This window comes from Hyaena hyaena, unplaced genomic scaffold (assembly GCF_003009895.1).
Source record: "Hyaena hyaena isolate Hyena2069 unplaced genomic scaffold, ASM300989v1 scaffold_32, whole genome shotgun sequence".
NCBI lineage: Eukaryota > Metazoa > Chordata > Mammalia > Carnivora > Hyaenidae > Hyaena > Hyaena hyaena.
The window spans coordinates 5,512,840-5,801,197 of record NW_024080663.1 but is presented as its reverse complement, the minus strand read 5'-3'; the positions used below and the strand labels follow the sequence as shown (position 1 = coordinate 5,801,197).

Sequence of the window (288,358 nt, the reverse complement as noted above, 5' to 3'; positions counted from 1 at the left end):
CAGGATTGAGCCTAAGCAGTGCCAAAAGGGACAAGTAAGCTTTGTGAGCAGGTAGTCCAAACCTCCATGTCACATACAAGGGTTATAAAAGCATTTCTCCCGGGGCATCTGGGTGGCTCAGTCATTTAAGTATCTGACTTCAGCTCAAGTCTTGATCTCATGGTTCATGAGTTCGAGCCCCATGTCGGGCTTCTGTGGTGACAGCTCAGAGCCTGGAGCCTTCGTCAGACTCTGTCTCTCCCTCCCTCTGCCTTTCCTCCACTTGCACTTTGTCTCTCTCTCAAAAATAAATAAACATTAAAAAAAAATTTTTTTTTAAAGCATCTCTCCCTGGGGCACCTGGGTGGCTCATTTGGTTGAGTGTTTGACTCTTGATTTCAGCTCAAGTCGTGATCTCATGGTTCATGGGATTGAGCCCATGGCAGGCTGTGTGTTGACAGCAAAGCCTGCCTGGGATTCCCTCTCCATCCCTCTCCCTCCCTTACTAGCATTCTCTCTCTCTCTCTCTCTCTCTCTCTCAAAATAAATAAAATATTTAAAAACAGAAGAAACCAACAAAGCAGTTTTCCCTCAGCTCACACCTATCTATGCTATGGGGGGGGGGGGGTAACCCTGTATGACAATCTTAAACAGAAGGACAAAGCCTGAATCTAAGTTATGGACTGGTTGATTTCACATATGGGAGCAAGCCAAAAATGGACAGCCACTACATTATAGCCACTCTCAGGGTGGACTTGAGAGAAAGCAAAGAAAGAAAATCTTCCTAATGGACAGAGCTGCAAGCAGCATGCCTTCCTCTTTGTGAAGAAAGAAAAGTATCCATAGATAAGAAAGTATATTTCTTATCTATTGCTACATTACAAATTACCTTAGCAGTTTAAACAACACATGTCTCATAGTTTCTGTGGATTAGAAAGCTGGGTGTGGTTTGGCTGGGTCCTCTGGCTCAGAGTTTCTCACAAGGCTGCAACTAAGATGTCAGCCAAACTGGGGTCATCTCTAGGCTCCACGGAGGGAAGATCTACAATCATGCTCATTCATGTAGTTGTTCTCAGGATGCAGTTTCTTACGGGATGCTACCCTGAGGCCCTCCACTCCTTGCTGCCTGTTGGCCAGAGTTCCAATGTTCCTTGCCACATAGGCCTCTGTATGATGACACAACATGGCAGCTGGCTTCCATGGGAGTGAGCAAGTAAGAGAATAAGAGAGGATGAGCATTGGGAATTAAAACTGGTGCAGGCACTCTGGAAAAGAGTATGGAGGTTCTTCAAAAAATTAAAAATAGAACTACTCTACGACCCAGCAATGGGACTACTAGGTATTTATCCAAGGGATACAGGTGTGCTATTTCAAATGTGTACATGCACCCCAATGGTTATAGCAGCACTACCAACAATAGGTGAAGTATGGAGAGAGCCCAAATGTCCATCGACAGATGAATAGATAAAGAAGATGTGGTATATATATACACAATGGAGTATTACTCAGCAATCAAAAAGAATGAAATCTTGCCTTTTGCAACTACATGGATGGAACTAGAGGGTATTATGCTAAGCAAAATTAGTATGAGAAAGACAAATATCATATGACTTCATATGAGGACTTTAAGACACAGATCAGATGAACATAAGGGAATGGAAGCAAAAATAATATAAAAACAGGGAGGGGGACAAAACATAAAAGACTCTTAAATATGGAGAACAAACAGAGGGTTGCTGGAGGGGTTGTGGGAGGGGGGATGGGCTAAATGGGTGAGGGGCACTAAGGAATCTACTCCTGAAATCATTGTTGCACTATATGCTAACTAAGTTGGATGTAAATTTAAAAAATAAATTTAAAAAATAAGTTAAAAATTTCTAATGCTGCATTAGTAATTTTTTTTTATTTTAAAGAGATTTCTGTCTACATGAAAGTAGCTTAATAAATTTTGTTGTTATTACAAAAAAAAAAGGTGAGCATGATGGAAGCTAGTCTTTTTGTAAGTAATCTCTGAAGTGATATCCCATTGCTTTTACTGTGTTTGATTTTTGGGAAGCAAGTCACTAGGTCCAGTCTGCACTCAAGGGGGAAGGAATTACATAAGGGCATGGACACCACTAGGTGGGGGGCATTTGGAGCCATCTTAGAAACTGCCTTTCACAAGGGTGCGTGGGTGACTCAGTCGGTTAAGCATTCATTTCGGCTCAGGTCATGATCCAATGGACCATGGGTTCGAGCCCCCTGTCAGGCTCTGTGCTGACAGCTCGGAGCCTAGAGCCTGCTTTGGATTCTGTGTCTCCCTCTCTTTCCACCCCTCCCTCACTTGCTCTCTGTCTCTGTCTTTGTCTTTCTAAAGAATAAATAAAGATTTTAAAAACTTAAAAAAAAATAGAAACTGCCTTTCACAATACAGATTCCCAGGCAATGGCTGCTAAAGCACTGGAATGGCCTAGTGACGGTACAGCTGAGGTGCTGATTTGGTGGCAATACTTATAGGATTGAGTGCCATCCTTCAGGACACAGTATCTTTTAGAGGCCCTTTTATGAGACCGTATCCCCTCTAAGAATAATATTAAGGATGGAAACAGTCTCACCATTATTCCCAATGACTCATCCCATTAATTCTGGGATCTGCACAGTTAGAAGTCCCGGTCTTCAAAGGAAGTGCCCCTTGCTATGAAACAGAGCAAGGAGTCCCATAAATTACAAGGTTTAGCTCCTACTCAGATACTTTGAAACTGTGTGTCAAGAGACCAGCTGACAAAGAATAAAACCAGAACAATTAACCCTAATCAGTAAGAGAGATGGAGCTGCTTTTATACAAAGGGTGCAGGAATGAACACATGTACTCGGGTACCTCCTGGTAATCTGTGAATGGGCACATATAGCAACCCTGGTGCAGGAAGGATATGAACACCCCTCAGGAATAAGGGTTTGGGTTCAACCCCCAGGAGAGCCACCAAAACTTGTTGAAGTGAAGGTAGAGCATAAGGGGGATTTAGAATGGATAGTGGAGGAGGGAGAGGGTGAGTACCAGTGTTGACTCTAAAACTAAGTGCAGATGTGGGACAATAGCTTGTTCTACTAATCTCCTTTTTTCTAAGTTTCTCCTCAAGAGGAAGTGACTAGGGGAACCGTGGATGAGCTGCTCTTTGAACTTGTATGAAGTGAGTGCTTGGTGAGGCACTAGGTGTTGGACCTATGGTGACCATGGAAATGTGTTGTTCAGATCTCCCTTCAAGAGAACCAGATGTAAGGCCAGATAGTGCACCTCTGGATACATCCCAGTGTTCACCCTGAGGCCACAGTCATCCCAGGTTGGTCCCAGCCAATGCCTGAGATGGGGAGCAGGAGGAGTTGTAGAGTTAGGCCATTTCTGCCTAACATGAGATCTCTCTGGTAGACTGTCTCAGCTCAGAGTAGAGCTACAGCGCAGTTCTTCCCCCCTTTCCTCTTGGCATGTGTTAGACCTGCATCACGATCAGGAGACTCTTCCTGCCTGCTTCCAGTCTCTAGCCCCATACTATCCTTTGTGGGCCTCATCAGGCCCACCTAATTCCTTCTTGCTGACTGTTTGTTGGAGGACCCAAACTGACACAAGAGCAGAGTGAGCTTATTGCTTGGAGTTCGGGGTAAAATTCCAAAAGAAATCTCTTAAATCTAAACAGATTCTAACTCAACACATAGGTATCCCAACTACACACATTCACCCTACAGTCTCACTAATGGAGCAACGATCTGTACGTTAACAAAATCTATAAATCCCTGATGCTCTGGGCAGGTAGTCACAGTGCCCAAGCAGGTAAGCCCTCAGATGGGTAGATGTAGATGAGTACTGAAAGAAGTCAAGGAAGGAGTTGCCTACTGCTGCAAATTCCTGTAGGGCAGAGCCTTGGTCAATGCCAAGACTTTGGTAAAATCTTTTTTTCTTTAATGTTTTATTTCTTTCTGAGAGAGAGAGACACAGCATGAGTAGGGGAGGGTCAGAGAGAGAGGGAGACACAGAATCCGAAGCAGGCTCCAGGCTCTGAGCTGAAAGTCAGCACAATGCCCGACGCAGGACTTGAACCCACGAACCGTGAGATCATGACCTGAGCCGAAGTCAGATGCTTAACCGACTGAGCCACCCAGGCACCCAAGACTTTAGTGAAATCTTGAATGCTAAGGGAAAAACTAAAATTCTACTTAAGCTCCACGATCAGAAAAAGAAATAAATAAGATGTTAGGTGAGTCAGAGAGCTGTCCTCCTTTGCATGAGCTACAGTCTACTCTGCAGGAATCTGCCTGATGAAAGGACTTAAGCAATTTAACAGGAGTGGTGGGCAGACTTTCCAGAAATGAGGGTTGCAAGTGAAGTAAAAAATGCCTTTGGAGATTCTCGGCTTGGTTTCCTATTTATCACTCAGACCTTTCTTGCTACAAAAAGAAAAAAAATTTTAATATATTTAGTGCTCCACCCCCACCTCTGCATTTTTTCAAGACATTTAATAGAAGTGGTGTTTGGTTTCAGAGGCAAGGGAGTAATATGTAAGACTGATGCCAAGCTCTGGGATAAAGTAATATCTAAGACCAATACCAAATACGTGAGGTCAAGGCCCTCTTCTGTCTCTTACGATTGAAGTTTGTGCAAAAGGAAACTTCTCTTATCAAAACATGTTTATTAAATACCCAAAGATCTTGTCTTAGATTTTTTTAATAGAAATAAATACTTGTTTTAGAGTCACTGCTCTGAGGAACTGAGCAGTTTACCATCAAAAAGTAGTTGAACCCAGAGTTTTTTCAAATGGCAGTGCTTCTAAAGCTAGCGAATGCTCTGGGTTGTTGTTTTTTTATTATCAAAAATTTTTAAGCAGATGAGGAGTAAGCAGAAAAAATATAAGAAGGAATTTAGGCAAGTTTTTAAGTAATAGAAATAACAGCTAATATATGCTGAACACCTAGTACGTCAGGTTTGCAAGGAACAAACCATTGATTCTAAGCAAAAACCCTTTAAGATAGAATGCCATTATTATCCCCATTATCCAGACGAGAAAACTGAAATTCCAAAAAGTTGAGCAATATGTCCAATGTCGCACAGGTCTGTACAACCCTCCCGTAAAAGGGCCAGATCATAAATATTTTGGGCTTTCTGTGGGCCCTACAGTCTCTGTCTCTCAGTTGCAACTACTCAACCCTGCCTTTGCAGCACGAAAGCAGCTATAAACGATAAGGTCGATGGATGGGCGTGACTGTGTTCCAACAGGACTTTATTTTCAGGATCATGCCAGCTGGGTTTGCAGGTGGGCCTAACCTCCGTGAATGTTGTTTGCTGTTCTCAGGTGAGACAGCGTTTTAAATTGTGAAGCACATGGGTTACTTTTCAAAATACATGCATTTGGGGCGCCTGGGTGGCTTAGTCGGTTAAGCGTCCGACTTTCGCTTAGGTCATGATCTCGCGGTTCGTGGGTTCGAGCCCCTTGTCGGGCTCTGTGCTGACTGCCAGCTCAGAGCCTGGAGCCTGTTTCAGAGTCTGTGACTCCCTCTCTCTCTGACCCTCCCCTGCTCACGCTGTCTCTCTCTCTCTCTCCTAGAAATAATAAAAAAACAAAAACAAAACAAAACAAATACATGCATTTGGGATCCTGAAGAGAAAATTATAAACAAATTGGAACCACGTAAAATACAAACTCATTCATTCAGCAAACACTGGGTGGGTTCTTGATGCCAGGTAAATGATGATACCGATACCTTAGATGGAGTTTACAATGGAAAAGAAGTCATGTAAATAGACAATTTCTGTGTTAATATACTGTGTAAGTACTATATGATAAGGGCAGTGATTAGGTAGCAAGGCGACGCAGAGGCAGGGCAACTATCTGACCTGCGGCATCAGGGGGCTTCTGGCAGAATGGGCCGTCGATCCAAAGTCAACTTCCCTTAACCTCATTCTCCAGGAGCAAAGGCTATTTGAGTAACAGCTGGAGCATGGCTTCAGCTTTTAGTGTAGTCTTCATTAGGATGAAACTCAACCTTTTTACAGTGTCAATTTTTCACAGCTGGGGGCTTGACAATGTCACCTGGAGGTCTGTTAAAAAAATTAACAATTTATTTTTAGGGATCTCAGTTTCTCTGACTTTGTTTTGAACTCTAACCCTGAGAAACACTGTGCTCCCTCTCCGCTGCTGCCTGTTCCTCCAAACGACAGCGAGTAAGTGGGTAGCTGTGGGTTGGCCTACCAGTAGTTCTGAAACCAAGCTTTCTATGAGATACTTGGTGGAAATAGCATTCTAGGGCACTGATCCTAAAGATTGTGATTTAGAACATCTTGGTTAAGTGTCTGAGAATCCAACATTTTAACAAGCGCCACAAATGATTTTGATGTGCCTGAACTATGTTTAGAAACGGCTGGTCAGGAGGATTTCTAAAGTTGCTTTTAACCTTTCCAGGCAGCTATTCTGTGTTTATTGCCATGACTACACTTACAAACATCCTACCAAGAAGGAAGGAAAAATCTAACTGGTTTTAGGGATGTTTACCATGGTTACTATCTTCCCATCACTACCATATAGGGACAATGATTTGTTTGATAGGCTGTTGTGTGGAAGTCATCTTTGTTGCCCTAATATGCTGAAGTATGGTCAGGAGTTCCTCCTCGTTAGGCAACAGAATAAAAATGAGAATTTTGGGTAGATCATGCCTGCATGCTTACTTCATCCAAAGAGCACACATAGCAAAAGAGCAGCACCTGTGTATAAATCAGGCCTTGCAAGGCACAAGCAAGATTCTTCCTGCCTCCAGGCTCTGGGCATACAGAGGCTGGCGGTCTTCTTAGCTCCTCCGTTGGTTTTTTAAACTAATGTTCAGTAGGCAGGGTGCCTGTGTGGCTCAGTCAGTTGAGTGTCCCACTTTGGCTCAGGTCATGATCTCATGGGTTCATGGGTTCATATCGGGCTCTGCACTGACAGCTCGGAGTCTGGAGCCTGCTTTGATTCTCTGTCTCCTTCTCTCTCTCTGCCTCTTCCCTGCTTGCACGTGCGCGCGCTCTCTCAAAAATAAGTAAATAAACATTTTAAAACATAAACTAATGTCCAGTAGGGTCACTGAGTGCCAGCTGGCAAAACTTATAAACTGGAAAAGCAAAAGAGAAAGGGAGAAGAAACATACAAGAGAGAGAGTTTTAGAAGGCAATGAGAAAGAAATGTTGGGTGGCAGAAGGTTTCCAAATTTCTGATTCATCTTTGAAAATTAGTCCAATTATTGGCTTTTCAGTTCTCTGGCACTCCAAAGACCTAGGATTTTCATCTTTTATCCCAAATTAGGGCACTTGGGTAGAAGCAGAGCCATGAGCCCATCAGGAGGATTTTCAACCTAAAAAAAAAAGTTCCGGACACCATTCTGGATGTTAAATCTGGAAGTTAAATTATTTCATTTGTCTCTTCAGAGAGTATAAGGAAAGGAGTGTCTTATTAGGCTATAGAAATATGACTAAGATGATCTCATAAGGACAATCTTATAAAGGCATCAAATGACCACATTAAGCTGTAACTGTTCGTACATCAAGCTGATTTTTAGAGATTTTTTAAAGATATTATATAGGTATTAAAAATTCCTGAGTCACTTTTCTTTTTTTTTTTTTAATTTTTTTTAATGTTTTATTTATTTCTAGGAGAGAGAGAGAGAGAGCGTGAGCAGGGGAGGGTCAGAGAGAGAGGGAGTCACAGACTGAAACAGGCTCCAGGCTCTGAGCTGGCAGTCAGCACAGAGCCCGACGCGGGGCTCGAACCCACGAACCGCGAGATCATGACCTAAGCGAAAGTCGGACGCTTAACCGACTAAGCCACCCAGGCGCCCCCTGAGTCACTATTTTCTATTGCCACTGTAGTTCCTATTATTGGTATGTTGAAAAAAAAATACTCTGTAGGTTTCTCATTTTCTTTTTTGTAGTATTTTTCACCTTATGCTTAAGCATTGTAAATGACCAGCTAACTTTAGTGAATATTATGACTTTAGAATCTTAGCACTAACTAGCCAATGGGTTTAACTCCCATAGCTATGACTCCCCAAAAATGTTACTGTGGCCTTTACGAATACTAAAAATGAAGACAGGCAGTGCTTTCAACTGGTTTTGACACAGCAGAAACTTTCCCAAACAGCCAACTCTTAATTTTCCATGCTCTAGAGCAGAGTGCACTTTTTCATCTTAGTTTGGAATGTGCTTTTTTATTCTAGCATTTGAATATGGATGTTTCTCAAATTCTGGGAATTCAATGGGCTTTAAATAAAATCATGTTGCTATTCGGGGAAGATCCAACTCTGAAGACATTGGAGAGCAAGCCAACTTCTCATTCTTAAAGATGAGTTAAATATGTAGGGGGAGGGAGTAATGTCACAAAGAAACTGAAAGGCAGATTTGTCATGGATTTGGATAATCAACATTTGGCTGTGCTGAATGAGACAGTTCAGACCTTGTTTTTCCTCAGATCATGTTCCCCAAAATTACTGCTCAAGGTGCAAGCAAATGCTTGTTTTGACTAGGATTTTAAATAAATTATAAAATTTGGAGTTACCGAGATGTGTTTATTTTCCCCCAAATGACTTAACCCTCTGCTTCTGAGGGTTATGTCTTGGTGTTACATGTTGGAGAACCCCCTAGCAATTGATGGAGAAGATAGCTCTCACCCAACCTGCCTTCCTCCAATAGGGATTTTAGGTATATTTAAAGTACCATTTATTTTTGTAGGCTCTCAGTAGATCAGATTTTGTTCTACTGTATGTGTGCTTGTATGAGTGTGTGCACGTGTATGATTAAGATTGTACCCCCAAGTCTACCAGGAAGGAAGGACTATTCCACTGTAGCAGTGAAATAGTTAATATTTTAATATTCCTCTTTCCCTTTCTTCGAAATTCTCTCCTCCTTCCCCCATCAAGGTAAATATCCCACAGTGTGATTTGCCTGACCGGGAGAGAGGAGAAGTCTGAAGACAAAAGAGCAACCTGGTGATTTGTTTTTCCTAAAATCCCTATTGGAGGAAGGCAGGTTGGGTGAGAGCTATCTTCTCCATCAATTGCTAGGGGGTTCTCCAACATGTAACACCAGGACATAACCCTCAGAAGCAGAGGGTTAAGTCATTTGGGGGAAAATAAACACATCTCGGTAACTCCAAATTTTATCTGTTTATTGACCAGTTAATAAAATCTTTCAAGGAATTTTTCTGTACACCAATAACATAACATTCCCAATTCTACTATTTGCTCAAAACCATGAGACTCAGATTCATTTACACACACACACACGCACACACACACAGTGTATTTTGTACAGTTTAGGATCCTCTGCTTCTCTTAAAGGGAAAGTACTGCGAACAGTCATTCCACTGTTGCCTTTATAAAAGGTAAGATCTGGAAAGGACTTTGAGGACCTTATCCAAACCTCTTTCTTTAATAGATAAGGAAAAAGCAGCCCAGAGGTTCATGATTTTTCCCAAAGTTACAGCTAGTACCTGGCATTTCAAAGCCTAAATCTATCCTTAATATATTTGCGCGCATGTGTGTGTTTCTCACCACTAGGGAGAAATGTCCTGAGAGACATTCTGAAACTCATTAAAAAATTAACCTAATAGAGGTTGAAATTGAGGGTGTCTTAATTAGTTATTAAATTTATTAAACCAAACTTTGCTCTGGACCCTCAGGGAACAGGCACATTAAAATATTTTAAGCCACATAAAAACCTCACTTTAATTACTAAGTAGGCGTGCCAGCCTAGAAAGATGCGTTTTGGACCAACCTGACAGTCAATACATAGAAGCAAATGGTTCGCAGCTTCACGCCATTAGGCTGCTCGTCTGGTAGAACCACTGCCTTCCTCTGTCACAGGACTGAGAGCGAGTGGGGTGAGGAGGACTGTGTTTAAGCTAATGCAGTAAAGGCACAAATGTTGCCATTAGGAAAAATACTGCTGATGTGCAGGAGATGAGACGGTAATAATACTGACCAATTTGCATTTGTAAGGAATCAAAGTAGTCTAATGACCACGTACATTTGTAAAGCATCAAGTTTACTAGCAACTTGTTAATCCAGCTGATATTCATGTGAGTGTTGGACAACAGTGTCCTACTTTCCTGCTTCTCTGACCATTTGGCCAGGTTTGTTATTTCTCATGGTTTCCTTTTGTCCGTTAACGCAGTGGTTCTCAAAGAGCAGCTGTGAGGGTCCTCCAGATGGTTAATCTCTAGCAGTCTTAATATTTCTGTGCAGATTACTGAGCAGCTGCTGATGGTAGGAAGCAATACTTCACGTGCCATGCGATTTCATGCCTCTTTTTGTCTGTGCCCTACCCTCTGCCTGGATTGCCCTGCCTCTCTTCTCTGACTGACGACTATCTACATTACGCTTCAAAGAGAAGGTTTGAATGTCATCTGTGAGGTTTTTCCCTGACCCCACCAGAAGGATGGCACTCATTTCTCCTTTTACTATGTGCCATTTCACTTAGCACATAACCTCTATTACAACACTTTCAGAGCGTATCAAAATCACTTCATTTACCTTCCTGTCTTTCGAAGGAGGCCATGATGTCAGTGATTGGTTTATCCAGTTTTGTGGCCACAGGGACAACCTGAGTAGCCTTTAATTCATGTTTGTCAAATGTGTGCTGTTGTTTCACTGTTTCGTGAGTCACTGAGTAAGTGTCTTCATAGGATCTCTCCTCTGATCTAAATTTTGTCTTAATGGTGGGACCCCACCTCACCCCCATTCCCACCCACTGTCCTAAGGGCCCTCACTTAAGATTGGGGTTAACTTAGACTTTCACTATGCTATACTCTTTCCGTTAGGGTCTTTCTTTCCATTTATTCTGATGGGGATTTGGTGAAAATTGCTCTTTTAGGCCAAGGTTTCCCCAGTATGATCCTAACTTTGTCTCCTATCATCTTTTTTTAAGATATTATTTTATTTTTTAAATATTTATTATTTATTTTGGAGAGAGAGAGAGGGAGAGAGAATCCTAAACAGGCTCTGTACTGTCAGCACATAGCCCAATATGGGGCTCGAACTCCTGAATGTGAGATCATGCCCTGAGCGAAGATCATCAAGAAGTCAGTCAGGAGTTGGACACTTAACCAGCTGATCCACCTCAAGATTTTATTTTATTATATTTTAAATGTCTATTTACTTTTGAAAGGGAGAGAGACAGAGCATGAGTTGGGGAAGGGCAGAGAAAGAGGGAGAAACAGAATCCAAAGCAGGCTCCAGGCTCTGAGCAGTCAACACAGAGCCCAATGTGGGGCGCAAACCTGTGAACTGTGAGATCATGACCTGAGTCTAAGTAAGACGCTTAACTCCAAGATTTTATTTTTTAAATAATCTCTGTACCCAATGTGGGGCTTGAATTTACAACCCTGAGATCAAGAGTTGTGCGATCTGCCTACTGCACCACCCAGGTGCCTGTCTCCTATCGTCTTGATACTACTCCCCACCACACACCTTGACCACATCGAGCTATTACATACCATTCATCCAAATTTCCTTCCACTTTCACAGTTCCCAGTTTTTGCTCAGATTTGGCTCTCATTCATTTATTCATTCACACTTGCATTTTGTTCATTTATTCAATAATTTTTGAGCACTTACTATATGCCCAGCACTGGTCTTTCTGTGTTCTGCCAGGACAACACTTCTCCTCCTTTAGAAATTTTACTTGTCTGCTAATCTCCCCTGGTTAGTCCTGATTCTTCCTCATTCTTCCACCTTTTAGCATTTGGTTGTTTTGTTTTATTTTGTGTTTGCATTGTATTTTGTTTGATGATTCGTGGTTTTGGTCTGGCTTTCCTCTCCAGCAGGCGAGGAGCCCTTGGAGGACAGATGGTCTGCTGTGTTGTGTCTCCCATCCAACTTGGCAGAGCCTTTTATGGGGACATTTCCTGCAGTAGAAGTCCCTTGAATTGAGAAATAAGTACACTGTAAAGAAGCCTGTAGAGGGGCTTCCAGGGTTCTTACTTGCACACTCTTACTAATCTCTCACAGAAGCCACAGAAGCCAGCTACAGTCAGCGCGGTGAGCTCAAGGAATTCACCGTTAGCTACAGAAAACTAATGCTACTGGATTGTGTACTTACAGGTGGTTAAAATATTATGTTATTATTAAAATTATTATTATTATTAAAATATTATGTTATTTATTTATATGTTATCCCAATTTAAAAACAGAAATGTTTGCCCTGAGTTAGGAAAACTAAAAAAGAAAGAAAGACAAATAACTTAGTAGCACTATCAGGAAGGGGAGTTGTTTCGGGAAGGAAAGAAAGAATGTCTACAGCTTATCCTGATGCCTTTCTGCAAACTGCAATCCGATGCACTAACTATCGCATTCCTCTTCCATAACTGGGAGGAGGGGATGGATTTGTCAAATTATCATACAGATGGAAGGATGGTGGGAGAAGCAGAGAAGACCGGTGTTGCCGTTCCACTTGCCTGTGCCACATCCTCCAGTTCTGACCTTCCAGGCATCACTTCCCAAATTTGAATAATGACTTCCAGTCACAAAGAAGGGTTACAGTTTTGAGGTTCAATTATATGGAGTGCCTGCCTGGCTCAGTCCTTAGAGCATGCGACTCTTAGTCTTGGGTGTAGAGCTTACTTCAAAAACTTATACCTCCGCAGGTAACAACTGTCATCTGTTATGATTATTAGATACCAAAATGGCCATAATATTGCTCTTTGAGATACAAAAAGCAGTAGAAAAAAATTGTGACATGTAATATATTGGTGTACAGATGCATGTTAATATCACACATATCCACACCTCTGCACGTACAAAATATTCACATAGATAGATATGTGCCCACATTTAAACTCACTTTCTAAAGCAAGTGTCTGTAATTTTCTAAAATTACACTAAATCCTTACATTTGCCAAGTAGGGCAGCATGATAGGGAAGGGATTGGAGCCCCTGTGCTAGCATATCTTGCTGGGCAAGCACAAGGCAGGAGGTGTGCTAGAGGCTGCCCTTTCTGATAACAGCCCAGCACTTACAGCTAACCCTGAGCTCAGCACCATCAGGGAGACAAGCTACAGGACTTCGTGGCAGGGCATCACAGACATTCAGCAGCACATCAAAGCATTCGTCACTCTGATGGTGGGAAATCAGTTGAAAGAATTTAGAGCATTGCAATCACACATAATAGCGTTATCACTGGGAACTGCAGAAATTGGATTATGTGCACACAGGCTTCTCCTTTTAAATGAGTTCCTCTAGTGGGTACTGTTATACGCACTCAATGGAAAGGGGATTCTGCATAAAATCAACAAGGGACCAGCTGCCCACAGGCAGGCAAATGCCATACAGGGTGAGCAGCAGGATGAGAAGCAGCTAGAGTAGGTGGAAATCAGTTCTGAGTGATAAGCACGGCCTTGGAAGCACTGTTCAGGGAATGTGCCCCCAGGGGATGTGATGAGTTAAGACTGTCATGTTGATGGACACGCAGTCACTGAGGCCCAACATCTACAACAGCATGGTATATGTGTGGGAGAGCTATAGCTCTAACCAGCTCTAACTGCCAAAATGATCCAAGCTCCAGGCATACTTCTTTTACTGAAAGTAGAGACCAAGGTAGCCCACGGCCTGGCAATCCTCTCAGTACCTCCCAAAGTTGGCAGATAATCAGAATCACCAAGACGTCTGAAAGAAAGAAAGAAAGAAAGAAAGAAAGAAAGAAAGAAAGAAAGAAAGAAAGAAAGAAAGAAAACAACAACCCACAAATTCCTAGGCTCTACTATCCAAAGAGCCTGATTCAGAACAGAAGATCTGTGCCGGGAGCCCAGAACCCTGCCTTTTAAAAAAATTCGACAGGTGGTCTTGTGGTCTGACAGGCTTGGGAACCGCTGGCTTAAGTGGTAGTCCATCCTTGGCAATGCTTGTTAAGAAAGAAATTAAAGAGATGAGAACAAGAAAGGTGATGGAATGGGATCTGAGAGCTCCTTACCATCTCTCAGGGTCTTCAGTGCACTTTTCTGCAGGAACCCACAGCCCTTAGGGTTTTTACTAGCTGTTGAGAGGAGAAGCTTTGCAACCCAGAGGATTCTGAACTGCTTCATGCTGAAGAACAACTAAGGAAGAGTCATGTGTAAGCTGGTTAGGATGATTTCCTTCTCTGTGTGTTTTGTCCCCAGGCAACAATTAAGACTGAACATCTGAGTGAATCTAAATTACCCACGTCCAGTTCAAATCAATATTTCACCCTCTGTGGGTAAGAGAGGCTGGATTTGTCCCTTGTCTGTGGACATGGTTCCTTACTTTTCTCTCCCTTGACAGCCTAAGCCCTAGTATTTAGAACTTTAGAAATACCAACTTCAAAAGTTTAGCAAAGACACAGATTGGCTGTCAGAAACCTTTTTTTAAGCTTATGAAAAAATGCATAAAGCATTATTCTAATCTCCAGTGCCAACTCCGTAAAATTCCTATTGTTATTGAGCACATTTTAATGAGATTACAGACATGGCAGGCTCTGTTCTTTTAACAAAAAGGTGGCCGCTAGTTAGAATGGCAGCCTAGGTACCATTGCCCCCATCTTCAAAGCACTGCATAGTCACAAAGGTGTTTGTGCAAGGTGACATTGCTGAAGGATATCATCTGGCGGCCATGCACACACAGTTCACAGGGTCGAGTGGTTTAGGCAGTTCTTGAAAAGCACCACCCGTGTGACTTCTGCGCATCATGCCTGTCCCTCAATCAAAAGAGATTTCTTAAGAGGTTAAATAGGAAGATACATAGTATACTTCAAAGTCACACTTTGGAATGTCTCCAATTGCATATTATTTTTTAATCACACTTGATAGTTCACATGGTTACCAAATTTCTAAAAGAACATAGAATTTCTTTTAGTCATGCTAGGATGAGTAATGAAAAAGTGGTAAATTGCTATTCTACTTGTTTTTCAGTGGGTGAGTCGAGAAAGCAATCCTACCAGCATTCATGTCACTTGACCTACATGTCAAGTGGGACAGCCATGCTCTTTGCTCTGATATGATTTGGTAGAAAATGATATGCAAATTTAATAAGTAAGTAAGATGTTTTTAAAATTAATACCTCAAGGCACCTGGGTGGCTCAGGCGGTTAAGCATCTGACGCCTGATTTTGGCTCAGGTCACGATCTCACAGTTCGTGGGATCGAACCCCACATAGGGCTCTGTGCTGACTGCGTGGAGCCTCCTTGAGATTCTGTCTCTCTCTCTGCCCCTCCCCCACTTGTGCTCTCTCAAAATAAATAAACATTAAGAAATTTTTTTAAAATAAATATCTCAATGTAACTATATGTAACTATAAACTTAGAAAATCAGTGGATACTGTGAAATGTCAACAAAAAGTTGTTTTGTGTACATATATCTTTAAAATGTTTATTTATGTTGAGAGAGAGAAAGAGCACGAATGAGGAAGGGACGGAGAGAGAGGATGAGAGAGAATCCCAAAAAGGCTCCACATTGCCAGCACAGAGCTTGACATGGGGCTTGATCTCATGAACTGTGAGATCATGACCTGAGTCAAAATCAAGAGTCAAACGCTTAACAGGCTGAGCCACTCAGGCATCCCAACAACATAAATTTACAATTCCATTTCCAAACATCTTTCTTGGCACCAGTAAATCCACTAGGTGGGGAATTGTGCTAGTTTATAATGATGCAAAAAGGTATGAGACATGGCTCTGCCCTAGTCACTTACAATCCTGTTTGGAAAATAGACTTTTAACATGAAAAAAAAAGAATAATAAATCACAGAATTTTTATCAAAATTATTTTTTCAGACCATTTTGATTCTGGCAAGAATCATTTGATGGAAAAAAATCCTAGTGCTGGAAACATAGTTCAGATAGTTTAAGTGGAGTCTTCAGAGAAAAACTCCAAGGAAGAGAGAACTAATTTACTTTATTCTGAAGTGCTTGAAGAGCTTTACTTACAGTAATTTCTTAAACTGAATACTAGGATTTGTAAACTTTTAAACCAAAATAGCTACCATTTCCTGACAGACTTTAATATATCAAACATTTTACACCCTCACTTCTGTCTTCAGGGCAGAGATTATTATAATTATTTTACAAACGATGGAACAGAGACTTGAACAGCTTGGGACACATATTATCGTAGATCATATCACTGCTCAACCTTGTTTGGCCCTCTCTGTGTCAATGCAGACATAGCCATATGATGCTTCAGCCAATAAAATGTGAGCAGACATGATGTGTGTCACTTCTGGCAGAAGCTTTAAGAGCCAGTGCCTGGTTCACCATGCTTTCTCACTTTGCCATGAAACCCAGAATGGAGGCAGCCCAGGTCCTGGAGTGAGCATCATCTGGCATAGAACCATGGCCAACCCATGGTGGACATGCAGCATAAATAAGAAACAAAACTGGGATGGGATAAGCCACTGATATTTTTGGGTTGATTGTTTCTGCAGCAAAACCTAGTCTATCCTGACCAATATATATAATAAAAGGCAAAACCAGGATTCAAACCCAAGTTTGTTTAATTTCCAAGCTCTGGGCATAGAAGAAAGGTGCTTGGCACAATGTAGGCACTCGATAAATATTTGCTAAAGGATGGAATGCGTAGCTGTTGCCCAGAATCAAACACAATACTTCAGATGTGACCTGATCCACATTAAGACCAATTAGGAGTACAAAAAAAGATTTTTTTTTTGCACTGAACATCTATTAATAAGGCTTAGACTGTATTAGCTTTTTTTTTGGTCAAATATACTTATTTATTTTACAAAATGTACTGTCTATCTAACATGTACAGGTAAGAGTGAGAAGTTATGGCTGATACAAAATTAAAGGTAAAAATAATTGTCTTTTAACTATTAATAATCTCTTGAGTGAGAGTCACACACTCATAACCTACTGTGTCACAAGACAATGCACAGAGGGTTGGAGAGAGTGTATTATTGGATGCAGACTGAGCATGGACCCAGGCAGTCATGAATTTTAGTCATTAATTCTACAAATATTGTTGAGTATCAAATAATGATTTGGGTGCTATGTTTGCCTCTGCAGATACAGATTTAAAGAAAAAAGTATCAGCCCCCGACCTCAAAATTCTCACAAGCCAGTCAGAGAGACAGATTCATTAGTAGGGAAGAACTATGAGAAAGTCAAACTCAGGAAGCTATGATATGTAGAGGAGGAATATGAAATCGGCCTGGAAGAATCAAAGAACGCCTTATGGAGGATTCTTAACCTCCATATGAGTTGATTCTTAACAGATGAGTGAGATTTTGCAAGATGAAGAAGGGAAGATTGTAGTGGTGAGAAGAAGAAATTAATTCAAGTCCCAATGGACAGTGGGTAAAAAAACCAGGCAGGTCACAAAGAGCCAGAGCATGACTTGTTCTAAGAGACAGCAAGTATCACACTGTCTTAGCTTGGACTACCATACAAATAGCATAGCCTACGTGGCTTAGAGAGTCATTTATCTTCTCAGAGAGTCACAGTGGAGGCTAGAACTTCGGCATATGAATTTTGAGGGTACATAAACCTTCAGTCTATAACATAAACCATGACGCAAAATATGATATAATTTGAGGAATAGTGGAGAAAGAAAATGGAGAGGTAAGAAGTGCCAGGTACAGTAGACACCCATTGAGATACACTCTCAATTCACAGGGATTCCCAGTTCTTTGAGAATGTCCTAACACAAGAGAGAATCTGTGCCATGTGCTCCTCCCATGAGTCTAGAAACCAATTGATTTATCCAAGCTAGGCCACTCAGAATATTATTTCTAGGAATTTTGAACCTAGAAGCAAGGGACACAGAGCCTGAAAATCCTTAAATTGAGTCATAATAATGACAACCCTGTAGAGAGAAGGGCCACCGCAAATAGGGCACAGTCAGTACAATGATGAATGGTAGCCCCGGTTAAGGGTTTTTTTGTTTTTTTTTTTTTTGTTTTTTTAGTGAGCTCTATGCCCAATGTGGGGCTTGAACTCACAACCCTGAGATAGAAAGTTGTGTGCTCTACTGAGAGACCCAGCCAGGTGTCCGTAGTTAAGTAAGATTTTTTACATTTTGCTACTGACATCCTCAGACCTGGTGGTTCAGGTTCTTCCTGGTACTTGGTTGTTCAATTTCTCCAATTCCATAAGCGTATCCAATATCTTTCCAATAAGCTATACTCTTCTTTCTTGAGTTAGCCAGTAGCTGGTTTTTGTTCCTTGCGGCCACTGGAATTTACACCATTAGAGATTATTATATCATGCTAGTGTGTCTGGATTTACCCTCAAAACAATAGAGAGTCACTGAAACGTTCTGAGAAGAGAAGTAACATGGTGAGACTTTTGTTTTGGAACGATTATGCTTTTTGTGGTATAAAAGATGGATAGATTAGAATTATAGAGATTGGTTAGAAGGTTGTTATAACATTCTAAGCAAGAGCTAATGAGGTCAGAAGAAAAAGAGGATGAATGGATTTCAAAACTATTGAGAAATAATTAGAGCCAACACAGGCTTGGTGACCAAATGAATGAATAAGTATCAGTGCATTATGAGTTAAAGATGGTGGCAGACAGTCAGAGTGGCTAAAATGAGCAAATCAGAGAACTCTAGATGCTGACAAGGATGTGGAGAAACGGGCACCCTCCTACACTGTTGGTGGGAATGCAAACTGGTGCAGCCCCTCTGGAAAACAGTGTGGAGGTTCCTCAGGAAAATAACATTAGAACTCCCCTATGACCCAGCAATAGCACTGCTAGGAATTTGCCCAAGGGATACAGAAATGCTGATGCATAGGGGCACATGTATCTCAATGTTCATAGCAGCACTCTCCACAATAGCCAAAGCATGGAAAGAGCCTAAGTGTCCATCAACGGACGAATGGATCAAGAAGATGTGGTTTATCTATACCATGGAATACTACATGGCAATGAGAAACAATGAAATCTGGCCACGTGTAGCAACATGGATGGACCTTGAGGGGGTTATGCTGAGCGAAATAAGTCAGGCAGAGAAGGACAAATATCATATGTTTGCACATATAGGAGGATTAGGAGGAACTTAACGGAGGACCATGGGGGAGAAGAAGGGGGGAAATTGTGGGGGAAAGGGAGAGAGGCAAACCATGAGAGACTCTTGAATGCTGAGAGACAAACTGAGGACTGACGGATGTGAGGGGAGGAGGGGTGATGGACATGGAAGAGGGCACTTGTGGGGATGAGCACTGGGTGTTATATGGAAACCAATTTGACAATAAACTATTTGTGAAAAAAAAAAGATGGTGGCAGAAAGTTGGATCCCAGTGACTGGGGAGATGGAAAACAGTGCCATATGGTAAAGGAGGAAGACTCGTGCAGACTGTCAAGCAAAATATCAATTATTTAATTTGTTACCTACTGAGTTATGGGTAGTGGTCAGACATAAAATTAAAAGTCTCATAAAATTACATATACTGATTTAGAGCTTAGGAGCAAAATTTGGCCTCTAGACTTAAGGACCATCTGCTTATAGGTTGTTCATGCTGGTGACCATTAGCAGTGGATAAGAACACCTAGAGAGATGAGAAGAGCATTCAATAAGAGGAGGATGAGAAGAGAGAAAGGGGTGGAACCTCTGGTGACAGGAGATAATATTGAACTGAAAGGCAAGGGAGTAGAGGGTTTCAAAAAGGAAACTGCCAACATTGTCAATGTCTTCAAGAGGCCATATAAGGCAAAGCCTGAAAATCAATTGTGTTGAGAAATTAGGAATGTGTTGCCGACCATGGAAAAACGACTTCAGTGTATAGTGTGAAACTGAAGTGTATTGGAGTAAGTTAAAGTGAGAAAAAGGTGAGAAAGGTAAAATGGCAGTGTAGATCCTCCTTTCAATTCAAGCAGGTTTGAATTCTAATTTTGAGAAGAAAGAAAATGTTCACTAGGGACACCTAGAAGGCTTGGAGATAAGGTTGGAGATCAAAAAGAATAGTGCCACCCATATGTACAAATGCATGTTTCTCTCCATCAGTGCTAAGTAGAGGGTGGAGAAGGTGGATAGTTGGATTGACTCAGGAATGGGATTATTCCAAATGGGCATGTAGAAGAATGAGGGGATATGCAACTGAGAGTATTAAGCAAGAAAGAGACTGAGGGAAAAATATCTTTGTTTTTAAACTGCCTGGAGAAGGAAATAAGGACAAGAAGAGACTGAGAAATTGGAGGAGTCAAGAGGTTTAGTGCTTCTGATGCAATTATGAAGTATGTATTAATAAGGTTAGGAGACTGTGCTCAGATACTGGATTTTAAGATTTCAGAGATGGAACAATTCCAGTGGAGGACAAGATCTGGGATGTGATCAAGAGTGTAGGATAGGGGCACCTGGGTGACTCAGTCAGTTAAACGTCTGGCTCTTGCTCTTATCTCAGGCCTTGATCTTAAGGTTGTGGGTTCAAGACCTGCATTGGGCTCTGTGCTAGATGCTTGGCATGAAGCCTACGTTAAAAAGTGTAGAATTGAAAAAGTAGATAATGAGTAAAGATTAAGGATGTGTGACGTTAGGGTACTTGAGCACGTTTATAAATTGATGAGAATTCATTAGAGAGGGAGAGTGCAATAGTCAGCAGGAAACAGATGAAATGTATTGGGATTGTTTGAGGAAGGGAGTGTTTACAATGGTGTAGTTACCATATGGGGAACCTACAAGGGATTGTAGAGTACCCTGGGGCAAGAAGTAGTGGAATAATTACCTCAGATTGAAAGGGATGAGAGAAGGGAGTAATTACCAGAACCCAGAAGGAGAAGGCTGTCTTGAGAACACAATGCTCAAAGAAACAGCCAACCCAAAAAGATTTTCAGGTGAAGAAGTCAGAGAAATACATGCTCCTATCTCAGGCTCCTCTCTCTCTCATACCTCCTGCTGGGGCTTCCCATTGGCCAACCTCCCAGAGAACAGAGGGCAAAGAAGCTTGCTGATATAGTTCATACAGACTTCACCTCCCTCAGCAAAGGCAGGGCAGAGAAGGATACAAAGTGGCTCTGGAGAGACAACAGCTATCTAGACTAGTGAGGTTAGAGATACAAGCTAGAGAAGGGCAAATTGATACTGTGGATTCTTGACAAGGTGGGAGAGGATGAGATCCAACTCTCAGCTAGATGAATGAGGCTTAAATAGGAAAGATAACTCTTTTATTATGCAAAGAGAATTAATAGAGGATGGGTTCCATTTTGTCTGTGAAGCAAAGGTCATCAATTGAGGTGGAGAGGGGAAGAGATGATGTTCTCATCAGGGAGCATAAAAGAAAACCAACCAGAGAATTGTAGAGGATCGCTGACCATCCTGAAAACCTCTATGAGGTATAGTCATGAACTTGGGGTGAAATCAACCTGCCGTTTGTGTGATTTTTTTCTCTACTGATGTTTAATTTCTCATGTTCAGGCATGGAGGAAAGCAGGTAGTTAGACTCCATAGATTGAATTTTTGCCAAATGAAGGTCAGGGACTTTTTGAAATGTTGAACCATAAATCTAAGTTACAAAGGGAGGAGAGTGAAGGCAGGAGGGGACTGATACAAATGGAAAGAGGGGAGGAGTTGGGAGAAAACCGGGTGCCCCGAAAAGGCGTCACTGAGCAAGCTAGTAGGAAAGGTGACAAGTTGTAGAAAAGTGTATGATGCTTGAATTCATGATTTTGAAGTTTGCAGTGGTCTGCAGAGGGGGTTTCAGACATATCTGGATCCGTGGATCTGGAGGATACTATTCAGGTTCACTTTTTCTTCATTTCTAAGTTTTCTTAAAGGATTCTATTCCTTATTCTCTCCAGCAACAGACTTTCCCCATATGGCACCATATGGAAAGATGGCTACTGGCAGCTGTGAGCTCACCTCCTGGCATCTCATGATCCTTTAGGAAGAGAAACTCTACTGCTTGAGACTTGGCCCATCCCTTGAGCATTTATATGCACTATACAAATGGTCTTTTACCCACAATGTCATTTAATCTTTGTGACAACTTCTGTGAAATAATGAACTGGATGGTCACTGGTTGTCTCTTTACTGTCCATTCCCCCTTCCCTTTTCCTAGTAGTGCCAGATTTTCTTCAGGGATATAGGAGAACCTCCCCCTCCCCATTCTTTGCAAAATTGTTAAAGAATGACAGATTCCACTCTCAGATCCAGTGATTGTCTCTGACTGGTTAAACTGAGCCAGAGGCACCCACTTACCTGGTCTTTCATGAGGATTTATTAGTAGCTCTTTTTAACTCACATACATATACTTTAGAAAGCTTTATACTGCATCAGTATAAAGAAGTAAACTTACTTTTAAAATAACATGTATTTTCTTTCTAAGATTATGTTCATTGTAGAAAATATAAATGGTGTGTCATTTATAGTTGAACTAAGAGTTTATGGTTATTTCTACAAAGATTGAGCATCAGGCCTTTGACCCAGAAAACAAAACAAAACAAAACCCAACCTTCATTATTTTTTGTTCCATAGAAAAATCACCTTGACTTTGATCATTTTCAACATATATTACCTAATTTAGGAACACTAGTCATGATGAAAATGAAGATGACCTATACTAACGCAGTCTCTCATTCTCTCTGTTTCTTTCTCATGTTCTCTCTTTAGATTGTGTTTTTTGTATATACAGGATTTTATAGAAGATAAATTCAGCATAGTCCTTAAAACTTGTTTTTTTTTTTTTTTTGCCTACAATGTATTAATGAAAAACATGTACTAAAGAGCAATGAAGTAAATAAGTATCCTTATGGTAAAAAAAATTTATGAAACTATTTGCCGCAAAAATAGATGGAGACGTAGAGGGCAAGCCTGGGTGGCTTAGTCGGGTAAGCCTCCAACTTTGGCTCAGGTCATAATCTCACGTTTTGTGAGTTCAAGCCCCACATCAGGCTCTGTGCTGACAGCTCAGAGCCTGGAGCCTGCTTCGGATTCTGTCTCCCTCTCTCTTTGCCTCTCCCCTGCTTATTCTCCCTCCCTCTCTCTCTCAAAAATAAATAAAAATTAAAAAATTTTTTTAAATATGGAGATATAGAAGAGTAAGTAAGTATACAATGAATTCATTTATATAGTTCCATATATTTAATCTTGCAAACCCAACTCATGACAATACATTTATGAAAACAAAACAAAACATTAAAAAACTTAGAAAGTAATAAACACAATGCTGCTGAAACTCAGCTCCACCACATCCTCAGTTCTGGTTTGGATGTAACACAAGTGTTTTAAATTGCACTGGGTGGAGGCCCTGGCAGGAAGGAAGCATCGGATATTGCTGGAACATATCTTTGTTTGAGCAACAGCTAATGAGAAAGGTCACCATTATGCTTTGCTTTCAAACACTGTGCCTGTTTTGAAATTAGTACTGAACATTTCATCACAAATGCTGATTTATAATCATTGAAATACAGAATCCTGTGATATTAACTTTTTTTCTCCTAAGTAGAGAATAAAAACCAAAGCTTATGTTCTCACCACTGTTTTGATCAGAATATGTCAGTAAAAGATAGAATGACTTCCTATTTATGGGCTCAGGGTTCCTGGCTATTTACAGAATTCCAGTAGTAGATTTACAGAAAATGTAGCCTTATGCATTTTTTACCCCTGGAGTTTTAGAATTATTTGTATTCTTGTTAATCGCACTGCCAGTGTTGGAGATTCAAGACTATTGGGACTTTGTTTCCTAACATTTTATTGTATTTGTTTAGTGGATCCAATCAGTGGCACTGAGATCCCAAGAAAGAGCTTAATTTTCTTTTTTTTTCTGTGCAAAGTGTTTACGGACAAATGCAATAAACTTGAGAAGGCCTCTTTCTAGAATGGGCTAACTTATATCAAGGACAGTAAAAGCAGTAATAACAGTAAAAGCAGATATTTCAGCTACAACTTTGGGAGTGGGGAGAGGAATCTCTTAAATCTCTTCGTTTATATTTTTGGTTTTCCCTGCTGGCCAGGCTGTTGTATTCCCATGTCCGTAGCACGTTCCACTGTGGGAGCCTGGAGCTCTCAGAATAAACTTTGGGAAAGGCTGGGTCCACCCTCTGGGGATAAGGGAGCCAGAGGGAGGAAGGGGAGGGGGTAAAGGAAAAGGCAAGGGGCCGGCTGTCTTCCTGTGTTTGGATGACCTTTCCTTATGTTTATCTGGCGGACCGGGCAGCTATACTGGGTTCGGTGTCAGTCTGCCATGTTGGCTGCATGTGATCTTTGTTAGCTTCACGTGGGTAAAGGAGCTTTACTCCTGCTGGAGGGACTAGATTAAAACCTCTGAGAAAACAAAAATGTACAAGTTTGTGAGGGGTGAGTGCCTAGACAAAGAAGGCTTAGCAAACATAAACACATGCCTATGTCTACTGGATTCCCAAGGGAAAGCTCTGGGTGTTTCTTGGAGCCATCTGAGGCAGGGCCCACCTCTGCCTATGCCCTCTTGCTGGGCACAAGACTAGAGACCATCTTCCTTCTCCTGAATCCTCAGTGTTTAGCATAATGCTCCCCACCCAAGGGTACTCCATAAGTATTTCTTGCATGAGTAAATAAATAATGAACGAATGAATGAGCAGTCATGGAGAGGTGACAGGCAGCAGGTTGTACAATACCTAATTTATTCTCCAGTCCCTGCTCCAAAGGCCCTAGGTAGTAGCTCCACTTCAAGGCAACCATTTTCAAGCCTCCCTGCCTCACATTCCTAATGGGTGAGTCACTTATTTCTTCTGGGCAGCTGAGAAGAACTCCTCTGGTTTCTACCTTTCCTTTTCATTTCATTGTTGACCTCTCACCCTGGCCTGGCCTTAGCTTAAATGTTACTTCCCCAAAGAAGCTATCCCTTAATGTCCTTACTCTCCTCCATCTAAATTAGAGGCCCCTGCTAAACTTTCTATAAAATTCTGTTTTCTTCATAGCACTTAAGACAACTTCTAATTATATTCATTTGTGTGACAATCCATGCTACATCCATTTTCTCCACTAGATTACATGCTCCTTAAAGACAGGGAACCATGTCTATTTTCTCATCACTGTGACACAATACCTGACATATAGTAAGCAGTCAGCAAGTATGTGTTACACGAATGAATGAACCAGTTAGGGAATGGATTATACTTGAGAGGAGAATTCATAGGAAGTTACTGAGTGGAGGTAAAGGATAAAGGTCAGAGTCCAAAAGCTGTATTCTAGTCAGACTTTGGACACTTCATGAGTTTGAGATTCTCGAAGAGGACAGAGTGGTTGTTAACAGACATAAGTAATGTTGTGCATTTACCTTTGGAAACTAGCTAGCACTCAGGATTCCTGGGAGTACAAGTAATTTTCTCTTTTGTACCCAACATAGCAACTTCTTCCACCTTTCCAGTAATAAAGGTCTTTTTGGTCACAGGGTATCCAAACCTGAGAAGGACTCTTGACTTTTCCTTTTTCCTCATACCACACAGCTCTGTAATACTTCTTGTTAGTTTCATCCTTCCCATTCCACTGAGAGCCACTTGATCTAGTGGACTATTCAGGTTTCTTTCTCTTGCAAGTTACAGAAATTCAGCTCCACCTAGCTTAAAACCAGGAATGTACTGGATCATGTATCCGGGAAGTTGATGGGGACAGTTGGATTTAGATGTGTTTAAATCTAGGGGTCAGATGATTGCTTAGGACTCCACCTCTGTTGCCATCAACTTGCTTACCTTGAAATGGGCAGCTCTGACCCCTGGCTCAAAACCTCCTCATAGCCCCAGAGAGGACTCTGACTGGCCCCACGAGACCATTCCTGAATCAATCTCTTTTTTGGGGGAAGGAGCAAGTCTCTGATTGTCCTGGCTTGGGTAACATGCTTGCTTTTGTGGTTCTTGTATGGGGTGGGGGTGGCACATGGTGGTAGATTCACAGAAGGAGGTCCTCAAGGAAAAGACAGATTGTGTTACTAGGATGACCTGAGGAAATGGTGCTAAATAATCAAGAACAATAGAATGCCTTCCCGCAATAGACACCCTGTGCCAGGTGCAGTGGTAAGTCCTTAACCTACACGAGGCAGAATGTACAGGGGAGATGGGGATGCACAATGGAATCAGATTGCTTCAGTCTAAAGCCTACCTCTTCCTTTTATTAGCTATGTTATTCTGGGCAGATTAACCTCTCTAGGTCCAATTTTCTCATGATGAAACAGTGATATGAGACATTCAATAGAATATTATCCAGCCTTGAAAGGGAAGGAAATTCTGACACATGCTACAACACAGATGAACTTTGAAGGCATTATGCTAAGAGAAATGAATCTGCACAGGACAAATGCTGTATGAGTCCACTTATATGAAGTGCCTGGAGTAGTCAAAAACACAGACATAGAAAGTGGAAAGCAAAGGACTGGGAGCTGACAACAGAGAGTTACTTTTCATTTTTTAATGTTTATTTACTTTTGAGACAGAGAGAGACAGAGCATGAGTGGGGGAGGGGCAGAGAGAGGGAGACACAGAATCTGAAGCAGTCTCCAGGCCCTGAGCTGTCAGCACAGAGCCCCAGGTGGGGCTTGAACTCGCCAACCACGAGATCATGACCTAAGTCGAAGTTGGACGCTCAACTGACTGAGCCACCCAGTACTCCAACAGGGAGTTACTTTTTAATGGGTATGGACTTTCACCTTGGGAAGAAGAAAAAGGTTCTGGAGATGGATGGTGATGGTGATTGTGCAACAATATGTGTGTTATTAACCCCACTGAACTGTATACTTAAAAAGAGCAAAATGGTCAATTTTATGTTATGTATATTTTACCAAAATAAAATAAAATGGTGATATAAGGATCAAATGAGACAACAGGCATAAATGTGAAATATTAGTAATCTCATAATAACCCTTAAAATGAGGTATTGTTATCTCTATCTTTATTACTAGATGGAGACTTGGAGGTTAAACAGCTGATCGAAGGCTACCTAGCTAGAAAGTGGCAGAGTCAGACTCAAACCCAGTACTTGACCCCTAAGCCCTGCTGTTTTCCATTATACCACATTTCTTCCCAACACAGTGCTTACTAGCTACTGTTGCCTGATTAATATTTTAAAATGCTACTTTGATTATGTCAAGCTCCTGCTTAACAAAAACTTAAGGGATCTACCCCTGGTCTATAGCCCAAATGTCTTCCAAATGGCAACTCTCCTTGCCATCTGACCCCAGTTACTTTTCCAGCTTCACCTCAAGGTCAAGGACCTGCTTTACCATAGTCTGTTTTATCTATGTCCATAGCATATACTGTTTCTCTTGCTACGACAATGTTGAAACTCTCCCCACCTTTCAATGTTAAGCTCAAGACCCAACCCCTCCAGAAGGCCTCACCTCACTGAAAGAGAGATGTTGTTACTTCTTCCCCTTCCCCACCATAGTATGTATTATTTGATAGTGATGCATAATGTAGTGCTTTACTGGAAGTTATTACTTCAGGAGCACTTGGGTGGCTCAGTCAGTTAAGCCATGAGTTCAGCCATGTCAGGCTCTGTGCTGACAGCTCAGAGCCTGGAGCCTGCTTCAGATTCTGTGTCTCCTCCTCTCTCTCTGCCCCTCCCCTGCTCATACTCTGTCTCTCTCTGGCACGTTAAGAAAAAAAAAAAGTTATTTACTTCAGTTGTTCATGTCTTATGTTCACAGCAGGCCACTTGTTCATGGAGAGCAGGGATTGTGTTAGTTCTTCTCAATGCTGGCTTCATGTTTTGCTATGCACAGCCACTTAATGACAATTCCTTAATGGTGCTGATGCAGGAAGAATGATAAATGATGACTAGTTCACACAACCATGATTTGGACTGAGGAAAAGCATGTATTATTCCCTTTCTTGTCAGAGAAGGTACTGGAACTTTTCCTTGTACTTTTAGGCCAATTCAGGACATGATGTTCCTACTCAGCTTGGAAATGAAAAGATTGAGTCTGGTTAAGAAGCTGATCTGCTGGTAGGCCTGTGTGAGAGGTAGATGTCTCCTACTGATTAAATTCTGAGAAACAGAAGCAGGCAAAACTATTTTAAAAGCAACCAGAGACAAAGCAGTGTTGTTTTGTTTTGTTTTGTTTTGTTTTGTTTTGAGCACATCCCCAAAAATATAAAAGGTCGTTTCAGGATCTGCAACTTGTGTCTACTGTGCAAATACTACGGTCTCTGCAGAGGTACTGGAAATGTTATCATAGTGTCTTCAAGCCCATAAACCTCACTAAATGACACTGCCCTTACCTCCAGTCCCTGCTCCAATGCTAGTCCTCTGTGGACCATGTAAAAGATCTGTAAAAGTTCTCCAGGAAGGGAATCAAGGTCAGAGTGCTAGAAACAGTGCCAGAGCTGATATTCAGCAGAAAGCCCTCGTGGAGTAGTTCTGAGTGGTTATCAGATTTGTCCTGATTGGCCAGTTCCCAGTCTTTAAATATTTTGAGCATCATCCCTGAGCAAAGGGACCAGCACTGGAAATGCAGGTAGTTCCTTTTGACTGGAGCACAAAACACCAATAAGAGAATGACAGATGAGGCGAGCCACAAAGGCAAGGACCAGAACTTGAAGGAACTCAAATCAACCATTTGGGAGATAATTCATAAAAAACTGTTAAGGAGAAAATTACTATTGAGTTCATTCTCAAATGATGAGAGATCCCAGTTAATAGGTTTTTATAATGTCCTGGGTGAGAGATGATGAAGACTTGAACCAAGAACTTGGCAGTGTCAATGGATAAGAGAGGATAGACGTAAAAGATATACTTTTAGGTAAAGTCGACTAGATGTATGATTGAATGGAAGTAGTGGGAGAAAAAGTGTCAGGAGGAGTCAGAATCCGAAATGTGAATTTTCTAATTGGTGGTATGTACCAAGAATACATTGATGTTTCATGTTGATTTTCCCTCCCTTACCCTAAAGTTCAGGGAATAAGTTGTGGCTGATCATACAAAATACATGAGCAGAGCAGACGAACATGAGGCTGCTAGCAGGCAACTCTAGCAGGCAACTGTAGTCACCTGATTTGACCACATTTTGGCTCAGTGAGTCTATACAGAAACAACTTATTTGAAATTGCAAGAGTTCAGCTTGCCATGACCGAAGCAGCTACTGAGGATGTTCTGAAAGCTTATGGCAACTATGAAAACAGCAGCCAGATGCCTTTGGATGAGGCCATTTCCAAACCATCTCTCAGGGCATCATTTCCTCTCTGCAGTAGTTGAGCCCTGGTCGTCCCCGGGATTGCTGCAGCTACTTTGGGGCTTGCCCCATCTTCCAAGAAGTTGGGATGGGAACGGGGAGCATGCCACAAGTCTGGAGAGCCCCAGAGAACAGACTCTGAGTTATTTCCCCAAGGTGGAACAGAGAATTACCTGGGTTTGCAGGGAGATAACATGTAAAAGGATTGGTTTTACAATATCCATTGCCATATCCCTTATGATTGCCTTCTTGAATAGTTCTTAAACTTAGCTTTTCTAAGTAAAGGAAAATATAAGAAACCACAAACAATCTGAAACATTAGTAGACATTTACATTTCATCTAGATCTTGGCTCTTCGATTTTATAACTCGGGATTTTGTTTCGAATGATATTTCTTCAAAAATGTCTTCTTTTTCAATTTCTCCTCTCAATGAGGACCAAGACTGTAGTATCTTTATAGTTTAAAAAATAAACTGTTCTTTGGACCTGCAAAGAAATATTCAGATGTCGTAACCTGAAAATGCCTCAGAATTTTCCCACACTCTAACAAATCCCTAACGAGCCAAATGGATATGCACCAACATTTCTAGGTCCCCCTGGGAGCACATTTGAGAATGCTTAGTACCGAAGAAAATGTTAGGGATATCTATACAGGCTCAAGAAATAGGGGTTTACACCAAAAGTGTTCCCCTGTCAACGCAAGGAAAGCGTCTCAAATATAACACAATAATACATATGAGATAAATTATTTATACAATACTGCAAGCAGTGTCATTTAACCTTCTTGCCGACAAGTTAACATTTTTATTTTATTAACATGTTTAAAGAAACAAAACAAACGAGCAAGGGGAAAAAAAGAGAGAGACAAACCAGGAAACGGGCCCTTAACTATAGAAAACAAACTCATGGTTCCCAGAAGGGAAGTGGGTGGGTGGATGGGTGAAATAGGTGATGGGGATTGAGGAGGACACTTGTCATGAGTACCGGGTGATGTATGGAAGTGCCTACTCACTAAATTGTACACACCTGAAACTAATATTACACTTTTTAAAAAAAGGTTATTTTTGAGAGAGAGTGCAAGTGGGGGAGGGGCAGAGTGAGGGGGACAGAGGAACCAAAGTGGGCTCTGCGCTGAGAGCAAGGGAGCCCAATGAGGGGTTCTTGAACTGAATGATGATGACCTGAACTGAAGTCGGATACTGAACCAACTGAGCCACCCAGGCACCCCGAAAACACACTTATTTCTATTCTATCTTTACTGAAAGCAAGACAAAGAAATAAAAATATCTTAGTTTCTTTTCTCCCTCCCTCCCTCCGTCATGCTTATCTTAGCCACACCCGATCCCAGAATGAGCCTCACTGAACCATTCTTTGGCCCCCTCCTAAGCTGCTGAGCCCTGATGGAAAGCATCACGAAAACTGGAAGTAGATGTTGTTATAAATTCTTGGCTGCTTCCTCAGCTGCAGGACAATCTAATAAGCTAGCTCTTCTGCTCTCCATAAAGACTGTCTCATACTTCACTCTCCTCGAACATCTGACCTCCTCCTCTATGCCTTATTGTAAATAGATGGTTTTGAATAACATTTCATTATAGAAAATACAAGCAAATCATGGCCGAAACCGTGAAAGGATTTTATCGAGGAACATAAAGTGGTTATAAAGATTGTCCAAAAGGTAAATACACAAGGATAACCAAGAAAATGAGACAAGCAAAAATGACAGGGGCAATATTGCCCTCCCCATTATCAAACAAACTATAAAGATTCCACAATTAAATAATGTGGGGCTTCTGAAGTAGATAATGCATCAAATGGCACAGGGCAGAGACCACATATTAGAATATAAGATAAGATAAAGGTAGCATTTCAAAACACAGGGAAACGTTAGAATATTAACAAATGTTGTTGGAAAAATTGGCTATCCATTTGGAAAAGATAAAGTTTTATCTCCACTTCCCACAAATTCAAAAAAATAAAGGATAGGTTTTTAAACCTGTATGTTAAAATACAAAACAAAATTATAAACGTATGAAGTGGAAATATGGGAGAGTGTTTATAATTTTCCTGGTAGGAAAAGCCCCAAAAAGCAATACTTAAAACCAAGAAATAAACAACAGAAAAAATTGACAAACTGATCATCATCCATCCAGTGTACACATTGACCTGGTCCTTAAGGAAATCAATCTGGTAAGATCTATCAAAATGTTCCTATCTTTTCATTTCCAAGATTCTTTCTCAACAATGTTCACATATGCATAAAGATGTTCCTTGTAGCACTCTTGGAAACAATTAAAAACTAGAGATGAGGGGCTACTGGGTGGCTCAGTCAGTTGAGCATCTGACTTCGGCTCAGGTCATGATCTCACGATTCATGGGTTTGAGCCCCGTGTCGGACTCTGTGCTGACAGCTAGCTCAGAGCCTGGAGCCTGCTTCGGATTCTTTGTCTCCTTCTCTCTCTGAAACCCCCGCGCCCCCCATCCCCTACTCATGTTCTCTCAAAAATTAAAAAAAAAAAAAAAAGGACATGATCTTATTTCCTATAGTAAAGGAATACTTTGAATAAATCATGTACACTCAGGCAATAGAAAGCTTTTCTAAAAAATGAGGTGGATAATAATGTATTGACATAAAAATACCTTCAGAGACAGAGAAAAAAATCAAATTTCAGGACAATAGAATATGTATGTCTACACTTACAAAAAAACAGTATCAAAAACATACAATTGTGTGTATGTGTTCATACATATATAAATGCATAGAAAACAGTTTCAAAGGATACACACCAAACTGTTAATTCCTAGTACTCCAGTGAGTTGGGAAATTCGATTTGGAAAGATGGAAACTATTTTAGCTTTTACTATACCTACCTCTGCCTTGTTTGAATTTATTACATTGAACATATATTCTAGTATATGTCTATGATGGAATTAAAAATTAAAAAGAAGAAAATAGAAATGATCAGAACCCGTTGCACATAGAAAGGCGAACATTGTTTCATTCAACTATTGTTTTCTGAAATATTTGTTTCAATTGTATGTGTGTAGAGTACATGCTGAATCACAGTGTAAAATATATTTCTTTCAGGAGTTGCATTTGAGTGCATAATAAATGACCAAGGGTCTCCTAACTACTGATCCTACTCATTAATTCTTGCTGCCATGGAATCATGTATATTTAATTGTTTTAAAATCATTTCGGAGGCGCCTGGGTGGCTCAGTGGGTTGGACGGCCAACTTCACCTCTGGTCATGATTTCATCTTCTGTGGGCTTCAGCCCTGCGTCGGGCTCTGTGCTGACAGCTCAGAGCCTGGAGCCTGCTTCAGATTCTGTGTCTCCCTCTCTCTCTCTCTGTCCCTACACCGCTCATGCTCTGTCTCTCTCTCTCTCTCTCTCTCTCTCAAAAATAAATTTTAAAAAATCATGTTGAGGGGTGCCTGGGTGGCTCAGTCGGTTGAACATCCGACTTCTGATTTTGGCTCAGGTCATGATCTCACCATTGTGAGACAGAGCCCCGGGGTCAGGCTCTGCACTGGGCTTGTAGATTCTGTCTTATGATTCTCTCTCTCCCTCTTCCTCTGTCCCTCCACCACTCACATGGACGCATTTGTGTGCACACGCTTTTGCACTCTCTCTCTCAAAAAGGAAAGAAATCATTTTGTAAAGTATTCCTGAATTTAGGAATGTAATTTTAAATAAACACCCTAGACAAGAGCAACGCTAGCCTTTACCCCCTATTAAACAAATGCTACATTTGGGAAATTAGAGAAAGTTTCGATGAGCCGTCTAATTATTTAATGGCTTTTTGACTGCTGGAAAATATACCCACATTTTCAACACCTATCAAATGTTTATTTCTTTTTTAAAAATTTTTTAATGTTTTATTTATTTTTGAGAGAGAGAGAGAGACAGCATGAGAAGGGCAGAGTTAGAGAGAGAGGGAGACGAAGAATCCAAAGCAGGCTCCAGGCTCTGAGCTAGCTGTCAGCACAGAGCCCAACGCAGGGCTCGAACCCACAAACTGCGAGATCATGACCTGAGCCGAAGCCGGATGCTTAACCGACTGAGCCACCCAGGGGCCCCTAAGATGTTTATTTCTGAATAGCTCCATCTAGTAAAGCATCGATGCTACTTTTTTTTAAAAAGTATTTATTTCTGAGAGAGACATAGTGCAAGTCGGGGTCTGCAGAGACAGAGAGAGAGAGACAGAATCCGAAGCAGGCTTCAGGCTCTGGGCTCTCAGGACAGAGCCTGACACAGGGCTTCAACTCAAGAACTGCAAGATCATGACCTGAGCCAAAGTCAGACACTCAAATGACTGAGCCACCCAGAAGCCCCTCGATGCTGCTACTCTTTATTCCTGTAGTAGTAGTACTCAAGAGTGAGCATAACTGTTAATGTCATTCCTCTTTATGCATCTTTTACTCCTTAGTGGATTACGTAGGGCCTGGCACAAAATACACAGGTAGGTCTATTGTTTTGTTTTGGTTGAACTTGAATTATTTTGATTATGGTAGAATATCTTAGGAGGCACCTGGATAGCTCAGTTAGTTAGGGGTCCGACTCTTGATTTTAGCTCAGGTTGTGATCTCACGGTTTTTGAGTTTGAGTTCTTCATTGGGTTGCATGCTGACAACTCAGAGCCTGCTTGGGATTCTCTCTCCTCTTTCTCTACCTCTCTCTCTCTCTCTTTCTCTCTCTCTCTCTCTCTGCCCCTGCCTCCCATCCACTGTCTAAAAATAAATAAATAAACAAAAAAAAGATATCTTAGAAAAATAGACCTTAGTGATCAATGCTTAATAATACCCAAATGATATAATTTTAACTAGTTTACAAAGTGTGTCCATTCTCTCTGCCACTTCCCTTCCCCAACCTCTATAATATAGGGAGGAAAGATAGTACCAGTAGTAGTAGCAGTTTACCCCATACCCCTCCCCTTGGTTCACAGGAGAAATTAAGCAGTCTATCCAAGGTCTCTATCTGAGTCTCTTTCAGTTAGGTCCCACTGTCTCTAATTATAGTTTGGTACACAAAGCCAGGCAGAGCATAAGGGGATTGTATTTCTTAATTCCACAGAAACACATAGTGTCTGGAAAAACAGGATAGAAAAATAATGTCTAAGGTCTACTTTCTTTTTCTCTAAAGAGGTGGGTTATGATCCCTGCTCTAAATATGAAAGCCATGTCATATCATCATCTTCTTTGTTCGCATTTGTGTTGGATGGGCTGTATCTTGTGCAGCATTTTGAGTCCTCCTGACCCCACCTCTTACTCCAGCCACTGCTCTGGGAACCCATCTGAGTAAATTTCAGAGGTATGTGACATGGCCTTCCACTTGACACTCAGGTGTGTACCGCCCAGTCAATGCCCAGCAGGCCGCTCTTGATCAGCAGAGGAATCCTTGGATAAATTCTCCCCCTTCAGTCCTCTGAGGGGATGGTTCTGAAATGCTTGTCGTAGGGCTCCTCAGAAGGTCATATGGGATTGAGCACTAGTTACCTCCAGTTCCTACAGACCTGACCAATTTAGTAACACATCTTTGAACAGCCCTTCCCTCCCTCCTTCTCTGATTACTCCTCTTCTTCCCAGGCCCGCCCCTCAGGATCACATTCCCGAATGTACAACACGGGGGCTGTGCATGCAAATCTTTGACTCATACTTTGATTTCAGAGGAGCCCAGACTCAGACTGGGGTGGACCCCTTCCTTTCAAAGGGAGTGAAGGAATATTTCTGTACAATAATACTTAAGGAATATTTGTTTCATACTTTCAGGAATTCTATTTCATTATCACAAAAAAAACTTAGGAGGGAGGTATTTCTACCTCCACTTGATAGATGGGACCACGGAGGCTCAAAGAAGTTGGGTAACTTGACTGGGGTCACACAGCTAGAGAATGGTAGGACCAGGACTCAGCAAAATTCTTGGAGGAAAAATCAGGGCCTGTTTTGCTATGACACAGCTGCCTTCTATCAGAATATTTGCAGAGGGCTTTGATCTCTGGGCCTACCCCTCTGCAAAGTGTTCTTCCTCCCTTATCAGCTCTTTGCCACAGCACTCACAGCTGTTCCAAACACATGCATGCTTTTTCTAGCCTCAAATACACCACACATGGAGGGTTTTTTTTTTTTTCCCCAGGAAGTTTTGTTGTGAAGGAGTACAAGAAATGGTACAGTAGCCAGAGGGGGCAATGTGAGTCAAGAAAAGGGGTTTTGAAGGTGAGCGGGTGCACAAGCTCAAAGGAATCCCCCAGGAAAGAGAGAGGTGGTGCAGGAGAGAGAGAGTAGGTAAGAGGAGATGAGTACCAAAGTAGAGTACGGAGACTGGCTTTCAAAAGGATAAGGGTTGAGTCCTCTGTTTATAACTAGAGGATAAAGGAAGAAACTCCAACAAATAAATTCAGGTCTTCAGGTCTCTGGGTAAGTTGAAATCTTCCCTATGCAAAAATACAAACCACAGGGTCCTTCTGATCCTACCCTGCATATACTGTGAAAACAGGGCCATGTCTGGTTTGTCTGCTCCTGCTGTATTCTAGTACCAACCTTTTGGAAAGTTCTCAATAAATGTATATGATTGTTAAATAAATAGATATAAATCAATGGGACGCCTAGGTCCCCACTTAGTTGGCTAAGTGTCCAACTCTTGAATTCAGCTCAGGTCATGATCCCAGGGTCATGGGGTCAAGCCCTGTGATGGACTCTGTGCTGAGCATAGAGTCTGCTGAAGTTTCTCTCTCTCTCTCTCTCTCTCTGTCCCTCCATCCCCACTTGTGTGCACTAGCTCTCTCTCAAAAAAAAAAAAAATAGATATAAACCAAGTATACGCTTCCCCTCCCCACCAAAAATGCCTGAGACTAATACTAAATGATGAAGAAATGGATATAAATGTCATTAAAAATTTTAGTGAAAGCTGAAATGACCCATAAAGAGATCATTCCTTTAAACTCTGCTACTTAATATGGGTAAATACACACATGAGGTCCAAAAACCCCAGCTGCTCAGGTATGGGGTGGCAGAGCCCTTGCCTGGCAGCAGTGATTGTACAAAAAAGATGCAGGGGTCGGGGTAGCCAGAGGGCTCAAGGTGAGTTAGCAGTGGGAGGGAACCACTGAAAGGGAACAAAATCCAGGCCTTCTAGTACCTGTTGAGGGAGGGTGTCTATGATCAGGGGAAGAAGGGGTCCCTGCCTACTTCTGCAGGACGAAGTCTTTGTCATGGTCTCCAGGTGCCATCTTTTCAGAGGACAAGATTGAGCATGCTCAGTAGAAAGTAACCAGGCTTTTAAAAAAGATACTTGGAATATTCTCATATGAAGACCAATGAAGAAACTGGGTATGTTTCATTCCAGCATAAAGACTCAAGAGGACCGGAATGGTGATTTTCAAATATGTGAAATGCCGTATGACCTTTCCAGAACATTCTCCCTGAAACTTCAAAGCCTCTTTGACCTCACTTGGGCCTCAATTGATTGGTCTGGCCTCCTTTTCACTATCTCACTTCCCTGTTGGGCTAGCTCAGATTACATAGGCCAACACCGTAATCAATTTCCTGTTTATACGCTCAAATTTCCCACTCCCTCTTTCCTGTCTAGTTCTTGCTTCAGGGCTGAAGCAGGGCTTAAGGGACTGGGTAGCCTTTCATGGTCCTATCTTTCTTTCAATTAATGACTATTAGGAGGGAAACTTCCATCCCCATACCTGCTGTTTCCTTCCATGACACAGAAATCATGTCACATTCCTGGCCTGCTTCTCTCCCACTTACCCTCCCCCATCAACCCCCTCCAGATAGAACGATGTAGCTGACTGGTGACTTTGGAAGGAGAAACCGAGACCTGCATCAGATGGGAATACCTTCCTTGCCTTTCTCTTCCTGGCAGTGATATGCCTACAGCAGGTCACTTGTTTTCAGCCCTTTCTCCTCCACACTACAAGTTTCAGATGAGGCTCTTTGGGGGTGTCTGGAATGGTCCACTGAAGCTTGGGCCTGGGTGAGTATGCCTAATCAATAATGTCTAATTCTGGGGTTCAGTATGTCAAAGTTCACTTTGTTCTCAAATCAAAGTCATGTTCTGCAGTTGCTTCTCTCCTTCAGCCCGAGGGAGCTTCCTACCTGCAAGGAACATCCACCTCCCTCTGTTGATTCGGGATGGGTGCCAAAGGCCCCAACCGAGTCAACCTTTCCTTCCCCCTTCTCCTCCCCCCCCACCTTCAAGCCTGACCCTGGAGAGAAAATGCCCTCACTGCATCTATGCACCAGGAACTAGGTTGTGACACAAATTTTGTAGATGGAATAAAATAATAGATGCTATATGTTTTAAAGCAGAGCACACTTGAGGGGTGGGGACAAAGGGAAGCATGGGTTTGGTGGTTTAATCTTTATGACCCAACAATGACATCAAATATTAAGGGATTCAAACCCTTAGTGCTGCCTTGAGATCCTAACCTGCTTCCTCAAATGACTTGCTCCCCCCCCTCTAAAAAGAGGATTTCACTGATTCTCCTCTCTCCTCAAAACTACTCACTTGCTGAGGAAATAAGAACATAAGAGAGCTTCCACAGTGGTATCACTAAGTCTATCAAATGTCTGCCTCTGTATCCTTTCATTCTGCTCTTGCAAGACTCCATCTACAATTGTCCATGTTCCTCTCCAAGGCCAGCCCTCACGCATGCCCTGGGTCTCTTTTTCTCCCCCCTTGCAAAGCCCTTGCTCTTGTTCGCTGAACACTAGACCTGGGAGGGGTCATTGTTAATCACCCATCCTCACAGATGACGTTTCCTCTCTCCTGGCAGCATAGGAGGCAGCCCTGAGCTGGATGGGTCCTCTCCCCTTCTCTGACCCCTTTGCTGGCTTCTCCTCTTCCTGTGGCTCCTTTAAAAGTAGGCGGTATGCAACACTGTTTCTGACTTTCTTCTCTTTTAACACTCTCTCTTAACTCCTGTTAATCATTATCTTTAGATGATATCAAAAGTATGAGAAAGAGTAGCAAAAATGCTAGAAGGAATATATTAATAAAGAAAAGGCACTTTGGTTTGCATTTTAATGAGAATCCTGGTTTTGATTAGGAAGACCCAGGATTGAGCCCAGCTCTGCCACTTACCAGTTTTGTGTCTGTGGGCAAGACTCCCAACTTCCCTGAGCTTCTGCTCCTGTGTTTATAAAATGGGGATAATAATGTCTTACTTTACATACATTATCGTAATGAATGAAGTTTGAATGATGTATGTGTAGAAGAGTTTTGTAAAACATAATTTGATCTGTAGACATAGATTCTATCACGACAGACCATAAAAAGGGGTCATTAAGCCATTGTCTGTAGGGAATAATAAGTGATATAGGGAATTGTCTTTTCATTTCTTTTTTTAAGATTTTATTTTTTAAATAATCTCTGTACTCAGTGTGGGGCTCGAACTTACAACCTCAAGATCAAAAGTTGCATGTTCTACTGACTGAGCTGGCCAGACACCCCTCTTTTCATTTCTATGTACTCGTGGGGAGGAGGTCGTACGTGTAGGCCCAAGACTGCCTTTTAGGTCCTTTGTCAAGACCAGTCAAATCAATAATGCACTGTAACTGCCCATGAACCTGGGGTCAAATCCTTAAATAATCCCAAAATAGGCAGCTGACAGATTGAGCTGAAATGCCTCTTTTGCCCAAATCAACCAGGACTCCATTTCACTCCTAGAAGTTACCAATCCTAGAATCTTCCCTGACTACACTCCCACCGGCCCTGCCTGTTTGCTGATGGTAGCTGGAATCTGGCTGAATCATCCTCCCCAGTAAAGGGGGCTCATTTGGGGTTTCAACCAGGCATATCAGCACATTCTTACATAAGAGAGGGGAAGCTTAAACATATTCCAGACTGAGCTTTCATTTTAGCTGCAGATGAGCTTTCATTTTAGCTGCAGATCAGACAAGGAGCTGACCTGAGTTTAATTTTGCTTGTTTGCTGTTGCTGGGTTTTGTTTTGCTTTTTCCCCCTGACCTAGAAGTGCACACTTTAGGGGGAAAGAAATCCTACCATTCTATGGTGGTTCCCTGAGAAGCCAAGCTATTTATTAAAAATAGGAAATAGTTTAAGCTGTTCAGCTGAGATTTTAACAGCTCTTGTCTAATTGTTAACATACAAACCTCCCTTACCAGAACATTTGTAAGGGATGACTTCTTAACAGAATCTGAAATCAACCTTTTCCCAAAAGGCCTGTTAAAAATTACACATTTGGAATTTTGTCCCAGCCTGACTCAGCTGTTGAATTCTCTTTAGATATTTCCTGGGGGGTGGGGTAGAGGCAAACAGCCTTATTCCATTTAATCAAGCACATTTTAAAAATCTGGTGTCAGATTTGAGTACTGGCTAAAGGCAGGGTGACCAGCTGTCCTGTCCCAGTTTGCACAGGATGGGGGGATTTCCCAAGACATGGGCTGAGTCAATCACCCTAGAAAAGAAACCCTAGTCCAAGTCACTCCTGAGACAAGTGAGGGCACTGAGGCCCAGCAAGATCGAAGGATTTGCCCCAGTATCACATAAGTGGCTAATGCTGACTGCACTGCTGGAATAGGACCCAGATCTCCCAAATTCTAGATCACGGCTCCATCGACACATTGCCCTTGTCCTCGGCAGTGAAGTATGGGGTGAAGCACGAAGAAGAATTGAAGTTTGATTACTGGCAGGAGACAGAAATCTGGGTGGGTGGGTGAATATTGCCTTTGGGTTGATGGCAGCATCTCTCTGAGGGGTGGGAGTCAGTTGGAACACCTCCCAAGTGCCAGGCACAGTGCTCGGCCCTGTGTCTTGATGGACAGGAGTATGAAGAAGGTTTCTAAGCCAGAGACTCTGAATCTGAAGAGTGGTATCCCCCTTATTTTTATTTTTATTTATGTTTATTTTTTATGTGTTTTAATGTTTATTTTATTTTGGAGAGAGAGATGGTGAGCAGGGGAGGGGCAGAGAGAGAAGGAGACGGGGAATCCGCACCGATCAGCACAGAACCCAGCGCGGGGCTTGAACTCACAAACCTTAAGATCATGACCTGAGCTGAAATCAAGAGTCGGATGTTTAACCGACTGAGCCACCCAGGCATCCCAGAAGAGGATATTTTTAATCCTGTGACTTTTCAGTTCTGTTCTCCCATTGGTCTCAAGAAATCTTAGAGAAATAAAAAAATTGTATTATTTGCTCCAAGAATCAGAATAAAGACAGGAAGCAGTGGCTGCTGGTTACCTTTTCCGGGAGTGGCCCAGAGGATGTTTACAGGAAGGATTCCTTTCTGCACTCTGCCTTAAGGAGCTTTCAGACTAGAAATGGGGCCTGCAGAGTAGAAATCCTAGGGGGCCAGAGCAGATACAAATGCTCGATCCAACCAACATGGAACATTCTAGGAGACAACGTGCCCTTGCACATCCCTCAAGAGGAAAGGGGAGCCACTGAGGACCCGGTGTGGAGAACTTTTGTTAACGCACGATTGCACCCCTGTCCCTTGTCTTCCCCTCTTCAGGCTCTCTTTCCCCCCCCCCCCTCTTCCCTAAATTTCCTTCCATCTACTGAACAAGAATATTAAATGGAGATGGGAGCTGGAGAAGCCTGTGGGATACATGTTTCCCCCAAATCATAGGTTATTTTAAAAGACCAGTCATCATTGTTGTTATTATAGTTACATCAAGTGAAATTATAGTCTTTATCAAGTACACACCTAATTAGCAGGGACTGCAGTCAGGTTTGGCCTCCCCTCGTGCTCAGTGGAGTTGTCATGCTAGCCCCAAATGCCAGGGTACAAATCCCTGTGGATCTCTGCCCTGTGGAGTAACTGTGGTCAAGCTTTCCAGTCTCCTCATCTGAGAAGTGGAGAGAACACATGATTGTCAGGATGGTTTCTAGCAACCACAGAAAGGAGTTAGCAAGTCGTTACCAAGGCAGTAAGTACAGCAGCCCACCCGGGTTTTGTGGGGCCTGACGATTATATAACTTTGGGGGCCCCCTTTCATAAAAAGAATACAAATTTCACTTTTGCAACTTTTATATGAACATACGATTACGTGAACACGTTGCTAAGGCCCCTCCCAGGGTCTGGGAAGGGCTTCCTCAAGTGAGATTTTGAAGCTTAAGCTTCCTCAGCTTCAAGGCAAACCTGCTTCTGAATAAATGTTCAGGATAGATGTTAGCCTTTGCCATTATTTATATATTTGAAGATGCTTATGGAGCACTTACAATGTGCCAGGTTGTGAGCTCCTGCGAGGCGTTGGTGGTGTTGCACATCTGGAAATGCTGTGCCTTAGGTAAAGGGAAGGTCATTAAATATCAAAGCAAACCAAACCCCTTATCTAAAGAATGTAGTTTGATTTCACAAAACATCCCAAAGCTAATAAATGGTTACAAAGCACTTTGCAGACCTCTTTAACAGAAACACTGCACCAATAAACCAGATGAGCTATTTGTGGTTATTACTTTTATCTTTTCCTATTTTAAAAAAATTGTGGTAAAATACACATAATGTAAAACTTACTATCTTGAACATTTTTAAGTGTACAGTTCAGTGGCATCAAATACACCCATATTGTTGTGCAACTGTCCCCACCATCCATACCCAGAACTAGTTTTATCTTGCAAAACCGAAACTCTATACCCATTGTACACTAACTTTCCAATTCCCCTTCCCCAGAGCCCCTGGCAACTGCCATTCTATTTTCTATCTCTATGATTTTGACTTCTCAGAGTAGTCTAATACTCTAAGACGGTGTATATTTTAGATCTATAAGTACCGACTTACAGAGTACCTCATACAGATAGAGTCATACAGCATTTCTCCTTTTGTGTCTGGCTTATTTCGTTTATCATCATGTCCTCAAGGTTCACCAATATTGTAGCATATGTTAGAATTTCCTTCCGTTTTAAGGCTGAATAATACTCCATTGTATGCGTATACTACACTTGGCTTATCTGTTCATCCAGTGGTAAACATTTGGGATTCTTCCATGTTTTAGCTATCATGAATAATGCTGCTGTAAATGTCAGTGTACAAGTGACCATTATTTTTGTGTTCCTTTAGAATATTTGCATCCTCGTGATCACTGCCGTAACGTATTTGAATTATTGCTTTATGTTGCTCACGTGCCAATTAAATAAGGCAATCAAATGCCCAAGAGCCAGTAATCAAACTTCAATTCTTCCTCATGGTTGACCCCATACCTTACTGTCCTTTCCTCATTGTCTATTCTTGGCTGTTTTGTCATAAGTTAATTAACCATATACATGTGCATTTATTTTCTGGGTTCTCTATTCTGTTCTATTGGTCTGTGTCTGTTTTATGCCAATGCCATAGTGTTTATAGCTTTGCTATATGGAGCAGTGATGCCTCCAGCTTTGTTCTTTTTTCTCAAGATTTCTTTGGCTATTTTGATGTCTTTGTAGTTCCACACAAATGTTATAATTATTTGTTCTATGTTTTTGAAAAATGTCATTGGAAGTTTAATAGGGATCGCATTGAATCTATAAATTGCTTTGGGTAGCGTGGACATTTTAACAATGTTGATTCTTCAAGTACATGAGCACAGATTATCTTTCCATTTATTTGTATTTTCTTCAATATCTTTCATTAATGTCTTACAGTTTTTAATATATACGTCTTTTACCTCCTTGGTTAAGTTTATTCTGGGAATTTTTAGGCAATTGTAAATAAGATTATTTTCTTTATCTTTCTGATAGTTAATTATTATTGTATACAAATACAATAGATTTGTGTGTATTGATTTTGTATGTATATAGATTTGTGTGTATTGGTTTTGTATCCTGCAACTTCATTAAATTCATTTATTAGTTCTAATAGTTTTTTGATAGAGTCTAAGATTTTCTATGTATAATATCATGGCATCTGCAAATAGTAACAGTTTCACTTCCTCCTTTCCAATTTGAATTTGATTGATTGATGATTGATTGATTGATTGATTGCCTAATTGCTCTGGCTAAGACTTCCAAAAGTGTGTTGAATAAAAGTGGCAAAAGTGGTCATCCTTGTCCTGTTCCCGATCTTAGAGAAAAGTTTTACAGCTTTTCACCATTAAGTGTCGTGTTAGTTGTGGGCTTGTCATATATGGCCTTTTTTAAATAGAGATATTTTCCCTCTCTATCTACTATGTTGAGAGTTTTTAGCATAAATGGTTGTTGAATTTTGTCAAATGCTTTTTCTGCATCTATTGAGGTGATCATATGATTTTTATCCTTTATTTTGCTAATGTGGTATATCACATTGATTTGCAAATGTTAAAAACATATTTTCCTCCTTGGAATAATTCCCAGTTGGTTATGGTGTATGGTTCTTTTCGTGTATTTTTGAATTCTACTTCTTAATACATTGTTGAGGATTTATGCATCTGTATTCATTAGGGATATTGGTCTATAATTTTCTTTTCTTGTGACATCCTTGTCTGCTTTTGGTATCAGGATAATGCTGGCCTCATAAAATGAGTTTAGAAGACTTCCTTCCTGGGGTGCCTGGGTGGCTTAGTCGGTTAAGCGTCCGACTTTCGCTTAGGTCATGATCTCGCGATTCGTGGGTTCAAGCCCCGCTTCGGGCTCTGTGCTGACTGTCAGCTCAGAGCCTGGAGCCTCTTTCAGAGTCCGTGTCTCCCTCTCTCTCTGACCCTCCCCTGCTCACGCTGTCTCTCTCTCTTTCTCTCCTAGAAATAAATAAAAATATTTAAAAAAAAAAAAAAAGAAGAAGAAGAAGAAGAAGAAGACTTCCTTCCTCTTCTGTTTGTTTGGAAGAGTTTGAGAAGAATTGGAATAAATTCTCCTTTGAATGCTTGGTAGAATTTGCCGCTGAAACTATCTGGTCCTGATCTTTTGTTTGTTGGTCGGTTTTTGATACTGATTCAACCTCCTAATTAGTAATCAGTCTGTTCAGATTTTCTATTTCATCATGATTCAGTCTTGGCAGATTGTATGTTTCTAGGAATATATCCATTTCTTCTAAGTTGTCCAATTGATTGGTGTGTGATTGTTCATAGTAGTCTCTTCTGATTCTTTGCATTTCTGTGTTATTGGCAGTAGCATCTCTTTTAATTTCTGATTTTATTTATTTGAATCCTCTTTTTCCCCTTGGTGAATCTAGCTAAAGTTTGTCAATTTTGTTTATCTTTTCAAAGAACTAGTTCTTGGTTTCATTGATTTTTTCTCTATATATTCTTTCATTTATTTTTGCTCTAATTGTTATTTCCTTCCTTCAACTAACTTTGGATTTTATTTGCTCTTCTTTTGATATTTCCCTGAGATGTAAAGTTAGGTTGCTTACTTGAGACTTTTCTTGTTTCTTGAGGTAGGCATTTATGGCTATTTTCTCTCTTAGAACAGCTTTTGCTGCATCCCACACATTTTGTTATGTTACATTCCCATGTTCATTTGTCTCAAGGTATTCTTTAATTTCTCCTTTAATTTATTCTCTGATCCAGTGGTACTTCAATAACATGTTACTTGATTCACATATTTGTGAATTTTCCAGTTTTCTTCATGTAATTAATTTCTAGTTTAATACCATTGTGATCAGAAAAGATTCATGATATGATTTCAATCCTGTAAAATATATTAAGACTTGTTTTGTGACCTAATATATGATCTATTTTGGAAAATGTTCCGTGCATACTTGAAAAGAATGTGTGTTCTGTTGCTTTTGGATAGGACGTTCTCTATATATCTGTTAAGTCCATCTGGTCTAAATATGTTGCTTAAAGCTGATGTTTCCTTATTGATTTTTCTATCTGGACGATCTATCCATTAAGGTAAGCTGGGTCCTAAAATCTTCTACCATTATTGTATTGCTATCTATTTCTCTTCTTAGGTCTGTTAATATTTACTTTATATATTTAGGTGCTCCTTTGTTGACTGCATAAATATTTACAAATGTTATATCCTCTTGTTGGGTTGGCCTCTTTATCATTATATAATGCCTATCTTTGTCACTTATTAGAATCTTTGTTTTCAAGTCTATTTTGTCTGATATGAGTAAAACTACCCCAGCTTTCTTTTGGTTTCCATTTGTATGGAATATCTTTCCCATCCCTTCACTTTTAGTCTATGTGTGTCCTTATATCTGAAGTGAGCCAGCATAGAGTTGGGACAACATAGAGATGGGTCTTGCTTTTTTTTTTTTTTAATCCATTTGACCACTCTTATGTATTTTGATTAGAGAATTTAGTCCATTTACATTTAAAATAACTATTGATAGGTATGTATTTATTGCCATTTTGGTTGTTTTGTAATTCCCCTCTGTTCCTTTTTTTCTTGTCATATTCTATATTCTCTCCCTTTGTGCCTTGATGACTTTCTTAATCTTTTAAAAATAATACTCCTTCAAGGAGGACACTGGTTGGGATGAGCATTGGGTATTGTATGTAAGCAATGAATCATTGGAATCTACCCCCCATAACCAATGTATGTTAGCTAACTTGATGATAAATTATATTAAAAAATAAAAATTAAAAAATAATACCCCTTTATGTTACTTTCCTGCTTTAAAACTACCTATTAAAATGCTGCCCATTTCTATAAAGTCTATCTCCTTACTTGGACATTCAAGGCTATCCATAATCTGCCCCAATTTTACTCTAAAAACTAATTTCCCAATAATCACCTATATGCATTCTCTACAGAGGATGACTCCAAAATGGTCATCTGCATTATCATCTTGTGGCTTTGTTCATATAACCTCCACACAAAGTATGGTTAAATTCAGTTCAACCAAAATGTGCTGAGACTTAATATATAATGTCTATCTGCATCTACTCTGACCATCAAAATCCTACCCAGTTTATCCCATTTGGTCAATGCACCCCTCCTGTCCATCCTGTTTGCTCTAATAGCAGCAGTTTCTAGTTCGGGGGATTTTTGAATCAGTAAGGCTTCAACATAATAAAGTCCAATATAGGATTGTCAATTTTTTATTCTGCCAAAATAAAGACTTTTTTAAAAGAGACCGCCATCACAATCATCTCATTAAAGAAAAGACATTTTACCACTCAAAAAGAACAAAAGGCACAATCTCAGAATAATGGTCAGTTCTTTCAATGCTCCACCCTCAACTTCAGAAAAACTCATTTATATTCACTTATCTATTTTTCATTATGTGACTGTCAAAGGTAGTGAATACTACACAGGCTAGCATTTGGGAATGATTTTATAGCACCTGGTCTTACCACCTGTTTGATACTTACAAGCTGCCTTGGGCACATTTTGCATTGTTCACTCTTAATTTAACTTCTTGTGCATGTATGTCATTCTCTCAAGTAGAAAGTAAGCTTTATAAGGAACCTGTATAAGAATCATCTCTTTAACTTCTCAGAAAGGACATGCATACATAAAATGTTCAATAAATATTTGTTGAATGCATGAATCAGCCTAGATTAGGCTTTCTAAGCCCGTGTAACAAATAAATCTCCTCTTAATGGAGTATGAGCACCCTATCCTGAGGCAATTTCTTTCAATATACTTCTTTAAAGAGAGTTAACTGGTACAAATTGTTTTGCTTTTGAGTGAAATCTGAAAAAAAAATTTTTTTTAACTCTGGCATGAAAAGTAAATAGCTTCTTCCTCGAAGCAGTAGCAAGCCCCAGCAAAGAGAATCAAGGCAAACATAACCTGTTGTGTAATTGAGTCCAGTTGTTTTGGGTTTTGTTGGCAGGCATGCACGCAGCATGTGCTTCTGACCTGACCTGACTTGATAGTGTGGTTGGCTTTCCTTCTGTGGCTCTTGCCCATGTGCTTAAACCCTCCGTAATACCCATGTTATTTCTTTATCTACCTGGGTGATTTAAAAAAGAAAGAAGCTTAACATCTTCCTGGCCAAGTCTTGGTTTTAGATTCTAGAGTCGATGTAGAACAATGTAGAGAAGTGTCTTTTGGATTTAAAACATTTTTTCCCCACTCAGCATCCAGAGTTATCTTCCAAAAATGTAAATAAGATAAGGTTACATCCTTGCTTAAAATGCTCATTGCCTTTCAATTTAATTCCATTCAGTAGCTATCGATTGAGTGCCTGCCACATGTCAGGCCCTGTTCTAGATTTGGGGGATATGTCAGTCAACAGAACAGATAAAAATCTGTGCCTTCCTGAAGCTAATGGAAAAGGGTAGGGGCGGGGCGCCTGGGTGGCTTCGGCTCAGGTCATGATCTCATGCTTCGTGGGTTCGAGCCCCATGTTAGGCTCTGACAGCTGACAGTGCTGACAGCTAGCTCAGAGCCTGGAGCCTGCTTCAGATTCTGTATCTCCCTCTCTCCCTGACCCTCCCCTGCTCACACTCTCTCTCTCTCTCTCTCTCTCTCTCTCTCTCAGGAATAAATAAGAAAACATTTTTTTAAAAACAGGAAAGAAAGGGGTAGGGGAGAGACAAACAAGAAACATAATAAATAAATACTGTATTATACCGTTAGAAGGTGATATATGCAAAGGAAACTAATTGGAGGGAGGAGACTATTACAACTTAGATGAGATGGTCATGTTAGGACAAATCGGAAGAGTGGCTGAGCAAAGACTTAAAGGAGCTGGAAGGCTGTGGGCCATGAGGGCATCTGGGGGAAGAAGTAATGCTTTCTTACAGCCCGACCTCACAGGTACCTTGTCACTTGTCTCATGCACACTGGCCCTCCCTCACTGCTCCCCAGCCAACCGGGGCACCTCATTCCCACCTCAGGACTTTGCCGACACGGTTCCATCAGTATTCACCCTTCCCATCCCTGACCCCTGGTCCAGCTCCTTGTTTTCAGGTCTCAATCTAAATACCACCCCCTCAGGTGGACTTCCTTTGTTCCCCAACTCATTATAGCTTCGGTGCCCTCCCACAATTATTCTTATATCCCTCCCTTCAGATACTCAATAAGTAAATGAGACACTCGATAAAACAAATAAATATGAGATACTCAGTAAATAGGTGTTTGAATAAATGAACAAACAAAAAGGGCTAAAAAGCGGTAGACTCGTTGAGAACAGGACTTCTGATTTGTTCATTTATCCTCAGTGATAGGCACATTGTTCCATGCATTTAAGAGACTTTATCTTCATAAATAAATGTTATTATCAAGGAGGGAAATAGGCTGCGAGTTATGATTTGCTTAAATTTAAGCATAATAATAGACAAACAAACAAATGAGATTTTAAAAGATATATGAAACATTGAACTGTGCTTGGGGAATGATTTCCCTGCATGCTTCACTCTTTCAGCAGAGTAACCATTCCCTCCAGATGAAGTTGTCCTTGATTTCAGCTCTTGGCCCAGATGGGCCCTTTCGGGACCATTTCCCACCTGGTGAAGGGTCAGATGGTAACTTCCTCCCTTCCTGTGAGTCCTGGTTTGCTCAGCAGCAGTGTCCTGTAGAGCAGAGAGTTTCCTTCTTCTTCCTCCAGTTTGAAATCAACATGTCCTTCAATTTCCTTTGTTTCAGTCAAATTAATAAAAATAGCTGTCATATCTCAAATTCTCAATTACCTGGGGTAATAAAAATATTTTAAAAATTTCCCCCATCATCATTCATACTTTCAGGGGGGATCTCTAGGGCCATTTTCTTGTTCATGTTTGCTCAGAAAATGCCATAAGAATGATAAATGTATCCATTTAACCCCTGAGTTATTTCAAAATGCTCCTTAGGTGACTTATAAAAATCATGCAATAAGGAGCGCCTGAGTGGCTCAGTCAGATAAGCATTCAACTCTTGATTTAGGCTCAGGTCATGATCTCACGGTTCATGAATTTGAGCCCCACATCAAGTTCCACACTGACAGCGTGGAACCTACTGTAGATTCTCGATCTCCCTCGCTCTCTGCCCCTCTGCCACTCGCTCGTGCTCTCTCTCTCTCAAAATAATAAATAAACTTTTAAAAATCCTGCAATAAAATTGAAACAAAAGAAAAAAAAGACAGTAAAGTGAAACAAGAAATAATGCCAGTGCAGAGAAATTCCAGTCTCAGGGATTCAAGCAGTTACTACAGAGGGGTCACAGATTTGGCTCAGAGCAACAGAGGAACCATTATCAGTCATAAAATTCACCATATTTTGTAAGGTACATACCAGGGGGTCAGGAGACTGAAGACCTGAAAGAAGTTTCTCCCGTGCATCTTCCGAAAGGACGCTGATGTCATGAATAATATGTAAAGCAAGTGACTTTCCAATAGTTATTTTTCATGGTATCTCCCAAGGAGACTTAAGTTAGGGCCTCAGAGCAAAGTGAAGTCCTCAAGAGCACAGTTCTCTGAGGGAACAAATTGATACGGTTCAGTTCAAAAATGACGTTCTTTAATTATCTGACTTGATCCAGGGATTAAGTTTAAAATATCTGAAAGAAATGACACAGTACATCCTTCCAGAGATGCTCTTTTCTTCAATCAGGCAGCAGAGAAGCCAAGGATAAATTGTGTGGCAGGCAACCTAACATGTGTCGAAACTCTGTGTTTCTGATTAGATGCAGGTGTACACCGAGGAGCTTGGCCTCCACATGTGAGGAACCAGGCCATGTATCTGCATAGACCTATCTCTGTAAAGACCCAGACTACAGTGGACCCATGGGCCAGGGCCAGATTTCTTTCAGAGACCAATTCTCGTTTGCTGTAGCACAACAAATGGACAGTCAAAGCTCCACGGAGCGTAACCACTATATGACATAAATAACACCCCTCCCACAAACATACATTCCACAGTTAAATATCAATTCCATTTTCTGTTATTCGGTTTTGGTTTATTTACCCTATGCAGCCCCACCCATTAGCGTAGATAGTTGAGACTGTTAAAAACAAAATCAACCTGCAGAGAAAATGTCATTTTGGATTAATGACCGGGCCTGAGGCTGTTGGCTTAGTGTTTAATTTGGCTTCCTCTCAATTTGGTCCTGTGTAGGAGCTAGGTCACCACCGATAGCTTCCTCTACCAGCAGAATGATTTTGTTTTTAGAAAATATGTACAATTGGTAAGCTGTCAAAGTGAGTTGCACTTAAGGTATGCACTATTCCGAGGGAGAACATATTTTCAGCACTACTTGAAGTCTGTATTCCTGACAACACATTAAGAATTCAACACAGTAATCTTATTGTTTTAGCTGTTGCTTTTACCATTACTCATGCAGCATGACTGGAAAAAAACTAATAATGATTTTTCCCTCCCTCTGTGGTGTGTGTGTGTGTGTGAGTGTGTGTGTGTGTGTATGTGTGTGTGTGTGTGAATTTTTTTAAACTTCTGGTTTGGGATGAATGCGCCTAACAATCCACCATCTGGTGTCCAAATATTTTTATGGACGTGAATCCAAATACCACAAAATCACTGCCACGGCTCAGGTTATGGGAGACCTTTTCTTAGGCAGACTTTTTATTAAACGTGATTATTCCCGAACTATGAGAATCTCAGCCAGGAACATTAAGATTTAGCCTCGATGACCAACTAAAAAAAAAAAAAAAAAAAGATGGAAGGGAGAGAACTCTCCCTGGAGCTAATCTTGAGACCAAAAAATGAACTTTTCTTTTTGTTATCGCACTCGGCAGTATACAGACCGAATCAAAGTGACAACTTGTGCTGCATTCCTGCTGTAATCACCAGGAGTGAAGAAGATAAGGTGTGAGTAGGCTCTGTGGGAATCAAGTTTCAGCCCTGTCAGGTGTAATCAGAACCGCAGTTTTAAAACAAAGGCCTCCGCTCCACCTCTTTAGTCAGAGGACAGTTCATCTCCCCATCCCCCCAAGCACTAAAAGGAAAAAGAAGGATCAAGTCTGCTGGAGCAAAATAAAACCAAACAAAACAACAATAGAAAGTCTGAGTGCTATCTCCCCCGTCTTGACAGCCTGGGATCAATGCGTCTACATTAAATATTGGATAGCCCTCCTTCTTTAATGCAGTAATGACACCAGCTTTTAAAAATTCAGATTTCCCTCTTAACCTTCCGTGAAGACACTTGGTGAGTGAGTCTGCGCATTAGGACCGAGTCCCTAGGACACCACCCTGTCGGGAAGGGTAAAAAGAACAGTTTTCTTTCCCTCAAAGAAAAGAGATAATATGTTTACTCAGAATGTCACCCAAATTTTTAGAGCACAGAGAAAATCGCTCTGTCCGTGGATGTGCCACACAGAGAAAATTAGAACTCATATGGCTGGATTCCCTCGCAAAGTTAAAAATAGGGGCAAACAGAGCCAAAAGGATGACCTATCCTGCAGCTTCCAGCTTTGCTAGTGAAACCGATCGGAATGTTCATTAAATCATCACAGAACACTGCACGCCAATGATTTGTTATTGGTAAGACTGTCCAAGAAAGACTGGATTTTGATGCAGCGGCTTTGGGAAGAAAGGGAGAGTTACCACTCCCATTTCAGAGATCCGCAAACTAAGGTGCAGTGGAAGTGAAGCAGTTGTGCTAGGTCCCTGCAGGTCAGCGGTGAGCAAGAGACAGGTCAGAAAGAGAGAGGAAGTGTAGACTGTGGTGATAAGGCGATAACTAGAGGAAATTAAAACCTAGTAGTGTGGGAAAAGAACAATTAGCCAAGACAGAGGAGCAGGAAGGAATACAGAATGAATTACAATCAGAGGAAACGAGCCAGCAACAAAGGAGAAGGGATGGGAGGTGGGACACGGATAGGAGCTTGAGAGGAGTCTGAAGAAATGATTTAGGAAGGTTGGCTCTCTTTGGTTCCGTCAGGAACTTATTGTTTGGTTGCTGAGGCTCATAATTTAACCCCTTTATACCTCAGAGTGTCAAACTCTATGGTAGCTATCTTTATTCATGAAGCTCTTTGAGACTGTTACATGAATATTATGAATTCTAGATGAGAATGACAGCATAATTGGTATCAGCAAGTGTAGATGGTTTAAGACCAAGAAGCTAGTATTCATGAAAATGAGATCCTTTTTTAGAGAAAACACATAGAAATATTTAAAAGTTATTTCTATGATGATCATAATTACCTAAGGAGATGAAATGTTTTATAACTAGTAGGAGGTCATGGGAAAAAATACGTTTGCTTTTTGAAAATAAGCATGTGCTCATTTTTAAATCAATGCGTTTAGCATACATGGTTATTGGCACAAGTGAAAAAGATTTACCATGAGCTCAAAATAAAATTATTTTTGACTCACTCCTAAAAATCAATTGGCAGAAAGCTAAAGGAAGTGCGATTTTGGTCAGCCGAGATGTAACATCAGTGGAGAAAGGCAAATAGGAGCATGAACCACAGAAGCTGGCCATTGAAGAGAAGGGAGCGCTGATTATAAAGTAGATGAGGATGCTAAATAGGATTAGAAGAACCAGATACTGTTACAAAGGGTTGATTGAGGGGCAAAGTGGATAATAAGGCAGAGTAAGGCTTCTTTAAAACCCTCTGTGTCCAGGAAATGAATTAACTGCTCAGAAAAACTACTAAATGAGGAAGGACCACCTGAGAATAACCAAAAATGACCATGGGAAAAACAGAAGGCCCTTGATTTATAAAACCAGCATGTTTAAAAAGAAGAGGTTTTAAAAAGGGGTGAGAGAACTGAAATAATACTAAGAGGGTGTAAAAGTGAACTGAGAAAAATCTAGAGTAGACAGTGATGGAAGAATGGCTTTAGCAAAAGCCACATAATGAAAGATTCTTTAAATATCTTAAAAGCCATAGTGGGTGAGGGAGAACATTCAGGAACTTAGGGCATTGAAGTAGATTTTATTTTAACTTATTTTAGTTAAGTGCTTTGGTCTTGTCTTCATGAAGCCAATAAAATGTATTAGAAATGGAAACAGGGTCAGAAGAGTGATAAATTAAGGGCAATTAGGAATTTCCCTCCAATAAACTAAGATGATTCAGGAAGAGGTAACTCCTGAGCGGGAAGAAACACTGCAGAGATTAATGCTAACTTAATGCAGCATTTGGATGCCTCCTTGGAAAGATAGAGATACTCAGGGAAACCGAGCCAAGTAAATCTCACACATTTCTAGCAACAGAACAGGGAAGGAGTGGAAGCTTGTTAGCCTTTCCCTTTTAACTCAGGAGCAACTGAACAGTTTAAAGGTAGGTAAAACACAAGGATGAAATGACCAAATCCCTAGCTAGGTATAGGTTCAGATAATAAAGCAATCCAATTTTGAGAAAAGTTACTTCTTGATTAAAATCCTTACAGAGGCTTTGGCCATTTGCATTTGTAGAGAAGGCTGGTAAATAAACATTTGTTGGCAATATCATCATATTTTACAAATGTTATGTGTTAACTAGTATCACAGAGTAGAGACTGGTTAGGACATATTGAGAGCAGACTAAAGTCCTCCCTGCTTTGAGACTGGGACACTCTCAAGGAGGTGACATTCAGGTGGACACGAAGGTTCCCGCAAGGTTGGCCATCCAATGATGGGAAAATACATGCGCTTTACAGTGTACACATGAGCAAGAAGATCTCAGTCTCAGATTCATCCACAAGAGATGACCTCACAGAGATGGTATACAGGAAGAAATCTTTGAAGAGAGGGGGTGGAGGAAACAGTTTGCTTGGCAGAGAGGGATGGGGTGATGGGGTACTTCTCATACAGGAGGAGCCTCTGAGAAGGTCCAGAGTCTGGATTGGGAAATCAGACTGAGGACTCCTGGCAAGGGCTTGGTAAGAGCACATGTTTGGTAAGTCACAAAGGGACAGGGAAGGTATTCTAGAAAAAGGCATGGGCTCTAAGGTGAGGTGAACCAGGTTGGAAGTCTAGTTCCATCACTGTAAACATTTTTTTAAAACCTCTCCATTCTTTGGTTTCTACCCCTCAAAAATGAGATTTTAATAGAACTTGGCTTAAGGATTGTTCTAAGAGTTAAGTGAGATAATCATGCAATTTGAAGTATTGGGGTTCAGAGCCAACGGCCACGTTTCTTGAGATGTCTTCAATGCAAAAAGATGTTTTTATTTTTTAAATATTTTAATTAAATCATTTTAAAATGTTTATTTATTTTTGAGAGACACAGAGCACAAGTGGGGAAGAGGTAGAGAGAGGAGGAGACACAGAATCCAAAGCAAGCTCTAGGCTCTGAGCTGTCAACACAGCTCAATCAAACCTGATGTAGGGCTTGAACCCACAAACCATGAGATCATGACTTGAGCCAAAGTCAGACGCTCAACCAACTGAGCCACCCTGGCGCCCCTAAAGATTTTGTTTTTAAGTAACCTCTATACCTACAACCCTGAACTCAAGAGTTGCATGCTCCACTGACTGAGCCAGCCATGCACACTTTTGGTGTAAAAAGGTGTTTTTATTAAAGCAAGGGGCAGGACCCATGGGCAGAAAGAGCTGCATTATAAGTGTGAGGGGTGACTGATTACATACTTGGGTGTTGAGGAAGGTAAAGACACAGGGAAGTTTCCAAAAGGACTTTCATATGTTAAAGAAGATTTAGAGAACCTAGAGGCCTGACTAGCCTCAAGCTTTTGCCTCTAGCCAGGCATTAACATCAAGACAGCAGAGAGTTCCTGGAGGAATGTTTTACTCTGCCTGCCTCAAGCATTTGTCAATGGGCTGTAGGTTATAAGGAAATTTAATTTTATCTACATTTCCTTTTGCCTTTGTTCTCCACATCATTCCCCCCATGAACAATTTTACCCTTAAATTTTTAAGGCTGCTGAGGGAGGAAGGTCTTATCTTCTTTAACTCCTTCCTGCTGAATAGGGACATACAGATGTCCTTACCTATGGGTCAATATTGGTCAGTCCGGGAATGTATAGGGGAGTAATGAAAGGCAAAGGCAGCTGAATCCAATGTGGACAGTAAAGAAGTATCTCCATGGAAAGGATCATCTGTTGATGTGAGGTCATTGTAGTGATGGAGTCTTAGCACTAACCAGAGACACTGAAAAGGCAATATGTTAGGATGAATATGGCTGTAAGAATGAGAAGTGCAACAAAGAGACCCTTAATAGTTGACCATAATCCCCCTCCAAACCAGTAACGTAACCAAGCACTGAAAGGGAGGGAAAGATTTTGTAGAGCCTCAATTGGGGTATTCATATCTTTTAATAGCCCTGTGGCATTTTTGTGATAATCTGGGTATACACAGCATCTTTTTTAATAATGTCACATGTACCACCTTGAGCTGCTGTTAGGACATCTAAAGCCATTCTATTTTGTAGAACAGCTTTGCGTATCTGTGCGACTTCAGTATTAAGGAGATGCTGTGCTGTGAATCATTGACTACCTTCATGGTGTATTTATTAAGAGCTTCCATATACCAAAAAACACGTTTTATCCTACAGATAGAGCAAAAATGGACCGCAAATGATCATACCTATGAAAAACAGTGTCCATCTTTCTTTTAAATTGGGAAGATTACCTGGGGTAGTGATGGTTTGGATAACGTGCCCATGAATCCAGGCACAACCTAAGGTGCGATGATGACCCATCCGCCCTGGAGGATATGTGGTTAGTGCCATGTAACCAGTTGATTCCATTGGGTGCTAGCCATCTGATTCCAAGTCGCCTTATCCAAAAAGTAGCCTGGAGCACAATGGTTTGAGCACCTGTCTCTAATGATAGCCATCCTAACTTCTGTGTGCTATTTGCCCAAGTGTCATATGTATGATTTCTTTGCTTTTGACTGAGCTGTCCAATAGTGGGTGTGAGCCATAAATACGCATCCCAAATTTGATATATGCCATCCTCAGTATAGTGATAAGTGGGTTTTGTAACTTAGGCACTCATTGGAGGGCATCAATTTGTAGGTCTGTAAAGTCAGTTAATATTTTAATAGTTTGAGGGTATAAAAAGTCTGGTTATGTCCTAGTAAATTCCATGTTCTATTGATCATGGGTTGAGAAGAAACATTTTGAGTAGTGATAGATGTATCAACAAAACATGGTATCATATATTATTTCTGAAATATAAGTATATAGAGAGTGTCAATCAGTGCCTTGTAAAGGAGAAAACCCACCAGGGTAACTCAGATGTGCTTGACATGGGCAAACTCCACAAATCCAACAAGATGCTTGATTTTGCAGTTCAATATAATGTTATGCCCATTATGGAAAGGAATTGTCAGCTAAGATAGGTGAACAGAAAACAAAGAGAAAATATACAACCTTCATTGTTGTTGGAAGAGGAGTTTTAGACCTTCTACAGGTTCACAGGTGTGATAAGTCACGTTAATTTGCTCAGTGGTTTCCTGTGAAGGAGGTACAGGTTTTCTTCTAGATAGGAGCCCATGAAGGGTACTCCTGTAATTTTACTGCAGTGGGAATACATATGGACCTTTCTATTTTGGATTTAAATCCCCCGCTGTATTTGACTTCCAATCTTTTAAATAAACCATTGTCTCCAGGACGTACATGGGGTGGACTTTCAGTTATAGTTAAATCAGGTTTTAGGAGCAGGTGATCAGTGTATTCATTTAGGTAACTTATGAATGAAACCAGCCTCAAGTGAATAATTTGATGGAGTATTATAATCTTCATCCAATAGCAAGTCTACTGTAAGACATGGCTTCCCATATAATAACTCAAGAGGGCTGAGTCCTAGAGATTGTTTTGGAGCAGCTCTTACTCTGAAAAGTCCTATTGGTAAGAGAGTAACACAATTTTCCTGGGCCTCTAGACTAAGTTTAGTAAGGCATCATTTTAAAGTATCATTAGCTTTTTCCACCTTCCCAGAGGATTGTGGATGCCAAGCTAAATATAGAAAATATTTTTAAAAAATTTTTTGAGAGAGAGAGAGAGAGATAGAAAGAGAACAGGGGAGGGGAGGAGCAAAGGGAGAGAGAGAATCTTGAGCAAGCTCCATGCCCAGCAGGGAGCTGAAATCAAGTCTGATGCTTAACCAGCTGGGTGGCCCAGGCACCCCCAAAATAATTAATTTTAAAATCTTGTGTTATTTGCTATTTGCACAGTAAAAGAAGGACCATCATCACTTTGAAGGGACCATGGAAGGCCAAATCTAGGAATAATTTCTAGCAACAAAACTTTATTTCTGTGGCTCTCTTCATTTTACTCGGAAAGACCTCGATCCATCAAGTGAAAGTATCAGCAAACAGCAGTAGGGCCTCATAGCCTTTGCAAGAGGCATTTGTGTGAAATCAAGCTGCCAGTCCTCTTCTGGATATGTCCCATGCCTTTGGATTGGTTTTAAAAGCAGGAGAAGGACAGACCGTGCCTTTGGGATTTACCTGTGCACAAATGATACAGGATTGGCAGATCTGTTTTATTGTAGCTGTTAGATTTACTCATCAAATATATTTTCAATAAAATGTTTTAAAGCATTTTTTGCCCAAATGAGTAACCTGTATTACCTTCCATTGGTTATTTTTGGATATAAAGATTTTTCCTTTATTATTAACAAGCCAGTCCTGTGCATTTTTTTAATATCCTCATTCCTGAGCTTTGTGAATTTCTTGGTCTAAATAGACTAGGATTAGGGACTTTATTGGAGTTAAGACTGGTACTAGACTAAATATTTGTTTGGCTTGTGCTGCCCATTTGGCTACATGGTTTGCCAAGTGGTTTCCTTTAGATTCTAAGATCATATCCTTTTATGTTTGTTTGTTTGTTTGTTTGTTTATGAGAGAGAGAGCTTGCATGCAAGTCGGGGAAGGACAGAGAGAGGGGGAAAGAAAGAATTCCAAGCAGGCTCTGCACTGCCAGCACAAACTCTGGTTTGATCTCATGAACTGTGAGATCATGACCTGAGCCAAAATCAAGAGTCAGATGTTTAACCAACTGAGCCACCCAGGCATCCCTAAGATATCCTTCTGATGTCCTTAGAGGGGAATTGCAGCTACCTCCTTAGGTGGATGCACAGCCTCGAGTCTGGAGCCTGCTTCAGATTCTGTGTCTCCTTCTCTCTGCCCCGTTCCTGCTCATGCTCTGTCTTTCTCTCTCAAAAAATAAATAAACATTAGGAAAAAAAGAAAAGAAAAATAGTTTCAGGACCATATTTGATTGGGGAGTTATGGCTTGATAATAATCCCCTTTCCTTGCTCCCTGGGCATGTAGCAATTCAAGAGTATGGATAAGTGCTATTAATTCAGCCTTTTGAGCAGAAGTATTTGTTGGAAGGGCTTTTGCCTCAATGGTCTTAATTAAACTAACTATAGCACATCCAGCTTTTCTCCCTCTTATCCAGGAAGCTACTGCCATCAGTAAACCAATTATCATCTGCATTTTCAATAGGGGAATCCTTTAAATCTAGTCTGCTACAATAAACAAAGTCAACAATCTCTGAGCAGTCGTGTTCTTTCATAGAAGTATGATGGCCAAAGCCAGGCATAAGAAGAGCTAGGCTTCAAGTTTTACAGGTTTTAAGCATTATTTTGGGTGTATCTAAAAGCACAGCCTGGTGTTTAGTAAGTGGGCCTCCGGTCATCCATCTGTGGCCTTTGTTTTGTAAGACACTCTGGACAGGATGTGGAGTCGTCACCATCACAGACTGTCCCGTAGTAAGTTTTGAGGACTCTTGCTCTTGCCACTGCCTTGAGCTTGAATATTATCAAGTGACTTTGAAAAATAGCCCACCCATCTTATTTCATTTCCTAATTTCAGGGTAAGGACTCCCAAAGCTTGTCTCTGATTTTCTGCTACAGATAAAGTGAAAGGTTTTTCTAAATTTGGTAAAGCCAAAGCGGGGGCTGGCAAAAGCCTAGCTTTTACTGTTTGAAAGGCCGTTTGCTGGGCTTTAGTCCAGAGTAAAGGTTCCTCATCAAGGCTTCTAATTGAACCATACAATGGTGTGGCTAAGAGCCCAAATCCAGGAATCCACAGGCAGCAGAAACCTGCCATACCTAGGAAAGTACGGAGTTGGTTTTTTGTAGTTGAGGGTCCAAGATCTAATATAGCCTTTTTCCTGTCAGTAGACAGGGTACGGTGACCTGGTGTTAGCTCACATCCCAAATATTGTACTTTCTGTTTAGATATTTGCACCTTTTCAGGGAAGATGTGATACTCTCTCCTGTCTGTCAGGAAACTTAAGTTACAGAATTGCTATCAGACATTTCTTTTGTGGGACTACAGATGAAAATATCATCCACACATTGAACTGTAGTCCCTTGAGGCAAGGAGATATCACGAAGGTCTTTACTAAGTGCAGTCTCAAAAGGGTGAGGACTGTCTCTAAATCCCGGTGGCGGTGGAGTGGAGAGACTATCCATATTAACTGGGCAGCCTGTGGGCTCAAAGTTGAGGCCCATTCAAAGGCAAATAGTGGCTGTTTCCTTACTTAGACGGCTGCAAAAGAAGGCATCTTTTAAATCAAGTATTGTAAACCAGTGGGTGTCACCAGAGACCTAGGTGAGAATGGTATAGGATTTGGCACTCTAGCATGAACCTGCTTCATTTATAGTTCTTAAGTCTTGTACCATTCGATATTCTCCATTTGGCTTTTTGACTGGTAAAATTGGAGTGCTGTAAGGAGATTGACATGGCTTTAAAATACCATGTTTGAGAAATTTATCAATAAGTGGTTGTAATCCGGCCTTTGCCTCAGGTCTTAAGGGATATTGGTTCTTATGAAGTGTAGTGGTTGGGTCCTTTATTTATTTTTATGTTTATTTATTTTTGAGATGGGGGAGGGACAGAAAGAGGGAGACAGAGGATCCAAAGTGGGGCTCGCAGTCACGAACCGTAAGATCACGACCTGAGCCGGAGTTGGACACTTAGCCAATTAAGCCACCCAGGCACTCCTGGTTGCGTCCTTTAAAGTCACTTGAACCGGTTGGGCTTTAAGAGCTGTTCTAAGACATCCCAATCCCAGACTTGTGGATTTACTTCCTTCCAGATAGTAGTAGGGATACCAGGGTAAGGTTTTAGCTCTCCAGGTGTTAAAGACAACAAGCTGTCCCTTTCTTTAGAAAGAGAAAACCTGCTTCCCAGTTTATACATTAAGTCTTGTAGAAGTAATGGAGGGGGAAAAGACAGAAGGAGTAGAAAAACATAAGTAACCAATTGACTTTTGTATTTACAGGTTAAAGGCATTGTCCCATGGCACGTTTTAGTTTCCCCTTCTCTGCCAACAATTTTATGGTTAGAAAAACATGTAGGGCCAGAGTGCTGAATAAGAACAGAGTAAGTGGCTCCTCTATCAATAAGAAAATTGATAAAGGTACCTTCCACATCCAGGGTAACCCGGGGCTCAATCATCTCGAAGTCAAAGGGAGTGGGACCAGCCTCAGGGCCCCATCATGCCAGATCCTCCGGGTCCTGCTCTCAGGCAGGGAAGTGTGTTCCTGTGTCCCTCTCTCTCTGGAGATGAGGACAGTGTCTCTTCCAATGTCCTTTTTTCTTACAGACAGGACATAGCTCTGGTGGAGAACATTTGTTTGGACGGTCTTTTTTCCACTGTCTGATATGGCCACAGCAGTAGCATAGGATCTTACCTGATTCTTTGATACCAGCTTTTTCTTTGGCCCCTGGTTAGACTGGTGTCATGGGGAATATGCAATAGTGGCAGCCAATGTTTGAGTCTATATTTTACCCTGCCATTTGGTTCTCTGGCCCTTTTCTTGCTTTAAGGCCACATCTCTATTATTAAAGACTCCAATCACTACATCTAGTAGACGCTTGGGGGGAGGGGGGACAGGACGGTTTGAGGACTTAAAGCCATTTTAGTCCGTTTTTAGTGGATGTCAGGTGCCAGCTGACCTATAAAATGCATGTTTAGGGGCGCCTGGGTGGCTCAGTTGTTTAAGCATCCGACTTCGGCTCAGGTCATGATCTCGCAGTTTGTGGATTCCGATCCCGCATCGGGTTCTGTGCTGGCAGCTCAGAACCTGGAGCCTGTTCCAGATTCTGTCTCTCTCTCTCTCTCTCTCTCTCTCTGCCCCTCCCCTGCTCATGCACCGTCTCTCTCTGTTTCAAAAATAAACTATAAAAAAGATTTTTTTAAAAATAACAAAAATAAAATGCATGTTTAGCATACTGGTTCCCTCAGGTGAAGTTCTGTCCAGATTTGCATATCTACGGTTGGCTTCTATCAAACAACCCTGTATTAGAGCTGTGTTCTCACCAGCTCCTTGAATAACTTCCTAAGTTTTATGAAAATTTACTGGTATAGAGAATCCTTTTTTCATTCCTTCTGTTAAACAAGTGATCATATGATCTCATCTTTCCCTTCCAGGTCTGTCCTGGTAACATCAATGTGCTTCGGTATTTGGAAGAGCAGCGCCTCCTACCGGATAACGTTCCCTATCTCTGGTTGCCCTTTCATCAGGGAACTCTTGAGCCCCTGCCCAGATACATACAGTTCCTTTCCTCAGGGGTGCAACGAATTCATATGACGTATATATCTTGCCAGGTCAAATCAAACAGGATAGACATTTGTTGAAAGCCCTGAATAAGCTGAGAGGGGTTTTTGCGATATTGTCCTTCTTGTTTTTTTTTCTTTTCAGTCAAAAGTTCTCACGTATTTATTACTGAACTAACCTACGGGTGCAGAAGCATAATAACAGAGAAAAAACATTTCCCTAATAAAACCTACCCATTGTGCAGGTAGTAGGGAGGTTTGCAGAGTGATGGGATAGGGACACATGACCTTCCTACAGCATAAACATGTATGCCATCTCATGAGCGATTCCTTACAGACCCAGCTTGGTTCTTCTCCAGTGCCACCTCTTGGAGTTGTCCCTGATTTTATTATCCGTTTTCATCTGAATTCACGGGGGAATGGGATGATTCTGCTTTTGTTTCTTGGCCAGGAATCGCTTGATCCTGAAAGTCTTGTAAGAAGACATGGCAAGGATCAGTCACCTGCACACACCACGATGCGTCCTAATTGTTGTTTTATCTGAGCCAGGTCTGCCATGGAGAAGGGGACATGGACTTGAATCTTGCCCATTTCTCCATTTGCAACTTCCCTAAGAGGATGCATTCCAAACTTAGCTGGAATTCCTGCAAGATAGGGAATTCCTCTCCTTGTATGTCCAGCTGGGCTGGGAGCAGAGGTGTCTTGGGGTTCGTAAGGAGGAGGGATAGCAACAGAGCCAGTGTCCTCTTTGTCTGGACTAGCCAGTGATTCCTGAAGTAGCCCCGGTTTATTGGGAGGAATGGGCCTGTTTAGACAGTCATCATCCAGTATGTCCAGATGGGGTTTATTAACCTGGTAACACATTCTAAAATAGGCCCTCAGGCCCAAATCCTGATTTAGGGCCATGAAGGGCTGGATATGGGTATCTCAGTCCATTTGCCCTGCTTGTTGCCAGAGAGATCTAACTGATAGATCATTCTGAAGCTTAATGTCCCATTAATGGGCCATTTTCCCTCAACTCCTAAGGAGTACTAAGGCCATGCAATGTTACAGATTCTTCTTTCCTAGATCTTACAATCTGAATTGATTCCAGTGGGTTAAAAGGCATCCCAAGGGAGAATCCTTGGGGACTAAAGAAGAAGCTCCCCGGCTTCTAAAAAAGTAGAAAGGTCCATTACCAAACATCCCCTGCCCCTGTCTCCGGGTGATGTCCCAGGTGCAGCTCATGTCAGAGGTTCCCAGTGTCAAAAGCTACCTGAGGCATCCCCAGAACAAAACTGCTGCTGGTCACCATTCCACCATAAAGGCCTGTGGGAGGAATGCTAGCTGGCATCTCTCGCTTCCCCATTTGCGTTCTAGATTATAAATGGGTGGCACTGAATAGATCGAAATACATGCCATGCCTTGAAGAATCCTTCCTTTTTAAACCAGAGAAAACATTAGGAAAGTTTTGCAAGGGGAAGTTACCCAATTTTGTAATTTAAGTAGCTAGTAGGGGACACTGATGGAAAACAGTTAAGACAGAAATCCATCATGATCTAACCGACATTCCAACACATGTAGTCTTTATAACCAACTTCCCTTGGAAATAGCCCCCAGTTGGGTTTTAATTCAGTCAGGTACTCGTTTTGATGAGCTCCAAGAGGAAGTATCGAGGCCAGAAGTGGCTAGACCAGAGATACGAACCGTATCACATTAGACGAAGGAGGAGGAAACCTCACACAGGAGTCTTAAGACTGGCAGCCATTCCGGTGACTTTGGTGGCTGTCCTGTGCCCGACACAGACAACTTTTGTATAAGAATAAGAATAAAGAGAGGTCATCAAGTTTCTGAGTCTTATTAGCATTCCGGCCAAGGGACTAACTTACAGCCAAAAGGCAGGCTTTCTCTTCCCCATAGAGTAGCCATGGGTTAAAGGATTGCAGCCTGAGCAATCGACACGAAAGTATTCCAATAAGACCACATTCCCTGAAAAGCCCCTGAAATGAAAGTAAAGGGAGGGGAGTACTTACCAAGTTTGCATTGAGGCTCAGAGTCCAGATAAGAAGACTCAGGCCTCACGTTGGGATGCTAAAATGATGCAGTTTGACCTGTTGGGGTTAGGAGCCAAGAGCCAACAAAGAATTCTTAAGACTTCTTTGGTGCAAAAAGGTGTTTTTATTAAAACACAGGGGCAGGACCCCTTGTGGGCAGAAAGAGCTGCTTTGTAAGTCTGAGTGGTGACTGATTACATACTTGGGAGTTGGGGAGGGTAAAGACTCAAGGAAGTTTCCAAAAGGACTTTCATATGTTAAAGAAGACTTAGAGAGCCTGACTATGCTCAAACTAAGATTGTTTTTGTCTCTAGCAAGACATTAGCATTAGGACAGTTGGGATTTCCTGGAGGAGTGTCTTACTCTGCCTGCCTCAACTATTTGTCAATGGGCTATAAGGAAATTTAATTTTATCTACATTTCCTTTTGCCTTTGTTCTCCACATCAAAAATCTGTGAAAAAGAAGAACTCTAGCAATAGCTATCACTGTGAATGAATCGTGGTCAGTGTGAGGATAAGAATACTCACCTTCCTAGCTTCCTCAAGGTCATCTCTGGCTGACTCTTATGGCCTTTTCAAACCTTTTATGCTCTTTAAAGCCCAGAGCCCCACCCGGCCCTCTGTCTCTAAGAAATGGTGGGAAGGCCCACTTCACCCTCAATTTCCCCTTCTTCCGCTCAGTTCACTTCTTCTCTGCTGATCACCCCTACTGAGGAGAGGGGCTAACCTCTCCCATGACCCAGTCAATCAACGGTTGCCTCAACCTGGACTCTCTCTCAGGCTCTGGCCATGCTCAGCTTTTCCCTGGCTTCATGTCTTTTCCTCCAATGTTCAGAATCCTAATGCTAACTTCTCTCCTTCCTGCAAGAGTGAAAGTTCTCTCTGCGTTCTGTCCCCTCACTGTTGAAACGGCTGCTCTAAGGGACACCAAAGAAGAATCTCACCCGTTTTGTCTCCCTCTTCTATTCTAGCATCCTGTAATTCTCAGTTTACCTTCAGTGACAGGTTGTCACTCTCTGTTCTGATTATTCCTTCTCAGACTTTTCTTTACCCAGTCTGTTTCTGTATGCATTTCTGAGGATTCTAGACTTAGTGTGTTCCATCTATTAGACTATACTTCCACTGGGCAGCCTCAGCAAACTCACCACGTAACCATTTCTCTGTAGGCCATTCCTTCACCACCCTCCAAGGGTTGGAATTTCCAGTTGCCTTTGAAAATCTCATGTCATTCCCTTTTTATTTCATTTATTCATCCACTCAGAAAATACTTGAGTGCCACTGAAACATCATCTATCTCTAAAATCATCTATTTCTCCATTCCCACCCCCATCTGGATTTTGTCTTGTTCTTTCTCTGGATAAGAAACATCTTAATCACTCCACATGAATGAGGATCTTGGAAGCCACTTTCAGCTTCCTCACCTAGACACCTGCCAGCCACTGATTGGTAATGGATCCTTTTACATATCCCTACTTTTCTTTCAAGAAGCTGGAAGCTATCTTATTTCTTAGGGGTAGAAGCTGATTTTATTTCTCTTTGCAATTTCCCAAAATGACTTTTTACTTTCTAAGGCTGAGTGGAACTCCTTAAATACTGCTGAATTACACTGAGTTGAAATTGCTCATAAAGTGATTGACAGCTATGATAATGATCTTAGAAGATATATCTGTTAATTCCCTGGCAAAAGCATAAATGCATTCAGTTATCCATTTATATCTACAATTAAGATTCTAAAACTCTGTAGAAATGATACAGAAAAATTATATAATGGGCCTAAGAACATTAATTGTAATGATGGAAGTGGAATTGTTCAGAGAGAAAACTATCCTTCGTTTCGCAAAAGACCTTGCACATGAAAGATGAAATCCTCAAGGATAAATTGCTTTGTATGAGAAAAATATCAAGAATTAAAGGTTAACAGCCAGAAGAAAGAGAAGAAACAAAGAGAAAGAGGAGCCAAGGGAAGTGAGGTGAGGGGATGATATTAGGTACCACCACAAAGAGAGCCAGAAGTGGTTAAGGATGACCTAGTGAGTTTAAAACATAGTGAGGTCCAGTATTTGTTTTTCTCTCTTGGGTGTGCTGTGCTGTGATTTCACGTAACTCCCACCATTTTCTCCTGTATTTTAGAACCCCAATAAAAGTCTGATATGTGGTGCTCCAAGCCAGCTGTGTCCCTCAGCTCTCTCTTCTGGGAGAAACTGCTATGAGCAATGCAGTTAGGTCAGCCTCTGGCTGGTGCACCTTCGGGACCCACTGCAATGCTCACACAGGGCTGCCATCTCCCTGGGCTGCTCCAGCCTTGACTGAACTCAGCAGAGACCTATAACTGGGCCATTTCTGCCCAATGCAGGGCTCTTCCAATGGGCAATCTTTGCTCTAGATCTCCCATCTGCCTGCTCAGGGCTTTCCCAGAGCTGTGCCATGTTCTGAGGCTCTTCTTACAAATTCTCTTCCTTCCCTTTCTCTCTTCACAAGTCAGACCTGCATCATGGTCTAAGGTTCCCCCTACCCACTCCTGTGTGTGTGTGTGTGTGTGTGTGTGTGTGCTCACTCTCTCTTTCTCTTCCATCAAGAAATCTCAAGATTTCCTCAAGAAGTCTCTTGCATTTCTAATTCTGTCCTGGTGACCAAATCTCAGAGGAAATGAACTGACACAGTGTGTTGTTTTTCTTGACAGTAGGGTGTGGGGGTACAGGAATCGAAGCATTTTCCAGAGTAGGGTTACATGGTGTGGAAAAGGGGCCATGCACACAGCGGGTGAGTGGGGATTGAGAATTAATAGAAGTGGGAAGCTGAGCCCCAAAGTGACTAGGAAAAGAATAATCTAGAGATTTGGAGAGAGATGCTGGATTTTCCATTTCATTTTTATCTTAAAAGATAAGTTAACTTTAGCTGCTGGAGAACTTTCCAAGGTATCCAGGCATCTTGCGGTGTGTGAGAAGGTACAAAGCAAGAAGCTCATAATGTGCTCCAAGGGGACTAGAGGGCGACCAGAGAGCACTCACAGAGCCGCAGGGCCTGGCAGAGAGGAAGCTGAAGAGGCTGGCCGAACTAATGACATCTGCTGCTCTAAGTGCGTGCAAGCTTCCTGATGTGGATGAATTAAGTTAGATCCTCAATGAACCTGTGGATGATGTCACCAGTTAGTGACCATTACGAAATTTGGAAGAGGGAAACAGCTATGACCTTTCAACCGGGGCTCTGCTCCTGGGGGTGGAACACCTAGCAGTTGTGGCGACAGATCTGAACACTGGGAAGGCATGAGTTGACATAGTTCTGCCTTCAGACGCTTGGAAAAGGCCCTAAGAGATAGAATGAGGCATAGTGGGGTCTTAAAGGGGCAGAGTATAGCTCAAAAGAAAAGCTAGAGGTATTTGACAGTAGTCAGAGCAGCCACAGCTGTCATTTCCCGTCAGTAGAAGGCTGGCTAGCCATCAAGTGGAAACACTTGTAAAAGGTATCATGTCATGCATCCTGTGGGTCATTTTACTAGAGGTCTACATACATGTCTTTCAGCACTGAGCTTCTCAGAGTCAACACTATCATGATTCTTTAAGTTAAATAGAGAAAAGTCAGGTGCTTGCCTAGAGGGAACAGTTTGGAGTGAGCATCATTGGAGAGTCTCTTGCGTAGGGGCCCTGCCAAGAGGGAAATTACAGGGTGGGATGAGAAGCAGGCAGAGTGTGAATCCATGCTGGGGGAAGGAACTATATCCTCCGAAGGGACCAGGTAAACTGTGCGTTTCTGTATCAGATGGGTCAGCATAGACCTGAAGAATGCCAGCAATTTTCCTCTTCCCACAGGGCCAGTCTATAATAATTAGTTTACTACTTTTTTCACCAGCTATTACTTTAATTATTTTAATTAGCTTGTTCATGCACTTCAGTTGTTTACAAGCACTTTTCTTTTTGTGACGCATCAATAAACAGCAGAAGGGAAACTACCACCTTGGAGGGACCCAGGAAGTTTTACCAGGCAGACCATGGCCCAGAGTTTGGAGGAGTTTCTTCTACTCTGTACTGGGGACCTCCCAGTACGCTGGGGCCTCCTCCAAGAGGATGGGAGTCCCTTCCACGGGGCAGCGTCTGAGTCACATGGGCATGCTTTGTGGTCACTGACCTTCCGGTCAAAGCAACAGAGGGCCAGCAACCTGTTTTCTGTATGTTTCTCCAACAACCACCACCACAGAGTAAACCCCAAAGGTTATGGACGGTTAGTAGTAGACTTTTTTATTAAAAACCCACATATTCAGCATCTCTTAGTTATCTGGTTTGACTTCTGGTTTCACCCCTTACTGGTGTGTGACCTTTGTAAAGTAGCTTCTCAAAGTCTCATTTTGCCTGTCAGTGAAAGCAAAAGCACCAAACCAGTGGAATTCTTTTGATTATTAGGTGGGTCAGCACGGAAGGTAGGTGCGTGCACTGCACCAGTAGGGAGCAGTCATTGGATCCTCACCTCCTCTTCCCTCTTGCCTTCTTCTCCCCTCCTCCCTCTTCTACTCTTCCCTTCGCATACATTTGGCATGACAAAACTGGGACTCTGGCTCCAGACTTCAGGGCTCTTTCCTACTTCATTATTGTTCTTAAGCCTCTGCTTTACAGAAGTATGAAAGAGAGAAAGTGAAATAACAATTTCCAAGGAATTATCGCTATTTGAATAGTCCTATTGGGACATCTGAAAGACCTCAAGTGTCCTTTCTCTGGGGCTATTACGTCATGCTCTCAGAAGTACTGCACTTGCACCATTTGGAAAGTGGTTCACAGTGGGTTCTTTCCACCTCCCAGGGACAATCAGGGGCGGGAGGGGGCGGGGTTTGGGGCCCCGCCTGCGGCCTCAGGGGATTGACGCCCCTCCCATGCCCCTCCAGGGAGGACACAGAGATTTGGGACATAAGACTCTGTCTGTGTGCCATTAATTTTTGTGATTGAAAATCCTATTTTGAGCTTTCCTTTAACAAAGCCCCAGAAAGCCTGCTTCTGTGCTCCTGGCACTGTCTCTCACTTGCTCAGGTACAAACTTGGAAAAGAAGCCAGGAGTCACAAATGCAAGTCTGTCTTCAATCTGTCAAAGCAGAGAATTGGGGCTCTTTATAGCAGATCTCAGGAACCCCATTTTATTCTATGTGACGGGGCTGCTAAATCACCACCAGTGAAGTGCAATTTTTTAAAAAAAAAAAAACTTTTTCATTAAAACTTTAATAGATTAATAGAAACAGAAAATTTTTCTCCAGGAGTTTTTCTATGACTAGGATCTAGAACAAAGGAAAAAAAAAAAAGATTTGGTGTACATTGAATTCAAATGTTTGTACTTGACCCCATATGTTGTATTTTTGTTCCAATTAAACATAATCATGTACTATTTTTGGTCTAATTTAAACAACCAAAGAAGGAACCAACCACTTAGATTTTCAAAAGGCATCTTTTGGCACCATCTTGTGACTATCTATGGTACAATTTAAACAGAACTGAAAGCAGCTCTCTTAAGTTTTTAAAAGTTGTCTTCTGGAACTCTCTTGTGTCCACATGGTGGAACTGAGGAAAACAACCGTTCTTGTCTCAGATACCAGGAGGGCCTTCGCTCCTTCTCCTGTTATAACTATTATTCACTGAAGAATCACAGTGGAGCGACACTCACTGATCTCTTTGTGTGACTCTGAAACACAATATGAGAAATAACAACCAACTCTCATTTTCACCTCAAAGACAGAAAAAGAAAGGGACTCACTCCAACATATTAACATTTGTTAAGAACCACAGAATTTTAACTGTATTTATTCTTCCAATCCATGAGCATGGAATGTTTTTCCATTTCTTTGTGTCTTCTTCAATTTCCTTCATAAGTTTTCTATAGTTTTCATCATACAGATCTCGTATACCTTTGGTTAGGTTTATTCCTAGGTATTTTATAGTTTTTTGTGCAATTGCAAATGGGATCAGTTTCTTGATTTCTCTTTCCATTGCTTCATTGTTGGTGTATAAAAATGCAATGATTTCTGTATGTTGATTTTGTATCCTTCAACTTTGCTCAATACATGTCAAAAAATTAACAGTAGAACTCCCCTATGACCCAGGAATAGCACTGCTAGGAATTTACCCAAGGGGTACAGGAGTGCTGATGCATAGGGGCACATGTACCCCAATGTTCACTGCAGCACTCTCAACAGTAGCCAAAACATGGAAAGAGCCTAAGTGTCCATCAACAGACGAATGGATCAAGAAGACGTGGTTTATCTGTGCGATGGAATACCACATGGCAATGAGAAAGAATGAAATCTGGCCATGTGTAGCAACATGGATGGAACTTGAGGGTGTTATGCTGAGCGAAATAAGTCAGGCAGAGAAGGACAGATACCATATGTTTGCACATATAGGAGGATTAAAAGGAACGTGGGGGAGAAGAAGGGGAAAAATAGTGGGGGAGAGGGAGGGAGGCAGACCATGAGAGACTCTTGAATGCCGAGAACAAACTTAGGGCAGATGAGGGGGGGAAGGGAAGGGGAGTGATGGGCATGGAGGAGGGCACTTGTGGGGATGAGCACTGGATGTGATATGGAAACCAACTTGACAATAAATTTTTTTTTTTTAAAAAAGAACCACAGAATTTTATTTTTTTTATTTTTTATTTTTTTACAAATAGTTTATTGTCAAGTTGGTTTCCATATCACACCCAGTGCTCATCCCCACAAGTGCCCTCCTCCATGCCCATCACCCCCCTCCCCCCTCACCCTTCAGTCCTCAGTTTGTTCTCAGCATACAAGAGTCTCTCATGGTTTGCCTCTCTCCCTCTCCCCCACTGTTTTCCCCCTTTTTCTCCCCCACAGTCCTCCATTAAGTTCCTCCTAATCCTCCAATAAGTGCAAACATACAGTATTTGTCCTTCTCTGGCTGACTTATTTCGCTCAGCATAACACCCTCAAGTTCCATCCATGTTGCTACACATGGCCAGATTTCATTCTTTCTCATTGCCATGTGGTATTCCATCGCACAGATAAACCACGTCTTCTTGATCCATTCGTCTGTTGATGAACACTTAGGCTCTTCCCATGTTTTGGCTATTGTTGAGAGTGCTGCAGTGAACATTGGGGTACATGTGCTCCTATGCATCAGCACTCCTGTATCCCTTGGGTAAATTCCTAGCAGTGCTATTGCTGGGTCCTAGGGGAGTTCTATTGCTAATTTTTTGAGGAACCTCCACGCTGTTTTCCAGAGGGACTGAACCAGTTTATATTCCCACCAACACAGTAGAAGGGTACCCGTTTCTCCACATCCTAGTCAGCATCTAGAGTCCTCTGATTTGCTCATTTTAGCCACTCTGACTGGAATGAGGTGGTATCTCAGTGAAGAACCACAGAATTTTAAAGCTAATCAGTCAAAGAAAATATCAACTCTCCTCATGCTATTGTCATGCAGCAGGGCCACTTTGACTAGTAAAGAGAAGTGCCCTTCGTGCTCGTGCTCGCAACCTTATTGTGCCTTCTAATCTCTTTACAGGTGTCAGTAGTTATTTTTCACAACTCTAAGAGGTAGGACACTATGATAATCTTCATACTTATTGAGAAAACTGAAGCACAGAAAGGCAGTGGCCAGAGACCAGTGACTGATAAACTGCCAGACCTGGGATGTGGCCAGACCATTCCCTCACTACTGTGTCCCCAACCTGTGTCCCCAACCCCTACTTTATGCTGCCTCTAACTCCACTAAGACTCTGGGCATGATTTTAGTGACTATTGTCATTCTGTATTAACCTTTCCTGTTATTATAGCCCTTCAGCAATGTCACCTAAGTGCTTGTTAAATTGGTGATGTCAGTGTTAGTCTTGAAGAAAGTGACTGAAAATCCTCCGTTGACGTGGACTTAAGATGTGATAAAATTTGAAGTACAATATTACCTATCAACAAAGTCTCAAAAATGGAAATAAAGGAAATCCCTCTACATTTTCTGCATTTGTGAAGAACCAACAAAATTTGGAAGCTGGCCAGCCAAACAAGTGCCACAATGTCTGTGCTGTTCATATATAAGGGTTTCTTGACCTTGGCACTATTGACATTGGGGCACTATTGACACACAGGGCTCCCCTGTGCATTGTAGGGTATTTAGCAGCATCCCTGGCCTCTTCACATTAGATGCCAATTGTGACAATCAAAATGTTTCCATTTTGGTGGTGGGGAAGGCAGCAGAGAGGCTCAGATTCTCCAGGGTTAAGAACCACTGAGATAGAATATACTATGAAATCATTGTGATAAGGGAGAGAAAATACAATCATTATAGCCAGCATAACTTTAATTTTCTCAAATTGTCTTGAGAAAGAGGGAAAAGAATGGAAACAATGAAAAAATGCCATTGGCCTGGCTGCAAGATCAGCCCCTCCCCCCCAAAAAATGACACAAAGCAATCACGTTTATACATCTGGCAGCTGGGAACGCACCACTACCTTATGTTGAGTCCTATGGAAAAACCAGTCTTGAGTATGTAAGATTTCCATGACTGCAATCATAAAATGTGAGTGCTATGTTTCCAGAAAATCCTAAAGACTTATTCTCCTTATTTTCTGACCTTCAAGTTCTCTGCGGGCTCTGGCTTTCACCTTCATCAAATATTTCATTCACTTCTCTGCACCCTTCTTGAGCTCTTCTCAGGTAATGATTGCACTCCCCCTTCATATTTGATGTTAGCTCAGATTTAGATCTCCTACTTCCATATATAGAATCTAAGAGTTTCCAAAGACAACCTTATCTACTCCACCATTCTCCATGGGTTTCAAAATATCCTAACTTAAATGATTCAAAATTTCACACCCTCTGCTAACACTTTTAACCTCTACCTTTTTTCTATGATCAATTCATTCATTCATTTATTCATTCATTCATCACTCATTTGATGATTACCTATTATATCTTCTAGACACAGTATTAAATGCCAGGAATTTAAAAAGCATTAAGGAGGGCATCTGCAGTCTCACACTGAAGAGGGAGGGAGCAGGGAAATTACAATGCATTGTGTGTGGCAAATGATAGGATCCATGTGTCCATGAAAAGCTCTGGGAACTTCGAACAGGAACAAATTCTACCTCAGGGTAGGATAGGGAGGTTTCACCGAGGAGGTGGCAATTAATCTGATTATAGAAAGATAAATAGGAGTTTGCCAGGCAAAGAGCACCCCAGGGAGAATGAAGAGCATATGCGTAGACCAGATCTGTGAACAAGTTTCTATTCTTGCCTCCTACTCTCTCAAGATAGGAATCTTTTCCCTTCCCCTACATGTTGATGCACTCCATGTCAAATGGATGGCCACCATGTCACAGCCACTGTCTCACCAGATTCATTTTTTTCTAGCCACACTGATACTCTTGCTCCATGAGGCTCTGTCACTCCCACTCATCATCTCCTTGGCTGACCCTTTCTGTCACATTCGGTTTCCAGAACCTGTCTCTTCCATGTTTGTCATCTCTGCCTCACTCAACCCATATCTCTTGTCCTATGACCATTACTGCTCTCCAGCTATACCTTACCTCTGTTCTAGAATCTGGCAAAAGCCTCCTGACTGGCTGGTGACTTGCATTCTCTCCCCTTTCCAATCTCCCTGATCATAAGTTGCAACGTAAGGATCCGTTGTGGGGATTTGGGATGACTCACTCATACGTTGACTATAGGGCAGGCCGGGCAGGTGGCTGGTGTTTGCAGCCTTTCATGGGAGATGAGCTTGTGGTAGGGAATAAGTAGAGATGGAAGTCAGAGCAACCAATAGTGTAGCCACCACAGTTAACAATCACACCTGGTTGATGTCATCCCTAACCCCATTTTCACAGCCTTTGCCATGGCTTAGCAGGCTCCACACGCTCAGCCTTTACCTCACAGTTGTGAATCAGATAGGACATGCGCTCTCCCACCTCAGGCCTTCTGTGCTGACTTAGTGGCTCCCTGCATTCTTCACTCTCCCTCATTTCCTCCAAATTTCTTCTCAAATGTCTCTCCAACAACCCTGTACAGAACAGCAGCTCTCTGTGATCCCGGGAGGTCTTACCCTCCCTGACTTACTTTGTGCTGCTTTTTATCTCCTCTCCATGACAGCAGGGGCTTTGTCCGTTTGTTCTCTGTTGTATTCCCTGGGTGTGGAAGAGTGTCTAGTCAAGACCGACTCAACACCAGCTGAATACATAATGGCAGAGTCAAGTTCCATTTCTTCTTTCCCTAGCAATATCGATATTTCCCAGCCATGGGATCTGGGTGAGGTTTTCCCACCTCTAGATATCAGGATGGAGTGGAGGGAGGATTTGACTGGTCTAGAAGCCCCATCCTCCTGCCATCAGTCATTGGCTCAAAGGGGCATTTTCCCAAGCCCAGGTCAAACGGTGCAAGTAGTGGGTGGTTCAGGGCTGGGAAGGTGGCCCAAGTTGGTCTGACTCAGGTAACGCTCCTTTAGCTTGGTGGGCAGGGAAAAGGAAGCTCTGTTCTGTGGGTGGGCATGACCTGTCTTAGAGTCAATGGCTGTGAGCACTTAGCTCTCAGGAAAGACTCCAGCCTGAGGACCAAGTCTGAAAGCTGCACAGAGAGCATCATAGACAGTAGAGCCAGGGCCTCCACCACCATGTGAATCTCTCCTTCTAAAGCTGTTGTGTCTCTACAACTTTTGGATTCCTTGTTTTGTGAACTGATGAAGCCCATGATTGTTTGTCTGCTTAATGTCAGTTTTTCTTTTTTGTGCAATCAGAAGCATCCTAGCTGATACACTGTCCTTAAAATGCTACTGTGCCCTAGTGATGTTTTAAGGACACTGATCAATTAGAATGTTTATTATTGAATCAATAAATTCATTCATCAAATATTTAGGGAGCACTATACAACTACTTTAAAGTGAGCTAAATGATAATGGGTATAAAACCTACCTTGGGGTGCCTGGGTGGCTCAGTCAGTTAAGCATCTAACTCTTGGTCTCAGTTCTGGTCATGATCTCACAGTTTTATGGGTTCGAACCCTGTGTCAGGCTCTGTGCTAGCAGCGTGGAGCCTGCTTGGGATTCTCTGTCTCCCTCTCTCTCTGCCCCCTCCTCCACTCATACTGTTTCTGTCTCTCTCAAAATAAATAAATAAACTTAAAAACAAAAACAAAAAACACCTCATTTGAGGGAAAATGATAAGAGATGGGGAGTGTTTAGACTTGAGAGAAGACTTCTTAGATGACATCTTCATGACAGATGTGGCCTCACATTTGAAGAGGATGACATGTTTAGACATTGATTTGGCTAAGACCTGCTGGAATACAAGATGTTCTTAATTCTGCTTTAGATGCCTATCCCTTCTCCTAAGGTACCAGGGGAGAATATATTCACAGAGAGCAAAGCTAGCAAAGGCAAGACCTTGCCATTAGCTCAGACTTCAGTTTTAGATCACTGTGCTTCCCCTCAAAAGGGCTCTTAACTCAAGGTAGACTGTCCTGGAGGAGCTACCATCAAGGTGGACAGAAGGCCTCCTCTTTTTGCTTCCACCCCAAAGTACAAACCCTTTTTGTGAGTCTTACCACTCCAATGGGAAGAGAGGATATCCATGCCAGTCTGAACCAGATGGGGAACCCAATGCAGGAATAAAAGATGCATATCTCTATCTCTATTTTCCTTCCCCCTACAGAGCTTTCAGATGAGATCACAACCTTGGTCAGTAGAAATACAGCCTTATAGGAGATCTTGTACTGGTGTATCCAGCTAGGCCACACAGGGATTCCTGCCTACCTGACCTATGAGATAATAAATTCTTATTTTTAAGGTGCTAAGTTGCTGAAATTTCCAAAGGTAATTTGTTACACAGCAATAGATAACCAACACAAATGGGTACATAGAGTTTCATTATGTAAATTTAGGTTGTTTCCAACCTTTCCCAACTGTAGCATGGCACTGAGCATCTTTATACGTATATTTTTGTGCATTACTAAAAGTAGTTGTGTAGGACAAATTATTAGACATAGAATTGTTTACTCTTACTTTACATTATAATACTGTCAAGTTACCCTCCCAAAAGTTATATACCAATTTATACTACCAATAAAATATGTCTTTTACCCAAGAACCTTGTCAATACCAAGTATTACAGATCTGTATCATTTACCAATTTGAAAGGGAACAAAAAGATTTCATGTATTGCCTCCTTACCCCATGTCAAGCCTCAGGGCTCAGGGTTTTACATGCCTTTTCCCATTTGAGTTAGGGTAACTCTATAATGTAGGTGTAATTATGATCCCATTTATTACCCCAATGATGAGAATAAGACCTGATCAAGATTACATAATTGAATAGTACACCAGATAGTCTCAGGAAGTCTCACTTAGGAGTCTGATCTTTAAATGGCTGCTGAGGGGAGTCTGGGAGGCTCAGTTGGTTGAATGTCTGACTATTGATTTCAGCCCAGGTCATCATCTCATGGTTCCTGGGATCATCAGGGTATTGGGCTCTGAGCTCACTGCACGGAGACTGCTTGGGCTTCTCACTCTCCCCTTCTCTTTGCCCCTCCCCTGCTCAAGCACTTTCCCTCTTTCTCTCAAAATAAATAAATAAACTTAAAAAAAAATGGCTGGGAAAATTTGACCTAGTCTCACAGCCCTTATACTCTTAGTATTTCTTTTCCTATAATTGCATATTCATATTTTCTCCTTCTGTGCTGGTGTCTTCTGTTTGGTGCTTCAGATTCACTGTCTTCCTACTCTGCCCTGCTCTCCCCTAGAAGTTTGACTTTTGTGGCCTTCATTAACAATGCCCTACTGCCTGGCTGGGTTTAGCCAATGGAGAGCCTGGCAGGAGATTAGAGGTGGGAAGAAAATAAACCCCAAGCATTTACTCTGACTGGCCTTGGCTTCAGAAAAAAGGTCATTGTTCTCTTCACCTTCTCTTTTTTTTGGGTTCCTGTAATTTTTCTCTCCTCTTGACTTTTCACACAGAGAAATGATTCCTGATTGGCTGCAAATAGTCTCAGGTAACTGTGGCTGTCCTATATACATAACTATACAAATAATCTTTTGTAAATGAAGCTTCCCTGCTTTATCTTGAGTGTGCTATGATTTTTTATTTTCTATTATGTTGTCTTTTGTCACTGAATCGTAGGCATTCTGTATGTTAAGGTCATAATTCTTTGTCACTTGATGTGGAAGCATCTATCTTGGTTTGTTGTTTTTTAGTGTCATTCTTAAAAGTGAAACAGCCATGAGACACCTGGGTGGCTCAGTTGGTTGGGCGTCCAACTTCAGCTCAGGTCATGATCTTGTGGTCCATTAGTTCTAGTCTTGTGTCGGGCTCTGTGCTGACACCTCAAAGCCTGGAACCTGCTTCAGATTCTGTGTCTCCTTCTCTCTGTGCACCTCCCTCACTTGAACTCTGTCTTTCTCTCTCTCTTTCAAAAGTAAATAAATATTTTTTAAAAAGGTGAAACAGCCAGTTACTTTATAAACAAAATGGGTTTATTTCGGAATAGCAGAAGAATTTCAATTCAGGACAGTCATGCCATGGCAAACCATAGGCAACTGCAGAGATCAAAGGAGAGGAATGCTCCTTTACAGAGAGAAGGTAAACACTGGAAGTGACTGCTTTGAATGAGAGTCCAAATAAGGGAAGTAAGAGTTCCGGGTGGTGATGGTTTCTCATTGGCTGGGTTGTGGCATTTTCTTATTGGTTGAGTTTGTTGCCAGGCAAGAAGAAACATTTCTTCCTGCCTGAGTAGTAAAATAGGCTCCTTCCTGTCAGAAATCTAAGCAAATCTCTTCGTGTTAGGGTCTGCAATTGATCATGAGTCATGGGGCTTGAGAATTCCTTTTGGCCTTTGGTCCATTTTATGAGGATTCCTTTATTCAGTTTCATTAGGTTTTTTTAAGATGACTTCCCTGTAGGGGTGCCTGGGGGCTCAGTCAGTTGAGCTTCCCTCTTTGACTCAGGTCATGATCTCAATGTTCATGAGTAGGAGCCCCACATAGGCCTTGCTGCTGTCAAAGCAGAGCCTGCTTCAGATCCTTGGTTCCCCCCCACCTCCCTTCCCCCACTTGCACTCTCTATCTTTCAAAAATAAATAAACGTTAAACAAAAGAATGATTTCTGTATAAATGTTTTTATATCCTCACCTAAGGCCCCACCCTAGAAAATGTGGCCTTGACCTTGACAAATCCATTGCCACTCACTTCTTCACTTTGGGGTGAAGTGAAATGTCTAGATGCTAATCTCTTTGTGCACCAAATGTCATCTTCCCCTCTTTAAAAGTTTACTTTCCTCTTCAAATATATGGAAAGGTTTGTCTGTACTCCACCTGAGTTGTCTACTAGGAGCTGTTCTTCAATGTCATGTGCTTCTTTCTGTGCTCATGGCTGCCCCCTGCCTGGAATTCCTAGGCATGGTCCCCTGCCAAAGCGCTCTGCCACCTGCACCAGTGGAGGAGTGAATGTGGGGTAGGCCACACTTTCTTCATTATATACTCCCTTTATTTTCTGAAATACCGTCATGCGTGCCTGTACGGTTAATCAGACTTTGGCTTTGGGGATGGAAGGGAAGTGGGGGTGTATTGCCATGGAGGTAGAAATAATTATATACAGGATGGTGGGGGAAGGGGATTTACACTGAGGGTTTAATATGATTTTCCCAGCAGGAGGTTCATTCATTCATAGGGAGTTCCTCGTGGGCACACCTAGTCACTAAAATCACTCCTTACCCTGGTATCTTTCTTCTCTCTCTTTTTTAATTTACATCCAAGTTAATTAGTGTATAGTGCAACAATGATTTCAGGAGTAGATTCCTTAATGTCCCGTACCCATTTAGCCCATGCCTCCGCCCAGAACCCCTTCAGTATCCCTCTGTTTGTTCTCCATATTTAAGAGTCACTTATGTTTTGCCTCCCTCCCTGTTGTTATGTTATTTTTGTTTCCCTTCCCTTATGTTTATCTGTTTTGTATCTTGAAGTCCTCATATGAGTGAAGTCATATGATATTTGTCTTTCTCTAACTTGGCTAATTTCGCTTAGCATAATACCCTCTAGTTCCATCCATGTAGTTGCAAATGCCAAGTTTTCATTCTTTTTGATTGCCGAGTAATACTCCATTATATACATATATATGTAATATATATATTACATAGGTATATTACATGTGGTATATATGTATATACATAGGTATATTACATGTGGTATACATATATATACCACATCTTCTTTATCCATTCATCCATCGATGGACATTTGGGCTCTTTCCATACTTTGACTATTGTTGATAGTGCTGCTATAAACATTGGGATGCATGTGCCCCTTCAAAACAGCATACCTGTGTCCCTTGGATAAATACCAATTTATGTTCAATTGCTGGGTCGTAGGGTAGTTCTATTTTTAATTTTTTGAGGAACCTCCATACTGTTTTCCAGAGTGGCTGCACCAGTTTGCATTCCCAGCAGCAGTGCAAAAGAGATCCTCTTTCTCCACATCTTTGCCAACATCTGTTGTTGCTTGAGTTGTTAATGTAGTAAATTTTTCTTAGTAATTTTCCAAGTAATTTCTTAGTAACTTTTACCTGGATACATTACTATTCCTTTTTGTTCAGTCTCTGCGCCTGTTTCCATTTTTCCACTTTCTCTTCAGCTGCTTTTCAGGGGGAGGGTGCTTTTCCCATACTCTCCCCCACCTCTGCCCCCGGTCTCCATCCTCTGTCCGCAAGCAAAACATCTCCCTGCCCTCCACGGCTTCTCTCTCCCCCAGTTCACCTCTTCACGCCGTGTACCTGCTGAGTTCTGTGGTTCATGTTGTGCAGATTGTTGTGTTAATCCTCAAATCAGTTTTCTAAGTGTGCAGGATGGTTTAGTCTTGATCTGGCTGCATTTCACGGATGCGAGACTCAAAAAAACTTCCATGCTGTTCTGGCACCTTCTGCTGGTATCTTTCTTCTAACTATCTTACCTCTTCTCTGTGGATTCCTTTCCTGAACCTCCCAAAGAAGTGTTGCTACCTGTCCACAAGGTCAGTCTTGCCTACAGGATTATGTTACCTCTAGCAATAAACTTTCCTTAGCATAGTGAAGTGAAAGAGGAGCTCCAGCAGGACACACTAATGAAGTGATCGTTCCTTTGCAAAAGTCCCCCAGAGCTGGGTGTGGAGAGCCTTCAATACTCAAACCCTGTGGAAGAGTCCTCAGTGGGCAGTCGGAGTCTAGTCCCCTTTGAAGAAGCTCACCCCACGGAAGCACAGACCCTTCTTCATTTTTCCCATTCTTTATTTTTTTATATTTTATTTTATTTTATTTTATTTTATTTTATTTTATTTATTTATTTTTTTAATTTCTAGGAAAGAGAGAGACAGCGTGAGCAGGGGAGGGTCAGAGAGAGAGGGAGTCACACACTGAAACAGGCTCCAGGCTCTGAGCTGGCAGTCAGCACAGAGCCCGACATGGGGCTCGAACCCACGAACCGCGAGATCATGACCTAAGCGAAAGTCGGACGCTTAACTGACTAAGCCACCCAGGCGCCCCATTTTTCCCATTCTTGAATATATTTATTTCTGTCCTTAATCTCATGTTTTCAAATTGTGTCTTCTCAGTCTTCATAGAATAAGAAATGGACCATGAATGGTCACTCCTTTAGCCATACAGCCCCACAACAGCTTTGAAAGCACCTTTTGTGAAAAGATGGGGTTTCATTTTTAACCAGGGACTACCCTTACCTGTAGTTTGGAGGAAAATGAGGGAAGAAGTCTTGGTTATATGTCTTAAGGAGAGGAAGGCAGATGGGAGACAAAAGAAAGAGGCCTATTTTACTCTGTCTCCTTAAAGGACAACAGGCTCAACAGCCAGATTCTAATAAATAGTTGTTACGACAACAATGGAATAGGACACTTTGGAACATGTAAACTCCCTGTCCTTGGAAGTCTGTGATTAATGGGATGTCATAGAAAGGATTACTTGTCTTTTAGGAGCAAACACAAAGTCTTTCTCTTTACTTGGCCTTTAAATCAGTTCTTTACTATTTAAGGATATAAATGTAAAGTCAGAATTGGACTAGGCTGACTGTTCATGAGGGAAGAATGTTAAAGGAAAGGGAGATGGGATCTGGCCATGGGTAATACAGGTAAAACAGGCTATGTTACATTAATGAAAGGAGAAGATATCAGTGTGTGTGTGTGTGTGTGTGTGTGTGTGTGTGTGTTGCACAAAGCTAGATGCTGGTATGCTGAGCTGGGATAAAAGATTCATGAAGAGGTGGGTAGCTGGATGAAGGGTTCCCTAGACTCTTGAAACAACAATCCACTGCATGTCCAGGTGTTATCTGCCTCTCTTTGTATTGCCCTGTGGAGACTAAGGCTTGGGACACTGGCACAGGTACTGATATCTGGCTACTCCCGCTGCTATAATAAAGTCCCTTGTCTGTGATCCAAGAGTTTTCTCCCAATATCCATGAAACTGTGGCAGGCTAACTCAACTTATAGGATGGTAAAATCTCAGACCCTTAGCAGTTCTTGAAAGTCTTGGTTGTTTTCAAGAGGGGATGTAGACAAAAAGGCTTATTAGCAGATTTTTGAGGGAAGTCCCTGGGAATTGGCAGTGAACATGTTGACCAAGTTTTATGATCACTGAGGCATGGTTCTCCATGTTTTTGCCAGTTATAAGAAGGAATTGAAGAATTGCAAGCTGAGGACTAGGAGGTAGGTTCAAAGTCTGCTGTGTGAAGTAGTGCTTAGAGCATTGCTAATTCATTTCTGTGTAGGGAGACCCTCACCAATTTGGCAAGCAGTTTCAGGTCTGTCTTGCTGTAACAACTAGTACTAATATTCATCCTGGATGAGCAGAAGTTTTTGGCCTTTTTTTTTTTTTAGAAGAATGGCAACAACTGGATCATTAGTCCCTCCTACGTTCTAACATCCCACCCTCAGATTCATTCAGACAAGAGCAAAATGTCTCAGCAGTTTTGCAGTCGGTCCCAGCCACTGTCATGGCTCTTTGGGGGACATTTCCCTGAGACAAGCTTCCCTGGGAAAGCACAGATGAAATTTGACTAATATTTGAACTCTTACTGCCTGGGATCGGATTTACAATGCCGCTGCAGGTGATCCACTGGAGAATGAGAAACTGACCCAAAGAATTCTACATAAATTCTTATGGTCAGTTCTCAGCCCCCCAAAACTTACACTGGAACTAGATGAAGTCTTAAGAGATGTTATTTTGATAATGGGGCATCAAATGCCCCAGATTGAGGTGGACTCCTTAAAAAAAGTTGCTACTGTGTGAGCAATGCCCAAGTCAGCAAAAGGGTGCAAACCCAGTAACACTAGCCAGAATGTAAAGTGGTGTGGCTACTGAGTCAAGGGGTTCCTAAGGCTGAGACAGGTGGTATCAACCATGAGGACCTTCACCCAATTTACATTGGTGAACCAACCAAAAGCATTGCAGGCTCATTTGGTTGATCCATGAGCAGACACCATACTATTTGAAAGTAAAAGTATATATAAAGCCTTATTGGCCTGCAGAGGCTCTTTCATCCTGTGCCATCCTGAACCCTATCTCTGCCCTCTATCGTTGCCTCAGCTACTCTTAGTATGGATGTTTTATGGACCTTCCATGATCCTTAATGTCCACAGGCATCTGGCATTGACCCCGAAAATTTCTGACTCTGTTCCCATCACCTTATCCTGGTCCTGAGTAAGGCAGTTTGGTCAATGAATACAGCTGTCCTTAGAAAAGGATCATTTCCTCCTGGGTAATGGTCAGGACAAAAGGGACGAAGTGATGTGGACTTATTTTGAAAATCTGAAATTTCTCCATGACCTTTCCTGACAGTGACTCCAAGTCAGCATGGGTGGCACACCCTCCAGATGGCAGCCCAGTCAAAATGGGGCCTGAGAGACTCAGGCTTACTTCTCGTTCAGGCACCTGGCTTCTCTGGTTGGACTGATATGGTCCCAGATCATAAGGATAGTTGCCATTTGGCTGAGCACACTATCATCAATCTCCCTTCACAGGCCAACGTGGAGGCCATAATGGGTCTGTGTAACTTTTGTTAAACGTCCAAGGTTGGTTTTTTTTGTTTTTGTTTTTGTTTTCCAGAATAAAAGATCTGAGTGTGATTATGGGATGACTGAAGAAAAGGTGAAATTATCAACCCTGAAAGTGGATGTAGCAATTTGAGGCAATGGAAGGCAGGCAACAGTAGCACATGGGATGGGAGCATCTCAGACCCCAAGAGACATCACACACACACACACACACACACACACACAGAGAGCGAGAGCAAGAGAGATTTGAATGATCTTTGTTTTTCAGAATCACTTCTGGAGCCTTCCTCATGAAGGAAAACCCCTGGTGAGATTCTCCCAAACCATTGCAAGGGCTTTTGATGTAACTGACTGCTTGATTTGTCACCATCTGCCTGATGGCTCTGATTGTGATTTGACTGCTAGTCACCCTACCCTTACTGAGGAGTCAATCAGAAAAGGCAGAGGATGGTCCCAGCTCCTGCACCTCCCACAAAGATAATACTTGTTTCACCTCCAGATGTCTTCTCCACCCCTATTCTTATGACTGTCACTAAGTCATTTTTTCTGATAGATAAATGCCACCCAACTGATTGTATGAGCAAACAAGACTGACTACCCTCAGACAGTCTTTCTAAAAAGAAAGACTAAACTCAATTATTTACATTTAGCTGGGCAGTTCAAGGTTTACCAGCTGGCCAAGAGGTCATGTTGGATGCTCTGTCAGCATCTCCCTGTAAATGACATAGGTCCTACTTAGGAAGCCCCAACTATAAACAACACTTTCATGTCACGGTCATGATATACATATGCCCTTGGGACTATACTTGCTTTGTGGAACTAGGGCATCACACTCCCTGCCTTCTGAAAACACAGTGATTTGCAACTTGGCCACGGTCTTAAGAAATCTTCAAGTAGTTAAGGGAGCAACACCAGTAAATCATGTACCCCTCACAACTCAGAGATCTTTCCCAAAAGAGGCCACCCTTGGTTCTCAGGAGAGATTCCCCAAGAGATAACTGACTTGTTATTTATGTGCACTCTGTGTATAACGATCTCTATATCACGATTCATCCAGTTAGAAAAAAATGGTACAAAAAATTAGTCCCTGACTGCATTGGAGGTAATCAGGGCTAGTGCCTCATCCCTGGAAAGCATTCAAGTGGGCCTCAGCTGAGCAGTCAGCATTGCTATGAATGAAAGAATTGGCCTAGACTTCCTCCTAGAGGGCTGAGCAAAACCTGTGCCATCACAGATACATCCTGCAGTTCCTGGATTAATGTCTCAGACCAAGTGGAAAAATCAATACAGAAATATAAAAAGAAAATCTCCAGACTTTCTAAGGTAGAATCTGATAATATATGGGATTTGTTCAGCTGCCTGGGTCTGGAAACCTGGGAGGCATAATTGAAGTGAATTCTACATGTTGGCCTCAGCTTACTGGTTTGAGTCCTACTAATAGTAGCCTAATTAGATGTTGACCTCCAAGCCTATGGCTGCAAACCAGTCTCACCCTCCCATATCCACCTGCAAGGGCCGACTGCTTGCCCAGAAGAGGAGATTCAACATTAATATCTAACTTCATCTCCTAATTGAACACCTAGGAAGGCAGCCCGAAGTTAATATGTGAGCTCTTATTTAACATTGTTTAAGCACCTTGTTATGACCAACCTGTTCAAAGGGCATCTGCCGTATTGACCAAACAATGCCATTTAGGAGAGACCCTTTGATCTTATGATCTGACTGGCAATAAGTAACTGGGACCTCTTATATTTGCCCTGCTCCCATTGAGGAAACAGACAAGCAGCTCCTCAAGCCTATCTCAGTGATATACACACACACATATATACACACATACATATATGCACATATATCTACATACGCACACGAACATACATATACATATACACATACAGATGCACACATACACACACACAGCACAGTTACTCACTATGTATGACATGGGGCAGGTGGAGACACAATTAACAGGCAGCAATTACCCTTGCTCCCCTTCCCTTTGTCCTAGAAAGTTCCTTCCCCTCTCCTCATTGACAGTTCTTGGTTGCTAGTCACATTCTTCCCAGCCTGTGATCAAGGCAAAATGTGGACTTTGCACTGATCATTTCTGTAGCTCATTGTCCTTGCCAACCCCACCTCTCTCCATCACTACTATCAATACTGTATCAAATAAATTTCCAAAGTTATTTTTTTTAAATCACCAAAGAAACTAGGGCAGAAGTGAAAGGTGTTCTAAGTCTGGGGGCAGAAGTTATCAGTGGGTAGATCTGTTTGATTAAGTCAGGAGTGCTCTATTGCTTAACATTTTTACAATAGAATTGTTGAGTAACTCATTTCCACATTTTTTCTGAACCACAAGGTGTGTGACCTTGAGTGAAATGGAGAGAGGAAGGGTTCACATTTGAGAGATTCTAAAATGTTATAGGATTTCCTTAGATCTATACGTGGAGGACTTGGCTCTTTTCCTCTAAAAGCTTTTGTATTATAAACATCTGAAGCTTCCTTTTAAAAAGATCTGAAATGAAGCAGATGGTTCAAACTAATCTGAATTTAGGGCTCAAAAAACTAGAAAGTCTCTTTTGTAACTCACACTGGGCTTTGAAGATAAATGTCAGAATATCGAGAGGTCTCCTTTTCACATGGATAGTTGAAGAGAATGTTCATAGAGGGTTGGGATTTTTCTTTGTATGAAGAAAGTATTTATCATACATTTAAAAAAAATCTAAGTATTCTTCTCTCTAGACCAGAGAGAGAGAGAGAGAGAAAAGATCATAGGTATCAGAAAAACAGATGAACAACAATGAAAGTCTGTGCATTCTATTAGAATGCTTTGCTCTCTGAGAATCTGCCTGGTTTCTTAACAGAATAATTCAATACCAAGGAGATGGTCAGGGTGATGTATTTATTTTTTGGAATAAAATATAATTCTCATTTTAGACAATAAGTACTCATCTATTCTCTTAATATTATTTTAGAATGGTATATCATAATATGGTATAATAGTATTTTTTCTTATTTTAAGAGGAACTTCTGTTTAATGTAAAGAATAAAAAAACACTTCTAAAAAATCCACTTCTCTGTATGCATTCAAACAATAAATATTTTTGAGATCCTACTACATGCATACACCAGGGATGCAACACCAAACAAAACAAGGCTTAGTCTCTGCTCTTGTGGAATTAGAATTCAATGGAAAGCACACAGCAGGAAAGTCAATCATTTATTTACTCAAGAAATATGTAATTGTCTTTTTTTATAACTTGTTAAAAGTGAAACTGCCTGTTACAGTGATATTTACATTTCACTATCACATTTTGGTAGGTAGTCAGACAAAAGGTAGGAAGATAATAGACAGCTAGATAGAATAAAGGCTGCGTGATCTCATAGGCAATGCTTTTCTGCAGCTGACCTCATGTCTCAGTGACCCAAATCACCATTACAATGTGCTCAGTTCCTTTAGAAAGCATAATCCCAGGTCGCCAGAGCCAAGGGCATTCAGTGTTCCCATCTCCTGCACATATTAGGGTACGATATTTTCAGCTTACATGGACAGCCTAGGGCATTAGCCAGCCCTAGAAGAACTGGGTCAGACCAGCTTCTGAACCTCTTGCTTTCCTCTAGGTCCACCTAAAATGATTGTCTCAGCCCACAATGAGAAATACATTTATTCAACCCAATACATGCACACACACTTCTAGATAAGTTTGAAACAAAAACTTCACAGAACATACTACTTGTGATTCATATTGACATATTCTTTCTCTATTCTGTCATTTAATTTAAAAAATACTGCTTGCGGGGTGCCTGGGTGGCTCAGTTGGTTAAGCATCTGACTTTGGCTCAGGTCATGATCTCACGGTTCGTGGGTTCAAGCCCCGCATTGGGCTCCATGCAGACAGCTCAGAGCCTGGAGCCTGCTTCAGATTTGATGTCTCCCTCTCTCTGTGCCCCTTCCCTCCTTACTCTTTGTCTCTCTCTCTCAAAAATAAATAAACATTAAAAAACATTTTAAAAAACACTGGTTGTGATCCATTAATGATTCAAGATCCATAGTTTGAAAAACACTGTTCTAAACTTTCATCGCCTTTCTATTTAAATCTCAAAATCACAGAAGGTCTGTTTATGCCCCAATTTCCTTGGATGATAGATATGAAGGTAAATCCTTTTTAAAAAATATTTCTTTTGAGAGAGAGAGAGAGATCTGGGGGTGATGGGGCAGAGAAAGAGAGAGAGAATTCCAAGCAGACTCCAGCACCTGATGTATGGCTGGAGCTCACGAACCGTCAGATCATGACCTGAGTAGAAACCAAGAATCAGACACTTAAGTGACTGAGTCACCCAGGTGCCCCAAAGGTAAATCCTTTTAAGGGAGCTACCTTTAGAGACCCAGGGACCCTATATCCAGATGCAGATGAAATCACTCTCAGTGATTTGAAGTGATTGACTCTTCAGCAAGGCCCCAGTCCCACCCTAGTACAAGTGATTTCTAGGTGCTAATACCCTTCCTTTTGGATAGTGAGGGCTTATTTTCATTGATCACAAGTCATTTTCTGGCACAAATCTTGCTCAAGAGAAAAAATAACTTCAAATCTCTTGTGGTCTCAATAACAATTAATAGGTATTACTTAAAATTATATAATATTTGAAATCAAGATATCAGTTATGCTTAGAGCAGGAAGGGAACAGAAAGAAGGCTTTTGTTTTTTGACCGCAGTGCTGCTTACATGGGTGTGTTCAGTGTGAAATTTTCAGCATATATCACTTAGTCCCTAAGACAACTCTATGAACCTAAATGCTTAACAAGAACTGAATGGTGAATATATTATGGAATACTCACACAATGAAATACTACATAATGATGTGAGTGACTGATTAACAAGTATGTGCCGTGGATCAATCTCAGAATATTAAGTTTAGGAAAGATGCCAGATACAAAATAGTACATTCTGCATGACTCATTGACAAGAAGTATGGAGCAGAGAAAGCTCATCTATGCCATTAGACATCAGGATGGTGAGTACTTTGGGACATAATGACGGGAAGAGAGCACCAGGAGGATCAAAAGTCAGTGAAATGTTCTGTTTTACAGTTAAGGTGCTGGTTACATGGGTGTGTTCAGTTTGTGAAAATTCACTGTGGCTTCAACATTGCAACAGCTCTATGAGAATATAGTCACTACCATTTCCATTTGCAGATGGGGAGTCTGAGGTTCTGAGAGGCTGAGGACCTGGTCAAGGTTGCACATTTCTTTAGTGGTAAGAGTCAGTATTTGATCTGGGCTGCCTGCTTCCAGGGCCCAGGGACATAACCATTCTGAGGAGTTCCTGTTGTTGCACAACCCGGCAACATTTAATGTCAGTCTTTGGATTTGGGCCACTCTACTAGGTGTATAGAGATATCTCATTGTTTGAATTTGCAGCTACCTAAGGATGTGTTGAGCATATTTTCATGTCACCAACTATATATCTTCTTTGGTGAAGGGTATCTGTGCAGGTCTTTTGCCCAGTTTTTAAACTGGACTGTTCATTCTCTTACTGTTGAACTTTAAGTGTTCTTTCTATATTTTAGATAAGTCTCCTATCAGATATATCTTTTGCAACTATTTTCTCCCACTCTAGGCCTTTGTCTTCACATTATCTTGACAGTGTCTTTTGCAGAACAGAAGGTTTTGATCTTAGTGAAGTCAGCTTATCAATTATTTCTTTGATGGTTCAGGACTTTGGTCTAAAATAGTCATTGCCAAATTCAAGGTTCTCCCAGGTTATCTTCTAGGCGTTTTACAGTTTTACATTTTATATTTAAGCCTGTGCCCAACTTTAAGTTAATTTTTTTGTTGGGTATAAGGTCTGTGTGTAGATACATTTGTTTTTTGCATGTGAATGTTGTTCCAGCACTATTTTTGAAAAACTATCTTATCCCCATTGTATTGCCATTGCTCATTTTTTCAAGGGTCTGTTGACTATATTTATGTTGGTCTACTTCTGAACTCTCTATCTTGCTTTATTTACCTATTTGTCTTCTTTTTTTTTTCCATCACTACCCTGTCTTGATTACTGTAACTTTATAGTGAGTCTTGAAGTTGGATAATTTTTGTTCTTCTCCTTTAATATTGAATTGACTATTCTAGGTCATTCACTTCTTTATATAAATTTCAGTATCAGTTTGTCAATATCCACAAAATAACTTGCTGGAAGTTTCATTAGGATTTTATTGAATCTATAGATGAAGTAGAAAAGAACTGACATCTTGACAATATTGAGTCTTCTTAGCCATGAGTATGGAATATCTGTCCATTTATTTAGTTTTTTTTTTAAATTTCTTTCATCAGAGTCTTTTAGTTTACTTCATACAGATCATGTACATATTTTGTTATATTTATACCTAAATAGTAAAAATTTTGGTTCTGGGGAGTCTGGGTGGCTCGGTTACTTGAGCATCAGACTCTTGATTTCAGCTCAGATCATAATCCCAGGGTCATGGGATTGACCCCTGCGTTGGGCTCCATGCTGAATGTGAAGCCTACTTAGGATTCTCTGTCTCTCCCTCTGCCTCTCTCCCCCACTTGCATTCTCTGTCTCTAAAACAAAACAAAACAAAAATTTAAAAAGAGATACATATTAACGATTTTGGGGGGTTCTAACGTAAATGATCTTTGTGCTTTTAATTTTAAATTCCATTTGTTTGTTGTTGGTATATAGGAAAGCACTTGAGTTTTGTATATTAACTTTGCATCCTGTAACCTTGCTATAATGACTTAATAGTTCCAAGAGTTTTGTATTGATCCTTTCAGATTTTCTGCATGGATAATCATGTTATAAGTGAAAAAGACAGTTTTATTTCTTCCTTTCCAATATGTATACCCTTTATTTTATCTTCTTGTCTTATTGCATTAGCCAGGACTTTAAGTATGATATTGAAAAGGAATGGTGAGAGGGGACATCCTTACCTTGTTTCTTATTTTAGCAAGAAAGTTTCTAGTTTTTACTTGCAGGTTTTTCGTAGATTAAAAAAAAATCAAGTTGAAAAAGTTCTCTATTGCTAGTGTGTGAGAGTTTTTATCATGAATAGATGTTGGATTTTGTCAAATTCTTTCTTTTTACCTATTGACAAGATAGTGTGATTTTTTTCTTCTTTAGTCCTTGATGTAATGGGTTATGTTAACCGATTTTTGAGTGTTGGATCAGTCTTGCATCCCTGGACTAAACCTCACTTATAGCAATTGGTCATGCTATGTAATTCTTTGCTGAATTCAATTTCCTGATACCTTGTTACAGTTTTTGTATCCATATTTAAGAGAGATGTTAGTCTTTGGTTCTCCTTTTTTGTACCATTTTTATTTGGTTTTGGTATCAGGACAACGTTGGACTTCTAAAATGAATTAGAAAATAGTCTCTCCTCTTCTATTTTCTGAAAGCGTATAGAATTAGTATTAGTTGTTCTTTAAATGTTGGGTAGAATTATCCAGTGAAACCATATGGACTTAGAGATTTCATTTAGGGAGGTTTCAAGATTACAAATCCAATTTCCTTAATAGTTATGGGCTATTCAAATGATCTATTTCACATTGACTAATTTGTGGTAGTTTGCAGTTTTTGAGGAATTGGTCCATTTCATTTAAGTTGTCAAATTTATATATGTAGAGTTGTTCATAATATTTTCTTATTATCCCTTTGATGTCTGTAGGGTTTCTAATGAGATCTCCCATTTCATTCTAGATATTGGTAATTTGTGTCTTTCTTCTTTCTTTCTTTGTCAGTGTTGCTTGAGGTTTGTCAATTTTATTGATCTTTTCAAAGAACTAGCTCTTTGTTGTATTTATTTTTTGTATTGCATTTCTGTTTTCAATTTTATTGATCTGCTTTTACCCTTCCTATTTGTTTTATCCTGCTTGCTTTGGATTTATTTTGCTCTTTTATCTCTAATGCTTGCTTTGGATTTATTTTGCTCTTTTATCTCTAAGTTCTTGAGGTGAAAGTTTAGATTATTAATTTAAGACTTTTCCCTTTTTCTAATGTATGCATTTGGTGCTATATATTTCCTTCTCAGCACTGTTTGAGCTATGTACCCAAATTTTGATATGCTGTATTTCCATTTTCATTCAGTTCAATCAATGTACTTTTGTTTGTTTCTCTTGAGATTTCCTCTTGGACTTGTGTCTTACCTAAGTGTGTTGTTTAGTTTTCAAGTGTTGGGAAATTTCCTTGTTATCTTTATTGATTTCTGGCTTGACTTTGTGTGATTTCAGTTTAGATTTGTTTTGTAGCCCAGGATATAGTCTATCTTGGCATATATTTCACAGGTACTTGAAAAAAAAAATATGTGTTCCACTATTGTTGAGTGGAATGTTCTATCAATGTCTCTTAGACCTTATTGGTAGATGTTCTTGTTGAGTTCTTCCGTATCCTCACTAGTTTTCTATCTAGTTGTTCTATCAGATGTTAAGAAGGGAGCCTTGGGGCACCCGAGTGGCTCAGTTGGTTGAGTGTCTGATTTTGGCTCCTGTCATGATCTCATGGTTCGCGAGTTTGAACCCCATGTTGGCTCTGTGCTGACAGCTCAGAGCCTGGAGCCTGCTTCAGATTCTGTGTCTCTTTATGCTCCTTCCTCACTCACATTCTGTCTCCCTCTCAAAAATAAATAAACACTAAAAAAAATTTTTTTAAAGAAAGGAGACTTGAAGTCTCCATTTGTAACTATAAACCTGTCTATATCTCCTTGCAGTTCTATCAATTTTTTCTCACATATTTTGGAGCTCCGACATTGGTACATGTGTTCATTTTAATGCACAGACTGTGAGGAGAGACTTAGTTAAAACAAGAATGTGAACTTTGTCCCATGGAGTGTCAAGCTGAGATGACTATGCCAGGTATCTGAGAAGGACAAGCATTAGAAAACAAAGGGCAAGTTCTTACTTCACTGGACAAATCATCACTCCAGATGCCTCTCAATATTGCTATTATCTGACAGAAATCTCTGAAATGAATCTCTTGTGATAGAAATCTTCAAATTCTCCAATGCCACTTATTATAATGATTATTTTGAAATGGACTCAGATCCATGGTTCTTAATAAGGGCTTTAAAAGTGAGTTTTTAAATGTCAACTGATTTATTTAACTCGGCTAGGCATTATGATTTCCATTTTCCAAATAAGGATACTGATGCCCAGAACATGTAATAATTTGCAGTGGTCACCCCACCACAGTGGCTTAGTCCAATCCAGGAGACTGTTTCCTCTGCATTCCAAGTGGTCCAAGCCTTTTGGTTCGCTGCCATTTGGAGACCATATTTGCAAAGTTTGGGTGACTACTTGTGCTAGGCTCTGAGGGGGACTGAGGGAAAGAAGACATGGGTGTTTTGCTCTCAAGCACCTCACGATCTTAGAGCCTCAATTGCTACCATTTAAACACTAGTTTAATTCTTTTTTAAAAAAATGTTTTTATTTATTTCTGAGAGAGAGAGAGAGAGAGAGAGAGAGAGAGACAGCATGAGCAGAGGAGAGCCAGAGATGGGGAGACACAGAATCAGAAGCAGTCTCCAGGCTCTGAGCCAGTTGTCAGCACAGAGCCCGATGTGGGGTTCGATCCCACAAACCATGAGATCATGACCTGAGCTGAAGCTGGATGCTTTAACTGACTGAGCCCCTCAGGCACCCCAACACTAGTTTAATTCTTAACTGCTCCCATGTCTTGTTATCTTCCCCTATTCACCCCTCAGCGGAGGAGGTAAAGCAGTCAAAAGATGGATTGCCTTTCCAAGGTGTTGATGAATGAATGCCTTGGTGGAGTAAGACGTGAAGAAATGCTCTGTACTCTGCATGGTGTTAACAAAAAATGACGTGTTTCTTTAAATAGTCCTTCTGGGTCGCTTAAAATATCATTTAACAAGCTAAATGTGCTACAGGTTGTGGGGGGAAATGTACTTTCAGTTTTCACAACTCCATTACCCGTCTGCACCTGATGGCCGAGGCGAAGGCAGCACAGTCGTGACAAGACTTGCGTCCTGTCCTTGCCTCACTTTTCCAACAGGTGTGTGCTTGGCACATGATCTTCCTGGAAAATATCTGGTCCTACAGGCCCTCACATAACCCTTCCCCTCAAAGCAAATCCTGTCCCTGCCCTTTTACGCCTTGGCTCTTGCAGCCCACAGGTTATTTAAATCTTTCATTTCCTTTGAGAGGCTGAGTCAGAGCCACAGCTGCCACAAAGCCCTCCTATCCCAATCCAGCCTGTGGGGGTTTCCTCCCCCAAGTACAGAACTGAGCTACCTGTAGCCCTTGCTCAAACACATAGGAAGAACACAGCGTAACAGTTAAGACTTCAGGCTCATTACTTAGGCTTCTAGATTCAAATTCACCACTTACCGGGTCAGTTCTTTATCTCAGCCTCAGTTTCTTCATCTGAAAATGGAGATAAATCTCACAGGTTAAGTTAACTCCTAGGAAAGAGCTTGAGCAACCAAACACCCATCAAAAGATGAATGGACAAACAGAATGTCGTAGATACATGCAATGGAATGCTATTCAGCCTTTAAAACGAACAAAATGTTGTCACATGCTACGATGTGGATGAACCTTGAGACATTATGCTAAATAAAAGAAACCAGACACAAAAGGACTAACATAGTGTGATTCTACTTAAATAAGGTAACTAGAATAGTCCAATACATAGAGACAGAAAGTAGAAAGGTAGTTACCAGGAGCTGGAGGAAAGAGAAAAAGGGGGTTATTGTTTATGGGATACAGAGTTTCAGTTTGGGATGAGGAGAAAGTTCTAGTAATGGATAGTGGTGATGGCTGCATAACGATGTGAATGTACTTGATGCCAATAAACTGTACACTTAAAAATGACTAAAATGGCTAGTTTTAACAAAAAAGTCCAAAAATATAATATGCCACAATTAAATTTTATAAAGTTTATTTATGTATTTTGAGAGAGAGAGGGAGGAGGAGGAGGAGGAGGGACGGAGAAGAAGGAGAAAGAAAATCTCGAGCAGGCTCTGTGTTGTCAGCACAGAGGCGTCCATGGCGCTCGATTCCCGGAACTGTGAGATCATGATCTGAGCCAAAATCAAGAGTCAGACACTTAATGGCCTGAGCCACTCAGGTGCCCCTAATTTTTTTTTTTTTTTTTTTTTTTTAAGAAATATGGTCTGTTAGGGGTGCCTGGGTGGCTCAGTCGGTTAAGGGTCCGACTTCGGCTCAGGTCATGATCACACGCTTCATGGGTTTGAGCCCCATCAGGCTCTGTGCTGACAGCTCAGAGCCTGGAGCCTGCTTCAGATTCTGTATCTCCCCCTCTCTGACCCTCCCCTGCTCACACTGTCTCTCTCTCTCTCTCAGAAATAAATAAAAGAATTTTTTAAAAAAAGAAAGAAGTAGGGTCTGATACATAGTAAATTCTCTATTAAGTGTTATTTGTGATATCTCTTGCATTGTTGCCCTGTATTGCATTTTTTATTTGACATCCACTTTGATGTTCTCTCTCCAGCTCTGGGAAGAACCATGTCATAAGTCTGGCTTGTTCTTCACCATGTGTGCCAACGTACCTTACACACGTGTGGACCTTGTAAATCATCCAGTGCATGGTACAGTTCTTAAATAACCATCTTCCCATGAATGTGGCCCACATTTTTACTTTAGTGGAGTGGGTCTGAAGATTTTCTCTGTAGGAAGCTATCATGACTAAGAGCCTGGATTTGGAGTCAGCAGCCCTGGATTTTGAGCTTCAGTTTTGCCACCTAGTAGTATGTGTGCCTTTGGAGAAGTCACTCAATCTTCTTGGTTTGTGCTCACCTGTGATTAGGATAAATAATATCTACGTTCCCATGTTTTTGTGATGGTAAATATGAAATAACACATGTTGAGAACATGGCCCATCCTGGGGACGCAACAAGTGGTAGTTCATACAAACCTTTTTTGTCCTGAGCAACACTGCCACCTTAACTTCACTCTGAGTCCATTTCTGGAACTGACCTTTCACTTCAAGCAGATGCTAATCCCTGTACTACCATGAGTGTTTCTGCAAGAAGGATGGTGTCTGGAGACCATGATTTCTCAGGAGGATGGTGCAACTCAGCTGCCTAGGGTCTGTGGTCTCAGCTGTACTGGGAAGATTCTAGAAGCCCAGTGAAGCACGAGAAGAGGCTCTCTCAGCTCAGAGGTAGTTTCCACTCAATGCAGATAACCATTCTGAGGTGTGAATTGGTTCTTAGAGCACTAAGGGGAAGCAGTGGTGAGCAAAGTTATGGTGGAATCCCTGGACCTCGGTCCAAAGTTCACAGCAGCTGGAGGGATGAGGGCAGAGAAGTCATTGCCTCATTCAGGCTTAAAAGGCAGTAATCAGATGAAGATCAGGTACATTGCTCAGAGGCTGAACTTGGTTAAGAAAAAAAAGGTGGCCACTGTGGGTGACTTTGCAGCAGCCACAAACAGAAAGCAAAGTGGTAGCCACAGAGATGAGCTACTGAGAGCGGAATTTTTCCTGTAGCAGGAACCAGATCTGGGAAGACTGGATCTTGCTTTCCCTGAAACATCGCGAGGCTTATTCCTGAGAAGAGCATTGTGGATGCTCTGAGCCTACGGAGAGGGCAAGTGTTACACTTCAACATGAGTGTTGGAGAATGAAAGAGATTCTCTTGGAATTGGCCTAGAAGGGCTCTTGCATAAGTAAAATGTATTTATGGGCTGGAATAAGACCTTTGACTTCACAACACATGAGATGATTCCATAATACAAACCAGAGAGGAAAAGAGCAAGCTGAGAAGAAAGGAGAGGAACAAACATATCGGGAGACCATGCTTGGAGTGAAGTAGTTAAGAAAGAGGGCCAGAGAACTGTCAACATGCTCTCACACGAAGCACTTACCACTTGATGAGCTGCCACTGTCACCCATCCCCTCCCCCCATCAATATTTCTTTGACTCTCAGGCACCTGATGGCACAAAGGCACTCTGGATTCTATTTTCCTGGCCATGGGAAATATTTATAATAATCTTCCCAAATCATTACATTTCAACACCCCTATGTCTAAGTTATAAATCTTGGAACAACTGTTACCCACAAGTTGAGAAGAAATGTCACCCTAATCCAACTTCAGGAGATGTTAATCAATGTTACTAAGGCTCTGTCTTGAATTTTCATAAACAGTGGGGAAATACATACACACACACACACACACACACACACACACGTGCACATGCAAACACACACACACAGAGATACCAATAGTATTTATACTGCATAATCATAATTAAGAAAAAAGTTCTGGGGTGCCTGGGTGGCTCAGTCATTTAAGCATCCAACTCCTGATGTCAGTTCAGGTCTTGATGTCCCAGTTGTGAGTTCAAGGCCCATGTTGGGTTCCACACTGGGTGTGGAGCCTACTTAAAAAAAAAAAAAAAAGAAGAAGGAGAAAAAAAAAGAATAAAACAGAAAAAAAGAAAAAAAGTTCAGGAAAAAAAGGACTGGAGGGATAGTCACCAAAATGTTGACAGAGGTTATATTCATTTTTTCTTCACATTTCATATATATGTGTAGTTTCCAAATTTTTAGAAGTATGTAAGTTACTTACTTTTATAGTCAATCTCTACCCCACCCCCCGGCCTCCCCCTTTCTCTCTCTGCAGGAGCTTCTTCTCCCTTCTAAGCAAAATACCTCTCTGTGGGCCAGAGACTGGGTAGAAATCTTTGTGGGATTGGCAATGGCCATCTACGACTTAAAGGATGGATGGCCTTGAAGTCCATGGTGAGCAGTGAGTTCCTTAGAACAAAGGTGTGATATCAATTCAAGAGATCCTAAACTCTATTTTAATTTGATAATTGAAAAATAAAAGTCTAAAAGTTTCATAAACACAGGTTTATCCTTTTTAAAACAAATGTTAAATTACTAAGATATCTTAGATTTTATTCTCTTCTATTATATGTAGCTAGCACTGGGAAGCCTGTCAATTCAATTCAGCACGTACTCATCACTTACTATATACGAGCAGTTTGAAGGAATGCAAAGCTGAACTTCAAACCAGTAGAAGAGAAAATGTAAGTATGTAAATAACAATATCACAGTTTGGAATGTGATCAATTCAGCAAAGACAGTCAAATGCTGTAGGAGGTCCATCGTAACGTTTTATACATTTAATACTTTGGGATCATTATAAGGATATAAATGTAACACTTTGGGTTTTCTAAGTAGCCAATTGAATCTTTACCCATTAAAGAAATTCACTGGAACAAGTAGGGTTTTTAGTGAGTAACATTTCCATTTGATTTAATTTTCAGAGTTAAGCATCTCGCACAGCCTGTAATGATTATTTTGAGCTGCTACGAGGAGTGTAACTCGTTCTTTGACTTCCTAACATTTTGTTTTCAGTAGATGTGCTCAGATAAATTATTTGCCTTTACTTCTATATTTCCAAACTTATTTTCTATGTGAAACTTATTCTATTAAGATAAGATTAAATCTCCATTTCACAATTTAAGGACAGTCTGATGCCCTCCTGAACGTGTCTGTCAAGCGCTCGGTAAGACAGCATGGGCATGCTACTGATGCCACCGCTTACCACTGTCACCTTGGGTGGGTCACTTCACTTTTATGAGCCTTTATTTAACAATGGGCCTTGGGGTGCCTGGGTGGCTTAGTCAGTTAAGCGTCCGACTTTCGCTTAGGTCATGATCTCGCGGTTCGTGAGTTCGAGCCCCGCGTCGGGCTCTGTGCTGACTGCCAGCTCAGAGCCTGGAGCCTGTTTCAGTCTGTGACTCCCTCTCTCTCTGACCCTCCCCTGCTCACACTGTCTCTCTCTCTCTCTCTCCTAGAAATAAATAAAAAACATTTAAAAACAACAACAACAACAATGGGCCTTGAGTGGTTGAGATAATGTATGTCATTTACTACTCACTGTTGATTTGGCAGAGACTGGAAGTGGTGGTCTGCAAACAAACAAACAAAAACACTGAAAGCTAGTCATTTCTCTTCCTATAAATTTTTGGAGCCCCAGTTCCATCAAGCATGACACCAGGCTCTTATCTTGTCTCTCTTACATTCTTGCTCCTTCCAGCTCCCCCTTTCACTTCACCCCGTCCTTTCTGGGTTCCCTGAAGATTTCCAAACTTTTCTTTTATGAAGAACAATTCCATTTCTTGAGCCCTTTCCACAAACTCAGTTTTCAGTTTACTTTTGCAAAGCCTTACTCATTAAGATACTCAATTCACAATGCAAATATAGGATCAGGTATTCATCAAACCTTATAAGAGAAAAGAGCAACTTGTATTTTGCATGGATGAAGGTGTCAAGTGACATTGTCAAAGGTATGTGATATTCACTTTTTGTAGATAATCCATGTTCATACAAGGGTATCTGCAAAATAATTTGAAGCAATTTATTCTGGATGTATTCTAAGTTTTTCTAAAGATGTTTTTCATTTAAAAATAATTTTAGGGAAGAATTTATTACTAAAATAACTGATGTGAAATGTATGTTGGCATATTATATTTTTCACAAGATCTTCCCCAGATTTTGATGAAAAAAGAATGTGTGGGATAACGTTAACTTTCGCTCTTATAGCCCGTCATGCTTTTTTATTTAAGTTTTATTTATTTATTTTGAGAGAGAGAATGGGAGAATGAACAGGGGCGGGGCAGAGAGACAGAGTCAGAGAGAGTCCCCAAGAGATAGCACAGAGCCCCATGTGGGGCTTGATCTCATGAATCGTGAGATCATGACCTGTGCCAAAATCAAGAGGCAGATGCTTGACCAACTGAGCCACCTCGGTGCCTCATCATCATGCTTATTTGAATGTACTGTCTGTATACAGAGCAAGAATTTGATTTCAGGTGTTTTTACACAATCTATGTTTTTTCATTTGATGATCTGAGGTTGTTTATTCTAGTCCCATGGTTTCGATTATATCCTCCAGTTGAATCATGCTCAGGTAGGTATTTCTAATTTATCCCCTAAGGACGGCATCTGCTGGCTTCCTGCTGAACATCTTCCCTTGGTGTACATGCATCTCCAAACCAAGCCATCCAGAGCAGAAGTCACCATCTGACCCAAGACACCCCCAACTGGCGTTCCTATTCTACTCTGCCTTCTGTGGCCATCATCTTGAGTAATTACCGTCCTCCCAGGCAATCAACCGTGAAATCCGTGTAATCTTCAGGTTCCTCTACTAGCTCCACACTCAAAAATCTCTTGTCGAATCTTGTTGATTCCATCTCCAAAATACCTTTTGAATATTTTTCCTTCTTTCTACTCTTACCACCATAGCAACTACCTTCACACAGGCCTCATGCATAGATCTCCTTTCACCTTTGATCCTCTCCTACAATGGTGCCTAGGAAAATGTTTCCATAGATTCCATAATATGGTTGTTCTCTCTGCAATCCTCAGATGGCTTTCTATCGTATATAGAATGAAGTTCAGACCTTGTATTCAAAGTCCTTTAAATCTTGACTGCAACCATGTTTCCTGACTCATCCTCAATTTATTCAACAAATATTATGTCCACTATGTGCCGGGGGCTCTGCTGGCCCCTAATGGTGAGCAACACCAGACGAGGTTGCTGGTCTCACTGGGCTTCCTCTGGAATATGTCCCTTTGCCCCTCTGTATCCGGTAGCCCCAAAACACTCATCACTAGCCCAGTATGCTTTATGCTTTCTCCTCTGTAGGACTGTCCTCCACCAGGAATGTCTTTTCCTTCCTCAGAGTCACCTGTTGAATTCTTCAAAAGACCTAAGTCTTGCTTCTTCCAAAATGCTTCCCAGATTTGTGCCATGTGGGACGTTCATAAAAGATATAAAATCCTGGGGCGCCTGGCTGGTTCAGTCGGTGGAGTGTGCAACTCTTGATCTTGGAGTTGTGAGTTCAAGCCCACAACTACTGTGGGTGTAGAGATCACTTAAAAAATAAAATCTTTGGGGCAAAAAAGAATATAAAATCATAACATAAGAACACAGTAAATATTTATATTCAAGTTTATTAAATACTCCGCACACAAAAAAGAGGATACCGAATTGATAGGTCTAAGTATACCTTGGAGCAGAGTTCATACTGGTCACATTTTATTCAGACCATGTAGGCTGAAGTCAGGACACAATATAGGGAGGCAAGGAGAAGACCTTGAATATGCAGAGGAGCTTAGATGCATTTTTTTAGATTTAGGCTAAGGGAAAAAAAAAAAAAGCTTAGAAATGGGTCGTCAGTGCTTTTCACTGAAATGATAGTCAAGGTTGCCTTGTCTCCAGTGTAGCTCTTGAAGAAGTGATTCTCCTGAAAAAAGTCCTCCAGCCCATGGTAATTCCCAACCGTATGCAGACACTGCGATTGGTCTGTGTATGTAAACAGGTGAGCAGCTGTGAATAAAATTTAGTGAATTTAGAACTATGTGTGTCTGGTGATTTTTTTTTTTTTGAAACATTATTTAAAATCTAGCCTAAGGAAGAAAACCACCATTTGTATTTTAATGGAAAATATTCAGGACTGAGGAATTTGTGGAATTTGCCCCAAAATATCCTTTTCAATAGTTTAGTTGTATTGTGAGCAGTTTAAGCAAAGTTATTTGGACTTACTGTTTTGAGAACAGTTAAACCCTCTGCAGGAAGAATTCAGTAATTGTGACACCATCTTAAGCATTTTTCCTGAGAGGGAACCAGTTGCCTAAGGCTTGACCCTGGGGGAGAACTTACCCAGGTAGTAAAATTCTTTGCCTGGAGTAGGGATGGGAGGAAATAACCTTTACCTTAAGAAATTTGGAACAAAGAGGGGACTGCTACAGTATCAAAGGTGGGCCTAAGATTCAAAGGAAAGATGTAAATGTAATTATATAGCACAAAGTAAATATTGTCTTTTCTTTTAGTGAAAGCAGTTTAATAGGAGATCAATCGTGTATCTAATCACTGGCATCTGCAAAGGGTAAAGAGTTCAAAGATAATAATCAGCATTTACCTTATAATCTTGCGTATTTTTGTAATATGTTTTATATGCATTCCTCGTGATTCACATATGTGAGTCCAGACATCTGCTTTCTTGACCCGCCTTGAAAACATAAGCAGAACTATAGTTGTATTAATTGCATTATTAACTTAGCTTCCCATTTCATTTTGTTCCCAACTTATCTAGTATCTGATCTTATCAGGGCCCAAATAACCTCATTGTCCAGAAGAATGCATACTTCCAGATGGTTTCGAGGCCCTCCTCCTAAGGTTTCAAGAAGCCCTCTTGTGTGTATAAGCTGTCCCGAAGCACAACATAGCAAGGCAGCTTTGGCAATGATCTCCTGGCTTCTTGCTGGGCTGCCTTTCTGATAATAAATCTTCCTTTGGCTTCAAAACCAGGCTCTCAGCCATAGGTTTACTGCACACTGAGTACCTGGACAAGTTTAAGTTAGGCGACATATGTAGAACCTTTTTCTCAACTGAAAAGTAAGTCTTTCCAAGTAAAGGCCAAAGTACTAATTATTCAATAGACAACACAGATCCAATTACTGTATCTTACAAAACAGTCAACGACTAAATATTTTCCATAATTCAGAATACTGTAACGATGTTCTAGCTTTGCTTTTAAAATTGATCCTGTTTCTAGGAATTTTAACAGATACGTTACATTGAAATTAATTTGCTTTATGTATTAGAAAGTGCCTTAATTTGGAGCAGACAGATCATGGTACTCTTTTATTAAACATGTAAATTCAGCCTCTGTAAGATCATCTTACTCTGGAGGATGATCGTGATATTCAGTGAGTTGAATTTTGATTATCAAGCATTTATTAAACATCTGTTATGTACTACAATTTTCATGCTGGCCACTGGAGATAGAATGAAGGAAACATTTTATAAGGCAATTCATGTTTCACATACAGGCATGTAGGACCCCTGTACCTCACATGGCCTAGCAAATTTTAGAACTCAGAGGAAATGAAAAAGGTCATCTTGATCAATATCTTCATTTCTTAGATGACTAAACTAAGGCCAAGGAGGTTAAATGAATTAAACAAAATCCCAAACCAGTTAGCTGTAGAGTCAGATTTACAAACTAGGTCCCCTTGTTCCTGGCCCTCTGTTCTGCAATACCTGACAGATGATGTCTTCTCCCTGGGGGTAATAGATGGATGCTTTTCTAGAAAAAAGGCAGAGCCTGAAAACAGCATTCCTCCATACTTTCTGCCCTATTCTTTTTTTATAAGTTTATTTATTTATTTTGAGAGAGAGAGAAAGAGAGAGAGAGAGCATGCAAGTGAGGGAAGAGCAGAGAGAAAGAATCTCAAGCAGGCTCCCGATGTGGGACTCAACCTCACAAACTGAGATTGTGACCTCAGCCAAGATCGAGTCGGATGCTTAACTGACTGAGCAGCCCATATGCCCCGTATTTATTTTATATTTAAAAATAAAAAAAGAGGCACCTGGCTGGCTTGGTCAGAGGAGCATGTGAAACTTTTTTAAATAAATAAATAAATATTAAAAAGCTGTGGAGTTTTAAAATTCATCAAAATACATCCAGTCTCACATTTTATCTATTTCTTTTGCCCCTGACCACGGATGTATGTATCAACATAGATGCAATTTTATGTATTAATCTTGTCACTAAAAAATCATCAGCACCTTTCCTAAGTTATTATAGTCTGATAAGTACACTTTACACAATTAAGTTTATTGGTGGTTTCCATTATAAAAGATGCTAGTTGGTCACTCTAGGAAATTTACAAGTCAGAAAAGTAAAAAATTAGAAGGAAAAAAAACACCTAAGTTTCACTATGTATAAATTCACCCCTATGTGTATTCTGGAACCATTGTTACAACATTAAGTGATTAAATAATTTTTAATCTTTTTTTCCAGCATCTACATTCAATTTTATTTCAATATAATCTAAACACATACCATTTAGGAAATACCAAGAAAAATTTATGTACAAGAGTTGACGCTGTTCCATTTGGGTAAAGTTGACAAGTTCTTGCTATGAGTATAGTCCAGGAAACACCTCGGAGGAAACCTAAAATGTTAGAATGGGTGTTGTGGCCCCCAGTTTGATTGCTCTCAGAGACAACTGAAGTTGTCAGTGTTTGGTACTAGACGTAAAATTTCCTTGGTTACCCTGCAACTGTTAAGACTTCTTATGCATTGTACATCTAAATTCTTAAGCGGACTGTCATCTCATAAATCCAAGTCTTCTGGAGTAGCCTGCAGTGCTAAACTTGCAAACCGAATATAAATCTCTGTCCCATCAAAACAGTTTGATGCTTCTTCAACAGCCTTTTGTATGTATTCAACCTGTGAGATCCTAATGTAACGATTTTTCCTCCAACATTTTCAATTATCTATTGTGGAAGACCCTTGCTTTCACTGATTCCTCGGACCCACTCTTTTACCAGATTATTTAATTTTCACAAAATTAAAATGCGGCGCTGCCGTTCCTTTTCCTCTTCAAAAACCCCAAAGGGCTTCACAGTTTCAATTAGTTTCGTGTAAGTAGGCAGTCAGTCTCCTTGGGGGCTGCTAAGCTAATGGGAGAGGTAGTCACAAAGGCTCTGTGGCTGCTGTGTTTGCTGAGATTCCTGAGGTCGGAACTGGACACAGCACGGTGTCGAGCGAGCAGCGGCCGGTCACTTCCCCGCCCCGCCCCTCACCTCGCCCCGCCCCGCACCTCGCCCCGCCCCGCACCACCTCCACCCCCGCCGCCCGCCGCCGCCCAACTCAAGGTCGGCGGGAGGGACGCAGGTGAGGATGCCACAGCCCCGAGTCCAACCTGACTCCCGCACCACTCCTTCCTGTTGAAGCGCTTCTCCTTCCTTTTGTCCTAACGCGGGAACGCGAGTAATGTTTTATCTTGGCAGAAATGTGTTTTATTTGTATTTTGGTGACTGTGTTCAGAATCCTGGAGGGAAGTAGGGGCTGAATGGGTTGTTGAATTGCTATGTGATGTTGTTTAGTGCTTTTACAATATTTCTCCTGCAAAGCATACGGCAGAAATCTATTTCTCCACTCTCCTGAAGTCAACCATAGCTTGAACCAATGGGACAGGAGTGAAAATGGCTTGTTTGTTGCAAGTGGAAGCCTTTAAAAGTCAGTGCACGGTTTGCTATGTCTCTTTCGCCCTGCCGCAGTGACATGCAAAGTACCAGATGGTGGAAGTTCCATCAGTCTGTCTTTGTGTAAGGAGGATCTAGAACAGTGTCCACAGCAGGTCAAAAAAAAAAAAAAAAAAGATATCAGCAAGAAATTATATTTGTTATTTTGAGACAGTTTCTAATGTTTTGCTTTAATCTCAGAGCATCCTATCCATCTCACATTGAAAAGACTGCTGGGTTTGTAGAGTGATTGGACTTTGACATCTGCCTCTCCACTGACCATCTCATGTGATTGTACCTCCATTGTTCCTGTTCTATATATGTCTTTCCCAAAGACAAGATAATCTCAGATAGAAGAGGACCACTTTTTAATTGTGATAAAAATAGTTGCACTCTCTCCTAAAACCTGAAAACAAGGGAAATTTGTTTTTTATAAAGAGGTTTGTGCTGTTTTTGAGAAACAAATCTGACTGGAAAAGTCCAGATGGTTGTCATAGTTCTTTGACAAGAGAACTTGAAGACTAGGAGCACCTGGTTCACTCAGTTCGTTGAGCGACCGACTCTTGCTTTTGGCTCAGGTCATGATCTCAGGGTTCGTGGGATCAAGCCCCACCTCTGGGCTTATGGTCACAGCACAGAGCCTGCATGGGATTCTCTCTCTCTATTTCTGCCCCTCCTCCGCTTGCTGTCTCTCTCTCAAAATAAATAAATCAATTTTTAAAAAAAGAACTTGAAAACTAGAATGCCACAGGATAGATGTTCAATATACACTTATTCAGAAAGAGTCAAGTGAAAAAAGAGGGAGAAGGAAGAATATAAGAAAGATATTGAAGATATATATGGAGTTTTAAAATTCATAACATGTATCGACTATATACATATATACATATACATATATATACATATATATATACATATATATATAATCAGAATAGTTTAATTTGCTGAAAGAAAGGTATATCCACATTGCCATTATCTTAATCAACCTGGAGGCTCCTTACAGCATCCCTGGGTATTAACAATTCAGTCATATTCTCACCTGAAACCTAAGACATTGGCCACCATCAGCCACCAGTGCTGTTCATATAAAACTGTAGATCTTTGGGAGCACCTGGGTGGCTCGGTCAGTTGAGCATCTGACTTCAGCTCAGGTCACCATCTCACAGTTCGTGAGTTCAAGCCCTGCATTGGGCTTTGTGCTGACAGCTTGGAGCCTGGAGCCTGTTCAGATTCTGTGTCCTCATCACTCTCTTTTCCTCCCCCACTTGTGTCCTGTCTGTCTGTTTCAAAAAGAAATAAACATTTAAAAATTTAAATATTTAATTAAAAACTGGTAGATCTTTTAAAAAGAAAAGAAATAATCAATTACCATAAAACACTGTTGCTACTTGTCTAACATGGGCAACATCCAGCACAGTGTGGTCCTCTGACCTCTTAGCATCTATGTGACTCATAATGTGTGTGCTCTAAGAAGCAGTTGGAGCTCCTTGGAGGAAAAGGGTTCTCAGGTGGAAATGGAGCTAAGAGGAATTTGATACCAGAGTAGCAAGGGCAGAAGGACAAACCAGGAGCTTCTGAGCTGAGCTGTCTCCATCATCAGTATCCCATTATCAGTCTTGATCAGCATGCTGTAGTCCATCTTCAGAGGAAAGCAGGATCCAGGGTCAGAGAAGGGACTTCGTAAAAAAGTAGTGAGGTGATGGTTAGAACTTCAATCTGTTAGGCTGGTGTTCAGAACTGGGTACTAATTCTATCTGGTAACAGTATAGAAGGTATTCTTCTAGCAGTCATTAGACAGAAAGCAGCCCAATGCTCATGCAGCACACAGTCAATCCATGAATACTGAGCATTACCATGTGTGAAGTATCGTCTTTATGGAGCTTGGGTAGAAGTGAGGAAGGCAGAAGTCAGATACATTCATTCAAATGGCTAATTAGTTGGGGGTGCCTGGGTGGCTCAGTAGGTTAAACATCTGACTCTTGTCTCTGCTTTAGTCATGATCTTACAGTTAGTGATACAGAGCCCCGAGTCAGGCTCCAGGGTTCAGTAGGGTACCATGTTGCATTTGGTCACCATATCTCTTTTGTGTCCTCCAAACTGTGATGGTTTCTCAGTCTTTCCTTGTTTTTCATGAACTTGACACTTTTGAGGAGCACTAGCCAGATATGTTGTAGAACGTCCCTCAATTTGGGTTTGTCTGATGTTTTGTAATGACCAGACTGGAGTTACGGGTGTTTTAGAATGTCATAGAGAAGAAGTGCCTTTCTCACTGCATCATATTAAGGTTATATGATATCAACATGTACTGATCAACTTACTACAGTGCTGTAAACCATGACCACTTGGTTAAGGTGGTATCTATCTGTCAGGTTTCTCTACTGTAATATTACTGGGTCCCCCCGCCTTTTAATACTCTATCCATTAGAAGTCACTTACTAAATCCAGTTAACACTTGAGAGCTGGGAAAATAAATGACTCCTCATAGAGGTAGGATTATCAAACCATTTGTGAACATATGTTAAAACCACCAAAACTTTCATTTATTTATTTAAATTTTTTTAACGTTTATATTTCAGTTAAGGGAAATTTAATTTTTTTAATAGTTTATTTATTTTTAAGACAGAGAGAGACAGAGCACGAGCTGGGTAGGAGCAGAGAGAGAGGGAGACACAGAATCTGAAACAGGCTCCAGGCTCTGAGCTGTCAGCACAGAGCCCGATACAGGGCTCAAACCCACTGACTGAGAGATCATGACCTGAGCTGAAGTTGGAGGCTTAACCAACAGAGCCACCCAGGTGCCCCATAAACCACCAAAACTTTTAGTAACTATTTTGGGGGAGATACTATACAACTATTCTGTTCCTTCTTCAAGTTTTACCCATTAATTTTAGCATTCATCCCAAATCTTGCCCACAATAATTATTACTGTGGTGCTTAAATGGTAACTTTTCTATTGCCCTCATTTCTCCTATATTCATTATTCAGAATTTTGGAATTTTTCTGTAAGGAAGGATTTTTGCTTTTCCCCCATTTATTTGTTTAATCATTTGTTTACATTAGTATATACTAATAGGTACTTATTCTATTCTTGGGTTATAATCAAATACTATTGTCATTACTTTTGTTGTTCAAATTGTTCTGAGTTTGGCCAATGAAAACTCTATATTTCTGTACCATCTACCTATCTACATGGGTTCATACTGATATGATACCTTTGACTCATCCAACTCCACAAGGTTCATTCTAGCCTTCCCTTATTTGTAATTTATTTTCCCTGACAGCAAGAAATATGACTTCCATTATCTGTGATTTCTTTACTCATTTGTTCAACACTAGTCTCCTTGTAAAGCAGTATCAGAATAGCTAACCTGTCCTGGCATGTGAAACATGGTTACCAAATAGACTACAGTGTTTTTTGTCTGTTCTTTTTGTCTTTAGTCTTACAGCGTCCAATAAAAATTACTTAGGTCAACTATTCCTCCCCACTCCTGTGCAGTTATGTCATACTTTCTCATATAGTTAGATTCATTTGTTGTGGTTGGTCTTCATTCTATCTTGGGATTCCCCAACAATCTTGATGTAGCTTTTCAAATTGCATACGGTAAAGTTTACTCTTTGTGGTGTATAGTTCAGTGGGTTTTACCCAACACAGAGGGTCATGAATTCACCCCCACGGTACTACATAGAATAGTCTTGTCATCATAAAATTCCCTTGTGCTGCCCTCATACTGAACTCCTTTCCACCGTCCTAATACCTTATGATCCCGTTTTCAAAAATAAGCATTTTTAAGCAATAAAGGATATTAGGATTCAACTTGTCCTAAACTTTTCCATTTTATAATTTTTGGTTTTTAAAAAATTTGTAAAAGTAATATATATACATTTTTGTTTACTGGTAGAGAAAGCCATAATATAAAAAACAATTCTCCCTCAGTAGCTAGCATGTGTGTAAGAGCTTGTCTATTTCTGTGGTTCCTTTAATCTCTATCAGTATGTTTTTGGCTCAGTCTTGAACCTTTAAATCTGAAATCTCTCACAGTAGTAGTTCCAAGCCCCATTCTCAGAAGTAACCAGTGTGAGAGCCCCTTTATTTCCCATATGAGACAGTTGAGAACCAGAGGTTAAGGTCATGCAGTTATTTACGACAACACCTGAGGTAGAACTCATACTCAAGGCTCCCAGACCACTGTTCTTTCCACATCTCGGTGTTTTTTCAAAGACATGAGCTCAGATCAACCTGACACCCAAATGCAGATGAATGTGAACCAGATAACTTGTAAAACACCCATGAGGTAGTAAGTAGGCAGCTTTGACCTAAGCTGTTGCTGCTGTAGACAAAGGGGCACTTGTGTGTGTGTCTAAATCCAGATGATTTTTATTTTCTAAGTTATGCCATGGAGGACTATAAAAAAAATCTTTCCATTCTGGCCACAGCAGGAATGTGATAGGGATTAGGAGACAAGTTCATAGACAGAAGGCATCAGTGCAGATTTTCTTATGGAAGTCCTTGCTCTGCAAAGAAATAAGCAGTAGCAATTAGAAGCACAGATTCTAGAACAATAAAGGAATCATTGATAAAATCTGTGTCCTTGAAACTGGACTCGGAGGAACTGAAGAGAATGAGAAACTCTGGAACATGTGCAGCTGTGAAAACAGAAGCACGCCCCTCCCCTCTTCCCCCACCAATGGACCAATGTGGCACTCTGAGAAGGGGTCAAGGAGTGAAGGAACAGAACCAGCCTGACGGAAGACGTAGAGCTGTTTGCAACAGGACCAGCAGAGGCTGTCAGCCACCCTAGTGCTACCTGGCTGAAGTCTCTACCAGCATCTAGAGCATAGGAGCTGTGCAACACTAAAATTATACTGTGATTTCAATACGCATGCTTGAAACATTGCACAGTTTTTCAAGTTACGTTATTTCCACTGTGTAACTTAGTTTCCTTGAACTAATCCTTCTATTGCTTGAGTAAAAGGAACTCCTTTATTCTGTTAAACATAGATGTCTGAACTGGGTAGAACCCACTAACGTATACTTGCAGCCCTTATGGTTGCCCAGCGTGGGCAGACCAGGACAACAGGCCCAGGACAGAATGGTGCCCAAACAGGCCCCAATTCAATTGAGACACGCCACTTCTTACATATATGAAACAAAAGGCCCAGACAGCAAAATCTAGAGATCCTTCCAAGGGTAGAAATATATGCATTTTTCGGGATTACAAACCCATTCGTTGTGTTTGAAATTAACTATACATCCGAGAGGGCTTTCTTAAATATTCTAAAGGTTATTTGAGGAAATGCCATGATAAATTATTTCCCTTGCACATCTTCAAATACCCTAGGTCTTCTTAAAATAAATGATTTCCCATTCATATTTTTCGATATTCCATGTCTTTCTCAGGACACAGCAGTCTTAACATTGAAACAAATTCCAAGGACGTTTAAATGGATGGAGCGTCTCTTTTGATCTGAATTTACCTTTAGATATCTCCTTTAAAGCAATTAGCTTGTTTGCTTATTCATCATTTAATTGGAGTTACAATTTAAGACACAGATCTTAAATGTTTGGTTTGCCGAGCTCTGGCATTTGTAAATATCCATGAAACCACCACCCAAAACAAAATACAGAACATTTTCATCACCAGAAATAGGAGTATGCTATCTTTCAGTCAATTTGACTCCACTTCTAAAATCCAACTACCTTCTGACTTCCATCATAAATTTATTTTGCCTGTTCTTACACTTCATATTCATTCAATCAATTAGTATGGTGTGTGTGTGTGTGTGTGTATGTGTATGTGTATGTACCTTCTTTCATTCAGTGTTTTGAGATTCATCCATGTTGCTATACTTACCAGCAGTTCTTCCTTTTTACAGATGGTGTCCCATCATATGGCCATGCCACAGTCTGTTTACACATTCTCTTGCTGACAGATACTGGAGTTTTCCAGGTTAGGGCTGTTATGGGAAAGGCTGCTACAGATATTCTTGAATCAGTCTTTCTTTTTTTCTTTTTTCTTTTTTAACAGTTTACTTTTTTAAGTTTATTTATTTATTTTGAGAGCGTGTATGTGAGTGAGTGTGGCAGAGGGGCAGAGAGAGAGGGAGAGAGAGAGAATCCCAAGCAGTGTCTGAACTGTTAGCACAGAGCCCGACGTGGGGATCAAACTCATGAACTACGAGATCATGACCTGAGCTGAAGTCAGAAGCTTAGTCAATTGAGCCACCCAGGCACCCCTATATTTTTCTTTTTTAAAAAGCCTTATTTTGAAATAATTTCAAAATTTGTTTGCAACTACCAAAAGTTGCAAAATTTAAAACAACACAAATCAGTCATATAACTTTTATCCAGATTTATCGATTGTAAATATTTAACTTTTGTTTGATCATTTCTGTGTGTGCTAGTGTGTGTGTGAGTGTGTATGTGGGTGTGTTTTTGTACCATGTGAAGGCCCTTTACCCCCACAAAGTTCAGTGTATGTTTCCTTAAAGTATGGATATTCTCTGATATAATCACAACACAGATCTTCCTTAACTTATAATGGGGTTACCTGCGATAAACCCATCAGAAGTTGAAAGTATTGTAAATTGAAAATGCATTTAATACCCCATGACCTACTGAACACCATAGCTTAGCCTAGCCTCCCTTGAGAATGCTTAGAACACTTACATTTGCCTGCAGCTGAGCAAAATCATCTCACACACAAAGCCTATTCTATAATAAAGTGTTGAAAATTGTATGTAATGTATTGAGTACTGTACTGAAAGCGAAAAACAAAAGGGTTGGATGGTTACAGTAGTTGTCAGAGTACCGGTCGTTTACCCTGGTGATCACATGGCCGGTGAAGTCATGGTGGCCACTGCCCAGCCTCCCAGAGAGGACTGTACTGCGTATTGCTAGCCCAGGAGAAGATCTAAATTCAGAACTCAAAGACCAGTGTCTACTGAATGTGTATTGATTTTACATCATAAGGTTGAAAAATTATAAGTTAAACCATATAAGTCAGGGACTGTTTACATAGTTAGCAATATCAGTGAATTTAAATCGATATAATACTCTATCGATCATATTCCAATTTTATCAGTTACTGACCCAATTATTGACCCAACAATGTCCTTAAGGAAATCTTCTACGGTCCCTCACCCCACAAACAACAAAATCCAGTTTAGGGTTAGCTACTACTTTTAATTGTCACCTCTTTTTAGTCTCCTTTAATCTAGAATGTTTTTAAAGCCTTTCTTTGTCTTTATGACATTGACATTTTTCACAAAAACAGTACCCCTCTCTTGTTTAAAAAACTGTTCTTCATTTTGGGTTGTTCTGATGTATCTTCATAGTTAGATTTGCATTACCCATTCTAGACCAAAATACCGCATAGGAGATGTTGTATCCTCAGAATAGCACATTTAGAGGCATAAGATGTCCATCTGTCCCACCCTGGTGATGTTGATTTGAATTGCCCAGTCAAAATGTTGTCCAATTTATTCATCAAAATCACCAATTTTCACTGTTGTAACTAATAGGTGGCCTATGGGAAGATAATTTAGGATTATGAAAATATCCCATTCCTTATCAAAATTTCCTCTTGGATTTAGCCTCCATTGGTGGTTTTTGCTTGATTCAATCTTTACTATGATTATTGCAAAATGATCTTCCAGCTTGTTTACTGCTCTACATTTACCAGTTAGTCCTCAGCATTCAACTATAATCAAGAGCCCTCTTGATTGGGCAAGCCTTGCTTGCTTGCTTATTTACTTATTAATTATAGATATGAACTCATTAATTTCTATTTCTTCAATGGCTTATAATTCATTACTGTACTTATTTTGGTGCCCAAATTATCCCAGATTTGGCCAAGAGGAGTCTCTTCAGAGGGCTTTTATGTTCTTGTGACATGCTTCATCTTTTTTTTAACTACTGCCTTATTTTCTGGCATAAGTAGCTGTCCCAGACTCATACTTACCTTGCTCCATGCCTAGAATTAGCTGTGTCTTTGAGGAGCCCTGGTTCATCTTACTGAAGAAGACCAAGATCTTTAATAGGTACTAGGCATGATTACTGCTACCAGCATCTTTGTTCTTGGCCCTTTCAGTGGACAGAATTAAGAAATACACAAATATATATACACATATATACAAACGTACACCTGCAAATACATACATATACATACTTCTACACACACACACACACATACGCATACAGACACATACCATATAGATATTTTAGAAATCATAAACTCATGCCCATATCTCCAGTTCCAATCTATCCCCTTAGCGTTCTTTCTTTTCTTCTTCCAATTCCTTATTTGTTTGCTCCGTCTTTCCCCACAAGATCTCTAGCTCCCAACAATATCAGTGTATTTGCTCAGTCCTGTAATATACTCTAACGTAACTTAGAATCACTTTGCTGACACTACTATAAGGAGCACATCTCTAAAATGAGTCCAAGATTCACTTGCAATTCTTTTCTACTCCCCACCCTGCCCACAACTAAGGGTGTATAGTCAAATATTTATCTGTAAGTTACTTGGCTTCCTTCCATCTTTCTTTCCTTGACACTTTTCTTGCTTATTCTTTTTCCTTCCAGTATGGTTATGGTATTCATTTGAAATACAGTTAGGTTCGTGTCTTTTCTTTTGCTTTCAGTTTTTCATTATCGTCCCATTCTTAGTGGTTGAATTTAATTTTTGAATGTGTAGAAAATAAATATGCCTTTAAGATCTGAAATTATGCAAAAAGATATTCTCAGAAAATTAATACTCCCTTCACATCCCTTCCTCCCTCTTTCTTCCCACCCTTTGTATGCCACCAATTTCATTGTTTTCTGGTATGCTGGTTAGTGGGTCTTTTTGTAAAGATAAGCAAATGTATGTATGTATGTATCCCATTTCCCCTTCTTTTGTATGTAAAAGGTAGCATCTGGTTTAAGCTCTTATGCTTTTTATTTAAGTTTATTTATTTATTTTGGGGCGGGAGGGGCAGAGAGAAGAAGAGAGAGAGAGAATTCCAAGCATGCTCCTCACTGTCAACATGGAACCCAATGTAGGGCTTGAATCCATGAACTATGAGATCATAGTTGCCCTCTTATGCTTTTTTTTTTAATTTAATAGGACCTCCTGAAATAACTTCCTTTCAGTTTTTAGAGCTCTTTTCTGTTATTTTTTTTATAGCTGCATAGAATCATTGTATATCTGTGCCAAAGATTTTTCAATCCATATCCTATGTTTGAGTCTGATTGGTTTCTATTATTTTGTAACTTCAAATCATGCTGCAAGAAGTAATCCTGTGTCTATAGTTTTTTTTAAATTTCTGGAGTGTATCTACTTCCATGTGTATCTAAATTCCTAGAAGTAGGATTGCTGGGTCAATGCATACATGCATGTATAATTTTGTATTTGTTTCTGTATTGCCAAATTCCCATACTTTTTTCATTCTCACAGTGATGTATGAGGGTGTCTGTTTTCCCCATAGTCTTGCCACACAGTAACATTGTCAAGCTTTTGAATTTTTGCTGTTACAGGTAAGAAATGTACTTCAGTAGAGTTTATTTTTCATTTCTCTTGTGAGTGAAGTTGAACATCTTTCAATACATCTAGAGGCCATTTTTTATGTCTCTTTTCGTAAATTGTCTGTTTTTGTCATGTGTCCATTTTTTCTTTGTCTTTTTTCCTCCTCAAGTTTTATAAATTGCTTATAAATTAGGGAGATTAGCCCATTATCTTCAAAGCAGGTTGCAAATATATTCTTCTAGTTTGTCATTTGCCTTTTGACATTGCTTATACTATTTTTTCGACATATCAAAGCTTTAAAATTTTTATTACTTATATAATTTTTTTCTTTTATTGCATCAGGATTTTTTAGTCATAGTTAGAAAGCCTTTTCTAATATGTAGATTATAGAAGAATTCACCCACATTTTCCTGTAGATTCCCAATACATGTGTAGCAGGCTAATTTCTTGAGATGCTGGCTTTTCTTTTCTCTCTTCAGTTTCCCCTTTCCCTTCTCCTACTCTGGGAGCAAGTTCTATGCTTCACTGCCTCAGGTGAGCTCAATAGGAGGGCTGTGTGACTTGTGATTGTCAAAGCTAAAAGGGAGCCTGGGGTTTGAGGAGAATGAAAAGATCCTGCCAGAGACTGCAAGAGACAGGGGATCTTTAACTGTGTAGTGTACGAGGTCCAACTGGATGCTAGGGTAGAACACGTGGCCTTATCCAAGATCTCCTGGCATGAAAGGAACTGTGTACGCTGAGACAATGACACTCCAGTCATAGTGCAGACAGAGGACTCATAAATGGAGGGGCCTCTACAAAGCTTTTGTGATGTGTTAGACTCCAGAACTTTGACACCCCCCCCAAAGGGAAAAAACACTAAATTCATCTATTTGTTTTCTATTTCAATTTCATTTTAAAAATATAATAGGTTCAAAATAGTTCTGGGATAACTGGAGATGCACATGCAAATGACACAGATGAAATGAGAATGAAATTAGACAAATACTTCACATCATATGCGAAAATTAACTCTAGGGGCACCTCGGTGGCTCAGTCAGTTAAGCGTCCAATTTTGGCTCAGGTCATGATCTCACGGCTTGTGAGTTTGAGTCCTGCATTAGGCTTTGTGCTGATAGCTCAGAGCCTGGAGCCTGTTTTGGGTTCTGTTTCTCCCTCTCTCTGTCCCTCCCCCATGCATACTCTGTCTCTCTCTCTCTCTCAAAAATAAATAAACATTAAACATTTTTTTAATTAAAAAAACTCCAAATGGATCAAAGATCCAAATGTAAGAGCTAAAACTATAAAACACTTAGAAAGAAACATAGGGGATACATTTTCATAGCCTTGGATTTGGCAGTAGATCCTTTGATACATCATTAAAAGCACAAGCAGCAAAGGGAAACATAGATAAATTTGACACGACCAAAATTAAAAACTTTTGTGAATTAAGGAACATCATCAAGAAAGTGAAAAGACAGCCTAAAGAATGGAAGAAACTATTTGCAACTCATATATCCGATAAGGATCTAATAGCCAGAATACATAAAGAACTTTACTTGAAAAGACATTTCTCCAAAGAAGGTGCACAAATGGCCAACAAGCACATGGAAAGATACTCAACATCGTTGGGCATTAGGAAAATGCAAATCATTACCACAATTCACACTTACTAGGATTGCTATAATAAAAACAAACAAACAAACAAATAATAGGTGTCGATGAGAAATGGAAGAGATCAATACCCTTATTCTCTCCTGGTAGAAATATGAAATAATTCAGTTGATGTCAAAAGGAGTTTGGTGGCTCCTCAAAATATTTAACATAGGACATCTAGCTGGCTCAGTCACTAGAGTATGTGACTCTTGATCTCAGGGTTGTGAGTTCAAGACTCATGTTTCATGAAGAGCTTAGGTTAAAAAAAATTATTGTAGAATTACCATATGTTCAAGTAATTCTATTCCTAGGTATATATCCCAAAGAATTGAAAACAGGTGTTCAAGCAAATACTTCTATGTATGTGTTCATAGCAGCACTATTAACAATGTCCAAATGTCCATTAGCTGATGAGTGCATAAACTAAAAAAAAAAAAGTGGCCTATTCATAACATAGATTACTATTCAGCCATAAAAAGATTGAAGCACTAATAAATGCTACAGTGTGGATAAACCTTGAAAACATTATGCTATGTAAAATAATCCAGACGCAAAATGTCACATAGTGGATGATTTCATTTATATGAAATATTTGGAATAGATAAATCCATAGAGATGGAAAGCCGGTTGGTAATTGCTCGGGGCTGGGAGCAGAGGAGAGTGGGGAGCTACTGCTTAATGGGTATGGGTTTTCTTATGGAATGATGAAAATATTTTAGATCTAGGTAGAGGTGGTAGTTGCACAATCTTGTAAATGTTCTAAATGCTGCTGAATTGTTGACTTAAAAATAACTTAATTTTAGGGGCACCTAGATGGCTCAGTTGTTTAAGTGTCTGACTTTGGCTGCTCAGGTCATGATGTCATGGCTCATGGGTTTGAGTCCAGCCTGGGGCTCTAGGCTGACAGCTCAGAGCCTGGAGTCTGTTTTCAGATTCTGTGTCTCCCTCTTTCTCTGTCCCTTCCCTGCTTGCACGCTTTCTCTCTCTCTCTCTCTCTCTCTCTCTCTCTCTCTCAAAAATAAAGAAGCATTAAAAATTTTTTTAAAGATTAAAATACTTAATTTTGTTATGTGAACTTTGCCTCAGTAGAATTTTTTCTTAAATGTAATATATGATTATTTACATGGTTAAAACTTAAAGATACAAATTTTTTCAGTGTAAATATTTCTTTCTGCATCTTACCCCCACTCAGTTACCTTTCCTACAGTCAATATTATCAATCTCCTGAATATCCGTCTAAAGATATTATATTTGCTCATAAGCAAATAAGTATATGTTACTTCCTCTCTACTCCTTTTATGAATGGTAATGTACTTAACATACTATTCTGCTCCTGTCTCTTTTTTCTGCTTAAAATTATATTTTCAGATCCTTTCATATTAGTACATATAGTAAATATTCCATTACATTCATCTAACCTGTCCTCCACTGGTGGGAATTTAAGAATGTTCTCAATTCTTTGCTTTTATAGAGATATCTTATATCTATGATCTTATGCTGCCTGAGAGTACATCTGAAGAGTCAATTCCCTTAAGTAATTTACTGAGTCACAGGATGTGTGCATTTCTAAGTACTTTTAAGGTATTGATCAATTGTTCTACAATTTGTACTAATTTACAGTCTCCCAGAAATGTTAACAAAAATTATGTAAGGTGTTACCAAACTCTGGATCTTTGCCATTCTGGTAGGTGTGAGTAGTATTTTAATAAACTTTATTTTCTGTCTCTAATTATGTGTGAGAAAAGCATCTTTTCAAATTAATTTTAATTTTTGATTCTATGAACTATATTTCTCATTATTTACCCACTTTTCTATTCAGATTATGGCCTTTTTCTTACTGATTTGAAGGCACTTTTAGGAAAATAACCACTGGTCTATGAAATGAAGTACAATTTTTTCCTTTACAGTTTTCTTTCTGCTCTGTTTACAGTGTTTTTTGTCACGAAGAAATTGTTGTTGTTTTTTTTTAAAGTAGGCTTCATGCCAAGCACGGAGCCCAATGCAGGGTTGAACTCATGACCCTGAGATCAAGATCTGAGCTGAGATCAAGAGTTGGACACTTAAGCAACAGAGACACTTGGGCACCCCAAGAAATTATTTTTAAGTGGCCAGACCCATCAATTTTTTTTCATCTATAGCTTCTGGATTTTAATACTTGTAAAGGTCTTCTCCATGCCAAGATTATAAGATAATTATTTCATGAAGAATGCTTCCCTCTCTTTTTTCTCATAGTTTTATGGCTTCTTTAATTTTTTTGCTTTTTATTCATTCTTTGAGCAATTTGGAAATTATTCTGCTTGGAGAATGAAGTTATGGACCCTAATAGTTTTTCAGATGATATGGGAATAAAGAAAAATAAGACTTGGTTTCTTTCCTTGTGATGGTTTCTTCCATTTAAATAAATAAGCATTATAGAAGCTGTGACAGAAATCTGAACAGAGTGCATTGGGGACATCAAGGGAAGGAAAACAGAGTCCAGAAAAGGGTTCATAAAGAAATAGATCTACAATACTTACTGACAATCTCAATGACCATTCCTATACTCTTCTGGAAACTCTCTTCCATCTTGACTTCTGAAATCCTCATGACTCCAGATTCCCATATTGCCTCTTTAATTATTCTCACTGCTCTGGTTCCTTTCTTTCCTCCATTGCTCAAATATATGTGCTCTACAGGATTATATCTTACTTCCTAACTGCCCATTTTTCTTTTTAATTCTTTTTATATTCCAAAGATTCTCTGTTTTGCATATGAAGATCTCTATGTCCATATATATTTTTTCTGAGTGTATAACTAAAACTGTTTCTTATATTCAGGATTTTATATTTATGAGTATGTGATTAGTATGTGTTTCCCTACTAGATTGTTCTGGGTAAAGCCTGTTCTGTTTTTATCACCATGGCCCCAGCTCCTGGCATATAGTAAGTCATTAATAAATGTTTTCATATAAATAAATGTTTAGTACTGATCTTTCTAACTAGAAACTAGCTCTTAATTTTTTTTTTGATTACTTGCTGCCCATTTTCATCAGGTATTTCTTTTAGCTCCTCAAAATCAATTTGTTCAGTTTAACAGACACTTACTGAGATTCTGGCTAACACTGTACAGGACCCGAGGATATATGTACTCTAAGTAAACAGAAAGCACAATTGTAAGTGTGTGTGGTTTTAACCTGAATGTTTTATGGCAGCAATTGGAGGTAAAGGTCACATACCACTTCTTGTCATTTATTTGTCCAATTAATTGCCCAGCTTAGGCACTTTTAAGCAAATTCAGTATCTCATTCTTGAGGCTGCCTCGCTCATCTAATTCACTAAAACTATAGGAGCTAAGTCAGCCCAAAGAAGTTAGACTTGTTTCCAGGTAAGGGAGAAAACTGCGGCTTTTAAGTAATTGTTGACCAAATTTGTGGCTACCAAAAATCGTTTGCTGCCAGCTGGTGTTGCTATGGCAAGCCAGCTCTCCTCAGTCCCCAGGATCTTGCCTTCGTCGTGATGTCCCAATGCACAAGTGGTAGAGTGGCCAACGCATGAACGGTCAAGGGTTCTCTATGCTTGGACATTGTTCCCAAAGATCTTGGGTGGTTCCTAGGTGTCTGAACTGGGGTGGCCTTCCTGGCTTAGCCATGTACTGTGTTAGAACCAGCTCTCCCTGTGGCCATGAGGCACTGTTGTTGAATGAGCTCACCAGCCCAGACTTCCTACCGCTCCTGAAGAGTTTCTCTTTAGGACTCTAATAATGTTGAACCTCGGAAGGAAAGAGGCTGAGATTTCAATGGGTACCTAACTCTCCTCGCTGTATCAATAAGAGGGGCTTCTCAAGTGATTTTTTAAAAAAACATTTTATTTTATCATGATAACTATACTTTTTAATTTCTATTCCCTATTTCACCCATTCCCCCACCTACCTCCCATTAGTTTGTTCTCTGTAGTTAAGAGTCTGTTTCTTGATTTTTCTATTTTCATTTCCTTTGCTGGTTTGGTTTGTTTCTTAAATTCCACGTATGAGTGAGATCATGGTATTTGTCTTTCTCTGACTGACTTATTTTGTTTAGCATTATACTCTCTAGCTCCATCCATGTTGTTGCAAATAGCAAGGTTTCATTCTTTTTCATGGCTGAATAATATTCCATTATATGCCACATCTTTATCCATTCATCTATCAGTGGGCTGCTTCAATAGTTTAGCTATTGTAAATAATGCTGCAATAAACATAGGAGTGTGTCTATCCTTTCAAGTTAGTGTTTTTGGTGTTTTTGGGGAAGTAAATACCCAGGATTGCAATAACTGGGTCATAGGGTAGTTCTATTTTTAACTTTTTGTTGCAACTCCACACTGTTTTCCACAGTGGCTGCACCAGTTTGTGTTCCTACCAACAATGCAACTCACCAACAAGTGATGCTTTTTTAAGCAAAGATGAAAATGACAAATTTTTCCTGGTGACTCAAGATGCTTACCTTGTCAGAGAAATGAATGCCAGTTTCTCTTAAAAAACACCCGATTCTATGTTAATAGAATTATATATGAAACAGAGGTAGCACAAAGGGAGTGATGAACTTGGCAGGAGGTGGGGAAGTTGGGGAACGTGGTCAGAAAAGATGGTTTGCAGGAGGAGACCATCAAAGCTTCTTTTTAAAAGATAAACTGAGTGGGGAGTGAAGATGTTAGGGGAGAAAGGAATTGGTACTTCAGGTAGAAGGAATCAAATATTCTAGGGAAGATCACAGAGCAGAATATCAGTGTGCATTTATCTCCTAGGGCAGACATGGAATACATCTGTTTGAGGAGAGGAGTGCCAGGATAGGAATTCAGAGAGGGAGGCAGGGCTTATATCATAACTAGCTTTGTGTAAGGTGCTCTAAGATGTACTTGGAATTTACCTTGGTGATTAGGAACTAGTTTTGAACTAGTATTTGTCTGCATCTAATTATCTTTCCTGACAAGAATGCTCCACTTCTGCGCTCCTGACCTCAGGTAAATAATATCATCCCCTGAGGCACTCAATCAGGAAATCTTGGAGTGAATTTAAAATTTTCCTTTCCATTAAATAACAACCTCGCCATCCTCATTCGATTTGAACCTACAAAGTGCTTTTCTTCTTGTTTGCTCTGTGCCTCCTGACTCAGGTGCTTACAACCTTTCACCTAGATTATTTCTAGAGTGTTCAGACTGGATTCTCTGCTTGGTATTTCTTCCTGCAATCCATCCTACACAGTGCCACTGGCGTGGCCTTTTTTAAAAAAAGCTGAGGTCATTAGTCTTCCCCCAAACCTGGACTCCTCTCTCTTACATGCAGAAAAATATTCTACCTATTTGAGTTGGTGTTTTAGATCTTCCACCTTGACCTCCATTAAACATTTCAAGCTTTTCTCTCACTTCACACCCCTTTGTGAACCTCCATCCAACACTAGACTTAATCATCCTGCATTGTACCTTCTTGTCTCTGTATCTTTGCTCCTGTTATATCTTCTACTTTTTAAAAAAGTTTATTTATTTTGACAAAGAGACATATAGGAACATATAGGAGGTTCTTCTTCTAAAGCTCCTTCCTTCCATCCGTTTTTCAAGGTTTGGCTCCAATAACATCAGCTGCATAATAAATTGCCCCCAGATTTAGTGGTGTAAAACAATGGTGAACATTCATTGTTTTCTCACAGTTTTTATGGGTTGGGAATTTAGGAGCATGTTGGTGGAGTGTTCTGGCTCTGGATGGTTTATAACGCTGCATTTATCTGTGGGGATGGAAGATTCTGCTTCCAAGGCTGGTAAGCAGGTGCTGGCTCTTGGTAGGAATCCACAGTTCTTCTCTAGAGCTGTTTGAGTGTGCTACGTGGCTTCCCTGAGAGCAAGCAACCCAAGAGACCAAGGTGGAAGTCACAATGCCTTTTATGATCTGGTCTCAGAAGTCACATACTGTCACCTTCACCACACTCTATCACAAAGACCAATCCTGACGTGAGGGAGATTGTACAAGGGCATGAATACCAGAAAGCAAAGATGATTGGGGGTGATAATGGAGGCTGACTAACATAACATCTCTTCAAGAGGCTTTCCAGGAGGGGGACACTTGTTGGGATGAGTACTGAGTATTATATGGAATCCAACTTGACAGTAAACTATGAGAGAAAAAAAAAAAGAGGCTTTTCAGATTCCCAAACTCCATGTGCCTGTCTTTTCTCTATCTTCCATCCTGTGCTTACCAAATTGCCTAATTGTTGATTGAGATTTAAAAATCAGAGCTCTTGGATATCTCCCAATAAAGTTACATTTTTTCTTTATTATTAACTATTATAAAGTGTAGACCTGGAAAATTGTTTTGGTTAATTATCAAAGGGCATAGTATTGAGGAACTTTGTTCTCTAAAATCTTAAGTTGTCAGAAACTCTGTTGTTTCGAACTCATATGAGTGAGAAGGAGATGTAACCCATCGAAGTAAATCACTTTGATTTGGAGAAGCTGCCTCAGTTTATAGTGCAGAGGTTCAAAAAGGGGTTTTTGGACACAATAGTCTATATTAATCTTAAGTTTAAGTTACTAAGGGAATAGAACTCAGAGTAGACTTTGCAACTCAGATCTGATAATTAACCCCTTTACAAACAGATCTGATTTGCTCTTAGCCTATAAAATACTTTTTCATTTAGATTTTACCTAAATTCCCTTCTTCTATTACTATAATGACCTCCATTATTTTCTTTCTTTCTTTCTTTCTTTTTTTGAGACACACCCGTAATTCTTCTGCTGTGTGGTATCCTTTCTGTAGCAAGTCAATAACTTTGTTGGGTTACAGGTTTGTCCCTGGTGGTCTTTATCTGTTGGGCTTTATGAATAGCTAAAACTATTTGAACACACATTAACTAATTTCATGTTTTAGAATCGCCCTTGCTTTTTGAACAAGGGTACCTGTTAGAATATCTTGCCCAATGAGTCATTCTTATCTTTCTTCTGATCTGTAGTCTATTTCCTAAATATATCTTTCCTTCAAACTTGCATGATCTTCCTTCATTGCTACAACCTTCAAGATGATATGTCACTTTCTCTCATGGTTCCTAACCCTTTTACTTTACTATGCCATTTATTGGTGAATTAGTAATATTCCCTCTTGTCCTCCTGCATAGCTGTTTTTCTGGTCCTTTAGGATTCAGCTACAAAATCATTTTCTGTCAAGCCCTAATTGAAAGTTCTAGACAAAACTAAACATTTTCTTTTTTCATGCTGTCAAAGTGCTTTGTTCATATCTCTAATGTGATACTTACATATTTATAATTTTTTTCAGGGGCACCTGGGTGTCTCAGTCAGTTAAGTGTCTGACTTCAGCTCAGGTCATGATCTCACGGTTCATGGGTTTGAGTCCCAAGTCAGGCTCTGTGCTTAGGCTTCTTCAGATTCTATGTCTCCAACTCTCTCTGCCCTCCCCTGCTCACACTCTGTCTCTGTCTCTTTAAAAAATAAATAAAACATCAAAAAAGATTTAAAAATAAATGTATATATTTTTCATATTTCCCCACCTCTACCAGCCTTTGGAGAACAGGGATTGTGGTCCGTTTATCTTTGTATCCTCTATGCATACCAAACTGCCTAATTGTTCAATCAGGTAATGAAATATCGACATGCCAAATGGAGAATTTAGTAAAAAGCTCCACTTTAGAAAAATGTAGACAGTTGAATCCCCTCCCCCCCCTTGCGATTACTGTAATCTGTATTAGGTTAACTTCCAGTTTATACTGAGAAAACACCTAAGAAACCAGTTTTGTGGGCTACTTTAACACCTAGCCTACTTCAATATGTGTTTATATTACACAAGGTTTTATGCATTTATTTTCTGACTCCAGCTTCTTCAACTGAAGACAGGGGTTCACTAAGTTACTGTACATATGCCATTCTAAATGCTAGGGATAATGATTTCTGCAGCACAGTGCCAGCCAGAAGACTGCTGGTGCCCTCCTGATTCTGGGAGTAAGGCCAAACTCCCACAAAGCACTATTGTTTTTTCTGAATGTCCCTTTGCAAAGAACAGGGTTTCTCAAACTTTTTGTTTGATCAGACCCACATTAAAGAAATACATTTTATATCACTGCCTGGGACACACGGATACAAGACTGGAATAAAAATCTCTCAAAACAACTCATTTACACGTGATTCACTGTGAGATTTTTCTATTGTCTTCTATCCTTACCGAGATCTCTCTCCAACACACACACACACACACACACACACACACACGGTCTCAATCTACCAAACTGATTTCACAGTCCCCTAGAGATTATAACCTATGGCTTAGAAATACTGGCTTGTAAGAAGGTTTTCGATTTGTAGTCATTCTTCCCACATTCTCCTATATTTCTTCGGAGCTTCCGACGGTTATTTTCGTCTGAATAATTACGGTGCCTTCCGTTTTGTGTAAATGCTCTGTGATGGGGCCATTCCCCTTCTTCCTGCGCTCCTTTAAGAGGGTGGTAACGGCCCTTCACCGTGCAGGGGGAAGAGGGGGAGGTGGAGCGGCAGGTCCCACTAGGTCCGGCGCAGGGCAGGCTCGCTCTTCCAGTTCTTGGGGAAGCTCCGGTGGGTGTGCGTGGAGGTGGGAGTAGGGGTGAGGCAGGGGACGCAACCAGGCCAGGGTGAAGTAGCGAGCGCCAGACCGAGGACCCGCAGCGACTCCGCGCCGGCATTCCCGGTGACCCTGCGGGGGTCCGCGCGTGCGCATAGAGCATCCCAGGACTGTTCCGGCCTCTCGGGCGCCCGCGCGCGCTCCCGCCGAGCTGAAGTCAGTGGTGAGCTCCAGCGCGCGCTAGGGGGCGGTCCTGCGCGGCCGGCACCGCCCTCCCTCCGCGCGCTCCTCTCCTCCCAGTCTCCCCCGCGCTTCCTACACTAAGGTATCCGCCGCCGCCGCGTCCCCGTTCCCGGCTCGCTTGCCCTGGCGGTGCTATGGCGGCCTTCAGCAAGTACTTGACGGCGCGAAATTCCACGCTGGCCGGGGCCGCGCTCCTGCTGCTCTGCCTGCTTCACAAGAGACGCCGCGCCCTCGGCCTACACGGGTAAGAAGGCCCTTGGCCGCGCCGCCTTCCCGGTCCCGAGCAGGCGCGCCCCGCGCGCTCTCCCGTCTCTACTGGTGCCGGGTGGACGGGCCCTTTTGCCTGGCGGGGTCAAGCGTAGAGAGGGCCGGCCACGGCTGCTGCCAGGTTCCAGTGTCAGAGTGTCTGGGTTTCGCCGCGGCGCCGCTGTCCCCAGTGTTCCCTGCGCCCCGCACCCTGCCTCTGGGATGTGATTCCCTACACCCGCCAGCAAGCCTGTGCCTCTGCCCCGAGGCCTCGTTTCCAGTGCTCTCTGTGCCCTCTGATTGCCTCCGAGAGCGTGAGTCTTTCCCCAGCGGCCGCTAGCATTCACGTGCCCGTGCCGCGAGGCTGTTGCCCACAGTCCACCTCCTGTGTCAACTTTCTGGGTATGTTCTAGTTTTGTCATCTCATCTGAGAGACCCCGGGTTTGCTTTGTGGACGTGTATGTATGATTAAAGACTGAGGATCGGACTCGCCAGGCTGGAGGCTGTTGTCTCCGTCACTTGGCTGCGGTTTGACACGATTCCCTAGTAGTTGGTCTTGAAAGTCGTGAGGATGGTTGCCACGAACTATCCTGGGTCCATTTGGCAAGATTGCCTCATAAAGTGGTTTCCCCAATGGAGTTGGCCATTCAACCTGGAAAGGCTGAAGTGGTTCCGTGGTATTTGGAAAGCAAGGTTTCCTCCCCTGTCTCTTCAGGTGGAAGGTGAAAGTGTGATTTAGCCGAGGATCAAGATCCTTTTTGATTATAATCCCCTGCTTCCTCCTCGAGAGAACCTGAAGGTTTAGCTTTAGCTTTGGGCGATTGTAGGATAAGAGGAAGGAAAAGAGAATATTGAGTTAGTGTTGTGGGGTTGCAGACATAATTTTTTATTCACTGGGAGACACTTGGCTTCAGCAAATGAATGAGGAAAGGTTCCCAAGCTTTCTTACCAGACATTGGATATTGCATATTAAATCTTGGCATACTGCTTTCTTGTATTTCATTTCATTCGTCTCCCTGGGAAGGTGCTGTTGCCTCTTGTTTTTTTGTTTTGCTTAAAATGTTTGATTAGTAGTAGACTTTGGACTAAATCACGAAGAAGTGGCCTTCCGTTACGTGAAGTTCTTACTAACGTTGTCCTGTCTTCCCTATCTTACTGAGGTCTGAAGTGGTGGTCTTTTCTTTTCCTTTCTAAATTCGATTAACAAAGTTGAAAATGATTTGCATCTTTGTCCAGATAATACAGTCCCAATTTACTTTTTTTCTATTCAATTTGCTTTTAAAATGATTTATTCTGGAAAATATAAACAAATTATTTTTTCTATTGGATTGTATGCTTCCTAGCTCCCAGTTGGAAATGGAACTTATTTGTTATCTGGGAATGTGTCAGAAAATGTTAAATGCTATAAAATAACGTTGAATTTTATTAGAGAAATGTTTCAGTGCATAGAACAGGTATTTTAGTATAAGGTAGGGGATTTGAGGACAGCTCTAACAGATCTGGCTTACTTTGTCTTATCAGAGTATTACATGCATAATATGTTTGTTTGTAATACAGAATAGTACATGTAAGTGTACTTCAAGAATTTTACAGATAGAACTCACCCATAAATCAGCACTTAGATCTGCACCCGGATAAGATCTGTTATCAGATAAGAATGTTATCAGCCCCAGCATCCCAGAAACTCTCTTCATGTCCCTTCCAGTCACAGTTTAGGTAGCTCCTGATTTATAAAACTATAGATTATTGAGTAAGGAAAGTTTAAAATACAATCTTCTGGGAAATAGTAGCAAAACAATACAATAGAAATAGTTTTACTAAATTTTAGGGTTTTTTGGGTTCATTTGCATTTTATTATAAAACACATTAAAACTGTCTTTTTTGAGAAACTTAGTAAATTTTGGAGGGGATTAAATTATGCGACAGTTAATTTACTGAACAAAAGATTGTTAACCTTGTGTATTGGCATGAGTAGGGAAAATCTTTATTTTCCACATTAAATATTTTGTGGGAGGAGAATGCAAATTAAGAGCAGGTAAGCATGATGTGTAACTTGCTGAGATAAAGTAAGTGAATTATTTTATTTTATTTTTATTTTTTATTTTTTTAAATGTTTTTAATTTATTTCTAGGAGAGAGAGAGAGAGAGAGAGAGAGACAGCGTGAGCAGGAGAGGGTCAGAGAGAGAGGGAGTCACAGACTGAAACAGGCTCCAGGCTCTGAGCTGGCAGTCAGCACAGAGCCCGACGCGGGGCTCGAACCCACGGACCGCAAGATCATGACCTAAGCGAAAGTCGACGCTTAACCGACTAAGCCACCCAGGCGCCCCTTAAGTGAATTATTTTAAAACCATTAAGAATGGCATTGAGTCTATTTTTGTAGATGTTATATGTCCACAAACTTTTGGATATCTTTCAGATGCTATCTCTGGCTGCACAGTTTGAAGATTAGAAGATTAGAAAATTCTGATCTTATATTTTACTGGCTTTTTGGGGGTATCACTTGTAACAGGGCTAATTAATTTTCCTGTCTGGTGCTTAATTGAGGAACCTGTGGCTGCTTGGCCATTTTTAATATGTGCTTTTAGCAATAAGTTTGTTTAAGAAGATACTCCTTAGATTCAAATAGGTAATACAGCTAGAAAAGCCAATTAAAAGTTATAATGTCACATTATTCCAAACATTAGGAGAGTAAATAATTTAATTTTCTGAGTTTCTTTTTTTAGTTTTGTTAATGCAGTTTTTTCAAAGTAAGCAGAATAAGATATCGAACTACCTATATATACACTTTACCGAAGAAGTACCATCAGCATTTTGCCATTCATGTTTCATCTATAGCCCTTGCTCCCACTCCTTATTTTTACAAATTTTTAGGTAAGTTTATGTATTGATCAGTATAAATATTGGTTATACATTTTTTAAGTAAATGTAACATATCCCTATCATAAATTAGAACGTTTTCATCTTCCTAGAAAGTTGCCTTGTGTTCATTCTCCACTACAGTATACTAACTTTTTTCACCTTAATTTTGCTTAATCATACATTTTTAAAAATTTATTATTGGGAATAGTGGAATCTGTACTTATGGATAAAGGAGCAAGTATATTCAGTTGAAAGAAAGTATCAGTTTCGGAAATGTGGGATGGAGTGAGAGAGATAGAGTGTGTGTGTGTATTTCACACACATTAAAAAATGTATGACAGGGATGCCTGGGTGGCTCAGTCAGTTAAGCATCTGACTCTTGGTTTGGTGCAGGTCATGATCTCACAATTTGTGAGTTCAAGCCCACTGTCAGACTCTGTGCTGATAGTGCGGAGCCTGCTTGGGATTCTCTCTCTCCCTTTCTCTCTGCCCTTCCCTGCTTGCACTCTTTCTCTTTCCCTCTCAAAATAAATAAATAGACTTCAAAAAATATGTGACATCTTAGGACGGATACATACTTGTTAGGGAGAAGAAATTTAAATGCAAGTTAGTTAAAAATGTAAGATGGTAACAGAAGGCAGTGTACAGACACATAGGCCTTAGAAGTTCTGAGAAAGGAGAGATTAATGTGTTTGAGAAGACTTAGGGAAGGTTTTATGAAGAATATGAGCCAAGCCCAGAAATGGGGTAGGAGTGGATAATTGCTGATAAATTGAATGTTAATAGCAGCTTTTATCAGATTTTTGCTACATTTTGTGATATGAAGATGCTTTGTGGTACCCTTTAACTCCATCATACACTGCCACCAGAGCTTTTTAAGAATCACAAATATCATGTTACTCCTTCATTAAAGTATTCTGGTTATCCTAAAATACAAAATTCTTTTTTTTTAAATAGAAAAGTTTTTTAATGTTTATTTTTGGGAGAGAGAGAGACAGAACGAGTGGGGAGTGGGAGAGAGAGAATCCCAAGCAGGCTCCATGCGGTCAGTGCAGAGCTGGACTCGGGGCTCGAACCCACGAACCATGAGATAATGGCCTGAGCTGAAGTTGGACGGTTAACCAACTGAGCCACCTAGGTGCCCCTCTAAAATACAAAATCTTAGCACGAGAAAATCATGTTCATGATCTGGTCCTTTCCTACTGGTTCTTATACTCATCCAGCCATATGGAATAGCAGTTTCTGAGTGTGAGAGTCTTTGCTCAGCCTTTGCAGTCTGATTGCAATAACTGTCATCCCCATCACTTCTCCCCTACCTTCTGGTGTTTTTTTTCTTTCAAAACTCAGTCCAGTGAGCACTTTCTCTTAGATGTTTTCTGTCTTTTCCTGATTTCCAAATTGATTTGTCCTTTGTTCTGATGATACTCTAAGCTTTTCTCTACTTTAGTACTTAACACTCTCTGCTCTGTATTGTACTAGATTGTTTACTGAATCTCTTTAGGGCATGTATTGTGTCATGTTTAAATTCCTAGTTTGCACATGTTGTGGGATAGACAATTAAATGTTTTATGGTATACACAAATTATGTAGGGTAGTTGAAGAACTTTTAAGGGTAATTGTCTGATAGTTGGAGATCAGGACAAGTACAAACATGAGTAGAAATAGTGGGAAATTATGAGCCAGTTTTATTTAAAAAATTTTTTTTAATGTTTTATTTATTTCTGAGAGAGAGAGCGTGAGCAAGGAAGGGTCAGAGAGACGGAGACACAGAATCTGAAGCAGGCTCCAGGCTCTGAGCTAGGCATCAGCACAGAGCCCAATGTGGGACTCGAACCCACGAACCGTGAGATCATGACCTGAGCTGAAGTCGGACGCTTAACCGACTGAGCCACCCAGGTACCCCTTCTGAGCCAATTTTAGAGGGCAAAGAGATCAGTCTGCACTGCTGTAGTATTTTATGATCTTAAAAACAAACAAACACAGAAAACAGAACAAAACAGTTTCTTTCCCTTCCCATGAATGCTTGTCAAGTTCAGATTTCTCATCCTGAATTTCAGAGCCTTCCCTCACCTGGTCTCACCTTACCTGGCTAATCTTATATGCCATTGCCTGCCAATGAGTACTCTGTGTTCCAAATAGGCAGTTTTGCTCTGTTCTTTGAACAGGCCACACTCGTTCTAGGCTTTGAAGTTTTATTCATATTAGCCATCCCTGGAATATCTCTGTATTGTCTTTTCTCCAGCTCTTATCCTTTAAGGCTTAGATTAGAGCCAGCGTTTTCATGAAGCATCTTTTAACAACTCTGGATGATCTAAATAATGATTCTTCTTAACTTTCTGAAGCATGAATTTAGGTACCTTTTCTTTTGGATCAAACCATTTTATTGAGGAGCTTCAGCAAAAGATCAGTAGGCTGGAAAGAGTGAGATTTGACATCTCACAGCCTGGCTGGGATCTCTACAGCTTCACATTTGCAAAAGCCTGGGCATTTTTCTTGTTTTATCTATTAACTGCTTGACTGGGTGTGAACTAGTTGTCAGCTATCAGGGTGTAGCTAAGTCCACCAACTTATGGTGTGATCCTTTATCCTTTCCAAAGCCCAGTCTATAGATGGTGGGAACACCGTTTCCTCCCCCAAATATTTTGAATTTCAGGGAGCTTTTGTTTTTCTTAGTTGTGCCTTATTTCACTTTTTTTTCTTGTCTCTGCACTGTTTTTTCAATTTATTTTTTAAAAAGATTTTACTTGTAAGTAATCTCTACACCCAGTGTGGGGCTCAAATTCATGACCCTGAGATCAAGAGTCACATGCTCTTCCAACTGAGCCAGCCAAGTGCCCCAAACATATATATATTTTTAAATCTTGGTTGACATACAGTGTTATATTAGTTACAGAAGTACAACATAGAAATTCTACAAGTTTATTAGTTATGCTTTGCATCACAAGTATAGCTACCAACTGTCACCATACAGTGCTATTACAATACCATTGACTATATTCCCTGTGCTGTACCTTTTATCCCTGTGATTTATTCATCCCATAACTGGAAGCCTGTACTTTCTACACCGCTTCACCCATTTTCCCCATCCCTCTACTCTGACCCCTCTGGCTACCATCAGGTCTCTCTATGTCTGAGTCTGTTTCTGCTTTTTGTTTATTTGTGTGGGTTTTTTTTTTTTTTTTGGATTCCACAAATATGTGAAATCATATGGTAGTTGTCTTTCTCTGATTTATTTCATTTAGCATACTGTTTTCTGAGTGCATCCATGTTGTTTCAAATGGCAAGATCTCCTTTTTTATGGCGGAGTAATATTCCTGTGTGTGTGTGTGTGTGTGTGTGTGTGTGTGTGTGTGTGTACCACATCTTTATCCATTCATCTTTCAGTGGGTGCTTAGTTTGTGTTCATATCTGGCTGTTGTAAATAATGATGCAATAAACATAGGGGTGCATATATATCTTTTTTTTTTAATGCTTATTTTTGAGAGAGACAGAGCGCAAGTGGGGGAGGACAGAGAGAGAGAGGGAGACAGAATCTGAAGCAGGCTCCAGGCTCTGAACTGGACGTGGGGCTTTAACTCACAAACTATAAGATCATGCATGGCCTGAGCTGAAGTTGGATGCTTAACCAACTGAGCCAGCCAGGCACCATGCATATGTCTTTGAATTAGTGTTTTTGTTTTCTTCGGGTAAATCCTCAGTAGTGGAATTAATGGATCATATGATATTTCTATTTCTCATTTTTGGAGGAACCTCCATACTGTTTTCCACAGCTCCTATTCCAACTTACATTCCTACCAACAAGGCATGAGGGTTCCCTTTTCTCCCCATCCTTGACAATGCTTGTTATTTTTTGTTTTGATTTTAGCCATACTGACATGTGTAAGGTGATATTTCGTTCTGGTTTGTTGTTGTTGTTTTGTTTGTTTTAAATGTTTATCCATCTATTTTGAAAAAGAGGGAACCCCATGCAGGCCCCACACCCCCAGCACAGAGCCACACGCGGGCCAGAACTCCACATGCGGGCCAGAACTCCTAAATCGTTGAGACCTCGACCTGAGCCGAAATTAAGAGTCGGACACTAACCAACTGAGCCATCCATAACCATAATAAATGAAGGTTACAGAATTTTCATGATCCCTTCAGAGAAGGGAATGAATTTGGTCCAATATGACTTTTTGGTGAACTTGTGCTTGTTCCTAGAATTTACCACCTCTAAGTACTGATGCCATGTTGTCCATTTGGATAAATAAGTTGTAATTTTTTTCCCAGGATCATTATCATTTTCATCCATGACCTGATGAATATCATTACCTTCTAATCTATTACAATAGAATACAAGCTGGAATTATAAAGAAGGAAGATAGACTCTTTACAGTTTTCTTTGCAATTATATATATGCCAAATTAAATTTCATAAAAATGGGTATTGTATTTCTCTGTTGTTATTTCTTTTGGAATGATTTGTATGGAATGTTAGAGTTGTTTAAAATGGCATTTATAGTAATTTCTACAAAAAATTTCTTATCAGGACCTTGCTTAAGAACATTGCACTCCTATGACAGTCTTTTTATGAAGAAACCACTTTTGTTTTAGGCATTTCTGTCAATGATACAGCCTTTCGTAAATGCAAGGATAAAATTCTTTGGCTAACTGCTTGGTTGTGCCCTTCAGTGGGAACTATTGTGCATATTGAGAGAATTTGAAGTCTTCTTAAGTAAAACCATAGCAAGTGTCTTTAAAAAGTGTTTATTTTTGTTTTTATTTATTTAATTTTTAAAAATGTTTATTTTTGAGAGAGAGCGTGCACAAGTGGGGTACAGGCAGAGAGAGAGAGGGAGATACAGAATCCGAAGCAGGCTCCAGGCTCTGAGCTATTAGCACAGAGCCCAGCATGGGGCTTGAACTCAAGGAACCGTGAGATTATGACCTGAGGGATAAATCAGACGGACGCTTTACTGACCGAGCTTCCCAGGCGCCCTTAAGTGTTTTGGTTTTTTGTTTTTTTAGAAACATGCACTAGTAATCCTTTTGCTAGATTTGCAGTACTGAATTAATGCAATTAAATTAGTACAGAATTGAAAATAAAGCTCATCAAAGCATATTCAGCCAATTTGGTATCTATTGTTACCTGGGGAGGCTTCACATTTGAGTCTGACTTTAAGAGATTTTAGTGTTTTGCTAATGGGTAGAAGGCATTCTGTGTGGGGAAAACAGCATGGAAAAAGGCATGGAGTTAATGGGGTTGTGATCTGAGAAGGGACTGCGAAGACATGAAGCTGGAGGTATTACTATTAACTATTTAGTGAGCACTTAACCATATTTTAAGCATTGTTCTAAGTATTTTATATTTATTCCTCACAAACGGTCTTTTGGGATAGTTATTTTATTATCTTTGTTTTAACCGTGAGGAGTCAGGTAAAAATGGTACCTGATGATGAGAGTGTTTAAGTTTGAATTAACCATGTGGAAGGTAAAAGACAGAATGAAGCATTTTTATCAAATCCTTCAGGTAGGCTTAGATTCAAAAGAACAGTGAGTAATCCGGAGTTAAAAAAAAAAAAAAGTCTTAGGGTAAATGCAAAGCTAATTGTTAAAATTTTATGTTAATATGTTAATATTAAAATATTGGAGTCATGACGAAATAGTCTAAGATTTTTAATACCTTTTTATTGTATATTATCCTACAAATAAAGAAAATTATATAAAAATACGTATAACTTAATGACTTTTTGCTTTTAAGATAAACACCCTTGTAATTCCCACCCAGGTCTAGAAAGACATCTTTGCCAGCCACCCCGGAAACCTGTGTGCCCCTTCCCAGCCATAGCCCATTCTTCTCCCTTGCTGTATAATGGTTATCCTAACTTCTAGAGTAATTGCATCTGTACTTTTTTTTTTTAATTTTATTGCCCAAACGTGCATTCCTAATGCATTGTAATTTAGTTGTGTGTTTTCTTGTTTGTCTCTCTTAATCTACATGTCCCACATGCCGTTTGTCTTGCTCCTTTCTTTCTTACAGTTTGTAGATTACACTGATTGCATAAATTTTTCTTCATTCTCTGTATTTCCTGTAGATTAGTAGTTGGATCTAAAAGCTTGATCAAAGTTTAGATTTTGTTTATTTATTTTTTTTTTGGACAAGAATACTTCTAGGTATCGATGTGGTATGTTCTCCATCAAGATATATGTAGTGCCTCGTTTCTCTTTTTGGGATTTTTTTAGCAACTATTATTGCTTGATGCCTTGATCAGTACGTTTATTATGCCTTGCAAAATGGTGATTATTTGAATCCTGCTATTCTTCATTTCTAAGGTAGAATGCTTCCATAAAAAGAAACTTTTCTTTACTATTTGGTTACCCAGTGATCCAACTCAATTAGGAAAGGTAAGCTAGATATATTCTTCTTAATTTGCCAGTTTTCAGAATAATCCATCAGTTCCCTGTTCTCTGATGGTGACCAATGAGTCGTTCTTAAGTGTCATTATGAACCTATTGATTTACTACAAGTAAATATCTATTTAATGCCCTCAATTTTATACATGCTTTGGAAAAACCCTGTTTTATGAATGTACTGAGTCTTATAAAGGAAATATAAAATGTTATCAACTTATTAAACTATGTATTCTCTATAAATTTTAGGAGCAGCATGTTGGGATTTTGATGAGGATTGTTTCTGATCTGGATCAGTGTATGATTGCCTTCTTTTTTTTTTTTTGATCAGTCTTGCAGTAAGTTTGTAAGATGTGTGAAGTTTTAAAAAAAAATCCAGCTTTCAGTTTTGCTTTACCTCTATTTAGTGTCTGTTTCTTACTTCATTATTTTTTCCTTCTTTCTGTATTCTTTTATTCTTCACACTTTATTCAGTTAATTTTATTTTTCTAATGTTCTGAGAGAGATGAATTTCCGGACTTTTTTTTCTAAAGTGTGCAGTTAAGGTTATAAAGTCCTCTCTAAGCACTCGTTAATTGCAGCACACAGGTTTTTTGATCTATAAACTTTACTGTTTTGTAAACATATTTGATGTGTATATCATACATTTCAAAAATATTTTTATTTTGCTGACCTCTGACTTTTCACAAGTCTATCTTTTTACTTATGTCAGTTATCTATTGTTGCATAAAAAACCACCCCACAACTTAATGGCTTTTTGCCTCAATTCTGTGGGTTGCTGGTTTTGTCAGTTTGCTTGTGAGGCTACATTCAACTAGAGGATTGGCTGCACAGGAAGATTCAAGATGGCGTCACTCATATCTGGCTGCTGGTGGCTACTGGGGGGGCGGCGGGGGGGGCCGTAGGTGCCTTGGTTCTCATCTAAGTAACTTTTTATCATCCAGTAGGCTTGACCACTTTCCTCATGTGGTAGTCTCAGGTCAGCATTCCAAGAGGAAAAAGTAAAAGTAGAAAGGTTTTTGCCACATTCTTTTGGTTAGAGCAAGCCACAAGCTTGGCCCAGATTCAAGGATGAGAAGACAGATTCCTCCTTTTTAAGAACACAAAGAATGTGTCTCGTATTTAATTTACCAGAATTTGAGGACATTTGGAAAGTTTTCTTGTATTTTTTCTTTTATTTAATTAACAATGTAATTAACAACATAATTGCTTTGAAGTTAGTATTTCTTTTTTTCATTATTTTTATTCCTTTTAGTAGTTTGGAAATTATTCTTTATTTTAATTTTTTTCTTTTACTGGTTACCCTAGGAATTTTAACATGTATTAAAAATTTCAAGGTTAAACATTAGTCAATAATACTTTATCATTTTCCTAAGCAGTAAAATGACTTTAGAGCAGTGGCTCCACTTAGTTTCCTCCTCATTTATATGCATTTGGTGTGGTGGGTTTTTTTTTTTTTAAAGTACTAAAAGACATTGTTTTGTGTAATTTTCATTTAGAGTTATATTTACTACTTTTTGCTCTTCACTCATTTTTGCAATCTGCACCTTCTAAGCAGAGTCACTCTCCCCACCACCAGCAATATGACCTTTAGTACAAATCTACTGATAATGAACTTTCTCCATTTTGTCAGTTAGTATCTTTATTTACTTTCATTCATGGAAGTGTTTTTTCCCCCTGGATATATAATTCTTTATTTTTTGGGGGGGAGAGAGAGAGAGCGAGAGAAAGTGAGAGTGAGAGCGCACAAACAGGGAAGGGGCAGAGAAGGAGAATCCCAAGCAGACTGCATTGTCAGCAAAGAGCCTGAGGTGGAACTTGAACCCACAAACTGTGAGATCATGACCTGAGCCTAAACCAAGAGTCAAATGCTAATAACTGAGCCACCCATGTGCTCCTAGAAAATTTAATTCTTGATTGGCAGTGATTGTCTTTCTATCCACTGAATATTTGATTCCACCATTTTCTGATTTCCATTATTAATATTGGGAAGTCAGCTACCAATTTGTAACTGTTGACCCTTTGAAGGTAATGGGTCTTTTTTTCTCCTCTAGCTCCAGCTTTTAGGGATTTATCTTTATCTTCGATTATGATTTGGTTAGGTGTGGATATTTTTATCCTGCTTAGGATTTGCTGGGCCTTTTTGACTTTATGGATTGGTTTCTCTTCCATTTTGGAATATTCTCAGCCATATGCCTTGTTCTCTTTTTTTATCTTCTTCCTGGACACCAACTAAGATAGTCGCATTATAACCACAGTCTCTTACTTTTTTTTTTTCCCCTTTCAAAACACTTCATAAATTTGTGTTTCATCCTAGTGTGGAGGACATGCTGATCTTCCTTCTCTGTGTTATTCCAATTTTAGTATGTGTGCTGCTCATGTGAGCAATGTCTTATTTTGTTTTTCATCTTTTTGTTTACTTTTCATTATACTCTGGATAGTAAATTCTGATTTAGCTCTGAGATTATAATTTGTCTCTTCAGCTGTGTGAAATCTTCTAAAACTATTAGATATTTAATTTCACTTGTATGTGTTATTTTTTAAAATGTCATTTGGTTCTCTTAGGTTTGTGTTGCTTTTTATAATTTACTTGGTTTGGTAGATATGTTTATTTTGTGTATTTCTTTAAATGTAGTCATTTTCTTTTAGGATGTGTTTGGAAATTCCAGCATCTGAAATCTTTGTGGGTCTCCTGTTTTCTTTAATTTCTTCTGGTTCCTGTTTATGGAGTCAGTTTGCTGTGTGCTTGGTTACTTTGATTATACTCTGGACATTTTATTACATATAGGGTTGTGCCTAGGTGGCTCAGTTGGTAAAGGATCTAGCTCTTGACTTTGGCTCAGGTCATGATCTCACAGTTTGTGGGTTCAAGCCCCCTGTTGGGGTCTGTGCTGACAGTTTGGAGCCTGCTTGGGGTTCTGTCTCTCCACCCCTCCCCCTATTCATGTGCTCACTCTCTGTTTCTCTCTCTCAAAATAAATAAAGTTAAAAAAAAACTAAAATTACTTATAGGAATAGTTTTGAGGCTTATGGTAAGCACACTTTCCTTTAAGAGAAAAGTTTGCTTTTTACAGTAGCTGGAGGCATTATCATTCAGGTTTACAACTTAAACCAAATTCCTTAAGAGCACAGTCTAAAATTTTTAGTACTGCATTTTAATAAACGCAGAACTGACATTTCAGAGTCTATATTTTTGTTTCCCAGAGGAGTCATATCATTATGTATCACATTATTGTCATGTTAATGTCTTTCAAATTAATAACTCTACTTTCGAACTTCAAATGTAAACTTTAAAAAAATTGTCTTCTGGACAATTACGCATGATTATCTTATGGAGACTTGAAATTGGACATGTACAATGAGTCCACTTATTATTTCCCTGAATGCTTTTTTTTTTTTTTAACATTTGTTTATTTTTGACACAGAGAGAGAGACAGAGACAGAGAGACAGACAGACTCTGAAGCTTGAGTGGGGGGAGGGACAGAGAGAGAGAGAGGGAGATATAGAATCCAAAGCAGGCTCCAGGCTCTGAGCTGTCAGCACAAAGCCTGATGCAAGGCTTGAACTCAGGAACTGTGAGATCATGACCTGAGCTGAAGTCGGATGCTTAACCGACTGAGCCACCCCACGCGCCCCTCTGAATGCTTTTTTTACTGTTATTCTTTTTATGGTTAACAGAATCACTGTCCTCTAGTTCCTCGTGGTGTAAATTGTTGGTGAAACCTGAGGAAAATGATCTTTGCCTTTCATGGCATCAGTTTGGAGCTGATGGTTTCTACTATCTCCTCCATCTTTACACAGTTTTTAAAGTCTGTGCTCTTCTCCACTTATTTCCATATTCATTTGAACCTTGAACAATGTAGGGATTAGGGGTACTGAACTCCCACGCATTTGACAATCTGTGTATAATTTTGAACTTCCCACAGATTTAACTAATTGCCTATTATTAACTGACCAGAAGAAGCCTTACTGGTAACATAAACATCGATGAACACATATTTAGTGTGTTATATGCATTATGTACTGTATTCTTACAATGAAGTAAGATAGAGAAAAAAAAACATTACAAAATGGTAAGGAAGAGAAAATGCTTTTGTAGTCCTGTACTGTAAAAAAAAAAAATCTGTGTATAGTGGTCCCGCACAGTTCAAACCTGTGTTGTTAAGGGTTGGCTGTAATCCCAGCTCTGATCTATTCCCTCACTCTGTCATTTCTAGCAGTTATCCTATCTTTCTTTCCATTCCCATAGCAGCTGCCTATGTTCAGGTCTTCACCTTTGAGGCCTAATTAGCCTAATTTGGGTGTATGCTATGTATACACATGCATACACAAACACACACACGCATGCACACACTATTTGATATGGCTATGGAACTGAATTGAAAGAGGTTAGAGATGATAAGGAAACTAATTAGAAAGGAGGTAGGAAGAGTATAGTACTTTATGTGACAAATTTTGATGGCCTGAATTGAAGTCCTGGCAATACAGATGAAAAGAAGAGCATAAGAGAGCGATTGGATGTGAAGAGTATGAGAAAGGGAGAATGCTTAAGAATAGTTCCCACGTTTGTGGTTTGGTTGGTGTTCAGACGAAGCCGCATTCACTGAGTTAGAGCCCAGGTTCAGTATGAGAAGATGAAAGACTAGATTTGAGGTGGAAAAGTAAGTTCAGAAGTATTAAATATTATTTAATTTTTAGAATTTTATTTTGGAATATAGTGATAGATTATTCCATCAACATTAATGAATCAATGATTTAAAACCAATTTATTGTTTACAAAAGAAAAATAATTAATATAAAAAAATCTTGGACATTAACTGGAATCAATAATTCTTTATAGTCTTTTACCCCCAGCACTGGTGATTAGTTGTAGCAATATTATTTCACCTATCACTGTAAGTGAATGTTGATTCCATTTTTATTGACCTTAAAATTTTTGGCTGTTTTTTAAATGATAAACTTGTAGAAGAGCTGTAAAAAAAAAAAAAAAAAAGTAGCATATGCTTAATTTCATGCTTCTGCATATTTAAGGAAGTACCAATTTCATTTAAGGTAATGATGGGATCTGTAAGAATTATTTTTTCCTTCAGAAGAGGTTCATACATTATCCCACGTCTGAGAAATACTGGCCTGGAAGAATTAAATAGATGAGAAGAGCTTTAGGGACAAAATTACTGTTCTGGTTAAATAAATCCTGATTAAAGTTTTCAGAATTATGTTCTTCCTTTTTTACTTTGAAAGCTCTTATCTAAAAACTTCTCTATTTTAATTACTGACAGTTCTTTTTCCTAGTCTTACAGTTGTCTCCTCCCATCTTTAGGGGAAGTTCCTGCCTGCTAATTTTATGTTTTGCTGGCAGTATTAATGAACAGCTAACTCTATCTATCTTCCTCGCCTCTCCAAAAATAAAGAATGAATGAAATGTACCTAGGTATGTTAGTATTTTTTTATGGCTTTATTGAAACATTCTGATATACAGTAAACTGCTGATATTTAAAGTATACAACTTGATGAATTTTGGCATGTAACGCCTCTGAAATAATTGCTCCAGTCAAGGTAATGAACATTTTCATCATCCCAAAGTTCCTTGTGACCCTTTGTAGTCAGTCCCCTCCCTGCCCTTGAAGCAACCACTAATCTGCCTTCTGTAATTATAGATTGGTTTTAGTTGCTCTAGGTAGAATTCCCTAGGTGGAATCATACGTTATATACTTTTTTGTCTAGCTACTTTCTGTCAGCGCATTGCTTTTGAGATTCATCCATGTTGTGTGTAGCAATAGTTTATTTTTTTAATTGTTGAGTATATTTTATGGAAATACCACTTGTTTATTGATGGACATTTGGATTGTTTCCAGTTTTTGACTATTAAAAATAAAGCTGCTGTGAACATTTTTGTAGAGTATATGTACAGAGATATGCTTTCATTTCCTTTGAGCAAACAGGAATGGCTGGGTTGTGTGGTGGGTGTATGTTTAATTTTTTAAGAAACTGTTTTCCAAAGTGATTGTATCATTTTCTATTCCCATCAACAGTATATAGAAGGATTGCAGTTGTTACACATCCTTGATAACTCTTGGTATGATCAGTCTTCTTAATCTGAGCCATTCTAGTAGATGTGTGTAGTAATATCTCACTGTGATCTTAACTTGCATTTCTCTAAGAACTAAGGGAACATTTGAGTTTGACTCGTGTTTATTTTCCATCCCTATGTTTTCCTTGGCACATTGTCTGTTGAAACCTTTAGATGAATTGTCTTCTTATTTGACTGTAAGATTATTACGTATTCTGACTATGTTTTTTTCTGGAATATATGTTTTGTTTTCTTTTCAAGTTTATTTATTTATTCTGAGAGAGAGAACACATGAGGTGGGGAGGGGCAGAGAGAGAATCCCAAGCAGGCTCCGCACTGGTAGCCTGAGATCACCACATGAGCCAACGTCCAGAGTTGTATGGTCAACATCCACCCAGGTGTCTCTGGACTTATGCTTTATAAATATTTTCTTACTAGCATCTTTTGAAGAACAAACATGTAAAATTTTGATGATGTCCAAGGTATTGATTTTTTTTTTTTTCTGGTTCAGCTTGTACTTTGTGTGTCCTATTTAACAAATCTTTGTGGGTTTTTTTTTTTTTAATGTTTTTTATTTATTTCTGAGAGAGAGAGACAGCGTGAGCAGGGGAGGGTCGGAGAGAGAGGGAGACACAGAATCTGAAACAGGCTCCAGGCTCTGAGCTAGCTGTCAGCACAGAGCCCAATGCAAGGCTCGAACCCATGAACCGTGAGATCATGACCTGAGCTGAAGTCGGACGCTTACCTGTCTGAGCACCCCAACAAATCTTTGTTTTAACTCAAGGTTACTAAGATTACTTTTCCTGTTTTCTTCTAGAAGTTTCATAGTTTTAACTCTTACATTTAGGTCTGTGTTCCACTTTAAGTTAATTCTTTTTGTATATGGTATGCAATAAGTGTTGGGGTTAATTTAGTTTACGTATAGCTATCCAGTTGATCTGGTACCATTTGTTAAAACAATTGTTTTTGGGTCATCTGGGTGGCTCAGTCGGTTAACCGTCTGACATCGGCTCAGGTCATGATCTGGTGGTTTGTGAGTACGAGTCCTATGTTGGGCTCTGTGCTGACAGTTTAGTCCCTGGAGCCTGCTTCAATTCTGTGTCTCCCTCTTTGTCCTTCCCCAGCTTGTGCTCTTTCTTTTTCTCTCAAAAATAAATAAAACATTAAAATTTACATTAAAAAGATTATTCTTTCTGCATTGAATTGTCTTAGCACCTTTGTGTTAAATCAATTGGCCATATAAGTATGGGTCTCTTTCTGGGCTTTTCTGTTCCTTTGATCCCTATTTGTACTCTAATATGACACTTTCTTGATTATTATAGCCTTGAAATGAGGTACAGTTCTTCTGACTTTGTTCTTTTCCAAAGTTTATTGGTTATTCTAGGTCCTTTGTAATTACAAATGAAACTTTTTTAAATGTTAACTTATTTTTGAGAGAGAGAGAGCGAGATAGAGAGAGAGGAGAGAGGGAGAGAGAGGGAGAGCACACACGTGGGAGGGGCAGAGAAGGGGGAGACACAGAATCTGAAGCAGGCTCCAGGCGCTGGGCTTGTCGGCACAGAGCCTGACTTGGGTCTTGAACTCATGAACTGTGGGATCATGACCTGAGCTGAAGTTAGATGCTTAACTAATTGAGCCACCCAGGCACCCCTGCAATTACAAGTGAAATTTAAAATTACCTTGTTACTCTCTGGAAAAAAGCCTGATGAGATTTTGATTGTGATTGCATTGAATTTCTAAACCAATTTGGAGAGAATTGACATGTTAACAATATTGAGTCTTTTGATCCATGAGCATATCTCTATCTAGTTATCTGTAATTTCTCTACAGTGTATTGTAGTTTTCAGCATATAGGTTTTGCACATCTTTTTCTCCTTTCCAAATTTATTGTGAAATATTTAATATTTGGGTGCTTTTGTAAATGATATGTTTAGAATTTCAATTTCCAATGATTCTTTGCATATATCTAGAAATATAATCGATATTTATGTATAGGATGTTGTATCCTGGAGCTTGGTTGAACTCACTTAGCTTTTTAATAGATTCCTTAGGATTTGCTATATACATGATTATAGATAGTTTTACTTCTTCTTTTCAATACTGTGTGCCTTTTATTTGTTTTTCTTATCTTATTGCACTGTGTTTTCCAGTAACTATATTGAATAGAAGTAGTGAAAGTTGGCATCTTTGCCATGTGCCAAGTCTTACAGAGATTCATTCTTTCATTAATAAGTATGATGATAGCTGTAGGTTTTTGTTTATGTCCTTTATCAGATTGAAGAAGTTCTTTTTATTCCTAGTTTGATAAGAGTTTTTATGATGAATAGGTGTTGGAATATATATGTCAAGGGCCTTTTCTCTGTATCTGTTGATAGGATCATATGGCTATTATTTTTTTGACTGTTAATATGGATGAATTAAGATGATTTTCAGATGTGAACCTGAACTTCCATTTCTTGGATAAATCTCTTAGATATTTTTTGTAAGTAGTTGGTTATTGGTGTTTTTTTTTTTTTAACATGTTTGCCAAATAAAAAGAAGTTGGCACAGAGCACTTCTGGCAGCATGCCAAAATGCAGAAGTTGTTCTGAGGGAGTGCACTTGCAGACATTTGAATCCTGAGCTGAACTAGCCACTTTTCCCTAGAACATCATTATTTTTACCTGAAAGAATGACAGAATAATTGTGATTCGTTGGCCTATAAGATGCAGACATCTTATAGTCCTGTCAAGGAAAAACAGCAATGTTTGTTGCTAATGTTACAATTGGAGCTTTCATATGAAAATTAGGATTTGGAAAGCTTGTCTCTGCCACCATGAGCTGGATACCTTTTCAATGGTTAAGACTTTTCTGGGAGCTCTTGGGTGGCTCAGTTGATGGAGAGTCCGACTCTTTTCCTTTCTCTTTCTTTCTTTCTAGAGTGCAAGTGGGACGGAGAGAGAGAAAGAGAGGGAGAGAATCTTAAGGAAGGTCCATGCTCAGTGTGGAGCCAGGTGTGGGACTGGATCCCACAACCCTGGGATCATGACCTGAGCCAAAATGGAGAGTCAGATGCTAAGGGTGCCTGGGTGGCTCAGTCATTTGAGCATCTGACTCTTGATTTTGCTGTGGAGCCAGCTTAAGAATCTCTCTCTCTCTCTGCCCCTCTCTGCCACTTGCACGCGTTCTCTCTCTCTCTCTCTCTCTCTCTCTCTCTCTCAAATTAAAAACAAAAGACTTTTCTGGTGAGATTGGTGGCATTATTAACACATATAATTTTCAAAATGTTGCATAATAAAATTTATTACATTTGGAAGGTCTGCTACACAACTCAGTGAGTCAGTATTTCACAAAAGACTAATACATGTTACACAATTTTGCATGGATAAGAGATCCACTGAAAGTAATGTAATATAGACCAATGGATTTTATTGTATAGATTCAAAGGTTCATTGATTTCATACTGCACTGTAACATTACAGTATCAGGGAAGAATATCCCCAGTTATGAAAATACTCCCATTTGACAACTATCTGTATGATGATAGATAGAAAGAATGACTCTAATATGAGAACCCAGTTTTCTTTGATTAAGTAAGGCATTAATGAGATTTTCCAAAATATAAGACAGGGCCACTTTCCTAACTAACTTTTTTGTTTGGGAAAATATAGCTATTTTTATAAAAATTTTATTTAACATGTAATATATATATTATCTTTAAAAGAATTTTGTTGTACCCTGAAATGTAATAAGACAACTAATGACTAATGACTATTGTAGATATTACAAATACCTTGCCATTAGTGTAAAAATCAGCAATATATTTTTAACATGCTTAACTTTATTGTAATGCGTTTAGCTTGTAAGATGATCTTTTTGGTAGCCAAAGAATACACAAAAGTAGAAGACATATCTGTCGTAGAGCCTTTTTTTGGTTTCATAGGATAAAAATCAAGAAAAGGTAAATACTGAATACTTGTTAGAATTGAATCTGCCTACTGGTAAGTAAATCATGTTTTGGAAGTAAATTAACTTCTTTCCAGGCTGTGGCATGACATTTCAAGTGAAAAAAATGTAACTCAATAATTAGGATTCCAGCATACTATTCTCTTTTATCCTAAATGATCTACATATATTTATGTAGTTAGTGTCTTCAATATTGAGAAAATTCATGGAACACATTAAATCTTTTTTTTTTTTTTTAAGTTTATTTAATTGGAGAGGGACAGAGATTGCGGCTGGGAGAGGGACAGAGAAAGGGGGAAAATCTCAAGCAGGCTCCGTGCTGTCAGTGTCTGATGCCAGGCTCAGACTCATGAAACTGAGATCATGACCTGAGCCGAAATCAAGAGTGAGATGCTCAACCTACTGAGCCACCCAGGCACTCCTTAAAGAATTCTTTAAAAAAGGAATTTAGAAATCCTTATAAAAGGGAGCTCATAATTAATTACACCTGCCTGAACATATATATAAAGGCATTTTCTGAAACAATTTTAAACTCTCATAAAAAATTTAAAACAGAAAGGCAGTCCTTCAATACAATTGAAAATAGAAAAAATAATAAACCCAAGTACTCTTAGAATAAGAGCGTTTACTAAACTGTAATTAAGTTTGACTTACTAGCCTTGTTCAGTGATCTGGTATCTTATTAAAGAAAGTGTTCTTTTTAGATTGTTGGAACTCAGATAAGTGTTGAACAGAGAGTATTGTACAATATATGCCCCCTATAGTAGACATGGCAGTTTGCTACCCACATTCCCCTTCAAAGAAGGGCTTACTGTCAGCTGTGAGGAGTTGGATCACCAAGTAACCCCTCTGCCTGCACCTTAGAGTCTGCCTAGAGTCACCTTCCCCAAGCTCATGACCTCTCTGGACCAGCATGCATTTGTAGACTGAACAAGGAGAAGGTAGAAAGACCCGGCCTTGTCAACCTTTCACAGAGCAGGTACAGTACCTGCTACAGGGCTTCCTGCCTGGTTGGTTGAAATTTTATTGGGCCTGCATCACAGTTTGAGCTTTGTCCAGACTTGCTTTCCTTGCCTTCCTTTCATAGGCATTGATCCCCCATAAACATTTTATACTCCAAGCACCACCTCATGTCTACTTTGGAGAGACCAACCTGCAGTAGCTCCTGATCTCATGAAACTGACTTATAGGGAGGAAGTATTCATCAAATAAGAGATTTAAAATGTGATCAGTGTTGTACAGAATCATAGGGTTCTATGGTAGTGTGTTATAAAAAGAACCCAAGCCTGATTATTGTATTGCTTAGGGAGGTAACCTAAGTTAGTGGTCAGACATGGGTATAATGGCCAAATGAATCGCTTTGAGTAGCGCGAACCATGCCACTTACTTACCAAGCCAGTTTTTTATTTGTAACATGGAATGGCACATGGTCCTTCAGCTACTAACCTGGAATTGCTCACATGGCTGGGAGAAGATTCCCTGCAGCAAAAAAGAGAGGGCCCAGTGCACAGTTTTCAGGCACAGTTTTCAGGCCCTCATTCTGTCAATTTGCTAATATCCCATTGGCCAAAGCAGGTTTTTTGCATGGCCAATCTTTGATTCAAAGATGGAGAAAAATTTATGAAATGAGTGTGTGCGTAAAAAATTAATAATACAATGCTTGATATAGTAGTAGTTAACATTTATTGAGCATTTTCTCTAATACTTAGTAAGGGGCAGCTGGACTATTATATTTAATACATTCTATCTTTGATATGAAAAAGAAGGAACTCATTTGGAGAATTTGGTATATTCTTCTGATGTCTTAAAATAATTTTTATGATGGGAACAGTTTGCAAATAAAGCTCCCTCTCTTTTCTTTTTTCCTTTGCAGTAAGAAAAATGGAAAACCACCATTACAGAACAATGAGGTAAAATTTTAAATAACCTACTCTTTGGGATTTCATGTATTTATTTCATTTATTTTGTTACAGAAATTTGAATTAAGATAAAATCACATAATTTTAGAATGAGAAGGGAATTTAATTATTCAGTCCACTGTATATTACAGGAATTCTTTTTGAACTAGGATTCCTTGGTAGGTGACTTCTAGTATTTATCTGAACCTGTTCATATGATGAGGAGTAACACATAGGAGGCAGCCATTACTGTATTCGTTCTGACCCATAATCAGATTAATCTTCCCCTCTACTCTCTTAGTGATTGATTCTATTTTGTCTTTTGTAGCCATACAGGACAAGCCTGCTCTATTTTCTCTAATAGACTTTCATATTGTTTGAAGATAGTTTATCTTCCAAGTCTTTTTTTCCATGCTAAGCAACCCTCATTCCTTCACTTGTTTCTTATTGGTCATGGTTTCTAATCCTTTTTCAATTCCATATACGTTCTTCTGGACCGGCATTGGTTAGTTTCTCTAGACATTATTCTTAGACTAGAACATTTGGCTAGCATGGAATACATCAGCACTGTCACCTCTCTTAATATGAAAGCTGTATTGCTAAAATTCAGCCTAGAATTACATTTTCTTCTTTACTCCTAACTGCTGTTTACATTGAGTTGACTTTTTGGTAGATTGTAACCTTCAGTTATCCTTTGAAAAGAAATTTTTTTAATGTTTATTTTTGAGAGACAGAGAGAGAGAGAGATAGCACGAGAGGGGGAAGGGTAGAGAGGGAGGGGGACACAGAATCTGAAACAAGTTCCAGGCTCTGAGCTATCAGCACAGACCCCAACTTGGGGCTCAAACTCAGGAACCATAAGATCATGACCTGAGACAAGTTGGACACTTAACTGTTTGAGGCATCCCTCCTTCACTTATTTTCTGTTGAACAACTCTATTGACAGATTCCCTACATCTGTATTCACCAGTTGAATTTCTTCTTTAATAGCTTTATTGAGGTATAATTCACAGACTATAAGATCTATCCATTCAAGGATACAGTTCAATATATTCACAGAGTTGTGTGGACGAATTTCAGAAAATTTTCATCTCTCCCCAAAAAGAAATTCCATAACCATCAGCAATCACTCCTCATTAACCTCTTCTTTTAGACCCCAGTAACTTCTATGTCTATGATTTGCCTACTTCAGAAATTTTATGTAAAAAGAATCATCATGTAATATGTGGTATGTTGTGACTGCTTCTTTTATTTAGTATATTTTCAAGGTTCATTTGTGTTGTTGCATGTATCAGTATTTCATTCCTTTTAATTGCCAAATAATAGTCTGTTGTATGGATTTACCACATTTTATTTATCCATTTATCAGTTAAGGGAAATTTAATTTTTTTTTATAGTTTATTTACTTTTAAGAGAGAGACAGAGCACGAATGGGGAAGGGGCAGAGAGAGAGGGAGACACAGAATCTGAAACAGGCTCCAAGCTCTGAGCTAGCTGTCAGCATAGAGCCCGACGCAGGGCTCGAACCCACAAACCATGAGATTGTGACCTGAGCCAAAGTCGGACGCTCAACTGACTGAGCTACTCAGGTGCCCCAGTAAGGGAAATTTAGGTTGTTTTCATTTTTAGGCTATAATGAATAATGCTGCTATGAACATTGATGTGCAAATATTTGTGTGAACCGATGTTTTCATTTCTTTTGAGTAAATACCTAGGAGTGGAATTGCTGGATCATATGGTAACTTAGTTGATTTCTTTTAAATAAATATTAACTTATTTCTATATATGGCAGCTTATTGGATATGTACTATTAGTCTATACTATAGTATGTCTGTACTGTTAGTATAATTTTGAATGTAATTCTGATGTCTAGTATGTCAGGTAGAAGGTTAATGATTAAATTTTTTTTAATGCTTATGTAGTTTTTTAATGTTTATTTTATTTTTGAGAGACAGAGACAGAGAGAGCACATGAACAGGGGAAAGGCAGAGAGAGGGAGAAACAGAACTGGAAGCAGGCTCCAGACTCCATGCTGTCAGCACAGAGCCCAACGTGGGGCTCAAACTCACAAACTGTGAGATCATGACCTGAGCTGAAGTTAGAGGCTTAACTGACTGAGCCACCCAGGTGCCCCATGCTTATGTATTTTTGAGAGAGAGACAGAGAGCTCAAGCTGGGGAGGGGCAGAGAAAGCGGGAGACACAGAATCCAAATCAGGCTGCAGGCTCTGAGCTGTCAGCACAGAGCCCGATGCGGGCTCAAACCCATGACCCGTGAGAGCATGACCTGGGCCATCCAGTTGCACCATTTTCAATAATTTAAATTGGCCTTCTCCTCCTTCTTCAGAATTGCTGATAGTATTGACTATGTAGTAGTTAGGACTAAGGAAGTTACTCCAACATCTCTTAATCTTTATTTGTTTGCTTGTTTTCGGTTATGGTTTATTTGGCTATGATTATATCCAACTATAACAAAATCTGGTTCATATTTCTTTATTAAGGACCACAGTAATATTATAAGAAACATCAAACCCATTCGCACTCTCTCTGTCTCTCTCAAAAATGCATAAAAATATTTTTAAAAATAGACTGTAAGTAGCATTTTTGGTCTATTTTATTAACTGGTTTTTCCGCATCATTCAGATCAGTGCCTGGGACTGAATGCATGCATGTGTGAATGGTAGACTGGGCCTTTAACTGAGTAGAATGAGGTTTGCAACCTTCATAAGGTTTGAAAGATGTAAGCTCTGTTCCAGTAGTATCAGGGTAGGCTGATTCTTATCCATCTTAGTCTTCCTGATGTAACTGTACAAACACTGTGCCTTCAGACTTCCTTTCTTGGTTTACAGTTCTGTAATGCACTCAGTGCCTGTTAGGATTGTATGAATATAAAGCACTTAGCACAGTGTCTGACATACAGATGGAAGTTTATTGTTATTCTAATTCCGTATACAAACTATTGATTTTAGGTTCATCAACTTAGATGAAACATATTTACACTAAAGTTTATCTAACTGTAGAATTTACTATTCCATGGGTATTGTTTATCAAGAGCCTAGTAGTTAACAAGTAAGTAACTGTGATTATGGGAGCTGGGGAAGGGTCTAGGCAGGGGATGGGGTCCTTCGGGTATGTGCCGCCTACTGCAAGAAGTTTATCCTGGATGTTCTTCCAAAGAGTCCAGGGGTAATAAAGTAAATAGCCTCTACCATACCCAGTTCATCTCACTTTTTCTTTTTCCTTGCAAACATTTAAAATGAAGAAATGTCTGAGAATGATAAGATTAATTACTGCTTTTAAGTTTCTTCCGTGGTTTCCCACTACACTGGCAATAAACTCTAAATCCTTACTGTGGCCTCAAGGGTCTGTCTTTTGCAGTCCCTGTCAACCTCTTCAGCTTCTTTTGTTTTTATTCCCTTTGCTTTAGCAATTCTACACTTTTTCTCTTCAGTGTATGCACTAATTTTACTTCTCAATGCTGGGTTTTTGTGGTTGGTATTCCCTGTGCTTGACTACTCTCCCATCCCAAGGTTATCACATGACTTCACTTTATATCTCAGCTTAAGTATCACCTCCCCAAAGAGCTCTTGCTTTCATACTATCTGGATCCATCTTTTTCTTATGGCCCTGCCTAGTGTATCTGTAACAATTTATTCATTTATTTTTATCTGTATTTCTCCTGTTAGAATGTGAGCTGTAGGAGTAAAGGATCTGGTCTGTCTTAGAGTTTATGAGGAGGAGAGAGTGAGTTGGTAGAATGCATATTGGAAATGCTAAATGATAAATATAGGAAACTAAAAGTTCCTGGTAATTAATATCAGGAAAATACCTGTTCAGGATTTTAAAAAATTTCTACTCTTAATCAGAAAGTGGTAATAGTAAGTGCTTGGCCATTTCTTAGCTGTCTCTCTGATCTCATCTTCTGCTTCTATCCTTTGCTTATAGGTCCAGCCAGATTGGCCATTTTGTTGTTCTTCATGCAGTTAAATGAGCTTTCACCTTGGCATTTTACACTTGCTGTTTCTTCTGTTTGCAGTGTTCTCCTGGATATTCACATGGCCCCAGAACTCACTTCCTTATACAGTTTCTGATAACATATTATTTTCTTGAAAGCACGTTTGACGAGCAGTGCAAGTTTGCACTCTCTGAATGCAGTTTCCATTTTGATAGTTGTTCTTACTGACTTAGATGAAATGTGGTTCTTTAATTTTATTTGTTATAAATGTCATAATTTTTTTTGTTTTAATGTAGAAAGAGGGAAAAAAAGAGCGAACTGTGATGGACAAAGTGTTTTTTTTAAGACTCACACGGATTCTGAAAATCATGGTCCCTAGAACATTTTGTAAAGAGGTAAGTCTTATGAAATTATATTGTTTAACTTTTAAGGTTACATGAGATCAGAACAATAGCTTTTGTTATTCTACAGGTCAGATGTTTTCTGTGTAGGTAATGAAGACAACTAAATTTTTTTTATCATCTCCTGTCATGCAGATGCTCTTGTTGTTTGGTGCCAGTTTTTAAATAGTTTTCTCTTATTTATGAAATATTAGTTCATTATATTTGTGTGAAATACTGGAGTACTTCACTGCAGATACCTAAAATGGTGGTGTTGTATTTTTTAATTAATTAATTTGAGAGAGAAAGAGAGGACGTGTGTGCACGTGAGCTGGGGAGGGGCAGAGGGAGAAAGAGGAAGATAGAGGTGGGGGGTGTAGGGAATCCGAAAGTTTCCACACCCAGCTTGGAGGAGCCTGATATGGGGCTTAATCCCATGACTGTGAGACCATGAACTGTGCTGAAGTCAAGAGTCCGATGCTTCACCAACTGAGCCACCCAGGTTCCCCTATATTGTTTTATTATAGCTAAATTCTGTTAATAAAAACGAGATTAAATTTAGAAAGACATACCTTTTTATATTATTGAGATGTTGATATGGAATATTTAAGGGTTATGTTTTTATATTTGACTGAATATGTTTTTGAGATACCCAAAATGATACATAAATTCTTCTGGTAGTTTCAGGAAGTGAACTGGTTCTAGGAATAAAGTTTTATTCTCCTTTCCTTTGCTTTTTTAATCAAGATTACCTTTATCATTATTTGAGGAGTATTTTTAATGATTAAAAAATAAAATAATGCCGTGTTCTCCATCTTTAGTCACCTTTTATACAACTAGAAATATCATCACCTTTCACTCTTCTCCCCATAATTCATCTTTTCAGTCACTGGGGTTGGATCATTTTTCATTCTAAATATTCTTAACCTGGATATTGTAGTGTTCCTTAGTTTCATTTCAAAGAAGCTCCCCTTTTTTATCTTCTCTGCTAAATTTATTTTCTTGAAACATGTTTTCCATTGTTCACATTTTAAAAACCATTAGCCTTGTAATCTGTGAATAGCAAGAAAAGAGAAGATGTTCCCAATGCACTGTAACACCCAAAGAGAATGTCCGTTCCTCTGTCACTCTGGACTTGCTCTCTTTCTGCTTCGCTTCGGCATCATGGCTTGTGGATTCTGCACTTACGAAACTCTAAAAAATAATTTAGTAACATGTTTCCTCCTAATAAGATAGAGATAATACATGCTCCTATAAGAAAAATTGGAAAATGCAGTTAGATTTTTTTCTTATTGGTGCCTATTAATCTCTTAGAACTTCTGTTGTTATTTTGGTGTGTAGCACATATTTTAATAAAAATGAGATCACACTGACACTTTTTAAATCTCCCTTCTTTATTTTTAAATGTTTTGTCCTTGAGTTTTTCATGGTCTCCCTTTCTGTTCCTGCTGTTCTCACTGTTTCTTTCTTACCTGGATTATCATTATCTCTTAATTGGTCCTTTTGCCTCTTCTCCTTTTCTTAGTAGTCTTTTTTCTAAAAATCTAATAAAAACATTTGGCTTCGTTTTTCTTGTAGGGTAAATCACAACTTGACTTTGGCTTTTCTTTCAGTATCATCTGCTTAGAATGTTCTTTGCTATTTTGTAGTCAGGCTCTAAGCTCTTGTGTTTTCATGACTTCGTGTCTATGACACCCTGCCTTCTACCCCAAACAAAAACAGATATTGATAAAAAATAGCTTAATGCTCATTACCTTCTTGGTGAAGTGTTCTCATTCCACAACCCATCTGACTGAAGAATTCTTATTTAAAATACCAGCTTCTCTGGAAAGATTTATATATTCGCCTCTTATCAGGTAGCAGCTCCGTGCTCATTTGACCTTTTAGCAAGGGTTTGCTGAGTGTAAAACGAATGTGAGACATTGGATAGATCTCTGGGCGTTAGTAAGGAAGGTAGAAGGGCCTAACTTGCTCACCCTCCCAGCTTTGTCTAGGCCTAGCCATGCTGCAGTCATTTTACACACCATCTTTGAGAAAGCTAAAAATCCAAGTTTAACCCCAGTTCACCAAAGTGAAGTAAACTCCCATAAAAATCACAGGAGATTGGAGGTAGGGATAGAGAGACTAACTGATTTAGGAAATAGAGAAATGATCATACCACATATGAATATATGGGAGTTGATACATATCATGAGGTAAAGGACTGCCTAAGTCAGTGTAGATCTTAGTTTCTGACATAGTCACAGACCCATTAAATGTGGGAATAGTAGTGATTCTAAGAACTTTTTTTGTAGAAAAAAAACACTTCAGGAGTGTCAGTAATCAAAGTTTGCCAGATTTTGCTAAAATGAGCCAAGTAAAGTTGGTACATATTTCAGGGAAAAATTAAGCCAGGACATAAAATGAAGGAAAAAAGAAACTATCTTTGTCTAGTGTTACCTTGTTATGTCAATGATTAATTTAGGATTGAGACCGTGTTTAAGGTCTGAATTGAAAGTTAGCCTTACAGTGAATGTGACATCTGCAGATAGTGCTTCTTGAAATTAAGAGGTTCCTCTGTTGCCAATTGCATACCTAACTTTCAGATGGTGGATAGTGTAGGAAGATGGTATCTTTGCTTTCTGGCAAACGTTGGGGTAACAGCTTTCACTGTTCAGTTACACAGACTTTCTTTGACAGTGTCTTTCTTGTGATTTCATTATTCTGTGTTTATGACTCCCTGCTTCGTCTTCACATAAAACGCTGTATTTTGAGTACCTTCGCCTTTTTAAAAAAGGATTTGTTTTGCAAAAATTACATAAATAATAGTTGCAGTTGCCACTCAACTCTGTAACTTTGACTTTAAATGCATTATCCAGCAAATGTGCCTGCTGCCACATGTCCTCTTCCCTGACTTGAGCTTCTATGTTACTGTCTTTATTCTTCCAGTTTAGGAGGTTTAAGAGGATCAGCTTTGAGTATATGTGTGTTGGAGGTTGGAGGGTAGGTTCTCATCTCACAGAGAATTGACTCCTCACTCAGTCTCTCGTCTTTTCCTCTCGGTGATCTGTCTTCCACAGCACTGCTTAAGTAATGTCCCCTAAATGACACTTTTTAACATTTTGTTCTACTTAGAGGCTTGCAGTAGCTTAATATTGCTAAATTCTGCTGGATATACAATACCATTATTCATATGATTTTAATCCACTTCCTGTTTCCCATGAAATCCTTCATCTTTCTTTACTCATAATCCTCATTCTCTTCTTTGTTTTACTTGGTCTATTTAATGTATTTCTAATGTCATAATTCTCTTTTTGCCACCCCAGCCCTTCCTGTCCTACCACTTCTCACATGAAGTGAAGCAAATATACTTAACTACTATGCTCTGTTTTCTTATTTTTTATTTCTTATTTTATGTGTAAATCTTGCCTTAACTAAATCGAGGGCAGGGGCAGTATTAGAGGTTTTTCTAACAAATTGAACCAAATTTATTCCACTAGGCAAATGTTTAGCCTTAAATATTTGTTAGTTATTTAACTGTACATTATCAATTACTATCATTTTTCTTTATTACACTTGTATATTCAAAATACAGGACAGTCACAATACACTGTGACGCAGGTAATTTAAGTTATGCCGCTACCTTCTGGTACTGGCAGATTATATGCAGGCAGGTCGTTTGATCTGCTGAGATTCACTTTTGAATTCTGGATGACAAGAGTTAGATTAAATGATCTATAAGGCTTTTTTCATTTATATTTTTAAACTCCTTTATATTTAAACATTGCCTGTAGGTAAAATGTCAGCTACTGTATTAAGGCTAGAATAAAGATTTGAATTTAGAAACCAAAAATCTTTACCAAGGTAATGTTTCTTTTAATTTTTAAAAATGCATTTATTTAATTTGCTATACTGGTTTATTTTAGACAGGTTACTTGATACTTATTGCTGTTATGCTGGTGTCTCGAACGTACTGTGATGTTTGGATGATTCAAAATGGGACACTCATTGAAAGGTACTTTTCTATTCACCTTCCTCCTGTATGTATAAATACTATTTTGTCTCATATTTAACATTATCTCAAGAAAGAAAGAAATTCTAAATTACATATAAATATTTAAGTTAGGTTTTGTGTTTGTTCATTAACTTAACAGAAATTTACTGAGTATTTCCCATATGCCAGGCACCATGCTGCTCTGTGCTAGGGATATACTGGTGAGCAGGAGGGACCCTGTACTGAGCCTTGCAGAGCTGACAGTTTATAGAGGTTCGGGACAAGTAAACAAATTAAAAGGCAGTATATTAAATGCTGTAATAGGGATTTAAAAAAGTCACCAAGTTGGATATTGAAACTAATGAGATAATTTGGAGGAACAGATCAAAGCATTTCGGGGAATCACACTGAGAATGTTTACTGGAAGGAAGAAAACAATTCTTGGACATGTCTTTTAATTTCTGAAGTTAGTGCTTTATTTTTTTTTTTTCAGTTTAGTCTTTCTACATATTATCGCTACACTTGATAATTTTGAATTTAAAAAACTTACAATAACAGTTGGGATATTAACATATCCGTTGATAAAGATTTTGCTCCTCATGATACCAATTTGAACATCAGAGTAAAACATTTTTCTTGGAATTCTGTTTTCTAGTATGCAATATTTTATCAGAGAATTTCTTAAAGTAATTAATCTAAAAACTTTTTGAATGACAGTACTTAGAAGTTTTGAATGCTCCCAGATTGTGAAATAAAGGTTGATAATTTTTTCCCCTCATAGTCTTGATTTGCTTCTTAGGACTTAAGGATGAGGAAGAATGCTTTATGCACTTGTGTTCTGACTCTGCTCTTTAGGAGAATGCAGAAAGTTACATGCATAGGATTCAAGCCCCAACTACATGTCTCAGAACACGTGTAATGTGTAATTGTGTAGGCTCTTGGAGTAGACACAGGTCTCCCTGAAACCAGTGCTCAGCCTTTTTCTTGTAATCAAAGTAATACATGAACAGCTTAAGAAGGAATACATGAACTGGTCTTCATCATATGTACACCAGTCATGTGCCCCGTTCTTCCACTTTAACTGTCGTTCCCAGAGCCATGTTCTTTTCTTTTTACTGTTTCATCTCTGTCTCTGCGTTTCAGTGTAACTTACTCATGTTACTGTCCTAGATTTTTCAGTGTTAGAGAGCATGCATTTATTTCCTACTTAGGAAGATGAGAATTTGCTCCTTTTTTATTTTTTTAAAATTTTTTAATGTTTTATTTATTTCTGAGAGAGAGAGAGAGAGAGACAGTGTGAGCAGGGGAGGGTCATAGAGAGAGGGAGATATAGAATCTGAAGATAGGCTCCAGGCTCTGAGCTAGCTGTCAGCACAGAGCCCGACGCGGGGCTCAAACCCATGAGCCGTGAGATCATGACCTGAGCCGAAGTCGGATGCTTAACTGACTGAGCCACCCAGGCGCCCTGAGAATTTGCTCTTTTATACTCCTACCCATGCTTACCCTCTCCTGTTCTACCGTATTTATTGTTAAGTCAGAATTTACTGTTTACGTGAATTTGACTGTTTACAGCTGAGGTACATGCTGTGCTTTGTTTCTTTTGTATACAACTCTTTGGTTTTTTTCCTGGCATTTAAAAATTATAAGTTTTTGTGTGTTTGCCTTAGTTCTTTGCCTACTTCTTACTGATTCAGCTCAGGCTTATTGACAACCCTGTAAAATCTTTGTGTTATAATATGGTCCTACACACCAGGATTTGATTTTTATCTCTCTGTTTCCACTGCACCTCATACCTCTTGTTAGTTTCTTGTCTTCCTGCTCTAATCAGTATTGATTGCACTTTAAGCTCACTAAATCACAGTCCTGTTTGAATTTGCTTTTATCATGATCTTGGGAATTTCCTTTATCTTTCTCTTTTGCATTAAATAACCAATTTCCCTGAATCCTTTGTCTCCCTCTTCCTTAGTTTTCTTTCTCATTTTGGCAGGTGCAGTCTTTTTCTGAGAAAGGATACAGGGCAAGTAAATTTTTGAGGCCTTGTAGATCTGATAAGGTCTTTCTTTTTCTCTTAAACTTGACTGATAATTTAGCTATTAATGCATTCCAACTTGAAATTCATTTTTTGTTAGAATTTCGAAAGCATCTTCTGTTTGTTGTCTTCTGTAGAGCTCGGCAGTTCTCAACCTTGGTTGCAGGATGATTTGCATCATCCGGGGAATTTTGAGAACGATTAATATCTGGGCTCACCCCTAGACATTCTGATTCAATTAGTCATTACTTTTTGAAACATCCCAGTGATTCTCATTTGCAGCCGTGGTTAAACACTGCTGATCTAGCTGCCATGTTGGGTGCAGCGCCCGTTCCTGTGCTAATTGCCCGTCTTTAGCAGTACTTCTATTTTAAGCCCCTGTGGAAGCTCTCATTATCATTTTTTTAAATTCACGTATTGTTGGTATTTGGAAATTTTACTAGATATTGCTGTGATTTTTTTTTTCATTATTCTGAGCACTAGGTGAGCCTTTTTCTCCCTTCGCTTCCTCTTCCCTTCTTGCCCCTCCTTTTCTTAGGTAGGCTTCACACCCAGTGCAGAGTCCAGCACAGAGTCCAACGATGGGGTTTGAACTCATGACCCTGAGATCAAGACCTGAGCTGAGAGCTCATTGGATGCTTAACTGACTGAGCCACCCTGGTGCCCCACTAGGTGGGCTCTTTTCTTTCCTTTTTAAAAATGTATTTATTTATTTTTGAGAGAGACAGAGGAAACAAGCAAGGGGCAGAGAGAGAGGGAGAATCCCAAGCAGGTTCTGCACTGTCAGCATGGAGCCTGATGCAGGGCCCGAACTCACAAGCCGTGAGATCATGACTTGAGCTGAAACCAAGAGCCAGATGCTTAATCGACTGAGCCACCCAGGTGCTCCATACGTGGGCTTTTTTCTATTGAGAAACTCATTCTGTGTTCTGAGAAATTTTCTTGTGCTTTAAAAAAATTTTTTTTCTCTCCATTTTTTTTTTCTGTATTTCTTCTGGAATCCTTATTACCTGATTACCTGAGTGTTGGAACACTAGACTGATCATCTGATTCTTATAATTTCTCTATTGTTTTCACCTCTGATGTTTTCAAGGAAATTTCTTTTTACTGTATCATCCAGTGAATCTGTTTTTGTCATAATTTTATTACCAAGAGTTATCTTTTGTTTGGATGTTCATTTTTAGAGCAATCATTCTTTCAAGGGTGTGACTTTCTTTCCTTCTTCTCTTTCCTCCTTCTCTCCTCTCCTCTCCTTTTCTCTTATCCTTCCTTCCTTCCTTCTCTCTCTCTCTCTCTCTCTCTCTCTCTCACTTTCTCTCACTTTCTCTCACTATCTCTCTCTCTGCCTGCATTGTTTCTGTTTACTTCTTGGTTCTTTGTTGTTCTCATCTTTGTTGTTCCTTGTAAGCAAGTCTGTCACTCTTGTCTGTCTATTCACCTTTAAAAGTGAGAAACTTGGTAAAAGCCAAGTTGAGGGCGTATTGATTGTTGGGTCTTCCTGAATAGTGTTTTAGAGACAGTCTGGTCATTTTTGTGTTTGTACCCTAGTACGGAATTCGCTAACAAATTCTAAGAAGTTTGTCATAAACATAATTGAAGGGTTTATTCATTGCTGCTAGCGTATCAGCTTTGGAGGATCAATTTTATTGCTCAGTTCTGTTTGTATGATCTGTGTACATCAGTAATTTGAGTCTTTTGTATAATGTAGAGAAGACGTTTATACCCTTCTACATGATTATAGAAGTTTATATTTTTTCCTTTGATGGCTTTATTATCTAAATGCCATATCTGTTAATAAAAATACAGGTTCACCAATTATAGTATTGTTAAATACCTATAGCAAAAGTGTGCAGGTTATATCCACTATGAACATATTAGCTATCTGTGCAGAAAGTTACATATTATATATAAATAATCTTGTACAACCTTGGTATAGTATAAAAAAGTAGTTTGTTTTTCAAACTTTTTTTTTCCTTTTATTCACATTTTGTGATTTCATGTTTTTGTAATCCAAAAGAATAATATTTACTCTTCTAAACTAGGGATTTCCAACTTTGATTAAATAGACACTGATTATAATTTTCTCGCAGACTTAATGCCCTGGAGAAAATGCATTGCCAAGAGTAGGTGGTACATTAATTGATGACAATGGACAGGAGGAAGGTTATTATCTGGCATAAGCCAGCTTGTAATTCTGTTAGATAATCAATTTGTTGGGTACTCAGTTTTAAAATGTAGTTTTGCGATGTAGAATAAAAAGAAAAATAACCCTATTTAAAGGTTTCTAAATAACATATTATTTTGATACTATTTAAACTTACAGAAGAGTTGCAAGAACAGTGCAAGAAACATCCTTATACTCTTAACCCATATTCATCAATTGTGAAATGGTCATTTTAGAGTTAATTGTTAACTTTCTCCTTGATAAGTATTTTTGAGCCTCTGTGTACGAGATCTTTGATATGTGGTTACATTTAACATTTTTCAACATGTGAATTCATAATATGAAAATTTTATTTGAAAAAGAACACATTGTTCTAACTGGCTATTAATGCTACATTGTAAATTGGTTTATCTGTCTTTTCCTTTTTGCCTCTCCAAAGAAGTTTAGATTCACGTATTTTTCCTAAAAAAAAAAAAAAAAAAGTCTCAAAAAGATTCATTATGGCCTTTAATGTATGTTTAATGTCCTTTACACCTTTTAGGTTTATTTGTTAGCAGTGGGCTAAAGACTTTGGAGTAAAGGGAAATTTTAATAAGACAGACTTCTTTAATGTAGACACTGGTAATTCCATGATTTGAAGGAGAATCCTTCATTCTTTGTTGTTGCTATAATGGAATCATATAGATATATATTATTTTCACCCGTTTGGCTACAAGCAGCATTTTAAAATCACCAAATTATCATTTATAAGATGCTTATATGTTTTAGAAGTAAAGTGATGTAAACTGTAAAATTATTCTTTATTATTATTTTTCTTTTGCAGTGGAATAATAAGCAGAAATAAGGCTTTATTCAAGAAACCATTTTTTAACTTTATAGCTGCTACTCCAGTGGTAAACCATTGCTGAATGAGAGCATGCGCTTTACCAGATTTTTTAATCTTGTGTGTTTCACAGCTTGGGCAGCACTAAAGCGTTTTGGTTTTATGTAAAGTTTGGTTCAAGCCATTTTAATTTAAACCTCTAAACTTTTTGTACTGTCTTAATTGCTTCTTGTTTTTAATATTTTTGTTTCTACAGACATTTTTATGTAATTCTATTTTAGCTTTTTCTAGTTCAACATAAAATTAAAAAAACAAGTTGTTTAGCACTTCTACCAAAATTGGACTATTAATTTTTTATCAGTTTAACGGAGCATTTTGCACAGTATGTTCTGTCTGTGACAGAGTAGATGCTACATGCTACAGAGCTCTCTCTTTACGTCATACAGTAAGAGCTATGAGAAGACCTTTGGTAAAGACATTTGCTAGCTTTGTTTAACTCGAATTTTCCCAAATTTATTTGACCATGCAACTTTTTTGCTCTAAAAGACCGGTTAACATTACTTGGCATTATTCACCTACTCCTTCATAAAAAAAATAAAATTATTACTGTATCATTTTTTTTGTAGTGTGGAGCGCATTCTTATTTCTTTAAGTTTATTTTATTTGAGATAGAGAGAGCGTGAGCAGAGGAGGGGCAGAGAGAGAGAGAGAGAGAGAGAGAGAGAGAGATTCCCAAGCAGGCCCTGTGCTGTCAGTGTGGAGCCTGACTCTGGGCTTGATTCCATGAACTGTGAGATATGACCTAAGCCAAAATCAAGTCAGATGTTTAACCAGCTGAGCCACCCAGGCGCCCCCTGGAGCTAGGTTTAAATCATTTAGTGTATTGTTTTTCAAAATATATTTTAGTTATATTTGGGAATACTAGTAAGTATTATTTGAAAAAAGTGTGTGACCAGATGAGTTGTATCTTTTTAGTAGATCATAGACACATGGTACTCAGAGATCCTTATTTAACAGTGGTGGAACCCTTACTTTAAATAAGTTTTTTAATAGATATTTTTAGAACAGATAAACATGTAAAATAAATTCACGTGAAAGAAGAGTTGGTTTGGTTTAAGTGTGTTAACACATCTGAGGCCTCTGCAGAAGCATCCTGAGGCTCTGAGGAACCTCACTAATTTACTCTCTGATTTATGATTTAGTCCTGGGATCAGCAAGCAAGGCTCTGCAGGTCAAATCCCACTGCCATCTGCTTTGGAAGATTTTATTAGGACACAGCCAGTCTCATTCTTGGCCATTTTTGCTTCTGCAATTGCAGAATTGAATAGTTGGAACAGAGACCTTCCTGTCCACAAAAGCTTAAGATATTTACTCTTGACCTTTTACAGTGAGTTTGCTGATCTCTCATTAGTCTGTCTCTGGCATTAGTTCATACAAATGAGATTCAGGGTATTAAAATATTTAAAAACAAAGAAATAGTAGTTTATTTCATCCACAATAACCCATTCCTGGCTCTATAAAGTTGTTAATTGTTTTGCCATTTAAGCTCCTTTAGTGGCAGTTTAAGCCTTTTTAAAAAATTATCATTTTTACTAAGGAAATTATTCTTATTTAATTTTGCCATTTATAGAGGGATTTGCAGGTAACCTATTTAAAATGATTAAATTCAAAAGTTAGAAACATGTTTTTGCAAGAAAATGTTTTTCAGGATCTTTGTTTCTTATTGATTCTTTTGAGTCAGGGAAAATTTCCAAGAGTAATTTTAGAGCCTTACAGGTTTTTTAGTGTGAAATATTGCTTCTTTTGCAACTAATGCATTGCATGTGGTGGTTTGCAGTGGTATCATTGGTCGTAGCAGGAAAGATTTCAAGAGGTACTTATTCAACTTCATCGCTGTCATGCCTCTCGTAAGTGTAATTCTTTAAAAATCTTTATTTACATACAGACAAATTTGTATCTTACTAAAATCTTCAAAGATTTTTACTTCTTAACTTTAAAGATTTATGATACTAAGTTTCTATTTTGAGTTTAGTTTTGTAACTTACAGCAGAATCTTTCAATGTAAACCTTTATACTAGGTAGAAAAAAATAATTGGATTGATATGTACTTTTTTTTTTTTTTTAACCTTTAGGCCAGAGTATCTCTGATGTTTAGTAACATTCCACTTGATGGCAGTTGTGCCCCTCCCCCAGTTCTGATGACCAAGTATTTCTCTAGGACATTGACATATGTTCCATGGAGGCTGGGTGGGGGTAGACACGGTGGCAAAATCACCCTGATTGAGAACCATTGCTTTAGGCCATTTATAGTAACTTGAGCCACTAATGTAGTTTAAGTTAAATTGGAATTTGTTATGTATGTATGTATTTATTTTAAATGGTAATTTATTATCTGAATTTATTAAAAATAAAGGTCAGTGTTCAGTTTAAATCATAAGTGATTTTCTTAGCTTGGTTCTTTATTTTATTGTCACTGTAAGAATTTTAACATTATAAATATATCAGAGTAAGAAAAAAGCTTGATTGTAAAATCCAGTTAATTAGAAAATATGTCAGAAATTTAATAAAGCTTGAGGATACACATACATGGCTTTTAGACCTTTAAAAAAATTGAGATGAGTAGTATAGATATCAGTAAAAGACTGAGATTCAGTAGACAACCAGTGTTTTCTTGAGAAAATGTGTAAATGTGAGTTTGGAACTGTGGAAGAATAGCTAGAACTAGAATTTTCTAGTACTCTAGAAATACTCTGGAAATGGTATGAGTTGGTGTGAAACTTAGAGTATTTTTTTTAAACAAATGCAAATAGAATTTCATTGTCTAGGGTTGTCAGTGCTTGTAGTAGGAAACAAAATATAAACATATATGTCAGGACTCCTTTACATTGGATACAAGGGTGACAGATTAGGCTTTTTGTTTGTTTACAAAAAAGGTAGCAAGATGCTTCTTATAATTAATGATACTAACATATTCTAAAATTGAGTGTCACAGTTAGATGTTAATATATCAGGGTAGTACAGCCAATTGTATTTGGTTTAGCATATTCTCTTTGTATCTTTGTGAACTCTAAGTAAAACAGAACTGAATTATATCAATTTGGACTGTTGGTTATAAAAATCATAGGATTTGGGGACATAGCCAATGAAAGAGAAATGAATTATAATTTTATAAGTAGAAATGTAGTAAAACCACTAATATGTGTTTGTTTCAGATCTCTCTGGTTAATAACTTCTTGAAGTTTGGGTTAAATGAGCTCAAACTGTGCTTCCGTGTAAGACTAACTAAATACCTCTATGAGGAGTATCTCCAGTAAGTGATAACCTATTTTTATATTGAAAATACTTAATGTGAATAGAAATGCTTATGACATTGAGATATAGAAGTTTTATCTTTTTTTTTTTTTTTTTACAAATAGTTTATTGTCAAATTAGTTTCCACATAACACCCAGTGCTCATCCCCACAAGTGTCCTCCTCCATGCCCATCCCTCCCTCCCCCCCTCATCCATCAGTCCTCAGTTTTTGTCAGCATTCAAGAGTCTCTCATGGTTTGCCTCTCTCCCTTTCCCCCACCATTTCCCCCCTTCTTCTCCCGGTTGGTCCTCTGTTAAGTTCCTCCTAGTCCTCCTATACGTGCACACATATGATATTTGTCCTTCTCTGCCTGACTTATTTCGCTCAGCATAACACTCTCAAGGTCCATCCATGTTGCTACACATGGCCAGATTTCATTGTTTCTCATTGCCATGTAGTATTCCATGGTATAGATAAACCACATCTTCTTGATCCATTCATCTGTTGATGGACACTTAGGCTCTTTCCATGTTTTAGCTATTGTGGAGAGTGCTGCTATGAACATTGGGGTCCATGTGCTCCTATGCCTCAGCATTTCTGTATCCCTTGGGTAAATTCCTAGCAGTGCTATTGCTGGGTCACAGACACTTCTCCAAAGAGGACATCCAGATGGCCAACAGACACATGAAACGATGCTCAGCATCGCTCCTCATCAGGGAAATACAAATCAAAACCACACTGAGATACCACCTCACGCCAGTCAGAGTGGCTAAAAAGAAGTTTTATCTTTGTATTGAATACAAAGGAAATTGCTCTTAGACCCAGAAGCGTATAGGGAAAGACATCAGCGATTTAGACTCTACTCCTGGCTCTTTCCTTAATTGACAAGTCATCCTTCTCTGGACTTTCTTCCTTAACTCTAAAATAAATTAGGACAGTCTTTAGGGATTCTTCCAGTTCCAGACTTTTCTGTTTCTATGAATTTGCACTACGTGCTAGAATGTGATTTTTTTTTGTTTTAATGCCATTTTTTTTTTACTGCTATTTTAGAGCTTTTACATATTATAAAATGGGAAATCTGGACAACAGAATAGCCAATCCAGACCAGCTGCTTACGCAAGATGTAGAAAAGTTTTGTAACAGTGTAGTTGATCTGTATTCAAATCTTAGTAAGGTAAGTTTCTTTATTTTCTTTTTTAAAGTATCAGAAAATTATAGGCTCATTCAATTATTTCAACATATGGATGTTGTGATAAAGTAATAGAATTAAACAATATTACAGTAGAAAGAGCCTCTTGTTTTATAAGTGTAGATATATAGAAAGCAGAAAAGGTGGTACTAGATTTGGGGTTACATCTTAGCTTCTTATATACAGTGTCTTTACACTACATTGAGAAGCTACTGAGTTAAGTTACTAATAGCTAATTATCATGTAGAGCTACCTTAGTTGATGAAACGTGATACATGTTTTTCTCACTTGATGGTCGGTAGACGTTGGTCATTCTGTCTCTATTTTAAGTTTCTTGAGAAGAAGAACTGTTTCTTTTATGTATTTTTTGATCTGTGTACTGTTACAGTATGTTATATATAGTGGGAACTCTGCGTGTTGACAAGAGTGTGTTAAATGTTGAATAATATTTTATATTTATTGTGTTGTATTAGCTATCAATCTATGCATTCTAGTTCTTTTTAATTCCTTACCTTCTAATATTTACTTTTCAGCCATTTTTAGACATAGTTTTGTATATTTTCAAGTTAACAAGTGCAATAGGAGCTCAGGTGAGTTTAATCTATCTTTTAAATTGCTATAATACTGTGTTGTAAGTAGCTGGAGTGTTTGTAGGAATTTTTATACATCTCAAAGAATGTGCTTTTACAACATGTACCTAGTAAAGTCTACTTATAAAATCATTCTGTACTAGAGACTTGAAAAGTATTCTAATTTGGTGTTTTAATTTTCCTTAAGTCAGATACTTGAAAAGTTTCGGTGATGTTTATAACCAGAAGTGCTTAAGCAATGACATACATGTACTTACTGTTGTAAGGTAATGTCTACATAAAAAGAGATTTAGAGGCAGCCATTTTAATATGAAATTTTAATGTTAAAGTGTCAGAAATACAACCTTTAGGATGGCTATAACTGTTTATTATATAATATATAATTTTATAAAATGTAAATCGTTGACTATCTCATGAGCCTTATTCTGTCTTTCTGAAACTCATGTTGGTAAGAATGACCTTTAGATTGTCTTTGAGTATTTTCACTGAAGTATTAGTCATTTAATACTTTATTGTTACATATTTATTACACAACCATGTAATAATGTGGCTGTTTTATATATATATATATATATATATATATATATATATATACACACACATGTTTATATATACATTTTGTAGTTGATTAATATATAACTTATATAGTGGATTTAGCTTTTTGCCAGAATACTGGCAAATACAAAGTTTTTTATTTGAATTTTCTTATCTACCTTCCTAACTTTTTGCTACTCTGTGATCCAACTTTAATCATTCTAGTTTGTTTTTACTGTAAGCAAGTGAATAGGTCTAATCCCTCTTGTCTATATGCTCCAACATTTTTATGGTACTTATTACATTTTTATACTTAAATAATTTTTCCATGTATCCCTATATTCTGATTCTGATTCTCAAAGGTAGAAACTATGTTTTAGTTCTTTCCTTTGCCCATTCTTGTGGTAATTGTTGAATTGCATTGAATCAATCATATTTAATTTAAAAGATGTAGAATACACATTATAGTCCACACATCTTGTATTAGGTGGTAGGGATAAAAAGGATGAATAAAACAAAGTTCCTGTTGAAGAAGGTTTACAATCTAATGAAAGAATAGATATTCGGATTTTTATAGTGTAGAGTGATAAGTTCAGTAACAGAAGTTTGAATAAAATCTTTAGTGTCTGGAAGAATTGGAAGTGATATTTGAGCTCCTCTGAGGAGGATGAGTAGGCATCCGGTAGATATGTCAGGTTTGCCTGGACTGAGAACAACTTCATTGAATGGCGTGTTCAGAAAATTGTTTTTTCAGCATGGCAGAACATAGGACATAGGTGGGAGTGAGGGAGTGCCTGTGATGAGCTTGGAGAGGTGAGCTTAAAGCTTCTCCCTTGGGTTGGTCAGTGGGTGATGTGATGACTCATGACGTTAGAAGGTGTGGCAGCTGCAGGCAGGGTGTAGAAGGGAAGGGCAGTTAGAGCTAGCTTGGGGGGACTTTGCTTGAGGCCTTACAGATTAGTGAGGTGTAAGTGTGTGGCACTTACTTGGAGATACTGTCTTGGATTCTTAAGAGTGATGGACTCGAGTAGAGATAAAAATTTGGGAGAAGAGATCTAAGGAAGAAACCTCAAGGAATATTAACGTTCCAAGAGAAGGCAAAAAAGAGGTCTGAGGCTTTCTGTGCATTCTTAAGGGAATATCAGGAAGAGTTTCATCAGAAGAGTTTTAGATGCTCTAGGAAGAGTGTGGACTGCAGTTAGGAGTTTTTAGGTGAGCAAATTCAGGAGAGCTGGGGGATGAACTAAGTGTTGGAGGAGGAATTGATGAGCAGTTAAAAGCATGAAATGCCCAGTGTGTACTTTCTCAAAAAAGAGTTAAAGAGAAAAAAATTAACCAAAAGAGCAGTTTTTCTGAAAGCCACTGGAGCTAATTATACTAATTATAGAAGTTATACATGTTGCATCCGGTGAATTTATTATGATATGCTTGAACTTTGTGTATTGTCTTCCAATAATAATAGGGCCCAGCGACTATGATGGCCTACTTGATTGTTTCTGGGCTATTCCTAACTCGACTTAGAAGACCCATTGGTAAGATGACAGTAACTGAGCAAAAGTATGAGGGAGAGTATAGATATGTTAATTCCCGGCTCATCACAAACAGGTAAGGAGAAATGTATTAAAGGAATTTAGCTGTGGGGCACCTGGGCGACCCAGGCAGTTAAGCGTCCAACTTTGGCTCAGGTCATGATCTTGTGGTTTGTGGTTTCGAGCCCCACGTCAGGCTCTGTGCTGTGAGCACAGAGTCTGGTTTAGATCCTCTGTCCCCCTCTCTTTCTGCCCTTCCTCTGTTCTTGCTCTCTCAAAAATAAACATTAAAAAAATCTTTAAAAAATAAAAGAATTTCTTTGTATTAAAAATGTGTTTTTATGAGTATTGATGTCATAGAAGTTAACTCCAAAAGGTATTGGTAGACACTGTTACTAAAATTGTGTTTGTGTATTTCCCTCTTTTGAAAATATACGTTATGGAAGATAATCAGTTTATAAAATGGTAATCTTTTACATTTCTAACTTTTTCTTAACTGTGTAGTATCCTTGGTTCACCTCTGTGTATCATTTATTGACTAATTTTCTGTTAACTTTCACTTTAAGCATACTCAAAATATAATTCAAATTCTGATTTACTTATAATACTTCTTCAAAGAAAATTCTGTCTCAGCTTATCCACAAATACTTTTGAGGATGTGTTTGGAATACTTAGTAATTCAGTCTTCCTGCATCTGTCTCTGTTTTCTTGTTTTTCAGCTAGTTTCCAAAATAGGAAGAAAAAGTATTAGGCTCTGGAGCCAGCCTGACTCGTTTCAAAATCTGCCTCCTCTGCTTATCAATTATATATTATGTGGCTTTTGGCAAGTTACTTATAGCTTCACTTTTGTTGTTTATAATAGATAATACAGGACTGTTGTGAGGATTAAATATGAAATATATACAAAGTTTCTAGCACAGGTTTTGATATGTAGTAGGTACTCAGTAAGTTTTCTCCTGTATTTATCTGTCAACCTTAACTCATTTTGAGATTCCTAATCTTTATATAGTACTTTGTAAGCATTTACAAAGTTACTTAGAATACTCTTTTAGGAGTGCTGGGGTGGCTCAGTTGGTTAAGCGTTTGACTCTTGAGCTCAGGTCATAATCTCAGGGTTCATGGACTTGAGTCCTGGCATCAGACTCTGTGCTGACCGTGTGGAGCATGCTTAGATTCTCTCTGTCCCCCCCCCCCCCCCCCCCCCCCCNACTCTTGAGCTCAGGTCATAATCTCAGGGTTCATGGACTTGAGTCCTGGCATCAGACTCTGTGCTGACCGTGTGGAGCATGCTTAGATTCTCTCTGCCCCCCCCCCCCCCGCCCTGCCCCTCCCTTGCTTTCTCTCTCTCTTTCTCAAAATAAATAAATAAACTTTAAAATTTTAAAAAGAGAGAAAATTACTGTTTCATTAATTTCCTCTTTATTCCCTTGGATTGCTAAATGGTACCAATTTTAAATAGAATTTTGTGCTACAGTGAGGCCAAGGAATAGATGATTGGTTGAGTACAGACGTGATTTGCCCAGTGAATGAGAGATGATATCAACTAGAATACTTTCTTTTGCAAGAAATAGAAAACCCGGACTCAGGTGCCTCTAACTATGAGGACATTTACTACTTGACATAAGAACTTTAAAAGCGCCTGATCCAGGCACAGCATGATCAGGGCTCTGGCTCTTCTTTTATGTTCTCTTGGCTCAGCCCTCCTTTGTATGTTCCCTCTTTCTTCAGCCTAAGTTTTCTTGTGATCCCAAGATGGCAGAGCAGTTCCAGATCTTACCAGCCCTCCTCCCCTGTAAAGAGGCCAGAAAGAACAGGCCATCTGTTCGTGAGAGCAGGGAAACTTTCCCAGAAGCCCCACGACTGACTTCGTTTCACCTCTCTTTGGCCAGAATTATCACTTGCCCATGTCTGAAGTAGTCACAGAAAGTGGTTGCCTGAGGCCAAATGGAACTCATTCCTTGGAGATAGATAACTTTAAGAAAATTGTTGTTCTCTTAGGAAGAAGGATGTGGAAGAGAATTAATGGTAAATAGCCAGCTATCATGTTCTAGGATAGTTTTGCCCTTTCAGGTTTTTAGATTGGGGCTAAAATGACTCAGAAGTAGAATGTTCACTTTATCTTCCTCCATAGGCTTAAATGTGCAGAAGAAGTAAAAGGAAGTGAGAAAACTAATTATAGGTACAGAATTGTTTTTCAACTGGGACTCTGATACCCTGGAGCTCTGTATGATTGTGTCAAGGAAATGGTGAAACACAGGTCAAACGTGATTCATTTTCATATGAAGTTAATTTTACTTGAAGGGGCCGAGGCAAGAGCTTCCTTGTTTTCATAATGGGAAAAAATGCAGGCACATTTTGGAGTAGAATATACAATTCGTATACATTTTTAAGGGAAAGAGAGACTTTAAGGAAATCTTGGGTGTTTATTGAAGGCTTTTTAACTGTGCCTTCTAGATTCTGTAAATGTTTACTTTTCTCTGCTGTAAAAGTTACTTTTCTGGGAATGTTTACATCATACTGAATAGAGAGTGGGAAGACTAGACTTGAGGGTCAGACATGGTTTACAGTCTTATCTGCTTGACTTGCTAGGTGTATGATTTTGACAGATTTTCTTAACTACACTGAACCTTTCTTCATCCGTAAGAATACCCTTTCTCTTCTAGTCAGGATTCTTGTGGCCCTTATGGACCCATTCAGGCCAGCTCAAGAAAAGGAGAGCTGTTGGGAGGATATGGTGGGGTTCCCAGAATAAGAACGTCTGTGCAGCTGGGCCTCCTGGAAGCTGGCATGGTGAAGGCATTTGGTCTTGGTTTGCTGTCAGTCTTTCAAAGGCTGTATGTCATGGCATGGCTCAGTAGCTGCTTCTAGCTGTTGTTTCTCCTCTCCCTCCTATATGTAGGCTCTGTACTCCATCTGTCTGTAAAGGCTGTCCAAGCCCTGCCTTCCTATATATCATAGCAGCTTCCTTCTTGTTTCTTATTAAAGAAATGAAATTAATTAAACTTTTAAGGACTCGCCCGGCACATCTTTTTTACCTGGGCTGCAGATGGCATATGCAACACATGGCTGCGGTTCAGTCTGTGGTCCAGTTAGCTCTGTGCTCCTGTGCTCTCTGCTCAGCTGAGCCGGGAGCGGGGTCTCAAGCACAGAACTGTGGCAAGACACGCCCATTAAGCTTATAGTCCTAAGTGTCCATTTAAGTTGTTTTTAATGTTTATTTATATTTGAGAGAGACAGAGACAGAACATGAGCCAGGGGAGGGTCAGAGAGAGAGGGAGACAGAATCTGAAGCAGGCTCCAGGCTCTGAGCTAGCTGCCAGCATATAGCCGATGTGGGGCCTGAACCCACAAACTGTGAGATCCTGACCTGAGCCTAAGTCATATCCTTAACCGACTGAGCCACCCAGGCATCCCGTAAATTTCCATTTAAATAAAATATTCATTCATCAAATATTGTATCTCAGTTGTTTTTCAATCATGATAATATTAAAATTACTAAATTATTTTCTTTAATAGTGAAGAAGTTGCCTTTTACAATGGGAATAAGAGAGAAAAGCAGACAATCTACTCAGTCTTCCGAAAACTGGTAAGATAACATGCTTGAGGCTCATGTATTTATGGAAAGATTATTTTTTGGTCTCTGCTTATCTATATCTATAAGTATATATTTCTAATCCTTTCGGCTATTCATTTTTAAATAGCTGTGAAGTATTTTTATGCCGTATTTTTATAAAAAACATAAGAATAAAAACTATCCTATCAGTATATTAAGCCACCTGTTGCAAACATTATTTATTTATTAAATAAATGTCAGTGTATTTTTAGAAGTTGCTCAGACATCTTATTTAGTGATAAATTCTTTGGTTTCTGTAGCATTCTTGAAGATATTATGATGATTATTATTTAGAGTAGGGGTTGGCAAACTATTTCTGCAAAAGACAAGATAGTACATATACAGCTTAGGCTTTTTAGACCGTCTGTCTGTATTGTACTTATTCAGCTCTGCCACTCAAAAGTAGTGGTATACTCTATGTAAATGAGTGGGTGTGCCTATGTTCCAATAACACTTTATTTACAAAAATAAGGGGCAGGCTGGATTTGTACTTTGGGCCATATATGTTGGTTGACACTTGATGTAGGGTTATAAACTTTGTTTCTTGTGAAAACTAGATATGTCAGTTCTTTTTCTCTTGCCATTTGGAAAGTTTAAATTCAAGGAATTTTATTTATTTAAAAGATACTGAGTGCCATCTGGGTGCCCATGCTTATTCCAGGTGCTAGTAATATTAGTGGTGGATGTGACATACAAACTCCTGCCTCTAAGGAGCTTACTTTTTAGTGGGAGTTTGTGAAATAAATATATATCTGAAGTGATTTAAAAAGGTTAAGGAAAGTCATTTTAAATTAATTATTTCAGAAATTGGATTTTGCCTTATTTATGTTTAATATAACGGAACTTTGATAGTGCTTACTGATAAAACACATTTAAGATAATTTTCCAGGGAACTGCTGTTCACCAGCTCACTCTTTACATGGCTTGCTTATTCTTCTTAGATTTTAGCTCCAAAGCTAACAACTTATTGTGGCCTTGCCTTCTCTGGTTAGTCTATGTGAAATGGCCTTCCTGATTTAACGATCTGTTTCTTTGAAAGCATATATTTGCAATTCACATTTATCTTACTTGTTTTCTAGTTTGCTGCTTTCATGAGATGTAAATTCCATGAGCTCAGGGAGCATAGCATGTAGCCCATGGCATTCACTGAATAAATGTTACAGTCATTGTACCTTTTGCAAGAGATCATAAGAGTAAGCCACCCTGAGCTGCATGGGGTGAGAAAGTTAGTCACAGTATAGAAATATCAAGGAAGGTAGTGTTCCTGGCAGAGAGAACAGAAGGAAAGCCTTAAGGCAGGAGCATGTTTGAGGAACCAGTATTTCTGGAACTCAGGGAGAAAGAGCAATTTAGAGTAAATTTAGTATAGAGCCCAGTGCCAGATCATGTAAGGCCTTGAATAATCTGATTAAAAGGAATACAAAACATTTTTAGACTTGTTGTTTTAAGGTACTGCATTTAATTCCGATTAAAGCTACAGAGAAGGGCTGTGCAGCACTGATTACATGAGCACTTGGTTCATATAGAATGTACTATGATGCTTGGAGAAAGCAGAGACCAGATGTCTCCGACTAAAGCAAAGCACTGAGTGCCAATCTAGACAGCTAGTGTTTTACCTAAATTAGCTCATCCTTCTGTTTTTTGGTTATTGTTTTGATTAGTGATTGTTTTCAGCATGCGTGTATCTGACCATATTCTGAATACAATATTATATGTAAATAATACCACATTATCATTTAGATGTGATTCCCATTCTGCATAAAAATGGTTTCATAGAGTTATTTGTGTGGCATCTGCTCTGTGATCAGCATGGTGCACAAGGAAATGTGATGTACATTGTGATCAGAGATCATAGGTGCTCTAAATATTCGTGGAATAAATCAATCTTACAATTTTTTAATTTTCAGGGTAGATTCGTATTTTTATATACATATAAAATATATATTTTTTGTTTTTGCTTTCTGCCAGGTGGAGCACCTACATAATTTCATTTTGTTTCGGTTTTCTATGGGCTTCGTTGATAGCATAATTGCCAAATGTAAGTATGCTTTAAAAGAGATAGTGGAATGAGATTTGTGGAAGAACTGAAGTGTTAATAATGTCTTACTCCTGTCTTGTGTCAGATTTTGCCACTGTCGTCGGTTACCTGGTTGTCAGTCGTCCTTTCCTAGATTTGTCTCATCCCCGACATCTCAAGAGTACGCATTCAGAACTTCTAGAGGTAATGTATTAGTGATAGTTGTTAGAATAAATGGAAAATTTCAATATAAAAACAAAAGCTACTTTTTGTCTAGAAACATAAATGAAAACCAGTATATATTTCTTTTTAAGGATTACTACCAAAGTGGAAGAATGCTTTTGCGAATGTCTCAAGCTCTGGGTCGGATAGTTTTGGCTGGCCGTGAGATGACGAGATTGGCTGGGTGAGTAAGATTAATCACGATGAACAGTTGCAGAGAAGAAGCTTTAAAACTGTGTAATATTTCATGATTGTGCCCAGTTGACGTTAAGCTAAGGGGCAACTAAAGCCCCATTTCCTACTCTTGGATGCTGATTTTGATAGGGCCATTACAGAACATTTTTCTCTGATAGTGAACTTTTCATGTTTCCTTAAGACAGCTGTTTTGAGCCTTCAAACCGGTTAGTGGTTCTCAAGCTGTCTGCTCCATGGACACTTGTATTCGATAAGTTAGGAAATGTAAAGTCATGGCAGTCTTTTCTTAATTCACAGAAAATTAAATTAATGAAGAGAATTTTCACATTTGAACTTTTTTGTCCTCTGCTGTACTTTTTTTCCACATAGGTCTTGTTACTGACAACCTAGCAAAGGCTAGACACAGATGAAGTTGACTTTAATGGGCAAAAAGTTGCTTCGTGGTATCTGTGGGTGCAGTTGTAATTATGGTCATACTGTCTATTTAGTGAAATTGTTCTTAGACTGTAAAATGGAATGAAATATTTTAGTATTTTAAGCTCTAATATAAAGGGCTTGGTGTGGTATAAAACACACCATGATGGAAAAAGTACATCTGAAGAAATTGAATCATGTCAGATCCTTCCCAGACCTGTGACTCATCTGCATATTTCTTTTTCTTTATTATTCCTTATCGTCTATGGCAGTTTAGGGCTCTGTTGCGAGATAGAGATTATCAACTACTATGAGGAGTCTGTTTTCTATTGAGAATGCAGACATTCTTCCTGCTTGTTAATAACTTTTCTCATGCCTGTATGGTTCATGGTAGATGGGGTGCTTCTGTTCCTTTGGAAGGTTTCTGCTTGATTTTCACTCTTTTGCTGCTTTGATGTAGATTGCTTTCTCTTTGACCACCATGTTATTTTTATTTCCTTAACGTCTTGGCGTTAGTTTTGATTTCTCTCTATTGCCACAGTGATTTCCATCTAATCTTAAGAACAATTCATCTTTTCTCCCTTTTCAAAGTAGGAAAGAGAGGAATCTTCCATATTTGTTCAGTTTGTAGAGAGGTAGCAGGCATTTGGCATACTTGTAATAAATATCTTCCTCAGATGGAAGCTAACTTTCTGCTTGGCATTATAGCTCATTCTAGCAGGAACTTGGTCCATACTTCCTAGGTCTAAGGACTGCACTAGTACCAGTCCTTATTCTACTAGTCTAGTGTCTACTAGAAACTTCATTAAAATCCTAGTGGCATACAACTTTCTTGACTCACCTGTTAAAGAAAGTAACTATGTGTTGGGGTGGAGATCCTATGACACCTCTTCCCTTAACCTGTTCCTGTTGTCCTGCTGAAAGATGATAATAAAGCATGCATACCCTATTATCACTTACACTTTCTGATGATGAGATTTCTTTAGGTTATTTCATTTAAACTAAATTATATTTCTGGAAACTTCAGTTTGAATAAAAATTTTGAACTTATATAATGTCATGTCAATTACATCTCAGATAAATAACAAATAACAGATATGATGACCTTTGGAGTTTTCATTAGGACTTTTTTTTTTTTAATTTCAGTTTTACTGCTCGGATTACAGAATTAATGCAAGTACTAAAGGATTTAAATCAAGGCAAATATGAACGCACAATGGTCTCACAACAGGAAAGGGGTAAATATGAATGCACTGGGTCACGTAGTTTAAATTTCGGCTGACATAATGCGGTGCTTTAATACTTACTTTCCTTTTAAGGTATTGACGAAGGAGCACAAGTCATTCCCTTGATACCTGGTGCTGGAGAGATCATCAATGCTGATAACATTATAAAGTATGTATCGAAAAAGGTCTTTAGCACCATAAACATTTGTTAAACTGCATAGTAGCCTTTCTCTTTCAGCTACATTTGCTTAGTGTTTAATGTAAAATTTTAATTTCTTTTAATCAATTTTCTCTATAGATTTGATCATGTTCCTTTAGCAACGCCAAATGGAGATATCTTGATCCGAGACCTTAATTTTGAAGTAAGTTTTTAAATGATCATGTAAAAGCTTAGATCAGATTCAGAATGTGAAATGAAAAACTGTTTTCTGAATATTTAAAATAACTGTAATGCTTGACATAGTCTCTGAATCTGCAAAATTGTTTTAAAAATAATTCTTTGAAACACTTAGAAATCTATTTTTCTTAGTTGTCAGGACTTTAAAGTTTCAAATATTACTATGAAAAAATCTTCTGCAAAGAAAGTCTGTCTCAAGAAAGCCATAGAAGATATAGTTAATTGTAATCTATGGTGGGGAATGAATATTTATTTACTTTTCCAAATCTTTTTTTTTTTTTTTTTTTTTTTTTATTTCTGAGAGAGAGGGAGAGAGATACAGTGTGAGCAGGGGAGGGTCAGAGAAAGAGAGACACAGAATCCAAAACAGGCTCCAGGCTCTGAGCTAGCTGTCAGCACAGAGCCTGACACGGGGCTCGAACCCACGAACCGTGAGATCATGACTGGAGCCGAAGTCGGACAACCAACGGAACCACCCAGGTGCCCCAAGGAATGAATATTTAAACATGCAATATAATTTTAGTCTAAGTTTTAAAAAAATTATGGTTTGGTATTGTATTGTTTTGACTGTGCAGGAGGGTCTATACGTATACAGGCAAAGTACAAACTACAGACTTTGTTAGAACTGAAAACTTGAAAGAGCAGCACAGTAGCACTGCAGTGACATTTCATGCCAAGTGAATAGTGACACCGATTCAGCGTGGTCTGTTAATCAAATGGTAATATGGCAGACCCCATTAAAAAGAAGCACAAGATGAGTAGTTTTGTGATTTATAAGACACTCCCAGAATAGTAATAGTAATATTACTATTAGGTTATATGTCTATTACGACTTTATGAATAGTTCAGATCTGAAAATCCTATTGATTACTAACAGATTCCTTCGTGGAGGCCCTCTCCCCAGGTCTGGATACCATTTCTCTAGAACAACACTGTCCAGTAGGACTGTCTGCAGTGGTTGAAATGTGCCGTGTTTGCTTTGTCCAATATAGTAGTTACACTTGAAATTTAATTTTATAAGTTAGATCTTAAATAGCTACACGTGACTGACCTAGTGGCTACCATATTGGACAGCACAGCTCTAGAATTCTTCTCCACATGCCTACATAAGTGGCCTTCTATAATTTGTGTTGTATGTGGAGCTACTTTCCAACTACTTTTATTTTAGAAACAGCTGATAGTTGGGGCGCCTGGGTGGCTCAGTCAGTTAAACATCTGACTTCAGCTCAGGTCATGATCTTACAGTTCATGAGTTTGAACCCTGCATCGGGCTCTGTGCTGACAGCTCAGAGCCTGGAGCCTGCTTCAGATTCTATGTCTCCCCTTCCTTGTTCAAGTTTTTTACTTTGTGACCATGTTTCATACCACTGTGAACTCTCCTGATGATTCTTACTTTGTTTTCTCTTCCAATGGAAACTGTTTCTTTGATTTCTAATCTTTGGGCCTACTGTAATGTATTCTTCTTCTGTCTCTCTCTGACTTATTGTAAGTTAGACTTGGCTTTTTCTCGTTTATTCTGTCTGTCATTTTCCTTAATGTAGCCTTCCTTTATTTGACAAACATCCTTCACTTCTTTGTAACCTTCAATTATTTTTCTACCCATTTGGCTTACTTGAAAACAAAGATTCCTTTATCCTGGAAAGAAGCATAATAAAACAGACTTGGCCACCAAAAAAATAAATATTTAATGCTTTATGATTATTTTGTGTTTTGGGTCACATAATAACAAAATAGTATATACCTCTTTAGGATAGAGATTTTATACCTCATTCCTTTATAAACTCTCCCAGCACAGACGTCTTTATCTATCCAGATGTAGACTGAAGAGACCCTAAGAGATAAAGGAGTTGTGAATTATAAGGTAGGCATTAAAATAAATAATACTTTGTAAGTTATTCAGATTTTTACCTTTTTAGTAAGGCACATTTATAATGTTTGAAGAAGCCTATGCATCTTCATAAGCAGCAGTATGATCTCTTTTTTACTTAAATCATTTTTATGTGTAGAACTGTTTTTGATGAAGTCTTATATCTGGGGGAATATTTTAATTGGTAAAAATATAGTGGTACAAAGCACTTGTTGACCCCTTAAACCAACCCAGGAACCTCAGTAATAACAGTGTTATTAAGAGCCACATAACTATAAAAGGCCATAAGTGAAAGTTACCCTTGTCATTTAGTCTTCATTTAAGCTGGGGTGGAGGGCCATTTTTATAAATCTTTACCATGGAAAAATGATCGCTGGCTTCTCATGACTGATGTCATAAATGAAAATTTGCCCACCATTATTAAAGCCATGGAGGTAAAGTTAATGCTGAATCTAAGATGTTTGAGCAGAAGAGAATGCCTACATATGTCTGTAAGTCTAGTTATTATTTTTGTATGTCATCATAAATTGGGTTTTTGGAGTTCCTGGCATATTGTACCAAATAGCGTTGAGGAGTATTGGATATCAGTGAAAACCACAATGAACAGTTAGGAACAGAAGAAAATATATATGGTTGACATGACTCAAAGCATAATAGTAGGAAACCATTTAATTAGCAGCTCTGAACTTTAGGAGCTCCTAAGGAATCACTGTTACAGTAAAGTAAAATTATAATATATAATCAGAAGTATTCACTATATTCAGTTTCACAGGAAAATGTAATAAGTAATTCCTTAGGAAGTCCATCAAAAAGATTCTTTAAAATAATTTCTTGGGGCACCTAGGTGGCTCAGTCGGTTAAGCGTCCGTCTTCGGCTTAGGTCATGATCTCACGGTTTGTGGGTTCGAGCCCTGCATCGGGCTCTGTGCTGACGAGCTAGCTCAGAGCCTGGAGCCTGCTTCAAATTCTGTGCCTCCCTCTCTTTCTGACCCTCCCCTGCTTACGCTCTCTCTCTCTCTCTCTCGCTCTGTCAGAAATAAATAAAACATTTTAAAAAATAATTCATCAAAAAAAGGGACAGTTTATTTTTCTGGAAAAATCATTCAGTATAGTTTATTTTCTAACACTGAAGTACATAAGATGTGGTATTTTATTATAGATCAGTTATGTGGTAGACTAGTCATTCTCAACTTTTTTTAGAAGCTCATTTTGTTTTTGTGGTAAAATGTATATAACATACAATTTACCTCTTTCTACCATTAAAATTTTTTTATTGTGGCAAAATGCACATAACATAAAATTGACTCTTTTAACCATTTTTTATTAAAGAATTCAGTGGCATTAAGTTCATTTACAGTGTTGTGCAGCCGTCACCACTCACCACCTCCAGAACTTTCTGTCATGACTGACAGAAACTCTGTACCCATTAAACAGTAACTCCTGATTTCCCCCCTCTCCCCAGCCCTTGGTAACTACTATTCTACTTCATGGATAAGACTATTCTAGGGACTTCATATAAGTGGAATCGTACAGTGTCTCGCTTATTTCTTTTAGCGTGGCATCTTGAAGTTTTATCCATGTTGTAGCACTTGTCAGAATTTCCTTCCTTTTAAAGGCTGAATCCTAGTGCATTGTATATATGGTCCACATTTTCTTTATCCCTTCGTCGTCCTGGGTTGCTGCTGCCTTGTGCTCTTGTGACTAATGCTGATGGCTCTGTTTCATCAGAGTAAAAGGCCATTCTTTCAGTGGCTCCCAGTGCCCTGTAGGATTTGCCTGCACTGCCTTCCCCTGCATCTTACCTCTCTCCGCTTGTGTCCTACTACTCTGTCCTCCCTTTCAGTTTTTTCAACCTCTTTTCTGTTTTTTGACAAGGATAGGTACATTCCTTTCTCGGTGCCTTTGAGCCAGCTCTCTGTGGGTAGGGTTAGGCTAGAACAGTCTTCCTTCAGATAAACTCCTAATTTACTTCATTCAAAGTTGCCCAGTTGTCATTTCCATTGAGTCCTGGTCTGGCCACCTTAAAAACGTAACCTCCCCTACCCGCTTCCAAATTTCCTTTACTTGGTATTTTTTTTCTCCATAGCACTTATTTTCAAGATACTATTTAGTTTACTCATTTATTGTGTGTATTCTTTATTTTATGTCTCTACCACTAGAATGTAAATTGGTAAGAGCTGGTGTTGTTTGTTTCGTTTTGTTTCTTTTATTCATTAGTATAGCTCCATTACCTAGAGTAGAACTTGACACTGAGCATTCAGTAAGTGTTCATGCAACACGTAAGGCCTCAGCAGTTAAAAAAATTTGTCAGAGGCAGGTTCCACAGGTAGAGTAACTCGTATCTTTGTTGTCTTCTTTCCTGCTGTGATACATTGCTCTATAATGTTGTGAGCAGAAACCCAGGTTTCTGCTTCTTCACAGGGTTGATTAACACTTACATGAGACCATAGCTCAGGACTTAACCATTCTTGATTACATTTTTCTCATTTAACTTTACATCATTGCAGAACGATTTGGTGGCACTTGGAAGTATTAATAATGTATATATACTTCTAAGAATCTGACGTGTAGAAACATTTCTCCCTAATGCATAAATTTACTCACTGATTCTAGTTCGTTGCAGTATTATCTAAAAAAGCAAAGCAAAATTCTTTTTTTAAAAAAAATATTTAACAAAAAGGAAGTCGTTAAATAAATTACGGTACATTCTTTTTTTAAAATTTTTTTAATGTTTTATTTATTTCTGAGAGAGAGAGAGAAAGAGAGAGAGACAGCGTGAGCAGGGGAGGGTCAGAGAGAGAGGGAGATAAAGAATATGAAACAGGCTCCAGGCTCTGAGCTAGCTCCAGCACAGAGCCTGACATGGAGCTCGAACCCATGAACCATGAGACCTGAGCCGAAGTCAGCCGACTGAGCCACCCAGACACCCCTGTGGTGCATTCTTAGAGTGGATACACTGTAGACATTAAAAAATTAGAATGGGAGGAATCTGAGTATACTGACTTGGAAGAATATTTGTGATATATTATTAAATAACAGGTGGAACGTACATAGTATGAGTCCATTAAAAAAAAAAATCCCACATACACACATACTTGTATTCAAGTATTCTCAAAATTTATAAGCTGTAGTTCTGTATTCTAATTAAGTTGATGATGTAAACCAGTGACTTTAAATGAAAAAAAGTGAGTAAAATTCGGGGTGCCTGGGTAGTTCAGTCAGCTAAGCGTCTGGCTTTGGCTCAGGTCATGATCTCAGTTTGTGAGTTCAAGCCCTGCATTGGGCTTTGTGCTGACAGCTCAGAGCCTGGAACCTGCTTCAGATTGTGTGTGTGTGTGTCTCTCAGCCCCTCTCACTTATGTTCTGTTTCTCTGTCTCTGTCTGTCAAAAATAAATAAACATTAAAAAAATTTTTTTTAAGTGAGTAAAATTTGAACGCAAACAAAAGTGAAAAGTCAACCATACCCTCCACTGCTTCTACTTATTATTTATTATTACATTATAGATGAACTAGAAAGCTTATCATTAGCAAGGAATGATTTGACTCAACGGAAATGTTCATTGAGTATATATTCACTATTAACTCACAGACTGATTTTCTTTCAGGTTCGATCTGGGGCCAATGTTTTAATTTGTGGTCCAAATGGCTGTGGGAAGAGTTCACTTTTCCGTGTCCTTGGTGAAGTAAGTACAAATTGGCCTTGAGATATTGTTTTGCCACACAGTCTACCATATGGTGAAATTTATAATTGTTCCTTTCCCCCTTCCTTCTCCTTTTATAGTTATGGCCTCTTTTTGGAGGACGTCTAACTAAACCTGAGAGAGGAAAGTTATTCTATGTTCCTCAGGTAGGACATTGTTTATTTTGTAATCTTTGATTTAAAGATCCTTTAATTTATTTTTAAAGAATTCACTTATAATGATTTTTGCTCTGCCATATCAGAGACCTTACATGACCCTTGGAACACTTCGAGACCAAGTGATATATCCAGATGGAAGAGAAGATCAGAAAAGGAAGGGGATATCTGACCTAGTAAGGAAATGTTTATGGACTAGACCTGCTGGCAGTCCTCTATATCAGATTCTTTATCTTAATCAGTTAAGCATTTTAACCACCAGGTAGGTTATCCTAACCTGTAAAGCCTTCCAAAACATTGTCATTAATTATAACTTTGCAAGCTGAGGTAAGATGTTAACTACTTTGCTTAAATGTGGTTTGCTGAGTATTTAACCTTGTCTTTACCCTATGACTTTTTTTCTCATTGCCCTTACCTTTTAATTATGTGCGATAGTGTTATTCTCTTTAAGCTACCAGATATGTTTTGTCAAAGTTAGTATAGATAGGAAGTAAAGGATTCAGGGCTCTTTGTGCCCCATTCTTTTGTGAAATGTGCCTTTTAAGTACTATTGGCAGTAGAATTATAGTGATTCTACTTTAAAAAATAAAGCAAGCTAGTGAATGTTGGTTTACATTAAGTTTGATTTAATCTTTAATCATTTTGCCGAAAGGTACTAAAGGAATACTTGGATAATGTCCAGTTGGGTCATATCCTTGAACGTGAAGGAGGCTGGGACAGTGTTCAGGATTGGATGGATGTCCTCAGTGGTGGAGAGAAACAAAGAATGGCGGTAAGTTATTCTCGGAATACATTGCATCACAGTGCAACTGGTTGCATATGGTCACTCTTACAGTCTAATATTTTGGTTAACCAAGGCACACAGTTTTATTTTAATCTTTTATTTAGCAAGTGTTATTGTATGGATTAGTTTAAATGATAATAAAAGTGCTTGAAAATATATAACCTCAGTGTACATTTGGAATTTGAGAAAGTCGTAACTTTCCCCATTATATTACTATTAATCCATTGGGAATTAATTAAAGTTGGGGAAACTTTAATTATTTGGTAGTCCAAGATGTCTTAGTATTTTTTTCCTGTTGACATCTCACTGAAGCTGTTCTCTGTGAAGTATCATAAGGTAGTAGAGATGATCAACTCTAACTTTGTTCCTGCCCTTCCCTCTACCATTATATATATCCTGGTTTCAGGGCTCAGTATCTGCTTCCTAAAATTGAAGGGTTTGAAAGAAACTGTTTTAATTTTATGATTGTCTAAACTTATTCCTGATCAAACTTGAGTACAGGACACTGCATATTAAAAGTGATACCTTGAGTACTCTGTTAAGAGGGATAGCTTTTAAAGAGTCACTTTCTAACTATGCATACCATAGTTTGAGCAGATCCAGAGAGATTTTTCTTCCAGTGTTAACCTTGTGGAAATTAGAGAAAACTGTGGCTAAGGAAAAACAGCAAAAGAAATGGCTTATTGCTGAATTGCTTAGTCATTATCTTTAGATTATATTCTTTGCTTTTTTTGTTGCCTCCTATTCCTCGATACTGCATATTATTTTTCCTAGAACATACCAGTTCTATATGAACTTAATAATGATTTGTCTGGCTAGTGCTATGTAGTATGAGATTAATTTATAGAATGAAGAATGACTCATAAACAAAAGAAAAGAGATGTCAGCCATCCCCAAAATGGAAATTGGGTGGTAGGAGTGAGTATTTGAAGTGATTGGGATTTTTGGAATCAATTTAGTAAGTGACTGTAGAGATAACTGCAAGTCAGTAGAACAAAGTTAAATTCCTGTTACCATGACTTCAAAGAAAATGGGTAAGTCAAGATTCACAAATGGACACAGTGTAAATCCAGAGAAAGAAAAATATGTGCTTAACTAAGAACTCCTATGTGTAGGGTACAGAGGAGATAGTTCTTATTTGAAGATAAGAAGTTCAAGGTCCGGAGGAGAGAGAGAATATGTCAGGGAGAGGGCAAGAGCCGAAGAAGGAGCCCTGTAAAACCAGATGAGCCACTCTAGAGTTGGTTGGGAAATGGAATTTACCCATGACAGTGCTGCACGGCCTACCCATTGGCAGGTGCATTCTGTGTAGACCAGTGTTTGCCAAATGGACTGTGAAATTTAAAACAGCATATTGCTTTGCTACCTTCAAAAGGTTTGTGGGGAGAGAGAGAAGGCTAATGCAATAGATGTTGATGTTGGTGAAGTTGAGTGAAGACTTTGTGGTTACTTTACTGTTCTACAGTTCTGGGTAGGCTTGAAAATTTTCAAAGTAAAAAATTGAGGGACGAGAAGACATAATTTTTGTAAACTGTAAAAATTATAATTTTTTAGGAGGAATAAGCTTGAAAGGTCTAGCCACCCCAAACAGTGACTCTGTCAGAGTGAAGGTTGATATAAATAGATGAACCAAGGGAACCTTTGGGTGAAGAAAGTCAGATTTGAATTTGAGGGAACAGAATAATACCTTTGAATAAAGGGAGGTCTGGTGAACACATTTCTAAAAGTTCCTTGAAAAAAGTCAGTATAAATGTAGGGAAATAAGATCATTATTCCATCCATAATCTTAGTGAAAAAACTAAATTACGGTGTAATTTCCACAGAGTTCACTATTAGCTGGGAGTCTACTCTGTGCAGGCACTGAGATAGGTGCCTGCCCTTGATAATCTAATTAGGAGATCTAGATATTCTCAACCAAGTCTCACACAAGGCAATCTTCATTGACAGCTATAAAGACAGTGCACTGGGATCACATGAGGGAAGGATTGGTTTTGAGTGGCAGACTCTGTAACTCTCCTGACACGCCTGTCACTTAAGATGTAGACCAGGGAGAACCTCGAGGAGCATGAGCAGCTTCCTAATACCCTGGACTACCGAGGGACAGAACAGAGATTCAGGTGCACATGGGTCTGACACCAGATTTCTTGCTCTTTTTTTTTTTTTTTTTAATTTATTCACTTATTTTTGAGAGAAAGCACGCAAGTGGGAGAGGGGCAGAGAGAGAGAGGGAAAGAGAGAGAATCCCAAGCAGGCTCCACACTGTCAACGCAGAGCCCGATGTGGGGCTGAAACCTGTGAACCGTGAGATCATGACCTGAGCTGAAGTCAGATGCTTAACCAACTGAGCCACCCAGGCACCCCCACAGTTCTTGCTCTTGACCAGTAACTGAGGCAGCCTCCAGTGTGGAGGTGGGCTGTCTATCCATTTCTCTTCTCTCGCTGTCTGTCAAAGTCTCAAGTAACGTATGCCTTAGGTCTACTGCACTCGTTTGGGCCCAGCTATTATCAGCTAGGGTTGCTCTACCCACTATTGTAAGTTGCAGTATCTTACTTCTCTGATTGATAGTTACCTTTCCCACTCTGGTATTCTTGTTTTTCATATTTAATAAAGTTTTTTAAAATTTTAAGTTATGAAAAAGTATGTATGATACAAAAGTTGGAATATTTATAAAAGTATAAAGAAGAGCCCAAAACCCCCCTTACCAGAGATACCATTGTCATAAAATTTTTTAGTATTTTTTAAAATCCATTTTTGTAATTCTTTTTCTTTTACCTAATTGGCAACTGTCTCCTTTATTCAGACTCACTGATATCTTGAATATTGACCCCTCCCTTTTTTTATTATTGATAAGTCCCCTTCTGACTCTGCCTCCTTTCCTATTCAGTACAGACTTAGTAATCCAGGACGTGGCACATAGAAGGTACTCCAGTAGTATTTCTTAAAGGATTAAACAAATGATCCTTTCCCCTCACTTCCTTTCCCACATTTTGTTTCCTCTTATTACCTCAGCCTCGGCGCATGAGCAGTTGTTTGCCTTGGCATTTGTGCACGTAGCCTCCTGAGCACAGCTGAAAGATCAGGGTGATGGGGTTGGTGCCGCCACACTTTAACGGCTTCCAGTCTTCCAGGGGCTCACAGCATGGTCGGGCGGTCATTTACTTACTTCTGCCCCTCTCTCTCATTTTTCATGATTATCATTTACAAACTATCGACTCGAGCTTTCTGCCCCATAGCCTACTCCATGACCTGCAGAACAACTCACCTCCTACTTAAAGGAAGAAGAGAAGCTGTTATGTCAGTCAGATGACAGCTCGTTTTTATTGAGTGCTTAATAGATGATAAGCAGTAGGCTAAGCCCCTTCCATTCAGTTCTCACAAGTCCTGTGAGGCAGGGACTGTCGAGCACCCCGTGTACAGAGGAAAGCGATCTGGGGCACAGCGAGGTAGGCTGCCAAGCAAGGCTGGAGGTGTAGGTTGCTACTGAGGCATAGGCGGTGGCATGTCAAGCTCAGGCAGGACAGCTGCGGTGTTTGTGGACTTATTCACGTCACAATCCTGTACTGTGGTGTCATATACTGACAGCAGAGTGGGAGCGACACATGAGAATATTGCTACATGATGTGCCAGGTGTGGTGAGGGAGGTATGCAGAGAGTTCCACTGGAACACAGGAGGGGCCGTTTGTGGGACGTCTTTAGATAATCAGTCCTCTTAACTAAGTGCGCACTAGGCTGTCCTGACCTCCCTCGTCTGTCTGTGGAGGATGTGTCATCCTTCCTGTTGAGAAAGGCTAAATGTCTCCATGTTTTTGGACCCTCTCTCCTCTGACTTTTTCCTATTCTTTCCTTCGGTTATGCGCATGTGCAGACACACACACGCAGCCTGTATTTAATCTTTTCTGGTCCTTCTCTTTCAGAAAGACATTTCAGGTCTCCCTGATCTAAAAAGCAAACTCAGCCTTAACCACAGGTCCTCTGTAGTCTATACGTTTCATTCTCTGCACAGCTGAACTTGTTTATAGTCTATACTTGATGCTTCCCGACTTCCTCACCTCATCAAATAGATACAAACCCCAAGAGCGCTGCCTATGTTGTGGCCATTAACTTGTCAAATATTTAAATGTTTCCTTCATGCAAATATTGGGTGTATAGTAGTGATTAAAATACAGTCTCTGCTTATGTGAGTATAATAGCCTAGGGGAGTAGACAAAGAAACAGACAACACACAGTTCAAAACATATGAAGCACTGCAGAGATGGTAAGGAATGACCCGCCTAGGTTGTGGGGAGGGGTCAGGGTAGGTTTGAGGAGGTGGCCTAAACAGAAATTTCAAAGATACAAGAAGCAGAGCATGGTGTTTGAGACATAAGAAAAATGACATGTGCTAAGCCTCTTTGGCCTAAGACAGCTTGTGTCCTGGGCATTCCCTTGGCTAGAATGTTGAGGTTAGAAAGTAAGTAGGAATCCAGTTATGCAGGACCTCTGGGCCATGCTAAAGAGTTTGAGTTTTGTTCTTAGTCAAGTGAGAAGCTGTTGAAGGGGTTTAAGCAGAAGAGTGAACTTCTCGGATTTACATTTCTGAAGAATCCTTTCTGGTTACAGGGAGAATGGATTGGAGAGGAGTGAAAGAGGAGATAGGAGGCTATTTGTGGTCCTCTAGGCAGGAGAGGGTTGTATTCTGGGCATGATTTCGGAGATGCGGGAAAGTGAGCGGCCTACAAAGACTGAGGGACTTACTCAAATGGAGTAAAAACATTAGGGGTAGGGGTGTGAAAGGAAGGAGAAGAAGGGAAAGATCAAGGAGGACTCTTGGCCTTCTAGCTTGAGCAGCTCTTTGATAGTGTGATTTTCTGAAATGTTTAAGATGGGGATGGGGTAAATGAATGGATTTTAAGGGGAAAATTAGATAACTAAGTAGAAATATCAGATAGGGATTTTTATTTACCAATCTGGTAATTAGTAGAGAAGGATGGGCAAGAGATATATATTGAGAGTTTACAAATGTAAATAATACTTGAGATAATGAGATTCAGTGAGATCACTCAGAGACAATATAAGAAAAAGAGGAGAGGACTTAGGAATTGGCTCAGAGTAACCCTAACAGTGGTCAAGTGGAAAAGAAAATTTTGGAAAAGAAACTGAGGAAGCAGCTGAAGAAGTGAGAAGAAACGTTAGGACTATGGTTTCACTGTTATTTTCTCAAGAAGGAGGAAGTGGTCATCTGAGTTGTATGTAGCAGAGAAGATAAATTGGGTAAGGATGGAAAAGTGTCCATTGGTCTTGCAACATGGCGATCGTTATTAGGGGCAGATGACCAATTGGAATATCTGTTAGACAAAGGATCAGAGTAAATAATTCCCAGAAAATAAAATATATATGAAAAATAAATGAGAAAATATTCAACATTTTTGCCAAAGAAATGGGAGTTGTAAGAATCTTGATGTTAATTTTTACTTATAAAATTAGCAGAGCCTTTAAAAACTGAGCATACTCAGTACTGACCCAGGGATATAAAACAGGTGCACTCAAAACTTATTGGTGGAAATCTTAATTGGGAGCTTAATATTAATTGTCATGACTTAAGTGACAGAATATTTAGAAATATGTTTTTGCACTTGAGCCATCTAGAGTCTGAATTCTAAGATTTGGCTAAAATATGTACCCTCTCATCTTGTTTAGAGAATTTTCTCTAATAGTTTAAAATTCAACTTCATTTCACATCAGTCTTAAATGCTTTAACTCGTAACAGCCTTTCCTGTGTGTTACATTTTCCCCTCTGGGAAGACAGTAAAAACAATTAGATTTTTTGATATTGTTTCTGTTATGGGGAAATAGATTTTTTGAGTTAAAATAATTTTCATACTTGCTTTACAAGACTAAGTGCAAATTTCATTTAAAGTAAAGTTTAGCTTGTTAATTTCTGCATGTGATTACACAAAATCTTTTTTTTTTATGCTTCAGATGGCAAGATTATTTTATCATAAGCCCCAGTTTGCCATTTTGGATGAGTGCACAAGTGCGGTTAGTGTGGATGTGGAAGGCTACATTTACAGTCATTGTCGAAAGGTAAGCATTTCGGGTTCCCAGTTTCAGGCTCAGTGTCATTCTTCTCTTATACTCTGTGTCCAACGAAATATCCATCCAAAGAGAAGATTTCAAGCAATTAAGTAATAAAATTACTATCAAAGGATGATGTATCTTCTTTAGTAAGTATTTCAGATGATAATTAACAGATATGAATAAAAGAAAAACAAGTGTAAATGAATTCTGTACATAATTCTTTAGCTATATCTCAGATTTGAAACAAATAGTATATTTCAGTTTATGTCCCTTTTACATCTTTCCCTATTCTCATAAACTGATATTTTCTTAATTTGTTCTGTTAACTTTACCTAAATATCATTTGTTTTTTTTTAATCAAGAAAACTTGACAATAATCATGTGGTAATTTCAATTTGCCCATTTTTTTCTCTGGCCTGGACAACCTTTTACCAGGGTTTCTTTTAGTAGCCTTTTCTTTAAGTAACTGTTGAGTAATTATGAGCAGTATCTCTTGTGTACGTGAATGAAGTACAGGAGTCTTTTAGCAATTTGTAAGTGTTCTTTGGGGGTTTTTAGTCCATATCAAAGGTCATGGTGCGTGTGGACAGTGTGACTTGCTGCTGTTCAGTGCTGCATCGAGCAGCAGCATCTCCCGGGAGCTTGTTAGGGCACAGAGCTGCTGGCCCTGCCGCATCAGCATCTGCATCTTCACAAGGTTCCCAGAGGGCTCAGATGAGAAGGTTGAGAAGCACTGGCATAATGACAAAACAATGCATTTACTACATTCCTCTTTGCAGGAAGGTTTGCATTACTGATTTTACTTCTGTAATGGTTTGTTTTCTATTCTTGAGTCAGTTTTGATCATTTATAATTTTTCTATGTGTTTGTTCATATAAACTTTCAGGGCTATAGGTATTGGAGTCCATTTGATTAATGCTTTAGAGGCTGGTAGTTTTGACTATGTGACTTCCCCTTATACCTAATTGTAGGCTGTAAGTCCCCACATAAGATGCGATTCTCAGAGAAAGCATAGATTCCATTTAAAAGAAAAAGTTCTTATGTCATTCATTCATTCATTCAGTTATAGCAACTGAATATGTATAAGTACGAAGTGAAGTATGAGACCCTTGAACTTAGAGCTGATTTACAGCCACAAAGCTAGTAAATTTACAAATTAAATAGAAGACAAAACACAGTTTCAAGTTGGTAACATTAAAGAGACCTCTAAATACTGTTCTGCTGAAACCAAACCACCAGTTTGGGATTTTAATTATGGAAAGATACAGTCTGCGGTCCAGACCGTATATTTTGAATTTTGTTTATGTATCTTAAGTAATTCTAATAAAAAGAATGCTTTCATTAAGTTGATCTGATCCAATTATTGTGGAATCATAAAAATAAATAATTTCTGAAGTGAGCTTTCAAAAATCAAATAAATGTTGTACCACTGAAATATATTTTATTAATAACTTACTTTGTCATACAGTTTCTGACCAATTTGAGAACCTTTCCACATGACATCCAAAGTTATGGCACATTGAAAGTGGTTTATTTTTAATTTCTTAAAATGTTAAGGTTTTATTTATTTCTGAGAGAGAGAGCGTGAGCAGGGGAGGTCAGAGAGAGAGGGAGATACAGAATCTGAAACAGGCTCCAGGCTCTGAGCTGGCTGTCAGCACAGAGCCCAATGCAGGGCTTGAACCCACAAAGCGCGAGAGATCATGACCTGAGCCGACGTCAGACACTTAACCAACTGAGCCACCCAGGTGCCCCTAGAGCAATTTCTCAGTCTCCACTCTACTGGCATTTTGGGCTGGATAGTTTTTGGTTGTGGGGGGCTGTCCTTTGTGTTACAGGATATTTGGCAGCATCTCTGACCTCTGTTCGTTAGATGCCAGTAGCTGTCTCAGTTGTGACAATCAAAAATGTCTCCAAGACATTGCCACGTGTTCCCAAAGGTACAAAAATCCTCCCCTGTCCCCAGTTGAGAACTACAGAGCCAAAGCACCTATAGTTATATTGATTAGTATTTTTTTTTTATCTTTATTACAGACCTCTAAGTCTTACAGTTTAAAGACCAATAAGCTTTTTGGGGTGCCTGGGTGGCACAGTTGGTTAAGCATCCAACTCTTGATTTTAGCTCAGGTTATGATCCCAGTGTGTGAAGATTGAGCCTCCTCACATTGGGCTCTGAGCTGGGTGTGGAGCTTGCTTAAGATACTCTTATTCTCATTCTCTCTCTCTCTCCCCCTCTCCCTCTCTCTTTCCTTCCCTCCCTCGCTCCCTCTCACTGTCCCTCCCTCCTTCCCTCCTCCTCTGTCTCTCCCCGACTCATGCTCACTGTCGCTCACTTGCTCCCTCTCTCAAAAAAAATTTAAAAACAAAATAAAGAAATGAAAACCAGTAAGCTTTTAAAACCATAAGGTTTTTCATTATTTTGCAGCAAGCTCAATTGGGTAGCCAAACCCTGCCTGAATTAACAAAATATATTTAAACTCTTAGATGTCTCAGTGTTGTCATGTGTCGCCACAGAAACATTCATGTGCTTCATTACACGTTCTGCCCCAGAACCCTCCGGTGATGATACTGCTACTTTTCCAAAATCTGACTTCCAAGACCTGTTCCAAAACAGGGGCTCCCAATGGACTGTAGACAGCACTATATTGATTTAATTTTCTTGATTTTGACCTTTTGCTATTTTTACTATCCTTGCACTCTTTTCACATATTTTTCACAGTAAAATAGGAAATGTGTTGGGATGTATATTTTCTGCCCCATACAAAATAGTACACTTAATGCTAGTACCTGTTAGTTGTTTTTTTTTATTTTTAAAGACTTTATTAAACTTGTTTGTTTTTATTATGTGGTCGATGGTCTGTACTTTGCATTACCTTGAACACCGGTGTCCACTGTAATTTTTTCTCTTTCACATTGATTTTTAACCGTAGCTTCTAAAGACCATCATTTTAATAGCTTAAAAAATATATACTCTTTTAATTTGTGATTCTGTGTTATCGATGTAAACGTCAATCATGTTCTTTCTACTAGGTCGGCATCACCCTCTTCACTGTGTCACATAGAAAGTCTCTTTGGAAACACCATGAGGTTTGTATTAACATTGAATGGTATGGGGGAATTTTATCTTATTTAGATATGTGCATTCAGGTGATTATATGCTCTTAGATCTCTTGGTGTATGTTTGCTTATAAATATTTACCTTGAAGGAAAAAAGGTGATTCGATTTCAGTTATATAAAATCAAATAGGTTTTTCTTAAATATTATGGTAGCTGTCAGTTTTGAAAGTTCTAACACATATAAACAAGCCCTCATTGTATTTGGGAGATATTAGAGAACTATGTGGTTCTCTGTTTTTATAAATGACTGTTGTATCATAACTGACTAAAACTTACACAACCTTATCACAGCTTTGGCTAAGCAGAGTTTTTCTCCCCACCCAGTATTGACAGGAGGGGAAAGAATCTTAAGGATTAGATGGCAGAAGGGTTAGGGACATTTTTAGTGAGATCATGGCTATAGAGGGGAGACTGAATAATGTCTGCCATGTTTATCATTGCACTGTAATAAAATAGAATCATTACTTAGTCGCCATAATTTCCACTGGGGTTGCGTGACGTTCGCACTGGCACAAAACCCACTTTATTCTGGTGCTTGAGCAGTGGCAGTTCTTTCCAGCTTGTGATGAAAGGTGATCACACCCCCAAACTAAACTCTGTTAATTCATTTTCCTTCTTCTTTCTTTTTCTCTTTCTTCCTTCCTAAATGATACAGACATTTTAGGTAAAAGAAAGGGTTTGGGAAAAACTAGGAAAATGGTATATGGTATCTTGTGCCTTAAAATACATAACCTGATGGGGCAACTTTTTCACCAAGCGTTGGGCTAAATGTCCTTGAGGGATAACAGAGTACTGTCTTTTTTTTTTTTTTTTAATATTTGTTTCTGAGAGAAAGAGAGACAGCATGAGCAGGGGAGAGTCAGAGAGAGAGGAGACACAGAAACTGAAGCAGGCTCCAGGCTCTGAGCTAGCTGTCAGCACAGAGCCTGATGCGGGGCTCGAACCCACGAACCGTGAAATTGTGACCTGAGCCGAAGTCGGACGCTTAACTGACTGAGCCACCCAGGCGCCCCTACAGAGTACTGTCTTTACCCTCAAGAACCTTATAGTTTAGGTGATCGTGTACAAATGATCAAATAAGAGCATAGGATTTGAAGTCAGAAACCCTGGGTTTAAGCACCACTGTTTTCTGGCATCAGTTCCTTTCTTCATATAATAAAGTTTCTGATCATTATGCTCCTGTCTCCTAGATTACAGTGAGGATCAGAGAGAGAGCCTGTATGAAAGTGTTTAATAAAAAAATAATGGAATTCTGTTTAGCTGTGTGACTTTTAAAGGTCCTTTTTATTGGGGCGCCTGAGTGGCTCAGTTGGTTAAGCGTCCGACTTCAGCTCAGGTCATGATTTCACAGTTCGTGGGTTCAAGCCCCGTGTCGGGCTGTGTGCTGACAGCTAGCTCAGAGCCTGGAGCCTGCTTCGGATTCTGTATCTCCCTCTCTTTCTGACCCTCCCCTACTCATGCTGTCTCTCAGAAATCAATAAAAACAGTAAAAAATTTTAAAAAAGGTTCTTTTTATTATCTTATGACATACTATAATTTGTCCATTTTTTTCATGAATCAAGTGAGAAAGTGAATAACAAAGCAGTTTAAAAAATGGCAAAGCCTTTGTTTTTTCTCAGGAGTTCATAGGCATTACAACCATAGGGCTATAAGAAGACTTGGGCTTGGCTTCCCCTCTTTTTCTGGTGGTGCGCACAAGCAGCAAAATAAGAAGAAGTGATTATGTGAAGGAGGGGTGAACCCATGACAGTGTCAGAGGCCACAGTAGCTAAGAAATAGCAACATAGGAGATAGAAAAACAAGTCTTTCCTGTAAATAAAAAGCCACCAAATAAAACAGAAGCCTTTGTAACTGCTGTCCTAATTTGTCGTCAGTGGATGGGGTATATAGGCACTCTGTAAAGCTCTTTTCCTCCTCCACTAAGACCAAGAACTAACAGAAGCCTTAAGTTAGAGGTTCCAGACTGATCCAGGAAACCAGATAAAGGAAGTATTCAAGACTGCCCTATTGATCAGCCTGTTTTTACACAACCAAGATAGATCCTTGGTTATGTGGAGTTATAGAAGCATTCTGGTTTGTAGGAGGCGTACACATTTGGTTCCTTTAAGATAATGAGGAATTCTGGTATTTTAGTTCTCATCAAGCAAAGTACTATATCTACTACAAGCAGAATTACATTGTTGCTGTTTTCAAAAAGAGCAGACTTCTTCATTTAGTCTTACTACCTTTCTGAGCATAAAAGTTTTGAAGGTTTTAGTAAAGCCTAAAGTAATTCCCAATCATGTTGTTATATAATAACCTCTACATTAAATTGCTGACAAAAAGGAAATTCTCTTGGTCATTGCTTTTTCTCCCCCACTTCTTTCCTACAGTTCTACCTGCATATGGATGGCAGAGGCAATTATGAATTCAAACAGATAACAGAAGATACAGTTGAGTTTGGCTCTTAGAATCCAGAGAGCTGTACTGCTTCAATGAGATCATTACAGAACACACTTAGAAATACACAGTACATTGTAAAATAAAGTTGAGCTTGTTTTTTTTTTTAAACAAAGCAACAAATTAGCTATGAAATAACTGAGAACAAGTTGTTAAAACATTTAATATTATATAGGAGATTGCTAATTGTGTATATGTTGGTTTAATTATTAATATGTACTAAGAATGTCCTTATTCTTGTGGTTAAAAACCTGCCTAAATTAAATTGGGCTTAAATCAGTGTAACCTGATTCATCCTGGGATGTAAACCATTTGAAGTCAGCTAATTTGACTTTGATGGCTCTATCTTTTCCTTCAATGAAGAACCCTATTTAAAACTGGGGTCATCATTATCCTGTTCTAACAAGATAGTTTCATTTTCTTGTGCTCCATGATAGTGGGAAACAAATCATTGTATTATCAAAACGTACAACATCAATGCCTAATAGCCTTTATTACACAGTGGCACATTTCTTTAGCTGCCACTGCTACACTCATTCCTTGCATATGTCTTGGGGTACATTTGACTCCAGGAAAGCCATTTGAATTTTCTTTGGCTAAATAATAAATGTGCCCCTCTCAATCTGCAGTATTGAGTTGTTTTGAGGGTTCTTTGTGGTGATAAAACAAAAATTTATGTGCAGTCTTGCTTACAAGGGGTGGTTACCATGTTTTACACCTAATCTTCCCAATGTTTGGGATATTAAAACACAAAGTCCTTATATATCAGGCTCAAGGTCTTTAAGAGTGTTAGATTTTTTAAAAGAATTGGATGGATCTGTGTATGTTAGAAGCCCATTCATTAGAAGTATGGTGGTTACATGGTGTTAAACTCCAGATGAGCCATAAGAATGCACTACAGAAAGGAATGCACTGAGTATGCAATGCTATCACTGTCTTTGACCGTGATATGTTGGAAAAAATCTTGTAATATGATTACGCACATGGGTGAATTATGTTTCTTAGGCACTGGTTTATCTCTGTGAATCTTGAATAGCTTTTTTATATTTGGGTTATTATGTTGAACTATCCTAAGAGAAATTGATTTCAGCTCACCAAACTACCATTAATGACTTACTTGTATTTGCACAGGGAAAACTGAAACAATATTATCAATAAGCTAGATAAGAAGTCAGTTTTATCAAACTAGGGTTCAGAAAGGGGCGTTTTATATTCTTATTTCTGTATAACCAATTTGTTTTTTTGCAGAATTAACTATAAGAATCACCGGCTACCAAAGTAAAACTTGATGTACTGATTCAATAATACATAACATTCAGTTTTTACCACTCTCTTTGGCAAACTTGTATACTTACTTATTTTCTGTTCAGATTAAAAAGAATCAGATATCCTGTACAACCTTTGCTTGTTCTTTTTATTCTGCTATCTAAAAACTGGGTAATTCACACATAGTTCATATACTCTTGACTTGAAAAACACAAAAATAAGTTGACATTCAGAAATCCCTTTTAACACCCAATGTCTCTTTTTAAAAAGTTTTGTTAAATTTGATTTTAACAGAATGAATTTCTCATTTAGAAAAACCACATAACACCTTCAGAGTACCGTTAGTAGAGCATGTGACTCTTGATCCTCGGGGAGTTTGAGCCCTATGTTGGATACAGAGATTACTTAAAAAAAAAAATAGTTAAGAAAACTACAAACCTCAGTGTACCTCACAAATGCTACCAGATAACCAGGAGATCTTAAAAGATATCAGTTCTGGGAAAGCTTTTAAGTTGTGGAGGAAGTTTGAGATTTTCAGATTTCGAGATTACCCTAAATTTACTAATAGCTGTCTCTTCGATCCCTTTTGTAATGGATTCTTACCATCAACAAACCATTTTGGGTTTCTTTTTTTAAATTTTGTCTTCCTTTTAAAATTTAACAAACATTGAGGTGCCTCACCATGTGAGGCATAGAGGAATATCCTAGAGAGTCACCATCTACATCAACATGATGATGGTTCTAAGAAGACCTACAATAAGGAAATCAAACATTTCTATTTTTTAAAAAAAATATTTATTTCTAGGAGAGAGAGAGAGAGACAGCGTGAGCAGGGGAGGGTCAGAGAGAGAGGGAGTCACAGACTGAAACAGGCTCCAGACTCTGAGCTGGCAGTCAGCACAGAGCCCGACGCAGGGCTCGAACCCACGAACCGCGAGATCATGACCTAAGCGAAAGTCGGACGCTTAACCGACTAAGCCACCCAGGCTCCCCCAAACATTTCTAAAACATGATTGAACATGGAACATCTTTTCCCTCATAATTCCTCTTAACGTCGTCTATAGGCTGCACTGGGAAAGAGTTTAATCTGAAAAATAATTCTCTTTTTTATACAACAGAGAATAGGGATGTAAACAACTCAGGTTGCTTGCTATGCATTAATAGAATAAAATGTGTCTAGGGTTTGCCTCTGCAGGGGGAGGACGGATTTTATATGTACTACCTTCTTTGGGTTTTTGGCTGGGCCGGGGAATTAAGTTGACACAAGACAGATGAACAGGAAAGAAACATACAGGTTTATTTAATACAAGTTTTAGGTGCCACAGAAGACCTCATAAGGAGATGACTCAAAGACGTGGCATAACCTAAAGGCTTTGATACTAGGTTGTACAAAGAGAGACGACTGTGGGAAAGGAGATAAACTATGTGAGGAATCTAAAGGAAGCCAAGAAGTAAGGTTTTGTATAGAATCTTCTCAGTCTCAACATCCTGCCCTTGAGTGAGGATGGTACTTTCCTTCTGGTTGAGGGATACATTTTCCAAATGGGGATGACAAGTATTAGCTTGTTTTCAGAAAGAAAAGGGGCAGAATCAGAGCACCCTTCTTATACCTGTTTTTGTTTGTTTTATTTTTATTTCGTGTCTTCAGATCACAACAGCGGTTGTGCCAAAGCAAGCACGTTTGGGAGCGTCATATTTTGCCACCCTTCACCTTTTTCCTCTTCTCCTAATGACTAGCATTTGTTTTACAACTGTAGTGATACTATAGCTTGTATCATTTCCTTACGTAATTTTTAAACTTTGAAACTTGGTGTTTAAAAGTATAGTTTGCCTAAAGGCAGAGTGAATTCTTTGTGAGATGGACATTAGCATTGTTAGTTGTAGGAAACTTTACATTTTTACTTATTATCAGTCATTTTTCCTTTGCGAATCATTGAAATGTTCTGACCTATAAACATATGCATGTCACTTAAACAAAACTACCAAAAATTACTGAAAATGAGTCCCCTTCTCACCCCCAGGGGCAACCATTTTTAATTGTTTTGTGGTAATTACTCATTTTTAAAATAATATGCCCTACAGCTATTTCTTGATTTATCTATTTTAGACATTTCCTCTTGCCCATTTTGTCACTGGCCCGGAACTCAGAACTGACCTCCTGAACTCAAGAAACTCCTAGGAGCTTCTGCCTCAGTCTTGCCTTTTAAAAACTAACTTAACTGCTGGAACAGAAAGAAAAATCTGAGGAAGACACCTGAGCAGATGAATCAGAAAGTGCTTCAGTCTCATCCCAAGCCCACCTAACAGGAGCCTATCTTTTTTCTTGTTCAGGGAGTCACTGCTTTCAAAATTACTCCCTGTGGTCTCCTTTGTTTGTGCACATAAGGTGACCTTGTGAGGCAACTCCTATCTGGTGCAATCTCCGTCTATAGGTCACCAAGAAGAGGACCAACGTTGGTCCGGTGACAGACTTGGTGACCTGGATGGGATCTTGTCCTGAGGTTCCACCTTCCGGTTCCCTGGTTTCCCACGGGCAGAGCAGTGGGCAACAGCGGCTAGCCCAGGCTACTGGGGCCAGATGAGGACTCCTTGCGGGGACTCTCCCTTGTTAGTGCCTGTGTTACCCTACTCCATAGAAACGACGCTGGTCCCGAAAGTCAAAGGCACCTGCAAGGTTTTAACAGGCGTTAGGGCTCTGGCTGAGGAGAGGTACCGCCCCAAGGGGAAGGCCCTGCTTACACAGAGAAAGTTCCCACTCCACTCCGACACGCTAATAAGATGCCTCGTGCTGATTGGTTGGAAGGGGCTTGTCCCGATTGGTCGATATTGGCAGGGAACTCAGGTGGATGCTTTTTGGAGCAAGAGTCTTCAGGCTTGTGTATGGGGCCCCATTCTGGCCGCCGTCTCCTTCTGCTCTGTAACAGAAGCAGTTTAACAACAGCCCCAGGTGCATAACGTGTTTCACTTGGAGCCTGTTCCCTAGTCCCTGCCTCACCCGTGTTGCTGGAGCGGCCTCGCTGCCCCATTGGGAGACCCAGCCGCTGCGCTGAGCCTTTTGTTCAGACCTTCCATGGAGGTAGGTGGCTGCGGATCCCACAGCACAGCTAGAAGAGTTACCCTTTGAGTCGTGTCACAAAATGTGGGCAATTCGGGGGGGAAAAACAAGTCTCGTTAGCCACCTAGTTTGTTCAAGTCAAGCGGGGGGATTGAATGCTCCTTCAAATCCAGCCTAAACATCCCCGGGTTGAAGGATTGCAGCACCCGGCGGTTTAGGGACTCGGAAGCTCTGGCCCACTGGAGCGGGGAACAGTTTTTTCTGGACTCATTTGAGTGGAGCCTGGGTACCTAGTTGGCCTATTTGTCAGACACCTGACATTGTTGTGTTGTTTAAAAACCCATCAGCCTTCCCAGAAAGGCGGTGGGATTGTGTAAAAAGGCATATAAATTGGGACCCTGAGGCCCAAGGTAGTCAAGTGGTCCTTAATGCCCATTTCTTCTTCTTTAATGTTTATTTCTGAGGGGGAGACAGAGCACGAGGGTGGGAGGGACAAAGAGAGGGAGACACAGAATCCTAAGCAGGTTCCTAGGTTCCAGGCTCTCAGCTAGCATCAGCTCAGAGGTGGTGTTAAGGCTTGAAGTCAAGGACCACGAGGTCATGACTGGAGCCGAAGTCGGCCGCTTAACCGACCTAGCCACCCAGGCACCCCATAATACCTATTTCATATTTCAGAGTGCTCCAAATATCTGCAGGAAACTTCAAAAATTGGCCATATGCCCCAACGCTAACTCCACTCGGTGGACAGAGACAGCTTTTAGGGTGTTTAATAACTGCTATGGGACAGAGGATGAAAAAGAAGACAAGAAAATGAAAAGACCAGCTGCTGTTGTGGTAGTAGCTCCAGGCTGCATGAGGTAACCCAGGAGAAGAAAGGGAGGCCCCATGGGTAAGTGTCCCTAGTACCAGTCTTGGGACCAAGATACCAAGGACAACATTGGATTACAATCAGTGTGCATATTGTAAGTACGAGGGGCACTGGGAATGGGATTTTCCAAATTGCCACGGGGAAGGGGAGAGAAATGGGCAAAACCAAATCATTTCAGGTGCTTCTCATAGAAAATCAGAGCCTCATCTCCCATGTGGAGCACCTGTGGCCTTAGCAGTAGAAGAGCCGGTTGAGTTTCTCCTTGATACTGGAGCCAACTTCTCTCTGTGGATCACCCAGGATGGTAGCCTTTCCAATAAAAATGTAATATAAAGGGAGTCTCAGGAAAAGAAGAGACCAAAAGATTTCTAGAGCTTTTGATCTATGAAACGGGGCCCAAATTACCAAAGCACCCTTGTTCAAAACTGGCCCGTGACTTCCAAAGTGTTACTTGTCATCAAGGGTAAGTACACATCTTAATAAGGTTTTTGTTTGTGTCGAAATGTGCTATGTTTGGCCTCTGGATGGTTGCTAAAAGAAATTTATAAAAGAACTCCATTTGATTTAAAGGCAAGTGCTTGTAAGAATCGGGCATTCCTGGGGTGCCTGGGTAGCTCAGTTGGTTAAATGACCTGTTCTTGATGTTGGCTCAGGTCATGATCTCACGGTTCGGCAGATCGAGCCTTGCGTTGGGCTGTATGCTGACAGTGGGGAGCCTGCTTGGGATTTTCTCTGTCCCTCTCCCCTGCTCGTTCTCTCTCAAAAATAAATAAATCAACTTAAAAAAATTGGGCATTCTAAAACTCCAAAATAGAAACTAACCCAAATGCTTTTCAAGTTCATATGATCTGTGATAATCTCTTGGAACTTAAAGTCCGAGTTTGTTGAGCATCAGCGTATCTTTTGGAGTTATCAACGTCAAACTTGATTCAGTAATCAACTTTTATTCTGCCTGAATTTATGGTGCATTGGGTGCAGCTTGGCAATAAAAATGACTTAAGTTGATGGTTCATTTTTGTCTGGGAAATTGTTAAGAACAAATAGATTGGAGATAAAAAGGCCTGTATGTAAACTTATAATTGGCTTCCAAAATCTGTTGTAACCTAAAACTTTAAAGCTTTGCGAGATTAGATGATAAACCGGGTTGAATTCACTGGATATATAAGTAGGATAAGATATGGACGCTTTGATCACTAAAAATAAGCTTATTTACTTTTGTCCTATTACAGAGAGACTAACAATAAATTGGGTCTGTTAGTAAACATATCTTATGCTTTATGAAAAGTAGTACTATGAAAAGTAATGTTTTTAGGAATAATGAAATATATTCAGAAATTTGCCGACCTAAATAGTTCTGGTGTAACAGTCAGCTCACAATTGCTTTACTTCTTAGTTTTTACTAGAAATTAAAATCCCTAAGCATTTATAATTCTAATAATTGTAATTAAGACTACTGAAAATAAGGGGCATGTGGGTGGCTCAGTTAAGCATCTGACTCCGGCTCAGGTCATGATCTCATGGTTCGTGGGTTTGAGCCCTGCATCGGGCTCTGTGCCTACAGCTCAGAGCCTGGAGCCTGAGGCAGATTCTGTGTCTCCCTCTCTCTGCCCCTCCCCTGCTTGCTCTCTCTCTCTCTCCCTCTGCCTCTCTCTCAAAAATAAAAATAGACATTAAAAATAAAATTGGAGGGAGTCATGGCCTGGATCCACCACTCCAGAGTCAAAAAGACACCTGCAGTTCAGGAGGAGGCACTCCCAGAGCAGATAACAAATACAGGCATGAGGCACTTAGAGGCCTGTAACTTGTGTTCTTCTGCCTCTGCGAGGTAAGTAAAGGCCCTATGGGTAGAGGTCCTCAAGTTGGTACTCTGAGAGTCAATCTGAGCAATACTAGCTCTGCTGATGTGGTTTCTTCAGTCTTGTCTCACCCCTTGAGTGGGTGAAATCATTTCCTCTGTGACTGTTCAGTAATGAATGCCACAGATCATAGTTGGCAGCCGGTATATGGATAGCTTTTCTGGTTCTCTTTGCTCTGTCCCTTGGGTGCTAGAGACTGAGTACGATGGTTTAGCCTTACGACCTCAAAATGAACACTTTTCCTGGTATTAGTTTTTGTCACAGTCGTTCCAGGGATATCTAAAACTGTCAACATACCGGGGCACTCTTGGGAATTAAATTCTCTGGTGAATTTCAGAGATGCCTGCCTGGTGGTCAGAAAGAATTTCCCATGGTTCTCTCATCCCTCCCTCCTCGACACTGTCCATCCTTCAGGGACCCCTGGACCTGGCCGAGCTGGCCTCCGGCAGGATTTTATTTGAAACTATTCTGTTGAGTATCTTTGAACCTATGTTCAATAAGAATATTTGTAATTTTGGGACCATGCTGGCAAGATGGCAGAGAAGTAGAGAGCTCTGTGCATTTTACTTGCACCCACATCTCAAACAGAGAAGTCCTGAAGCCATAGGACACTGAGACACAGGAGTTTGGGAAGAGACAGAGACAGAGTACACTGGGAAGGAAACCTCATAAGTGTGTGCATGCGAACCGGAGAAGATAAAAGAGGGAGGGGACGGGAGACACAGAGAGAAGGGAGGGAACATGACTTGCCGGCAGCTGCGGTTAGTGATGAGCCACCTCAAGCAGGGGTGAGCTGCGGCGAGTCCAGGGGAAAGGAAGAGAGAAGCTGAGATTGCTCATAGAACCGTCCCTGGAGAAGAGAAAAACCTCGACTTGTAAAGAGAGTGTTTTTTAGTTCTGGCTGGGGTGCTGACTTTGAACTAGGTGCCCCCGGTCCCAGAAGGCGCCAGAAAAAACTGCTCTGCAGCGATCCCAGCACCATCCCCGAAGTGGCAAAGTGGCGTGGGGGCTGCAGGCCTCAGGCTGCGTTCCCCAGGCTTGACCCCCGGGAATATGGAGAGGTGAGGCTGCTGCGTTCCCCTCACGCACACACGCAGGGCGCCGAGGCCTGGATCCCAGTATCTCTGCTTGACCCCGGCAGATCTGAGGCTGCAACACTTCCCCCATCCCCGACCCAACCCCTGGCAGCAGGGAAGCAGCAACTCAAGGGACTGTTTCGGGCGGTATAAACAAAGCCCACGGACTGGGACCTGGAAATGAGGTGGGGGCGTGGGGCATAGAACTCAGCCCACCTTGGCTACATCCTCAGAAGGAGGGATTTGCAATGCTTGGTTGAGAAGGGACTGGGGCGATGCCATTCTTCTCCCCACAACCACCCAGGCGGGGCCTCAGGGAGATGCCAGTGGACACAGTGGAGGCGAGACCTGCCTACACCGAACCACGCCCATCCCTGCCAGAGAGCTGTGTTGTTGTCGGTGTTTTTACCTGAGCCTGGGTTTGCGTGTTTATTGGTTTTGTCTGTGCGTTTGTGTACCTTTGCTCCCTCTGTGGTTGTCTGTCTTCTTTTTCCAGGGCTGCCTCAAGAAACAAGCCAAAGTACACATGGTGGCGAGTCCCAAATACCACTATGAGTAGAGAAACAAAATAAGCAAACTCTGAACAAGAGAAACCAAGAGACACCTTTGAAAGAACACTTCCTGAATGGACAGGCCCTGAACAAAGAGCCCTCTTTAATACAGCAGAACTCACAGGGGCAGAGTGTACAACAAGCTCTTAAAATTAATAAGAGATAGTAAACTAACAAAAATGATGAAAAGGAAGAACTCTCCTCCAAAGAAATTCCAGGAAGAACTGACAGCTAAAGAACTGCTCAAAACAGATATAAGCAACATAGCTGAACAAGAATTTAGAACAATAGTCATAAAATTAATCGCTGGGCTTGAAAAAAGCATGGAAGACATCAGAGAAACTATTGCTACAAAGACTATGGAGCTCAAAAATAGTTATGATGAGTTAAAAATGCTATAAATGAGATACATAATAAAATGGAGGCCTCCAATGCACAGATTGAAGAGGCAGAAAGGAGAATACGTGATTTAGAAGACACAATTATAGAAAAAGGAAGCTGAGAAAAAGAGAGAGAAACTGATCCAGGAACATGAAAGAAGAGTTCGAGAGCTTAGCGATACAATCAAACGGAACAATATTCATATCATAGGAATCCCAGAAGAGGAAGAGAGACGGAAAGGTGCTAAAGGAGTCCTGGAACAAATTATGGCAGAGAACTTCCCCAACTGGTGGGGGAAGTAGACGAAATTCAAGAGGCACAGAGAACTCTCCTCAGGCGTAATTTGAATAGATCTTCTGCACAACATATCATAGTGAAAATGGCAAAATATAAGGACAAAGAGAGAATTCTGAAAGCAGCTAGGGAGAAAAGGGCCCTAACTTACAACGGGAAACTTATCAGAGTGGTGACAGACCTATCTACTGAAACTTGGCAGGCCAGAAAGGAATGGTAGTAGATCTTCAATGTGATGAACAGAAAAACTATGCAGCCAAGAATCCTCTATCCAGCAAGCCAGTCATTCAGAATAGAAGGAGAGAGAAAAGTCTTTCCAAACAAACAAAAATTGAAAGAATTTGTCACCACTAAACCAGCCCTACAAGAAATCCTGAAGGGGACTCTCTGAGGGAAATGTTCCAAGGAATGCAAGGTATCAGAGAAACCACCACAAGCATGAATCCAACAAACAACACAATGACTCTAAACCCATAACACTGAATGTAAATGGGCTGATGCTCCAATCAAAAGACATAGTGTAGCAGAATGGATAAAAAAACAAAATCCATCTATTTGATGTTTACAAGAAATGAATTTTAGACTGGAGGACACCTTCAGATTAAAAGTAAGGGGATGTAGAAATATATATCATCCTACTGGAAGTCAAAAGAAAGCTGGAGTAGCTGTAATTATATCAGACAAACTGGACTTTAAGTTAAAGACAGTAACAAGGAATGAAGAAGGGCATTATATAATAATTAGAGGGTCTATCCATCAGGAAGAACTAACTAAATGTCTACGCACCAAATATGGGAGCACCTAAGTATATAAAACAATCACAAACAGAAACAATCTTATAGATAAGAGTGTGCTAATAGCAGGGGAATTTAATACTCCACTTACAGCAATGGATAGATCAACTAGACAGAAAATCACTAAAGAAACAATGGGCTTGAATGACACATTGGACCAGATGGATCTGACAGGTATATTTAGAAGTCTACATTCTGAGGCCATGGAATTCACTTTCTTCTCAAGTCCACATGGCACATTCCCCAAGATAGATCACATACTGGGACATAAAGCAGCCCTCAAAAAATAGAAAAGAATTGAGATCATACCATGAACACTTTCAGATCACAGTGCTATGAAACTTGAATCACAGGGAGAAGTCTGGAAAATCTCCGAAAACATGGAGATTAAAAAACACCCTACTAAAGAACGAATGGGCCAATCAGGCAATTAGAGAAGAAATTTAAAAATATATGGAAACAAATGAAAAGGAAAATACAACAATCCAAACTCTAAGGGATGCTGCAAAGGCAGTCCTAAGAGGAAAGTACATTGCTCTCCAGGCCTATTTCAAGAAATTAGAAAAAGTGCAAGTGTAAAACCTAACAGCACACCTAAAAAACTAGAAGAGAGCAACAAGAGCCCCCAAAACCCAGTAGAAGAATAGAAATATAAAAATCAGGACAGAAATAAACAATATAGAAACCAAAGAAGTAGTTGAACAGATCAATGAAACCAAGAATCGGTTTTTTGAAAAAATAAACAAAATTGACAAACCTCTCGCCAAGCTTCTCAAAAAGAAAAGGAGAGCACTCAAATAGACAAAATCTAATGGAAATGAACTGATTACAACCAACTCCTCAGAAATATGAGCAATTATCAGGGAATACTATGAAAAACTATCGCCAACAAACTGGACAACTTAGAAGAAATGGACAAATTCCTAAACACATACTCACCACCAAAATTCACACGGGAAAAGATAGAAAGCCTGAACAGACCCATAACAACTGAGGAAATTGAATCAGTTATCAAAAATCTCTCAAGAAATAAGAGCCCAGGGCCAGATAGCTTCCCTGTAGAATTTTACCAGACATTTAAAACAGAATTACTACCCATTCTTCTCAAACTATTCTAAAAAATAGAAATCGAAGGAAAACTTCTGGACTCATTTTATGAAGCCAGAATTACTCTGATTCCCAAGCCAGACAGGGACCCAGTAAAAAAGGAGAACTACAGACCAATATCCTTGATGAATACGGATGCAAAAATCCTCAACAAGATACTTGCAAATCGAATTCAATAGCATATAAAAATAATTATCCACCAAGATCAAGTGGGATTCATTCCTGGGTTACAGGGCTGGTTCAATATTCGCAAATCAATCAATGTGATACATCACAACAGCAAAAGAAAAGAAAAAAATCATATGATCCTGTCGATAGATGCAGAAAAAGCATTTGACAAAATACTGCATCCCTTCTTAATAAAGACCCTAGAGAAAGTCAGGATAGAAGGAACTTACTTAAACATCATAAAAGCCATCTATGAGAAGCCTTCAGCTATCATCATCCTCAACGGGGAAAAACTGAGAGCTTNTCACTCTTTGCAGACGACATGATACTCTACCTAGAAAACCCGACAGACCCCACCAGAAGCCTACTAGAACTGATCCATGAATTCAGCCAAGTTGCAGGGTACAAAATCAACGTACAGAAATTGGCTGTACTTTTAATACACTATAATGAAGCAACAGAAAGAGAAATCAAGAAACTGATCCCATTCACAATTGCACAAAAACCCATAAAATACCTAGGAATAAACCTAACTAAGGATACAAGAGATCTGTATGATGAAAACTATAGAAAACTTATGAAGGAAATTGAAGAAGACACAAAGAAAAAGAAAAACATTCCATGCTCATGGATTGGAAGAATAAATATAGTTAAAATGTCATTACTACCCAAAGCATTCTACACATTCAATGCAATCCCAATCAAAATTGCACCAGAATTCTTCTCAAAACTAGAACAAAGTATCCTAAAATTTGTATGGAACCACAAAAGACCATGTATAGCCAAAGTAATATTGAAGAAGAAAACCCAAACGGGAGGCATCACCATCCCAGACTTGAGCCTCTACTACCGAGCTGTAATCATCAAGACAGTATGGTATTTGCACAAAAACAGACACACAGACCAATGGAATAGATTGAGAACTCAGAATTGGACCCACAAATGTATGACCAACTAATCTTTGATAAAGCGGGAAAGAATATCCAATGGAAAAAAGACAGCCTCTTTAACAGACGGTGCTGGGAGAACTGGATAACAACATGTAGAAGAATGAAACTAGATCATTTTCTCACACCATACACAAAAATAAACTCAAAATGGGATAAAGGACCTGAACGTGAGACAGGAAACTATCAACACCCTAGAGAGAAAGCAGGAAACAACCTCCTTGACCTCAATCGCAGCAATTTCTTATTTGACACATCCCCAAAGGCAAGGGAATCAAGAGTGAAAATGAACTATTGGGACCTCATCAAAATAAAAAGCTTCTGCACAGCAAGGGAAACAATAAAACTAATAGGCAACTGATAGAATGGGAAAAGATAGTTACAAATGATGTATCAGATAAAGGGTGAGTATCCAAAATCTATAAGTAACTCACCAAACTCCACACCCGAAAAACAAACAATCCAGTGAAGAAATGGGCAGAAGACATGAACAGACACTTCTCCAAAGAGGACATCCAGATGGCCCACAGACACATGAAATGATGCTCAGCATCCCTCCTCATCAGGGAAATACAAATCAAAACCACACTGAGATACCACCTCACACCAGTCAGAGTGGCTAAAATGAACAAATCAGGAGATTATAGATGCTGGCAAGGATGTGGAGAAACGGGCACCCTCCTACACTGTTGGTGAGAGTACTGGTGCAGCCCCTGTGGGAAACAGTGTGGAGATTCCTCAGAAAATTAACAGTAGAACTTCCCTAGGACCCAGCAATAGCACTGCTAGGAATTTACCCAAGGGATATAGGAGTGCTGATGCATAGGGGCACATGTACCTCAATGTTCGTAGCAGCACTCTCAACAATAGCCAAAACATGGAAAGAGCCTAAGTGTCCATCAACTGACGAATGGATCAAGAAGATGGGGTTCATCTATACAATGGAATTTACATGGCAATGAGAAAGAATGAAATCTGGCCATGTGTAGCAACATGGATGGAACTTGAAGGTGTTATGCTGAGCAAAATAAGTCAGGCAGAGAAGGACAGATCCCATATGTTTGCACATATAGGAGGATTAGGAGGAACTTAATGGAGGACCGTGAGGGAGAAGAAGGGGAAAAATAGTTGGGGAGAGGGAGGGAGGCAAACCATGAGAGACTCTTGAATGCTGAGAACAAACTGAGGGCTGATGGGGTGGGGAGAGGGGAAGGGGGGGGTGATGGGCACGGAGGAGGGCACTTGTTGGGATGAGCACTGGGTGTTATATGGAAACCAGCTTGACAATAAACTGTTAAAAAATAAAATAAAATAGAAAAAAAATCAAATTCTCTGGTGAATTTAAGTAAGAGGTACTGGACTGGCTGCGTACTACCTGTTAGTGGGAGGAAGGTCTGTGCAGTAATTAATACTTCTTGAGGCATGTGAGTTAGTACTTCAGCTGTAGTAAAAGTAAATATTAAGAAAATCTTTGATCAGGTAGCTTGGCTGCATACCTTCAACTAAAGAGGGGAACCGTCCGGATGAGGCCTGACAGAATGGCACAACCCAGCCAGCATCACATGGTTCCTCTCCTTTCCGGGGCCACCAGTAATCCTGCTATTCTTATTAGTTTTTGGACCCTGTATACTCAGCTGTTTGGTCCAGTTTGTGATTAAGCGTATGGAGGCTGTAAAACTGCAGATGGTAGTAACAACCCAAAGGTATGACCAGCTAGCGGTGAAACCTGGGACACTCAAACATGTCTCAGTCTAGCCGGGAAAACAGTTCTGCTCCTCTACTTACCCCTGGTATGTCACACACATCCGGCAGGAAGTAGCAGCAGGAGACGGCCCTTGCCCTGGCCCCTTAAGGACGAGGATCAGAATAAAACTAGAGGAGGGATTGTGTCACCAGCCTGACCTCCTGAACTCGGGAAACTGCTAGAAGCTTCTGCCTGTCCATCTTACCTTTTAGAAACTAACAAATGGCTGGAAAACAGAAAAACGTTTGAGGAAAACACCTGAGCAGAAGAATCAGAAGGTGCCAGAAAGTGTCTCAACCTTATAATGTTACAATGACCCTCTGAATCTTCATCCCAAATGCTAATAAAAGGAGCCTGCTCTCCCTTGTTCAGTGAGTTCGGGGAATCATCATTCCGTGTGATCTCCTTTCTTGTACAGATAACGTGACCTTGTGAGGCAATTCCACCTGAAATTGGTGTCCATAGCTCACCAAGGAGCGGACCCACTTTGGTCCGCCACATCCTCCACCTAGAGTTAAATCATTTAAGTCATTTAAATACATTTAAAATGAATTTTAAGCACTTTATTGAAGCATAATACATAGACAGCAAAGTTTATTAATCTTAAGCTCCATGAGTTTTTAGAAAGCGTGCATGCTCATTACCACCCTCCAAATCAAGAAAGAGAACACTTTTACATCTCACCCTCCCGTTGACTTCTAATTATCAGCCCCTAAAAGCCACTATTCTTTTAGTTTTATCATGTAAATTGGCTGTTTTTGAACTGCATGTGTATTAGATACCCTTGTGTGTGTGACTCTGTCCCTCAACCTTGTGAAACTGATCCGTCGTAGATGTGGCAAGAGGTCCCTCATTGTTATTGCTGTGTAATATTTAATCATAGGAATAGATCATGCTTTCTTCATCTTCCCATTGATGAGCATTGGTTTCCTGTTTGCGGCTATTACAAATAGTCCTCATAAACATTCTTATGCACATCTTTGGGTGCACATGTGTGTGCAGTTTTGGAATGGAACGAGTTCAGCTTTGTTATGTATTGTAGACTGTTCTCTGAAGTAGTTGTACCGTTTTTACACTCCCGCCATTAAGTATATGAGAATTCCAGTTTCCCCAGTCCTTGCCAGTGTTTTTAATTGCTAGGGTTTTTAAAATTTTTTTCCTTTAGTTATGTATTTTTAGCCATCAAAAGCAAATATTGTGGTTTCATTCTGTATTTCCGTGATCAGTAATGAGGCTGAACTTCCACTGCATGTTTATGCCCCTTTGGATATCCTCTTTTTTGACGTGATCATGTAAATCTTTGGGCCGCCTTTTATAAATTGTCCTAGTGATATTACAGATGTTTATATAGTCTAGGTATGAGTCCCTTATTAGAAAAATGTTGTAAGATCAGACAGCGTAGACTTTAGGGCAATGAGCAATTCTCAAAAAACCAAATTAAACCCCACAGGAATACTTGAACACAGTTAACCAACTTGACCTAACTGACCTATGTACGTGGCTACTGTAGATTTCTTCCAATCCCTGAATATGATAGACCTGTCCATTTATTTAAGACTTCTTTAATGTCTGTCAGTAACATTTGGTAGTTTTCTGTGTAGAGGTCGTATACGTCTTTCATTAGCTCTGTTGTTAGACATTTGATATTTGTTCTTCCTGGTATAAATTGGACTTATTTAACACTTCTTTTTCTAATTGTTGCTACTGAATAGAAATGTAGTTAATTTTTGTATATTGATCTTAGTGATGGACTGTATTTTTCCAAGGATGGTTCCCTGAATATACGTCCCATCCCACATACTCTTTACAGTGTGGAGAGGTGAGGTCCATATTCCCTCCTCTTGAACCTGGAAACCTTTGTAATTTGCTGTGATAAGTTGGGAGATTTGGAAGTTGGTCAGGGAGACAGGATCAGGAGAGGCAGTGACACGAAAACCTTATTTGGGTGGCGCTTGGACAGAATTGCCTGAGAGGGGAAGTTCCTTCCAGTAACAGGGTCAAAACCCATAAGACCAACAGAACTAAGGGAAAATTAGTTCCAGAGATGGTGGTGTGGGGCCAGCACCCATGAGGTGACCAGGACAACGGGTCTCCTGGTGCGGGAGTGTGTGGAGGGGAAATCAGACGGACTCCTGTGTCTAGGTAATGACATTCAGCAGCAACTGCTCCAAAGGGCAGCAGTCGTTTGGGTCTCTTACAGCTGTAGTATTGTCTTGTCTGTGGTTGGCAGATGTTCAAGGCAGTTTCATGGGGTACGTACAGTAAGTAGGCTCCAATTAGCTAAAAATATGGGAGGGTTTTTTTTTTTTTTTTTTTTGGACTATATTTAAAGCAAATGGATCTGTGAGGATTGAGTTTGGCACTGGTGAGCTTTGGACTAATGGTCCTAGTTTGCTGTGAAGAAAGAAACAATGGGCCATTATAGACTAATTCAGAGGGACCATCTTGGGTGCATTTATAGAGAACTTCTGCAACCAATAGAATGCAGCAGAAGTTCCAGTTAAATCATTTAATTTTTTAAAAATTTATTTTATTTTTGAGAGATTGGTGGGGGGGCAGGGAGAATTCCAAGCAGGCTCTGGGCTATCAGTACAGGAACCGTGAGACCATGATTTGAGCTGAAATCAAGTGTCACAGACTCAACTGACTGAGCCACCTAGGTGGCCCTCAGTTAAATCATTCTGAATGAATAATCGGCATTTGCTTTCTGATGAATCTATCATAGGGTTCATTGCAGAGCCAAGCAGAGAACTGTGTTTGTTTCTTACTGTCTTTTCTCTCTAGTGTCTGATAGCCTTCTTTTTTTTTAAACTTTGCTCTATCTGCCGTAATTATCATAACAGATAATCTTTAATTATTTCCAGCTGTGCCACCGTATCAGTGTTTTATTACTTTCCAGAGATGTTCTTCCTGGGGTCTTCCGGCTTCCTCCTTCCGTCTGGTTCTGGATGCCGGCCACGCTGCCAGCCTGACGCTGGGCTCTCTGCATCGAATCCCATGTCTTCCTCTACTCTGGGTTTACTCCTTTAGAGTGGAACACATCCTACAGTGGCTTTCTGGGACAGGGTGCACAGGAGGAAAATTCTTTGAAGTCTTTCATGTCTGAAAATATCCTTATTCTGTTGTCCTGGTGGGATGATCAGCTGGAATGCTGAATTTAAGCTGAAGATCATTTTGCCTTAAAAATGTGCATATTCATCAGCCTCTTGTATTTGTTTTCTTAATATCCAGTTTGCTGTTGAGGCTTTTTCTCCTATCCCCCCACCCCAACACTCCTCAAGATCCTCCCCTGCCATATCTGGCGAGTCCCAGTGTCCGAGTCTCTTCAGATCTCTAGGAAGGCAGATTAAGTTTCTTCTTCCCCTTTCCTCCTCTGCACACAGACAGTATGGCTTCCTTTTCCATGTAAACCATTTTCTGTGCCTTTGATTTACTGAAATCATTAGTCCATTAATTTCCTCTTATCTTTCTCTTCATCCCCATGGATTTAAATAGTTTAAGTTAACTTAGTGTCAGATGAGTGGGGTCTTGGGAAGGACAGGAGAAACACATGTCCTCTCTTTAACTGGAAAACCATAGAGATGTTTTTATGTCCCTACGTATATACTCCCCCCCCCCCGCCCCCAAGCTTGCTTGTTTTAGCAATAAGAGGAACAATATATTTATGAAAACTCAAAGTGGATGACTGGGCCTTGATTCTGGGATGTTCTTTGCAACATCATGTTTCACAGTGATGATGTACAGCAGATTCATGGTGTTCAGTTTCATAGAACTTACTGTTGCCTCGCGTAAAGCTCCGTTTGCTAGTTCTTAGAATGGGAGAGCAAGCTCAATGATCTGATCATTCTGGTTCTCTGAAAATACTTTCTAAAACATTAACAATCATCCTAAGTAAAAAATACCTACAGCCAATGCTTTAAGAGCTGCCTTTTCTTAAAAAGGTATATTTTAAAGATAATTAACTCTATTCAGCCATTTTGCCAAATGGCTTTGACTTGGATGTTTGAGACAACACAAATGCCAAGTATTGTCAAGCACACTTTATTTCTGGCATTATCTGATGCCTGACACATGGTTTTAATGATGCAAGCTTTCCTTCTTTCTGGAGTACTTCTCCCAGTCTCCTGTCTCCCCACTCCTTTGCCTGATTAACTCTGAATCCCTTCCTGGAGATTTGATTTGATTTGATTTGATTTTGTTTTAATTACTTTATTTTGAGAGGGAAGGAGAGAGAGAGTTTGAGTGGGGAAGACGGGCAGAGAGAAAGAGAGAACGAGAATACCAAGCAGACTCTGTGCTATCAGCACAGTGCCAGGCTCAAAATCACAAACTGCGAGATCATGATCACAAAACCAAGAGTCAGAAACTTAACCGACTGAGCCACTCAGGTGTCCCTTTAGCCAAGATTTTTAAATAGCTCTTCCAAGTCTAAGTTTGATGGCCCCCAAACACCCTATACTTTCCCCATCATATTATTGATTACCTACCCTATTACTCTCTTATCATTATTTGACATTTTACTCTACAAATATATGAGCTCTGTAAGTGCTGGGATTGTGCCCATTGTATTTTAATCAAATGCATAATGCCTGGCACATACTAGGTGCTTGGTAGTCAAATAAATTAATAAATTAATAGGTTCAAATGCATAATCATGGCTTTTTGTTTTCAAGGCGGTTATGATCTAGAAAAGGAGCCAAGACAAGTAAATAATTATTTTGTACAACATTAAGCGTCCTGAGAAGGAGTGTAAGGGTGTAGAGGGGTGGTAGGGAGAGGCGCTGGGAATCGAGGAGAAGAAAGCTTCTGGCTGACATCCAGGAAATATTATGAACTGCCTTGAAGGGTGGGTTGGTAGAAGCAAGGCACATGAAATCAGTGGAATTGAGGCAGGAAAGCTTTTGACCTTTAGACAGCTGCGGATGAGGCAGAGGTCCTCAAGGGATTGTCTTTGGAAAATAACAAAGTGCATCGTTGGAAAGTGTAACATTTGTAATATCATGGCTCTACTTTTACTCTTGGAATGGGTTAATAACTTGATCATATTTAATAAATGGCATCCTCTCATCAAGACTGTGCAGTTCTATCCGTCGATGAGGGTCTGTCTTCCTTCTTCACCCCACGTCCCCTAACCTGCTTTTGTGAAATCGGGAATAGTGGGCTCAGTGGCTGGGAAAGCACATAGAACAGAGTTTCTCAGACCTCAGTGAGGGTACACATCACCTGGAAACTGAAGATTCTGACTCAGTAGGTCTGAGGTAGGGCTCTCACTAGATCGCAAAGCATGCTCAAGCTGCTGTTCCCCGACAGCACTTGAAGTAGCAGAATCTGGGGTGGGGCTCTAGCTCTGGACCACAGAGACCGTCCCAGGTAGAGCTGCGGCAGCTTGGAGAAGGTACCGTGGTTCAATGATTCTGGCCACTCCCCCTGCATTTACAGGTGTTTGGTTTTACCACTCCCATCTTCACCCAGCCTATCAGCAGTCCGGTCACGCTGTCCATCCTCCTCAGGAACTGAAGGTGGCGCCACAATCTTAGTTATAAACCACACTTCCATCTGCAGCTCTGCGAGGGAAAAGCATTTTCCTGCCCCTCTGAATGTGCTGGTTCTTATTCTCTAGCCTGATACGTGCTTGGAGAACAAAAGTTACTTTGCAGATGGAGCATAGTTTTTTGGCGGTGTTTGAAAAGCAAGTTGGAGAAAGAATGGTAGGTCAAGAACCTTTTCCTTAAAGCTTTGTTTTAGAACCCTATTTAAAAGTTTATTAAATTCTGCATGTTCAAGAGAAGTTTCAATATTCCTGCTTTGTTTTTTTGTTAGTATTTTCATTTCCCCAGAGGAAGAGTGTTATTTTTAGTTGTTAATTATTGATGCTCTAATAACGTATAATCATGTAATTTAGGCTAAAAGGAGCTGAAGAGCTTTAGGCCGATTAGTGCACTTGATAAAAGAGAAAACCGGCTTCCCACTTTCCTTTAAGTTCTCTTGAAAGAGTTTCTGTTCCTTGCAACAGGAAAAATCTTAAGAGACTCCTATGTAACAAATGTTCTCTGAGGCAGTATAGTCTACAGATGGAAAAGCTTATCTATGCTGTAAGTGTTAATTTGATTTTGGCTGCACAGCAGGCTGCATTCTGACCTTTTCAAGGGCTAGGAATGCCCCGTTGGGGTCTGGAGCTACTCGAACTGCAGTAAGTAATAGATTAAGCCAGTGGTTCTCAAACTTTATTGGGCAAGTATTAGAATTACTTGGAGGGCTTCTTGTTACAACACGGATTGCTGACTCCTGTCTTACCCCACTTGCAAAAATTAACTCAGAGTGGATTACAAATTTACATGTAAGACTTCAAACCATGAAACTCCTAGAAGGAAACATAGGAGCAAAGCTCCTTCATAATGAAATGGAAATGATACCTAAAGCACAAGCAGTGAAATAAAAAACACGTGGGACTGTATCAAAATAGAAAGTTTCTCCACAGCAAAGGAAACCATCAACAAAGGGAAACGACAGCCTACAGAATGAGAAAAAAATATTTGCAAACTATATATCCAGTGAGGAACTAATTTCCAAAATATATACAGTACTCATATAATGTAACATCAAAAAACAAAACTAAAACTAAAAAAAATGGGCAAAGGACCTGAATAGACATTTTCCCAAAGAAGACACACAGATGGCCAGCAGGTACATGAGAAGATGCTCAGCATGGCTGGTCATCAGGGACATGCAAATCCAAACCATGGCGGGATATCACCTTACACCTGTCAGAATGGCCATCATCAGAAAGGCAGGAGAAAACAAATGCAGGTGAGGATGCTGGGGAAAGGGAGCCCTTGTGCACTGTCGGTGGGAATGTAAATTGGTGCAGCCACTGTGGAAACAGTATGGAGGATTCTCTAAAAATTAAAAATACAAATACCTTACAATCCAGCAATTCCACTTCTGGGAACATATCTAAAGGAAATAAAAACACTAACTTGAAAAGATGCCTGTACCCCCATGTTCATAGCGGTTATTTGCAACAGCCAAGATATGGAAACAACCTAAGTGTCCATCGATGGATGCATGGATAAAGAAGTTGTGGTACAATGAAATACTCTTCAGCCGTAAAAACAAAAACAAAACCCCGAGAAAGTCCTACCATTTGCAACAACATGGGTGTGCCTTGAAGGCATTATGTTCGATGGAATAAGTCAGAGAAACACAAATACTGTATGATCTCACTTATACGTGGACCCTCACAAGAACACCACCACCAGTATCACAGAAAGAGATCGGACTTGCGGTTACCAGAGTGGGGGTTGTTGGCAAGAAAGGGGAATTGGAGGAAGGTGGTCAAAAGCACAGAGGTCCAGTTAGAAGATAGAGGTGCACTAGGGTCGGGCTGGAACAGGATGACTTGCAGCATGGCTATGAGGCGCACAGGAAAGTTGTTAAGGGAGTCGGTCTTAGAAGTAGTCAGCACGAGGGGATTATTTTCCCTTTTTATCCTACCTGTGTGACATGGTGGATGTTAACTAAACCTAGCGTGCCAACCATTTCACAACATGTGAAAATCAACCTATCACGCTGTACGCCTTAAATGCATACAGTGATGTATTCCAATCCTTTCTCAATAAAACTGTGAGAAAAAACCTGCAGTTTTCTAGTTCCGTAAGTCTGAGGTCAGGGTTATAAAATCGCTTTTCTAACAAGCTCTCAGGTGATGCTAATACCTCTGGTTTGGGGATCCCCGCACTTGGAGGGCCATTGGATGGAGCTAACTTTGGAGCACAGCAATGGTTTGGAAGAAAATGAATACAGTTTCTTTCAGGGAATCAGATGTGCCAACATCCAGACAGTTTCCCTTTAAAAGGGAATAGTGTGATACTCTGGTTTCTCTTCAGATCGTATAAATCTTTTGCCTTCTAAAAGGGAATAGTGTGGCTTAGCTGTTGGTCCAGGGAGGATTTTAAAAATGGGGACAAGTGGGAACTCAGGCATGGAGCAAAGTGTAAGTAGTATTTTTTTTTTTAAAATTGTTTATTTGCTTTGAGAGAGAGCGAGAGAGAATCCCAAGCAGGCTCTGCACCATCTTGATCCCACAAGTCCTTGAGATCATGACCTGAGCTGAAATCAAGAGTCTGAGGCTTAACTGACTAAGTCACCCAGGTGCCCCAAAGTGTAAGCCATATTATGAAGGGATGCCAGCAGGGCCTGGGACTGCCCTACAGAGCCGCACACCTGCGTGGGGCCCGATTTAGGAAAGAGAAAGCGCCTCTTCTGCCTCCACAACAGCTGATGAGTGAAATGCCACCAGTGCGCTCTCATTCTTTTTAAGAGTATGTCTCTAGGTAAAATATTATGATGAGTCACTGACATCTTAACGTAAATGATTTTTAAATCCTTTTTTTTTTTTTTTTATAGTTGGAACGGTGGGATGATGTGCTCTGAAATACCCTTGACCCTTCTCCCCGTTCAGTCAGTCCGCAGTCCTGTGATCCTTGTTCGAGGAGAGATAACACGAGCCGAAAGCAGAGAAAAGTGGAGTTTCCTCTGGTTCTGGACAGTCTGGACAGCCAGGGCTAGTGCACAGACAGCAGATTTAAGGAGGACGTGGCCACGGGAAGGGGCGAGACTCCTCACACCTCCAGCCTACCACCCTCCCCCTAGAGAACATTCCGGAGCTGGAGGGAGAGGCTAGACACGGGAAGGGGAGGGATCCGAGGCAGGAACAATGGCAGTGGACACTAGTCCAGGGGGAAAGTGGATGTCCCGGGGAATCGCCACATCACCCGAGATGGTTTCTGCCAGCTGCTGCAAAGGGAGCCTAAGTGAATACGAAGCCAAGTGTTAAGAAAAATGAAGAACAATTATCCACTATAAGCTTCTGAATGGAAGTCACATTGCAACAGTAACAAACCTCAGGTAGTCATTGGAGAAGAAATAACATGTTAAATACACATGTCCTAGAACAGGTAAAAATTGCATTTGGGAATGAGTTTATTTCCAAGTTCACGGACAGAGATCGTTGTTCATTTATGAAGAGACCGAGATTTAGATTATAAGCCCATCGGCTGTAACTAGGGTAAAAATGCCTTTGGAGTTCTCAAGTTAAACTTCATCAGTCATTTTTAAGACCCTAATTTAAGACCATAAAAATCTCTTTCAAAGCCAAGAAGTTGAGTTTAGTAACAACTGGCTTTATGATGCTTTAAGGGCTGGGATAAGTAATGAAGTGTTTTTGGCCCGCTGGGGGGCAGTAGTCTCCGGAGAGCTGCCAGCCATGACTTGGAGGGTTTCTGCCCCTCCTCCCCCCGCAGGGTGCTAACTATGCTCATTTTAGCAGCAGCTGCTCAGTCTCAGCGGAAAGGACAGGTGGGGAAACCTGAGGCGTGGCTGCAATGTGCGGAATGAAGCCTCCCGAGCATTGCAACGTGGCCTCATTGGGATCGGTCATAAATTCCTTCCCTGTGAACAGCCAGACACCTCATTAGTACCCAGACCCGCTTTCACTCAGCCCGTGCTCACTCTTCAGCGGGACCATTCAAATTCCTTAGATTAGGAGGCCCTGCAGTCACGGAGTGCTGTGATTGTCCCTGGCGGGGAAAGAGCAGCCTGATGGCAACACTCCGTCAGATGCCCTCTCTGGGTCGTGTTCTGCCCCCCATCTCGTGCGCTAAGCTCTTTGTCCACGTGAGCAGGCTTTCCCGGTATCGGCCCAAGCCCTCTTACTTCAGGACATGCCCCGCTGGCAAGCTCTCCGCTGTTGAGTCTGCTGCACACGCACCCCCTTCTTTCTCTGGCACAACGGAAGGGCTGCCAAGTGTGCCATTCAGCCTCTCCAGCATCCATACAGACGGCTGAAGGCAAGCAGCCCAACAAAACCAGCCCTATTCTCCTTGATTTCTCCAAAGTTTCTACCGTTTATGTTGCTCTCAGGCTGCCACGTGTAGGGCAACGGCAAAGGGTTTTTTGCCCGTTCTTCCATAGACAGTGCTGTTCTAGCAAACGTTTCATGTTTAGAGTGTTCTGACAATACTTGAGTTCTTTGGAGAGGAGGAACAGATGAACTTAAAATTTCCCAACAGCTGGACAGTGAACGGATTCTTCAGCTATTTTAGTGTCCGCTCAGGTCCCCTTGGTGGGGCCCCTTCCAGGTGGGTGTGCCATCTGGAGGCTTTTCCTAGACTGCCCGGCCCAGCCTTTCACGTGGGGGGCGGATGTGGCCCTGCTGGGAACCTCACCTCCATCGCGGATTAGAATCCTCTTCCAATACAGTAGTGAGATCAAGACTGTTCTGCTCTGTTTTATTTATATTTGAATATTTCTAGTTCTCCACTCTAGATGGAGGTAATGCAGTCAATTGGACGGAGCCGCGACTAAGAGCCTGCTGGCCCCGCCGCTATAAAGGGACAGTAAACGTGAGCCGGACCCAACCCCACCTGCAAAGAGCTCTCCATTTAGTTTGCTTTTTAAATTTTTATTATTTTTTTATTTTTTTTAATGTTTTATTTTATTTCTAGGAGAGAGAGAGACAGCGTGAGCAGGGGAGGGTCAGAGAGAGAGGGAGACACAGACTCCGAAACAGGCTCCAGGCTCTGAGCTGGCCGTCAGCACAGAGCCCGACGTGGGGCTCGAACCCACGAACTGTGAGATCATGACCTAAGCGAAAGTCGGACGCTTAACCGACTAAGCCCCCCAGGTGCCCCTATTTTTTTATTTTTGAGAGAGAAAGAGAGAGGGAGACACAGAATCCGAAGCAGGCTCCAAGCTGATAGCAGAGACCCCCAGTGCGAGGCTTGAACTCTGGAACTGTGAGATCATGGCCTGAACACTCAAACGGATGCTCAAAGGTCAGACGCTCAAACGACTGAGCCTCTCAGGCGCCCCTCAATTTAGTTTGCTTTTAATAACCTCGAGAAACTCCACTTCTCCATCTTATATTGTCATTTCATCCAATTTTCTTTGAAGACAATAATCCTAAGAATTTTTCCCTTCTCCTCTCCAGCTTTCTTCTCCAACTCAAACTGATGCCCATAGGAAGACATCGCATCCTCTAAATCTGTAGTCAATTGAATAATTTTCTCTCTTCCCTCTAACACCACAGTCCCTGCCATTACCATGTGATGGGTGGTGCCTCCCTGCAGGCAAAGTATGGTCAGGCGTGGTCAGGTGTCTTGATGGGGCAGTGGCATGGGGGCAGAATTTTTTTTTTTTGACAATTTCTTTTTAATTTAAATTAAATTTTTTTTTGAGAGAGAGAGAGAGAAAGTGCACGCACAAAGTGAAGCCTCTGGTTTGGGTCTTAGAATGAGAACCTAATTAAGAAGAGCCATGGTAAACTTGCAGCCACCAAACTAATGTAGGAGAGAATTCAAGGTAATGCCATGTGAGCTACTGAGAATTTTCGGGCCATTTGTTACTGTAGCAGCGCCAACTGATACAAAGGCCAAATCATAAACAATCCATGGAAGATATAATCAAGACAATAGCCACAATTCCCAGTCACCTTTATTTATATAAAAGTATATTAAATAAATTATCTCCATATATACAAACAGAACAATATTCTATAAATAGAAAATCCCCATGTATAAAACCTCTTTAAAAATTATATAAATATATACAGTATTGACCATAAAAGCTCGAAGTACCTTAAATCATAAACTCTCTGTGGTTTGTATAGTAGTCTTATAAATACGTAGTTAGCTGTCAAGTGCTTAATCAATAGTGTGTAAGTCAAAGTGCTAACCCCTAAGGTGCTTTAGGAATGTGCCCCAAACACAAATCTTCTGCATTTCACACATTCACACAAAAGTTTGCCAATCGTTTTGAACCTCCAAGAGAGCTCAAAAAAAGAAGCAGAAGACCCTAACCACCATATATCACAAAAGGAGAGGCATAGGTTAGACAAATCCACCCAATTTCCATTTTACTCTCCACATGGTTTGAAGTCAGCTTCTCACAAGCTTTCCAAAAGTCTACCCAGGATTTTCTTTAAGGCATTTGTTCATTTGTTTTTGATTAGACAACCTGGTTTCATTTTGGGTACAGAATATATATTCTAGAACAGGATATGTGCAAAAGGCGCCGTGGTGTTAAAACAGAAATTTTAAAAACCTGTAATTGGTCGTACCGTTCGTGACATTTCACAATGTCTAATGCTGATGTTGAAAGCGGAATGCTAATTGTGAGACTAGGTCACATAAAGAGCTATCGTTGAGCCCAAGAGTCTCCATGCTCCCAAATACTCGTCTGTGAGTGCGTATATTCTATTCTCTTGAAAGTTCTTGGTCGCAGTGCAACACGAACTGTGCTGTGGTCGGCGGCTCCAAGGGCGTGTTCTTTATGCAACGTTGAGTGGGGAGCTCTCCTTCCCCCCTTGCCCCCGGCGCCCCTTCCTGCACGTGTACAGGGATACCGCCAGGATGACGGTGAGGACGATGACCACAAGCACCACTATTCCAATGACGAGGAGCATTTCTGGAAAACAAAAGGTCCCAGTCACCTCTGACAGCCCGAATCCCATTCATCAGCGGGCAGAACCGAGGGTGTTAACTACAAATTACACCAGCCTGCTTTTGTGTACTTTGAAATTTCTTTCCTCCGCTCTTTCCACAACATATTTTGATTGGGGAAGAAAGGTCAAACCCTAGATGTTTTCGGGCAATTGACAGTGGCGAAATCACTTAATGGGCTAACTTAATAAACCGGACAATGTTCACAGCCAGGAAATGGGAGCAAGAAGAGCTGTTGGAAACAAGTGGCTAAAAATAATGCTGGGTTTGCTCGCAACAATTTTAATAGTAGAAGATGAATGATCAGTGCAAAGAGCAAGATGCACAGTGCTGGCAGGGTTCAGGTGACATAGAGGTGATCATTGGTTGGGGCAACAGGGAGGGCTCCCTGGTGGAGGAGGCATGTGACATGTCCTCAAAGGAGACATTTTAGTAGATGGAGCAGAGGCAGGGAAGCAGCGATCTGGGTGTGCATGAAGACAGAGAGGCAGCGGAACTCCTGCTGTCTTGAGGGAGATGGCTGTGAGGACCGTGGGTCAGGACGGTCTGGAGGGGAGCAGGACCAGATGGAAGGCCAGCCTCTTTCTTCCATCATGGTCAAGCAACAGGAGAACATTTATTTAAAAGCGCTTTTAAATTTTCAAATCTCATCTTAGCAAGGAGCTATCCTGTGATTCTTCAGATCCCAGACTGTCCTCAAAGGACTTTCCCTATAAAGCCTGTGGGGAGACTCGGGCTTTCAGCTTCACGGGTGAGTCTGAACCCCCAGCAGCATTTCCAGTTAGGAACCAGTCCTCACAAGGGGTCTGGGCCCCGTGTGTGCACACACACTCATGAAGGTTTATCTGCTAGATGCAATCCCTTCCCTTCATGGGTTAAACATCCTGTCTTCTGTGACAACAGCCCATAGCAGGTGCTCACAAATGTCTAGTGGGTGCAGCTGGTCCAGAAGTCCCCCATAACTCCCAGGATCAGAACTGAAGTATGAAAAAAATACCCAGAGAAATGTGTGATTTGATGCTAAATCCTAAATACGCACTGTGTGTCCATTGCTCAGCCATGAGCTTGGCACATGGTGGGTGCTCAAGAAAACACTAGCTCATACCAGGGAACAACACTGGAACATTTTCAAATGCCACAAATTGTAAGAGTATCCCGCAAGCAACATGACCCAAACAGACAAACAGCAACAACAACAAAAAAACAAGTCTGTTTCTCCCCGAAGAAGAAAAGGACTTCCTGGTTCGGAGGGCGGAGCCAGAACTCTGCAAGGTCTTGATGCCTCCCAGCAGAATAACGGGCAGAGCCACTCACCTCTGGACATACCCTTCTCTTGGCTAGTGCACACGATGGGACTTTCTGGACTCTTTTGGTTCGTTTTCCGTGATGGAATCGATGCTTGAACAGTGAAACAGTAGCTTTCTCCTTTATCCACATCGATCAAAAACTCATTTGTGTTTGTCTTGGCTGTTTTCTGTGAAAAGACCAAGAGTTCTTAATTCATCTGGGCTCAGAGTGAATTCTCTCACCTTCACTAAAGTCAACTGTAGAAGCAGAAGCCTACAGGGGCACACCGGACATATAAAGGATTAGATGTGACTTGGCTGATCAGTGCCCCCTGATAATGGCTAAGGATGCTTCTTCCTAGATCAAAAATACCCAACTCAGGCACATCCAACCCGATTTAGCTCCTCTAGAAGATACTGCAATAAAGGGACAAAAGAAGGAAGCATTCGTTGTGAACGGGAAACAGAGTTTGTCTCAGGGGTCCTCAAGAAAGGAAGAAATGGGCGAGCTGGCAGGAGCCTCAGAGATGACCTGGTCCAGCCCTTGGCGAGGGGCCCCGCCCAGAGTCACAGGTAGAGCCTGGAGAGCAGGCACCCCTGCCCCTCCACCACACTGCTCTCACAACCACCCCATTCTGGCACCTTTCAATTGAGGGAAGAAGTGGGCTGTAAAGTCAAGGATCCACAATTTAAAACAAGTCCAAAAACCAAATGAAAGCATCCTCACCTTCCCTGTACTTGAAGCTTTCCAATAATAAAGTGTGTAGCTTAAGTCTTTGCCAAAAACCTTCCGGAGGGTTAGGAATGTGCCGTTCATCCTGACTAAGGTACGTGCATCTTGTATGGTCACATTCAGTTTTGTCCCAACTTGCTTGTGACTCTGAATCATTGGCCGTCCGAGCTTTGCTAAAACACAGAAAATGAACTTCATTGGAACCAAAGAATTCTATGCTAGGTAGAATCGCATTTAGTTATGGCGGTTAATAACAAGCCAGTCCCTCCTCGTAAAGCAGCTGAGTAGAATTGGCTTCCTGCAGGCGGGCACTCAGTGGCTCCAGGGCGGGGCACCCTATGCAAATATAACAGCCACAGATGTAATTTTAAATTTCCTTGTAGTCACATTAGAAAATGTGAAAAGGAACAGCTGATATTAACTTTAATAATACATTTCACTTAATCCAAAAGAGCTAAAATATTATCATTTGGCATGTAATCAATATCAAAAATTCTGGAGATATTTTTCAAAATCTGGTGTGTATCTTACACTTACAGCATTAGCTGTGAGTGCTCAGTGGCATATGTGGCTAGTGGCTGTTGTATTAAAAAAAATTTTTTTTTAACATCTATTTATGTTTGCAAGACAGAAATACAGAGCATGAGCGGGGAAGGGGCAGAGAGAGAGGGAGACACAGAATCTGAAACAGGCTCCAGGCTCCGAGCTGTCAGCACAGAGCCCGATGCAGGGCTCGAACTCACAAACCGTGAGATCATGACCCGAACTGAAGTCGGACGCTTAACTGACTGAGCCAACCAGGCGCCCCTAGTGACTGTTGTATTAAACATACAGTTGTGTCCAGTTCCATATTTGAGATACAGTAACTTAGGGGCTGTGGGAAAGCCCAGGAAATGTCCTTGGTACCTGAAGGACCCAGTGGTAACTGCTACCTCCTGTGCTTAGGAGGAAGGACAGTCAAATAATCCCAGTAATTTAACACGAATTATATGCAATTATACATGTGTGTTTGTGTGAACACATGCAAAATTAATATATAAAATACTTTCTATCTTACACCAAGAAAGGATTTGAAGCGACTTGTAAAAAAAAAAAAAAAAAAACTCAAGAAATATAAAAGGAGGAAAGAGTGTCATTGAGCCTGCACCGTCACCACAGTGGCTGTGGTGGCCACGCTCCAGCTGAGGGCCCCGGGGGACATGGGAGCGAAGGTCACAGAGGAGTCTGAAGGCAGGCTGTGGCAAAGAGGGGATCAGGGAAGGCAGACAGATTTGCTTGGGGCTCAGGCTGCGCCCTATTTCCACCCTCCAAGTAGATACCGGAGGGGTAAGGCGGCTGACTGCTCCTCCACTCTCTTACCCTCCCGCTGGGAGAGAGCCTTCTCACTGGGCCACCGAAGGGGTAATACGAAAGCACCAGATAAAAAAACATGACACACGTCCATTCTAACCTTTCGTTCTAATTCGTCTGAAAAGCACAGCTGATCTCACCCAGTGCGATGTGCTGTGTCTGTTTATTTAAAATACCTAGTTCAGAACCACAGTCCTGACCGGAAAAAAAAAAAAAAGTTGCAATCTCCTACTTGGCAGTGAGCCTGTGCATTCCCTTTTTAGATGCTCAGGTCAGCTTACTGGGACAAAGGCTGGGGAGGAAAGCGTTCCTCGTTTTCAAAACCGACATGAAGGAGGCAGGTTTCGAGCTGGCCCGAGGGCCGGCCCAGCACAGAGTCACGTGCCGCAGATCGTGGTCAGGTCATTTAAAAAGGTCCGCGACAGCTAGCTCCAGCTAACAGAGCCTGGAGCCTGTTTCGGATTCTGTGTCTCCCTCTCTCTCTGACCCTCCCCTGTTCACACGTTCTCTCTCTCTCTCTCAGAAATAAATAAAACATTAAAAAAAGTTAAATAAAAAAAGGTCTGCAAGCCTGACTGTGGACTCAGAGGGATACCGGACCTGCCCCCTGGATTTATGACTGGTGGGGAAAACCCTGAACTGGGACTTCTGGTCTGATAATGGAAGAGAAAATTCAGGAGATTTAGAAGCACTTGTAATATATAATCTCCTAAATATCCTCCTAGACCCGGACTCTCCAGCTTTGGTGGATTTCCTGCTCCCCTGCGCCTCCAGCCAGCCAGTTGCTAGCAGGGCCCAGTGACAGAAAAAAGTTACTCAATGACACTGTTAGCAGCTTTATTGTTCACGTTCTGTGAACCTCCTAGCACGCCTGGACTGAGCCAACGGCGCTGTGGCACTTACCGATCTCTGAGAAAGAGGTTGCGTTTAAGGATGAATTTTCTTTCTTTGTTATTTATTTATTTTTAAATTTTTATTTTATTTTTGAGAGCGAGAGAGAGACAGAGAGCAAGCGGAGGAGGAACAGAGAGAGAGGGAGACACAGAATGCAAAGCAGGCTCCAGGCTCTGAGCTGTCAGCACAGAGCCCAAAGCGGGGCTCAAAACCCATGAACCGTGAGATCATGACCTGAGCCGAAGTCGGACGCTCAACCGACTGAGCCACCCGGGCGCCCCTATTTATTTATTTTTTAATTTACATCCAAGTAAGTTAGCATATAGTGCTATAAGGATTTTAGGAGTAGATTCCAGCGATTCAACAGATGAGTATTCTTTATGGAATGGCCCCTGCGAGTCACAAGCTCACAAAAAGATTCAGACCAAGGATGAAAGGCTGTTACACACTGGGTACTTACTCTCTAAGTAAGGTGTGAACTCTGGGGAGTTAGTAAATGGAGGCTCCCCGGTGTAATCAGTGGCGTCAGCTGGATAGGACAAGACCCGTGCCAGGTATGTCTGATTCACATTGTTCACGATCTCGTCGGTGAGGTCACACTCCGTGTCTGTGGTGTAGAAGCATTTGCTTTTCCAGTTTCCCAACCTGGAGCTGCAGGAAGGAAGAGCATTATGATCTGCATCTGAGATAGATGCTTTCTGGCTGTGGGGCCGTGTTCCACGAATACCACCCACAAGTAGTTTGAGGAGGCTTTTGCTATGCTGAGTCCTTTAGATGTATCTGAGTCCTCACAGCAACCTGGGGATGGCTCTGTAATTACTCAGTTTTCCCAGGTAAGGCAACTGAGGCAAGGCGAGATTGGGTGACCAGCTCAGAGTCCCACAGCAGGGCTTTGAGCCACACAGCCCTTTGCCCGCTGGGTCTGTGCTCTTAACCATTTGTTAAATGTCTTTATTAAAATGTAGACAATTTGTTAGGGTTACATGGGAGAGAGAGCAATTTTCCCATCAAGACCCAATTACTTGTTATAGTCTACTTACTAGAGCATTGTAGACAACACTTATTTTATCACCTTCTATATTCTGTGTAGAATATAGTCAATGCAGTAAAAATAAAACCTACATAATAATATATTCTATATCTTACATTTGATTGTGACCATTTATTGGTCATTGAATATAGTAGATTCATCATTGAATCTACTATATGCCAGGGCCCTTTATATAGACGACTTCATTTGATATAAACCTTCCAAGAAGGGATTGGATCTTTTTTTTTTTTACATATAAGGACACACGCTCAGAGCTACGTGTACAAGGTCGCATAGCTGATGAGTTGAGGGCTGGGTCTGTCCATTTCATTATACTACACGCCTCCCTCACTTTACAAGATGGGAATACAGCTCGTCAACGTTTACAATGTAACAATAAAGGCAGGATCTAAGAGTCTGAGAGACTAAGAAACTAAGATCTTTCTTTTGGAAGACGCCATTGAAGAGGAAATAGTTTAAAGAACTGCTAAACATGAAATTATTCTGAAGGACCAAAACAACTTGTAGATGACTGCCCCTGCTACTGGATCCACAGACTTCTGTCCCTCGTATATTGACAGCCACACCGTTCTCTCCTCCAGCGTCAGGGGCCGCCAGAGAGCCCTGCCCATCATTCAACACCGTGCTCCAGTCCCACTTTCTCTGGAAATCTCCAGATCTCCCTTCTCAGAATTGACCTCTCTCTTCCCTGTTCCCAGCGCTGATACCTCCATGAAAGCACTTACTGTGAACTTAGTACCAGGGTCCGTGCTTGTGTTCCCTCCACCCCCCGTTATGCAGCAGCGCTAACTTGAGGGCTCACATGTCGCCAGGCCTTGGTGAGTGTTAGGTCGTTAGCACTTACAGGCCAAATCCGGGGCGGGGGGGGGGGGGGGGGGGGGACGGAGCGGCGATAGGATTCCCCCGTCTGCCCACACATGAGAGCCACAGGGACATATTCTTTTCAAAATCCGAACTAAATATCCGGGCTAACAGGGTGCGGGCAAATACACTCTTTGCCCTAAAATTCACAAACTGAGATCGACACAGAAATATTTTGGTTTCTCAGATTTCTGTAACTTTCTGTGGAGAAGTAGAGAGGCTGTCTCAATTCCAGAATGACCAAAATGCTTTTTTAATAAGCATATCACTTCTATTTTAAAGAGGGAATCAGAGCATGACAATTTTCCATCACTAAGGCACACACACTGTTCAGCTTAACGGGAAAGACTGCAGGGCTCTGGGACCACAGTCCATCTGAGAGACGAGTATTGGGTCCCCCACACCCCCAGCCCACGCGTAGGAATCACAATCCTCTATGGTGAAATTTAGCACAAGCGCCTGGATGGCTGAATGTAGTAGAGTCATGTGAACAGGTAACAAAGGGGCAATTCTGTACTGAGTTCCTCTAACTGCTGTTGCCAGCATTAATATTTAAAAGCCCTCAAGGTTCCTCTAGGTATTGCAAACCCTCCTGATTTGGAAATAATAAATGTCCCATCTGATGACTAAAAACTTCCAGCAGAATCCAGATTCATCAATTTAGGAGGAGGCTGTTTTCTAGAAGCCGTGGAAGTTTAGTGTTAGAATTCAGAACATTTCTGTGGGAACGGCACTGCAGGTGATGGTTGGGTATTAAGGCTTGAGCCAACAGCACTTCCCAGCTACTGCCGGAGAGAGTGTTTGCAAAGGGAACAGTGAAGCCGGAGCTCCAGGCACAGCAGTGGCACCCCGCGGCTGGAGACAGGCCTGCAGTGAGGGTAGATGGCTGAAGAGGGGCGGCAGGTTAAAATGTCTTCTCCAGGGACGGAGAGCCGGGAAGGAAGAAAGCCCACAGAGGAGATGCCGTGGGAATGGCCTTTCTTCCTCCTCCCAGCCTCGGGGCCTCACATCAGACGGTGGCAGACCCCCCTAAGCAGGTGGTGGTATGGGGTCCTGGGGTGACCTTGGTTCCAGACCTGGTTGGGCACTCACGATCTGGGCAGGCAGTCACGAATAAATCCCTCACCTTCCCACGGCAATGGCATCCTCTTCTCTAATAGGATTGCCATGGTCCTTTTCATCCGGGAATCCTACCTACTCATGGGGAGGCTGTAGGGGTGGGGTGGGGACTGTTCACAGGCCCTGGTGTGCAGGGGCAAGGGTATGGGGAGAGCCCTTTCCTGGCAGGAGCTCTCCATCCCCACCCACAGGCACCACCAAGCTTCAGCTCAGCTAGGATTTGTGCATATCGTGGGGACGTGTTCATTTAAATATTAGCAGCCTTGCGAAGTCCAAGAACTTAGGGTTAACAAAGGCTTAGGTTTAAATATCAGGTAGGGGCGCCCAGGTGGATCAATCGGTTGAGGGTCTGACTCTTAATATTGGCTCAGGTCGTGATCCCAAGGTCATTGGATGGAGCCTGTAAGATTCTCTCTCCTCCCTCTTCCTCTGCTCTCCCCCCACCTTCTCTCCTACTTGCATGCTCTCTCTCTAAAACTAAAAATAAAAAGAATAATCTTTGGAGATCATTTACCATTGTGAAGGGGAGTGATTTGTTAAAAAAGAATAAAAAATAAAAATCAAGTAAATCATAAATGTTTCCACATGTTCACCAAACATAAGATTGAGTATATTTAGGAGTAAACATTCTTCCTAAAATCATATTTTCACAATCCAGATGGAAGGTGTTTTACTAAAGAAAACTTCAACTCTGTATCAGAGGAATTAGTTGCTAATTCTCAATCAGTGGAATCTCAATTGACAAGTTTGAGCACAATTATAATTATTCCCTGGGGTTATGAACCCCCGCCCCCGTATCTCTATGCACGCGCACGTGCATACACACACACACACACACACACACACACACACACACACTCCTCCTTGTCTAGCAAACAGTCGTCATGAAGTTCATTTTGAAAAAGAAGAACATCCACCTAAAAAGCCCACTTTGTACTTAGGAGCTGTGTTCAAACACAACAGCAAAACACCTTGATTTCTTAGCCAGTGATACTATTGTGCCTTATTTGGTTAGTGTTAAAATAGCAGCTCTCCTCTATTTAATGAGATCTCGAGCAAGCCTCCTAGAACATTTCAGAAACCCCAAACTCACCAGGAATATGGGGAAAACCATCAAGGAAGAGAGATGGCACGCGTCTGACATGCAGAATGACGTGCGAATCACCAGCTCTTGCAGAGAGCTGCCGATGAGAGCAGGATGGATAAGTGCAGACAGACGAGGATTTCTTCCAGGCTTAGTGAGTCACGGATTTGACCTCCTCCGAGATCATGGATGCAACTGAATTTTGAACCAGTGTCTAAAGATTAATGAATCAAACACTGCTTAAGGGCAATGTATACATTTGTACACCTCCCTGCTTCCTCCTTAACATGTTAGATCCAGCTCACAGTCTAGACAGTGAGGAAAAAGACGGGGTGTGCCAAGAAAGTTTGCTTACCTACAGCTTACACTCCATTTGCAAATCTCATTGTGTCCAAAAACAAGTAAAATGTTCTATCAGAGTAAGCTGAGGAAATGTTAGAGCCTTCATAGACTCTGACTGGCCAGCAAATTACCATCAAAGCCCTCTTTGTCGTCTGTTAAATGCTCTCATCCATCAATCAGCTTTAAAGATGTTTGTATTCGGCGCAGGGAAGTGGAAACATCAAAACCCTTAATTTTGTGTTTTTTGTTTTGTTTTGTTTTGTTTTGTACCTAGCTTACCTTATCTGAACAGTGTAGACATGATTGATGGGTTTGGGTTCCCACTCCAAAATTGTCTTGAAATTAGTTGATTTCCAAGTTAAATTATATGCTACCACTACATCTGTAGTGCCTTTAAACAACAGAAAAACAGCTATTATTATGTGAATTCAGTACATGATTTCATGTTGATGGTATAAAACATCTTCCCATCCCTCCCACATCACTGTAAACTGCACGTTAATTTTTTTTCCAACCATGAAAGCTTCATTCATTACTGAATTATCAAGACAAGAAATATTCAAGTTTTTCTTACGTTTCTTAATTAAATTCTATTAATTTTCTCCTGGCAAGATTGACCTTGGAATTTAAGAAAACAGGCAAGGACTTTAAAATCCCTGTTTGAAATTATTCCTGGGGGAAGCCCTGTGACAGCCTGACCTAGAAGCACAGCTCAGGAGCCCTCTGCCTCCTGGGAGGTCCCAGTCCAGCTCAGGAAGTGCAGGACTCCAAAGGGTCCACTCACATGGGAGGGGGAGTCAGGTAAGAAGGGTTTGGGGTAAGTTATGGAGGAGAGCAGATGCCACATGGGTGAGAGAGGTTAGGGCTGCATGCCATAAGAAAGTCAAATCTTGACTTTTCCCGTTTTTATCCAGCATGTCTCTATACTGAAACTTACAGACAGCCAGGCAGAAGTGTGGCCTGTCACACCGTATGGGATATATTCAGTCAGAACGCTTTACTATCAAGGTCTGCTTTGCCAATACTCGGCAGGTCACAGCCTCTGCTCTGCCACCCCAACACCGAATAAGCACGACGTGTCTGTGCCAATCCAAGTGACTTTTTGCAAGAGGATTGCCTCTAATTCAATCCAAAACAAAGACGATCAAGAAACTACAAGGGCCTCTCTCGCTCTATCAGGGAAAGTGCACGTGCAGTGAAGGATGATATCTAAACACCGCACGCTGACCAGTGCAGGTGCGGATCACTGGAAAACATTTTCCGTAAACTTAAAGCGGGAGCCACAATCCATATATGCAAGCCCAACGGATTGACGCCGAGCAAGCCTCTGCAGCAGAAGGGGCCGCCGCCTAATCCCCTCCAATCCCGCATGCGCGCCTGGGGGCCGGGTTCGTTCAGACTTGGGTGAGAACTGCCGCTACAGGCGGGCCAGCCCTCTCCTCCGATCCTCGCGTCCCTGGGCTTCGGGGGGGGGGGCGGATGCCACTCACCTGAGGCTCCGGTCACCTGCAGGAGGACCAAGCCGAGCAGGAGCATCCGAGCGACGGTGTTCTCGGGGCAGGGCATCCGGGGTCCGCTGAGGGTCTCCATGTCCACGAGCTGGCGGCGAGGTCGGGAGGATTCGGTTGCGCCCCGAAGACTGGAGAGGTTGGGCTGGTGGCCCCTTTGGGCACAGGCTGGAGCGGAAAAGATCGCAGGGAACCTCAAGTCTGGGGGAGCCCTGGCCGCGCGCGCTTTAAAGAGTCGCACGGACGCCGGCGCCTCCGCTGGCCCCCGGCCCGCCCCCGCCGCTCCTCCCCACTCCCGCCCCCGGCCCGGTCACTGGCCGTCGCGGTGGGCGGCCCCCGGGCGCGTCCCCACCCTTGCCCCGCCCCCTCCGGCTAGGAAACTCCGGGGGCTGATTCACGCGTGATTCAAGCGCGCCGCCGAGCGCGCCGTTGCCCTTCAGCCCCGGCGGCTCCAGGGGCTGCGGGGGACCGGATCCCCCGGCCTCCCGGCCCCCAGCCCCTGGTCCCGGGCCACCTAGGCCGGCGGCCCTGACGTCCGAGAGGGCAGGTCTGTGGGGAAGAAAGCGGGGGCGCTCACTCGAGGTGGAGGGAAAGGGTTCTTCTCGGCCGTTTGGTGAGCCAGTGCTGTCCAGGCCGGTGGGAGCGGCAGCACTGACGCGGTCGAAGGCAGGTCTGGGCTCCGGGCTCGGGATTCCCCACGCGCTTCGCCCACGGGGGCCCGAGCCTCGGGGTCTGCAGCCCGGTAGCCGTGTGAAGCTGAGCAGGGCCCCGATCCCAGCTGCGCTTCGTCTACCGCCCCCCATCCTCCCCCCTCCGAAAGCAATGATACCTGGTCTTCCCGCCTCACAGGGCCCATAGTGTGGGTCGCATCCCATAAATGTGGTCCGAATGCAGGTATCTGCCCACAGGTCTGAAGGTGAGTTAGCCCAGGCTCTCAGGCCAGCCCCGCTGGGGATAGGGACTGAGGAAGAGCTGCCCCAGCCTGGCAGTCTGCCCCTGGGAGAATTCCAGCATGACATATGCAGCCCTGTGGTTCCAGAAACGATTGCTCTCACACTGAAGATGTTCGTGGGACGGAGACCCGCCCAACGGTAGAGAAACCAAAAATGAAATAAAACAGTATCATCAGACTTTTTTTGCCACTAGTCTTAAGCATTGGTTTTTGGAACCTATTTCTGGCTTCCTCTCCTGGACTTCCCTGTAAAATTGTCAGGCAATAGAATGTTAACTCGTGGCATTGTAGAACAACACCTTGTTCAAGTATTTGCCATCATTCCTTCATTTGTAGCCCTTGGTTGCCTCCAAGACAGACTGGAGAGGTTTTAGGGAGAGAGTAGAGTCTTCCACTTTCTTCTAGGGGAGTCAGCTTTGCATTTGCATTTAGTGTATACTATCTACGTATTTCCATATAGCCTGCAGAACCATAGGAATACACTGATTTTAAAAGAAATAAAACCTTGCAAAACTTTGGCTTTCTCCCTTAGCCTGAACTGAAATAGCATGTCCAGATTTAGCCCTTGTTCTTCTTTCCTAGAAGCTGAAAGCTGCAGTCGGTGGTTTCTCTTTTTAGGTCTCTTCAAGCTCTATACCCCACAAAGTCTGTATTTGCAGAACGAGACCACGGAAGCCTCCTTTTTGTAGGTTCCCGCCTGAGTCATTTTCCCTGACAGATCTCTAGCCCAGCCTGGGATGAGATTGTTTGTACTGGACTTGAAGGTACCTAGGAGAAAACGTTACACTTGCTTTCCAAGACCCAGGGAATTGTGGCTCTGTCTACGGTGTAATTGATTCCACTTGGAGCCCAGAATCTCCTGAAACATAAAGGGCTTTCAGCATGTCAAGGTCAGCAATTTGGCGAGAAAAAATATGCTTAACATTAGACGGTGACAAAAAAAAATGCCTTAAAGGTTCATATGTTAGATTAATATTTATTTTGCATATTCACCAAAATGATCAGACTGGGAAGAGAGGAATTTGTTGAGTTTCTGCGTAGGTTTTTGAGTAAATATAGAATTATACCCTTCATTGAAGCATGCTAAAAAATTATTACTACTTCCAAGAAAAAGAGGAAGCAGACTGGCTATAGTAAATAATATCTCTGTGATATCACAGTCGATCAGACTGTGGCCAGACGATGTCTAGATCCCTGCTGCTTGGCACTGTTAAAAGTACATTCCAAAAATTTCACTGTTGGTATTTATTGCACAGAAACAAAATGATTGTTAAAATTATTTCCTACCCTTACACATCTTTTTAACTCCCTTCAGTAAACTTGAGCTTAGCAGTTACCAGAGTTCCCTCCTGTTTGGTATATCTTGGAGACTCTGAGTAGTCAGGAAAATTCTTAAACTCTAATGATAATCAGGCTGCCTGGACTACTCCCTTTATGGTTAGGTCTTAGAATATCAGAAGGCTAGAGGGGACCTCACAGACATTCTTTTAGTGATGAGGATCCTACAGACAGCCTCACAATGCAGATCTGGTCTTCTGACCTCAGGGCCTTTTCTTTCCGCAACTATGCTTTCCTCTTCTCCAATGCATGGAAATAAGATTGGCTCATAAACCCAGGCTTACTTGATTAGTTTATTCGTGCATAGGCTCTCAACAATGCCCTGCAAGTAGGTGCAGAAAGTGCTTGCAGTTTGGGGAACTCCCCTGTTCTCCAGCGGAAATATCCTGATGGCTGTTCCTTGAAACATACATGCACGAAGACATGTTGCGTAGCTTTTGCATAACCAGCGATGCACTGTGGTTGACCAGAAGACTGAGGGTGACGGGGCAGTGTTGCAGCCCTTCCTCTGTACCCCCCCCCCGCTAACTTCACTGACTTGATTTCATGGGGTGCTTCACTTGATTTCAACTGTGTTTGTTGTCTTTCTTCCCCACTAGAGCTCCTTGGGGCAATAAGGACTGGATTTGTTTTTCTTCATACCTCTCAATGCTTTGCACAATTACCAGCATGTGGTAGCCTTTTAATACATTTGAATCAATGACAACTTTTTTGGAACCATGCATGTGGCCAAATATTTTCACTGGCGTTCAAGAGATGAAAGTTGTCATTGAAGTTTTTCTATCTAGTGGCTGGACGGTGAGTGTTCCATAATGCTCCGATTGGTAAGAATAAGAATCCATCATGGGTTGCAAGGTATCACTTGACAGGAAGCTCTAGCTGTCTAACTAGTGATTAATGATTCTTGCTACAGCCAGAAAATCTAATTGGAAGGAAAAGGAGCTGAACGGCAGAAAACAAATGTGGAAGTTTGGGAGCTGGTTAGCACTTTTCTAACAGCCTGGATTCTGGAGTGATTCAGAAGCTTGTCAGTCATATGATGAGGCTGTTCTTGCATGGAAAGGCGTCAGGACTTTTCAGAAGAAATCGCACAAAATGTATATCTCTCCAGGAAAGGGACAGGCTAAACTTTATGATAGTAGGTGAGATTGGGAGTAATTTATGTAAAACTATTATGTTCATATAGAATGGTAAAAAGAGCGAAGGATCTATTTTACCCCAAAGTCAGGTAAAAGGAAAAGTCTGAGAAAAGGCTACAGGGACTTAGGAGTGGGAACACAGAGTTCTGGAAAAAGAAAATATGACTTAGCAGAACTTAAAAAAACATCTGGCAGGGTATAGTTAGTCATGGAAAAATTGGCAGTCATGATTGTGCATTTTGTGAAAATAATTATGTACTAGTTCAACAGTGAGCATTTAGACGGAAATTAAATAGTGGAAAGCCAGTACTATGAAATCTATTATCCTCACTGTTCAAAAATACTTCTATTAGCTGTCTAAAATATTTTACAGGAAGCTTTACCAAGTATGTTATCGCACAGCACCAATATTTTAAAAGCATAATTTTAGAGAAATAGCTTCTAGTTCAAACCTTACACAGGATTAGTATTTTCAGCACAAAACCATCTTTATAAACCTAAGGCTTATCCAACAGCCTGTCAGTCTCCATTTTGATGGGCAGTGATTGTTACTTTTATTCTGTACATACAATGTTGATAAACTAGATAAATCATAGACACGAGTTGTGGATATTGTTTTAGGACCAAAAAGCCATTTAAAATGAAAGTCTTTAATGTATGTTCTCATTAATATAACACACATAATTTTAAAGTTTTTACACGGTGTCGTTTTATGTTAGCAACCCTTAATTCCCAATTTCTATAGCTCCTTATACTTGAAATGTGTACTAACTTGATGAACAGAAATCCATTCATTCAATAAATACTTGACTATCATCTACCTGATGCTGAGTTCTCCCTAGACTCTGGATATACAGAATAAAACAAGGAGTCTCTTTCCTATTAAATACATGAGCACTCCTACTTCCTGTCCTGGTCTTAACTGTTTGAATGACTTCCTGTCACCATTTTGGATTGAATATAAAACAACCTTAATGTTATTTATTAATAAATTTTGTTCCATGCCAAAAAAACAAATTACAAGGTTAGGCGTGTCATGGTCAGTCCATCAAGCAGGTATCTTCAACTCAGAAAACTATCTGTAGGCTTAAAATACATGTACTTTATCAGCTTAAAAGTATGGATGAACTTTGAAAAACTTGCACGAGAAAAAAAAAAGTAAATATCCCAATAGAGAGAGCCAAGTCTATAAAAAGGCAAAAGAGAGCAGATAGCTAAGTATGCGATTCCTCAAATGAAGAGTAAAAAAAAGAAAAAAAATAGTGAAGTTACTAGTTTAAAAGTACTTGCATCTGGAGGCCTTATTCTTTTTTAGACAATTCATTTGTTGGCATTTTATAAAATAGCATCGTTTACAGATGCTCTAACACGTCAGCCCGTAATCCGTCCAGTCACTTGCCGCCTTTAATGGAAGATACTGCATCCTGTTACAGCAGTGCCTCTTCCACACAGAGCTTGCAAGCTGGAAAGTAATTGCTGAATGAGCGAAGTTATTTGCACGCTGGAAGCATGGTGATAGCGTTTGGCTAGTTGTACTTGCCGGCCCACACCACTCCCCTCTGGCACTATGTTGCAGCAACTCACAGTTCTGAATCAGCTACACACCAGCCCCGAAGAGACTCCTCTCCCTTTGTAAGGACCATAACAGGATGTAGACTATAGAGGGAGCTTGTGGTACCATGACAGGACTGAGTTTTCAGAATCTGGTGAACAAAAGGATCGGCCTGAAGCCTGGCCCTTATTTTTAAAAATAGGTTTGGTCTTATATCTCCTATCCTTTATGAATGTGTCTACCAAGATCTTCCCGCATACAGGCTAATAAATACATACTGAAGGATTACTGTGTGTGTGTGTGGAGGGGGGGGGGGGGCAGTGTACCAGGAACATTATGAGTCCCTTTTTTTTTTTTTTTTTAATTTATTTTAGAGAGCGACAGTGTGAGCAGGGGAAGGGCAGAGAGAGAGGAGACACAGAATCTGAAGCAGGCTCCAGGCTCTGAGCTGTCAGCACAGAGCCAAAGGTGGGACTTGAACTCACAAACCGGGAGATCATGACCTGAGCTGAAGTCGGATGCTTAACCAACTGAGGCACCCCATGAATCCTTTTTCTGAAACATACTGCATGCTAGTCAGAAGCTAAAGCAAATGTGTAAGCTTCCACAAGAGAAGCCAGGCTAAGTGAAATGGGACACGTCGCCATGTCTCTCACTAGTACATTGAGAGCCGTGTGCCAGCAGAGTCTGCTTTATCTTTACCAACTTCCCTAGTGCCTGGCATGGTGCCTGGCACGTAGTGTGTCCTCCACATCCAGAAAGCTTTGTTTAAAGATATAGAAGGTGGGGCGCCTGGGTGGCTTAGTCGGTTAAGCGTCCGACTTTCGCTTAGGTCATGATCTCGCGGTTCGTGGGTTCGAGCCCCGCGTCGGGCTCTGTGCTGACTGCCAGCTCAGAGCCTGGAGCCTGTTTCAGTCTGTGACTCCCTCTCTCTCTGACCCTCCCCTGCTCACGCTGTCTCTCTCTCTCTCTCTCCTGGAAATAAATAAAAATTAAAAAGAAAATTAAAAAAAAAAAAGATATAGAAGCTTTATGGGACTCCAAAGAGACAGTTTGCTCTCTCTTTTTTTTAAAGTTTATTTATTTACTGGGGGGGGGGGGGCGTGGGGAGGCACACAGAGAGGGAGAGAGAGAATCCCAAGCAGGTTCTGTGCTGTCTGTGCACAGAGGGCTTGAGCTCACAAACCACGAGATCACGAAATGAGCTGAGGTCAAAAGTTGAACGCTTAACCTACTGAGTCACCCAGGAGCCCTGAGAGAATTCACTTTTCACTGGGGTGATGAGAGAAGGTTCCCTGGAGGAAAGCGCTGTCTGAGCTGGACCCCTGGGGAATGGCTGAGCAGGAGAAAGGGTGAACCAAGGGCTGAGGCCTTTGTGAGCAGAGTGGGGGCCACACACACTGGGGTTGGGGATCCTGCAGGTGACAGGTGTGGCCAGAAGCTAGAACATTGGCTCATGGGCAGCTCTGTGGGCTCCACTGAGAAGTCTGGACTTGGTTCAGCAGACAGTACCTTAAGAGGCTTACTCTTCTGGTCGTGGTACATCAGAAGAGTTGAGTCAAGGGGCATCACAGGAATCCAAGCCCCTAACCAAATGGTGGCTGAGAAATAGAAAGGAAGTACAGCTGTAGGAAACAGTATGAAGGAAGAAGCTGCAGGACTCAGCGACTGATTGTGGGTGGCGGCAGGAAGGAGAGAGAAGAGTAAGGTCTTGGGGCAGAGACAAATGGCAGCACGTTCAGGATAGAGCCTGGAATGGAAGGTTGGCAGCTCAGAAACTGAATTTACACATGTTGAAGGTGAGGGGCAGTGGACCTCTAGGAAAAATGCCCAGCGCGAAGAGTTGGGAACAGGCCACTAAGGCTTGTGGAGAGATTACGGGTAGAGCTGGAAATTGGGAGACATTTGCCTAGAGGTTTGGTCAAGATGTAAAAGTGGACAAGGTCTCCAAAGGAGGGTCTGTAGTGACAGAAAATCCCTCAACAAGGCCCAGCAACCTGCTCAGTCTGGCTTCAATCAAAGGGGCATGAGGTCTGTGAGACTGGGAAGCTCATCGCCCAGTGGGAGATTTACAGAAACCAGGGCCTCTCTCCTGCTTTTGCCCGCTCTTTCTCCCACTGAAGCTGGTCTCCATCTGTGTCTGCACATGGACTCCACGTGGGAGGGCCTGGTTACTGCCAACAGCAGAGAGCGACATTCTCTCCGCTCTATCACACCAGGGTCCAGCCGTCATGCTGGGGAAGGACTTTGTCCCTCTTTGGGGCATTTGCTCACTCCTTGGCCAATCACCCTTGCCAGAAGAATGCTAGGCCTGGCCATGTGTCTACTCCCAGGGTCAGGGAGTGGGTCTCCCCTACTAGAAAGGGCAGGTCAATAAAATTAGCCATCGGACAGAAATAATAGCTACCAGTGGGTCGAGGACAGAGGCTGGGACATGACTGGAGGAGGAAGATGACCTAGGGAAGAAAGTAGAAGAGAGTCCAGAGAGATGGGGGAGGACAGATGGGACCCCAATACTAAAGGAAAAGAGTTTTAATAAGAAAGAAGGGGCTGGGGAGCCTGGGTGACTCAGCTGGTTAAGCATCTGATTCTTGATTTTGGCTCAGGTAATGATCTCAGTTTGTGAGTTTGAGCACTGCCTCTGGCACCATGCTGACAATGCAGAGCCTGCTTGGGATTCTCTCTTTCTCCCTCCCTTTCTGCCCCTTTCTCAAATAAATTCTCTCTCTCTCTCTCTCAAATAAATAAACATAAATTTTTTTAATTGAAAAAAAGAAGGGACCATGGCAGACAAGAGTGAGCAGAAAACCAGTTATGGATGTAATTTTAACGGGTGCAAAAAAACCCAACTCCTAAAATTAACTTGGCTACCCATCTTGTCAAATTTCTCATTTCTATGGGTTAAAGCTGAAAGATCTGCACAACTGAATAGGGGAGAAACACATTAGGTTTTCTTAGTCATTCAGATCAATTCAATAAACATTTATTAACCTCCCTGCCCTATGTGCTAGGCATGATGTCAGGGGCTGGAGAGACAGAGAGAAAGATGTATTCTTGCCATATACCATATAGCACAGTACATGCTGTGTCCATTGATCCCATGAATGTTTATGGAGAGCCTGCTGCAGACTTGACTGTGCTGGGTACCTAGGGGGTCCAGTCTTCCAGCTGGTCAGTGGCCAGAATCCCATCCTCACCTTCCTACACAGTCAGTGTCCTGTATTGAAGTTAGTTGTGAGGTCATTCTCTTCTGCTCTGGTCTAAGCATCATGCAGGCAGGAACGTGTCTGCCTTGTTCCTGCACTGAAGGCCAGGACCTCTAACGCTTAGATGTGACCTCTGTCCCACATTTGCCAAATGAAAGAACAGTACACTATACATAGCCCTGACATGATATCCTTTTCTTTCTTTTTTTAAAAAAAATTTTAAATGCTTATTTATATTTGAGAGAGAGAGATGGAGTGTGAGTGCAGGAGGGGCAGAGAGAGAGGGAAACGCAGAATCTGAAGCAGGCTCCAGGCTCTGAGCTGTCAGCACAGAGCCCGACGCGGGGCACGAACCCACGAACCACGAGATCATGACCTAAGCGAAAGTCGGACGCTTAACCGACTAAGCCACCCAGGTGCCCCTATATTTTATTTCTTCTTAGCTGATATAATGCTGCCAATGGAAAAACGAATGATCATTTGGAAGCAGTCAGCAGCTCTCAGTAGCTGTCCATTTCTATTATTCTATCTGCGGCCAGTAAAAATAACCAGAAAATAACGATTGTAGCATCCTCTAGGTATTAGCTTATTTAATCCTCACAACAATCCTGTGAAAGGTAGGTAGAGTTTTATACATGTGAGTTAACCCAAAGCCCAGGGAGGTTAAGTAAGTCACTCAGGGTTACACAGCTGGGAGATGGCGAGAGCTGGGGTTGGAACACAGGCAGTGAGCACCAGGCCACCTTTTTGCAGGGGCAGTGTTAAGGTGTGCACCTTTCCGCCATGTCCCTTTTCCTTTTTCGCCAGTGTTTCCTGCCCTTGTGAAGCTGGCCCTCTCTCAGGGTCCTGAGTTTGAAATAAGGGGAATTTCCAATAGAAAGCCAAGCCAAAACCAGACCTGAGCTGACAATAAAGGGCTCTGGCGTTTGCTTTGTATCCAACTCATTTAGTCCTTAGTGTCTTTTGACATCCAGATTTTTTTTCTCTCCAAAGCAGGAAATAAAAAAGGAGACACTAGTCTGAAAATGCCTTGTCCCCCACTCCCGCCGACAACATGAAACAAATGCCCCTCCATATTTCCGCTTTTCATTAAGAAATAGGGGTCATTACGGTAATGAATAAACTACAGTTTAGGTGAGGAATACCCTCCTGACCTACTTCTTGCTTATGCTGTAATTGAGTTGATGAGCTAGTTTAATCTAGAATCACCTCCACTTAGGGATCAAACTTCCACATGCCTTTTCTCACATGTGAATTCTCGCCCTATTTGATACCCAGGTCCAGGCTTGAGATGGAACTTGTCATGGAGTCACTTATATTTCCACTGGTCTATATGTATGCTGATTGCTCCTTACTGGAGAGCCTAGAAGGGATGCTCGGGCGGGTAAGCTCTCTCCCGCGGAATGCGAAGGCCATCTGCACCACCGACCTGACTCCTCCATGGTCCCTCACTTCCCTAAGCCTTCTGCCTCCTGCTAACCCCCGAGCCTCCCTCTGGAAGCAGGTCAGCTGGCACCAGTGCCCGGGTAACAGAGGCCTTTCTTAGCTGGACAGCTACGCTGTTTGTGCCTTTCCCGTGTGGTCATTTCCACGTCACCTGTAAAGCATCATAGAAAAATGTCGATGGTATCTGAGATGGTATCTTCTTCTCCCTCCCACTGGAAACATTTTTATCATTTGCCAGTCAGGTTCCAATAATCATTAAGGGCATCCTCGAGGCAAAACGCCCCTGAGGGCACAGAGGAGTCGAGTGACAGAGCGTGTGTGATGTTGGGGCGGTACAAGGAAAGATAGGGAGAAATCTGTTTTTGTAATAGGCAGGAGTTTGTATCTGACTCTATGACATGACCCAAGGGTTCCCGCCCGCTGCCTCCAAATACTCCAGGAGGTACTTCAGGGTATGTGAGCGCCTTGTCCTCACACCCGAGGAAGTCACTTTGCCTCTTTCTACGTGGGACAGACAGGTTGTGTTATAACTAGAGGTATTACTCTAATGCTACTGGGCAGTACTCACAGACTCTCATTCCCAGTTGCTGTTGAACCCAGTGGGGTAAGGGTGCTTACTGCACTGTCACGCCGCGATGGGTACTGAGAACACCAGGTGTGTGAGAGGCGCCATTCCTGTGGGCCTTTCACAGAGAGTTCCACCCACCCTGAACTACAGGAGAGCTGCTTTCTACAGTGCAGCCGCAGCTCCCGCTACTGCACTGCTTCCTGATAGTATCTGGCGCCTCTCCAGATAGCCTCCGCTCATCTCTGCCTCTGTTTTGATCTCTGACCTCGGTATCCTGGATCTGACATAGGCTCCATAAAAATCTGGTCCCGGATCTCTTCCCAGGAACTTTGTGTCACTAAAGAAGTGTGCATGAGGCTCCTTGCTTCTTTCTGTGCCTGTCACCGGTTAGGCAGGGCACTAATTCTTTAAGTCAGCATTTCAAAGAGAAGATTAAGGACAAGTTAAGCCCTTAGTTCAAAAAGTTCAGTTAATCCTAGAGCAAAGCACACTGGGTTTTGAGGCCATGTGAAATAGCCAAGTCTTGAAGTCAACAGTGGTGGTGGACGAGTCACACACAGTCCTTCCACTAAGAGGGAGAAATTTGTGTGTGTGTGCACGTGCGCTTGTGTGCACAAGCCATTTGATTTCTCAGGGGTTTCCTTTTCCTATCTGTAAAATGGGCACAATGAGTCAGTGGTCCAGATGCCCTATTCTTTGTTTTGCTATCTTAGAGATGTGTGGGCCAGAACTTTTCTTCATGGCTGCTGCATGCTCGTTGTATCAAATAGTTGCCATTTCCAACTATTTCCAAACCATAGGGTTTATGGTCTCTGTGAGCAACCTCCTACATTGACTTGGTTCCGAGCCTCCAATGGTTCCAGACATAAACTGGTTATGGGAGTTGGAGACCAAATTCAGACCCACCATTTCTTTGCCACTGGAATTCCCTCAGATATCAGGCACCATGTACCTGTGGGTCTGCTTATTTGATTTCAGCATTGGCACATGCAGTATTATGGTTATCACGGTGTTAGGTTTGCCCATAATTTACTGAGGTCCAGACATGCAGTTGGTGCACAATGGATGCACGGCTCTCGGGGCAGATAAACCTAACCAGGTACACCTGTAGGGCATCACTCAGTCCCCTCTGGGGAAGGCTCGCTGGCAGCTGATTGCATGACCACCTTTGCACCTGTTCCTCAGTGTCCATCTCTTTCCAGGGTCAGTGGGAGGCGCTGTTCAGGAAGGGCTTTTGGAGGAAGAGAACTTGAGAGGGACCGCTCAGAGGGTGAGGCACAGAGCAGTTTTCTGCGACTCTCCTACTTGCCTGTAAGACTCTCCTGGGCAAACTCGCTGGATTCTTCTTTCAACTAAAAGCTGCTGAAACCCCCATTCTTCAAAGTCTTCTTCATCAAGAAGGTATGTTCACAGAAACTATAAACTATAAATCTTAGAATATAAATATTGATTTAAAACTTTTAAAGATTGGAGGAAGTAACTATTTGATACAATAAGCATGCAGCAGCCATGGAAGAATGCTCTGGTCCATATGTCTGTCTCTAAGGTAGGAAAACAAAGAATAAGGCATCTGGACCACTGATTCATTGTGCCCATTTTACAGATAGGAAAGTGAATACCCTAAGAAATCAAATGGCTTGCGTGCATGTGTGTGTGCACATACTGCCCATATAAATTTCTCCCTCTTAGTAGAAGGACTGTGTACGACTTTTCCATGGCCACTTTTGATTTTAAGACCTGGCTATTTTAGGGTGCCTAGGTGGCTTAGTCTGTGTTGACAGCTCAGAGCCTGGAGCCTGCTTCAGATTCTGTGTCTCCCTCTCTCTCTCTGCCCCTCCGTTGCTCATGCTTGGTTTCTCTCTCTCTCAAAAATAACAAACATGAAAAAAAAAAAAAAAAAAAGACCTGGCTATTTTGCCAGGCCGCAGAACCCTGGACAGGCTGGTGGTTTCTCCCCAGGACCCACCTCTGAACGCTCCCCCTCTGCGAAGTGCCATCTAAATGAGTAGGTTTTCGTTTGCCCGAACGCTGCATAAACAAGTAATCGTTTGACTCGTATTGATGAACTTTTGCATCTAAATCCTTAAGAGTTAGTCACAATAACCATGTACTAGGGTGATCTAATTTATTTCTGACAAAAATCCTGGAGAGCAAGTGCTGTAATTTCTCCCGTGAGAAAGCTGAGGCGGAGCAAGGCCAAAGTCACTTGGTTAAGATGACACACTGGGATGAGGCCGAGGTCGCGCTGAGAGCAGGTGGTGCCGTTCCAGAGCGTGTGCACTTGACCGTGACCGGGCCTGCTAGTAGCCCAGCCTGGGCACTCTCTCTGCACCAGTCCAGGGCCCGGTGCTGCAGGGCTCCGGGGACAGCAAGGTGTCCCGTCTGCACTCCCGGGGGCGCCCAGAGAGGCAAAGGCAGTGGTGTGTGCTGTCACATGAGAGATAGGTGCTGTGCTAAGTCCATGACCCGGGAAGGACAAAAGTACTACAGCGGCCTGTGAAAGGAGTCCTCAGTTCTCCGTGGGGACCTATTTTATCTTTTCAATCTCACCTGGCTAACTTGAATTTTCTGTGTATTAAAAGGATGAGTCAGACTTTGAAAACTAGGAGAAAGTACCTTTACACCAAAACAACGAAACAAAACAAAACAAAACAAAAAGATGTCATGACTTTAAATAAAAGTCATTGTTTGCATCCCCTGGTGAGTGGCAGACAGTTTGGGATGCCTGTCTGTTCATTTTGTTTGCTTTTTTTCTTGTGTTGTCTATTCTGCCCAAGGGTGAAATTTAGCTTCCTTCGGCAGCTGACTTCATTGCCTCCCAAGGCATTAACCTTGATAGAAAATTTTTTAATTAACGCTGAGGAGGAAGGACAGGCTCTGAAGCCCTTCCCGCCCTCCCATACCTGTTCAACAACTCCGGCAGCTTTCTTCGGCAAGCCAGAGAAGCAAACAAACTGAAAATCCAGCCCGTCTTCAAGTTTATCCGGAAACGGTTGTTGGATTAACGTATGAGGTGGACTTGGCTGCTGCAGCCAGTGACGGCAGTGACACTACTTTGAGCTTATAGACAAAGCCTAAACCTTCAGAGATGTCTCCAGGTGTTGAGAGTACCAAAGCCCCTTTGGTAAATGTCATGATTAAAATACCACTTAGGAATAGGCCTGAGTGGACTTTTTTTTTTCCTAGACAAATTCATCCAGAATGAGGCAGCAGGAAGCCATGGGGGAGTGAGGTGGGGGTGAGCAGATCTGCCCTGGGTCAGAATGGAGGAGAGGTGCTTCCTGGGCATTCTGGCTGAGCTCCAGGCTGCAAGTCTGGGTGACGGTCGAGGGGTAGGGAAGCCCTCACCCCCACCCCAAGCAGGTCTCCAGCAGCCCTTATCCTTTCTGGAAAACATAAACAGATTGACGGCTCTGTACAAATTGCTACATGATACCCAACATCCTGTGACCGAGTAAATGGACATGACTAGCTAGGGCCTTGATAATGCTTAAAAATTTAACTTTTCTGGGGAACCTGGGTGGCTCAGTCAGTTAAGTGTCCAGCATCCGACTTCGGCTTGGGTCATGATCTCATAGCTCCTGAGTTTGTGCCCCACGTCGGGCTCTGTGCGGGCAGCTCAGAGCCTGGAGCCTGCTTCAGATTCTGTGTCTCCCTCTCTCTCTCTGCCCCTCCCCCGCTCATGCTCTGTCTCTCTCTCTCTCTCTCTCTCTCTCAAAAATAAATAAACATTAAAACACTTTTTTAAAAGTTTGACTTCTCAAGGCAAACAGATATTTAGAGAAATAGAGATTCTATACCCAGGATGTCTGAGTTTGGACATGACTTATTCTCTCTTAGGAAACAGAAACCTATCTTCACTTTTAAAATAACAGCGCTACTGTCCCAGGAAAGCATAACAGCAGGAGAAACAAGTATCTTAAATAACAAGTGGAGTCTTCATTTTTCCTTTTCCAGAGGAACACATTAAAAAAAAAAAAAGATTCACAGTGTCGGAAATCTTGTCCAGATGTAATTTCCTCCTAAATATTAATAAATCAAAAAAGTAAATTATGGTACTAGACTGGTTAAATTACTCAGGTGTATTTTTGCAAGGCATTCATTTAAAAGGGAGAAACTAGACTCAGATATATGGGGCTGCACCCCCTGCCCTCTTCCAGAAGGAAGAGAAGGACCGTGAGGCTTCCCCAGCCCCCACAGGACTTCTCAAACTTCCTCAGGCCCCAGCAGAGCAGCGCAGGGGCCTGTCTTGTATCTGTCTGGCCGTTCCAGGGAATTTCCTCAGTTGCTCTCCTGCCTGAACTTCTTACTTCTTTTTGGTGATTAAAAAAAAATTAAGACTTTTTTTTTTTAAGAGCAGTTGTAGGCTGACAGCAAAATTGAACAGAGATTTCCCATATGCCCAGCGCCCCCCGCCCCCCCCAGCCTCCCCCATTACCAACATCCCCACCAGAGTGGTACGTTTCTTTCATGACACATCATTATCACCCAGAGTCCATAGTTCACATTATGGTCCATTCCTGGGGTGGTGCATTCTACGGGTTTGGATAAATGTGTAATGGCATAAATCTGTTATTATGGTGTCATACAGAGTATTTCACTGCCTTCAAAATCCCCTGTGTTCTACTGATTCACAAAAATAGGAACTATTTCATGAATTGGCATGTCGTCCTTGCACGGGACCAAGCTAATCTTCTCTGGATGGGTAGAGCACGTGGGTGGCCAAACAGAGTGCTGAACTTCCTATGAGGCAAAACCAAAAAGACTCTCCCTTTGTTGAAAATCAGCTCTCAGGGACAGGAGGGTGGTGGAGTTGGCTCAGGTCAGCTTTGTGTTGCCCTGACCAGTGTCACCCCCACTTTGCCCTGGTGGGGAAACCAGTCTCCACCCTCTACGTGAATCTGTGGAGGACTCAGGTCTCTGACAGCAATTTCTGGATTTGGAATTGCTTGGATTCACCCATCTTCCTATGCTGGGGGCAGGTGCAAATGCTTTTCTCATAAAATGTTCATGGCTCCGGTTCCGGGCAGAGAATTGGCACACAGTAAGTGTTTGTTGAGTTCAACTGAATAAACTAGAACCCAGGGGAGAAATACCATTGTTCTTTATAGTAATATCTCTATTCATGAAGCAGGTGTGTCCCTAGTGCATGTGTAACTGCCATAATTGTGTCTAGCAGAGCCAGGAATAACAGAGGAAGTGGGAGTTTCGGTTTCTCTCTGACCACATCCTTCCAGGACATTCCCCCTTCCCTCTCCTCCGGATGGAGTGGATGGTACTGCTCTGGCTCATGTGAAGGGTTGGGGTGATTCTGTTTGTCTGCGTTTTGACTGCAGTGCTTAGACTTGTGCCTGGCACACTGCAGGTGTTCAGTGAATTTCTGTGGGATCAATGAATAAATCATGATTCCTCACCCCATGGGTGGGAGGGCCTTGCAAAGCTGCAGCCTGGGCAGTGCTTTTGCAGTTCTGGAATTCGACCCATGGGAGTCGAGACTCACAGCCGTCCCCCCTCTGCCAGGGCTGGGGCTGAGTCTGTCCTCTTTTGGCTCCTTAGCTGCTGCTTTTAATCTCCATCCTTCTAGACTGGCTTTATTAAAATGAGTTGTATCTGCAGGAAATGAGTTCTGTGCTGCTTCTGAATCTTCTATTTTGCAACCCAAGCATGCATTATTCTTTAATACTCCCTTGGAGGGGCGCCTGGGTGGCTCAGTTGGTTAAGCATCCGACTTCGGCTCAGGTCATAATCTCACGGTTCGTGGGTTCGAGCCCCACATCGGGCTCTGTGCTGACAGCTAGCTCAGAGCTTGGAGCCTGTTTCAGATTCTGTATCTCCCTCTCTCTGACCCTCCCCTGCTCATGCTGTCTTTCTCTCTCTCTCAGAAATAAATAAAACATTAAAAAAATTAAAAAAAAAATACTCCCTTGGAGTTCGTGCTTCCTAGATTTCAGCCCATTTTTATGGCCATCTTCCTCACTTTCCTAAAAATGCTTTAATATATTTGATAATCACTGTTGCCACAGATGAGCAGGAAAACATCCCTGTGGGCTACCTAATCCTCTTTAATCAGTGGCCTACGGCCATGCTTTCAGTCTCTCCTTTCTCCACCCCATCCACCCACCGCCATATTTGCAGCCTGTTAACCACCCAGTGTTGATTTCTGCATAGTGTGTATTTTGTGTTAGATTCGGCATTGGTCCTTCTCTGTGCAAGCCTGTATGGTAGGGTAGTATGTTTCCCAGGCTCCCTTCTAGCTTCTTAGCTTAGTCATTGGGAGGAACTCGTAGGAGACTGGAGGGAGACAGGAAGGGAGAAGCCAGGGTATTTCTCTCCATCCCTAGTCCCCACTTTGGTCAGCATGCCCCCCGTGGGCTGCCCCTCCTCTGTGGGCCCAGCAGGTAGTTCTATCCTGGAATCTGGTTGCACAGTCTAGTGTCCCTCCATCCCTAGGGATAGTAGCAGATGTTTGCTCTTGTTCCTCTTGAGATCGCTTCCCTATGTCCTCCTTGGTTTCTTAGCTCTTCCATGACCTCTGTAACCAATTCCCTATATTAAAAAAAATGTTTATTTACTTACTTTTGAGAGAGAGAGAGAGAGTCGTGTAGGTGGGGAAGGGCAGAGAGAGAGGGAGACAGAGTATCTGAAGTGGGCTCTGTGGTGACAGCAGAGAGTGTGACGTGGGGCTCAAACCCATGAACCATGAGATCGTGACCTGAGCCGAAGTCGGATGCTTAACTGACTGCACCACCCAGGTACCCCATGTAACCAGTTCCTGGTACTAAATCCACTTTGGTCTGAGAAACCTAGAGTGGTTTCTGGTTTTTAACTAGACTCTAATAGACACAGCATGCAAATACTACAGCTGACTTCATGTGAGGCTCCTCACTTTTCTTCTGACTCTTCTGTGGAATGAAGCCCCTACCTCGCAAGGTGTTGTCATAATAAATTGTTTGTGGAAGATCTCTGAGATCCTGGAGTGGCTGGTAAATGATAAGTGAGTACAATTTGCCATTAATCAGCATCCATCCAAATACGCTGTGCATGCGAAAGAAGATTTAATTTCTGTTCTTTCTGGAGGAACTATTTGAAAAGCCCCTGGTTGAAGAGGCTGGAGCACTCCCTTGACAATGATTTTGCATGGCTTCTAAGCCTGGAGGCAGTTGTGGTATCTGACTTGTCGCTCACTCAGTGCTGGGTCACCTTGTACCTGTCCCAAAGTCATTCATCCTCTCAACGTTGGGTACCACTGGGCACCCCAAGCTATATGTAGGGTAGCTGTCCCAAGGGCTGTGGCAAATGACTCAGGGCAGGTGTGGGGCAAGCACGGCTTTGGGGGCCGGGTACACCTGGGCTTGAATCCCAGTTTTGTATCTCCTGAGCTGCGTAAGTTTGGAAAAATTACTTACCTTCTTTAAACCTCAATTTTTTAAAAATGTCCACTGAAGAGAAGAAAGTTTCACAACAGGCTTTACATTAGATGGTTGCCTCAAAGAAAAAGATCTGTCTTAAGGCCCCAACCAGAGTTAACAAATCTTAAGACTTAGCTACTGCGAGTTGGGGCTTCTCCTTTTCCATCAGCACAGTATGTAAAGTAGTACATGTTCTGTAAGGTCAACGGAGAATCCAGCACCTGCCCCCCTCCAAATCCAGATAGGCTTGGAAGTAACCTAGAACCTAAGGCTTTTTATTTTTATTTTTTTTTTATATTAAAAGGTGTATTTACTTATTTTTTGAGAGACAGAGAGTGCGTGCAAGCAGGGGAGGGGCAGAGAGAAAGGGAGATAGAGAACGCCAAGCAGGCTCTGTCAGCACAGAGTCCGATGTGGGGTTCGAACTCATGAACTGTGTAATCTTGACCTGAGCCAAAATCAAGAGTCAGAGACTTAACCCGCTGAGCTGCCCAGGTGCCCTGAACCTTAGACTTTTTAAAGAATACATTAATTCTGTTTCTATTAAAACATCAGCCTCCTTAATTTATTTCTTTTCTGTGTTTGTTCACCTTGCCTATTTATTACACATGTTTGATTGCTTACTCTTTGCAAGTAGGATATGAAAAGGAAGCAATAAGGAATGTTTAACTTCATATAGCTCTGATTTCAGACCTGGTAAATATTGGATGGTGTTGACAGGAATCCTGGTCCTGAATGTCTGACCTTGAGGGACTAGGCAGGAGTCTTTCATTATGAGATGTAGTCTAAATTCTGGCTTGACCAAACTCTAAGCCAGAGGGCATCATATTAAGGTTATGCTTTTGTTTTGAGCTCCCTTGAAGGAATTGACTTCTGCTATTTGGGTGGAATGGGCACAAAACATCACTGACTTAATTTTATTTGATAACTCTGTTCAATGTTTTTAGCGCGTGCTTTTACTGTTTAAAAGAGAAAATGTAAGCCAGTCAACCCACATTATGATCTAAAAAGCAAACCCCATTAGATGAATGGGAATGTGGAGGAGGAGGAATCCCACATCTTAAACTACTCTATCAAGTGCTGAGTTGCATAGATTTGAACCTCCTGGCTGGGAGCGAATCTGGGGCAGGGCTTTGTCAGTGAGGTTTCAGAGATCTAAAGACTGAGATCTTCTCAGATTAAGAGCCTCAGAACCTCAGCCCTCATCAAAGAGGGACTTTTGCCACGGGAGGCACTCAAGGGACTTTTGGGGCAGCTGAAAGGAGCCTTTCCCCTTCTTTCCCCTTGAGAAGTTGGGGGAAGGGTGGGCCAAGGGGTGTGAGGTGCTGCTGGTTTGTCAGAATACATACTGGTAAGTAGCAGCAGAGCCAAAGTCCTTCTGACTCTGAACCAATCATTCGAAAAGCAGCCTGTATGTGAGGACTGGTCCCAAAGAAGCTCCTAGTGAGAATACAAGGAAAGCCCAAGTAAAATCGTCCTTATGTAGGATAGATGTGATCAAGGTATTTAGCTTGTCTTTTCAGTTTTCTTCTCCAGTCTGCAGGTTTGCAAAGGAGCCTTTGGAGAACATGTGTGGTCATATGTTCACTCTTCTGGGCCTAAACCAGGCAGCACTCAAGTGAGCCTTTTTCGTTCTGCAATCTTTCTATTAAGTACTCCGGATTCTTCTTACCTGATTCTACTGTTTAAAAAAATTTAAAGATCACTTACCTCTTTCTAAAATATTACATACATATTTTTAATTTTGTTAGGTGATCATCCACCCTCCAGGACTGTAATTTCCTTGAGAATAGGTATCTTTATGTGTTTTATTCACAGACATATGTCCCTAGCACTTAGAACAGGGCTTGACCATAGCAGATCTTCAATAAATATTTGTTGGCTGCATGAGTGAATAAACCACAGTCCTGGTTTTATATTTTTAATATATCAGAAGACTATTAAGAGAGACTTACACTTAAAAAAATTTTCAAGAGTAAGTAAAAATTCAGCTCGGTCTCTTTTCCCTCTCTATACCTGTCACCCACACAGCTGGTTGGACCTACAGCTTCCAAGTTGGATATCTTGGCCAAATTCAAACAGGATTCTTTGCGCTCACTGCTAAAGATTGTACTGGAAGGCAAGGAATTTGGGAACCCAGAGGGCTTTCAATAGGAGGAATATACTAGCTGGACTTAATGAATTTGCTGCTTGAGTAAGTCATATAGACTGGGAAACAATTCATTTACATGCTTCATTATGTAAATGAACTCCATGCTTAAAAATTCTTAAGAGACTACTATCTCTAATCATAAATTCAGTTAACTTACCAGGCTGGAAAAACATAATTCAGGCAGACAAGATAATCAAGCCAAGCTCACTATGTTGGTCTCTCCCATCGAAAAGCTGCACAGGAAGCAAATGATCAGCTTAGCAATGCTGGATTCAGAGCCAGGGAACTTAGTTCTAGAACTCAGACATGGGAGCCCATGCTCTGACAGTTGATGTGTGTGTCTCCACAGCTGGGTTCTCTACACCCCCACTGGCCTCCATTCCCCTTCCAGTCAAGACACCCTCTGCTCTCTTGGGATGGTATGCGGACAGGCCAGCCAAATTCTGAAACTCCCCCTTTTCTGGGCTTCTGTGGGTGACTAACACATTCCTCTAAGAAATACGTTAATGCTTCAGTCAAGTCCTGGTGTGGCCTGGGAATCATTCCATCTCACTACTTCTTAGATTTGACATGCATGCAAATCATAGTTTTTGAGGGTTTGCCCCAAGCTGACCAATCCAAATGACTCTTCTCTGACCCATTGGATTGATTTGACTCTACAGAAGTTATCCATTTCTGTCATTTCCAAATGTTTCTATCTCCCTTCTATCTCCCCTATTCACTGTCTTTGCCTATCAAGTAAGCTCCAAATACTGATGGATCTGCCCTCCCAGGCAGCCTCTCCCACAGAGAGCAAAGCGATGTGACTCTCTGACCCCAATGTTTGGGTCCCTGATGAGTAGTTTCTTCCTATAAATCAGTAAGTTGTCATTTGAGTGTGTATGACCACCTCCAGGGAGGTGGACTCTCCTCTAGTGAGTTCAGCTTGTTCTTCTAGAGCTCGATCATTCCTGGGACATTGGAAAGTCACCATACGATTGAGAGAGATGTGGTCTGAAGGAAATTCACATTAGTGGCCATCTCTGCATGGGTTCTCCCACCCATTCCCACACCACAGCCTCTCTTGCGTCAATTCACCCAACTTTAGAGCCTCTAAACCCCTGCACAGTGGATCCACCCTGTACTTTTCATCGCCCTGCCTGAGTTTGGGGCCCAGCCCATGACCTTCAGGAGGTGAAAAGCTGAATTAGCAAGATGACAGGTAGAAGGATCCAGAAAAGCCTGTCCTTCTGGGAAGTCTCACACCAACTCTTGAGAAACATGTCCCTACAATCCCAGCCAAGTTCACGTTCTAAAACTGTGAAGCTAAGGACCCCAAGCCCAGGGGCCCCTCCAGAGGCAGCACCAGTGTTGAAGAGCCATTTTTACCATCCTCACAACAATGTGCCCACTGAGTGTGTTTAGAACAAAGCTTTGAGATGCAGAATAACTGACACTCTCCACATTAATGGAATTCACATTAGTTATACTTTGCATGATTTTGTTTATCAAAACTAGGAAATGGACAATATAGTTTGGAAAAAAATGTCAAGCACATCTTGAAATAACAAGATATTTCTTTGAATAATTCAGTTTATAATACCAGGGCTGTCCAACAGAAATATAATCCGTGTCACCAATGGGATTTAAAATTTTCTAGTAGTGATATTTTTTAAGAAAGTGAAAACAATTTCCCTACCTACTTTTCCCTACCTACGTTTGTCATCACCAACAGCGAGGGACATTCAGGACTGAATCCTGACAAAAGGAATGATTATTAGGATGTGGGGACCAGAGGTAACAGACAAAAAATAGCCTGTAATCAAAGCTTCTGACTTTGTTTGGGAAATGCGGTCCTAACTCAGAAGTGAGATTACTTTCCCTTATCATTGCTTTGCCATATTAGCTCCTTTGAGAAGAAAAGCCACTTTATTCTTTTTTTTTAATGTTTATTTTTGAGAGAGAGCACATGTGAGCACGTGAGTAGGGGAGGGGCAGGAAGAGAGGGACAGAGCATCCGAAGCCAACTACAAGCTGATAGCAGAGTGCCAGATACAGGACTTGAGCTCACAAACCACAAGATCGTGCACTGAGCTGAAGCCGAACACTCAACCAACTGAACCACCCAGGCGCCCCCATGTTATTCTTTTTATTGCAACTTGTCTGTAGGTTGCTATACGAATGACCATACATAGTAAGGCATACTGTCTCTTGATAATTGATAGAGCAGCTTGCCTATAGCTTGCCATTCATGGCCTTCCTTTTGATATAAGATCAAGCACTTACAGAGGTGCCTGGGTGGCTCTGTCGGTTAAGCATCCAATTTAGGCTCAGGTCATGATCTCGTGGTCTGTGGGTTCAAGCCCCACATCAGGCTCTGCACTGAGAGGTCAGAGCCTGGAGCCTGCTTCAGATTCTGTGTCTCCCCCTCTCTCTGCCCCTCCCCTGCTCACACTCTGTCTCTCTCTTGAAAATAAACATAAAAATTAAAAAAAGAAAAAGATCAAGCACTTACAAAGCACGTGTTGTATGACTGACAGGGTGTACTGGACCCTGTGATGTATAAAGAAAAAAGAGCAAGCCTTGTCATTTTGCTGAAGTTAGGCTTTTTTAGAAAAAGATACAATATCTAATAAAATGCTAATTATGTGACATACATGCTACATGTATTAAAGGTTTTGAGGAGAGAAAAAAATGTTTTACTCAACCCAATATGTCCAAAATGTTATCATTTCAATATGTAATCATGTAAAAATTATTAATGAGATATTTTACATTCTTTTTTTTCTACTAAATCTTTGAAACTCAGTGTAATTTACACTTCTAGAATATTTCCATTTAGACCAGCTGTATTGCAAATTCTCAATAGACTCATGTGGCTGGTGGCTACTATGCTGGACAGTAATAAGACCCTTCCATCCCACAAACTTTTGTTTTTATAATGTTCATTTATTTTTGAAGGAGAAAGAGGCAGAGCAGGAACCGCGAAAGGGCAGAGAGAGAGGGAGACACAATCTGAAATGGGCTCCAGGCTCCAAGCTGTCAGCACAGACCCCTATGAGGGGCTTGAACCCATGGACCGTGAGATCATGACCTCAGCCAAAGTCAGATGCTTAACTGACTGAGCCACCCAGGCGCCCCTACCAACTTTCTGATTAATTGAAGTTCTGTGCTTTTGAACTCAAAGAAGGCATTATTAATTTACTTTGACCTGGGCTTCCCGGTACGGATGACGAAGCTCATGTTAATAATGTGCTAATGAGCTACACCCTAGTCTTATCTCCAGAGTATTCCCGTTTCTATTCTGTTTTGCAGACATAGCCAGAGTGGTCCCTATAAAGTCTAAGTTAGATACCATCGCTTCTCTGCCCATGGCTTCCTACCTCAATCTTTTCATGGCTTACAAGGCCCCACACAGTCGGGCCCCTGCCTACATTTCTGTCTCATTTCCTACCATTCCTGCCTGTCCCTCATTTGCTCAACCACACCACTTTGTTGCTGTTGCTTGATCTTGCCAAGCACACTCTTGCCCCCGGGCCTTTGCACTTGCTTCTCTCCTTCTGCCTGGAACACTTTTCCCTCACAACTTCCCACAGTTTACCCTCCACTTTCTGCACAAATGTCACTGATCAGAGGAGGCTTCCCTGACCATTCTATATACTAGCCCTTAAAGAAGTTTTCTCTTGAGGCCCCCTTCTTATCACCCTGGATCCTCACCCACTTACTGCCTGTCTTATTACCTTTCACAGCAGTTGCTTGTTTATTAGTTAATTTTCTGTCTTCCCCAGCCCCACCCTACTAAATGTGAGTTCTGTGAGGGCAGAAACTTCATGTGTGTCTTTTGGAGGCACTGAAGCCCCAGCTGCAATAGTATCTGGCACAGAGTAGGTGTTTAACAAATACTGGTGAATGACAGAAAGCATCCAACTTGGTAAGAAAGGCTTATAGGAACCACAGGTTTTCATAACAATGATAGATTTAGACTTAAGATCCTTATTTGAGTTCAGTCTTGGAACCCCGGTGGCACATAAGTCCTTGGGACAGAAATGCAACAGCCTCTCATCCTGGGCACTCTGCCCCACCTGGGGTCTCTCTCCACGATTCCCTTATCGCTCTCCTTACCACTTCTCAGCCATTACAGGCCCGGAATAGACACGCTTTGTTTTTATCTGATGAATCGTCAAGCGACAGTCACCTAACAGTCCTAGGTGTGCGGCTTTGCCAGTGTTGCCGGCTTGTATAGCACCTCAAATTGCTTAAAACCAGATCGATAATCCCATTCAAAGAATTCCTGTCCCATGACTATCTGTCCTTCTTTTCATTAGTATTTACAAACATGCTCTTCAGGAATGCGGGTGGCGGGTGGGCAAGGCTCCCCATTTGTTCTTTAGGTCTCCGGAATTCAGTTACTTTCCTGTCCGGGTGGGTGTGCACAGACACAACCATCGGCGGCTCCTGGCTCCTTCGTGCCTCTCTGGCGCCTGCATTTCCTTTGTCCTGCTTTGGAGCAGATTTGGGAGGGGGGAGAGCTGCCTCAGAATCAACCATTTAGTTGGATTTATGAGAGCCCTCCTGCGTTAACTCTGTGAGGTTGTGTGGTATCTACCCTAATTAGTCTACACTCTCCCAGGCTGCCCCCCACCCCCACCCCCAGGGCCTACGACTCGGAGCTGTGGAGTCGCTGGTCAGCAGTGGAACACCACCAGTGGCCGTGGGATCCATGAGGTCACCAGGATCCAACCTGCACGTCCCCCAGATGTGCCACAGACATCGCGTTCTCACCGGGTGCGTCTAAAGGGCCTCTGGCGTGTTTGCTGTGAGAGGGGACCCGTGTGAGCCCGCAGAGGTGTGCATGCTGGGCCTACTCAGAAGGGTGGTTAGGGACGGCCACAGACTCTGCTGCTCCACCCAGCAGCAGTGCGTGACGACATGTGTGCCCCGGCCAGGTGAAGGAGAGAGCGGCATCTTCTTGGCAAGCATTCTCACTTCACAGAGCCGCGCAAGATAAATGCGCAGTGGACTCTCACTAGTTGTAGGACAAACCCACAGAAGTGTAATGGCCACAGGCCCTGGGAAACAACCTGTCAGGATGGAGCAAATTATTCAGAATTTATCTGAAGCTGTGAGAGCCGTTCCTTTTTTTGCACAGCTGAGTCACCATTTAATTGTCAGGCATTCGTGCACACAGTGTGCAAAATCCCCCCCTGCTATTCTCTTTCCTATATGCTGTTTGTTTCTGTAATAGTAGTAATTATTTGGGCGCCTTGGTGGCTCAGTCGGTAAAGCATCCAACTTCGGCTCAGGTCATGATCTCACGGCTCATGAGTCTGAGCCCTGCGCCAGGCTCTGTGCTGGCAGCTCAGGGCATGGAGCCTGCTTCAGATTCTGTGTGTCTCTCTATTTCCCTCCCCCCCACTCACACTCTGTCTCTCTCCCTTTCAAAAATAAATAAACATTAAAAAAAATTAAAAAATAGTAATAATTATACATTTATTTGGTGTTTTGTTTCCTACCCATACCCTTGGCAAGACTGTGAAGTCCACAAGGCAACAGAACATCATGTATTTTATTTACCAGTGTGTACCCAGGAACAAGTACCACACCTAGCATCTAGAAGTATTTAAAGATAATATTTACCACTAATCACATTAACTGAATGAATAGATCAGTGTCAGTCGTTCAACAACATCTTTAAACAAAACGGCTAAATTAAGATAAAACATTTCCCATAAGTCACTGCTGTGGGTATCAATTTCCAAAGTTTAAACTATTTATTATTTTTTTTAAACGTTTATTTATTATTGAGAGACAGAGAGATATAGAGCATGAGCAGGAGAGGGGAAGAAGAAGGGGGAGACACAGAATCCGAAGCAGGCTCCAGGCTCTGAGCTGTCAGCACGGAGCCCGATGTGGCACTCGAACTCACAAACTGCAAGCTCATGACCTGAGCCAAAGTCGGAAGCTTAACCAACTGAGCCACTCAGGTGCCCCAAAGTTTAAACTGTTTTTGAAAGAGATAATCAATTAATTCAATCCAGGAGCTAAAGCATGTTAATTCTTGAGAACAAAGTGATTCCAACCAGGTGAATGATAAATTGTGTTCCAGAATTTTATATTCATGTCATGCAGATGTCCCCCACTATCAGAAAGTAGAGCACTCCTGTGAAACTTTTATAAGCCCAAATGGCATAAAGCTCAGTGTATCTGTGGCTCGTTTAGGTCTTTCTTAAAAGTCAGGTGGTCTTTCCTAAACTTTCAGAAGGAAGGGGATACCTGTATTGATTTACTAAAGTTCATAAACTTTGTCAGGTTTTGCCCAGAGAAAACCCAAACATGAGGATGCTGGCTTAACAAGATCGTGCAATGTGAGTGAGTAAAGGTTGAACTAGAACTCAGTAATGGGTGGCTTTGCCTGCCACATTGGGACCCTAAGCTCCATGTCCTCACAGATATTGATCAGTGACTTACAGTGCTCCAGGGAGCATGATAAGAATTAGATGCAGTTCTTGTGTTCAGTGGACCCATCATCTGTCAGAGGGAGATAAGCTTGACTATGTTGACAAGCACACACATGGGAATATGGTCACTGTGCTTTAGTCATTCACAGGAGAGGTGGCTTGTTTCCCTGGTGTGCTGGGGACACTTCCCACAGGAGGTGGCTGTGGGGGTCAGCCCCTGAAGAGCCCATGTTATGGCCTTGGCACCCTGCTATTCCCGCTTCGGGATAGATCCTGGCCCCAGATTTTCCAGCCTTCCTCACGCCACCTCAGGTTACCCCCTCAGTCACTATTTCTCTGTTCTCTTCTTGGCACTTAGCATTATCTAAAGTTATCTTGATGTTTCTTTGGTTTACTTGTTTGGTGTCTGTCGTATCCTTCAAGTACATAAGCTCTGTGAGAGCAGGGACCTGGTTTTCATTGTGCGCTAATGTCTGCACAGTGGCTAGAAAAGTGTCTGAGACATAGTAGGAAACCAGTAAAGGCTTGTGGAGGGATGAAAGGGCATAGTAGCACGAAGGAGCCATTGGACCTTCTTGATTGTGAGGGGACCTGATGAAATCATTCTGGAAAAGCCATTCTGGCAGTGGGTTTAAGATGAATTGTGTGGGACACAGACTTGGGGCAAGAACAATGAGGAGATTCCTGCAGTAAGTTAGATGTGAGTGCTGTGGGTCAGGAGAGGGTTGTGGCAGGAGGAAAAACACAATGAATCCAAGGCATATGTTGAGAAAAGAGAGTACACCCATTCCGGCCTCCCTTTTCATCTTACAGGCACAGCTCATTCCCACCTTAGCTTCGTGGTTGTCTCTACTTCCTGCAACTCCCCTTCCCCAGATCTTTGCTTTTTTTTTTTAATTTTGAGAGAGAGAGAGAGAGAACACATGAGTAGAGGAGGAGCAGAGGGGGAGAGAGATAGAGAAGAGAGAGAGAATCTTAAGCAGGTTCCTCACTCAGCATGGAGCCTGATGCATGGCTCAATCCTACAACCCTGGGACCATGACCTGAGTGAAAATCAAGAGTTGGACGTTCGGGGCACCTGGGTGGCTCAGTCGGTTAAGCGGCCGACTTCAGCTCCGGTCATGATCTCACGGTGTGTGGGTTTGAGCCCCGTATCAGGCTCTGTGCTGACAGCTCAGAGCCTGGAATCTGCTTTGGATTCTGTGTCTCTCTCTCTGTGTCCTTCCCCCACTCACACTCTGTCTCTCTCTCTATATCACTCTCTCAAAAAATAAATAAACATTAAAAAAAAAGAGTAGGATGTTCAACTGACTGAGCCACCCAGGCAGCCCCAGGTCTTTGCATTTTATTTAGGTTTCTGTTCTCATGTCAGAAGTTCTTTATTTAGAGAGTTCTTTCCTGGATCCCTTATAAAAAAATATCCCCACCCTATACCCTGGTTTTGATTTTCTTTCTGGTACACTCACTCCCCCCCCACCCCCCGCCCCGCCATTACGTTATATACACTACGTGACCTTACGCATCACAAGGACATTCCCTGAGGCCAGGGGGTGAAACCTCCATCTGCCTTCCTCACCACTGCATCCCAGTGGATGACACATAACAGGAGCTCAACACATATTTGCTGAGTGAATAAATAGATTAGATTGAGGATGATGCTGATTAATGAGAGAGCCTATCAAGGGAGACCTGAGTCATTAGGAAATTAAAATAAAAAAAATAGAGAGCTTTTCATTAAGACAGACTCTGCGAAGCCTCTATTTGGCAGCATCAAACAGTACCTGACCTACAATAGGCCCATGCAGTGGACTGATTGAACATGAATGAATGAACACCTTGTTTGCTCTTCTAGTTACTGTGTATTGAGAAACCAATAAAAATGACGTCCTCAGTGAAGAACTTCCTTTCTTCAGAGATTAGACTAATTCATACTGGTTCTCGCACTGGTTTGTATGTACCAGTAAAGCTTTGCTGGATTAAACTAAACCATCTGAATCACTGATTCTTTCAAGTTCTTTTCTTCATGGTTGCCCTGGGATTTACACTGAACATCTTATAATAATCTAGTGTAAATGAATGACAACTTACTTTGAAAAATATATAAAAATTTTGCTCCTCGGTAGCCTCGTTCTCTCCCCCTCCTTCATGGTTATTGTCGTAAAAATTATGTTTTTATATATTGTTCACCTGTCAACACAGATTTATACTTATTGTTTTATAGAGTTGTCTTTTAAATCAAATAGGAGAAAACAAGTTACAAACAAATAATACATTTATACTGTCTTTCGTATTTACAATGTTATCTTTACCAGTTTATTTCTCCATGTGGATTCAAGTTATTGTCTAGAGTACTTTCACCTAAGCCTGAAGGAAGGATTCCCTTTAATATTTTTTGTAGGGTAGGTTTGCTAGTGACAAATTCTCCCCATTTTTGTTCATCTGGGAATATTCTAATTTCTCTTTCATTAAAAAAATGTTTATTTATCTATTTATTGTGTGTGTGAGAGAGAGAGAGAAGAGAAGGGGCAGAGAGAGGGAGAGAGAGAATCCCAAGCATGCTCTGCACTGTTAGCGTAGAGCTCCCACGTGGGGCCTGATCCCACAAATCTGTGAGATCATGATCTGAGCCGAAATCAAGAGTCGGATGCTTAACCGACTAAGCTACTCAGGTGCCCCTCTCTTTCATTTTTGAAGGATAGTTTTGCTGGACCCAGAATTCTTGTGGCAGTCTTTCTCTCAGTACTCTGAACATGCTACCCCACTGCTCGTGGCCTCCTTGGTCATGGATGAGAAATCAGCTGTCAGTCTTATCAAGACTCCCTTGAACATGGTAAGTCCCTTCTCCCTTGCTGCCTTCAAGATCCTCTCTTTGTCGTTAGTGTTCAGCAGTTGGTTATGAGCTAAATGTTAATCTTTTTCAGCTTATCCTACTTGGAGGATTTTTGGTTTTCTTTTCTTTTTTTTCCTTTTCTTTCTCTTTCGTTCTTTCTTTTTTTCTTGCTTGCCTACCTTCCTTCCTTCCTTCCTTCCTTCCTTCCTTCCTTCCTTCCTTCCTTCCTTCCTTCCTTTCTTCCTTCCTTTCTCTCTTATTCTTTGTTTTCAGCTTCTTGGATGTGTAGATTATGTTTTTCATGAACTTTGGGAAGTTTTCAGCCATTATTTCTTCAAATGTTTTTTCTATCCCTTTCTGTCCTCTTCTCGGACCATCATTATGCATATCTTGGTTCGCTGGATGGTGTTCCACAGGTCACTGGGGGCTCTGTTCATCTTTCTTCATTCTTTCTGTTTTTTTCTTTTCCTCAGACTGTGTAATCTCAACTGACCTATCTTAAATTGTATTGCTTCTTTGTTCTGCCAGCTTAAAGATGCTCTTGAACTCCTGTAGTGAATTTTTACATTTCACTTACTGTACTTTTTAACTTCAGAGTTCTATCTGCTTCTTTTTTTTTTTAATATTTTATTTATTTCTGAGAGAGAGAGAGAGAGAGACCGTGTGAGCAGGGGAGGGTCAGAGAGAAGGGGAGACACAGAATCCAAAACAGGCTCTAGGCTCTGAGCTGTCAGCACAAGAGCCCAACGCGGGGCTCGAACCCACGAACTGTGAGATCATGACCTGAGCCGACGTTGGATTCTTAACCGATTGAGCCACCCAGGCGCCCCTATCTGGTCCTTTTTAATAATTTCTATCTATTTGGTGAGACATCCTTCTCCTACTTGCCTTTAGTCCTTTAGACATAGGTTTCTTTAGTTCTTTGAATGCATTTAAAATAACTGCTTTGAAGTTTTTGTGTAGTCTAAGTCCAATACCTTGGCTTCCTTGGGGATAGTTTCCACTGGCAGCTTTCTTCCCCTGAAAAAAGGTCATATGGGCCATATAATCATGTTTATTTGCATGTTTCATAATTTTTTATTGAAAATTGGACATTTAAAAAATATAATCTGGTGATTTGGGGAATCATCCTATCCACTGTCAGCATTTGTTGTTGTTGCCGATTTGGTTGGTGGCTTTTCTGAACTAAGTCTGGAGTTTCATTCTGTACACTTTGTCATGTATGGCCACTGTAGTCTCTGCCCATTTAGCATACTGGTCAGTTAATAATTAGACAGAAATTTCATTAAATGTGTGGGACTAATAAGTCTGCTGAGGAGCTCTGTGTGAGTATTTGGGGGCACACCTTCAACATTTAGATAGGCAGTTTCCAACTCTTAGTCTTCATTTCCTGTTTGTGCAGAGGCTCAAGGTTAGCCAGAGGTGAGAATTGAGGCCCTTCTTCAGGTCTTTCCTGAGGTTTATGCCCCTGGGCATGCGTGAAGCCTTCTAGATCTCCAGGAATATATGAAAGCACATCCAAGCTCCCCAGCTTTTTCATTTAAGCTTTTTGGTTAGCCTGTTTGACCCAGCTGTTATCTGCCACCTTGGGCAGCTGTAATGCTTTCAACTAATGCCTCTGGGAAAAGGCTCTTCATAGTGGGTAAGTTCCAAGTCAGTCCAAATAAAGACACCTTTGTGAGTGGGGTCTTCTAAGAACCACCAGATAGATCAAATAATGCCAGCTCTCGGGGGGTAGAACTTTAAAGAAGCCCCAACCCCATTCTGCTGCCTCCAGTGTTTGCAAGGATACTGGTTTTCACTGTGCTTGAGGGCCATTGGTCATCAAGGCTACCTTTGGGTTGGATAGGCGAAATGGAGATAGAGCAAGTCAAAATGTCACAAAGCTTGGTCTTACTGAAATTCAGCTTTTTTTCTTTCTTTCTTTTTGAGAGAGCACATGCACGTGGGGAAAGGGCAGAGAGAGAGAATCCCAATTAGGCCCCACACTGACGGTGTGAATTTTCGCATTTCACTTACAGTGTGAAGCCCTTATGTGGGGCTTGATCTCACGAAGTGTGAGATCATGCCCTGAACCAAAACTGAGAGTCAGACGCTTCACTGACCCAGCCCCCCAGGTGTCCCTCAGCCTCTTTTTTCCCCCTCAAAGAAACTCTTCTCAGATTGCCATAAGTCTTTGACTGATTTCCAGAGTTCCAAAAAAGTAGATTCTACAATTTTTGCAAGTGTTCGCACTCTATAAAATCTACAGAGATTTCCAGAGGCCTCCACTCTCTGCCAGTTTTGCTGCTGCCCTTCCACAGATTCTCTCAGTGCGATGTTTCCCTTCCTCGACATAGACTACTGTTTTCGAAACATGGACCACCTAAAGCCACAAATAGTTCAGATTTATTCTAAATTTTCAGGAGGTGAGTTTTCCGAGACAAACGTTTGTTTTTAGAAAACTACCAAGGAAACAAGGCAATCAAAGCAGGTACAAACAGAAAAGCCACAGAGAAAAGAGAAATTGTTCATGGCTGTCTACCATGTCCACCATTACTTACATCTTTTTGCTTTTTGTTTTTTCGTGTGGACCTGGTTGGCTTGAAAATAGCTGGTCAAGGTTCAGCTCTGTGTCTGTTCCCCATGTCCTCCCTGGGCTTGGGCGAGCTTGGAACAGTATGAGACTGAAGTAGCCTTCAGCAGTCCCTTCACTGTCACCGTCTTGGTTGTATTAGCAGCTTGGGCTGCCATAATAAGATACCACAGACTAAATAACAGAAATGGCTTAAGCCAGAATGGCTTAATGGCATAAATAACAGAAATGGATTTTCTCACAGTTCTGAAAGTTTGAAGTCCACGATCAATGTGCCAACAGGTTTGATTTCTCCTGGGGTCTCTCCTTGGCTTACAGATGGCCACCTTTTTTTTTTTTTTAATTGTATTTCTTTCTTTCTTTCTTTCTTTCTTTCTTTCTTTCTTTCTTTCTTTCTTTCTTTCTTTCTTTCTTCTTTCTTTCAATTCAAGTTAGTTAGTGTACCACGTAGGATTGGTTTTAGGAGTAGAATCCAGTGATTCGTCACTTAAATATAACACCCAGCGCTCATCTCAACAAGTGCCCACCTTAATGCCCATCCTCCAATTAGCCCATCTTCTTATTGTGTCCTCCCGCGGCTTTTCCTCTGATCACACGTGCCCCTGTTGCATCATCCTCTTCTTATAAGGACACCAGCCCTATTGGATTTGGGCCCCATACTTGTGACTTCACTTAATCCTAAGTAATTCTCCAAGGCCCTGTCTCCAAATACAGTCACATTGGGGGTTAGGTTACCATGTGAATGATGGTGGCGGGGATGGGGGCACAACTGGATCTATAACAAGTGTCTAACATGTGATAAATAGGTTCTCCATAAACATTTCTAGTGATGACATGCATCCTCTTTTGTCCCTTGTCCTTTATACTTCTGTACCATCCTTTACCCCTCCGTAACACCTCCCAATCTAGGCATAGTGGCTTCTGGCCTATTGGGAGAGCAGCACTGTGTGGAGCTTCCAGAGTAATCTCAATGCCAGAGTTCAAATCTCCACTCTGGTGCCAACTAGCTGTGTGACCTTGAACAGGTCAGTTAACTCAACTTATTTTCTCTGGCTTTGGTATTCTTGCATGCTTTGGCTCTATTCTCTTTCACTTCTCTCTACCCTCTAGGCCCTGGACTTTTCACCAACTCCTACTACTAAGCCATCTTTACTTCAGCATCTGTGTAGCACATCCAGGTGTCCACTAGTAAAAAATATCCTGGTAAATGCACTGATTAAACAGTTCTGGGTGGTGTCCATCTCCATCTGGGTAACATGTGTTTCCAGAGAAGCCGTCCCTACTATTGCTGCTCAGGCAAGAGTGATATTAGCATTGTTGGGCAATGTAGTTTAGGAGGGAAGGGAAGTGCAGGAGAGGGCTAGTGGGGTGATAAGGAGGGGAAGACCAGAAGCTGGGAACCCCCTCACATGTACTTACCTCACCAACTTTTGCCAAGAATCTGCTTTGTTCTGAGCATTGTGCAAAGGGTTGGACCAGAGCTCATATCAGTGGCTTCTCTGACCAAAGGATTGGACTAGGCATGAACTACAGGGGTGTAGTGGGGAAAAAATGGCCTGAATGTAAGTCTTGAGTTTATAGTTTGTTTCTTTCTGACCATAGACAAGCCACTTAGCTTCTCAGAGTCTTAGTTATTCCTTTATTTATTTATTTATTTATTTATTTATTTATGTGTATGTGTTTATTTTGAGAGAGATGAGGGAGGGGCAGAGAGAGAGAGGGAGAGAGAATCTCAAGAAGGCTGAGCAATATAAGGTTCAAATGCATAAACTGTGAGATCATGACCTGAGCTGAAATCAAGAGTCAGATATGTAACTAACTGAGCCACCCAGGTGCTCCTAAGTCATTCCAGTTTTAAAAGAAAGGATGCATCACGTGCTCTATACAGTTCTACCACTTTGGCTCTCATCATCTAGAATTCTCCACTGGGAGTGTGGATTCTGCCTAAGGAAGAATCTGTATTTTTAATGTTGATTTCAGCACAGGGCTGCCCCAGCTGGGAGGTTAGGGGGGGAGAGATACACCAAGCGGTAAATGTTTCGGGAAGAAAGTTAACCCTACAGTTCATTCAGAAAACTTGGAAATGAACCTTTGAAGGAACCAAATATTTGCATTCTTATGCTGTCCTTTGATGGTGTTATTCACGAATACCTCACATAAGGTGAGAAAGAACTCACTTTAACAGTTTTGGCAAAGAGGGGTCCATTGTGGGTTATTAATCCTAAAGAAGTTCATAGTAAATGCAGACTCAAGAGGCAAAGCTCTCCTTTGCCAAGTGTCACAGATAAAGTAGTCGCATGTTGATGTGTTTCAATGCAGGAGCCGTGTTTTGTTAGCTTCCCTTTCGTAGCACCAGGGTGCACAGAATAGACATTCAGTGGACAAAAGAGTCATTGTTCTCCAAATGGAATTTTCTTCACGTTACCTGCTGAAAAAGAGAGGTAAAATCAAGACCCAACTTTAATACTGACTTTGTCCCTTAAATTGTTGGAGAACTAGATTTCATTATTTTCAACAAATTCATTGGAAGTTGTCCTCACTTTTGGAGTGAACCATTTAAGTTTTTGCCTCCCCAGAGCCTGGTGTTCAGGCTAACTGCCTTGGTGGCCACCTTCATGGAGAGCGTGTGTGTCTGATGGTGGCACAGGATAATAAGAAGGTGGAGGCTCAGGCTGCTGGCTGGAGCTGGATTCAAGTTTGGGCTCTGTCACTCACAACTTGTGACTTCGGCAAGGTGTTAACCTCTCGAAGTCCAGTTTCTTCATCTGTAAAATGAGGATGATACTGTCACCTACCTCACGGAGTCATTGTGCAGATTAATTTGAAAAAAGGCATGAAAATACACAGTGGCTGGCACATAAGTGAAAAGCACAGGGAATGTTAGCTCGAAGAACTGACAGTCATGGGCAGGAAGACCTTTCTATTTCTTTTATTTTTTCAAGATCCACACAGCCTACTATAATAATAATTATTATATTTTTATAATTATTTTTAATAGTATGATTATTTTTATAATTGTTTTAAATATTGTCATCATAGTTATGGACTTTAAGCCTTTGTACTTGAACATAATCGGGAAACTTAGATGCTTGTGAACTATGGGTCCTTGATCAACCTGGGAAGTCATTAATTTGTCTTTTAGATGTCCTTTTAGAAAGTCTCATAAACCACCATCTCTTATCATTGGAATGCTTACAAAGTTCAGAAAAAGCAAGTCAAAAGTTGGATGCAGTCAAAGAAGGTCAGGAAAAGAAAATACCGATAAAAGTCTTAATTCTTTTAGAGAACATTTGCTCTTATCTCATACATTTGCATTTGTAAACAGCAGCACATTCTTTATGAAATCATGCTTAAAATCACGGAGGATTTACATGTAGTCTCTTCAAAGCCTTCCCAAGAAATAAAACATAAAGCAGTTCTTGATACAGATATAAATATTTTTAAAGTCTTTCCAAACCAGTGAATCTAAACACTTCACTTCTTTGTATTTTCCCAGCCTTTCTCCTTCAAATGAGTACTCTTGTTATCTTTAGATCCCAAAGGCACTTTGAATTTATGTACTCATTACCAGAGAGTAAAGTTTTAAGAGTCTTCTCTCCAAAGTATTTAGAAATAGAGTAGTCTCCCTTATCCACAGGGATATATTCCCAGGCCCCCAGTGGATCCTCAAAAGCATGGGTAATACTGAACCCTACATATACTATGTTTCTCCCTACACATGCATACCTATAATAAGGTTTAATTGATAAATTAGGCACACTAGAGATTACCAATAGTAGGTAATAATAAAATAAAAATAATTATAATAATATCACTGTAATAAAAGTTATGTGAATATGGTCTCTTTCTCAAAATACTTTATTATGTTGTATTCATGCTTCTTGAGATGATATGAGATGATGCAATGCCTATGTGAGGAGATGAAGCGAGGTGAATGATGTAGGTGTTGTGACACAGTGTTAGGCAACTATCGACCTTCTGATGATACATCAGGAGGGTCACCTACTTCCAGAAACTGCAAATGATGAGAAACTACTGTATTTTAAACCCAGGTAAAGAGAGATTGTTGAAAATAAGGTAGCTTTGCCTCAAATTATCGGAAATTTATGAGCACTTATTTTAGAATTCCCAAAGAGATCTTAAGCAGGGTTATTGTGATCTTGGAGAAGTGAGAAAAATATGAGCTACATCCTAGAGAAAGATTTTGGCCAAAATTTATCAAAAACGGGAAGGTTAATATTCCAGGACCTGATTTAAGCTTCATTGGATTAAATACGCAGCTCATGATAACCTTTATTTTCTAGAGAATTTTGGGGGTAAGAAATGAATGACTAGATATCTGCACTTGCTGAGACCCCAGAGATTGAAGTCACAGTAACCCGGGGTTGACTGAGGCATCCTGGCTGCTCTGAGATATTTACGAAGGATTTTTTCCAGTGACCAGAGACTCCTCTGAGGTTTATATCCATGCACACCTTCCTGTGTCCACTGCCTGCAGACCCAAGGCTCTCCTTCATTAGCTGGGACTCCAGATCTCACCCTCCTTATAACAGTTACACTCAGAATTTTTTCTGAGTCAGGGGACAGGGTCAGTGAAAGTGCAGAACAAGACTAGAGGTCTAAGCAAATGAGATGACCCTGCTATTTTCTTTCCCTCTGCTGGCACAACCTTCCCCTGGGTGTCTCCCTCAAATATGAGTTTGTTTATAAAAACCTTCCCAGGTCAGACAATAGCCTTTGGTTCACAGTATATGGACCAAATGCCCATCAGTAATAGAATAAATGATCTGAGCCACATTCAACATATTCAACACAGTGGAGCGCCCCCCCACCCCGAAACCACAACATGGGTGGCTCTCATAGACACGGTGTTGAGTGAAAGAAGCCAGACACTACAGGGCACACACTATTTGCTTTCTTTTGTATAAAACTTAGAAGCAGACAAACTAATCAGGTAGGTAGGTATGGAAGGTGTAGGAGGGTCTTCTGGGGTGCTGGTGATACTCTGTTTTTTTTTTTTAAACATTTACTTGTTTTTGAGAGACAGAGAGAGAGAGAGAGAAAGAGAGAGAGTGCAAGTGGGGGAAGAGCTGAGAGAGAGAGGGAGACACAGAATCCAAAGCATGCTCCAGGCTCTGAGCTGTCAGCGCAGAGCCCAATGCGGGGCTCAAACCCACGACCATGAGTCAAAGTCATTTAATGGACTGAGCTACCCAGGCACCCCAATACTCTGTTTTTTGTTGTCGTGATAGTTCTGAGTGCTGGTCACATAGCTGTGGTCTTTGTGAAAATTCACTAATCTGTGCACTAATAATATGTACCCTTGCTGTATTCTTCATTTCATTAAAAAGCTTTTAAAAATGATATATAGAAGGTATCTAGGAGGCTCAGTCGGCTGAGCATCCGATTTTGGCTCAGGTGATGATCTCCTGGTTCACAGGTTTGAGCCCCATGTCAGGCTCTGTGCTGACAGCTCAGAGCCTGGAGCCTGCTTCGGATTCTGTGTGTCTCTCTCTGCCCCTTCCCTGCTTGCACTCTGTGTGTGTCTCTCTCTCTCTCGCTCTCATTCTCAAAAATAATAAATTAAACATTAAAAATATTTAAAAATAACTGATATATGGAAATCAAGTGAATCTCCGCTCCTTGGCCAAAATCTTTCCGGATTTCAGTCTGACATCTCTCCCTTAAGCTCCGGCCCTTTCTGCATGTGCAACCTCTGTCCAGAGAGAGCCCTCCAAGACTTTTCAGAATCTTCCATCATGGCCTCCCTGGTGAACACCATCAGGGGTTTGTGATTTTTGGAGGCCTGAAGGTCTACAGGTTTCTGTAGCTGGGAATTTGGACACTGTTGACAGACAAGTAATTCTGAACTTTTCCAGATACTCTTGGCATGAGTTATGTAAGCTGTAAGCTAAACATTTCTTTTGTTCACAGAGATTTCAGGGAAATACAGATTATTTTATGGTGAGATTGTGGTAGTGATTATCAGCTGGCATGGCTTTTGTGTACTTAGTGATTTGAGGTTTCTTAGAGTCGCTTAATTTTAGAGGGCAGCTGGGGTGGCACAGACCTGAGAGTCTTGGGGCACGGGTCACATGAAGTCCTTTTGAGCATTGAAATGCTTGCAGTTCTGTGAGTGTTCTGTTTGTTCTTAGTTTTTATACTGATTGGTTGATGATCGGTGTTGGCCCCTGGGATTTAATAAACAAGAAAGAAAAGCAAATAAATGAATTGATTCACTTTGATATTAGTTCAATGAAAGAACAATATTGGTTTTAAAAGTCGTTTCCTGCCAGTAACGATGTGGGAATCTGGACATATCGTGAGCTCATCAGAAGGAATATCTTAAGGCAGTTTTAAAATGCTTGAGTCTTGAAACAAATATGAAAAGGAAGTTAGCTGTATATTTTTTCTTAACTAAAAATTATGTTTAGAGAAAATAATGAATTCATATGTTTTTATTTACTAATGTTGAAAGTCACTGAAACATAATTTTAGATACTTGTGCACATCCAAGAACCTTAAGAAAGCTTTAAAGAATGCCTTTTCAAAATCCCTTCAAGAAAGAAATGATATTTTGACAAGAAGGCATTTGAGTATAATCTTAAATTGTTAAGCATATGACTTTGGTACAGATGCTTCATACAGCGGATCTCATATTCCGAAGTATAGGAAGTAAGAAATTGCTCTATGCAAGTGTTTTCTCTCTAGCCTCATTTAATGATGGATTAGTGACCCAAACTGATCATCCTTTCTTCTTTTTATTTAATTTAATTTATTATTACTATTATTTTTACGTTTGAGAGAGAGAGAGAGCAGGGGAAATGGACAGAGGGAGAGAGAGAGAATCCCAAGCAGTCTCCACGCTCAGCACAGAGCCTGATTTGGGGCTGAATCCCACAACTCTGGGATCACGACCTGAGCCAAAATCAAGAGTCGGATGCTCAACCAGCTGAGCCACTCAGGCACCCCAGTAATCCTTTCTTCTATACTTTAATAAAACTATTATCAGATTTGCCTTTAGCTTCTGCTTCTGTAATGTGCTATTAGACACCACGTATAATGGAGATAGGAGTATATAGTTGCATAGCCCTGGATCTTAAATCCAGATTCAAATTCTAATTCTGCTTTGTACTAGGTATGAGATGTTTGGGTTCAGAAGATGCCACCCCCAAATACGATATATTTTGGTACCATATACAATGGCATATACCAGGGTATATAGAATAGTTTAAGCTGAAGGAGTTTGGGAAAATGGCAGAAGTGAGAATGTCTCTGTCACTTTCCCCTGTCTTTCTCCTCTGGATATGATTTTTTAAAAATATTTTTTTATTTATTTCTAGGAGAGAGAGAGAGAGAGACAGCGTGAGCAGGGAGGGTCAGAGAGAGAGGGAGTCACAGACTCTGAAACAGGCTCCAGTCTCTGAACTGGCAGTCAGCACAGAGCCTGACACGGGCCTCGAACCCACAAACCGCGAGATCATGACCTAAGCGAAAGTCGGACGCTTAACCGACTAAGCCACCCAGGCACCCCATGGATATGATTTTTATCATAAAACCTTCATGTGAGAGGTGCTGGCCCTATACCCAGGAGAAAGGAACACCTTATCTTCAAGATGGAGGGACACCAAGAAAAGTCTGGTCAAACAGCCCTTGCTAAGTTCCCCCAATTTGCTACACTTACACTTTGTCTTCTCAAATTTTCCAGGACTGTCTGCTCTTCATTGAACCTAGCATAAAAATCTCTTAGCTTGAACAGTTTCTTGAGGTTCTCATTGCTTTATGAAGGCCCCCATGTCACATAAAACCTAAATAAAGTTGTATGCTTTCCTCCTGTTAATCTGTCTTTGCCAGTTTAATTTTCAGACCCAGCCAGGGACCCTAAGAGAGTCAAGGAAAACATTTTTTCCCTCCCCTATAGTGGCAAGCCCTTTAGTATCTCTGAGCCTCAGTTTCCAGATCTGCCAAACAGGGCAGTTAATTCCTCTCCTGGAAAAATCATGGGGTTGTTGTATCACTTGACCCAATGTGGTTATGAATGGTTTGAAGATAAGTTTTTATGAAAATTAGGTTTGAAGGTTGTTCTTACCTATAATTTAAAATACCAGAAACACAAAATGTGTATGGAACCAGAAAAGACCTCAAATAGCCAAAGTAATGTTGATAAAGAAAAGCAAAGCTGGAGGCATCACAATCCCAGAGTTCAAGCTGTATTACAAAGCTATAGTCATCAAGACAGTATGGTACTGGCACAAAACCAGACACATAGGTAATGGAACAGAATAGAGAACCCAGAAATGGACCCACAAATGTATGGCCAATTCATCTTTGACAAAACAGGAGAGCATCCAATGGAAAAATAGACAGTGTCTTCAGCAAATGGTGCTGGGAACAATAGATAGCGACATGCAGAAGAATGAAGCTGGACCACCTTCTTACACCAAAAATAAATTCAAAGTGGATGAAAAATCTCAATGGGAAACAGGACACCATCAAATTCTTACAGGAGAACACAGGCAGCAACCTCTTTGCCCTTGACCACAGCAACTTCTTAAAATAACAGAAACAGTAAAGGGAATCATAAAATCATAAAACTCTTAGATGAAAGGCCCTTAAGTTTCAGAAAGAGTTGGCTTGTCAAGGCAGGGGGCCTTCTGGTCCTCCAGCTTCCCCAAGCAAAAGCAGGGTCCTTTTTCACGCCAGCTTCAGTGCCATGTCACTGTCTCCATCCCATGCAGGACAGTCACTGCAGTATTGGGGACTCTCAGCCACCCAACAGTGACGGTCCATTACAATGTACTCATCTCTTTCTTCTGCTAAGAAGTATGGGATGCTGTGATTTATAATAATAGATACATAGTTTGGTCTTCATCCATAGTTTCTGGCTCAAGGCTCCCAACTCTCTTGTGATTGCCTAACTGATTAGAGCCATAGAGCCATCTTTTGTTAAAATATTTGGATTTTGTCCTTGGTTCTTGAATTAGCTTCAGAGTAATAAATGTGAAGTGGATATGTTTTGTTATTCATAACAAACCCTTGTTAACCGCAACTGGGTTTATGTTAGTGGAGTGACTTTGCAAGGAATGTGACTAGGTCACCACTGGATGGGGATTGGTTGCCAGGAGAACCAATTATGATTAGAAGGTGGGAACTTCCCACGTGGGAAGGGCAGAGGGACTGGAGGTCGGATTAATCACCACTGGCTAATGATCTGATCAGTCACACCTATGAAGTGACACCCCCATAACAAGCCCAAAGGACAGGGTTTGGGGAGCTTCCGGGTCGGCTGGGAGGGGGGTGCACTGGGAGAGGGCATGGAAACTCTGCGCCCCTTCCCATATACTTTGTTTTGTGCATCCCTCCCATCTGGCTAGCCTGAGTGAGATCCTTTTACAGCACGTTGGCAATGTAGTAAGTAACTTGTATTCCTGAGTTCCATTAGCTGCTTTAGCCAATGACTGAACCCAAGGAGAGGGCCGTGGAAACCTCCCATTTACAGCTGGCTGGTCAGAAGCACAGGGTGGATAATAGAAAAAAAAAAAATATATATATATATATATATATATATATATATTGGTCTCTGCCATGAATTCCTGGCCCAGAGCTCCTAAAGCCCTTGTAATCTCTCCTAAGTGATACAAACACTAGGAACATCTGTTGTCCTAATATTTGGTCTTTGACTCAGGTCCTGACTAACCTAGAGTTGCTAAATTCTTGAATCTCCTCATTAATAGGAGTGTTTTTTGTTCTAATGAGGTGACTCTTCATGGACTCCCCGGTGGGGGCTGGTCACTGGAGAGACCAAGCCATGATTGCTAGAGTGACTGATTGGAAACCATGATTGGAAACTTGGGATTTTCAGCCCCACATCCCATTCCACCCCATTCTCCAGAGAGGCGAGAGGGACTAGAAATAGAGTCTGATAATGCCTACATGATGAAGCCCGTATAAACATCCCAAAAGTACAGGGTTTGGAGAGCTTCCGGGTTGGTGAACAGGTAGAGGGGCTGGTGGGGTGGGGTGGGGGTCGGTGAGCGCAGAGAGGGCATGGAAGTTCCTGACTGCTTCCCACACACCTTGCCATATGTGTCTCTTCCATGTGGGTGTTCATTGTATCCTTTATCCTAACCTTTTATAGGAAACCATTAGATAGTAACTAAACTCTTCTCCTGAGTTCTGTGAGTCACTCTAGCAAACTGATTGAACTTGAGAGGAGAGTTGTGGGAACTTCTTAGAGCCCAAAGATCAGGGTCACACGTGGACATCTCAAGGGAGGTGCTGATCCCTTAGCCTGGGGGCTTTGACACTATCTCCAGGTAGAAGTGTCAGAACTGAGTTAAATCGGAGAACACCCAGTTGGTGTCTGAGAACATCATGCTGGGGGAAACCTACATGCATTTGGTGACCAGAAGTGAAGTGTTCTGAGTGTCAGAAGTGAAGTATTGAGAGTGGAGTGCTGATAGGAGAAACACCAGTTTTCTCCTTTTCAGGGCACAAAGTTCCTCCTTCTGGGGTCAGGCTGAGGATTGGGGGTGGGGCATAACTGTTCCAGGGAGAGTGGGTCCTAGAGCCCCCATATGTGATTATTAAAAAAACTTATTTTAATGTTTACTTTTGACAAAGAGAGACAGCATGAGCAGGGGAGGGGCAGAGAGAGAGGGAGACACAGAATCTGAAACAGGCTCTAGGCTCTGAGCTGTCAGCACAGAGCCTGATGCAGGGCTTGAACCCACAAGCTGTGAGATCATGACCTGAGCTGAAGTCGGATGCTTAACCAACTGAGCCACCCAGGTGCCCCTAAAAGTGAATGGTCATAGTCAGACCTGCCTTCAGGTGCGGATGAAGCAGTCTGACAGAGGTCTGTGACTGAGCTGGAGGAGGGGCAGCATGGAGGCCGTCAGCTGGCCAACACAGCACGCGGGACAGGAAGATGCTGTCCTTTAGCTAGACCTTTGGGTTTGACTGTCCCTCTCCTGCGACCCTGGCCCAGAAGCCCTCTTCGGTACCTGAAGCTGACTTCAAAGCAGAGCTAGAGAGTTCCTCCCTGTATGTCCAGGACTCTTGTGTCAAAAGCTAGATTAAGCCTATTAATTTTGTGTGACCTCCCAAACTAGCACCTTGCTTAGAATTCATCCTACACAAAGACCTACGATTCACTGAATACTGAAAACACTTCACAGTGTTTCCGTATCTGTCCCCTTGGATATGAAACAAATTTCATGCAAAATGAGATAGTTTCTCAGGATGCTTGCCTATCCAATGCACATTGCCAAAAACTGGCACTGTCTTAGGCGGGAGCCAAGGGGTCGCCTGCATTAAACACCATAGCCTTGTGTGCTTCTGCTAAAGGGTCTGCCTTAGCCATATCTGGTACACAGGATCCTTTCTCTTCATCCCTCCCCAAGGCACTCCTCCAGCCATAGAAAATGGCCTGGAGTGGGATGTTGACCCACGGTCATGAATAATCTGTCTAGCTCAAAATGATGAGCCCACCCAGGAATTTCAATGAAAAATATCGAGAGGATGAGTTAGCACCAGAAGCTGAGCTGCAAAGGGACATATTCAGAAGTGGATGAAGCCAGGAGCATGCAAGACCCATGGTCACGGCATCCAAAGTGAAGGGTGAGCAGGAGTGAAACCCTAAGCACCCTCCAGGAGGAAAAATAAGACTGAACAGTGAGAAAGAACATGGTAGAAGGTGGAAGAGGAGAAACTGAGTAGCCGAGAATATTTCCTGAATATTCTACTTCTTTTCCTGGGTTTCTGTGCACTCCTTAGAATAAACCTCTGTTCTTTTTATTTGACCTGGATAAATATCTATGTCTTGCATCCAAAGCCCAGAGAAGTTGGAGCAGATGTACACACTATTCCCTTTCTTCCGCCCAGTGATTGGGAGCAGGTGTGGGGGAATCCCAGATTATTCACGTTATGGATTTTCAGTACTGATAGGGCCTGCTAACTCATCAGTGACCCTACAGACTCTCCAGGCTTCAGATCAACAGGTCTCTAAATTACAGCACTAAATAATTATACCTCACTGAGTCTCATTTCCGGTCCCTTGCAGTTTATAGTCCGGGCCCTCCTTCCGGGTGAGAAATGGCTTGGGGGAATAAAGGTCATTGATTCTCATGGCTTTTTCTTCCTGTGATTTGTAAGGAGGGGGAGGAGGGAATTCCTTTGCATTTCTGTAGAAGAAGAAACTGGAAAATGTCCATCACCCTGCAGCACTGAGTATTCTTTGGTTTTGCATGATCATGCAGTTAGGCATGGAAAGAAAAAAGGCCCAGGCAGCAGTGCTGAATTTTAGGGCCCTTCTAGCTCACCTGGTGCTTTCTGATTAAACTGGGTGGTCCTGGGTGGGATGGATGCCAGTCTCATCCCTGTGTTCGAACCGTGAGGGGGCCAACCTCCACCTGAGGGCAGAACTGCCTGGACTGGGACCCCGTCTCCCCAGTGTCCCCGTCACTGGTTTGTCTTCCAAGCGGGGCTTTATTGCACAAATGAATGTTTTATGGCCTTTTTGCACTTGGAAGTTCACTGAAGGTTGATTGATTCAGTTAGTTGCTCTTAAAGAGTTCTCTCATTGTAAACTTGCTTTGTGAGATGAATTTAAAACAAGCCAGGCTCATCTGACTAGCTCTGCTTCTCTCGTTGTCTGCCTACCGCCTTGTGGGCATTTGAAGCTGGAGGAAATCGTGTTTTCTTCAAATGTTTGTTCCTTTCCGTCTTGTGGAGAATCAGACTGTTAAGGCCTCACGGCTTGGTGCTTTTGACCCGTAAAAGCAGCTGGAATCTGGGCTGTGGGCCGAAGCGGTAAACAAGGTGGCCCCTCCACTCTGGGGAGTGGCCCCCTGAATGGGACCAGTTCAGAAATTCCTAACTGCCAGGCCATGGCAGGTGTCCTCCTAACTTGAGCCGCTCTGACTCAGCTCTCACCCTGACTTCTGAGAGGCTCAGGAACCCAGTTCCGTCTGGGGGGCAGCACGTGGCTGGGACTTAGAAAGGCTTAGAAAGAGAAAAAAAGAGTCCTGTACTTTCCCTGCCAAACATGAAACAGAGGCCCGCTTGTGCAGCTTCTCTTTGGTCACCCTGACTCTGTTCCGGAACAATTTGCTCTACCAAGAACGGGCAGGGCCCCCAAATTGCAGCTCTTTCCTGCCCGCCCCCGCCACCTCCATAGCTGTTCTTTCATCCCTGTGGTAATTCCCATCGGAGGAATGTCTCTGGGTCACCTCAGAATAAACCCCCTTCAGGAAGAAATGTCCAAACAACCCTCAAAAACAATAGTTCTGATGAGCATGGTGGCGTTCCTTCCCTAGTGGGAAGGGGGATGGGCCCAAAGATGAATTAGCACTGTTGCTAAGCAACATCTCTAATCCCAGTCCCAGATGAGCAAGATGAGAAAGAACCAGGCCACTTATTTCCCAGTCTCTGCTCATTACGAAGCACGGCTTTGTCTGACCATACCAAAGGCACACAGATGTCCTCGGGCTTGCTCTTGTGGCAGTGCTGGCTTTCATGACAGAGTGACGAAAGAGCCATGGCCTTGAAGCAGGCTGGGTCACTTCCTGCAGCCCTAATAAAGCATCCAAGGCAGCAAGACTGTGCCAGAGACCAGCCCTGAACAGCGCAGCTTTGTATACCTTTTCTCATTCAAGCCATGCAAACCTGGCGTGTGAGTGCCAGTTACGCTTAAAGATGATGGGCTCGAAGCTCAGAGAGAGGCAGTGACTGGGCTAAGGTCACACAGGAAACCAGCAGCTCATTTGCCCTGCTCTGTCTGGGGTAATGCAGGCTCCTCCCAGGCTTCCGCCACACCGCTGGGGAAGAAGAGTGATGTCAGCTGCCCAGGTACTGGTGTTCGATAATAGACTAAATATTTGCCGATGAAGACATCCTGTGGGCTTGCTCACCAGCCGGTCATGGTGGGACTTCTTTCTGGTCTCAGCAGCTTGCTGTCTGTCCACTAGCGTTCATCTGGTGTTGAGGGAGAGGCTGAGCCTCCCCGGTTTCCCCCAGGGGATGAAGGGGGCTCTTCCTGGCAGGTGAGGAGAGTTACCCTCTTCCTTCCCCTTAATGCAACTCCCCCAGTCTCTGCGGCAACAGCAAGCCCGAGGCCCCGCAGCTCGAATTTACTACACTCCTTCCTGAAAGCTCTTCTCATCCTCCCAGACTCTTCTCAGCCAAGCCTTCGTGACTGCTCGCCTCCCTGTTCTCAGAGCGCTCCGGGTGGTGGCGTGGGCACTGCGGTCCCCTTCCACACCGCATTCCGGGGGCCCCAAGCAAGGTGCAGAGTGACCTGCTCTCCGCAGAACTGGGTGAGCCCTTTCTAGCACCGGCGCTCCCCGTGGGTGGCGGACACTGTCCCCAGGCCTGCACTGCCGTGGGACATCTCCCTCTTTCCATCTTGCACCCTCCCTGCCCTTCTATACGTGTCGATCCCCAGGGCACCCTGTGTGCTCAGCTCTGTCTCGGCGGCTGCTTCCTGGCGGGCTCACCTGCCACACTCTCCCTTGTGCCTTCTCTGTACGTGACTGTCCTGCCCTTTGGACTGAGCTCCTCAAGGGCAGGAGCTGAACCTTATTTATTTCCCACCTCACAGTGTCCAGGTCAGGCATACAGTCGGTCCTCAGGAGATGTTTGAGGAATAAATAGATGTAGTCATTTATAAGCTGCTGTGAGACAGAGGAAATGAAAGGCGGGATAGGGCACCTCATTCAGCACCTTTTGTTTACCACTCGCTTCCCAGAAGAGTACGAGTTTCTCTTATCCTGTCCTTACCACCCACTTCATCACTTCGGATTTTACAAAAAAGTTTTTTATAGTTTATTTTTTTGAGACAGAGAGTGACAGAGCATGAGTGGGGGAGGGGCAGAGAGAGATACACACACACCGAATCGGAAGCAGGCTCCAGGCTCTGAGCTGCCAGCACAGAACCCGATGCGGGTGTTGGGCCCACAAAACGTGAGATCGTGACCTGAGCCCAAGTCGGACGCCCAACCGACTCAGACACTCAGGCGCCTCCCACTTCTTCACTTCGAACGGGCAGCTCCACTCTTCAAACTGGGACTTGTCTGGATTCCCTCCCTCTTCCCCCAAACTCCATCTGTCTCTCTGGACTCAAATCTGGGTTGGGTATGCGGTCTCTCAGGAGCTACTGATGTAAGAGGAGAAGCCAGGAGCAGGAGCCAGTGTGCGGGGTGGAGGCTACTTATTCCAGAATAACAACCCTGCTCAGTGGCTCTCTCCACGTGTAGATATTTTTCTCTTAGTTGATTCCTATTTATTGTAACCTTTGTACTTTTCGTTAAATACCCTGTGTCGAGTGAGATAAACGTGTTGCTAACACCTAACCAGGTCCATCCCGGGGCCAATGGGCAGCGGCAGGCATGGTGTTGGTGCGGGTGGAGGAATGCTGTGTCTAGCCCGGACAGTTAGCGATCAAGACAAGGGACTTGGGAAGGACAGGATTTCCATGGTCCTTCCTGGAAGACACCTCAGGGGCAGGTGCTTCCATCTCCATTACCCCCCAGAGAAAGGAGGAATGTGCAGTTTTCTGAAGGGAAGAGCTCTGATAAACTTCACGTGAGGGACCCAGGTGGGCACTCTAAAGAAAGCTTCGCGGGTCTCAAGTCATAACCCTGACAGATCTTGGGATTACTGTGGCAGGAACTTCAGCATTGTTGCCCGGGTCCGCTTTTGAATAGCCTGGGCTCAGCCATCGCCAGCTGTAGAGGCTCCTCGCTGGGCCTCCTTGAAGGAAATTGGCCCAAAGGAAAAGGAGAGTCTTACCCCCTCACGGAGGCCTCGCCTCCTCCCCTAAACAGGCCGAGCACATTCATCATGTCATCTCAGGCCCAAAGTGGCTCCCTGTGACGTGACACTGGAGGCCCCCCGAGGGAGGACGTGCCTCTAGCCTGCAGTCAAGCAGCTGTGCTTGTGTGGGTATCAACACATGAGCAAGAGCTGCCCGTGGGCGCAGCAGACTCCTAGGGTAATCAGAATGCATTTTAATCTGTGGTCTCAGCATTCTTCACCGTCTGTTTACTGTTGGTAATTCTTCCCTGCCCCTGCACGAGAACTCCAGCAGGCTCCCAAAATGGTTTTGCTTCTTAAGTAGGAGACACTCCTACAGTCCTTCTAGGCTTTCAGTGCCGACTCCACCCAGCGATGCACATGTCTAGTCAGCAAGACCCGTCAACATCCTGAACCCAGTAAGAGGCCAAACCCTGTCTCCTTCTCCAGTGGCTGCCTGTGGGCTGGAAGCCAGCTGTGGGGAGCTGGGTGGCAGTCTGCTTGACTTCCCCTCAGTCTCCCTGGGGCTGGCGCGTGGGTTCATGGGGCAGGGGGAGGAAGAGGAGAAAGGTGAGGAAAAGTCTCACTTCATGGATGGGATAGTGATAAACCGGCCTCACCTTTCAGGGCCGGTTAGTCATCTAAAGCTGGCTCTCTATCTCTTGGGGTGTTTTCATGAGGAATTTATAGCTTCCCCCAAGGCTCCCCTCCCTGACCGTGCCCTTGGCCTCCACATCAGGGCATTTCTGTCTCAAGAAGTTATTGACCCTCCTTCCTCAGCTTTCAGTCATTTCTCTCCAACTACTCACGACTAGAGTCTATCTGCACCTCACAGAGACCCTTGGGCCAAGATCCTAGGTGACCCCACATGAGATCTCTCTCCTTAAAAGTCCATTGTCCCAACACTACAAAACTATTACCCCAACAAACTTGGTGTGCTGGCCAACTCTGCCACAGCAGCAGTCTCCTGGCTCAGCTTCCAAAGCTGAGGGGCTCAGTCAGTTGACCGTCCGATGCTTAATTTTGGCTCAGATCATTATCTCACAGTTCTAGAGATTGAGCCCTGTGTTGTGTTCTGTGCTATAAGTGTGGATCCTGCTTGGGATCCTCTCTCTCTCTCTGTCTCTCTTTCTGTTCCCCCTCCCCCAAAAATATGGCTCATAGGTATGATGTTACAAATAAACTCGCTGTTTACCTTGAAGAGTCAAAATCACTAGAAAGAGGACAAAGTCCCAGATTTAGTCATTAGTGAAAAGGCGTTTTTGGCAATACTGCTTATAAAATTCAAGGACCTGAGGAATGCAAACTCATGCCCTCTGTAGAGCGAGGGGGAGAAAGAAAGGCTGGAAATGCACCCAGCCTTTCCAGCAGAAGGGTGACAGCAGAGGTGGAAGGCGGGTAAAGGGCAGGGAAATCCACTTCTCAGATTTCTGCTCTTACAGCAGTAGTCTGGTCAAGAGCATGGATTCTAGACCCAGGCAGCTCTGGGTTTGAAGCTCAGCACCCACCGGCCACTGATAATGTGTATAATTTTGGGTAAATATTTCACGACCTTGAATCTCAAGTTCTTTAGTAAACTGTGGATGTCCCTTACCTCATGTGGGGCATTCATGATAACAAGATGAGATTTTGGGTGGAAAGTGACTGTACAGTGACTGGCGTGTGGCCAGCTCCCCGTAAGTCACAGATGTTGCTAGTATGCTGTGTTTTACAGTGCCTCAGGCGAAGAACTCGGAAGATGACATACACATTACCCTGGTAAAGTTGCAGCAAAACCTTTCAACCATGAGCTGGAAAAGAAGGGGGATGGAAAAAAGTATTTTTTGATCATATCCTGTGTCAAACTAAGACTTAAAAAGAGTCTTCTTAAAGAGCATTTTATTTTTTTAATTTTTTAAAAAATAGTTTATTGTCAAGTTGGTTTCCATATAACACCCAGTGCTCATCCCAACAAGTGCCCTCCTCCATGCCCATCACCCCCCTTCCCCTCCCTCCCAACCCAATCAGCCCTCAGTTTGCTCTTGGCATTCCAGAGTCTCTCATGGTTTGCTTCCCTCCCTCTCCCCAACAATTTTTCCCCTTCTTCTCCCCCATGGTCCTCCATTAAGTTCCTCCTAATCCTCTTATATGTGCAAACATATGGTATCTGTCCTTCTCTGCCTGACTTAGTTCACTCAGCATAACACCCTCAAGGTCTATCCGTGTTGCTACACATGGCCAGATTTCATTCTTTCTCATTGCCGTGTAGTATTCCATTATATAGATGAACCACATCTTCTTACGGAGATCCATTCATCCGTTGATGGACACTTAGGCTCTTTCCATGTTTTGGCTACTGTTGAGAGTGCTGCTATGAACACTGGGGTTCATGTGCCCCTATGCATCAGCACTCCTGTATCCCTTGGGTAAATTCCTAGCAGTGCTGTTGCTGAGTCATAGGGGAGTTTTATTGTTAATTTTCTGAGGAACCTCCACACTGTTTTCCAGAAGGGCTGCACCAGTTTACATTCCCACCAACAGTGTAGGAGGGTGCCCATTTCTCCACATCCTTGCCAACATCTAGAGTCCTCTGATTTGCTCATTTTAGCCACTCTGACTGGCGTGAGGTGGTATCTCCGTGTGGTTTTGATTTGTATTTCCCTGATGATGAGGGATGCTGAGCTTCATTTCATGTGTCTGTTGGCCATCTGGATGTCCTCTTTGGGAAAGTGTCTGTTCATATCTTCTGCCCATTTCTTCACTGGATTATTTGTTTTTGGGGTGTGGAGTTTGGTGAGTTCCTTATATATTTTGGATACTAGCCCTTTATCTGATATGTCATTTGCAACTATCTTTTCCCATTCCATTGGTTGCCTATTAGTTTTTTGGATTGTTTCCTTTGCCGTGAAGAAGCTTTTAGTCTTGATGAGGTCCCAATAGTTCATTTTTGCTCTTGATTCCCTTGCCTTTGGGGATACGTCAAGTAAGAAATTGCTGTGCTTGAGGTTAAAGAGCATTTTAAAAGATCTTTCTCATTTAGTATTCTGGAAAATTCTATGACACTGGTAGTTTTTATAGAAAGAAATCAAGGCTCAGAAGTATCTCAGATTGGCTTAGATTTGGATGCATGGGACAGAAAAACCCAAAATAATAATGACTTAAATAGGAAAGAGGAATATTTCTCTCTCATCTGGAGGAAGTTTGGAGATAGACATCTAGAATGTATAAGGTATTACGTAGTGTTCGAACCCAAGCTTCTTCTATCTTACTGCTCTCCCATCTTCAGCACTGGCTTCCACTTCATGGTTCAAGATGGCTGCTTAAGCTTCAGCCATCCCCTCCACAGCACGAAGGAGGAAGGGCCAAAGAAGGGTGAGCCTTCTTCCTTCAAAGACACTTCTGGAAGTTGCACACATACTATGTTCCCTTACAATCCATTGGCTAAAACCTAGTCACATAACTAGACATAGCTACAAGGGGGTTGGGAAATGCAGTCTCTAGTCTTGGCAGCCATTTAAAAATCAGAGCTTCTGTTACCAAAATAGTGAAGAATAGATATTGGGCTGAACATTGAACAATTTCTCCTATGGATATTAAGTAACTTAACCAGAATTTCCCAGCTGAACTATGGCTGCAGAAGATACTGGTGCTACCAGAGGAAAGAAGCACTAAGGACATAGCAGTATGAGGAGGCAGAAACTAAAGATAATGTCTGCCCTGCTCCAGGGTCTCTTGTCTGCTCTGCTTAAACTCCACTTGCTTTGCCAGGAGTCTAGTCAAGTACCTAAACACCTGCATCTTCACTGCCACATGGCTTTGGCCATTGGACACTGGTGCTAAAGCCTACATGGAAGAGCAGAGAGGGGAAAATGTCAAGATGTTGAAAGGGTGGGAAGTGGTAAAAGTAGAGCAGTTTTCTTTTCCTTTTAGCTTTCTGCCTTCTGGCTTCTCTTCAAGAATGGTTGACTTGTGGTTCCATTCTATTTTAGCTGATACGTGGTCGGCTTTTACTCCACGCAAGACTCCAAATGGGCGTTGGGGGAAGGGGTGTTGGGGAAGATCATTAAAAAGATGTAACAGGCAGGGGACCTGTGAGATGGAGCTGGGCAACCTGACGCTGGGTAGCAAGAAAAAGAACTGGAATTTGAATTCTGGTCTTCTGGCTTCACATTACAAACAAGCAAGACGAATGAAAGCAAGACTAAGCAAACCCAGCTCTCTCCAGGGTAGTGACCACTAATGCCAAAACCAGACATGGGCACCACACTTTACGAAATGGCCTCAGTCTCTTGTCCAGGCAATGATCCAGGGCCATTCATGGCTAACAGAAGCATCACAACCACCAGACCCAACTGAAGACAGGTGCAAAAAGCCAACATGCTCCAGTAGCCCCAGGGGGCAATGCAGAATTGAGGATCGTCTCCTAACTGGTTTTCATAACAATGACCTTAAGTCAAATGGGATCCCATCCTCACTGCACTCTTGTTTCAGAAATCAGTGGGTACACAAGAGACTTGAGGAAATCAAGAATATTTCACACAGATGTTTAATCGAGAGTACATTGTTTATAACACTTGTAAGTTTTCAGTAATGTGGAAAGGAGTTGTTGACTGGCAGACAGAGCAGGTGGCTTCTGAGATCACCCCAGAATTTCCCACCATGAGGCTGAGTGCCTAGGACACTGTGGTGGATGAGTATCGGGGTTCTGCAGCATATGCCAATTCCCTTTCCTTTCATTGGGACAGGAAGAAGGGAATGGGCTTCCAAAATCCCTGTTGGAAGTTACGTTGATTTGCCATTTCCATTCTTTATGACATTTTTGAGGGATTGTTGAGTGTTTCTGGTCAGGGCTGTGTTACTGTTTCCACCTTAGTAGCCCTTTAAGGGTTCCCAACACCTCTACAGAGGAGAGCGGCATGTGGACTCCGTCAGCACTAAGTGCCTATGAGCTATAATAGGGTGTTCTCTGACCCTAATCACAGTGCCCATCTGGATTTATGGGCTCCCACCAGTGCAGAGGGTGAGAGAAAGGACCTGTGAGGCTCACTAACTGGATGATTGGCCCATGGAGCTGGGATTACATAGCTGGGATCCACTCAAAGCCCCAACTTCACAAGATGCCCCTATTTTGCACAACCCTGCAACAGAAGCCACATCCTCATTGTGCAAGTTCAGGTTTAACCACAAACCAATCAAACAGCCTGTGCCTTGCTAGCCAGGAGGGGCCTGACGCACTGAGGAGTGCTTTCTTGTAATGAGGAGGAAGAGTTTTTTTGGAGGGTGGGGATCAGGGGCCCTAGGATTTCAGATTAGGACACTGTGCAAGATTTTTGTTTTACAAGTTGTTAGGTCACTGTTCCAACATGTGATTAAAATGAGCAACTGATTAAAATGCAGACATAATGCTATTATAGAATATTTTAGTTTGGACAAAGCCTGAGAAAAACTCAGGCTTCTCCTCCACAAAATCTGACAAAACAATTTATGGAGAAAAGGCACAGTTGTCTGGTGAATTGAATGAATACACGTAAACCACGGGAGAAGTCTAAACGCTGAGTTGAGGGAACTGTGGATGATAGAAATAAATCTTTTATCTTGAAGCTATAATAAAAGCAAACTCAATAAATTAAATAGGCTACAGGCTTCATGAAGCTGAGTCATAAAAAAAAAATAAACACAAAATCCTGTGGTTCAGGAAACATAAAGATAAGCAGTTCAGAGTCTGTTTATTTAATAATAGGCTCTTTCCTGTTTAGACAAAGAGCATATCAAGGAATTGGTGCAAATGTGTTTCTGCCCACTATTCTCATATTTCCATTTTTCCGCTAAAATTGCTTTCTGTAGCAGATATGACAATTAAATGAGATACTATGTGTCACTAAGCTTCGTGCACAAGAAAAATGTGGTTAAATTGGAATCTGAATAGTGCTTTTCCTCCTCCATCTTCCTTCTCCTTTTTCTAGCCTCCTCTGCTTTGTTGGTTCTTTTGAAGAACTATGTCCCTGGGCCAGTGCTGATGTGACCCTGATCTCCAGGAATTTTGCTGATTCACATACTCAGTCAATGTTTGTTGAGTTCCTTCAAGGCCCTGGAGACTCAGTGTTTAAGGATGACAAAGTCCCTGTTTACATGTGAGGGGTAATAAACCAACAGATGCATAAACCTATGGGATAACTTGGAGTCCTGTAAAGTGCTATGAAGAAAGGCAAAGGAGAATAATGGGATAGAGACCAGCAGGTGGGGGTTGGGGAACATTTTGTGTGGAAAGATCAGGGAACCCTCTCTAGAGAAGGTGGACCGGTATCCTGAATCAGGTAAGGAGTAAATTCACAGGAGGATCTGGGCAAAAAACATAGCAGAGGCAGAAGAAACAGCATGTGCAAAGGCCCAGAGGTGGGAAACAAGATTGGTGTGATTTTAGGAAAACAAAATGGCTAGTGTGAGTGGAACAGAGTGAACTGCGGAATTTATTGGCGATGAGCCTAGAGGCTTGCTCAGGCTCACGTAGGGCCTCCTGGGGCATGCTAAGCCGTTCGTTCAGATTGTTTTCTAGGATTAATAAAAAGTTATTGGAGGGTTTGAGTCACAGTATCGTTTATGTGTTTTAGAAGGATCAGTCTGCCTACTGCACAAAAGGGAAAACCAGAAACAGAGACACCAATTAGGAGAAGCAGTGTAACATGGTGGGTAAGGCTCTGGGCCCAGACTGCTGGGGTTTGGAGCATGCCAATGCCATTAATTAGCAACGTGAACATCCCCAAGTTAAATGGCTCCTCTGTGCCTCAGCTTCCCGATCTGTAAAATGGGGATGATAATAGTAAGGCTTGCTACTTTGTACAGCTCCAGATTGAGCCACTCCCTCAAGCAGTGAACATAGTGCGAAGGGTACCTTTTGGAGCCGTGCAACACAGCGGTCTAACTACTAACAAGTGTGTCTTTCTACCTCGTTGTGTTAAACGGTCTAACACAGAGGAAGTGCTTAGAACAATGCCTGGCACCTGGGAAGAGGTTAACAAAGATTAGCTATTATTTGTAGTCCAGGTGAGAGATGATGGCAGCTTGGATTCAGGCGGTGGTGGTACCAGCAGGGGTGGTAAGTGCTCACGTTTGAAATAAAATGTGAAGGAAGAGCCTGCGCTGGCTCCCAGGGGCACAATGGGTCCCGATGATGGAACTCGGAGCACATCTTTGCCAAAGCCTCTAGCTGGGTTTTTCCAGCATCTTCCCCACCAGTATGTTTCCCACCTCGAATGATGAGTGTATATAACTGATAGAGTGACCGTGAGGATTAAATAGGACACTGCGTGTAAACCCCCCAGCGTCGTGCCCAGTACATTTTATGTCTTACAGAATGTAAGCGGCATCATTACCATCATCCCCATCTGAGTGCTCAGTGCCCCTGCAGGACACAAGTACATCCCGATAACTCCACAGGAAAGAGAGCTCAGTGCTTCTCTCCTGTGAGGAGAGTTAACGAGTGCAGAGCCTTCAGCAATTACTGGCTTGAGGCCACGGTGTCCCTGGTTCCTGAGATGCCTGTCCTTGTGCCCTTGGACACCCTCCATGGCCCCCAAAGGGCTCAGTTAAGAACCAGCCCAGCCAGGAAAAGAATCACCAGAACATATATAAAAGCATATTGTTCAAAGGCACAATTCATCTGCTTTCATTGCTCTCATCAACCATAGAAACCAAGTCAACCATTTAAGGTTGAGAAATTTGTTTCGAGAACCACCTGGGTGGTTCAGGCAGTTGAGCATCTGACTCTCGGTTTCCGCTAGGGTCATGATCTCACGGTTTGTGAGTTCGTGTCCTGCACTGGGCTCTGCATTGGCATCGTGGAGCCTGTTTGGGATTCTTTCTCTCTCTGCCCCTCCCCCACTCTCTCTCAAAACAAATAAACTTAAAAAAATAAATAAAATAAAAACCTGAAATTTGTTTAGGTTCTGTTCCATTTTCTCACCCACTTGGCCCTCATGAGTCTCAAACACAAGTGTTGGAGGCCTCAGGGGCATCCTGCAAGCCCACCAGTGCAGATGCCTAACTCCTCCAGGGTCTTCCCCCATCCCATGAGCATGGCAGCCATGGGGTAGGAGGTGTGGGTAGCTCTCTGTAGCTGCTCTGCCCCCACTCAGGCCTTAGGTTCCAGCCATATTGCTGTCTGGTTACTCATACGTGAGGTAATCTCCCCATTTTATTTGTTTCTGGATGCGTGAGCTGATAACCCAGCCAATAACTCAACACAAAAAGAGGCTGCCATTTTCTCATTCTCAGGCTTGGTAACAATCCTGCCGTGAGCCAGTCATCATGGAAATGAGTCAGGTTTTCTCTCCTGTGTTAATAAGGTTTAACTGTCTTTGGTCCTAACTCAAACCGACTGGGAGCAAAGCAGGAATGGTAGAAGCTATACCCGAATGTGTTACTGTGTAACTGTTTACTTGACTTACCCGAATATGCTGCAACCCAGCCATGCCAGCCCCTTGCCTTCCTCCTGAGCCCACTGCCTTCTTAGCCTACTTCATCCAACGGGAGTCTGTTGCCCTCTGTCCTCTCTCACCAGGGAGCTGGGCCACAGTTCTGAACTCAGAATCCGGCATCTGGCCCTCTTTGCATCTCTAATATTAGCAATGCTTTGTGTCTTCGTGGGGCTCCCAGTCTGAGAACTGATCCAGCCCCAGGTCTCAAGTGAACGCTCTGTAGAGGGCTATTGCGGAGGGACCCTCCTGTCTTCTTTTAGTTGAAATGATCACTCTGGGGTACACTTGGGGTCTTGGTAGTTCAGAAGAGAGCCAGAGTTCCTTCACTGATCTGCAGACATTATCGGTTACTTACCCAGCACGAGGCAGTGCTGGCCATCACGGATGGAGAGATAAAGGCACAGTCCCTAACATCAGGGGCCGCGGTGTGGCGGGCTGGTGAGCAAACAAACAGTTGAAAACAGTGTGACTAGTGTTGTCATAGATCTTCAGGTGCCACAGGGGCACTCAGGGGCTACCTGACCCACACGGTGGTCCTAAAGTCAGGAGTGCTTAAATGTCTCCAGAAGGGTGCAGAGCCGTGTCATCAGAGAAGGGCCAGGAAGGGAGTTCCTAAAGAGAGAGGGAACAGCATGAAAGGCATGTGTGACAAAGCCAGCTGGCTGCGACAGGAACATCTATTTTCTCCCCCTTTCTGGGCTCATAGCCCGACACACAGTTACATGCCGCAGCATGACAGCAGGTGTGCAGACAGGATGGCTGGGCCTGACCCAGAAGACCCTCCCCTCCGTGCCCTTCCCTGGGCTCTCCCATGTCAGCTAACTGGGAGCAGGCAGGGCCCAGATCTCGAAGGGCTTACGTGCCACTTACAGGGACTCCCGAACTGAGGTGAGAAGCAATTACATTTTGTTTTTAGAATAAAAGAGATGGTACCTTGTCAGTGGCAAGGTTGAACTCTGTGCTCTTGGAAAACAGTGATATTTAAGATCTCCCCTACCCTTTTGTTTCCCCAAACCCTTTATCCTTCACTGTTCCAAGGTTAAGCCTCAAAGGACCACCTTGCCCTCCAGTGTTTCACGATAATAAGACTCATCTGCCTCCTTCCTCAAGGCTCCTACATGACTTGAGGATGACTCCCTTATTTACTGACCACCTAAAACCCCAGGGCCCCTTCCTTGTTTTTGAGACCTTCCTCCCTCATCATCATTCTCCCTATTGCAATCGCAGGAATGAAAGCAGCTCTTCCATTGTCTGTTGCATTTGGCTTTACATTGATATGGTAGCGTTGAACTAAAACTCACTTCTGTTTGAGAGTAGACTGCTATCTGCTTTATTTTTCTTTAGCAACTTTTATTATATATTAATTTGTCATCAGTCATCCATGAGAAAATAGACTCCTCGAGGGAAGAATTTGTCCTCTTTACCATTTACTAACGTATCCACAAAGGCCTAGAATAGTTCCTGGTACACAGTAGGCACTCAATAATTAGGACAAATCATGGCATGGCAACCCCCAGCCCATGGGAGCTTTCTGCCATCCTCCCTGGGCTCTTCCTGCCCTTTTCTCTCTCCCTTGTCTCTCTCCCTCTTTCTCCGTGTCTGTCTCCGGCTCTAGCCCCTTTCTACCCACATGCCTGCCCCTCTCTTCCCTCTTCTTTTTATTAAAGTTTTCTTTTCTTTTTTTGAGAGAGAGAGAGAGAAAAACAGAAAGAAAGAGAGAGAGAGAGAAATCTCATGAACCGAGAGATGGTGACCTGAGCTGAAATCTAGAGTCAGATGCTTAACTCACTGAACCACCCAGGCATCTCTTCATTTAGATCTCTTTCCCAATCCCTGTCTTCCTCTTGATTCCCTCTCTCCTCCTCAGGCCTGGCCATCCCCTCTCCTCCCTTTGGCCCCTAATTTCCAGTCAGGTTGTTCAGCTGGGAGTGTGCAAGGTCAAGTGAGAGGGCTCCAGCATGGCGGGAGTGAACCAACCAAGCTCACGTCCGTATCTGCTGGGTCAGGACAATTCTAATGACTTTGGATACCCATTTGGCCAAGGGATCCTTGAAAGTTAAAGATTCACTCGGAACTAGCCAAGTGGGCATTTGGAAAACAATCAACAGTTGGTCACTAAGCCTTGCTCTGAGTGACATGCTGAAGGAGCAGGGTGAGGCCGCTGCCTTCTAGGAGCTCCCAGTCTGTGAGCCAGGGAGGTTGAGGCCCACAGGTGACCTTCTGGGAAACAGTGGGGGAACAAAGACGGGCAGACATAGGGAGCAGGTGTGGTAGCCAGAGAGTTCTGGAAGACATCAGATGCTGTCACCTTGGGGGCGTGTGGCCTGGATGTGAACGATGGCAGCCAGACAGAAAAGCAGACCACGGATTCAGCTGCAGAAAGGGGAAGCTTCTGCCCATGACTGCAAGGCTCCTCCGGGTCGCTTGGGCCAGAGCTTGAAGAGAGGCCCCTTCGTTTGTCCAACACCTGCACTGGCTCCTCTCCCTGCCCCCTCCCCGAGACCGAGGAAAGGAGCCCCAGTCAATGCCTGCAGATTTCCCGAGAGTGCAGAATTAGCACTGATGAGCGGCACCTCCGGTCGTGGCTGCAGAAAGCATCACAAAGCTGTGTGTCCTGCAGCTGGGTGACCTACCCTCGCTCCTCAACGAGGACAAAGTGTCTCAGCAGAGTTGGGCACAAGCCCTCCCTCTAGTTTCTTAATAATTATCAGCTGAACTAGTTTAGCTGCTAGGAAGCTGATTAATAAAACCTGCAGTATCAGCCCCTTCCTCTCCAGGCGGGGGGAATTGTACACATTAGGGTCCAATGCCCCAGAGACGCAGGGTGGGACGGAGCCAGGGAGAAAGAAGGTGGTTAGTGTGTGCTGGTGTGCCAACTCCGGGCAGATGGCAGTCTGCCCAGCCTGAGAACTGTTTATATGCAGAGCGCAGGATGGGATTCCTCTTATATCTGCTTCTGTAAGAATTGTGGGCTGGAGTCCTTCTGGGAAATTCCTGGGAGAATCTTGTGGCCTCCAATGGTGGGTCCTTGTTCTGTAACTCTGGGCAGGCAGGGGTGGGAGAGAGTCTTCTGGAGCCCTGGTATATCCAGATGTGCTTTGGGAAAGGAAAGAAAGGAGAGTGGCAGTTATGAGTAAAGCCAGTCATGAGTATGTGCTTGCCCAGGAGTCTGATTCTCGGAGCCCGGAGGGAATAGTGAGGGACGGGGTTAGCAGAAAGGGGTTAGTGTGAGTGTTTGCTCGAGCAACTCCCGAGTTCCTTCAGGAAGAGAGCCCCCGTTTGATAATCTTGATGACTTGTTCTGCTCTCCTAACAACTGGGAACTATGTACCAATCGAAAATATCCCCTCAAAGGCTTGTTGGCTTAGTTGCTCCTTCCTTATCGGTGATGGGCTCCCTATGCACATTACACTCCCCTAGCTGGCTCACAGATTGCCTTAAAAGCTGGACTTTCTGCACCTTGGAAAGATAGTTTTATAATATCACAGCTGTTCCCTGGCCTGCGCGCTGTGGGAGTTGGTATGTCGTGGGTGTGATCCCATCTGAAACCAAAGTTCATGGCCCAGGTTAATGGCTATTTAGGACAAAGTTCCTGGTTCCATTTACACATCTCCCTCCCCCATCAACTGGGATATTTTAGAAAATGTCTAAATAGCAATGCAAAAGAGACTAACTTGATTTACTTCTATCTCTACTAAAAGTATTTTCCAGGTTCTGCATTTCAGTATGAAGATGCCTTACGTTATTGAAATGTCAATAGCAATAAAGCAACACAATGAATCCTGGAGGCAGGGGAGAGGAAAGGGGTAGGTATTTCTAATATTTAATGATTATTTATGCTGTGCTAGGCACCATGCTTTGCATACACTTTATCCCCCGCAGGAATGGGAGGTTAAAAAGTGTGATGGCTCTCATTTCACAATTGAAGAAAGTAGGGCTCAGAAAGGCTAAGTACCATGTACAACTTCACTTGGCCAGTAGAAGATGCAGCCGAGACCCAAGTCCACATCTGTGTGACCCAAGGCCAAAATGCTTCCGACCACAGCAGTCTGTCCGCAAAACCCAGGATGCCTCTCTCTGCCCCTGGAGTCTCCCTTGACCATCCAGCGCCACAGACAATGGCCGTTGCCTTTGGTTACGGCATCAATGCAATCTCTCTCTGTTGTTGTGTGTAGAAAAGCAGAATTATCTACTTAATGAAAAAAAGACAGTTTAGACATAATTGCTTTATGATTTACAAACTTCTAGAAAATTCATATGATTTCATTCTTACCACAACCCTGTAGGGTAGTATCATTGCTAGGAATTACGGCCAACACCTGTTGTTTTTGCCAGCCCGGTGTCCATTTGCTTTTTTCTGGTACCTTC

At 41.3% G+C, this 288,358-nt stretch overlaps 2 protein-coding genes, 1 long non-coding RNA gene, 1 other non-coding gene and 2 pseudogenes across 4 annotated transcripts; 1 reads left to right on the top strand and 5 right to left on the bottom strand.

Moving 5' to 3' along the window:
* Window positions 1–61,567: 61,567 nt before the first annotated feature.
* LOC120229422 lies at window positions 61,568–61,723 on the bottom strand (annotated as a pseudogene).
* A 6,919-nt stretch (window positions 61,724–68,642) lies between these two features.
* Window positions 68,643–80,049, bottom strand: LOC120229417. Its single transcript, XR_005527727.1, has 3 exons — window positions 79,932–80,049; window positions 73,306–73,373; window positions 68,643–68,924 (listed from the first exon to the last, which is right to left on the bottom strand). It is a non-coding gene; the product is annotated as an uncharacterized LOC120229417 (long non-coding RNA).
* Window positions 80,050–102,075: 22,026 nt separating this feature from the next.
* LOC120229457 lies at window positions 102,076–111,273 on the bottom strand (annotated as a pseudogene).
* An 11,981-nt stretch (window positions 111,274–123,254) lies between these two features.
* On the top strand, window positions 123,255–192,701 carry ABCD3 (ATP binding cassette subfamily D member 3). Its single transcript, XM_039228465.1, has 23 exons — window positions 123,255–123,474; window positions 144,615–144,651; window positions 148,890–148,988; window positions 152,879–152,967; window positions 159,800–159,869; window positions 161,175–161,272; window positions 162,306–162,429; window positions 162,978–163,034; window positions 165,031–165,173; window positions 168,614–168,683; window positions 170,679–170,748; window positions 170,834–170,931; window positions 171,042–171,133; window positions 172,705–172,796; window positions 172,878–172,953; window positions 173,083–173,146; window positions 178,655–178,732; window positions 178,831–178,896; window positions 178,992–179,081; window positions 179,558–179,677; window positions 185,649–185,753; window positions 188,778–188,834; window positions 191,237–192,701. The coding sequence occupies exons 1-23, from the start codon at window positions 123,365–123,367 to the stop codon at window positions 191,312–191,314; spliced, it is 1,983 nt and encodes a 660-aa protein (XP_039084396.1). The 5' UTR covers window positions 123,255–123,364; the 3' UTR covers window positions 191,315–192,701.
* Window positions 135,011–135,113, bottom strand: LOC120229470. The gene has a single exon (XR_005527743.1). It is a non-coding gene; the product is annotated as a U6 spliceosomal RNA (small nuclear RNA).
* A 24,184-nt stretch (window positions 192,702–216,885) lies between the features above and the next one.
* Window positions 216,886–228,355, bottom strand: F3 (coagulation factor III, tissue factor). Its single transcript, XM_039228419.1, has 6 exons — window positions 228,121–228,355; window positions 226,910–227,021; window positions 222,634–222,824; window positions 219,924–220,102; window positions 219,225–219,384; window positions 216,886–217,875 (listed from the first exon to the last, which is right to left on the bottom strand). Exons 1-6 carry the CDS (start codon window positions 228,218–228,220, stop codon window positions 217,739–217,741), a joined length of 879 nt encoding a protein of 292 aa, XP_039084350.1. The 5' UTR covers window positions 228,221–228,355; the 3' UTR covers window positions 216,886–217,738.
* Between the last annotated feature and the right edge of the window lie 60,003 nt (window positions 228,356–288,358).

Bases quoted from the DNA above. Each gene is read 5' to 3' on its own strand.
- ABCD3 (XM_039228465.1), top strand. From the start codon at position 123,365: ATGGCGGCCTTCAGCAAGTACTTGACGGCGCGAAATTCCACGCTGGCC. The intron at 152,968-159,799 runs GTACTTTTCTAT...GGTGGTTTGCAG, and splicing joins AATGGGACACTCATTGAAAG to TGGTATCATTGGTCGTAGCA. The intron at 173,147-178,654 runs GTAAGTTTTTAA...ATTTTCTTTCAG, and splicing joins TCCGAGACCTTAATTTTGAA to GTTCGATCTGGGGCCAATGT.
- F3 (XM_039228419.1), bottom strand. From the start codon at position 228,220: ATGGAGACCCTCAGCGGACCCCGGATGCCCTGCCCCGAGAACACCGTC. The intron at 220,103-222,633 runs GTAAGTACCCAG...TCTGTGTTTTAG, and splicing joins GTTCACACCTTACTTAGAGA to CAAAGCTCGGACGGCCAATG. The intron at 217,876-219,224 runs GTGAGTGGCTCT...TTTGTTTTCCAG, and splicing joins AGAGAAGGGTATGTCCAGAG to AAATGCTCCTCGTCATTGGA.